The sequence below is a fragment of the Cupressus sempervirens genome, chromosome 7 (assembly GCF_028749045.1).
Source record: "Cupressus sempervirens isolate cs-2001-9-10 chromosome 7, ASM2874904v1, whole genome shotgun sequence".
NCBI lineage: Eukaryota > Viridiplantae > Streptophyta > Pinopsida > Cupressales > Cupressaceae > Cupressus > Cupressus sempervirens.
In genome coordinates this window covers 386,424,381-386,712,738 of record NC_143124.1, presented here as the reverse complement: position 1 = coordinate 386,712,738, position 288,358 = coordinate 386,424,381, and the positions used below count along the sequence as shown (strand labels likewise).

The 288,358-nt window shown below is 35.4% G+C and overlaps 1 protein-coding gene across 1 annotated transcript; it reads left to right on the top strand.

Moving 5' to 3' along the window:
• Positions 1–109,737: 109,737 nt before the first annotated feature.
• LOC149547114 (ribosomal RNA small subunit methyltransferase J) lies at positions 109,738–231,096 on the top strand. Its single transcript, XM_089791521.1, has 6 exons — positions 109,738–111,132; positions 143,690–143,788; positions 158,884–159,061; positions 184,597–184,694; positions 230,441–230,505; positions 230,608–231,096. Exons 1-6 carry the CDS (start codon positions 110,629–110,631, stop codon positions 230,741–230,743), a joined length of 1,080 nt encoding a protein of 359 aa, XP_089647647.1. The 5' UTR covers positions 109,738–110,628; the 3' UTR covers positions 230,744–231,096.
• Positions 231,097–288,358: the final 57,262 nt, after the last annotated feature.

Genomic DNA, 288,358 nt, shown 5'->3' with positions numbered 1-288,358 from the left:
GATTTATTTTAGTGGTAATTGATTCACCCCTCCCCTCTCAGTTACTTCTCTTATATTTCCAACATTTCCTACTTATGAAATTAGAGTTTAAGAAATTCAAGAGATGAGATGCAATCCTAAAAATGATATAACCTTGGATGCACTCGTGGGGAGATTAACTACTTTTGAGTTGGATAACTTTGATAACTTTTCTTGTACTTCTAGAAATATTGAATTTGAATTCAAATCCAAACTAACCCTTGATAGAAAAAAGAGGAATGTCAAAAGTAAAATATTTGATAGTAATGAACAAGATGATTTAGATGAAGACCTTGAAGTCATTGAAACCCTACTCAAGTAAAAAGAATATCAAAAGGGAAAGGAAAATTCAAAGGCAAAATCCCATTGATTTGTTTCTCATAAAGAGGTTGTTCATATTGTTGCAAGATGTCGAGAAAAAAAACTACAAAGATGATAAAAGGTTGAACAAGTTCAAAGGCAAGAAATACTTCAAAAGCTACAAGGGCCACAAAGAAAAAGGTAAGAAATCATGTTACTTTGCAAAAGATTCTGATAGTGATAATAATAAAGATGAAGTAGTTTATATTTCTATTAAGGATGAATTTGATAATGGTGAAAATTAAAAGATGATAGTTATCTCTCATGTTAGAAAAAATGATACATGAATCATAGATTGTGGTTGTTCTCATCACATGATTGGTGACAAAACTAAGTTTGAAAATCTAGAATACTATGATGTTCAAAGTGTTAGGTTTGGAAAAAATGAACCATGTTATGTCAAAGGAAAAGGAATCATAGCTTTTATAGAAGGAATAAAATGTGAAAATTCCTACGAGGTTGAAGGATTAAGACATAATCTACTCAACATAGCTCAGTAGAACAATATAGCATACAAAGTAGAATTAATTAATGGAAAAGAAAAACTATTGGATAGAAATGGAAACCTAGTTGGAACTAGCAATCAGACAAAATGAATTTTTTTTTACTTAGATCTCACTAAAATTACATGTTTGCTAGCTCAGATAGAGAAAAGTTGGTTATGGCATAACACGATGTGTCATGTCAACTTTGATAACCTAGTTACCATAAAAAAGAACAAAAGAATAAGAGGCATACCTTATCTAAAGGAACCTTAGGTGGGCATATGCAAACAATATCCAATTGGAAAAATGAGCCAAAGAAGTTTTAAAAGTAAATCCTACAATTCTGAAGAAGTTTTGGAACTAGTTCAATCAGATTTTGTGGGCCAATAGGAATAAAAAGCTATTGTGGAGATATATGTTTCATTTGATTTATTGATGATTATCTAGGATGATGACTGTAATATTTTTAAAAGATAAATCTGATGGTTTTCAAAAGTTCAAATGTTATTTGGATAGAGTTGAGAAAGAAACAAGGAGAATGTAAAATATCTAAGATCAAATAAAGGGGTAGAATTCATCTCAAATGAATTCAATGAGTTATGCAATGAAAGAGGAATCAAAAGGTAGGTATCAACACTGAGTCAAGTTAGTGGGACTCGAGTTACAACCAAGTCAGTCTAAGGAACCCAAGCAGGAGACAAAAGATCATGGAGAACCAAGTGAACCAAGTTCAAAATCAAGAAAGAAAGATCCAAGACTTGAAAAATATTTCAGAAGGTAGCATGCACCTGAACAAATAATTGGAGGACAGACAAAAGGCATAGTGATAATGAACAAATTAAAAGGTACATGTTTTCTTAGTGAATTTGAGCCTAGATCTATAAAACATGTATTAGTAAATAAAAGTTGGATAGAGTCAATGAATGAAAAATTTGAGATAATAGGAAAGAATACAACCTAGTCTCTTGTACATAGACATAAGGATAAGAATGTGATTGGTACAAAATGCATGTTCAAAAATAAGTTGAATGAGAAAGGAGAAGTAACAAGGAACAAGGAAAGGCTTGTATGTAAAGGTTATTCTCAAGAAGAAGGTATTGATTATGGGGAAACATTTTCCCCTATTGCAAGATTTGAAGGAGTTAGATTACTTTTAGCATATGCAGCAAGAAAGGGATTCAAAGTATATCAGACAGATGTTGAATCAACTTTCTTAAATGGAGTCTTGCAAGAAGAATTTTACATTGAAGAAATTGAAGGTTTCATTGATCCAAGAAAAATTGACATGGTATGTAAACTTCACAAAGCTTTATATGCATTGAATAAAGCTCCTAGAGCATGGTATGAAATAATACATGTATATCTAGTAAAGACTAATTTTGAGAAGACAAATTTGATAATAACAATTTGTATATCAAAGAAGGACCACATGGCAATATTTTACTTGTAGAAATATTTTTAGATGATATAATATTTGGAGGACATGAGATTTTATGAAAATAATTTTATGAAGAAAGAATTTGAAATACCTATTTTTGGAGAGATTAAATTCTCTATGGGTCTACAATTTCATCAGATGAAGAATGGCATATATACATCACTCAATCAAAATACATTAGGGAAACATTGAAAGTATTTGGAATGGAATATTCCAAGCCTATTGGAACACCTATATCTACTAGTCATAAGCTCTCAAAGAACAATGATTCAAAGGAGGTAAATAAGACTACATATAGATCAATGATTGGGAAACTTCTTTTAGAATGGGGTTGTCATTGCACCAAAAGAGTAATTTGTTAATGCCTAATACAACCACTCAATTTATAATACACTAGAGGTGGTTAAGACATTGTCATGAATCCTGAGGGGAGTGCTGAAAAAATTTCCAACAATCTCCCCCTAAGCATTACATGAGGGTCTAAGGATTAAAACCCATGGCCAATCTCTGATCTAAGACCAATCTTTCAATGCCTAATACAACCACTCAACTTGTAGTACATTGTAGGCAGTAAGCCCTTGTCATAAATCCCAAGGCAAGTATTGAAAAAATTTCCAACAACATCAGTATGTGGTACACACTAGACCTACTATTACATTAACAGTTGGCATAAGTTCAAGAGTTTTTGCTAATCCAAAAGAAAATCATATGATGGTGGTAAAAATTATTTTGAGATACCTAAAAGGAACTAAAGAATATGGGTTATGGTATAAGAAATGAGGAAATCTTGAGTGGAGAGCCTTTATTGATGTAATATGAAAACTGCAATAGGTTAAGACTCATTTTTTGAGAGGTTAGTCCTAATTCTAGCTCAGAAGAAAGAATTTCCCAAAGAGACCATCATTTCAATAAGGAAAATGATAAACATGGTCAAAGAATTGAATGTATTCTTTTCTAGTTAAGCTATAATTAATAACTAATAAAATGAAGACCATTGCCAATGGGACACCTGGCTTCATATAGAAAATTGTTGATGATAACTATAAGCTGAGGGAATGAAAAGAGTGGTTAGATTCTTTTGACAACATTTTAAAGCATGAAATATTTATTGCCTACAGTACTGGTGAAACTGATATAGCAACAGTTTTTGACATTGTTGATATTTTGTACAAGCTAGAGGCAAATATGAACAAAATGGTTGCAGAGGCTAGAGCCTTAACTGATGCTAAATGGAATAAGTGTCTGAATGAGTTGAATATAGCTAGAGGATTCACTTGACTAGATAAGGAATTAGACATTACCATCTAGGAGGTTATAACTGACATAAATATAATTCTGTCTGGAGATAGTGATTGAACAAGCTAAGAAAAGTCAAAATAACATCAAGAGGGAGAAAAACTATTTGAAAGATATAATATCTTTACAATTCACCTATTGTGGGTATGCTCTCATTAAAAACTGTGAAGTTGATCCTGAACTTTCAGATTGATGGTTGTTCTAATTTTGGCTATCACCAACATTCTTTTTGTAACTATTTTGTCTTATATGAAAAATTTGTTGTATCTTGTTTTTAACATGTGTCATCCCATGTGAAACTTGTTGCAATCCTTATTCTATAAAAAGATTTCCAAGATGTGGAGTGATGGTCCAAGATTCATTTTGTTTAACTAACTCATGTTCATTCTTGAGTTGGTCCAAATATACTGTATATGCTTTTTCTAAAGATAGAATGAAAAAGAAAGTTAATAGTTGTTGATCTATTTTGAGCTTTCTCTAATTTGATTTGAAATCTAATTGTATATTTTCAAATAAATTAATACAAATATGCAAAATGTTGGTTGTTCATTTTTAGATCATGTCTCTTCCTTTGTTACCATTTAATTCTCTAAGGTTTAATAGAAAAGTTTATCAAATTTTAATTGTAATTAATTTTGAAATATTTTTTAGTTTACATTATGCTTATGATCTAATGGGTTATGTAAATGCTTGATGTAAATTGGAAGAATTCTTTGGTTTTCATTAAAGATTCTGATAAGAATAGGATCTAGAACTGAATATTGATATTCTTACCACAAAGTCTTAGGATAGATCTAATTAATAGATGTCAAATTCATGTGAAGCTAATAACCCAATGGATAAAGCACTGGCCATCCATAAAAGTTGGTCTAGTTTGGAATGTCTCTACAGTATAAATCATTTATAAATCAATCAGTTTACTATTTTATTTTTGAAGAACTAAAGTGTGAGCCTCTACTTGACTGATGGAGTTCTAAGGTTTGCTAAAATAACCATTTATTATCTCTCTTATAGTTCTAGAATTAGAAGAAAATAAGGAAATCATCTCTTATTTTGTAATTCATGTTGAGATTTTGAATTTTAAAGATATAAAAAATGAATTTCTAGGTACACCCACCTAAATTTTACAGAGTTCAAAGTGGAGAAGACATCAAAGTATTGTTAGTTGGTCCTTTTATTTTGCTCCTCAAAATACCCATTATGGTTTCTAGCTAACTCCTAGGTATATTATGATCTTTTAAGGCGTATTTAAAATTTTGTAAAATCAGTAGCAAACAACCACTTCTCATGTACTCTATTTTCACACTATCTTGTATAAATCACAAATAACTTTTTCATGTCTTCAACTTTCTGCACATGCACTTGCCCACATCATCAAGACATTTTTTAGAATATATCCTCAATCAAGATTGACCTCACCATCAATACATAGTTTGTATGACCTCATTCTATGTCTACTACTCTACTTGTCTTTACAGAAACAATTCTATGTTGATATAAATGACTAACATAGTCACAAATGCAATATGTCGGTCACCTCAACTATTCTATCAATGCTTAGGATAGTCTCCCAAAGGAATACCATAAACATTCATGCTAACAAGATCTCCCTTTTTCATTTATGGCAACATAGATGAAAAACATCTAAGTTCTAAGAATATCAAAGCCAACTCTATTGCTAGTGCTACTTCTCTCATCTTTTCAAATCCTCTTCATTAATCAAATTTGAAACTCATAGGAAAAAATATTCATATGTATTTCCTCATTCTTAAATGGATGACATCAATTATTCACAATTCTCCCCCATTGATAGAACTCGATTTGATCATCTACCTTTAGTACATATCTCCCTATTGTACACTCTCTCTATTCATAGGAGATGTTTTTCATGCAATCTACCCCCCATGAACATCAATAAAAAGGCATTACTATGTAAATCAATTTTTCAAATTCTTCAACCAGCTCAAATGTCTAGATACACTATTTCATACTAGCTACCAAGAGTCCTTAGTGACTCTACTCAGTCATAGACACTCCCCCATATAGGAAGCGTCAACATTCAGTCTAGATAAACGATAGTGCTATGTACTACTGAATTGATGCACTCTCTGCATTATCTACTCACAAGTAGGGAGGAGCATAACCCCAAGTATACCTCACAAATATTCAAAAGTATCCTTAGACAAAGGCTTCATAAAAATATTAGAAATCAACTCTTTCATATTAACACACTCTAATCTAATTTCTCTCTTTGTAGCTTTCTCTCTTAGAACATGATATTTAATTGATATATGGTTAGTCTTAGATTGTAACACAAGATTTTAAGACATACTCACTATACTTGTGTTATCAAAATTTATAATAAAAAGTTCAAAAAAATATATCCTAACATACTTCAACATATGTTTCATCCACACAATCTTATTATAATTGTTTGCTACTTCTACATATTATGCTTGTGTTGTGCTCTGTGAAATATAATCTTATTTATTTCTTAGCCAAGAAACCAATCTTCCTCCAAGGAAAAATGCTCCACCACTTGTACTCTTTCTATCATCCATACCTCCTACCCAATCTGCATCAGTATAAGCACATAGAGTAAAATCAGTTGATCCATTATACCAAATAAAAATAATTAGATATACCCTTCAAATATTTGAATATTCTCTTTATTATTTCATAATATGATTCCTTAGGGTCTTCTTAAAATATTTCTACTATACCAACTGGATTCTCTATATCTGATCTTGTGTGTGTCAGATATTGAAAATTTCCAATCATGGATCTATACTTTTTTTTTATTAACTATAGGTGTCTCATATTTTCTAGATAACTTTTGACCAGTTATCATAGGAAGGGCAAACACTTTATGCACTAAAATTGGTTTTTACTCTAGGAAAATCTCCAACCTATTTCAAGCTCATTTCTACTACTTTTAATCTTCTAGTACAAGTCTCTTTAGTGAATTTCTCAGTACAAGGTATCACTTGTTCAAACATCTATTTGTATTCTTGAATGGTGGCATCAAGTTTTTCAATATCTTCCATATAATCCCATCTTCATCTTTAGATCCATTACAAAACTTAATTCCACAAAACTTTATAATATTCTACCAACATAACTTCTTATAGATTCATCTTCCATCATCTTAGCTTCTTGAAAAAAAATATATCCAATTTTGCAATCTGATTCTCTTAGCATGCTTATCAACTTCAAAAGTAGATTCCAAAGATTTCCAAATTTCATGAGATAAATCTAAGGGTTTTGCCTAACTATAGTCATTTTTAGGAAGAGTTAACAATAATGCTTCTCTGGCAAGAATATTACACATAAATAGATTTTTTTTCACTTAACTACATTCTTCAAGTTTTCTTTGTTCTATAGTCATATTTCCATTCTTTGTCATCAACCAATATTGTGGATCCATGCATAGCAAATGTGTCTTCATCTTCTCTATCCAGTTGTCATAGTTAACTCCATCAAACTTGGGACTTTCTTTTCTGAAATAACCCCCCATGGATGTCCTTAAGTTCTTAAGCTTTTCCTTCAAGTACCTAGTGCTCTTAGACTAATTAGTAAAGTTTTCCAAGATAACTAAGAGGGGGGGGGGGGGGCATACACAATAATACTAGATATATTAACTAGGGAAACCCTTGACCAGAGGAAAAACCCTAGTAGGGATGGTACCCACAAAATTATGTGCTAATAGAAAAGTTCCTGGTAAGAGGATGGACTCTGTTAGGAGCTAATGAAATACATTCAATACATATCATTCCTTGTTAGGAGACTTTAAATCCCTGTTAGGAGTTTCCAACCTTGTTAGGAGTTGTGCCAACTTTGTTAGGAGTTATGCCAACCCTGTTAGGATTTTTAGAAAATAGATGGACCCACTATCCAATCAATTGCAAGGAAAACACCACTAAACTCACTATCCAATTGGCCTCTATATTATACCTTTCAAAATAATTCAAATAAAATTGATATGTGCAACTTGAACCATTTCTTTGCCCTCTTACTGTGTCAATACCACACTAAATACCATCTCAAATCTCAATACCACATTTTCAAATTTTCATCACTAATCCCTTTAATCACATACTCACATTAACAAAATTTGTACGTCACTTTCTCAATACTTAGTTTCATATCTCATTACAAGGAAAATAAGATTCCTTTATACCATATCCTCAAAATAATTCTTTGAGTTAGTCTTGAGGCTTTCCCAATTAGTTATATTAGGACGTCATTAAGATATTACAATTCATTACATCTTTTCACAATTAGAAAACACTATCAGCTCAGAATAAATTATAATGTTTCCCACATGTGATGTCAAACCTCATGCTCTCATTGACATGATCATTAGTTTATCTACTATCACTGTGTAACTTTTCTCATCGGGGTTCTATATCTATTAAGAGATACAATCAAAACATGAAAAACTACTTCTCAAGTACTCTATCTACATACTATCCTATGTAAATCACAAATAACTTTCTCATGTCTTTGACTTTCTACACTTGCACTTGTTCATGTCATAGAGACATTCACCTCAACTCTCTTTACCTCATCATCAATACACAATCCATACGACCTCGTTCTTTGTCATCCTACTCTTTTAGTCTTTACAAAACCTAGACTATGTTGACATCAATGAAAAACACAATCATGAATGCAACATGTCAGTCACCTCAACTATTCTATTAATGCTTAGGATACTCCCCCAAAGTAATACCATCAGCATTGATGCTAATAATTACTTCATTATTGTGCTTGATTGTGTAGTAGCCATTGTTAGATGAGGCCCACACAATAGTATCCTATAAACTATTTAGAAATACTAGCCTATCTTAAAGAATTTTTGTTGAGCTAATGTTAGAGACATTTGTCTAAAATATTCACTATTCAACTTAAAATAAGTTAGGAATATATTTTAATTAAAAATAAATGCCATTCAAACCATTCACAAAGCAAAAAATTCAAAACCTAATAAAGAATTTGGGAAGATATCTTAAACATAACTTTATTTCTCATAGGAATAAAAATAAAAGAAAATAAGAATTTTAATATTGTTTAATGTTAAAATTTGAGGAAAGGGAAAGCTCAATGAAAGGAGTCCATTTCAAAAATACCCACAAAATGACTCTCCTTCAAACTAGCCCCATGAGTCAACCATGAGTGTTTCTAAAAATCCATGAAATATTAAGAGGAAACATCATAAAATGATATAAGAAAACATGAACTTTTTGTTTATGTAGAAGTTTTTGTAATAAAATATCAAACACAATAAAAATTAAATTTAAATTTCTAAAATAAAATTTCAAATTAAAATCTTATAATACTCAATAATAGTAAAATATGTGACTCTGCATCCAAAACTCAATACAATTAGAACTCTTATCAGCCTTGGGGCACGTTTACAACATAAAATCCTTCACATAAAACCAAATCATGTGTCTTAGAATACAAAACTAGGTTTTTGGTTGTTAGGGCCTAGTAAATGATTCACCAAAATAAACAAAATGGTAAATTTTCATCCAGTTAAGCATAACAATTGCAGCTAAGTGATAAAATGGCCCTATGATTAACTTTCTATTAACTATGTTGGGGGTATTTTATATGTCTCTCTTGATACAAATACACCAGGACAACTAACAACTAGCACGATAACTATAATACTAATAATCCAACCATCAAAATATTTATAGACAAATAACTATCCTTATATAAACATCATTGCATTCACTAAAACACATAATGCATATATGATCATCACTAGAAAAGAATCTAAGGAATCCTCCTAAAACATTGTTTAATCTATTATATACATTTTGGATAAACTCACATTACATTAACATTTGAATAATTAGCATATCATATTAATAATAATTAACATTTGATAAGAGACTTGAATTATCATTAAAAAAATGTATAAATAATATTAAAATAGTAAAAAAATTTATTTTAATTTTAAATTCTATATCATTAATGTTGATAGGCATTCTACAATGGCAGAACGGGGGAGTGGGATGGTGTGAGCATGTTAATGTTAACTTTTATTCTTCCTCAAAAGTTTAAATCTTATTATAAATAGTATACACTTTTAAAAATAATTTAATAAACACCACATAAAATATCAGTTTAAATTAGTATATTTGGAGATATAAATCATCCATTTTTTAAGAAGTTAAAATAAAATGATCAAGTTAGTAAAGAATTAAATAAATGAAGATAAGGGAAATATAAATAATTTTAGATGTAGTAAATTAAATTATAATTATTTTGTAGTGGATATCTATCCTTCATTTCTTTAGATAGATTTATTTAAGATATCTATACTAGTCTATACATATTTTATGAATTATTATAAAAATGAATAAAAAATCATGAAATTGACAAAAGAATGACTTGGTCTAATGTATAACCATATTTGTTTAAATCTCCTCATCATTAAAAAAAAAAATTAACAACTTCTAAATAGAATGATTAATTAAGAAATAGAATCGTCTGCTTCACCATGTTGAATCGTGTCAATAAGAGAATAATAGGAATTAAGTAGAATAAGTGATATTCCATCCATTTGTTGATCAAGCTGATCTATAAGTGACTTCAGAGAAGCGTAAATCTACAACAAACTGATTTGTAGCATCAAAACATTCCCATTACCGGCAATCAGTTAGACAATTGGAGTACATCCTAGAGCCGTAATGTCTGATACATCAACTTTTTTAGCTTCAACACTATAAAGCCTCTGCATATTTTAAGTTCTCACTAGTATTATAGAGATGACAGTTATTAGATATATATATATATATATTGAATTAAAAAGAATTAAAAATCAAGTGTATGAGAGAACTTACCGTTACGTATGAATAAAATCATCCTACAATGAAGCTACAAATCGATGAGGAGAAGTTGTATTTTGGAATGTAAAATTTGATAGGTAGTTGAAGATGCCATTTCCTCCTATTGAAATAGGATAAAAGGACCTAGCCACGGAGGACTTTCTATTTCATGTCCCAATATACTTGTGAATCTCTTTGCTCACGTAGTGGAATTTTTGAATTGCTGAAGTCGGGAACTTACTGAGATAATATTCTGAAGGGTCAACAAATTTTGTTATATAAATAGGATATTATCATTTTTTCCTAAATATTTTTAGTGAAGAAAATGAGGAAACATAGATACATAGGAATTTGATTGGGTTTCTTCTGTTAAATTATTGACCACTGGAGGTCTACTGAAATAGGGCAAGGGAAGATATACGCTACTGAGAGTGTCATGAGTCCTAAATAAATACATATCAATTTTATTTTCTTTTTATGAGGATGAGAAGAATTGCATAAATGTCATACATGGTTGCACATTTGATTGGATGAACACTATTAGCTGTAGTTTGAAAATCACTGATGTTTCCCCCATTGAGTCAAGAAATCCACTACCTCCCGATCCAAAATTGACTCCAACTGAAAAGTTTTAATTTGGTAGTAGAAATGGAGGCAGTAAGTAAGGGAGCCCCGCGAATGATGTCACTGCAAAGACCCGTTACAATATTTCAACCTTTTAAGAAATATAAAAAGATCACAAATTATACCAACTGCTTCTTTGTAAATAACAATTTTATTATTGTTTTACTTTATTTTGAATGTGATTGTGTGTTAAATTTTTGAATTAATATTTTGAATCACATTCAGTGATTTATCATTTTCTACTTCTTCATTTTTTCATCTTCATGATATATCAATGAGAGCGATCTGGAATGTTACAAAAATTTAACATACATTCAAATGCAAAATAAATTGCATCTCCTTAATATTGTTATCTAATTTAAAACAAATCAAAATATTAATATTGTGATCTAGTATATTAAATCTATAGATTTAATATTATGATACTGTGAACTGTTTAAAATAGACCATACACAAGGGAATATCCATATTAAATTTTTGGGTATTCAAAGAAAAAAACAAAAAAAATGTGTGAGAGAAAAAACTGTATATATTTTGGTTCACCCTAACTACTTGATTTGATGTTAAAAAATACTAAACAATTTTTACATATTTCAATCTTAAACTATCTCGCATCTTTGTAAAATCTGACGTAAAATATATTTCTACCATAATATAAAAGAATATAAGCCACATGTATTTTATAATGGACAAAGACAATTAGAAACTAGTACCTAAGAAATCAAAGGTTGTGCAACCATTGGTGAAGTGACCAGTTGGATAATGGAAATAGGAAGTGCCATAAGGTGTAAAGTTTTCTCTTACGGTACAATTAGGGATGAAATTATTAGTGCCAACGTCTACTAATGAGTCCCAAAACACATACATTGCTAGCACATAAGGAGCACTTCCTCCCACCAATGCAATACTCAAACAACTTAAGCTAATTACTCCAAAAACAAAATTAATGTTACTCTTGAACAATGGATTTATGACATTATAATCAATCTTACAATTTTTTTCTTGATTTGTCCTATCTAGTTAGGCGAAACAACACTGATAACCTTGTCTAAGATGTGGAGAATCATTGGCATGGAGGGCTGTATTCTATTCTCATATGCATGGAAATGAGCACAAATTTTGATTTTTGTGGACTCTTGCACCCTCGTTGGTGAATCCAATGTACAAGAGAGCCAAATAATGATTTAAGTGATTGTGGTGCTTGTGTTGGTATGATCAATATGAAAACAAGGTAATGGTTGAGGTTTTCTATATAATATGTTTTCACTTAAATAAAAAATGTAAAGCTGGCATCCAAGGAAGGATATTTTTCCTAAAGGGGCCTTATATTATTTATAATTTTAAAATATTTATATTTAATAAATATATGTGAATTATATTTTGATATTATTTCTAGGTTTTCATAGAAAAAGATTATATAATCAACATTACATACAATAATAAAATTATGATTCTAACACTATAATAACAAGTGTCACCTAGTGAATTAAGTAGGCCTACACTTTATAACTTTTCACACCCTGCAACTTTTTGAATTACAATGTTGTTTCTATTAAGGAGGAACTCACATGCCTTCATTGGTTATGTTTTGGCCACTAAGGTTCACAACCATACTTAGGTGATGGTGGTAGTTCCTAGTGATAACCTTGTTGTGGTGTTAATCGAGACACCTAAGACAATTTTTTTTAGAATCCTGATAGCTTTACCGCCCAAAAATGACTACAAAGGTGTGCTTGTGGGTGTCTATAATGGTCACTTAGACACTTTCTTGCCGCACATTATGACTCAAAAGGACTACATTGAAATTACCCTCCAAAAAAATATTGTTGATAGAACAATGGAAGATTAAAATAACTTTCGATATCCTTATTAAATCCAAAACTTGTAAATAGTGCATGCAACAACCATAGCAAGATCACCATACACAATAAGACCTAATTTGTTGACTTTGAAAACCCATGATCATAGGGGAAAAGTTATTGGTTATGGTACACACAAAATGATGTACTAGCATATAAGTTTTTTATAAGAGGATGGACCCTATTAGGAGTCATTGAAATATAGTAGGTACATATCAATCCTTGTTAGGAGATTCCAACCATGCTAGGAGTTGTGCCAACCTTATTAAGGGTTGTGGACGATAGAAGGATCCATTTTCCAAATATCTTTAGGGGAAAGACTACCGAAATCATTGTCCAACTAGCCTTAGTATACTATCCTTCTCAGAATAATACCAATAAACAATTGTCCAAAATAACTTCTTAGCCAAATAATGTCTCTCTTCCAACTCACCATAGCTCAACTACACCTAAACCTTCTCTGATTAAAGATATTTAAGATTAGGTTCATTGGATCTCATATACAAGTTGATATACTCACATTACACAACTATCCACACTAGATGATTACAACAAGGAAATCATCCTTCCTTTATATCAAGTCTTAAAAATAATTGCTTAGTTGACCTTGGAGCTTTCTCAATTTATAATTATAATATAGGACCATCTTAAGATATTAGATTTACATGTTGCATTACAATATTTAATTTTTTCACAATTACAACCAAACTGTCAGCTCATTATCTTCATAAATCTTTACACAATGCTCATTGGGATGTGCATGTTTGACCATAATATCTTCATCATGTCTTCTGCCTCTTTTTTAATTTTATTAACTAGATTCTACCTTTTTAGGAGATAAAATCCAAACATTGGTAACTATTGTACATGAACTCTGTCTAAACACTATATCCAATAAATCTCAAATAGTTGACACAATCTAGTATGTGTTAGATATTGCAATCCTCAAATCATAGACCTATACTTATTTGGTTCAATAGTAGGTGTTTCCTCTTTGCTAGATAGCTTGTGACCAATTACCATAGGTTTTCCAATAGGTTTACAACTTTCCAAACCAAATATTTTCAACAAGTCTTTCAAATACTTAGTTTGTGATAATAAAATAGCATCATTGTTTTGCACAATCTACAATCAAAAGAAATATTTTATCTCACCAATCATAATCATCTCAAATTCCTTCTTCATTTCTACTACAAATGCTTCATTTACTTCATCATCAGCTCCAAGTATTTTATCATCCAGAAATACTTCAACAATTAGTAAATTTTTTCCAATTTCTTTCAAATATAAATTACTATATGCAATACCTTTAGTAAATCCCTATTTTTCCAAATACTTGTCCAATCTCACGTACTATACTCTTGGTACTTGTTTCAATCCATAAAATTCTTTCTTTAATATAAATCATTTCCAATTTTATGTTCACAACTCAAATGTTATCCCATGGCCTGATCTCTTTATTGTGCCAAAATCTCTCTATTTATATAGATACATACATACATATACTCATGTGTGTGTGTGTGTGTATATATATATATATATATATACGTGTGTGTGTGTGTATAGACATATGTATGTATATATATACATATATATACATACATACATACATACATATACAATGATCACAAGGGCATGGCAATAAAATCCTAGATCTCCACTAATCTCCACAATCCACAAGATCTCTCTATATATATACATACATACATATACATATATGCATACATACATACATATATATACATAAATATATATACACATGAATACATACATCTACATATGCAATTTTATCACCTTCGAGGGTATTGGAAGGCATTTGATTAGAAATATGGAAAACTTGCAAAAGTTGTGCAACAAATATTGTTGCTGAGCAACTTTTTTTGCAAATTTGAAAGGTCAATAGCAAGAGTTTTGTTTTGATTTAACATGTAGGAATGAATATGTAAGGTCAATAGATATAGCCTATAAATGAATTTTCTTCAACCTAGGAAAGGGTTGGAGTTGATATGTATGGATTTGAATCAATAAGAAAGCAATTTTGGTGGCAAAATATGTGTAGACAACAAGTAAATTTTTAAGATCTCCTTAAAGTTTTATAGTAGGTACATGCTTATATTATGAAAATTTGTGTTTCTTCTTCCTAGAAAAAATTTATTTAGTTTGAGGCATGTAGATTAATCTTGAATTACTTTTGATTTATTTTGTGTCTATTGGTTACCCTAATCTGTGCTTAGGCTTTTGATTTATTTTGTGTCTGATGGTTATTTTGTGTCTATTGGTTACCCTAATTTTTGTTGTATCGAAGGGGTATAGGATTGAGATGAATGTTTTACTTTTTATTTTTAGAACACCCACCTGCTTGGAGTACCTAATTCAAGGGCAAGTAAGTAGAGACAATGCAAGAGATGAAGTCACCTAAGATGTCAAATTCACCCAATAGGATGGCTCTAAAATGACATACCTATTTATTTAGATGAATGATTTGTCTCCAAAGTCATCTTGTAATGACTAGATGCAGTCTTCTTGTTGAAGCAAACATATTCTTCAAATAACACCTTCTTGGTATTGCAATTTAATGTCAAATATCCTAAACTAAAGAAGAGCTCTCTAAGTGATTGAGACTAGAAATTTTTCTTTTTCCTTCTTTCTTAGTGTGACAAACTCTAACCAAACCTTATCCTTCACAAATCCCAACTAGGATCCCTCACTTTCTACGATTCTACCAATGGCATTCTCAATCCATAATTCCTAGTACAACTACCATCTTTGTCACCATATTGTAACTCAATGTGACTATCCCTAAACACTAATACCCCTTGACCATATACTGCCCCCAAACACTAATACCCATACCTTAATTATGTCCAATATTTAGACAACCAATCATATTTGCAACTCCCTTATAGAGATAGCCATCAACCTAAACTTAAATTAAGTGATCCCTTGTTCCTAATCACTTAAGAGTTAAGACACCCAAATTACTCACCCCTATACATTCCTGATCCATTAATTCCCATACAAATGCCTTTTACTGTTAAAACTCCTAGACTAGACTAATCTTTAATAGTGCAACCAGTCTGACACAGAAATTCAAACATTTTTATTATTGGATCCAAGTCTGATTTGATGCATGATTCATTGCATGAACCATATATAATAATAATATGCATGGTTACTGTTGTATTTTAATTTTCTCACCAAAATTCATAATTCATATTGCCCTTCCTTCCTTTGAAATATCCATAGTCAAATACCCGTGAAATATTAAAAATACCAAAGTTTTAAACCTTATGATATATTTTGCAACCTGAAAGTTCTCCGCCGTCAGATCTGAGGAAGATCTACGGAGGGCGTTGTCTCGCTATGAATAAGTTGTGTGAGATTTATGTTAGCGACATCGTGCCCTGTTGATGCGTGTCTGGTGGGTCCAGCTTGCAGGTCGTCCAACACCCTTTGGTAGGACGAAAAAGGTTTCACAGTGGGTCAAAAAGGTTCCACGACACCGTGGGTGCTATGTCGCTATCGTGTGTTGGCCGAAAAATCTTCATAGCGACATAGCACCCGACGGAGAAAGTTCCTCGATGGGCAAGTTGCGTCGACAAAAAATGTTTGCAGCGGTCGGGCGAATATGTGGTTCACGGGCTGAAAAGTTCAAAAGGTGGCAAGGTGCCATGTCGCCATCAAAAAACTCATGAGTTTTATGATAGCAACATAGCGCCCGGTCGGCCGAAAGGTGTTCTACGGTGAGTACTAGTGTCGGCGGCAAGGTTCGTGGTAACGGAAAAGATCAACAGCAAGAGCTTCAGGCAGGTGAGTTTGGGTCCCATTTCGCCTAGTTGGAAGGGTCCTTGATCCACGCTAGCAAATCAAAACATGCCACCTCTGCAAGGAAGGGCTACCGAATCGGTCAAGGCAATACAAGTCGCCAAGATGATGCTACGCAGACTAGTGTGGGGACGCCACATGTATTATGGGGCCAAGGTTTCTAATGTAATCAGTAGGATCAAGACAAGTCTTCGTGGCCATAGGATCAAAGTCAGATCTACAGTTGGCGCTATCTCGCCTTTCGAAGTTTCATAGAGAATATGATGGTGACATAGCGCCCTTCTGCCATATGTGCGGTGAGTCCCAGTTGTCAACAAGGATCTGTCAGATAGTGGTACATGGCCAGTTCCTATTCATCAATGCACTGAGGAGAATGATTTATCTTGCCCGCCATCATATCGATTCAGATCAACGACAGGTGCCATCTTGCTATGGTGAAACTGTGCGGTCTTTACCATGGCGACATAGCGCCTCAGTGACACATGTCAGGTGGGGTCGTGTTATCTTGTAAACCTCAGGGGTGATGCCAGGTGTGCTAACGGCAGAGGAGCAAAATGCAAAGTACGATGAGTCTTCACGATCGTCAGATTAAATCATATCGATGGATGGCGCCATCTTGCTCTGGTGAAGTTGTGCAATCTTTACCATAGCAACATAACTCCCATCCGCCACGTGGATCAGTAGGACCAGGTCTCACCAACGTTGCAAGGTGTCGTTTGGGTGTGATACGGTTGCTGAAGTGGTGCCAGATTTGATGGGCCTGGGGTAAACCAAGCACGGAACATGACGAGTCTTCACGATCGTCAAATCAGGGCAGATCAATGGAAGGCGTTGTCTCGCTATGGTAAAGTTGTGCGATCTTTACCATAGCGACATAGCGTCTTGCTGACGCATGTCTCGCTGGCACACCAGGGTTGACGGTTAGCGACTGGCAGTTAACATCGCGATCAAGTTTGTAATTGCCACAGTTGATGATAACAGTTCAAAGGTGGCATAGTTAGTTCAATAAAGGAAGGACAACCACGAAGAACTTCCTAGGTGGCAGAACGAAAAGAGGCGATTGGCCCACGTGGCCTAGTTGGTGCATAAGGAACTGTTTGACTTGTTTTGACCCCACAGATTCATGAGCCAGAAATAATGAATCAGGTTTTTTCGCGAGATTTTGATCCTATGATCAATGCCACCGAATCAGAAGTGAATGTAAGGTGCAAGGACATTCTACCACCATTACAGATCTATCTACTATGTCAGGGGATGTTTTATGGCGCCGTTCTGTCTTCTCCAGGCTCTTTCTCAAAGGAATATCAAATTTTGGTACTTAAAACCACCAGATCTTTGATTGGATTTTCAGGGTGAGAAGTTAATGGCAGTAGGTGAAAAGTAAATGTAATGCAAAAAATCCTCAGTTATGCCTGAACTATAAAGGCATTTTTGTGATCTTTTCTAGGGGGATTCCTTTTCTGATTTCTCTGCTACTGCTCGCAGATCTGTAGTGTAAAATTCCCTTTGTCTCTGAGTTGTGTAACATTTTGTATCATCTCCTTCAGCCATCAATGTGTATGTGCATCCATCTTGCCTCTCATTGGTGTATTGTTGAGATCTACGACTTGCATATTGTATCTATTTTCGGCCTATTGGATAATATATAAGAAAAATTATTTTCCTTGTGTTATTCAGTTTGGTTTTCCCGATCTGTATGTGGTTGTTGATTGACATAATTCTAGGTGTGTATGTCCTTTGAATGTTATCTTGGTTTGGTAGTGCATACATGGGCAGAAATGAGTCTGAACACTCTATTTTGGTGCATCACCTCCTTAGATTAGACTAGGTAGATTTTCTTTCGTGCTCCCCTTCTCCCTTTTCCTCTCCAAGAGTAGATAGGTGCACCCTGGTAGTAAGAGGAAGCCGGCCTTATCCGGGGACTCAACCTCGCAGTTCAAGTCCCACAGCTTGGAGGTTGTTTCCATGTTTCACTAGGTTGTCCTCGCGCATAGGCCTTGGACAAGGGTGCAAACCTAAGTGACAACAGTTACCCTAGATTACACCCTTTATGGGGCTTTGGTACATGTAAAACATTATAGATTTATATTTCTTTTTCTCACTCGATACTCAAGATGAGGGTTTTGACAATATATAGAAAAATCATTATATCTTTGATAATATTGCATGAAATTGGGTGCCACAAAGTCCAAAATAAAGAATATTCAATAAACTACCATCTAAAACAAGTGGATAATTAAATGGACATCATTCTTGCCATGAAAAACACAAAAATCAAATAGTTAAAATCTAAACAGAACAATGGTATTAGTAGTGTTATCTAGTCAACTTTGTGTGCCTACATATTCTAAATGGTACATTATGATTCTTTTATTGTTTTTCTCATATGAAATTTAACTTCTTACAACTATTTTTCTTGTCTTAAATATATTTCTTATTTTCATATTAATCATTTTCTTTGTCAACTAAAAATTTTGCACTTTAAATTCAATACTTTTGCACAAATGCTCCAACAATCATCCATGATTGGTACTTTAACTTGGTAGATTTGATCTAATTAGTCATTTTTATGCTTTAAAATATAACAACAATCTAATTATGGCTTCTCATGTTACTTTATTGATCTCAAAACCCTAATTAATCACTATAGGGCTTTTAATGTATTTTAATAATATTTACATGATGAAGAGATTTGATCTTGTTCAAGGGTATTAGTCTTCATTAATCAAATTACCACCTTTTAAATCAGCAAAACAATACTTCTTCACTAATTTTCTCACCTAGTTATAGGATTCTACCTCAATTCCTAAGCACAAGCATGCACCTCAACATATATTTGAGATTTTGATTTTTCTTTTGAAATTGAATCCTATCAAGTGCATGCCTAAGTGGGAATCCCCCTTTAATTTTTTTCACTTGCTTCACCTCATTCCTATGAACACATATGTTAATTAGAACTACTTTCAAAATTTTCTTAAATTGGAATTCTTACTGCACACTTTCTCACATGTCAAAATATTAAAATAATCATAAATTTTTTGCTTCAATGTGCACCCCTAGAAGACCAGCCTTTAATTTTACCCCTTAATCTTCATTAGCAAACACACAACTCTCAATGTTTCTCTTGCACCTTCAACATGCATACCTATAAATAAGATTTCACTTTTGAAATTGAGTTTCTCTTTACCAACATACACTTCAACAAGAATTCATTAGAAAACTAAAAGAAAAACTCTTCTTAAAGCATGCCCCTCTATGCATTATCTTAATTCTTCTAAATTTAATCACTTGCAATTGTTAATATATGCATAGCTCTTAATAAGAATTTTATTTTCAGAAGTCAAGATCAATATTTCTCTATTAAGGGTGTAATTCAACAAGAATCTTTTTCATTTTTCCTCACAAGAATCTTGAGATGGTAGACATTTTCTCTACAAGCATTTTTTCTTAGGATGATGGTGGTCCAACATTGAGTTCATTGGTCTGACAAAGTGAGGCAATTAAAGTGGAGGAGGGTTATATCTCTATCAAGGGTAACATATCTAAGAAGTTTTAATCCCTCTTTTGACATGTCTCTTCATTCCCAAAAGGGTAGGGTTTAACATAAATCTTGATGGTTTAAGGTTGATTTTGAGGCATTCTATGGTGATTTTAAAGTGGATGAAGAAGATGGAGATGGTGTGCTCAAATGCCAATGAATTTGGGACCTGTCTTCTATCACACTATAGCATAATAATAATAAAATTAGGACTTAGTATCCCTTTCTCCCAACTCAGCACTAAAAACCTTACCTTGAAAGGCACTAAAAAACTCTTCGTCACACCACTAGACGCCTCCTGCATGCACTTTTCTACATGAATGAATGAAGATTCACTTTTCTTTTTTTGATTTATATCCCTAACAACATCGAACTTTTGACACTAAACTTTCATCAAAATTTTGATGTTATTAGGAGCATTTTTTAAATGAATTTGACAAGCCAATTTGACTTTCCATTGAAAATTTAGGTCGACAATGACCCCCAAATGTACTAGTGCAAGTTCCCAAATCTTTAACTTGCTCTAATACCACTCTAATGTGACAACTAGTCTTGCTCCTGCCCTAGCTTCCTCTAGGGGCACCTTAGGTATTTCCCTTGACCTAATAGGGTTTTCTAGTTACCCTATTCTCCTTGGGATCCTAACAATGAGGACCTAATCCATTCAACTAGTGCACACCAATTAGGAAGAACAACTCTTCATCACCATTCCCTAAGCTTGATTTAGCACTTCCACTTCTTCACACAAAACTATGTAATCAACCCCAACAACTCAAATGACACCCCAAATGGAGAAATGATCATCTAGGAAGGCATTTGGATTCTCCTCAAGGTCCAAAACTATAACCAAACTTGAAACCTAATCGAGTTCCAAAAATCATTCAAGATTACACAAAAATGCTTGTAATAGGGCTATTAGCAATTGGCCCTCCAAATGAAGAAAAACTAAAATAACTTGGAAAAACCCTTAACAAGGGTGGAACCTATCCACTGATCATGAAACCCTTTTCAAAGAACTTAAGGATTCATGGGGTCTCAAACTCTCAAGACATTCATATAGTACAACCTATATTCGTGCCTAAAACTCAAGGTTTCAAAGGTAATTGAACCAGTTTTGCAAGAAAAAGTTTAATATTTCTTAAAAAATTCCACCAATACTCCATCTTGAAGTTGGGGTTTCTACACACCTCCTTTCACAATCCATACTTTGATTGAAGCTTTTCATGCATTCAACCACTCATATCACCTATGTTACATATTGTGATCCCTAGCCATGGCTCACTGGCTTGCCTAGGGCATCACCATAAAAATGATTCCTTACATTTATAGGGCACCTCCTTCACTGTAAAGTATGTACAAGGAGTCACCTCTCCATTCCCAAGAAGTTGTATAGCTCTTACGGTGGGAGAGGGAGTTATTACTCCATTTTGCTCCAACACTAAATTTAGAACAGCAGGCAATCAAGAACCAAAATAATTTATACAAATAGCTAAAACCTCATAAAAGCACAAAATAACACTATATAGAATCACAAATCAAACTCCTCTAATAGTTCCAACAACAAAAGTTCCAAATCTAATCCATTAAAGTGTTGAAATCCTCAAAAGCATAAAACTATAACTATAAATTTACTATTCAGTTTGTACACACAGAATTTGCTCAAACTTCCAACCCTGTCAAAAGGTCAAGTATGGCCTTAAAAAACCATCCCAAATCCTATCCTAAATATTTTAGACAATTATTTACTCCCAGCTACAAAGTTGCTCGAATGCAACAAAAAGTGTTGAACAATTTTTACATCTTTAAGTGTTTGACCCTTAAACTTGTTCCAAAGGTTGACAAACCTTGCCAAATGAATTAAATGGATGAAAAACATATAAGAAGGTCCTAAAAACACTTATTTGGTCATCCTACCCTTTAAAACACAAATATTCTTAATTAGATCTAAATAAGAAACAATGAGCAACTTAAACCTCAAGAGGCTTTCTCAACTTAACCTACCTCACCCTAAGACTAGGTTAGTCCTATTATTCACCTATTGGTGTGGCTAGCACCAATACAAGAAAAAATACCCTAGGAGCCCTAGGTCTTTCATGAACCCACCTAGGTGCCCCTGCAACACATTTTTTCGTTGATGATATGGTGAGTATTGAGATGGCATGCAAAAATATGATGGGTCGTCACTTGGTGGGGAGAGCTTATCTAAGATATCCACTAGATTTTGACACATTGTAGTGAATCAATGGTTGTTTTGATGTTTCCATAAAAAAGATGCTAAAATTTTAACCTAATAAAAATTGGGACCCAATCAGAGTGTTACATGTGTCTGTAGGCCCGATAGTGAGGTGGTGGATCATTTGACAAATCAAAGCACATCATATGGCACTATGTTGGTAGGTCATCCAAGGGATGTTGAATAGATGTTGACAATGACCAAATAGACCAATCAATTTCCACCATGTGGGAATCAAGGGTTGACCAAGGTTTGAGCACATTGAATTTTGGAGGGAAGAATATAAATCTTCAAAATAAATATTCTACAAAGTTGAACGCATGGGATTAAAGAGAAATATTAAATTCAAAAGTGACCTAGAGGATTAAAATGAGTTTAGTTTTTAAAGATGAATTTTTATAGCAAATTGAAATAGTTTAAATGTTGAAAAGCTTTAGAGGTCATTTGATCTACAACTTTAGATCAATGCACAGGGTCTAGTGTTTACTCAAAGATGGCACTATCATTTATCATTGGAAAGCTCTCAAAGCATAGATTTAATTTTTTCCATCAAATCAAGTGTATCTATCAGTGTCTAAGAGTGATTCTTGTATTTTTCAAAAATTCTCCTTTTCCCAACTATATTTCTTGTTTGATGGTTCGGGTTCAGTTTGTGGCAAAAATGGTGAAATGGGTTGTTGCAAAACATGGAGAGGATGTTGTCACTAAGGTTATTTTTACTTCTAACCCATTTGGTGGGAATTTTAGGCGATATTTTGGTAGCATATATGGTTTTCTTTCAAAGTGGTTTCTCATCATTTGGGGGAAAGATATTTGCAAGTTTGTTTGGCCAAATGATGAGGATTTGATTTAGTTTTTAGTTGAGGAGAGATGGAAGAAGATTTGTTTCAATAGATGATTAAGAATTAGGAGGTAAAATGTTAGTTATAGATCAGATATGACCTTTCTTGCTTCTTCTATTTCTTCTCTTTCTCTTTCATTGCATAGTGTTGGTTCTAGTCTATTGAGAAAGTCTCTAGTTGTGATTCCACCTATTCTTCAACATTTTCCCTCTTTATGAACATTAAATTAATGAAAATATAGTGATTTTTTTTATCTTTTTTTTTTATTTCATGGGTTATTTCATGCATCTTTAATGTAGTTTATTTCAAAGAAATGAATACAAAGAATCAAATGGAAATAGTTTTATTCTAATTCTTATCTCCTATCTCTGAGTTTTATAAATCTTATGTGACATGTGAAAAAAGATCATGTGTCTCAATTGCAACTTGTTTAGGGTTGTATTCCATAATATGTTTTGTTGTTGATTCAAAGAATCAAGTAAATTCTTAATGTATTTTGATAGGGCTACAAATTTCATTGAAGGATTCTAATAATTAAAAGGTTTGCTATGAAAGCTAATGTCTCATCTACAAAGTAGAAGGATAGATTGTAGAAATCTTGATGTATATTTTAGTTTGTGAATCGCCTAATGGATAAGGCACTGATCTCAACTAGAAGATTACATACTTTGTTGTTTCATATCTAGGTTCTTGTTGGATTTATAATATCAAAATCATTTTCTCTTTTATTCTAAAGAGCTAAAAGAAAGACCCTCACTTAGCTTGTGAATGCATAGGTTATTTTACTGACTATTTAATACCTTTATTATTACATGATTGAAGAAGAAGTGAGGGTTAATCTACTTTGTCTAGATTCAAATCTGTATTTTTATACTGGTCATATGGATTAATCTAAGGTCCACCCACCTAGGTTTTGCAGAGCCTAAAGTATAGATGGAGTATAGCCTTATAGTTGGTACAGGTTCTATTCAAATTGGATCCATCATAGGAGTTAGTTTCCCTTAGATGAATTTTGTTTTTAGCTTCCTAGTAGTTGAAATCATTGTCAAATCAGAAGCCACTAGAACTATTATCAACTACCACATTTATGGCTTTTATGATTTTTTTTAGTCTTTTATTGTAACATTTGAAAGGTTTTATATGTGTAGGATATCCTAAAAAGATTTCTTCATCAGATCTTGACTGAAACTTTCTAAGAAGTCGTTATCTTTTTTGATATATCAATTACAACCAAAGATTTTAAAGTTCTCAACATTAGCACTTTTACCATTCCATAGTTCATAAGGAGTGTAAGTAGTTCTTACTCTAATTTGATCGCTATTTAAGATATATACATTTTTTTGAGAACCTCTTGCCAAAATTTATGAAGCAATTTGGCTTCATTCAACATTGTTCGAGGCATTGCCTTAACTACTTTAATTTTTCTTTCAACCACCCAATTTTGTTGAGATGTATGAGTACTGGAGTATTGCCTCTTACTGTCATTCTTTTCACAATATTCTATGAACTCTTAATAAGTGAATTCATGACCTCTATCTGATCTAAAACTCTTTAGTTTTAAATTAGTTTCTCTTTCTACCATTTTCTCAAAAATATTAAAGTGTTCAAAATCCTCAAACTTTTGTTTCAAGAAGATTACACAAAACATCCTAGAATAATCATCCACAACTAGCATAAAATATTTTTTACCATTAATATGTGTATGATCATGATGGGCCAAAAAGTAGTGATATGAAAAAAAATCACTTTTCATCTAAATTTGATGAAATAAAAATTATTTTTTCATGACATTATCAATTTCTATCGATATAAATTATGTCAAATTATGATCTTATAAATTAATTATTACTTGTTTTCTAATGGAGTTACCTATAATGTGTTGAGTTACAAAACAATTACAAAAATTATAAGTTTAAAACATTATAAACATTTCAAAATCTAGAAGATGCACCACATTCTATGGTTTTCCTACAATGAGGAACAAAAACAAATTTTAATTTTGTATATTTTTTAATGACTTAAGGTGGTTAGACATGAGAGTTTTTTTAATCCGTAAAATATTGTAGTAGAAAATTCAAAATTAATTATTTACTTGCAATAAATAATTTATAAATATGCATCATATTTGGGTACAATTCTACTTCTTATATCTATAATCTGTAAAAAAAATTATCATTTGAATGTGATGAAGGTGGTCAGACATACACCTACTTCTTATTTTTTCTATTTTTTAAATTTTGTATTGAAATTACAAATTTTGACAAATTAAAAAAAAAAATCAAGAAAGGGCTAGTATTTTAGAAACTAAATTCAATTTACTATATATTATATTGTTAAAAAATTTTGATATAAAGTTCATGTAACTACTTCAAGATTTCAAATCAAGTTGACTAACACTGATGTCATGATTTTTCATTGCCACTCAAAGCTATAATTTGGCCCACCATGATCCTACACATATCTATTTAGATTCAATCTTAGTAGGATTACATAGATTAGTGTGTACTAATTCTAGTGGCATAGTAGAAAGATATTCTTTAGTTTTTAAAGATTACTGAGTTTGTTTTCCTTTTACACATTCCTCACAAATTTTTATTGGTTTGTGGATTTTAGGTAGATCTCTTACCTTTTTTTCCTATTGATCCTTACAAGATTGTCAAAATCTAGACGATGTAGTCTTTTGGGCCATAACCAATTTTCTTCAACTTGACTCATAAGGCAAGTATTAACCATAGATGACTCTTGAGCTATTGAATCAATTAGATTATATATATTTCCACCTATCCTTAATCCATTTGTAATAATTTTTTATTTATGTTGTTAATCGTAAAACATCCCTTAGCATCAAATTAAATAGACTACCAACTATCACAAATCTGACTCACACTTAAAAGATTATGTTTTAAACCTTCTACATAATATACATCATGTATAGGAGTGTCTTTATTAAGAGTGATTAAGCTACGACCTATAATATAGGCACTTGAATCAGCTTTAAATCTAACAAACCCTTTGTTAAAGTCTTCAAGGGTTTTAACTTGTTTTCATTTCTAGTCATATGATGAGAAAAGTTTTGTCCAAAACTCATGTTGTAGGTTTATGAGAAAATAGGGTTGTTTCCACAATTAGAAAATTTACAACATTCATAAGTATAGGTTTCCACACTTGTTTAGGCTTTAAATTTCTAGTTTACACTGATTTTCAAAGTGGCCATAGTGATAACACTTAAAATATTTTATTATTTTCTTAAAGCCATATATTGATTCATTTCTTGTCATCTTGCATTTATATGTCTTATGACTAAATAATTTACAAAATAGATAGTAGGGTAAAAGTACAAACCTGTGTCACCCTTTTGTAAAGGAATTTAGGCTAACAAAAGTATAATTGTTCACCTTCAATGACATAAAATTGGTATTATTATTTTGAATTTGAAAACGAAGTAACCTAATGAAATGTGTAGAAATGGATGTAGTTTAGGAATATAATTTTTAATAATTATTTGGAATAAGAATTGATGTATTTTCCTAATTTTAATAGATAATTTTTTAGCTATTGAAAAACATTAAAAATTAGGATTCTATTTCCCACCACAAAACTAGATGGAAATAAACTTATTTCCATTTGATCTCAGATTATGTTATAGATAACATATATAGCTGGAACAATTTAAAAAAATCAGCTTTAGACCTATATTTTATCTTTTATAATGATTCAAAATTCAATTCACCTTAAATCAATAGTTTTCATCTCCCACCACATTTTTCAAAACAAATCTATTCTAACTAGGAGAAAAATATACATTCTAAAAGAGGACTCTCTCCTCCAAAATATCATATAATTTTTTTTTTTAAATTGATATGATTTAATATTTTTTCTTTCTCAAAATTGACATCTTTTCGAGTGTTAAAATACGTGCTTGTAGAATTTTGTATTTACAATATACTATATCTAATTAAAACACTATAAACTCTATATGAAAATATTCTTGACTCTGAGCTCTATAAAATGATGTTTATATGTAATTAAAAAAACATCATAAAAAATAGTAAGAGTTATTGAAATGCCACTAATTCTAAAATAATTGAATTTCTTTTGTAATTGGATACAAATTAGTATAAAACATGCATTTAATAGACATTTCCAATTGGAAAAGTGTGAGACCATATATCACTTAGCTAGAATGAATTTATCTAGATCATATGTTTGGACAAAATTGTTTTTTAGATAGAAATACTCAAATTCAATCATTCTAAGTCGGCTTGAAAGGTGACACAACTTTATACTTTTACCCAAAAACCTTTGAAGAAATAATTGGAAACCTATTTTGAAGATTCTCCTTTTTCAACTATTTTAGACCTTGAATTATATTAATCAATCTTTTTTTGAAACAAGATTAATTTCTTTTCTTTTTCATCTAATAAATTTTTTTATTCTCAATTAGCTGATTTTCACTATCCAATTCAACTTGAAGAGATTGATTTTCTTTTTCATGACTAGAGATCAACTTCTTAAATCTCTTTATTTATTGTAGGGAGTGAAGTGACTCTTCTTCAAGGTCTATGTCTTCATCTGAATCAAATGAAGTTTATGATTTAATAGATTCTAGGTTTTGAACTATTTCAACCATAAACAAAGTTTCCCCTTCCTCACCTAAATCATTTAATTCTCCATTAGATTCTTCTTTTGTCAAAAAATTCTTCTTTCTAAAGTTTTTAAATCTTTCAAAATGTTTTGAATCCACTTTTTCTTTTTAAGAGAACTTTCATATTTTTCATCATTTTCATCTTGATTAGCATAGGGACACTTTCCAGCAAAGTGTCCTAACTATCCACAATCAAAACATTTTAGTTTTCCTTGATATTCCTTTTTCAATTTTCTAACTAGTAATGCTTCTAGAGTATCTTTTATATCTGAATCACTTTTATCTAATTTTCCAATTTTGAAGGTTGTTTCTTTTATAGTAGAATAATGTTGATTCTAATTTCATAGGCAGTTAGGGTTCCTTGTAACTGATATAAATTCATTTTAGAGAAGTTTATCTTCTCTTCCAAAGTAGAGATTTTTGTTTCAAATTTGGGTAGTATAGTTCTTACTAGCTTTGAGACAATATCATGTTTGTCAATTTTTTTCTTGTAATCCCATTCTAGTATTCACTTCTTCATTGATACTTAAGAAGTGGGATGCTTACTTTCATCCTTATTCATTTTCAAATTATCAAACTATGTTTCCAAATTTATCAACTTTGACTCCTTTACCTTTTCATTACCTTGATAAATGGTTTCTAATTTTATGCAAATATCATTAGCAGATTGACAATACATATCTTTGAGAAATACATCTTTTTTGAGACCACATAAAATGGAAAATGTGGCTCTCTTATGAAGTTCATACTTGGTCTTTTCATTAGGATCAATAGGTGTTCCTTTTGGTACTATATATTTTGTGATTACAACTTCTCACATACGAACATCTAAAGATTTTATAAAGCCTTTCATCATATCCTTCTAGAAGACATAATCAATACCATCAAATAAAGGGGCTCATGTGAGAGAGGCACCTTCAACCTGGTCCATTTATACTTCCAAAAGATCCCTAGATAATCCCTATAAGAAAACCTAGGAAGGGACCCTATGCTCTAATACCACTTGTTGGAAGTAATGGTGATTCTCAGAGTGGGGTGAATTAGAATAGGAAATTTCTAATGACTTTTGAGTTATTTCAAAACATTGCAAATTTCACATTCAAAGTCATTGAATACATAAACTGAACATAAAAGAAAGCACTAGATAATAGAGCATTTAACTCATAAAAGAAGGAGACACAAGATTCTATGTCAAATGGAAAACCCTCAAAACCTTGCGATTTTCTCATAAGAAAAAAAGCACTCCGTGGAACCTAACATCTTCATTGAGCAACAACTCGTCTTTACAATAGCAACTACAACTACTTAGGCTTAAACCCTTTTCTTCCTTTCACAGTGTATTTTTCAAAAATTATTTACATACATAGCTATATGTTTTTAAAAAAACACGTATATATATAAATAATTCTTGTGATTCTGCTTCTTACCTTTTTTGAAAAAATAACAGTTATACAATTGTTAATAGTTTATATAAACAAACCCTTAAAGACAGGTTTATTAGTACTTGTCATAGGCTAAGTAATGTTGTGATACTTTTTGCATTTATGTAATTAATGGGTGATTAAAATTTTTCCTTTCAAGTATTTTAAAATTATCATTTTAAAATTCAATTATAAAACCAATACATTGTACATAGTGAGATGCAAGATTTTTAACTTAATAATTTCTATAAAATAATTTTCTGTGATTTGATTGGATGAATCATTTCAATTCTTATATGGCCCGGATATATGGACTGTAAAACATGATAGTTTGTAAGAGTTATATTTTTAATAATGTGATTTATATCATTTTAACTCAAGTTGTAAAACATGATACTTTGATACTTTTATGATTTTTAATATTGTGTTGAAACATGTAGCTTTAGTTTAGACAATAGCTCTGATCGTATGAGAATAGACTCATGTGTATATACATGTCAATATGATTTGAATATTGATATGTATATACACATGAATATAATATGCATTATTCATGGTGATCATAGCTTTCAAAACTGATTGTGCATATAATTATTGTGTTTATATCTAAGAATGATCTCAGTATTGATTGTATTTATTTTGATCATTATCAATTGCATTGGACTTAGTTAAGTCTTGAAATCATTAGTTGTGTTATGACTAATCGAACGGGTGTGACCATAGGTCACTGATTGGGTGTATCATTGAATGGTCATATCTCCATTTGGAGACATTCCCATTCACCAATACACCCAACCACCCTTGTATAGATATTGTATGTTGCCCAATTTTGCAAGCATCAAAATTGATTAATATGAGCATATCAAAGGTAGTATAGATATCAAATTTGAAGGAACTTGTATCTCATATTTGTATTGAAATTATACATATCGTGGAGCACATAAGATCCTTCATATACAAAGATTGTACCTAAAAAAAAAATTTAAAAACATACATTCTTCAACACTATCAGAGAAATCTATAATAAACTTTGCATGGTATCAGTGCAAGGCTAAGGAAAGATCGCATTAATTTTATAACGATCAGATTTCACTTTAAAATAACAATCTATTCTCTCTACAAAGATGAAAAATGTATTGAGATTCAAACATCACCTTGCAAGTGTTGATAACTTTGAATCTTGGAAACTTTGCATAATGATGTTGGTAAAAGAAAAAAAAATGAAATCTATTCTAACAAAAGACAAAGAACCTAAAGATGATCCTAAGAAATCAAAATGGATTGAGAAAAATGAAAAGGCCATGAAGATAATTATGGATGTTGTTCAAGACCATATAGTACCTATTATGGAAAAACATATCATATATTTAAGGCTCTTGAAAATGCATTCATAATCAATAATACAGGTAGAAAACTTGCTCTTAAAAGGCAAATAAGTAATGTTAGCATGAATAAAGGAGAAACCATAAATGTTTTCTTTATGAGAATAACAAATTTGAGAGATCAATTATCTATAGTTGGTTATGAAATTAATAATCAAGAATTATCCTTAATAGCATTAGGACTTCCAAACTCCTGGGAATCTTTTGTACAAGGTATAAGTGCTAGGTCTAAAATCCCAAAACGAAATTGCTTAAGATCAAATTGTCTTCAAGAAAAATCAAGATTAATGATTAAGGGAAAACACAAAACATTAGATGAAGACATTCAAGTTCTTAATACAAACTCTCATAAGAAGGGAAAGAAGAACAAAAACAGGAAAAGAAAATTTCATGGAAAAGGACAATCTAAACAGAAGAAAGAGTTGTCCAAAATTCAATGTTTTAAATGTGATCTATTTGGACATTATGTAATAAATTATCCTGGTTGATCTAAACCTCATGCGTCTTTTTCAAAATCTGATAAATCAAATGAAGGACATTAATCTAAGAAATATGCCTTCTATTCAGCATTGTCAAGCCAAATCTCAACCAAATCTAATACATGGATAGTTGATAGTGGATATTCAAGACACATCACTAGATATCAGGATAACCTAGATTCTACACATTTTGTAAAAGGAATTGGGACCTGCACCATAAAATTGAAATCTAGAAGTTCTATTCAACTTTTTGGAGTTCTTTATGTACCAGGTATTAAGAGGAATTTAATATCTATATCTACACTTGAAGATGATGGTTATAGAATTGCATTCATGGGAGGTAAAGTACTAGCATGGCCTAAGAATCCAACCATAAAGAAGGTTCTAACAATAGGAGTACAACAAGGACTTTTTTATGAGCTATGCACTGAGACAAACATTGCACTTGTACATGGGACCTTAGATTCAAATGAAAAATGGCATAGCAGATTAGGACATATCAAATTTAATGCCCTAACATCAATGGAGAAGTTAGTAACCAGAATACACAAATTAATCCATATTCACAATGAATCATGTAAAGGTTGTGCCTTAGGGAAAAACATTAAAAAGCCATTTCCTCATAGTTTGAGTAAAACTAAAGGTGTGTTGGAACTAGTACATTCTAATCTATTTGGAACACATGTCTATACCATCTATAGGTGGGTTCTTGTACTATGTGATATTTTTGATAATTTTTCAAGGAAGACATGGAAATACTTCCTTAAGTGCAAAGACTCTAAAGAGATCACTCTAAGTTGAAAGAATTCAAACAATCACTGAGAACTCCTCTGGTAAGAACATTAAAATTTTGAGAACAGATAAAGGGAAAGAGTATACTTCTGAAATATTTAAAGAGTTTTGCAAAATTGTTAGGATTAAGAGGGAGTTCATAGTCCCCTAAAATCCTCAACAAAATAGAGTTTCTAAAAGGAAGAATAGAACTATTGTAGAAGCTGCTAGGGCTATGATTTTTTATCAAAACTAGAGTATTTATTTCTGGGTTGAAGCATCTAACACAGTAATCTATATTCAAAATAGATGTCCTCACTCATATTTGAATAATAAGACCCCTAAAGAAGCATTTTTTGGAAAGAAACCTAACATCGGTCACTTAAGGATATTTGGGTGTCTTGTGTATGTTCATGTACCTAAGGAGAAGAGAAAAAAGTTAGAACCTTCTAGAAAAAAGGGTATCCTAATTGGTTTTAGTGAAATAGTAAAAGGATACAAAGTCTTCATACCTAGACAAAAAAATAGAACTAAGTAGATATATCATTTTTGAGGAAGATGCTACTTTTAGAAGAGTTGGAAAACTTCTAATGAACTAGATACATTTGATGTATCTCAATAAGAGGCTCTTGCTCCTAAGATTCAAAGGGAGTACCTTGAAGAGACTTCAAATGAAACTAAGATCCATCCTGAGACTCAAGAAGAGAGTCTAAATCATTCTAAAAGACCACTTTGGGCAAAAAAATTTATATAGGAAGAAAATGGATTTGTAGCACCTTCAGGGACTTTTCGAAAAAGCAAGAGACCTAGAAAATTGACATACAATGCTTTCATGTGTGAGAGTTCAAACCCTAAACCTTTAAGTACTCCTAAAGCACTTAAACATCAAGCTTGGAAAGATGCCATGGTGGAAGAATATCAGTCTATACTAAAAAATGATGTTTGAGACATAGTTCCTAGACCTAAGGGAAAATTTGTTCTATCTTCAAAAATGGGTCTTCAAAGTTAAGTATGCTATAGATGCAAGCATTGAAAAACATAAAGCTCATTTTGTAACTAGAGGTTTTTCTCAAAAGGAAGGAATCAACTTTGAAGAAACTTTTGCAATAGTTTCTAGGTACACCTCTTTTAGAGTTGTAATAACCATTACAGTAGCCAAAGGTTGGAAAATCCATCAAATGGATGTAAAAACTACTTTTATTAATGGAAAAATCGAGGAAGAAGTATACTTGGAACAACCAAAAGAGTTTGTGACACATGATGTTGCCTCTTATGTATGCAAATTGAAGAAGGCTCTGTATGGACTCAAACAGGCTCCTCGAGCCTGGTATGAAAGGATTGACAAATACCTTTTAAGCCTTGGATTCACCAAGAATGTGGCTAATCCAAATCTTTACTTCAAGGTAACTAAAGTCGATATGCTAATTCTAATTCTTTATGTTGACGACCTTTTGATTATAGGGGAAGAACATCTCATTAATCAGTGCAAGAAAGATTTAGCTTCTGAATTTGAAATGAAGGACTTAGGAATTCTTCATTACTTTCTTGGATTGGAAGTTCATCTAAAGTCTAGGAATATCTTTCTACACCAAAAGAAGTATACTATTGATATTTTAAAAAGATTTGGAATCTAGGAATGTCAACCCATGTCTACACCTATGGAAACCAACTTACACAAGCTAAAAGAAGCAAGTTCTTGATCCTACTTTATATGGATAGATAATTGAATCCCTAATGTATCTTGTAAATAATCACCCTAACATCTGCTATGTTGTGAATGCATTGAGTCAGTTCATGTGTTAAACCTTGTGAGATTCATCTTGTTGCTTTGAATCATATATTAAGATATCTCCAAGGTACCATTGGGTATGAACTTAAGTATGAGAATACCATCTTGGAGTTACATGGATATATTGATTTTGATTGGGTCAAAAGTGTGAAAGATTGAAAAAGCACATCAAGATGTTGTTTCAGCTTAGGATCAGTTGTGATTTCTTGGATCTGCAGAAAGCAACCTTCAATTGCTCAAAATTCTATTGAGGTAGAGTATATTGCAGCAATAATGGGAGCTAGAGAAGTAGTCTGACTTCGAAAGTTGCTTTCTAACTTGTTTGGTGAGCCTATGAAACCTACCACTATTCATTGTGATAACCAAAGTTGTATCAAGTTATCTATGAATCTAGTATTTCATGAAAGATCCAAGCATATAGAAATTCCTTACTACTATGTAAGAGACATGGTGGAAAGAATAGTTATTTAGTTAGAATATATCAATACTAGTGATCAAACAGGTGACATTCTTACCAAGGCACTTCCTAAAGTGAAGGTTGATAATTTCAAAAAGAAACTTGGCTTGGTTGAACTATAAGTTAATGAGATTGAGTCTCAAACCTTGTAAATTTATTTTATTTAATAAATATGTTTTAAGTGTAAACTCTTTTGTCATATGTGTGACTCTATGACTCATGGGCCTACCCTATGTTCAGTATTAAAAGGAGACAATCTTTTATATTGAAATATTGACTCTAATAATATAAGGTGATGACTTTAAATTATTAGGTTACTACTATGATGAATATCATGTGACTTGATATGCTTGAAATCATAATAGTTAAAAGAGCATATTGATGGATATCATATGACTTGATATCTATTAAAGATCAATATGTTTAAACCCATGGTGAATATTATGTGACTTAATATCTATGGATATGCCATGGAAGGTATCATGAGACTTGATATCTAAAAGAATATCATGTGACTTGGTTTTCTTAAAATATTTGGAGGGTATTACTTCTTATAATGAGAAGAATTCACATGCACATTATCTTCCCTAGCTAAGAGAGAGTGTTGAAACATGTAGCTTCAGTTCAGCCAATAGCTCTAATCGTATGAGAATATACTCATGTGTATATACATGTCGATATGATTTGAATATCAATATGTATATACACATGAATATAATCTGCATTATTCATGGTGATTGCAGCTTTTAGAACCAACTATGCATATAATTATTGTGTTTATATCTGAGAATGATCTCAGTATTGATCGTATTTATTTTGATCATTATCGATTGCATTGGACTTAGTTAAGTCTTGAATCATTAGTTGTGTTATGACTAATCAAACAAGTGTCACCATACCACCAATCAAGTGTATTGGTGAATGGTCATGTCTCCATTTGGAGACATGTCATTCACCCATACACCCGACCACCCTTGTATAGATATTGTATGCCACCCGATATTGCAAGCACCAAAAAGATTGGAGGTAGTACAAAAATTAAATTTGAAGGAACTCGTATCTCATCTTTGCATTGAAATTATACATATTGTGGAGCACATCAGATACTTCATTTACAGAGATTGTACCTAAAATAAAAACATACATTCTTTAGCACTGTCAAGAAATCTGTAATAAACTTTACATAATGTATTTTTAAATTATATTCTATATATAAAAAAATTTCATTCAATTATTTATATTATAAATTAAATTTATAGTAAAACTAATTGCAAGGACTAAGCCATTATATGAGATTTGTTAAGATTTGGTTTACCTCTTCAAAAAAGAGGATCTTCATAATTTACAAAAGTATACAAACAAAGCTTTTTTCATTCCTTTTTAACTGAACTAACAACTGAAAATTTGAACCAGTTTGTACTCATAAATATAGTTCCAAGACCCTCTACTAGAGCTAAAAGAAAAACTCTTTAAAAAGTATTAGTTTTATAATCTATCAAATAAATTGTAAAGTTAAAAATCTTGCATTTATGCTATGTAACAACGAATTAATAAGAAAATTTTTAAATGATTAATTCTTATTGATAGAAAGAAAAAAAAATCAATCACCAGTTAAAGCATAAGACAGTAGACTATTCAAACAAATCGATATTGCCACCTTCTTCACTGTTTGCATCAAGCACAACATGCGTCCAACAGTCATTGCATTTTACTCGAACAAGATTTGAAATAATTCCGTGAAGTTCTCCGACCCTAATATACCCGTTTTGACTCACAGCTTTTAGCATCAATTTGGGAAACTTTCTATTTTCCACAAGTCATTTATGCAAGTATGTGCTGGCAGAGGATATGTATGGTGATATTGCCTTAATATGTATGTTGTCTTTTCATCTTTCCTGGCTCGTCTACACGGAGATATGTTCTGATTGCTTCAGATCTTTCCTCCTACTCCATCTCTTTAAATTTGGTTTTGCTCTCTATTTTGATTAGATTAAGTATGAACGACTATGGCCTTGAAGGTGTTTTGTCTGTGTTTCTTGTGTCTGGAATAAATGATAGGGTTTATCTGCCTCCACTTCCAAGTGAACATCCATGGGAGGACCAAATTATCGATATGTAAATTAAATAAGCAGAAACATGAATTAAACTAAAATAGAAAATCAGGAAAAAGAAATATAAAATGAAATGTTTATTTTGGTTTGACAAATTTGTTAATGTCTACATTCCAATAGGAAATTATTTTATTATTTAATATCTCCGATTACAACAGAATATATGACTGCAATGCAGTCATTTATAGAAAGTTTATACAATACAAGAAGACAAAAGAAAATGAACAGTCATATGACTCTTAGACTTCATACCCCAATAAAATAATATAATGTGAAAGAGTTTGTTGGATCCCTGTATTATGGGGTGTGGTGAAGTTCTTCTTTTGGAGGCATGGTGAAGTTCTTACGTTGATGGTGAGGCCTTTTGCCTTGTTCATTGGGTATTATAAATTATGCATTATAATTTTGAAGCGTCGGCTCAAATCGTTGTTAAGAATATCTCTATAAAACTAAAGTTTTCTTTTTCTTTTTATTTCAGATTTGCAAAAGTTCTTCCTTGTTGAGAGACGATGGATGAAGAAGCAATTGTCTGTGGCAATAATAAGTGTGGCATCCAGTTAAAGGAGAGATGGGTTACTGGATGGATTGGAAGCTCTGGAGAGATAGTTAAGCTATGTGAATACTGTGCTTCTTTCTATATGAAAAACAATTTCTGCACTAAATTTCATAACGATGATACAGGCTGGAGGAATTGTAATGCTTGTGAGAAACCCATCCATTGCTCATGTATTGTCTCCAGTAGTTTTTATGTCTTTGCTGACAATGGAGGAGTCGAATGCATCGATTGCTTCAACAAAAACAAGATCAGATCATGCCTTCACAAGGTACCAAATATGAAAAGTCGTTCATCCACTTCAAACCAACTCAGAGTGAACTTGAAAACTTCATTTGCAAACAAAGAGCCTAATTCAGGAGAGACCGCAGTTATTGCAGGATACATTTCTCTAGAACCAAATCACATAGAAAATGTAAACATTGCAGCAGATGAAGAAAATACAAACGAAAATGAGCTTTGTTATGGCACTTCAACTTCCGTGGCAGGGAAACACTGCCCAAACAGTGTTAATTGGGGATCCATGGAACATCGTGCGTTTAAATCACTTTAAACCCAGCAGACAAATACAAGCAAAAAAAGTGATGGTGGCGGTCCAAGAAATCAGAAGAGCTTTGAATGCTCTACATGTGGGAAGATATGCTCTACTAGACAGGGTTTGGGCAGACATAAGAAAGCATGTTCTAGGGCAACCGACTCACACAAATCATTTTATCAATTTTTTAAATCTTAGCCAATGTGATAAGGTGAACATTTACTGTGCTGCTAACTTTCAAGATTTCAAACTTTTGTTGAGGGACATTTCAATTGGAGAGACATTTCGTTCAATTACATATTGTAAGCATTTTCCTAATTTTAAATTTTAAATTTCAGATGATTTTCTTAAATTTTTTATATTAGAACTTTTGTATTCAACTTTTTTCTTGGAAGTTTTTATATATAAATAAACTTATGTTGAAAAGCTCTTATATAAAATATTTTTTCAATATCTAATTTTTTTATTAAAAAAAATTGATACAAATATCTTTTGAACTAATTATATTTATTTATATTTTTTTCTATTTTTTATACCTTATAGACTAAGAAAAAAATCATTATTTATTTATCCAATATCTATTCCTGAAAATTTATAGTATTTCTACATGCAACTACTAAACAAATGCATACTTTTATATGTTTGATTCTCATACTAAAATACTCCATTTTTGTATGAAGCTATTTTTTTATTAGTCTTAGGATTCTCTATAATTGTATAAATTACCTTTTAATATTCAAATTTAATCAACCTTTCTCTAAGCCCTTTCCATTTTGTGTTCATGAAACTCAAATTTGTTTTATGTGTTATTATATTGGTATATTGGTGTGTTTCAATGAATTGATTTTTACATGCATCAAGCAATCATTTGTATTACAAAATAACTAATGGTGCACTAAAATGGATAAAGATCTACATTATCATTCTATGAGTACAAGTATGTATGAATATTAATTGTTATTTTAAATCTTAGATACAATGTGAGTTTAACTATAGAGGAAACTTTGTAGTTAAGTGTGCAGTCGAGTTGGAGTGGTACTTGGATGGGTGACCTCATAGGAATTCTAAATGTTTCACATCTTTGAGCATCACTTGGATGCAAAGTGTGCTTTAAGTGTTCCATTCATTCTCATGAGAGATGGCTTTGTGTGAACTGCTACTCATGAAACATGGGTTGATGAGTTTGACAAAAAAAAATTACAGAGATGAATCCATATAGGAATATCACAATTTGACTTTCTATGGAAAATATCTCTTACTTATCTTCTACACACTCACATAAACTACCATATTCAACCTCAATAAAGTATTTTATAGGGGAAAAGATTTAATATATTATTTGATAAGGATATTGGCATAAATAATATAAATTCTTAATAAAAATGACTACACTATTTGGTTGAGCTAAGTACTACCCTCATTTGTGCTTAGTTTAATTATAGAAATTAGTATATTTATCAATCCTACCCACCATTAACGAATTAAGGCTAATTTATTCCATGGACATTTGCATTTTTATTGAACTACTTGGAATATTAACTTAGGGTTCATGGATTATTTTGGACTTAATACTTTTTGAGAACCCTTCTAATATTACACCACCTAGTCTCCTTTCTAGGGTTTCTTGAATCCATATTAGGGTTACTATGCCACTTTTTTATTGTTGTAGATTACTCAAGAGCTTATCATGGTTTCATAAAGGTTGTGCTCCATGTTAGAGAGATTGGATTATTGGGGAGATTATTGTAATATTGTATTATTGGATAGTGAATTATTGTTGGTTATGTTGGAGACTATAATTATTGTCAATTATGTCTACCAGATAGTATTTCTATTGTTGATCAGTGCAGGAAGAGTTTTGATGAAGACATAGTTTGTTGAATATAAGCTTTCCCAACACATTACATGGGATTTTTTTCGGTGAGTCTACATGTTATGTTTTACATTGCATTTGTGAGTTGATTTGAAAAAGCTATAGATTACTTTCTCAAGACTAGTTACTTATAGTATTTATTGGAAACTATTTAAAACAATGGCTTATAAATTTTGACTTGATGAGTTTTGCTAGTGTAGGATTTTGTTCTATGTTTTAGGATACTTCATGAAGATGTATATTCATGTTTATCTATATATTTTATTGAGAAATGATGATTTAGAAGTGATTTTTCTTGTTGGATAGTGAAAGGTATTTTTTCTCTACAATCGACTCAGTAAGGAAACACCAAGGTTGGATTATTATGATTATCTATTTGATGATAGTGTGGTATTGAAATTTTCAAAAAAAATCAAAGTGTTTTATGTAATTTATTTTGTTATTAGGTCTCATATTGAACCAACCAAACAATCATTTGAGATGTGTATAAGAGAGTGAATTAATTTGTGAAATTAGATGTGTGTATTGGTGAGAAGATCAGTGTTTATTTAGAAGAGATGTGAGTAGAAACTAATGTTCTTCTTTAAGGGAACTATATTGGAAATTTTGATTTTTTTAGCCATTTCTAATCGATTATTGTCTATGGTGAATTATTATGCTCTTTTGGGTTGTTTCCCCTATTGTATTTGGATTGTTTTCCAATTGGGGATGTTTCCCTTTTTATTATGAAAGTGAGCTCTAGGTGAGTTCTTGAATACATGTATATTCATCATTGTACATGTAAAAAAAAAATTTATGTGTTATTACATCATTTAGAGGGTTCGTTTCCATCTCATTTTTTCCCTTAGCTTCTTTTTCCTCAAGAATAAAATCATAGTGTTATGTTTGATGGTGTTATTCACTTTACATTGCATTTAGTTTTTATAACTAATAAGTTGTGAATGGTTTAAGGTTTTGATTTTATCATAATTGATTCACCTCCCCTCCACCTATCACTTGTGTATGGTGCATTTTTATTCTTGAAAATTTTAATAATAGAGATATTTGGTCCTCTTTTAAATTTAACCACTTGAGGAAATCTATAATGGCCTTTAAGAAGGATAGTCCAAAGTTTGATGGAGCTAACTATGCACTATGAAAAGGAAGGATGATTAAAAACTTTATCTTTTATGGTTAGTAGAGAACTAAAACACTAATGAGGACCCTTATTAGATTCCAAATCTTGAAAATAAAGATGAAGCACAGATGAAGAAGTTTTATCGTAATATGATTTATGGGAAATACCTACTTCGTGTCATGTCTGACACCTAATCTAGTGATGTGATGTAACATGAGACTACAAATGAGATTCCAATAAAATTGAAATCACTCTATGAATCTAATAAATTTATGTAATAACATAGGTTACAAAGTCTAAAAAGAAATTAGGAATCTATGAGGATGAGTGCAGATAAGAAAAGATGACATAATTAGGACATATGTGCAAAAGATAATAGAATCTATATGTGGAATTAGAGTTGTTACTGGTACCATTAATGAAGAATAAATTGTGTTAAAGATTCTTAGATGCTTGCCATATTTGTATGGCACCAAGGTTTCTTATATTAAGGAGATCATAAAAATTGGGGCTGTAATAAGAGAAGTATAGGTTGGTAACTTGTTTGATTTTGAAATGAATAAAGTTGGAGATTCTTTACCTAAAGTAGAATCAACATTTTTAAAGATGTTATTTATAAGAGAATGAATAAGATTTGTTATGATAGTTCTAAAAGTTCTACTATCCAACAAATTTTGGTAGACATGCTAAGAAATGGGAAGAAATTAAGGAAGAGGAAAGAAACCATGTAGTCTGACCAAGATACGAACTTCACATGGTGAGAGATATTTTATTCTAATCAGTAATTATTATTCTACAATTTTGTGGGTTTCATTTTTTAAGGAAAATTTAGAAGGTGGTGATAAGTTAAATAAATTCAAGTCCTAAATCAAGATTAAATCAATATTTAAGCTAAAATAGTTGAGATTGAATTATAGGGAAAGTTTACAAATCAAGAATTTAATAGATATTGTGAAGAATATATAATAAGGAGACATATGTCTACCCATAGAACAACTTAGCAAAATGGGATGGCATTTTATATAAATGTGACAATCCTTGACACTGCAAGGATTGTGATGTTGGAAGGAAAATTGCCTCAAATGTACTAGAGGGAACTCATGGCTATTGTAGCTTACACATCTAATCAATTTTAGATAAAGAATGGTACCATTGTAAGATACCTTATGTATTTTAGAATTTTTAGAAGTAAATTATACATTAAGAGAGATGATGACATAGGAAAGTTTTATCCTAGAAGTGATCAAGGATTATTGGTTGGATCTTGTTGATGCTATAATTAGATACCAAAAAAACTTATTGAGAATGCCAAAGTGAAATTTGATGAAAGATTTTTTATTTAGAAAAGGTTATTTTATATTCAATCATATGATTATGAAGTTAATATGTTATAGGTAATAGAAGAGAAACATAAGAATCAAAATAGAAGTCAATCTAAGGTTTTATTAAATATGACATGTATCATAATAATCTGCATTTGATATTTATTTATTTTAGGATTCTAAAATCCTCATTCACTATGAGGCAAAAAAAAGTAGGCAAAGCATCTACCATGTAGAGGCAAGTAGGGAATTTCTTCACAACCAATGCTAGTTATCCCCATGATCTTTTGGCTCCTTAGGACAAACCATCTAATCCATGGGTTTCTAGATCTTCTTATAGCCTGATCAAGGCCTCCATTTCCACCAAAAAATCATTTTTTTCTTTAGATTAGGTTTTCCTTGCTTCAACTAAGGGTCAAAGGGTCACTCTTATGGCCAAGTGCAAAGATAATCCTAATCAGATCTATCATCCTGGCTAGAGGAGAAGAGTAGAGGAAAATGGGTATTATTTGGAAATGGGGGTTTTCTTCCAAGCAATTGGGTAATAATGGACATTATTTGGATATACCTTTATTGTAATTAGGCAATTAAATGGGGTTGTCTTCCTATTTCTTTCCTTATGGAGCCCTTGAACTAGGTTTTTATGTTATATATTTATATATGGTAGCTCCGTCTACATTATTTTTAAAAAAATTATCTTAAGCCAAAAAAATTCTTGGGTTCTTGTGAGGGTCATATATTATGGCTTCCAAATAGACCTAAAGGATTATTTTTTTTGGAAAATATTGGTTAAAAAATAGATGCCTTTCTCCAATGGTGAGCTCTCCATCCATCCCCTCTTTTGGTTGCAAAGAATTTTTTTAGGAAACCCTAAATGTATCTAAACCATATAATTCTCACCTATGCAAAGGTCCTATTTCTAAATTGTATGCCTCTCTAAACCTTTTGGGGGAGGATTCTCTATTATTAGGGGGAAAAGCCCTTCTAATATCAAGGATAGCTCTTTTATACCCATGCTTGAGGATAATAACATGGGTATCCAAAATCAGGATAACACCCCAACTTCTAACCCTATTAGCACTTCAGAACAGTATCCAAAAATGCCTATCAATATGGGAGATCATATTAATAAATCTTTGGTAGATGGAGACCATAGCTCCCATGTCAATTAAGGATCCTTTCACACTAATAGTAGGGGATCTTCTCTTGAAAGAGTAAGCAAAGAAGTAAATGAAAAAGAGGCCCTTTGTGAAAAATTGACAAAGAATCTAATTAATACCTTTACAAAAGATGCTATTAAAGATGGCTTAGATTATCAGAAGTGTTGGAAGTCTTAATTAGGAAACTAAGATAATGGGGGGAGGTGAATCAAGATCTTCTAACACAACTTTAGTGCATTCACCATATCTACCATCTCATATCCAAATGCATGCATAACATAGCTAGTAAAATCAAACTATAATAACATGTAGATCTAATCTATCAATCATATGCATGAAATGTAAACACATGACACAAATATTTGGTTACCCAAAAACCATCCAAGGTGAAGGTAAAAATGGGGTGGGAATGACACCCATAAATCTTCACTATTGTAGTAATAAAGTTAACCTATTAGGGTTACAATGTTGATCACTTTTGATTATCTACCATGTTATGGGTCTACCCTATTAAAGGCTATTAATATTGTTAAGGCTTACCATGTGAGAGGATTTTACACTTACAACAAAGTAAGGACTCGATTAAGATATGTACAAAGATCTGTTAAGAGATTATCCCTTAATCCTTCAAAAGTGATATAATACCTGATCCTTGATCTGCTCTAGAAAAGATGGTTTTGGATCTCCTCTCTTCAATTTGATCTAATATAGCTTTATTGTCCTTCACTGCTTGACAAAGTCACTTCCTTTTATTCTACAATAACAAAACTTAACTCTTCTTCCTTCTTCACAAAGTTCGCACTTTCACACTTGATCTTTGTGATCACATGAATAGCTTGCTTCTACTTTGTATCTTAAATAGGTTTAGATCTACTCTATTTAAAGATTTCATAAAGAGTTTTCTATATGCTTCTTTATTTTTCCTCTTCATTTGATTAGTTGATCACAGTGCATAGAGATTTGTGATCCACTTCATAAAATGTGTAATAACCTCTGTAACAACCTCTATAAGTATTAAATATGTTGTCCATGTCAGCTTGAAATGGTTTACATCACAGTTTGTATCCATCCTGACTTGAATGTCAATTCTACGTTACTTGGCACTAATTGTCTCTAATACTCAGCATTCACTGTACATGTTGTTGATGCTCAGTCTCTACTCTGCTCAACACTTTCTGTTTAACTCAACATCAATGTGTTTGAACTACTTGGCAATCATTAGGCTCAACTTATACTAAAAATACTCAATGACCAAAGACTTTATCAACTCTTATAGAGCTTGACATATACATGTTCACATGTACAAGTCTTTTATATGACTCAGCCTGTATAGAGTAGCTTGGTCATAGTGATGACCTTTTGACTCTGCCTAGTATATGACTAAGTGTTTAACACTAATAGACAACAATAGTTAGAGATACCAATGATCTCCCCCTTTAACATTAGTGGCAAAAATAATTTGTCATGATTACATCATTACAATGATAATATGAGTAATCCCCCTAAGCCTATGACTTAGTTCTTATAGAACTAAAAAACTTTTGACTATTACCAAATGAATAAACAATGGACAATGCAACAATACATATATACACATGACTCTAAGTGGTCTGATTATTTTAGTATCATACCATATTTGTCTTCTCGTGTTCCCCATATTTGTCTTATGAACTCTAATCTCTAAATTCTAATTTGATGTTCCCCTTGTGATCATTATTCCACTCAACATTCAAAATATGTAATCATCATTACAATCCCCCTTGTTTTTGTCACTTATAACTGATGCTACGATTGAATGGGTAGAATCACACCATATTTTTCAATAAATGGTTTGTGAACATGGTTAATCATGGAAAGCACCATAATCCCAAGTGGTTCTTTTCTATTCCAAAATATGATTCTACAACTCACTACCAAATCAATCAAACTATCAGCAACTGAAAGATTGTGATCTTCTTGAATAAGATCTTGTGCTGACTTCAATTGTCATTGCATAACCTCCAAATGAGGTATCAAGATAGATTGGATAGAGATAAATTTTGACCTCATATTGCTATCTATTGTCTGAAGCTTAGCCAATTTTCCTTGAGAAAATAATAACCTATTATAATGACTTGAGTTGGATTCTGCTAACTATGAAATGATGTTGCTTGTCTATTGCGTTTCAGCATGAATCTCTTGGATGTCTACCTAAAGATGACTAATGAATCTTGGCATATAACACAAAATATTGTACCTTTTGTATAAGCTATGTGGTATTTTGTACATGTTCCTACAACTTCTTCAAAAAATATGGGTGGGCTTAAAGCTCAAGAGAAATTTTTGGACACTGACAACTACTATAATGCCACTAGCCTTGAGATTTTTTAAGATGAGTTGAAGACCAATATTTCCTTATTATAAGTAGTGGTTCAAAAATTTAGGGGTACATTCAAAAGTTCTTCACCACAAGATGATATATGACAAGAATTTAACACTAAAGAAGCATTGTTGAAACTAGACACCAAACTTGAGGATTTTGTGGATAACAAGATAGAAGTAACCAACTACTAGTTAGTTAAGAATAAGTATGATTCATTAGATTTAATAGAGGCTAGCAAAGTAGCAAAGATAATAGAGAAGTTCAAAAGAAAACATCAAGACATCACTTTGGTATAAAGGAGAAGAGAACGCAAATGCTGGAAATTCAGTTTTGACAGTTAGAAGATTTTTTTGAATTTTTAGGTCATGTCACCAAGGTGCACAAGTGTGCAAGTGCACTTTTCGTAGAGGTGCACCAATAGTTAACTATTAGTTATTATTTTAGAGCATTCCATACATTAGAAACACATTTTGACAGCGATTCAACTCTCTGAAGAGCCTAGACAAGGTCGAGCTTCCATTTTTAGAGCTCTCAGAGAATCCCAGCTCATCTCATAGCTTCTATCTTCTTATCTTCTCATTCTTTTATTCTTTTATGTCATGTAAAGGCTCATGCACCCATTACTTGATATTTAAGCAAGGGTGGAGACCTACTTAGCACCATTGAGAGAGTCAATTTGTATATAATTAGCTTAATTTTATTAGTTTTTTGCATAAGTTTGCATTGGAAGATCTCTCACTCCTAACACAAAGGGAGGAGATAATTTATTTAAATACATGGATGTAATATATACTCCATATCATTATTTGAATGCAATAATATATGCTATTGGTGCTCCCATTCTGAGTGTAGTTATTTTTATCATGGTGTCTTATTTTTGTGAATGCATGTTCATGAATAATAATGGAGCCAATGGTTTTATTGTGTTGTTATGATTGTGTGGTCTTTTATTTATGGTGTTTTCCTTATATTAATAAAAAAATTTGTTATGATGAATTGGAGAAAGGATAATCTTTGTTATTACATAGTGTTTCATCTCATGTGAGTGCACTTTTTGTGGCCTCATGATTTGATGAAACATGAAATATCTTTCATTTATTATCGAAGTGCCTATCAATGATTGCATCAGTGGAGTTGATGAAGATTGGTCCTAATTTCATTGGTTTCCTACCAAGATCCTTTTAATAATTTAATTCACAGATGTATTGTTACTTTGGCTTATGTTCGTTAGGAATTTCCCTTTCAATTATTTGCTCAAAATCTCTTTTTTCTCTATCTTTGTTATTTTCTTTTCTAACACATCATTAAAATAGGAATTCATATAGTTGCATTAATAAATTTCATTCATCATAAAAATAGAAAATACAAAAATATCTCTTTGTGGTTGAATTTTAGCAATAGGTGTGTAGATTGGTCAGTGCCAGCAAAGGCCTCCTTATGAACATAGACATTTATCTTCAATTAAGTTACCCAAAAGGTTAAAAATAGCCATCTAGAACCTTGGAGTTGGTCATTGATAAACTTTTCAAGAGAGAAATTTGAAAGAATTATGTCATTCAACATTGTTTAAAATGACAACTCAACACATATGTTGTGTTGGTATCTCTAACCATTGTTGTCTATTAATGTCAATCACTTAGTCATTTATAAGGTAGAGTCAAACAATCATTAATACGACCGAGCTACTCTACATAGGTTGAGTTATGTACATAAGCTAGTATGTACCAAGAAGTTCTATAGGAACCAAGTGTATGGCCACAAAGTAATTCTCTATATGTACCAAGCTCGTTGGCGACTAAGAAAATCATCAACAACCAAGTGGATTCCAAGTATACAAGCACCGAGTGATATGTGCTGAGCATAATATATGCCAAGCATCAAAAGGTTAACAAAGGCTGAACAACAACAATGTTGAGTATCAGAAATAGTAAAAATCAAGAAATGTAGAGTTTACATAAAATTCAAGAATGGAAAAGAGCTTTAGGCAAAATGATTATCAGGCTAGCTTGGAAGGTTTATTTAAGTTTTGAAGAGGTTGTTACAGAACATTTAATACCTACAAAGGTTTTTACAAAATATTTACATGACCATGGATCACATATCCCTATGTGTATGTTCAATGATCAAGATGAAGAGGCAAAACATAGATCCATCTAGAAAACTCTTTACGAAAATCTTTAAATAGTGATGATCTTAACTTAGATCATATGGAGAGAGATGATCAAATAAGAGAAGAGTATATGTGTGAATATGATGCATTATATAATAAGGGATTGCAAAGATCATAAGACATTCAAGGATTTTGTTATTATCTAACAAAGAAAGTGACCTATTCATAAGCAATGAAGTGAAAGGGAAAGACAAGGGTTATCAAAACATAGAGGAGATGATCAGTTAGTTAGGAGAAGACTTGAAATTAGCTTGTAGGGCTAACTGAGAGTCTGGTATTGAATTAGTTTTAATAGACTTGAATCGAGATAAATCTCATAACAAAGTGGTCTTAAAAAATCTTTGCAAATCTCCTAATAGAGTCCTTACTTAGTTGTAAGTGTCAAATCCTCTAACAAGGTGAAACCTAATAGTTTCTTAGGTCTTTAACAAGACTGACACCTCAAAGGGTAGATCATATTTTATGGTCAAAAATTGTAACCTTAATTGGTTAACTTTATTACTATAGTAGTGAATATTTGTGGGTGTCATACCCACCCCAATTTTACCTTCACCTTGGAAGGTTTCTAGGTAGCAAATATTGTGTTATGTATTTTTACTTTCATGCATTTGATTAAAATTATTTACATGTTGGAGAAAGTTTACATTAATAGTTTTGCATGCACAAGCTATTGATAGATGTGGATGAATCTATGAAAATTATAAAGTGTTAAAGACTCTAATTCACCCCCCACACACCCCCCCCCCCCCCCCCCAAGTATCTAGTTTACACCTTCATAAATCAACAATTGGTACTAGAGAATTCATTCTTTGAAAGAAGCTTAAAGGCTTGGATATTAGATCTTGAAGATGAAGGCTTTTAAATTGGACAAGATTATTGACAATTAGGTGATTGAAATGCAACTCACAATATAGAAACTTGAGAAGGAGAGACAAGATCTGAAGTATTCCCTAAAAAGGAGAAAGGAAATTGTCATCCAGATAAAGTAATACTCTTATGAAGAAGTTGAGACTGAAGGACTATTTGAACTAATCAATCCAAATGATAAAGCAACTGTTGATCTACTAGATAGGAACAAACTCTTGAATGAAGAAATAAGAGTGCTAAAAAGAGAACATGAAATCCAATCAGTAAGACTATGTGAAGTGACTGAACAAAGAAAGAAGTTTTAAGAAGATAGGACTATTGCTAAAAAAGGAAAAAGGTTAATGACTACCAAACTTGAAGAAAGGATATCAGATGTGTAGAAGCTCACAAATGCCCAAATAGATCTGATGAATCAACTAATGCTTGCAAATGAGAAACTAAATCATAAGGATGTGGAGATTTCCAATCTTAATTCACACAATGGCATACTAAAGAATGAATTGAAGAATGAGAAGGAATCTATGGAGAAACTCAACAAACCAAAGGAAGAAATGAATTTCTTTGAAGAACATATGAAGTTTCCAAGATTTTCTAATGGGTCAGGACATTCTTGCACTGAGAAAGGAGAAATACAAAGTCAAAGAATAGACCAACATGCTATTTTAGTGGAAAACTTGGTCATAGTGCAAATATCTACCAAAGAAAATTTGGTATACAAAATTCTAAACCTAATTTTATTGGTTACTATTTTTATTGCAAGAAACAAGGACATCAAATACATGAGTGTAGGTCAAGACTGAGGAATACATCTAATACACCTAGATTTGAAGGATAATACTAAAATTGTCAAAAATATGGACATATAGCATTTGAATGCAGATCAAAGACAAAGCCCTACTAGCCAAATTAGAGGAAGAAGAATTATGCACCTAATAATACATGTTTCAAGTGTCACAAGATTGGACATCAAAGTAAGAATTGATAGACTCAAGTACATTCAAAAAATCAGATAAAGGATCAAGGCAAAGGCAAAGTGGACATTGAGCAAGTGAGGAATGAGATGAACCAGAAATGGAAAAAGATAATAGAAGATAGAAATAGTGGAGGTAATGGGTCTAAGGTCACCCAATCCAATGGAGAAGGTGATCATGTCATCTCTAACTAAGAAAGAGAGGTATGTATGGAACTAAATACTTAATTGATATATCATACACCAGTTCCTTACATAAAAAGTGCCAAAAGTTATATTTGCATATACAATATGTATAAGAACATATTTGTGAAAGGTTGTCAAGTATCAACAATATTGTCTATGTTGACTAAGTATTACAACATAGATTGAGCACTCCAATAGAGATCAAATTATATGATAGAAACCAAAGTTATGGAAGAGACTGAGTTGTTATGCTAGTATCAACCAAGACAGTTGGCTTCCACTCAACAAAGTGCATAATAGTTATGGAGACCCTAATCAATCAAAAGGGAGGTATATAAAAAAATTTAAAGACATTATTCTTACCTTGCATTCAGATTTTCAAAGAGCTTAGAGAAATTTACCAATTCAAGCAACTAGCAAAGATTTCAGAGTGATTTAATCAAAAAGTTTGAATGAGTAAAGATCATGAACAAGTGTTGAGTATCCAGAGAAGGAAGAACATCAAACCCTAGTTACGATCATGGCAGCTCCATTGAGTGCTAGAATTAGAGAAGAGGTTAGTAAAGTTCAACTAGTGAAGAGTGACGCCTGTCCTCCGTGTAAATTTTGTGCTATTCTAGATATTGTTGTAAAAGGAGACTCAATGGGTGTGTTATCCTTGATACCACCTAAAGTCATTATGATTCATGATGTCAGAAGTTGTTATATGTATAAAATTGGAGAAGTCAAAGATTACAAAATCATGGAAGCTTATGAGAAGTTGTGTAATGAAGGAACTTTGAAGGATGAGTTTTAGATTGATGAGAGGAAAGGGTTAACATATGCCCTAAAATTTTTGAGGAATTTCATAATCAAATGGATTAAAGTTATTCTTAGTAGAGTTCATGATATGAAGTACTGGTTATAGAATGGACTAGTAGAGATCACAAAGAAGATGATACACAAGGTTATAGGTTATCCAACCCTAGATAAGAAGAAAACCTTGTAATGTTTGAGCTCAAAAGAAATTAAGGAAAATATAGGAGCCAAGTGGAGTGGACATGATCTATCCATTATAAACATCTCTAATCCACTCATAGAATTTTCAGGGAGATTTATTGCTCACAAATTCCATCAATCAAGATGATTGAATAGTGTGTCATGTATGGCTATGGACCAAGCATGGAAGATTGTGATGAAAGATCGTGAGTATGATCTTGCCAAGCTACAAAAGTTACAATTAGCAAAAAATCTATCATCAATACGAAAGGCAAAGAATTCAATGTGTAAGTTTGGTTCCCTAATTGTTTTTATATTCTTTTATATCTAGAAGTATTTTTCTAGTATAGGCAATGTTGTATGGAAACAAGAAAAATCAATGATAAGGAAAATAAATGATTTTATTACTCAATTGGGAGATAACTTTGAAAATGCAATGAATGATTATTTTGATGAGTTCAAGCAAAAGATGAAAAGGAGAATGAGAATTCCAAAAGAATTAGTCATAAAATATTACAATGACATATGTTTTCTTGTCGATATAGACAACACATTTGTACAAGAAGTTAAGCTGAGGAAGGCTTGGCTACAAAGCTTTTAATATGAAATAGATGGTGATGTTGTAAGTGCAAACATCGATGCAATATTAAAAGAATAAATAGATGTTGAGGCTGAACCTTTGGGAAGATATGAAGAAGCCAAAGCAAGGATAACTATGAACATCAAGATAGCTTACAAGGAGAAGAAAAGGAAGAAAATGATTGAAGACCTAGAAGCGAAACTGGGCACCCTAGGCAAAGGAAAAGAACCATTACAAATAACACAAGGTCTTAGTGAAGATCTAGAACAAGACAGTGGTGATGAAGATGAATAAGAAGAAGGTAACAAGAGAAAAGACCTAGTTGTTGTCATGCCACCGAGCAAGAAGGCTCAAGGAACAAAGAAGAAGTAGGCAATGACACCTCTACCACCAAATAGGGCAAGAACTAGGGCATCTGCTAGTGTTGAGCAACCTACAAAGCAAAGAGTAATAGAGTCTACTTAGCCCAGTGCCCCTAAAACTAAAAGAAGGATATTGGTCAGAGGACCACCTCAGAGGAAACAAAAGAAAATTGATGAGGTATGCTCAAATCTAAAAAGATTAACAAGATTATCCAGCTTTAGATTTAAAGCATAATACATTAGATGATTATGATAAAGATAAGGTAGAGGAGGCTATGGTTGAAAATATTACAAATAATAAACTAGCTCCTAGTGAAATAGAGGATAGGATACCTCAAGATCTTTTTGAAAGACAAAAGAGAAGATGGTAGCAGGAAGAAGAAGTAGAAAAATAGATAAGAACTGAGACATCAATTGGATTTATGCTTGATCTATCACAAGATCAAATGAATACATTTTTTGGAACAATATAGGAGTAGATTTGTTCCTAAGTACAGAATGTTCTTAATATTGAAAAATAAGGAGGAAGTTGTTCAAAAGCAAAATGAGTTGCTTTGGAAAAGTATTTTTGGACTAACTACAAAGAAAGTAGATATTATAAACATTGATGATGAATATAGTAGTGGAGAAAGCTCTAGTTTGATGAGTCTTCAATTTAGCATGTCTCCTATACGTGATAACACCCCTAACACTCTAGAAGCCAAAAAGTCAAGGCTTGCAAATGAAGAGGAAGATGGAGAAGAAAGAGAAACAAATGAAAATAATAAGATTGTTTCAGCACCTCATATTGAGGAATATAAAGAATCAAATAAAGTTGAACCAAGTGTTATTGTTGTTGTCTTGAATGCAGATGCACTACTAAGACTGAGTGGTGATACCCCCTTCACTAACTCCTAAGGCAGTGTCAAGTAGTAGCACTCCATCACTAAGCAAGAAGAGAAAGGCAATAAAATATGTTTCACCAGATATTGAAGTTAGTCTGGATGAAATCATTGAGATGCTAAAACTTGATTTGGAAAATCTCACCTTGGAGCAAATAATTTTCTATAAGAAATTTTGGTGAAGAAGAAGAGACAAGAAAAGTTGACGAGAGAGAAAAAGCATAAACAGGTATTACATAATGTGAAGCATATTTTTGTTGATGCTTTTGACATTCAAAATTTAGATGAAGGGACACCAATCATTGAACAACTTGTAAATATAATTGATCAAGTAAATGCTTAAAAATTAGAATCTGATGAGAAACTAATGGATTGGTTAGTGAGAAGATTTGAAACCAAGGTTGTGGAAAAAGTTTCCATAACTATTGTTGAGCAGAAAGTGTAATTCTAAGAGAAAGCACAGCTAATGATGGAACTTATACAGAGAGTATTACATGTGTACACAATTTTATCAGATGTACCAAGGTTTATTGACAATATTCAGGCACAAATCAATAAGACTTGGGCTGAGATGAGGGCATCCAGCAATATTATTGTAGAGTTAGCAGGATCTAGTATTGATCACTATAATATTCAATTGAATGCTCAAGGCACATTGGTCAAGCTTCAAGCAGCTAATAGCAACATGAGATCCAAATTGATCACGAGGCAATGGTGATACCTCATTTAGAGGTCATGCAAAGAGAACTTAAAATAGCCTAGGATCTTATCACATAAGACCATAACTTATCAGTGGTTGAGAGCTTGATTGATTTAACTGCAAAACTATAGTTGCAAAATCAAATTTTGCAGGTAGCAAGAACCACATGGAATCATGCACTAGCCATGATTACCAGAGTTGACAAGGAATTTATTGAAACATATGGATTACTTCAACCTTTTCAACCCCAGCAGTAGTGACATGTAGTGTTCAAAAAAAAAGGGGGAAATGTATACAAGGGAGAAATGTATATTGGAAAGGGAATGTATTAAAGGAGGAAAAGAGAATTGTATACAAATAAAGTATAAAGGCCTAAATGGATTTGTTATTCATTATTCATAAGACTTAGGGGGAGAGCTCATTTATTGTATAGATTTCAATATGACAAATTGATGTAAATATGACAAAGTATTTTTTCCACTAATATCAGAGGGGGAGATTGTTGGTATCTCTAACCATTATTATCTATTAGTGTCAATCACTTAGTCATTTACAAGGCAGAGTTAGACAATCATCACTGCAATTGAGCTACTCTGCATAGCTTGAGTTATGTGCATAAGATAGTATGTACTGAGCAATTTTATAGGAACCGAGTTAGTGTATGGTCATAAAGTAATTCTTTATATGTATTGAGATCATCAGTGACCGAGCAAGTCATCAATGATCAAGTGGATTCCAAGTACACAAGTACTGAGTTATATAATATGTGTCAAGCACAATATATGTCAAGCATCAAAATCTTAACAAAGGTTGAGCAATAGCAATGTCGAGCATTAGAAATAGTAAAGACTAAGAAATGCAGAGTTTACATAAAAGTTGGGAATGGAACAAAGTTTTAGGAAAAATGATTATTAGGCCAACTTGGAAGGTTTATTTGAGTTTTGAAGAGGTTGTTATAGAACATTTAATACCTACAAAGGTTGTTATAAAATATTTACATGACATGGATTGCATATCCCTATGTATATGTTCAACAATCAAGATGAAGAGGCAAACCATAAAACCATCTAGAAAATTATTTGCAAAAATATTTAAATAATGATGGTCTTAACCTAGATCATATGGAGAGAGATGATTAGAGAAGATAAGAGTATATGTGCAAACATGATGCATTATACAATAAGGGTTTGAGAAGATTAGAAGACATTCAAGGGTTTTGTTATCATCTAATAGATCAAGTGACTTATTCATTATTAGTGACATGAAAGGGAAAGACAAGTGTTATCATATCACAAAGGAGAGGACTAGTTAGTAAGGAGAAGACTTGAAATCAACTTGCAGAGAAAATTGAGAGTTAGGTACTGAATCAATTTTAACAAACTTGAATCAGGGTAAATCTCTTAATAGGGTGGTCTTAATAGATCTTTTTAAACCTCCTAATAGAGTCCTTACTTATTTGTAAGTGTCAAATATTTTAACAAGGTGAAACCTAATAGTTTCTTAAGTCTTTAAGGGAACAAACTCCTCACATGGTAAATCATATTTCATGATTAACCATTATAACCTTAATTGGTTAACTTTATTACTGCAGTAATGAAGATTTGTGGGTGACATCCCCACCCTAGTTTTACCATCACCTTGGAGTGTTTCTAGATAACAAATATTGTGTTATATGTTTTTACTTTCATGCATGTGATTGAACTAATTTACATGTTGCAACAAGTTTACATTTATAGTTTTACATGCACAAGTTATTGATAGATGTGGATGAATCTATGAAAAGTATAAAGTATTAAAGATTTTGATTCATGCCCCCCACCAACCCCCCCCCCCCCCCCATCCCCTCCCTCTCAGTATCTAGTTTACACCTCCATAAATCATCATGTTGATCAAGTGTTGTGTGATGTTGTGGACATGAGTAGTTGTCACTTATTACTTGGTAGACCTTGGAAGTATGATTGCAGGGCTATGTATGCTTGTGTCAAGAATGTGTTTACAGTTGAGAAAGGTGACAGGAAGTTTTCACTAATTACTTTGCAAAATGAGGAACTCGGCAGAAGGAACTTGAGTTTGGGTAACTAAGTTGGGTTGAAGGATTCTAAGAGGGTTAAAGATCAACATAGAAAATTTCCACAGAAGGATGTGGAGAAGTAGAACAAATAATTGATTGTTGCAAGAAGTGGTTGGCAAAAGTGGAACTGGAGGAAAAGTGTACAAGTCGAAGACTTGGAGGACATGTATGTGAAGAACCAATTTGGGGTTTATGTGTTCAATCTTGGAAGATGTTCTTCCATTTAGTGTTGGTCATTTTTTTCCCCCATTCATCCCATCATCAATAACCAATCAAAGATATTTTCAATGGGTTGTTTTCTTTGTTGTGGGTTAACATGATAAAATTTGATGGCTAACATTTTCTATTATTCAATTCCTTCTTTTATTGAGTTGTCTTGAGTTCATCATTGACCTAGTTAGCTTGGTTAACTCTTCACCCAAGTAGCTTGGTTTTGGCTTAGTTTGTTCTTTAGCCAACTGAGCTCGGTTTCCTTTGTTCTTGAGTTGGTTCATTTCCTTCATTGACTAAGTTGCGAGTTAACACGTGCATCTATATGGGTTAACATTTCATGTTAATTGTTTTTATTGTTTTAGAGAAGCACTTTCATGCTCTTTCCAAAATAGAAAATTTTGGTATTTTGAAAGGCTTATCTTCTTGCCTTTGTTTTCTTGCTTCTACGAAATGATGAAGTTGTTGCTATCTCTTCCACCATGTGTTGGAGAATGTGCCAAGAGTTATCTTCCATGTGGTGGATTCTTCTTGTGCTAGGTTTTTTTTTATTAGACAATTTTCATATTTTCACATTGCTACCCTTTGTTCTTGTGAAGATGCAATGGTTGTCAGATCTAGATGCATATTTGGATATTTTGAGTGCATCTCAGCTATCTGTTTGTTATGTGGGGAATTTTTGATCTACGGTTGGGTTTTAATCACTTGCTAAGGAGATTTCTTGTAATATCAAGTCCATCTATTTCAAGATGAAGATCTACATTAATGGCTCACATTATTTCTAGGCAAATCATATTTATTCCACACGATCAACTCTGTATTTTTGTGGCAGGTTAACCTTGTGTGTTATTCCATCTCGCATTTTTTGGCAACAGTGTGAATTCATTTGTTGTGGCCATGACACATCACAAGGATTTTTTCTTCAATGCAAACCAACATTTTGGGCCTTGTTCCATGGTGTTAATGCATCTCCAAGCCTCTTTATTACATGTAATGATCAAATATTTTGGGTTTGATCTCTTACAGTGGGATGCATTGATTTTGGTTTCTTCCTATCACTTCTACAATAAATTATATTTCATGATCAGATCTCACTCCAACCTCAACTCTAGTCTTACGGGGTTCGAACTTCAAGTTTAGATCTAAGTTATGCCTGATCTATAAAAGCAGTTGTAAATAATTTTTCTGGGTTCTTCTATGTTTTCTCTTATAGTTGCTTATGCTCTACAACTATAAATTTCTTGCATTGCCTTATATTAATAGAAACCCATGTTTCCTCTTCTTACCATTTGACTATCTTATGCATGTTTTTTCTTGTCTTGAGTGTTTCTACTCCATCTTTTAAAATTGTATGTTGTAGTAGTTGCTCATGAGTATTGTAAAGTGAATATATATTTCCTTACAACATTTCATTTGTTTAAACCTGCATATGAGCCTTTAGAAGGTGAATTAGAGTTAAGATCTGTGTAGTTTTGGTGTCTTTTATTAATGTCATATGCATCTATAGGTAGAGTTGTAACCACATTTCAATCTTGATGCATCACCCCTTTCCCTTTCTGTAATTTCTTTCAGTTTCCTTCTCCCTTTTCCCTCAGAGCAATAGTTTAGGTGCATCCATATTGTAAGGAAGTTGGCCTTCTCTGAAGATTCAATCTCAAGTGCAAGTCCCACACTTGGAGGATGTTTCCATGTTACACAAGGTCTTTTGATAGTCATACCTCAAGCAAGGGTGAAAATTTTTATGTCAATAGTTTTTGGCACGCCTAATGAGACAATCATTTTCAACTGCACAAGTTTGTTGGTAGCCATTTCAAAGTCCATTCATTAAGAATTTGGGTGTTATTCTTAGAGCAATCATCCTTTAGAGGCATCCAATCCAACACCATGGTGACTCTATGCATCTACTAATTTCAATACACCAAGTGTTGGTTTGTATAAAGATCTTTTTGTTCTTCAGGATTTTTATGAAGTCTTTTGTTTTGATGCTTCAACATGGAATTACTTCATGAGATGACTTTTTTAATCTATCATATTGTGAGAACGAAAATGATTTTTTGGCCTTCATCTAGTCTCCAAAGTGGGAGGTGCTTAAGCCTCAATTTAAGGAGGACCTTGATAGAAGGTTTGCTATAGACCAGGAGGAGACAAGGCTCAAGCTTACCAAGTTACAAGTTGATGAAGCACAAGAACCCCCAAAGAGGAAATTTTCTCACTTCAGGCAAAGCATTCCTCCCTTTCTACAACAAGTCAAGGCATACACATCGATAGCCATACCATCAGAACCAACACCTGCTAGCCATAAGGATTCAAGTGTTGTAGAGTACAACAACATGGTCAAGGATGATTCCTTAGACCAAGTACCATCAAGAGGATGCCCCATCAAGCATCTAGCTCTACAATAATGCATGTTTCCCCCAATCATGCTCATTCTATCTAGCATGAGGGTGAAGACCAAAAGGAGGAGCGAGTATGTCTTGCTCAGGATGAAGACATCCTAGTGCTGGAGAGAAGCTTCTCTATTTTCAACATTGGGAAGGAACTCTATGTAGTAGTGCACTTGTTGCATTTTTTTCTATTTCTAGCTACCAACATGCATGGAAGAAAAAATTAGCTTGTGAGAAAGGGTGGCTACTTCAACAAGCTAGTTAATGGCTTTGTTTGTTCTTTTTCTTGTAAATACTTGTACGTAGTAGAGTATGACATTTTCTACTTTCCAAGAAGTGCACAAGCACATTTTCTCCATTTTTTGGAGCTTTCTTGAGCTTTCTAGAGCTCCCTAGAGCCCTTTCATTTTTTCTACTTGTATAATTTTGTGAAGTTACAGGTGGGATAATGCGTTAATTCTTGGTAGTAACTCCATGCCCAATGGATTACTTAAGGCCACTAATCTATGCTTAATAGGAAAGCATCTACTTTTCAGTCACAAAGAATGTTGGCCATTTTTCTTCCCCATTTAGGTCATCATCCATAATCGATCAGAGATATTTTCAATGGGCTATTTTCTTTGTTGTGGGTTAACACACTAAAAGTCAACAGCTAGCATTTCGTGTTATCTACTTCCTTCTTTTACTGAGTTGGTTCAGGTTCTTCATTGATCAAGTTAGCTCTGTTCACTCTTTGCTTGAGTAGATTAGTTTGTTCTTCAACCAAGTGAACTCAGTTCCCTTTGTTGTCAAGTTGGTTCATTTCCTTCATTGATCAAGCTGCGAGTTAACACGCACATCTATAGGGGTTAGCATTTCATACTAACCATTTTCTCTATTTCAGAGAAGCACTTTCATGCTCTTTCCAAAATAGTGAATTTCTCTATTTCAGAAGGCTTACCTTCTTGCCTTTCCAAAATAGCAAAATTTGCTATTTCAGAAAGTGAGTTTTCTTGCTTCTACAAAATGATGAAGTTTTTGCTATCTCTTCCACCATGCATTAGAGAATGTGCCAACCAACTATTTTCTTCCATGTGGTAGATTCTTCTTGTGATAGGTTACTTTTGATTAGACAGTTCTTGTATTTTTGCATGTCTACCCTTTGCTCTTGCGAAGATGCGATGGTCATCAAATCTAGATGCATATCTGGATATTTTGAGTGCATCTCAATCATCCATTTGTTATGTGGGAAATTTTTTATCTATGATTGGGTTTTAATCATTTTTTGAGAAGATTTATTATAACATTTGGGTCATCTATATTAGGATGAAGATCTACATCAACGGCTTGCATTATTTCTAGGCAAATCAGATTTATTCCATATGGTCAACTCTATATTTTTGTGGTGAGTTAACATTGCATGTTGTCCATCCCACATTTTTTGACAATGGAGAAAATTCATTTATTATGGCCATGACACATTATAAATACCATTTCTTTAATGAAAACTAACATTTTGGACCTTGTTCCACGGTGTTAACACATCTTCATGCCTCTTTATTACATGTAACGATCAAATCTTTTGGATTTGATCTCTTACAGTTAGATGCATTGATTTTGGTTTCTTCCTGTCACTTCTATAGTAGATTGTATTTCATGATCAAATCTCACTTTGATACTCATTTATTTTTGCTCTCTACAACCTCAACTCCAGTCTTATGGGGTTCAAATTTCAAGTTGAGATCTAAGTTATGCCTGATCTATAAAGACAGTTGTAAATACTTTTTTGGGGGTTTTCTATATTTTCTCTTGGAGTTGTTTATGCTCTACAACTATAAATTTCTTGTTTTGCCTTATATTAATAGAAACCCATGTTCCCTCTTCTTACCATTTGACTATCTTGTGCATGTTTTGTCTTGTGTTGAGTGTTTCTATTCCATCTTTTAAATTTGTATGTTGTATTAGCTACTCATGAATGTTGTAATGTGAATATCTCTTTCCTTGAAGCATTTCATTTGTTTAAACCTACATATAATCCTTTAGAAGGTGAATTAGAGTTAAGATCTACATAGTTTTAGTGTCTTTTATTAATGTCATGTGCATCTACAGGTAGAGTTGTAACCACATTTCAATCTTGGTGCATCACCCTCATTCCCTTTCTAAAATTTCTTTCAATTTCCTTCTCCCTTTTCCTTCAAAGCAATAGTATAGGTGCATCCTAATTGTAAGGAAGTCATCCTTCTCCAGATATTTGACCTCAATGCACAAGTCTCACGCTTGGAGGTTGTTTCCATATTACACAAGGTCACTTGAGGGTCATACCTCAAGCAAGGGTGCAAACTTTTGTGTCAATAATTACGAAGAACATCTTTAAGTACTCAGGGTGTCTAATGCAAGAGAATCCTGGAGTAGTTGGAAATCCTATATGTTGGGAGTACTTTGGACTTTGGAGTTGGAGAACTCAATCGAAGAAGGGTTGATGCTTAGTCATTATTGGGATAGTTCCTAGTTGTAGTGTTCACAAAATTACTCAGTCACTATAGGAGCTTAGTGAAGCTTGTGGCTCTCAGTCATTCTTGGGGTGTAGTGTTGATTGAAGAAATTGGCAATTAAAGGATCTCATTAATTCTTGTGGGAACTCAATCATCATGCTTACTTGACAATGCTTAGCTCACTTGGTGATTTTTTTGATTCTCAGTCATGTGGTTTTCTGAATAGTGTTCTTACAAATTTAATAGGTTGACATGGCACATTCAATGTGTGTAGCATATGATCATGACATGGATTGATCATAGAGATGTGTGTGGACCTATTTGGGTCTTGGTGATTTATCCTAGGTGTATTTAATGATTGTTGTAAGCCAACTTATGGCATATTGGGTTTTATTGGGGTTCTAGATGATTCTATTTGGAATAGGCTGACTTGTGGTCATGCAAATATTTATGGAGGGCTTGGGTAGAGTTTTAGGAGGATTCAATCAAGGGGAGCTAAGGAGTATAGATTCAAGTTTAGAATCTATGGTTGCAAATTTCTGAGCAGATCTACTATTTGTAGATTATTAAACAAGGAGATTATTTGGTGGCTTGCAAGCACAATTTTAGATCTTACTTGGTGTGTCTACTAGATTGTTGTTGTGTTAAAAATATGGACTAGCTAGCATTTAGGTTGGATCTTGAGAAATCTTGCAGAACTATTAGTTTCTTTGTATTTGGTTGTAAATGAGAAGACCTTATAGCCTGACACATTGTATGTAATCAAATATTTTTTGAATAAAGACTTGAGTTTTGTATCAGATCTTGTATCGTGTGTTGTTATTCCACCATGTGGTTATTGCTAAGAACTAGATCACCTCTATTAGGGGTTCATCTGGTTCTACATTATATTAGAGTGATAAGTATGATTATATAAGAATCAAAGAAGTTGAGAATGATACACAATATTTAAAGTAAATAAAGGATTTTGTAAGTGCAATCAGAGTTGCTAGAGGAACTATCATGGATTCTGAAATTGTAAGTAAGGTTCTTAGAACTCTTCTACTTGTTTATGATATTAAGGTTTCTAAAATTCAAGTAGAGCTATCTATGGAAATGATCTGACACTTGACATTCTAGTTGGTCGGTTGAGAAATTATGAAAATAATATGGCTACAATGGGAAATACATTTAAGTCTTCACTAACCATTAACAATTCAAAGAAAGAAAAGAAAACCAAAAAAGAAAATTATTCTAAAACTGAAGATTATCTGAATGAGCTTAAAGCATTACTTGCAAGATGGTTATTAAGAGGTAAAGGCAAACTACCTTTAATCTATTTCAAATGTGATGAGGTTGGTCACTTTACTGCCAAATATCCTAACAGAAGAAAATTTGATAAAACTAGTAGAAATGACAAGAAAGGTTACAAGTACATGAAGAATAGGGATTACAAAGACAAAAGAAAGAAGTTATGCTACATTGTTGAGGAAGAGCATACCAAGTCCAATTTTGATGATGACAATGAAGTAGTCAAAATGGTTTATATTGTAATCAAGGAAGATCCAAATGGTGAAAGCTATGAGAATGAAATTTCCCTAATTTCACATGTTAGTAAGAATGACTCATGGATTATTGATAGTGGTTTCTAACATCACATGACTAGTGATCTATGTAAGTTTGATAAATTTGAAGAAATTGATGATGGTGGAACTATTAAGCTAGGAAATGATGTTCGATACCCAATGAAAGGTAAAGGATCACTAATGTTGAATGACAAGATTATATGTGATGATGTATATTTGGTTCAAGTACTTAAATATAATCTTCTAAGTGTTACACAACTGACTAACTTAGGTTACAAGCTAGAATTTGAGAAAAGGAAGGTCAAGATATTTGATGATGAAGGAAATCTTATTGGAATAGGAATGTAAACAAAAGGCAACTTATTCTATCGTGATACTATTGTTGAGACATGCTTATTTGCTAGAGTTGACGATGCGTGATTATAGCATAAAAAGTTTTTTCATGTAAACTTTGAGAACATGGTGAAAATCGGTTGAAAGAAAAGAGTAAGAGGCTTACTGAATTTGCAAAAACCCAAAAATTCTATGTATAAAGAATGTTAACTCAATAATATGAAAAAGTCTTGTTTTTCTAGCAATGAACACACTTCTAATGATATATTCTAGAATTGGTATATACTGATTTATGTGGTCCAATTAGAGTTGATAGTTCCTATGGTGATACATATTTCATATTATTTATGAATGATTATTCATGGATAATGATTGAAATGTTCATGAAGGTGAAATCACATGCCTTTGATATGTTTAAGAGGTATAAAGCTAGAGTTGAAAAGGAAACTAGTAAATCTTTGAAAATTTTGAGATTTGATAGAGGTGGTGAGTTTATGTCTACTAAATTCACTAACTTTTATATTGAGAATCGTATTAAAAGATAGTTATCTACACTGAGCACACCTCAACTGAAATGGTATTACTAAAAAGAGAAATAGATCCATCATGCATTTTGCAAGGACTTTGATGATTGAGAAAGAGGCTTCTTAGGTATTCTGGAGAGAATCAATCAATACTATTGTTTATACTCTCAATCAAGTTCAATTTTAAAAAGGAAAAAATAAGACACCCTATGAATTGTGGTATGGTCATATAATGAATGTGAGTTATTTCAAAATCTTTGGAAGTAGGTGTTACATTCATAAGGATGTGAGGAATGGTAAACTTAATGTTAAAGGATATGAAAGTATATTTCTTAGGTATTCATCTAAGAGTAAAGATTATAAATATTTGAACAAAGCTACTAACAAGATGATTGAAAGTGCAAATGTAAGATTTGATGAATTTGCAAAGAAGAACAATGTGAAAAGAAAGAAGGAACCTAGAGATTACAACAAGTTTTTTTATGTCTACATAGAGGCACTTGATACTCTACCCAAGTTACAACACAAAGCTACTGAGAACCAAACAATTGCAACCAAGTCACAGAACACTATACCCAAGCACTAGACAGTTCAACTCGAATAGGAAGCTAAACTTCTACCGAGTGAAGGAAATGGTGAGACTCAAAGAGATAAACATGTGTTGACCAAATATGTGAGGAAGAATCATTCACCTAAATATATAATTAGAGATAAAAGTGTTGGAGGACAAACAAGAAGCAGGATAAGAGAAGGTACATGTTTGATAGTTGATTTTGAACCAAGAATAGTAAAACTTACATTGGATGATGAATGTTGGGTTAGTGTTGTGATGAGGAGATTGAGAAGATTGAGAACAATAATACCTAGACACTAGTATTAGGACCTGCTGACAAAAATATGATTGGAATTGAATAGATCTTCATAAACAAGCTGAATAAGAATGGACAAGTGGTGAGGAATAAGAAAATATTAGTTTGCAAAGGATATGCACAAGAAGAAGGAATTGATTATGGTGAAACTTTTTCACCTATGGCAATATTGGAAGGAGTTATAGCACTACTAGCTTATGCTACATACAAGAAGTTCAAAGTATATCAAAAGGATGTAAAATCTTCATTTCTAAATGAAATACTTGAAGAGGATGTCTGTATTGAACAGCCTAAAGGGTTCATTGAACCTAAAAAGAAGAACCTGTTTGCAAGTTGAACATAGCGTTGTATGGTCTAAAACAAGCCCAAGAGCATACTATGAAAGATTACACTCTTATTTGATTAAGATTGGATTTGCTAGAACAAGTGAATAGAATAATCTATATTTGAGAAATGATTTTGAATATATGGTGTTGATTGCTAAAATATTTGTTGATGACATAATATCTAGAGGAAATGTTATGTTGAGTAAGACATTTGCTGAACAAATGATTATTGAATTTGAAATGTCAATGTTTGGTAAGATAAAAAAATTCATTGGATTACAAGTCTACCAAACAAAGAAAGGTATCTATGTCACTCAATCTAAGTATGTGAAAGAAATCTTGAAGACATGTGGGATGGATGAGTCTAAACTAGTCGGTACACTTATGGTAACTAGAGTGAAATTATCAAAAGAAGACACTACTAGTGAGGTAAATGAGACTCAATACAAATCTTTGATTAGAAAATTACAGTTTGTTATATATACTAGAATAGAAATTACACTAGTTATTGAAATTGTTGCAAGGTTTTCATCTAATCCAAGGGAGAAACATATGACTATTGTGAAAAGGATATTTAGATATCTTAAAAGAACTGAAGATTATGGCCTATGTTATAAACCAAAGGATGATTTTAATCTTAAAGCCTACAAATATGTTGATTGGGTTGGAAATCTTGATGATAGAAAAAACACAAGTGGTGGAACTTTTTTTTTTTTAAGAGAAAGGTTAATTGCATAGATAAGAAAGAAGTAGAGTTGTATTTCACAATCTACTACTAAAGTTGAATATGTTGTCTTGTAATCAATTGTTCAAATAATGTATGGATTAAGCAACTCTTGGAAGAAATGCAAGAAGAGGTAACCAAACCTATTACTATTTACTATGATAATACTAGTGCCATAAATATTTCAAAGAAGCCTATGATGCATGGAAAAGAAAAACACATATCGATCAAATATCATTATTTGAGGGAGCAAGTACAAGAGAAACAAGTGAGGCTTGAATATGTGAAGTCTAAAGAACAAATTGTTGATATATTCACCAAGTCATTACATAAGGATGATAAACTATAATATCTTTAAGGAGTTGATGTAAAAGTGTTCACACTTTAGGAGCATTTTTGAACTTGTAAAGTTGATTGTGATAAAACTAATGTAATTTGTACATGTAAAGTACAATGATAACTACAAGATTTTATAAGTCTCATTTTGAAATTTATAATGACCTTTGGCATTGTTGTCAAAGGGGGATAATATACTAGAAAGGAAGAGAAGACTACTAAAATGAGATTACTACAAAAAAAGAGAAGTCGATCAAAAGATCATGAGGAAAAGACAATCAAGAGCGGGTGAAGAAAGAAGACAACATATTAAAGAGAGAAAGCTACTATAGACTTGAAGATGAGAGTGGAACCTGAACTAAGAGATCATATCCTAAGGGGAGAAATTTTGAAAAAATCATTGATTTTGAAGCTACACACTGAGTTGAAAAGTTAATGCAGTTGAAAGAAAAGAGCTGAAAAGTTGTATTGTTCTCAATGCATACATTTGATTATCTTATGTAATGTTTTGTAATGTAAAATTTTATGTTATGCTGCCATTAATGCAAAAGGAAGAGATTTTTAACCTCATATGATAGTGGAAGATTTTTAGGTGATGATGTTATGAATGTATATAAGAGACTCATATTAGTTGTTATATTGTCATTGATGCCATAGTCCTAGCTAGTCAGAAATTATGCTAACTTGGTAGAGTACCATATCATTAGATTTATGAAGAGGATTTGAAGAAAGTATGATGAAGACATAACTATTATGTAAGGTATTCAATTGGTACTTTAATGAGTTGGAAAATGGTAAGGTAATAATGGTTTGATTCTTTAACTTTCAAGTATTGTTGCAAAGTATTTAAGAATACAAGCCTAATCGAGTGGTAAGGTTAATGAAGGGAGAATGTATTCACTGAGTGACTATAGTATTGCCTAAGTGATTAAGAAAGAAAAAAGAGAAACACGGTATTACTAGAGTGAGTCAATAATAACTGAGTTCTATGTTGCTTGGGTAAATGTTAAGTTTACCAAGTAACAACTAGATGAACTGGATTGCAAAATTGGAATCTAAGGCCAACTTTTGATAGAAATTTGGAAAGTTCAAGATGGTTTAAGGTATGAGTCAAAGTTTGTTACAATATTTGTGGATGGGAAAATTCAATAAGGATCTAATGATATGAAATTAAGAAGGATAAGGATGTGCATGAAGTTCTATATGAGTTATATTTTTTGAGTATCTAGATTCATTGTATGAAGTTTTTAAATCTAGAAATTTTGCATGAAACTTTAAGATCAATGACTATGATTAAGTGGAAAAAGATGCAAGAATCTGGAAGCATTGAGAAGACTATTTAAGGAGGAGAACAAGATGGTTTAGGTTGTTGATCAAGAGTTGATGATGCTGGTTAAGATCTGATTGAAGGTTGTTGTGAATGCAAAGTTGTTTTAGAATAAGCAGTAAAGAATTGAATCAGGTGAATCAAGAAAAGTAGAGGAAATATAAGAAACATAATTGGTGAAAGAGTGAATCAGTTGAGTGAGTAAAGAGAAGAAGAAAGAGCAAGAACAAAGATATGAACAAGCAAAGGTAGTTGTTATTCATAACAAATCATTTCTACTATTACTATTTAACCATTATAGTAGAAAATATTGGAAGAACTAAGTGGACCTAACATGTCTATGAAATCCTATATGGTAACATCGATTAGTGGTGTTTATAAATCCTTTAAGTCAAGCCACTCTTTAATTAGGCACAAGGAGTGATAAGGTCTAGATGATCTTTTGGTGAAATCCTCTAACAAGGTCAAATTAGCAATGTGTATGTAACCTTTAACAAGGTTGGCTCCTAGTAGAGCTCTCTTATGAAGAGTGATTCTTTATGGGTTATTGGTCCTAGGTAGTTTTTCCCTTCGTAGGGTTCCCACATTAAAATTTTGGTGTTCATTATACAAATTATATTTTTATTGCAAGTTGTTTTACATTATTTTATAGTTTACTGCAACTCAGTGATAACTTATTTATAGTCAGTAATAACTGGGAAGTTTACTCATACTTGGTAATGCAAGGAACAGTGAGTTAATAGCTTGTAAAGAAGTGAATGAAAGAGCTAAGTGTCAAGTTGCATGACTACAATGAGTGATTGTTGTACATATAAATAATTATGTCATCTTGATGAATTCTTACATGTGTGAATTTACTTGCATCTATTTGACTACATGTATCTTGGTTTTCATTGTTAAGTTGTTAGTTTTCAGCTTGTTTAGAGTAGTTAATGGGATAATTGATTTTGGAGTTGGTATTGATTTACCTCCCCTCTCAATACTGGTTGGGACCAACATGTCAGTCTTTTGGGGACTATACAAAGTCTATTTAACCATGAAAATCCCAAGGAGGAGAAAGTAATTGATGTAAGCAACATTTGAAAGTGAATGATAATCAAATGTTCTGCAATATATATGTTTTGACAAACTTTGCAATGGATTTTCAAATTGTTTTGTATAGTTCAATGTGTTTTATTAAGAACTCATTGGTAAAGAATATTTGTATTATAAATTCTCTAAATATTAGGGTTTGAATCATTTTATTTGACTGAGAAATTAGAAAATAATTGGGTTTTGAAGAGTCAATACTAAATAGAGGGTAGTTAAAATGTGGTATCTTGCCTAAAGCACATTGAATAACCTCTCATTTTGGGGGAAAGATGAGAAGGGAATTATATAGTAACTATCCAAGTTATAAACATGAACCCATGCATCAAAAGGCATTTGAAATGGAGGGAAAGAATTGATTGTGATTAGTCATAGTGAAGGGAGTTTGACAATAGTTTGAATATTTTGGCTTTGCCCACAAAGGTCAAGGAAAAAAATGACTATGGGGATTGAGAGGAGAGATGCAAGGAGTATCTACAACATGTAAGGTGAATGGGAAGGGGTTTTGAAGATAGTAATAGGGTTGAGAACATCAAGGTTGTAGAGATGGCAAGACTATGATTTTAAAATAGTGATATGGTAAGTTTGTAATTTGGTGAAATAGTCTTATGGTTTGTAGAATATAATGAAAGAGTGGAATGTGGACAGAGCCTTAGGATAATATCTATGATGTCTCTTCACCATAGGGGTTCACAAACACTTGGTTTGAGGAGATTTATGATTTTTTTAATAGGGGATTAGTCTTCCGTGAGGAATTAGTGAACGGTGATAAGCTAACTTTATATTTATCTAATTAAACATTGTTTTCATGAATCTAATGGATATATGGAGTGAAAACATGGTCTAGAAGGTGTAGATTTTATGCCTAAAGGTTTTTATTAAAGGGATCAGAGTAGTGGGTTGAGACATGAGTTGAAATCAAGAGTTGTATCCAAGATTGAAGGTGGAATATGAAATCGGAGTTGGGGTTATGTGAATCTTGTGTAGAAAGTTTAAAGGAAATGAAATTATTCAAAAGTGTGTCAATGTTGTCTTAGTTTCCTAAATGTCAAGGTTCTCTGTTGAAGCTTTGAGATGTGCTTAGTTCCTTGAGGGTGTATCAGCCTATTGTGAAGCCCTTGAGTTGAACTAGGATTTTCTTGAAGGTATACCAAAGAGAGACTCATCATCATAATGAGTCAGCCAATTTAGTTGGAAAATTTGCTAGAGAAGCACTAATGACTTTTGCAAATGGTGATATGAGTAATATAAGCATGAAGAATGTAAAACATCCATATGTGATTTGAATGGATTTTGTATAAGTTTATATTATTTTTGTTAAGTTTTGATTATTATATGAAGGTTAGAATTTCCATACATAGAGCTCAAAGAAATTTACACATAGATTCAAACAAGTAAAAAAATTGATACAAATATCTAGAAAATTAAAATATTATATAATTTTTAAATAATATAAATAAATATTTTTAAAATTAAATAATTATGATCAAACAATTTTTCTTTTTTGTTGGTAATAGTCACTTTTGACTAGAGCTATGAACCAGTGAGGCCACAAATTTGGGAAACCTCGTGCCTGTGAAACCAACATCTCAGACCCATGAGCACAAATGCCCAACATGGACATTGAGCCTGAGGGTGCAAGAGATACATGTAGTACCTCTCTCATTTTATTTATGTAAGTCATCCTGGTGGATGCAACCATGATGATCTTTGTTGAGATAATGAGTGTTGCACACATTACATAATTTTGTTATTTGTATTATTTTATTTTATTATGTAATCTTGCACCTTAAAGCACCTAGATGGACATGCAACATGGAAAGATTCCCATGGGATATACTTGATGGTTTGTATTATAACATTATGATAATATTTGATGTAATTATTTAATATTAGAAAAAATAATTAAATGTCCAATATTAAATATGGGGTCAATGGGTTAGGTAGCACATGGTTTATGTAATACCATTTGGTGGTTTTGTGTGACTTGCTACTATATAAATAGTCACATGAGTAGTTGTGGAGACAAGAAAAAAGGGAAAAGGGTGAAAAGGTGAGAGTCGAATAGGACAAGGCTTGATAGGTTAGCCAAGGGACCATTTGTGAAGGTTGGAAGCATGGCATGGGATGTGTGGATTCATGCTTGTTCACATGGATTGCTTGGTTGTGGCTATGGCTTTAAAGGCTTCTATGGTTGTATTTTAATGATGTTTTTTGCTAAATAATACATGGTAATGGATGGTTTTGGAGGATGGTTTTTTCCCTCAATAAGGGTTTCCTAGGGTATATCTTGTGTTATAGTTTTGTGAGAATGTTGTCTATTCTCTTGCATGTCGATTTCAATTGTATATTTGTTTCACATTTATTATGGGTTATGTTGAAAAAAATATATTTTTTCTTTCAAGTTACCTTACAAGTGGTATCAGAGCTATTGTTTTGTTGTTGTAACCATAGATTGAATCCATGGGAATGCACGAGAGGATGAAAGAAAGAGCAAGATATATGGATTTCGTAGGTTGTTTATTGTAGATCTAAGGGTTTTGAATTTGTTGTTATGATGGGATATTAGAAAATTTTGTGCATGTAAAATTGTTGGTCAAAATAGATTTTTTGGATGTTTCATTTAAATGAGGGTTTTAGGGGAAAGCTTGCAAAAATGACCTCCTGGTTAAAAATAGACCTCGTCATTGGATTCAAGTCAATGTTTCCATAAATTTTGATATATAATATACCCTAGTTCGGCCATGTGAAAAAAAATGCAAATGGTTTTTAGTTTCAATTTGTGATGGCTATTAAATTTAATCCCATAGAAATTTTTGTTACAAAAAAAAATTGCAGTGAAAATGGTAAAAAGACTATCTTGGTAAAACGAACATAACTTTCTCTCAAGATGTTAGATTTTAGACTTCTTATAGTCATTGGAAAGCTAATTCAGAGAACTAAAATTTGGCATAGGTTTGATTCTATGATCTTGACATCTTCTTGGGTTTTAAGAGCTCAAAATTTAGATGTTATTTATTTTGAGCATAGATTAGGGCATAACTTGGGCATACAAAGTCAGATTTTGGACTTTGAGTAGTCAATAGAAAGCTCTTAGAGAGATCTATACATTGATTCAAATTTGGTGTAGGTTTGGCATGATTTATTTGGTGATATGTTGATTTGAGGGGTTTATGATGTATATTGACTATGGGAACATTGTGAGTTTATGACATTGTATGTTTTGGAGATTTGATGTCATTGTATACTCAACTTATATTTTTAGATTGGTCTCTATCAGGTACAATTGTGGTGGAGGATTGTGATTGACTATTTTATTCTAACAAGTTGGACATATTGAGAGTTAGTTGCTTAGTTCATGGATGTGATCATGGTGCCATGTATTTTGGAAGGACATGAATGGATATACAGGTACATCCTTAACATTCATTGGTTTGGATTTCTAATTTGGTTATGGTGGTATATCTTCTTGGTTGAGGATCTTGGTTATTTGATTTCTTTTGAGGATTTCATGATGTGCACCTTGAGTTCTTTAATGGTTTGATGCATTGGTTGATTATCATGGTTAGGAAAGTTTTTCATCATGATGTCATGGATAACTTGGATACATGGTTTAGTTGGATCTTGTGGCAGTGATGAGGTGACAGTATGGGGATCAATTCCTAATTTGGTTTATATCTTCTTGGGTTGGAGATCTTAGTTTTCACATGGTATTGACACTTTGGTTATGTGTGTGTAGACTTGGGGGATCTTCATGTAGGATATAGAATGATGTCATGGGTAACTTAGTACCATGGTTAAGTGGGAGTTATTGGCATTGATATGTGTATTGAGTGTTTGTAGATGTTACAAGTTTGTCTTAGAGCCTATTGTTGTAGAAGCATCTTTGACATTTTCATGGTGCACTTGTCATCTTCATGGTGTGTAGAGATGATTTTTTTCATGGTGTGTGGAGATGGTTGCATCTTGAGGACTCATGTGGTTCTTGGTAAAGGTTTGGTTTATGATTACATTTGGCATGTTATCATTGGTATTAGGATGGTTTCATTATTATGTAATGGTACACTCTTGATACACGTTTAAAGTTTTGACATGTTATAATATGTTCATATGGAGCATGTTGACTCATTGGTTGAGATGGTTTAGACAATGTTGTCATGTTTTTTTTGTTTTTGGGGCCATAGTTGGAACTTTGAAATTGATCTTGGTTTAATTTTTCTGTATTGAGTACATTGATCACTTGTTGGATACTTCATGATATTGCTATGTTGTGTTTGGAGTTGGCATGGATTGATTGGTTATAGGTGCTCATGGATACTTAGAGATGATGGTGATGTTGATTTCTCTTGGATTAGAGAGATATTTTAAGGGACAGTTGATGGTTTCAATAGGAAGTCTGAGGGGCATTCACCTGATATGGAGTTGAGAGGAGATTGTTCTTAGATGAGTCTTGGTTGGAGACTTGGATATCTTAATGAATATTCTCATTCCCCACTCTTGGTCTACTCGACGGATTACTACTTGAGAGGTATAGCCCATTGTTTCTCTTGAGTGTATTGTGTCTATGCTTATCTTTCATGGATATGGATCTTGAGCTATGGTACATGAGTTAGTTCTGGAGGATTCATTTGAGAGATGGTTAACATTGGTTATCTCCATGTGCATATGTTGTTACTATATTGGTTGAGTTTGGGAGATGGTTTTATATTGGGTATATTCCTTGGATTAGGAATGGTTATTCCTTGGTTTAGGAATCGTTTATGAGTTTGATCTTCTTATGAGAGGCTTTCATCCATGATTTTTTATATGACATGGTTTGAATGTTGTTGTAGCTTCTTGGTTGGGGTTTTCTGGAGGAGATCATAGTTGCATAGTTTACATCTAGAGGTGTGTGTAGAAAGACATAATATAGGTTATGATTTGCATGGTTTTCTCTTTCGTCTTGGTTATCTTCCTGAATGTTCTATTTCAATTACCTTGGATTTGAGATTGGTTGGAGATTGTGATCACTAGTTTGTGTTCATGTATGTCATGTGAGATATGACATGGTTATTCCTTTATCTCTTTCCTTTGTTGGTTGTGGAGAGCTTGGAGAGAGTTGGAGACTTGTTATGAGAATTTTCCTTGCATATTATTGGTTTATGTATTATGGATGTCCTTGATACTATATGGATTCACTTCTTTGAGATATTGTGAATGGATTGGTTACAAATTTGACATTATCTTTTGCAGTGGAAGCTTCTTGGTATATATGTGGTAGGTATTGCTCTTGAGGCTTGTGAGTGCAAGTTACAGATTGGATATGTTGATGATGTGAGATTCACTTGGTATGTGCCTTAGGAGGTATGGATAGTTGGATGGGTTAGCACTTGTTGTGGATGTTATTTTAGCTATTTATATTTGACAACTATAGATACATGTGATTACCTTTCGGTCAGGTGTTTTTTCTTGTCATTACAATTGGTACATGATTTTACACCTTCTAATGTAACAGGTTGGGTGGCTTTCTCTTTGGATGGCTTCTATGTATGTCTGGTGGTAGTGGCATAATAGGAGGTGGCTTCGTTCATGTTTGAGATACTGGATACTTTGATTTTGTTGTGGGTACTAGGATGGAACACTTGGTGTACTTTGATCCACGATGGTGGATGTGCTAGGAGGGATTATTTCCTTGTTTATTTATGTGGTTATAGATTGACCCTATGTAATGTATACAACAAGTGAGAGTTTTTTGAGATAACAGGTGCACACATTGCACAATTTTTTATTTGTATTATTTTATTTTATTATGTAATTGTGCACCTAGGAGCACCTAGATGGATGTGCACCATGGAAAGATTCCTATGGGATATACTTGATGAATTGTATTGTAACATTGTGATAATATAGGATATAATTATTTAATATTAGGAAAAAGAATTAAATGTCCAATATTAAATGTGGGGTCAGTGGGTTAGGTAGCACATGGTTTATGTAATACCATTTGGTGGTTTTGTGGGACTTGCTACTATATAAGCAGCCACAAGGGTAGTTGTAGAGATAAGAAAAAAGGTAAAAAGGCGAAAAGGGAAGAGTCGAGCCAAGGGAGCTTTTGTGAAGGTTGAAAGCATGTCATGGGAAGTGTGGATTCATGCTTGTTCACATGAATTACTTGGTTGTGGCTATGGCTTTGAAGGCTTCCATGGTTGTATTGCAATGGTATTTTTGTTGAATAATACATGGTGATGGATGCTTTTGGAGGCTGGGCTTTTTCCTCAATGAGGGTTTCCCAAGGTATATCTTGTGTCACAATTTTGTGGGTATGTTTTCTATTCTCTTGCATGTAGAATTCAATTGTATATTTTTTTCAAATATGTTATGAGTAATGTGGAAACAATTATATTTTTCTTGCAAGTTTCCTTACAGATCTTGCTTTGTGAGTGATCATGATCGGGACCCATGAATGGTCTACACCCTTGGGGAGATTTGATTTATATTGCTACATTAGTTGGTTGACTATGCTTATGTCTAATTAATGAGATCATGATGTACTAGATGGTTTCATTGAGTTTTGTACCAGTGGTTACCTAGATTGATATGGTATCATGATGTTGTTTCATAATTACCTTGAGATGTGAACAATGGTTGCACTATGTAATATTTGTCCTGTTGCACTTGACTAAGTACCTAATAGTAGTGTTTACTCATGTGTTTGAGCATGTTAACTTATATGTTTATGATGTTACTGTGAGATGATTATCTGAGATCTTTTGTTTTATTGGACCTTATTTGATGTTCAGTAATTAGTTATTATTTTAATTTTTGAATGCTATAATAAGTGGAAGCGCTATGAATATTCATCTTGTCTCTCTCAGTAATTTATGTAAAATGAGCTATTTTAAATTATTATTTAAATGAAATTAATTGTATGCCTTAGTTACGTGATTTATGTACTTATTTCTTTGGTTATGATATATTGTGCATTTACACTTGATTGTGTTTGTTTATTGTGCGAGACTTATATCCCCGACAACAACACGTTGAGTTAGTGATCAAATCTTTCATGTTGAGCCAATATTGTCCCTGTATGAGAAAAGTATCATTATATTATTTTAACTCTTCAAGAATTAGTGAATCCATATTCATAATGCATTATATGATCAGACCCATGAGTGTGTCTGTGCATTTAGGATTTGACAGTTATCACAAGAAAGATTAAATTAAATGTTATTTTAATGGCTTAGAGGGATTTTATTTATTTGATTTAATATTTATTTTATTGTTGGCTAATTTTTTATATATAAATCCCAAACAATTGGGATTACCTAATTTATTTGAGTTAAGAGAGCTAATTGGATTATTTTCATTTCAATAATCTAATTTATATGTCACCCTGTAAAAGTGCATATATTGGCTTAAAAGTGAGTTTATTCTCACTTCTCAGACCTCTATTTTATGATTATGGAGGAAATTCCTCCAACCCTCTTGTAAGAAAGTGTTTTTCTCATTGTGATAGTTTGGCTTGGTGGATCATTATGAGATCAATCTCGTTGGATTCATATTGGGATTGCTCCACTATATTGATGATTTCTTCTGATTTGGCAACCTTGTTTTTTTATGAGATAAATATTGTTTCACCCTTTTGGCTGTGAGGTAGGGCTTTCTAGTTTATTTACTTTTAGTCCTTTTTAATTTGTTCTTTTAATTTCTAAATGTTAGAGAGTGGAGAACTAGTGTTCCCCTCTGTTTTTATGCATTTCTATCACCTCGTTGGATGGGGGTGATCATTTATATTTTGTAAGAATTTATAAATCTTATGGGCTTTTAAGCTGACAATTTTTACATGGTTACTTGGGCATCAAATTTTATTTTGTTTTCCTTAATTTGGGCATGTTTTCTCTATGGGTTTTTTATTTTGTCAAATTCTAAGGTGTTCTAATTTTGGGTATTTTTGGCATTGTCTCATTTTGTGTGTTATGTGGTTTTCACCAAGGTTTCTATTTGGATTAATTAGGGATTGTATTTTGTAGTCATTGTCTTAACAATTAGGATCATGGAATCATAATGGCTATAGGACATTCTAGGGTATTTTATTTCTCAATCTAAACTCATGTTTCCATATTGATTTTCATGGATTTGTGTCTTTTGCTGGATTTTTTGGATTGTGAATTTGAGCATGTTTAGTGAAATTTATTAGACCCTTGGTCTTGTAACCCTATTCTTGAGTTGGGATTTTAGTTTTGTTGCTATCTGAGAAGTTTAAATTTTGGACTTTTTATTCTTGCCTTATTTTTTGTGCCACCCATATTTGGTTGGGGTTTTGGTGGTGTTTTCTTGGATTATGGAAGTGGATTGTATTCCATGTTTCCTTTCATGTTATGCCTCTACTTCATGTACATTGGGAATTCATGTAAATCTATACTCCTGAATTTCAAATGAGTGATTTCATGATACTTGGTGATTTATTGTATTATTGAGATTCATGTCAAATCTGTACTCCTAGATATAGGTTGGTTGAATGAGCTTATTATACTTTCTCTATTTTTTGCATTTCTCATATCCAACCCTTGCATTGGTATTATGTGATTTTATTTGTAAAGCTGGTTGTGCCCACACATGAGCATGCATGTGTGTGTATGGTGGGATCTTGCAAAAGCAATATTCCTAGATATAGGCTAGTAGAGTGATTGTTCATCGGGGGTTGGGTTGGGAACTTGCATTGCCTATAGATACTCATCATGTGATGAGCATTGATATATAGGGCAGATGTGTTGAGTGGCTTCTCTCATGTACCCTAGTCCAGAAGTGGTTGACCAAGTAACCTAAAGACTTTCTAATAAGTGATAACCAAATTAACTAATGAGATAATAAAAATTAATGATAAGATAAGTAAACACATGTACGTTCTTTGAGTGTACCAAGGGAGTCGATGTGAGGATGTAATGTTAGGCCTCTTGCAGGAGCATGTTACCACACTAGTTGTTGGGCCTCCTGTAGAAGCGTGTCACTACACCAATTATTGGGCCTCCCTAGGGGAGCGTTTAACCATGTCACCTTTAGCTTGGGCTTTCTGATGCCAAGTGACATACACTCTAGTAGAGTCCCTACATAGTTATCCCTAGTGGGTTTTGATATCATTTTGTCGCCTCACCAAGATTCAAATTTCAAACGTCCAGCCCATCCAATGGCTAATTCCCAGAGTTAATATTATTTTAATGCCTGAGAGACATCAAAAAAATTAGGTGATCAAACCTTATAACATGTTTTTGCGGCCCGCAAGTTCTCAATCGTCAGATCTGAGGAGATCGACTATTGGCGCTATTTTGCCATCAGAAGTTGCACAATGGATAGCATAGCGACATAGTGCCCTGTCGACACATGTCTGGTGGATCTAGTATGCAGGTCATCCAAGGTTCTTTGGCACGTCAGAAAAGTTTCACGGCGGGCGGTCAGTTTCACGGGCCGGAGATGAGAAATGCCGGTGGGGCGCCATGTCACCATCGAAAAACTCATGAGTTTTATGATAGCAACATAGCGCCTGACGAAAAGTTGCTGCAGAGAAGAACTTCAGGCAAGTGAGTTGGGTCCTATTTCGTACTTTCTTTGCCTAGTTAGAGGGGTCCTCAATCCACGCTAACAAATCAAAACATGCCACATCTGCGAGGAAGAGATGCTCAATGGGTCAAGGTAGTACATTTCGCTAGGATGATGCTACGCGTACCAGTGTGGGGTCGCCACATGTGTTATGGGGCCAAGGGTTTCTAATGTGATCAGTAGGATTAGGGCAAGTCTTTCGTGGCTATAGGATCAAAGTCAGATCGACGATTGGTGCCATCTCGCTATGATGAAGTTGCGCGATCTTTACCATAGCGACATAGCACCTCAGTGACACGTGTCAAGTGGGGCCGTGTTATCTCGTAAACCTCAGGGGTGATGCCAGGTGTACTGACAACATTTTGCGGGCCCAAAAGTAGAGGAGCAAAGTGCGAAGTACGACGAGTCTTCACGATCGTAAGATTAAGTCAGATCGACGGAAGGCGCCATCTCGCTATGGTGAAGTTGCGCGATCTTTACCATGGCGACATAGCGCCCTCTCGCCACGTGGATCAGCGGGGCCAGGTCTCGCCAAGGTATGTCTGTCAAGTATTGCTAGGTGTCATTTGAGTGTGGTGCAATTGCTGAGGTGGCCCTAGGTATGATGGGCACATGGTAAGAATAGTATAGTGGTACGACGAGTCTTCACAATCGTCAAATTTAAGGCCGATCAACGGTTGGCACTATCTCGCCATCAAAAGCTGCACGGTGGATACCATGGTGACATAGCGCCTTGTTGACATGTGTCTCACTGGCTCGGCCAAGGTTGATGGTTAATGGTTGGTAGTTAGTGTCGCAATCAGGTTTGCGATCGTCACAGTTAATGATAACAGTTCGAGGGTGGCGCAGTTAGTTCAATAAAAGGAGGTCAACCGCAGAGGACTTCCCAAGTGGCAGAACAAAAAGAAGTGATTGGCCCGCGTGGCCCAGTTGGCTTGTGAAACTAGGTACCCTACTGATTCATGAACCAAAAAATGAAGGTGATCTATTTTGTTGTGCAATCTGATCTTCATGATCGATCCTAACCTACCCGGAATGAATGCGATGAAGAGGAACACTCCACTATCTTAGTCGATCCATCAAACTGGTCAGAGCATCGATGGCACCATATTTTGTCCTCTTAGAACACCTTTTTGCAAAGAAGATCAGATTTTCTTCAAATCCCCATGATTGTCCTCCGCAGGACTTAATGGCAGGTAGCTGCGAAGTCATTTCAGCAGGAAAACATCTCAGTTATGCCTGAACTATAAAGGCAGATTTTGTAGTTTTTATGAGGGGACCTTCTCTCTGATTTTCCTCTGCTATTGCTCTGCAATTCTAGCATAAATTCCCCTGTGCCTCTAAACTGTCTGATTCTCCACTTATCTCCTTCAGCCATTGGTATTAAAGTGCAAGAATTCTTTGCTTGTGTCATTATTTTGTGGAAATCTGTAAACTGCATGACTATATCTCTGCTGGCCTGTGAATGATATATAAGTGAAATTCTTCCTTGTGTCATTCATCTTGGTTTTCTGATTTGTATGTGGTTATTTGATTAAAGCAAGTATGGATGTGTATATCCTTAGTTTCATTCTGGTTCAGTAGCACATGTATGGGCAGAGATTGGTCTGAATACTCTATTTTGGTGCATCACCTCTTTAGATTAGAACTAGGTAGATTTTCTTTCGTGCTCTCCTTCTCCCTTTTCCTCTCCAAGAGTAGTTAGGTGCACCCTTATAGTAAGAGGAAGTCGGCCTTTTTCGGAGACTCAACCTCACAGTTCAAGTCCCACAGCTTGGAGGTTGTTTCCATGTTTCACTAGGTTGTCCTTGCACATAGGCCTTGGACAAGGGTGCAAACCTAAGTGACAACAGTTTTTGGCACGCCCGGTGTGACTCACCTATTAAAGATTTAAAGTCTATTGGTGTCAAAGAAGAAAGAGTTTCAAGATTAATACTGAAGAGATAGTACTGGCTTCGGTGTTTAAGTCTTCAAGAGGTTGATTCTTCAAAGTACTTGGCAACTCTGAGCTTCAACAAATCTAGTTCTACGCCAAAGTTGCAGAATTTCATGCCCAAAGCTGAAACAAGGGCGTCTTCTAGAGGTAAATTTCAATATCAAGAGCTTTCTCTTTCAAATCCTAGAAGAAGGAGGACTAGAATTTCATTATCACCAGTTAGGGATGTAATAACAGTTGATATACCTGTAAGATCTGTCTCTACTCCTCCTATTGTTCGAACTCAGCCTAGATTGCCATCAACACTCATCAATAGAACACTTTTTTACATGGCACAACTAAGAGTTCATGCATTTGCCACCTTTAATGGTGGAAGTCCTCTATTGTTAGCCCAAAGACATGATATACCAGTATCTGCACTCAAAAGTATACCTGATTTTACTGGTGAAACTTCCATCTCCCCTTTAGAGCATATCCAAGAAGTAGCAAATGTCTGTAATATTCATGGTATTACAGAGGATGATGTTGCTGTCAGACTTCTAGCCTCATCTTTAAAAGGAAAAGCATTATAGTGGTATAGAGGCTTAGCTCATGGTTCTATAACTGATTGGGATGGACTAGGAGTAGGATTATGCAAACATTTTGAGGATAGAAGTGACTATCTGTCACTTTTAGAGCAATTGACTACTATTAAAAGAGCCCCCCATGAGTGTATGACTGATTTTAACTATAGATTTCAAAAGACATGGGATAGAATACCTACTATAGTGAAACCTACCCTTGGTAATGCCTTCTTGCATTACCTTAGGGCTTTTAACAGTGATATTGCCACTACAATCCAAACTATGGGAGGAGATACCTTACCTAATGCCTATGAGATAGCCATAAAAGCTAAGAACATCCTAATACAAGGAGGAAAGTTGGCTCCAAGGCTCCCTATGCCTTTCTTTCCTGATGTTCCCAACCATCAACCAGCAATGGCCCCTCTTCCTACAACGTCTACATCACAAGCCCTTCCTCCAGTCCCTAAAGCTTCCACATCTTCAAATGGGATAGATGAACTCAAAGAGATGCTCCAAGGTCTAGTGTTGAATACAGATAAGAGAGAGAAGACCCTGGATAAAAAATTGCAAGAGCAGGGGAAGGAGTTGAAAGACCAAGGAAAGAGATCAGAGGATAGTTTTTCTATGATACAAAAAATGAGTAACAAGGTGGTGGCCTAAGAGAGGCACCAAGATCAAGGTGGCAAGCCCCCACAATTGCAATATCAAGCTCCAAATGGTGGTAGGCCTCCTAATCAGTGGAATGGCTCTTTTGATCAAGGTAGGCAAAATAGTCATGCTTCTGCTTCAAGCTCAAATCAGAACAGAGCTATAGCCCCTCAAAATAACTTGGCCCAAGATCAAGATTTTTGTCCTTCCTGCAACTATTCTTATGCCTATTGCATGTGCTAGAAGGCAGAATCTTATTTGACCCTAACTGTCCAAGAACCTGCAGCAAAGCAATCATACAAGGAGGATCATCCCAAGGAGGCCTCATATATTCAAGGGCATGATGATTGCTTTTTCATGAATCATCAGATTGGGGAGCATTGTAATGTAAACCAGGATTCCATCGCTCATAACACTAGAAGCAAAAAAAGAGCTATGGAAGATGTTGTCCCTCCTCCTCCTAATCAGGCCTCAACTTGAAATGCAGCATCTCATGAGCAAGCAGCAAATGAACGAACAAGTACTTCGCAGTAGCAAAGGCAAGATTCTAGAAGGAAAGATGCAAGTGATCCTTATGTTGCCCCATCTCAACCCCTTATAAGTGCGGCTCCCAAAGTTTCTACCAAAGTTCCTAATGCACCATTTAGTGTTGTAGAGCAAATGAAGAAGACAAATGTGAACATTTTTATGTGGGATGCTATTGCTACCATACCAATGCAGAAGAGGATGTTGTAGCAAGAATTAGAGAAGATTGAACCCAAGGATCAGCCATCTACCATGGAGAGTGCCACAAGTCTAGTACAACCAGCAAGGGATGTGGAGACAAATAAAAAGGTTAGACCTCCTCCATTCTATGTTTCTTTGATTATAAGGGGCAAATTAGTCCACAATTGCATGATAGATTCAGGGGCTAGTAGCTCAGTGATGCCTAGGTGTGTTGCTGATGCTTTAGGAATGAAGTATGAGCCCATTGTTAGGGATGTGTTACTGTTGGATGGTAGTACTATCAAAACTGTAGGTATCCTTAGGAATGTGGAGATGGCCCTACATGCATGCCCTGGTTGCACTGTGATTCAAGACATGTCTATTGCTCAAGTTAAGCCCCACTTTGCTATCTATCTTTCAAGAGACTTCACTGCTCAAATTTTTGGATTCATATTCACTGATTGGTCATATATGTCTTTTAAGACCAGATATGGAGCCAATGCTTCAATCAGAGCAGAACCTCAAGCCCTTCATCACATTGAATCCTACACCCCCAACTTCATCAATATGAATTGTTCCTTTTTAGAAATGAATGAAAATGACACAATAAAAGAGCCTGCCACTTCCATAGTGGAGATTCCTGATTTCTTCTTGGATGAGTGGGCAAATGCATATCAGTTTGAGCCTATGTTAGAGACTCTTGAGACAGGCCTTAGTACATATTGCATAATAGAAAAAGATACTCAAGTTCCTGATCTTGTTGGGACTAATGATGATATAAATGGAACATGGAGTATGTACTTTGACGGCTCAAGGAATAGAAATGGATCAGGGGCTGGTATTACATTGATCTCTCCTGCACAAATAAGATACTACTTCTCCTTTAGGCTCCAATTTAGTTGCACCAATAATGTGGCCGAGTATGAAGCCTTGATTCAAGGCCTCCTACTTGTCCAAAAGAGAGGAATTCAAGCCTTGAAAGTATATGGAGTTAGTGAGTTGGTAGTCAATCAGGTGAGAAACTAGAACATCACCAAAAATGGCCTGCTCAAGTCTTACAAACATAGAGTCTGGGATTTTCTTGAGGGCTTCAACGCATTTAATATTCAGAGCATTCCTAGGAAAGAAAATAAACATGCTAATAAACTTGCAGCAATAGGTGCATCTTATGATGTACCAAGGAATTTTGAGGAGAAGAAGAAGCAACAAATAAAGGTGGTAGTGAGGCCTGCCATCCCAGACAACAACACTCATTGGCAGGTGTTTGATTCTGATGAGCAAATTGTGAGTTTCTTGCAGAATGATGCAGAATTCTCAGATAGAAACTAGTCAAGACTACAAGATCAGTATGGTGATCAGATCATTCATCTCAGTTCTAACAAGTTTCCCAAGGGTCTCATTACCTTGGAGAGTGTCTTTAATCCTGATGATCAAACAAGAGGCAAAGGAATGAATCTAGCTGCAGAAAAGGATGATCATAACCCAGTTACAATTGCTGATGGAAAATCTCCGAATATGGGGAAGGTATGTTCTGAAACTAAGCAAGAAAACTTCATTCATCTATGTGAAGAATTTAATGATGTATTTGCTTGGACATATGATGACTTAAAAGGGTTTGACCCTAGTTTGGTTCAGCATACCATAGATTTAATTGATAAGGCCAAACTAGTAAGGCAAAAACAGAGGCCAATGAATCCTAAGATTGAACCTCTAATGAGAAAGGAGCTATCCAAGTTGATTGAAGCTAATATAATTTTTTCCATCAAGCACTCATCATGGGTAGCCAACCTAGTCCTTGTTAGGAAGAAAAATGGAGAAATCAGACTGTGTGTGGACTTTAGGGATCTTAATCAGGCTTCCCTTAAAGATCACCATCCTCTCCCTTCCATGGAGCAGATTCTGTCCAAGGTCAGTGGTTCAAGGAGATTCTCTTTTCTTGATGGATTCTCTGGTTATAATCAAGTGCTGGTTAAATAATCTGAAAGACATAAGACAACATTTACTACTAAATGGGGCACCTATGCTTATTGCAAGATGCCATTTGGGCTAACAAATGCAGGTGCCACATTTCAAAAGGCAATGGAGATGGCCTTTAAAAAATTAATTGACAAGTTTGTCTTAGTATACCTTGATGATATAACTGTATATTCAAAAAATGTAGAAGATCATTTTGATCATCTAAGACAGGTATTTCTAAGATGTAGAGAGTTTGGGGTCTCCCTTAACCCAGCCAAGTGTGTCTTTGCTACAAGCCAAGGAAAATTATTGGGACACATTGTATCTAAGGATGGGTTGACCATTGATCCAGAAAGAACAAAGGCAATACTTGCCCTTCCTATTCCTAAACACAAGAAGGGGTTGCAAAGTTTCCTTGGTAGGATAAATTTTGTAAGAAGGTTTATTCCTAATCTTGCTACCATGGTGAAACCTCTTACAACTATGCTTAAGAAAGGTATGGTCTTCTCATGGACCAAGGAAGGAAAGGAGAGTTTTGAAGAGATGCATTGAAGAGGATCAAGCTGAGAGGATGATTAAGGAACTTCATGATGGCCCTGATGGTGGTCGTTTCTCTACAAGAACAACTGCCATGAAGATCATGAGGGCTGGTTATTACTGGCCATCCTTGTTTCACGATTGCTATAGATATGTGAGAAAGTGTGAGAAGTGTGCTTTCTTCTCAGGCAAACAGAGGCTTGCAGCTCTTCCCCTTCGTCCTATTCAGGTGGATCAGCCCTTTACTCAGTGGGGGTTGGATTTTATAGGCCCCATTAATCCTCCATCTAGTGTAGGTCATAAATGGATTTTGGCTGCTACTAATTATTTCACTAGGTGGACATAGGCAGTTGCCTTGAAGGATTCCATAGAACCATCAATTGTTGAGTTCCTTGATGGGATTGTATCTAGGTTTGGTGCTCCTTCTACTATCATCTCGGATAATGCTAAGTCTTTTGTTGGGACCCAGATTTGTGCATGGGCAATGAACCACAATATCTACTTGAGCACATCATCAAATTACTATCCCCAGGGCAATGGTTTGGCTGAGTCTTCCAACAAGAATCTGATCAGAATCATGAAGAGGACAATAGAGGACAATCAGAGGGCCTGGCATAAGAAATTAAGAACTACTCTGTGGGCTAATAGGATAACACCCAAGAGATCTATTGGGAATTCACCTTTTGTGCTGTTATATGGTAGGGAGGCCAGACTCCCAATTTCATTGGAATTCTCATCCTTGGAGTTGGTCCATCAGCTGGAATTGATTGAAGATAATGCCATGTAAGTAAGAATGGCAGAGCTAATTGAACTAGAAGAGAAGAGAAATAAAGCTATGCAAACCCTAGAGATACATCAACAACAGATGAAGAGGAATTTTGACAAGAAGGCTAGGGTCAGAACCTTCAGAGAAGGAGATTTAGTTCTAAAGTGGGATGCAGATAGAGAAAATCCAGGAAGACATTCCAAATTTGATGCATTATGGAGTGGCCCCTATCTGATTGCCAGTTCCAAACAGGCTAATGCATTCCAGCTGAGCAGGCCCAATGGTGAAGTTTTGCCCATTCCAGTCAATGGGATTTATCTTAAAGCTTGCTTCTGATGAGGGTTGAGTTCCTGTATATAGGTAGTTTAGTTTCCTTTTGTTGTTTCTTGCTTTTCAAGAAGTGCGCGGGCACAGCCGTCTTCCTGTGAGGTAGCAGATTTTGAGGTGTTTCAATTTGTAGAGGAAGTTTTGTTTCGGTTCCAGTTGCAGTTGCAGAGTTTTAGGGTGTTCATGTTTGAATCTCTCATAGGTAGGGTTAGGGTTTCATAGTATGCACAGACCCATTTTTTGACTCCATAGCCCAATGGATACATGAGGCCACTGGTCATACACATAGCAGGCTTGTGTCCCCTGTGAGTCGCTAGAAATGTTATCATTTTGTTGCCCCACCAAGATTCAAATTTCAAACATCTAGCTCGTCCAACGGCTAATTCCCAGAGTTAATATTATTTTAATACCTGAGAGACATCAAAAAAATTTAGGCAATCAAACCTTATAACATGTTTCTACGGCCCGCAAGTTCTCAATCGTCAGATCTGAGGAGATCGACGGTTGGCGCTATCTCGCCATCAGAAGTTGCACCGTGGATAGCATAGCGACATAGCGCCCTATCGACGCGTGTCTGGTAGGTTCAGTTTGCAGGTCATCCAAGGTTCTTTGGCGGGTCAAAAAAATTTCTCAGCGGGTGCTCAGTTTCATGGGCCGGAGATGAGAAATTTTGGTGGGGTGCCATGTCGCCATCGAAAAACTCACGAGTTTTCCAATAGCGACATAGCGCCTGACGAAAAGTTTCTGTAGAGAAGAACTTCAAGCAAGCGAGTTGGGTCCCATTTCATACTTCCTTTGCCTAGTTGGAGGGGTCCTCGATCCAAGCTAACAAATTAGAACATGCCACATCTGCGAGGAAGAGATGCTCAATGGGTCAAGGGAGTACATTTCTCTAGGATGACGCTACGCAAACTCGAGTGGGGTCGCCACATGTGTTATGGGCCAAGGGTTTCTAATGTGATCAGTAGGATCAGGGCAAGTCTTTTGTGGCCGTAGGATCAAAGTCAAATCGACAATTGGTGCCATCTCGCTATGGTGAAGTTACGCAATCTTTACCATAGCGACATAGCGCCTCAGTGACACATGTTAGGTGGGGCCGTGTTATCTCGTAAACCTCAGGGGTGATGCCAGGTGTGCTGATAGCATTTTGTGGGCCCAAAAGTGGAGGAGCAAAGTGCAAAGTATGACAAGTCTTCACGATCGTCAGATTAAGTCAAATCGACAGAAGGCACCATCTCGCTATGGTGAAGTTGCGCGATCTTTACCATGGTGACATAGCGCCCTCTCACCACGTGGATCAGCAGGGCCAGGTCTCACCAAGGTACGTCTGTCAAGTATTGCCAGGTGTCATTCGAGTGTGGTGCGATTACTGAGGTGGCGCCAGGTATGATGGTCCTGGGGTAAGAATAGTATGGTGGTACGACGAGTCTTCACGATCGTCAAATTTAAGGCCGATCAACGGTTGGTGCTATCTCACCATCGGAAGCTGCACGGTGGATACCATGGCGACATTGTGCCTTGTTGACATGTGTCTCGCTGGCTCGGCCAAGGTTGACAGTTAACGACTGGCAGTTAGTGTCGCGATCAAGTTTGTGATCGTCACAATTAATGATAACAGTTCGAGGGTGGCGCGGTTAGTTCAATAAAAGGAGGTCAACCATAGAGGACTTCCCAGGTGGCAGAATGAAAAGAAGCGATTGGCCTACGTGGCCCAATTGGCTTGTGAAACTAGGTTGACTCACTAACCCTGCTGATTCATGAACCAAAAAATAAAGGTGATCTATTTTGTTGTGCGATCTAATCTTCATGATCGATCCTTACCTACCCAGAATGAATACGGAATGAAGAGGAACACTCCATTGTCTCAGTCCATCCATCTACCTGGTCAGAGCATCGATGGCACCATTTTCTATCCTCTCAAAACACCTTTTTGCAAAGAAGATCAAATTTTCTTCAGATCCCCATGATTGTCCTCCGCAAGACTTAATGGCAGGTAGCTGCGATGTCATTTCAGCAGGAAAAGATCTCAGTTATGCCTGAACTATAAAGGCAGATTTTGTAGTTTTTGTGAGGGGACCTTCTCTCTAATTTTCCTCTGCTATTGCTCTGCAATTCTAGTGTAAATTCCCCTGTGCCTTTGAACTGTCTGATTCTCCACTTATCTCCTTCAGCCATTGGTATTAAAGTGCAAGAATTCTTTGCCTGTGCCATTGTTTTGTGGAAATCTGTAATCTACATGAATGTATCTATGTTGGCCTGTGAATGATATATAAGTGAACTTCTTCCTTGTGTTATTCATCTTGGTTTTCTGATCTGTATGTGGTTATTTGATTAAAGCAAGTCTGGATGTGTATATCCTTAGTTTCATTCCGGTTCAGTAGTGCATGTATGGGCAGAGATTGGTCTGAATACTCTATTTTGGTGCATCACCTCTTTAGATTAGAACTAGGTAGATTTTCTTTCGTGCTCTCCTTCTCCCTTTTCCTCTCCAAGAGTAGTTAGGTGCACCCTGATAGTAAGAGGAAGCCGGCATTTTCTGGAGACTCAACCTTGCAGTTCAAGTCCCACAGCTTGGAGGTTGTTTCCATGTTTCACTAGGTTGTCCTCATGCATAGGCCTTGGACAAGGGTGCAAACCTAAGTGACAACAAGTTTTTCTAATGACCTGATGTACTACATTGTCTTCAAGAGCATATAGATGTTGGTATCATACTTGATTGGCATGTTTGTTAACCATGGGTGGTTATCTCATGTAATTGTGGTTAGGTCATTATCTCCATCAATATAGTGGGAGTGGGCATGTGGGTACCACATGGTTGGAAGGCATAGCTACCTATGCCACTGTTGGGGACCGATGTACAAAGTTAATCAACTTCTAGTCATGAGGCATGTGTTGGATGTTCACTTGGTACTTTGGTATATCTAGAGTATATTTCCTTATGATTTATGTTTTACCTTGGATGCTTTGATATCATGTTTTAGATGATGCTTAGTATTTTTACTTGTTGCATTCCCTTATCATGATGTTAGATCTTATTGCTTAGATGATGTTCATATCATTGCTATAGATCAGTGATGTTATTGGTAGACTAGCATGTTAGATGTACTTGTTTAGGTGATGTTTATTGATGGTTATTGGTAAGATAGATCTCTTAAGGTAACATCAAAAATCTTGTTGGTGATTTGAGATTTCATGCTTAGGGGTATGGTTAGGGCCCTTGAGGTCTCATGATACCATTAAGGTTGGGAGGAAATGATCATAGTTATTTTAATAAAGTTACTTCTTTTACTTGTGCATTCCCTTCACTGAAATGTTGCTTATGTTCATGATTATTATTGATGATGTGGATTAGATGGATAGATATTATGGTTATATATATTGTATCTTGTTAGGGTTGTTAGATCTCTCCTTATGCTCTTGAGTCTTTGCTCCTCAATTTTGGTGGTTCTGACACACCCCAATGTGGAGGTTCTAACTCTTTTACCCCTTTTGTTCATCCTTTTAGCTCATATTTCATCTCTTGTTCGACATTGAGACAATATTGGATGATATTGGTTTAGTACTTAGTGCAATGAACACTCATACAATACCATCCATGTATTGTACACAATAGAGATAAATTTTGTACAATATTAATACAGTATAGCACCTCTTCATTGCAAAGTATTATCCGACAATTATATAGAATATTGTCTGGTGGTATCTTGAAGTATCCCTTGGGGTCTTTAAGAAAAGTTTCTCAACCAAACAGTAGGTACTTCCTAACTTATTTGGTGAATGTCGATAGGTGATTTGGGTACCCTTTTGAGATTTCTTGATCCCTAGACTCTCTAAATTCTCTTCTTCCCTGAATTCTTTGGATTATCTTCTTCCTTGTGCACCTCTCCAAGTTCATGCTTTGTGGAGCTCATTTGTAAAAATCTCAACAAGTTAGAAGGCATCACAGTTAGGAAGAAGGCTTTCTAATTTTCACTATTCAGTTTTAACACCACATGAATCTTCAATAAGATCTTATTAATTTTTTCTAGAAACTCTCTCATCAATTCTTTTATCTCCTTTTAAAACTATTTTAATTAAAGTAACAAAGTATGTTTATCACTTGGTGTCTTGAACCTAGCTTCAAATGCTAATACCATTTCATTCCAAAAGGTTATGGATGCTCGAGGGGGGTAATGGAACCACTTGGCTACAACATTAGTAAGAATTTGAATTAAAAATCCAACAAGCATCTTTTGTGGGAACATCCCATATTCCACAAGTTGAATGGAAGGCACTTAAATGGTCTTAAGATGTTATCCTACCATCGATGTTGAACTTTGGCAATACATCTTGAGCTCCTTTTGGTAGAGGCCCAAGATTTTCTCTTAAGTTCAAAGGGCCTCATGTCTGTCCCCAGGGATTATGGGCCATATTTGGTAACACAAAGTTTAAAGGTTGTATGTTTATACAAAGGGGTGTGACAATTCCTAGTGTAGTTAGTACTTGTATTGTTATTGAAGGGTGAGAAGCCAAAGGTAGGAAAGAAGGTATACTAACAAATTTTACCTTCTTCTTTCTCTTCAAGGTGTAATTAGGAGCAAAGTTCAAGCTTCTTATGACTTTATAATATTTATCTATAACCCCTTTGTGCCTCTTCATTCTAGTGTACTTTAGTTCAGCTAGCTTATCACACTATTCTTGGTTTTAGTTTCTTGTGGGGTTCTGAGTAATCCTATTTACAATCTCTCTTTCTTGAACAATGAAAATTTCTCTTAATATTTTAGCTATCTGGTCCTCTCTTGAATTACTCTCAATACTTGTTGGTATTGCCAATTGCTCATTCTCAAATTCCAAGCTAATAAGTTCAAATCTAAAATCAGATCTTCCTATGTATCATGGAATCCTATATTAGGGTACAATACATGAAATACATCATTATGTGGTAGAACCATAATTAATCATCATAAGAAGTCTTCAAATAGACTAGCTCATCAATTGTTCAACTCCCTTGTAAAGTCGCCAAAAAATCTATTGGTGAATAGATTTTTCTTCTTACATATATTCTCTTCAATTGACCCTATTACCCTTTTGAAGATAATATAAGTTCACTATAGTTGGGTAGGTATATGTTTATTGCTTCCCTCTTAATTGCACAAGTTACAACTCCCTTGTTGGATTTACATTGAATCCCTATTTTAAACAAACATGTATACTTTTAACTAGAAAGTATAAAGACAACCTTACTTATTCTTAGATAAGTGATTTCAATAAATGTAATCTTGAACTAATCATGTGAGCACTTGGAAACATAACAAAGCTTTTTAGGCTCTCATGAAAATCATTAAAATACACCACTAAAAGATGATAGTTGAACTTCGACCATAAACATATTTAGAATGATAAGATAGTTCAATATATGAAAGAAAATATTCTCAAAAGAGCTATTCATAAACATGAAAACAAAATATTTAAATTAAAACACTATCTTTTACTATTATCAGAGTTCAAAAGACTAAGATAATCCCATTCATAACATGTAGATTGTATCAAGTTCAACTTGTCAACAAGAATAAAGATCAAAATTTTCTAAATAAAAATTGATGTAGTCTTTTTCCCCAATGTCTATTTGTTAACCTTTAACTACTTTTAATTTCCCATATGTAGAGTTTTAGATTGTCAAAAGGTCTCCCTGAAAACCTGACCTTTGTTGGAAATGATTAAAAAGATCATGAATGAAGAGAAATGGAATTGGTAAAGAATGTTTCAATCATTGTTTTTTCATTGATGTCAAACTTGCTACTTGCAAGAATGACAATTGCTTAAGTGATCCAAATACTATCAATTGGTTGATTAACAAGGAGGTGGCAATCAATAAGATGTAACTAGAGTACCTAGAGAAAGGTTGAAGTTATGATGTTGTAATGAAGTATAAGGATTAGCTAATCCATTGATGAAATAGTGTATTGATGACATACTCTAAGATATAGAGGATGGACACATTGAGATATATCAAAGATGTAAGGATTAATTAAGTTCATTGGAGAGAGTCGAGCAGATTCTCAGTTAAAGTCGAGCAAGTTCAACTTTAGTAGGTGCCAAGCAGCCTTCAGGTGCCGAGTGAAGATCAAGTACCGAGTGACTTCAGGTGTCGAGCAAGATACAGGAGTCGAGTGATATTTAAGTGCCAAGTAATATTCAAGTGCCGAGGAAAGTAGAAATACTATAGGTACCCAACGCTAGTAAAATAACAGTAGAAGCCAAGTAACATAGAAGGAGCCGAACATCAGTAAACCAATGATGTCAAGTTGCTACATTTTTGGTTAAAGTCAAAGATTCTCCAGATCAGCAGTGATAAGTTTGTTACATCGAATTTTGTGAATTAGTTGGATGATAAGAATGATGAGTAGATGTCACAAAATTTTATGTAAACCATGCAAACCAATTCAAGGCGAATGATAATAGATTTATCATGAAGTTTCTAGAAGAAGTGAATTGGAGGGAAAACAATGTTGTTTTCTCAAAAGATTTGAGCGGGAAATCGAGAACAGAACTTCTTTATAAGGAGTTACAGGTTAGAGATCAAATGTGCATGCATGAGAGGGAGTTGGTCATAAGTGTGATCATGTGAAGAAGCCAAGAGGAGTAAGAATAGAGTATCAAGACTCTGAGTTGATCAAGCAACTATAGAGTGCTTTGGCATAATGAGTGGAAGAACTCAAGGAGATAGATCTTGAAGGGTGAACAAGCTGTTAGCACTACAAAGGAGGAAATCCAAGCAAAGAAGAGAACTGAAGAAGTGATCTAAAATCTGCACTGTTAGGGTTGCAATCTGTATCAGGTCAAATCCCTTCTAATACTTTCTTACCATTGTATTAGATATTGAAACCCTACATTGCTAGGTTAGCTTAATAGCTAGGTGGATAAGCCTTAGGAAAAGGATAAAGAGATCCCTAGGAGAAGGACAAAGAGATCCTCAGGAGAAGGAAAAAGAGATCCTTAAGAGAAGGATAAAGAGATCCTTAGGAGGAGGATAGGAGATCCTTAGAGAGGGATGAAAGATTCTTTTGAGAAGGTGACTGTAAATCCCATGGACTTGGGTGAGCCTAACATCTCTATGTAAATCCTTTAACAGGGTGACATTCCAAGTTGAATGTTCTTAAATCCTTTAACAAGGTCACATTTAACAATGTGTTGTAGCCTTTAACAGGGTAGACCATCAGAAGTGGTTGAAATCAATTGCACGGTTATTTTGTGGGTATCATCCCCACCCCAGTTTTACCTTCTTATTCTTGGAGGGTTTCTAGGTCATCAAATCCTTAGTGTTATGGTGTGATGCATGTTTACTTTTCATGGTTGTTTAATGTTCAATTGCATGCATGATAGTTTCAGTTAAGTGCCATCAAGGATTTGTAGAACAAGTTGTATTGGACATTATTGGACCTTGGATAACTGATTCACCCCCCCCCCCCCCCCCCCCTCTCAGTTATTCTAAAGAATTCTAACAACCTTTTGACCATAGTTGAGACAGTTATTAAAACTAATAATGTATGGATGACACCTGTCCTCATAAATATGTCAAAAAATATAAAACAAAGCTAAACTAAATGGGTGAGATTTCCCATAGTTCTTCAGTTTACTTGTCCTCTCCAATGGTCCCACATGTTAGTTTCCAATTGTGGTACGCATTCACCAATTCCTAAATAATGCTTGTGCCTATATTCTTTAGGCTCGATATCCTTATCTCCCACATGTCCTTATCCCATCTCATCTTCATAGTCTGGTCCACATAATTGGGAAGGTGAATTGTACACAAAATCAAAATTGACTCCACCTATACAACCTTAGTAAAATCCATCACTATAATTTTTTCATCTTCCTTGATTGCTTTTATGGTGTCTTCAAAGGCCTTGACAATTGTTTCTTGATCTAGAGTTCCCTTTTCATAATGTGGCAGACTGACGGGGTTGACAATTTTCATATCTTTAATTAGATTATCATATATACCCTTGATTTCACTTTCAATGATTTGAGCTTGATCAATCACATACTTGTATATAGAGCATTTCTATCCCATATTATTCTTTAGGGCATAGAGTATTCTTACATCCACTATATTCAACGGGTTCTTCAATAGAAACTTAGTAGTTTCATATTCTTTTATTTAAAAAAATTGAGTGACTATTACTTTCTACTTAGCCTTATCTACCTCCTAGAGTGATATTTGGGTTTCAATTTATGCAAGCAAAGCCTTTGCATCATTAAAAACCATGCTGGATTCTTGAATAAGCTTTACCCCATCTTCAATTATTTCATCAATCCAATTATCCATCCTATCAGTGATGGTTTTTCCTCTTTGCAATTGGCTCAACAACTTTTTGTTATTAGGATAATTTAAGTCAAAGGTTTTCTTTGCCTACACCAAGGGTAATACTCCAAATACACCAAATGAATCTATGTATTCATCAAGGGCATTGATAATCTATTTAAGTTCTTTTTCTCTCTTTACTATCTCTCTACGATTGATCTAGCACGTGTCTAGGTAGATTGCTCCAACTAGTTCTCTTTGGTCTCTTTGTTGAGTACTCCTAAATCCACTCTAGTTATTTTGAAACCATCAACACTTAAATCAACATAATCTCCTTTTAGATTGTAATGGGAAATTTTAGTAGTGACCTCCCCTATTTTTGAGTTAGTGAACATCTTGGCATCATTCTTAGTTCTCTTAGTTCTAGGAGTTTTGACAACGTACTTATCCACAACATCCTTAATTAGAATAGATACTAGTACCAGACTATGCTTCTTTGTTGTGGAGTTAGATAACTAGTTTGGTACCACTTCTAAGGTCTCTTTCATAGATGTGTCCTTAACTGGGGTAACTAGAGTGTCAATCGCCTAATAAATTATATCCATATTCCCTTGAACCTAGAGATCACTATCCATGGAAGCAACATCATGTTCCTTGTCTTGGTCTAAATCCATTATCATGGAGTCTTGGGTTACCATTCTCGCTTTCTTCCAAACTTTAGTATGGGATTGGGTTCTACGAATGATAAACTAGTTATTGGTTCATTCACAACTTGTCTCACTAAACCTTATTTATTACCCACACAATCAACTGAGAGAATTTTATTAGCTACAGGGAAAGGTTATGAACTTTTATTTAGTTCTTTTGACAGTGTGTTGGGTGCTTTTTCTTTTCTCTTTTATTTCAGCCAAGCACTTGTGTGCTCAACAATGGGCTTAATCATTTGAATGATATCAACCTCTTCATCCTTTGTCTAATCTACACTAGGTAGATTCATTTCTTCCTAGGTCAAATACTTTGGTTCAACAACCTCTAAACATCTTCCTGCAACCCATGTATATTAATCTTCAATTGGAAAAATACAATTTGAGATAGTGATAGCCATGAATGATCACTTTTATTTAGTTCTTTTGATAGTGTGTTGGGCACTTTTTCTTTTCTCTTTTGTTTCAACCAAGCACTTGTGTGCTCAACAATGGGCTTAATCCTTTGAATGATATCAACCTCTTCATCCTTTGTCCAATCTACACTAGGAAGAGTCACTTCTTCCTAAGTCAAATACTCTGGTTTGACAATCTTTGAACCATCTTCCTACAACCCATGTATATTCATCTTCAATTGGAAAAATACAATTTGAGATAGTGATAGCCTTGAATTATCACTTTTATCAACTTCTCTCTCATTGAGGAAATCCTCCCAAAAATATTCAATGTGAGGAGAAGATGACACATGCTCTTTTGGCTCTAATGTTGTCCTTGTAAATCCTTTATTATCAAAGCCTTCTCTTCCCTCATAAAACTTAAAATTAAAATTAAATATATCACAACATATATTGATTTCATCTCTCATTGATTCACATGAGAGTTTGCCTAGTTTGTCAAGAAAAATGGTTTCCTATTTTTCATTAGGAAGGTATTTGTTAACTACAAAATTTAGTTGTCTACATACTTTTGCTAGCACAAAAAAATATAGTACCTAGGTAGTCTTGTGCATTCATCATCAAAACCTCCTACTCTAATATAGGTAAACCTAGGGAACTAAATGTATAAACTACCATAGGTTCGAACCAATTGATGAGTTTCAAAGGAAATCCTTTGTTCTAACTTGTCAACCAACTCAACCATAATTTTCCCACAAACACATCATTTACCATTCTATAATCAACAAGGACACGATCTTTTCATAACAACGGAGGACATCATAGATAACATTGTCACTAGTCTAGGGTTCATGCGAAATTCCTATCAAGTTTTGTGTACAAGCTAAGAAATACATTAGGTAAGACACCATGAAAAAGTACTTAATTGTTTGAGTAAGTTTCAATTGTTCCCTTAGCGAGCTAGCAAGCAACTCTCCCTAGCTCATATATTGTTTTCCATCCAATATATTCTCTACATAGCCATACATTCAATCTTCAAAAAGATAAGCTCCCACTAACCCCTTTACCCTATGCAAAAGCATCACCAAGTCATGTGTATGGAACTTCATGTGATTCTTGTTTAAATTTGCAAGCAGACGTGAACCTCCCTTATAGAACTTCTCTATCCAAGTCATAGCTACGATGCTACATTTTTTTGCAGGGGCTTCATTGAACACAACTAGGGATTGGGTAGGAGTGTAATCTAAGAAGGTTTCATTAGGGATTTTGAAGACTGTTGTCACTTAGGTTTGCACCCTTGTCTAAGGCCTATGTGCGAGGACAACCTAGTGAAACATGGAAACAACCTCCAAGCTGTGGGACTTGAACTGCGAGGTTGAGTCTTCGGAGAAGGCCAGCTTCCTCTTACTATCAGGGCACACCTAACTACTCTCAGAAGGAAAAGGGGAAGAAGGAGATGCAGAAAACAACTCTACCCTACCTAAACTACGGAGGTGATGCACCAAATAGAGTGTTCAAACTCATTTCTGCCCATATATGCACTACAAAACCAACATAACATTCAAGAGACATACACATTCAGACTTATGTCAATCAATAACCACATACAGATCAGGAAACCAAACTGAATAACACAAGGAAATGGAGGATTTCACTTATATATTATCCAATAGGTCAAAAATGGATATAGTATGCAGCCACAGATCTCAACAATACACCAATGAGAGGCAAGATGGATGCACATGCACATTGATGGCTGAAGAAGATGATACAGAATGTTATACAGCTCAGAGACAGAGGGAATTTTACATTGCAGATCTGTGAGCACTAGCAGAGAAATTAGAAAGAGTTGACCCTAGAAAAAGATCACAAAATTGCCTTTATAGTTCAGGCATAACTGAGGATTTTTGCATTACATTTACTTCTCACCTACTGGCATTAACTTCTCACCCTGGGAATCCAATCAAAGATCTGATTTGAAAATGGTTTGCGTACCAAAAAATTTGATATTTCTCTAAGAAAGAGCCTGGAGAAGACAAAAATGGCGCCCTAACATTCCCTGACATAGTAGATAGATCGACTGGATGGATGGAGTGTCTTTCTGCACCTGGTATTCATTCTGAGTTGGTGGCAATTAATCACACGATCAGATTCGTGGCAAAACTTTGATCTCTTATCGTTCCTAGTCTCATGAATCCTTTAAAGTTAAACAGTCAACCAGGCTCTACAACCCAGTTGGGCTATGCGGGCCAATGATACTCTTTATTTTTTGCCACCCTGGAAGTCCTCCCGCAATTGACCACCTTATTGAACTAACGACGCCACCCTTCAAATGTTAATACTAACTGTGATGATTACACTAATTGCCAGTCGCCGACCGTTAATCTCGACCGAGCCAGTGAGACACGTGTCATCAGGGCGCTATGTCACCAAAATATACATCGTGCAGCTTCTTCATAGCGATATAGTGCCATCCGTTGATCTCTGCAGATTTGACAATCGTAAAGACTCGTCATGTGTCGTACTTGCTTCTTACCCTAGGCCCCTCATACCTGGCACCATCTCAGCAACTGCACCACGCTCGAACGACACCTGGCCATCTTTAGCGTACATTCTTTGGTGAGACCTGGTCCCATGAGGACACGTGTCCACCAGGCACTAACTCGCTATTGTAAATCTCGTGCAACTTCTCCATAGCGCGATGGCGCCTGCCCTTGATCTCTGCACATCTGTGTTCTGACTTGGCATATGTGGCGGTTCCTCATTGGTCTAACAAAGCACACCCTAGCAGACTCGAGACTTGACCCCACGGAACGGCCACGTGTCGACTAGGTGCTATGTCGCTATGAGAAAATCGAGGTCAAATTCCCATAGCGCCATAGCGCCCAACTGATGACATGTCCTCTCTCTTGCATGTGGCTCCCTCTGATTTGCCACCATGGCACCAGACTCCGCCAACTGGGCAGATGGGGTATGAAATGGGACCCAACCACTCGCCTGAAGCTCTCGCCGTTGATTTCTTCTATTGCCATGAACCTTGCCGCCGACACTAGGACTCACCATAGAAATAACCTCTGGCGGGCCGGGCGCTATGTCGCTATCGAAAAACTCATGAGTTTTTCAATGGCAACATGGCACCTTGCCGCCTTTTGAACTTTTCGGCCTGTCGTGAAACTAACCGCCTGCCGCTAACTTTCTCGGTGACGCAGCATGCCCACCGTCAGACCTTTCCATCGGGCACTATGTTGCTATGAAGATTTCTCGGCCAACATGTGATAGCGACATAGCGCCTACGGTACTGCAAAACTTTTCTAACCTACCCTTCATTGTAACCTGTTCGTTGAACGTGGACCCACCATGGCAACGTGTCATCAGGGAGCCATCTCACTATCGTAAATATCGTGCATCTTTTCCATAACGCAATGGCACCATCCATTGATCTCCTTTGATCTGATGGCAGAGAGCTTACAGGCTGCAAAAAATATTTTATAAGGTTCGAAACTTGGTATTTTTCAATATTTCCATGGGTATTAAAATATTACTAATTGGGGAGGTGATCGTTGGGCGGGGTAACATTTGAATTTTGAAATTTGGCGGGGCAAACAAAATGTGGTAACATTCTGGCGACTCATAGGGGATGCAAGCCTGCTATGCATCAGACCAGTGCCTACGAAAAAATCCATTGGGCTATGGAGTCAAAAAATGGATCTGGAAGGTACGAAACTAAGAATTGCCAAAAACCCTAACCTTCTACGAGGAAAACAAAACATTGAAAACCCTAGCTCTGCCTCTATAACCTCAAAACTGTCAAAACTTCGGAAGCTAGCAACTCAAAGAGAGAACCATGTGCATGCGCACTTATTGAAAAGCAGGAAACAACAGAAAGAACTAAACTACTTATGTACACGGATCCACAAATTTTCAGAAACAGGGCTTCAGATAGATCCCATTGACTGGAATGGGCAAAATCTCTCCATTTGGCTTGCTCAACTAAAATGCATTAGCCTGTTTGCAACTGGCAATCAGATAGGGGCCACTCCATAGTGCATCAAATTTGGAATGTCTTCCTGGTTTTTCTCTGTCTGAATCCCACTTTAAAACTAAATCTCCTTCTTTGAAGGTCCTAACCCTAGCCTTCTTGTCAAAACTCCTCTTCGTCTTTGTTGATGTATCTCTAGGGTTTGCATAGCCTTATTTCTCTTTTCTTCTAGTTCAATCAGCTCTACCATTCTTACTGACATGGCATTATCTTCAATCAATTCCAGCTGATGAGCCAACTCCAAGGATGGGAATTCCAATGAAATTGGGAGTCTGGCCTCCCTACCATATACCAACACAAAAGGTGAATTCCCAATAGATCTCTTGGGTGTTATCCTATCAGCCCACAGAGTAGTTCTTAATTTCTTATGCCAGACCCTCTGATTGTCTTCTATTGTCCTCTTCATGATTCTGATCAGATTCTTGTTGGAAGACTCAGCCAAACCATTACCCTAGGGATAGTAATTTGATGATGTGCTCAGGTAGATATTGTGATTCATTGCCCATGCACAAATCTGGGTTCCAACAAAAGACTTGGCATTGTCCGAAATGATAGTAGAAGGAGCACCAAATCGAGATACAATTCCATCAAGGAATTCAACAACTGATGGTTCTGTGGCATCCTTCAAGGCAACTACCTCTGTCCATCGAGTGAAATAATTAGTAATAGCCAAAATCCATTTATGACCTGCACTAGATGGAAGATTAATGGGTCCTATAAAATCCAACCCCCACTGGGTAAAGGGCTGATCCACCTGAATAGGATGAAGGGCGAGAGTTGCAAGCCTTTGTTTGCCTAAAAAGAAAGCACATTTCTCACATTTTCTCACATATCTATAACAATCATGGAACAGAGATGGCCAATAATAACCAGCCCTCATGATCTTCATGGAAGTTGTTCTTGCAGAGAAATGGCCACCATCAGGGCCATCATGAGGTTCCTTAATCATCCTCTCAGCCTGATCCTCTTCAATGCATCTCAATAGGATCCCATTAAAATCTCTTCTCAATAGGATACCATCAATTACAACATAGGGAATGGACTGCAGTTTATATTGTCTCCTTTTGGTTCTGTCCAGTATCCATTCCCTGATAAGAAGCTCTTTATATCATTTATCCAACTCCTTGGACCATTAACATTTCCTTCCTCCTGCTGCTTTGTTATTACCATAGCAGCCTCTTCATCAGAATCCTGGCCTGATAACATTTCCTTGCACAATCCTCTCCCTCTTACCAGCTTGGTAATCTGAATATCAACATCATACTCCATTACCTTAGTGATCCATCCAGCTCTCTTTTCACTGATATCCTTGCTTAACAGGAAGTCTTTTACACTGGCATGGGGCACCAACAAATGGATTTTATTGTGGGATAAGAGGTGTTTGAATTTCTTCAAGGCTCTGATGACCACAAGGGCCTGCTTCTCAACAAAGTTGTACTTATCTTCATATTCCTTGAGCCCTTCACTAAAGAAGCCTATAGGCTGCTCCTCATCCTTGTCATTTGTTTGAGTCAAGACAATAGAGATACTTGACTCACCACCTAGAGTGTAGAGGATGAAATCCTTTTCAAAATGTGGGTTTATGAGAGTAGGGGTTGAGGCTATGGCTGTCTTGATCTCTTCAAAACTCTCCTTCCCTTCCTTGGTCCATGAGAAGACCATACCTTTCTTCAGCATAGCTGTAAGAGGTTTCACCATGGTAGCAAGATTAGGAATAAACCTTCTTACAAAATTTATTCTACCAAGGAAACTTTGCAGCCCCTTCTTGTGTTTAGGAAGAGGAAGGGCAAGTATTGCCTTTGTTCTTTCTGGATCAATGGTCAGCCCATCCTTAGATACAATGTGTCCCAATAATTTTCCTTGGCTTGTAGCAACGACACACTTGGATGGGTTAAGGGAAACCCCAAACTCTCTACATCTTAGAAATACCTGTCTTAGATGATCAAAATGATCTTCTACATTTTTTGAATATACAGTTATATCATGAAGGTATACTAAGACAAACTTGTCAATTAATTTTTTTAAAGGTCATCTCCATTGCCTTTTGAAATGTGGCACCTGCATTTGTTAGTCCAAATAGCATCTTGCAATAAGCATAGGTGCCCCATTTAGTAGTAAATGTTGTCTCATATCTGTCAAATTCTTTAACCAACACTTGGTTATATCCAGAAAATCCATCAAGAAAAGAGAATCTCCTTGACCCACTGACCTTGGATAGAATTTGCTCCATGGAAGGGAGAGGATGGTGATCTTTAAGAGAAGCCTAATTGAGGTCTCTAAAGTCCACACATAGTCTGATTTCTCCATTTTTCTTCCTTACAGGGACAAGGTTAGCTACCCATGATGAGTGTTTGATAGGAAATATTATATTAGCCTCTATCAACTTGGATAGTTCTTTTCTCATTAGAGGTTCAATCTTAGGGTTCACTGGTCTCTGTTTTTTCCTTATTGGTTTGGCCTTATCAATTAAATCTATGGTATGCTAAAACAAACTAGGGTCAAACCCTTTTAAATCATCATATGTCCAAGCAAATACATCATTAAATTCTTGACATAGATGGATGAAGTTTTCTTGCTCAGTTTCAGAACATACCTTCCCCATATTCAGAAATTTTCCATCAGCAATTATAATTGGGGCATAATCATCCTTTTCTATAGCTAGATTCATTACTTTTCCTCTTGTTTGATCATTAGGATTAAAGACACTCTCCAAGGTAATGAGACCCTTGGGCAACTTGTTAGAACTGAGATGAATTATCTGATCACCATACTGATCTTGCAATCTTGACTGGTTTTTATCTGAGAATTCTGCATCATTCTGCAAGAAACTCACAATTCGCTCATCAGAATCAAACACCTGCCAATGAGTGTTGTTGTCAGGGATGACAGCCCTCACTACCACCCTTATTTGTTGCTTCTTCTCTTCCTCAAGATTCCCTGGTACATCATAAGTTGCACCCACTGCTGCAAGTCTATCAGCATGTCTATTTTCTTTCCTAGGAATGCTCTGAATATTAAATGCATTGAAGCCCTCAAGCAAATCCCAGACTCTATGTTTGTAAGACTTGAGTAGGCCATTTCTGGTGATATTTTGGTTTCTCACTTGATTGACTACCAACTCACTATCCCCATATACTCTCAAGGCTTGAATTCCTCTCTTTTGGGCAAGTAAGAGACCTTGAATCAAAGATTCATACTCGGCCACATTATTGGTGCAACTGTATTGGAGCCTAAAGGAGAAGTAGTACCTTATTTGTGCAGGAGAGATCAGCATAACACCAGCCCCTGATCCATTTCTATTCCTTGAGCCATCAAAGTACATACTCCATATTTCATTTATATCATCATTAGTCCCAATTAAATCAGGAACTTGAGCATCTTTCTCTATTATGCAATATGTACTAAGGCCTGTCTCAAGAATCTCTAACATAGGCTCAAACTGATATGCATTAGCCCACTCATCCAAGAAGAAATCAGGAATCTCTGCTATGGAAGTGACAAGCTCATTTACTATGTCATTTTCATCCACCTCTAGAATAGGACAATTCATGTTGATGGGATTGGGGTTGTAAGATTCAATGTGATGAAGGGCTTGAGGTTCTGCTCTAATTGAGGCATTAGCTCCATATCTGGTCTTAAATGACATATATGACCAATCAGCAAATATGAATCCACCAATTTGAGTAGTGAAGTCTCTTGAAAGACAGATAGCAAAATAGGGCTTGACTTCAGCAACAGATATGTCTTGAATCACAATGCAACCAGGGCATGCATGTAGGGCCATCTCCACATTCCTAAGGATACCTACAGTTTTGACAGTACTACCATCTAATTGTAACACATCCCTAACAATGGGCTCATATTTCATTCCTAAAGCATCAGCAACACACCTAGGCATTACTGAGCTACTAGCCCCTAAATCTATCATGCAATTGTGGACTAATTTGCCCCCTATAATCAGAGAAACATAGAATGGAGGAGGTCTAACCTTTTTAATTGTCTCCACATCCCCTGCTGGTTGTACTAGACTTGTGGCACTTTCCATGATAGATGGCTGATCCTTGGGTTCAATCTTTTCTAATTCTTGTTGTAGCATCCTCTTCTGCATTGGTATGGTAGCAACAACATCCCACATAGAGATATTCACATTGGTCTTCTTCATTTTCTCTACCACATTAAATGGTGCATTAGGAACTTTGGTAGAAACTTTGGGAGCTGCACTTATAAGAGGTTGAGATGGGGCAACATAAGGATCACTTGCATCTTTCTTTCTAGAATCTTGCTTTTGCTGTTGTGAAGTACTTGTTTGTTCGTTTGCTGCTTGTATATGAGGTGTAGCACTTGAAGTTGACGCTTGCTTAGGAGAAGGAGGGGCAACATGTTCCATAGCTCTCTTCTTACTTCTTGTGTTATGGGCAACGAAATCCTGGTTTACATTACAATGCTCCCCAATCTGATGATTCATGAAAGAGAAATCATCATGTCCTTGAATATACGAGGCCTCCTTGGGATGATCCTCCTTGTATGGTTGCTTTGCTACAGGTTCTTGTTCAGTTAGGGCCAAATAAGATTCTGCCTTCTGGCACATGCAATAGGTATAAGAATAGTTGTAGGAAGGACAAAAATCTTGATCTTGGGCCAAGTTATTTTGAGGGACTATAGCTCTGTTCTGATTTGAGCTTGAAGCAAAAGCATGAATATTTTGCCTACCCTAATCAAAAGAGCTATTCCACTAATTAGGAGGCCTACCACCATTTGGAGCTTGATATTGCAATTGGGGAGGCTTGCCACCTTGAGCTTGCTTCCTTTCTAAGGCCACCATCTTGTTACTCATTTTTTGTATTATAGAAAAACTATCTTCTAATCTCTTCCCTTGGTCCTTCAACTCCCTCCCCTGCTCTTGCAATTTTTTATCCAGGGTCTTCTCTCTTTTATCTATATTCAACACTAGACCTTGGAGCATCTCTTTGAGTTCATCTATCACATTTGAGGATGTGGAAGCTTGAGGAACTGGAGGAAGGGCTTGTGATGGAGAAGTTGTAGGAAGAGGGGCCATTACTGGTTGGTGGTTGGGAACATTAGGAAAGAAAGACATAGGGGGCCTTGGAGCCAATTTTCCTCCTTGTATCAAGATGTTCTCAGCTTTTATGGCTATCTCATAAGCATTAGGCAAGGTATCTCCTCCCATAGTTTGGATTGTTGTGGCAATATCACTGTTAAAAGCTCTAAGGTAATGCAAGAAGGCATTACCAGGGGTAGGTTTCACTGTAGTGGGTATTCTATCCCACGCCTTTTGAAATCTATAATTAAAATCAGTCATACATTCATGGGGGGCTCTTTTTATTGTAGTTAGCTGCTCTAAAAGTGACAAATGGTCGCTCTTATCCTCAAAATGTTTACATAATCCTGCTCCTAGTCCATCCCAATCAGTTATAGAACCATGAGCTAAGCCTCTATACCACTGTAATGCTTTTCCTTTTAAAGATGAGGCTAGAAGTCTGACAGCAACATCATCCTCTGTGATACCATGAATATTACAGGCATTTGCTACCTCTTGGATATGCTCTAAAGGGGAGATGGAAGTTTCACCAATAAAATCAGGTATACTTTTGAGTGCAGATACTAGTATATCATGTCTTTGGGCTAACAATAGAGGACTTCCACCATTAAAGGTGGCAAAAGCATGAACTCTTAGTTGTGCCATGTAAACAAGTGTTCTATTGATGAGTGTTGATGGCAATCTAGGCTGAGTTCAAGCAGTAGGAGGAGTAGAGATAGATCTTACAGGTATATTAACTGTTATTACACCCCTAACTGGTGATAATGAAGTCCTAGTCCTCCTTCTTCTAGGATTTGAAAGAGAAAGCTCTTGATGTTGAAATTTACCTCTAGAAGATGCCCTTGTTTCATCTTTGGGCATGAATTTCTGCAACTTTGGCTTGGAACCAAATTTGTTGATGTTCAGAGTCGCCAAGTACTTTGAAGGATCAGCCTCTTAAAGGCTTGAATACTGAAGCCAACACTACCTCTTTAGCATTAATATCTGAAACTCTTTCTTCTTGACACCAGTAGACTTTAAATTTTGTTTGAAAAAATGTCCCACCGGGCATGCCAAAAACTGTTGTCACTTAGGTTTGCACCCTTGTCTAAGGCCTATGCGCAAGGACAACCTAGTGAAACATGGAAACAACCTCCAAGCTGTGGGACTTGAACTGCGAGGTTGAGTCTCTGGAGAAGGCCGGCTTCCTCTTACTATCAGGGCGCACCTAACTACTCTCAAAAGGAAAAGGGGAAGAAGGAGATGCAGAAAACAACTCTACCCTACCTAAACTACAGAGGTGATGCACCAAATAGAGTGTTCAAACTCATTTCTGCCCATATATGCACTACAAAACCAACATAACATTCAAGAGACATACACATTCAGACTTATGTCAATCAATAACCACATACAGATCAGGAAACCAAACTGAATAACACAAGGAAAGGGAGGATTTCACTTATATATTATCCAATAGGTCAAAAATAGATACAGTATGCAGCCATAGATCTCAACAATACACCAATGAGAGGCAAGATGGATGCACATGCACATTGATGGCTGAAGGAGATGATACAGAATGTTATACAACTCAGAGACAGAGGGAATTTTACACTGCAAATCTGCGAGCACTAGCAGAGAAATCAGAAAGAGTCGACCCTAGAAAAAGATCACAAAATTGCCTTTATAGTTCAAGCATAACTAAGGATTTTTGCATTGCATTTACTTCTCACCTACTGGCATTAACTTCTCACCCTGGGAATCCAATCAAAGATCTGATTTGAAAATGGTTTGCATACCAAAAAATTTGATATTTCTTTGAGAAAGAGCCTGGAGAAGACAAAAACGGCGCCCCAACATTCCCTGACATAGTAGATAGATCGACTGGATGGATGGAGTGTCTTTTTGCACCTGGTATTCATTCTGAGTTAGTGGCAATTAATCACACGATCAGATTCGTGGCAAAACTTTGATCTCTTATCATTCCTGGTCTCATGAATCCGTCAAAGTCAAACAGTCAACCAGGCTCTACAAGTCAGCTGGGCTATGTAGGCCAATGATACTCTTTATTTTTTGCCACCCTGGAAGTCCTCCCGTGGTTGACCACCTTATTGAACTAACGACACCACCCTTCAAATATTAATACTAACTGTGATGGTTACACTAACTGCCAGTCGCCGACCGTTAATCTCGACCGGGCCAGTGAGACACGTGTCATCAGGGCGCTATGTCACCAACATATACATCGTGTAGCTTCTTCATAGCGATACAGCGCCGTCCGTTGATCTCTGCAGATCTGACGATCGTGAAGACTCGTCATGTATCATACTTGCTTCTTACCCTGGGCCCCTCATACCTGGCGCCACCTTAGCAACCGCAACACGCTCGAACGACACCTGGCCATCTTTAGTGTACATTCTTTGGCGAGACCTGGTCCCACAAGGACACGTGTCCACTAGGCGCCAACTTGCTATTGTAAATCTCGTGCAACTTCTCCATAGTGTGATGGTGCCTGCCCTTAATCTCTGCAGATCTGACGGTGGAGGACTTAACCCTTGACTGCATTGGCCGCGTTGAAGATCTGGTCCCATGACACATCTGTGTTCTGACTTGGCATATGTGGTGATTCCTCATTGGTCTAACGAAGCACCACCCTGGCAGACTCGAGACTTGACCCCACGGAGTGGCCACGTGTCGACTAGGCACTATGTCACTATGAGAAAATCGAGGTCAAATTCCCATAGCGCCATAGCGCCCAACTGATGACATGTCCTCTCTCTTGCACGTGGCTCCCTCTGATTCGCCACCATGGCACTGAACTTCGCCAACTGGGGTATGAAATGGGACCCAACCACTCGCCTGAAGCTCTCGTCGTTGATTTCTTCTGTCGTCGCGAACCTTGCCACTGACACTAGGACTCACCGTAGAAATAACTTCCGGTCGGCCGGGCGCTATGTTGCTATTGAAAAACTCATGAGTTTTTCGATGGCGACATGGCGCCTTGCCACCTTTTGAACTTTTTGGCCTGTCGTGAAACTAACCGCCCACCGCTAACTTTCCCGGTGACGTAGCCTGCCTGCTGTCAGACCTTTCCATCGGGCGCTATGTCGCTATGAAGATTTCTCGGCCAACACGTGATAGTGACATAGCACCTACGACACCACAAAACTTTTTCGACCCGCCCTTTAGTGTAACCTATTCATTGAACGTGGACCCACCATGGCAATGTGTCATCAGGGCGCCATCTCGCTATCATAAATATCCTGCATCTTTTCCATAGCGCGATGGCGCCATCCGTTGATCTCCTTTGATCTGATGGAAGAGAGCTTACGGGCTGCAAAAAATATTTTATAAGGTTCAGAACTTGGTATTTTTCAATATTTCCATGGGTATTAAAATATTACTAATTGGGGAGGTGACCGTTGGGCGGGGTAACATTTGAAATTTGAAATTTGGTGTGGCAAAAAAAATGTGGTAACAAAGACCAACATGATAGTTTCTTAGTTCACTCAGAGAAATACTTTTCCATCATTTTCCCTAATATATTTGGACTTTTTTTCATAATCCCTTACACATTCCATAATTAGTTCAGGGTTTACAATGACTAGTGGGAAAGTTGTGATTGATAATAAACCATTGTCAAGAATCTCACTAGAATAGGGTTTATCTTCCTAACTACACAACTTGGATAGGATGGCTTTTACATCTATTCCTTTTAAGTTTGTATCCATAACCAAGGATCCTTTACATTTCATACTATGACCACTACCAAACAAATGTAGAGAAGATCTCATAGCTTTTTAACAAAGAACATACAAACAACACCCAACTCTTATACAAAGAAGACTGCAAGAAAATAACACTAAGCGGAGCTGTACAAAAATTACCTTGAATCAACAAAAAAAGCTAAAAGAAAACTCCCTTGAACCTCTGGATCTGACCTTTTTAGTCCACACCTTCAAAATATAGCAAGTTGTCACCTTGGAAATGCAGCTTTTAAACTTCAAAAGATAATTAATATAAAATCTTACTCGGTAGGATAGGAAAGATTTTCATGTCATGAAGTCTAATGGATTTGACAACTTACAATGGGCAAAATAAATAATTGTATTTTCACTTTATTGCTTCCTTACTTCATTACAATTAACCCACATGTGAGAAGCTCTTTTTATTACTTAAATTGCTTGGCATGCATTACTTATTCATTATATCTCAAATTAATGATTACCCCAAAAAGTTAAATCCATATAAAATGTCTCATTTTTCATGAGGTTCTACCATGTCATGATACTATGTCACACTCTATCCTTAGCCTTCAACCACTTCATCTTATGATGATGTCATACCTAAAAATCTAACTTGGAGAATAGGGTCTACCACCATCGATAATTTGGAACATGTTTGTACCACTTGAACCCGTTTGAACTATTTTGAGCCTAGTTCAAAGTGGTTTGAACAATTCAAAGAGGTTTGAAGGTTCAAGGCCTTCAAAAAGATAACTCAAAATACCAAAGACTTGATATGAAAGGAATCAGTTGACTCAAAGGAAAGGCTTGTTAAAGACCAAAGATGAGGACCAACTAACCTGAAGGGTGTTGTGATATGAGGAATTAGATGAGTGGTTCCTAATCATGAGTATAATCAAATACATGAAGCAAATAAAAAGCAACTACTAATAGTAGGGCTATTAACTACACTAGGTATTGGACCTGCCTAGGGGAGTGCATTACCATGTCACCTTTAGCTTGGGCTTTTTGATGCCAAGTGACCTACACTCCACTAGAGTCCCTACATGTAGTTATCCTTAGTGGGTCTGACCAGTGACCTAATGTATTGCATTATCTTCATGTGCATATAGATGTTGGTATCATACTTGATTGGTGTGTGTGTGTTCGCCATGGATGATTGTCTTATGTGATTTCGCTCAAGTCATTATCTCCATCCACATGATAGGAGTGGGCCTACACATACCGTGTGGTTGGGAGGCATAGCTGCTTATACCACTGCTAAGGATAAATGTACAGCGATAGTCTACTTCTAGTCTTGAGGCTGGTGTTGGATGTTCACTTGGTACTTTAGTATATCTGCAGTGTGTTCCTTTGTGATTTATGTTTTAGCTTGGACACTTTGATATCATGTTTTAGATGATGCTTAGTATGCTTACTTGATGTATTCCCTTATCACGAGGTTAGATCTTATTGCTTAGATGATGTTCTTATCACTGCTATGGATTAGTGATGCTATTGGTATACTAGCATGTTAGATGTACTTGTATGGGTGATGTTTATTAATGGTTATTACTAATAGATCTCTTAAGTTAACACCAATGATCTTGTTGGTGACTTGAGATTTCATGCTTAAGGGTATGCTTAGGGTCATTAAGGTCTCATGATGCCATTAAGGTTGGGAGGAAATGAGCACAACAATTGTTTTAGTTTTTTTTTTTTTTGCTTGTGAATTCCCTTCATTGGGATGTTGTTTACATTCATGATTATTTTTTATGATGTGGATTAGATGGATAGATGTTATGGTTATCTATGTTGAAGCTTGTTAGGGTTGTTAGATCTCTCCTTATGCTCTTAGGTGTTTGCTCCTTGATTTTGGTGAGTTTCAACACTCCCTAGTGTCAAGGTTCTAACTCTTTTACCCCTTTTGTTAGCCCTTTTAGCTCATCTTTCAAATCTTACCTGACATTGAGAAAACATTGGATGATATTGGTTAAGTACTGTACCTAGTGCAGTGAAAGATCGTATGATACTAGTCATGTATTGTATGTAGTAGGGAGAAGTTCGTACGATACTGATAGAGTATCATACTTCTTCATTGTGGAGTATCATCCAACAATTATATGGAATATCACCTGGTGGTATCTTGAAGTATTGTCTGGGGTCTTTAGGAAGACCTGCTCGACCAAACAATGAGTACTTCCTGACTTGTTTGATGAATGCCGATAGGCTATTTGGATACCCTTTGAGAGTGATCCCTGGACCTTGACTATTTGCCTATGGGATGTATAGGATTTAGACGTTAGTTTTGGACATTCTCTTAATGTTGTTATTGGTAAATTGAACTTGTATAGTTTAATTACTTAGGAACTTTGGATTTGTGCTTTAAAATGATTCTCAATTATGATGTTAGATTAGATCTTGATATGCAACTTGTATGATTGATCCATGTAAATGGATACAACTATATTTGAAAGTGATGAATGCTTGGAGATCTTTGGTGGTTTGGTTGTTTATCTTCTGTTGTGATCTCTTTTATGTTGTAGTTGCATGTATGTATGCTTTATCTTCAAAAAAATATGTTAGTCATTGTTTATCCTTGTTTCCAAGGATCTTTGGGCAGAGCATTACAACACACACCCAATGTGGGTCTGGCACAATGTTTGCGAGCACTGCAAGTCCAATGAGGGTTTGATAGTTGGATCAATGTCAACATCATTTTCTTCATCTTCATGAGCAACTATTTGACACAATGCACTTCCTTATCAACGATTCCTTCTAACTCCTATGGCTGTTATGTTGAATGACAACTCCTTCCAACTCCCATCCATAACTTTCAACAATTAACTCCAAGTGCGATTCCTGTGAGATTCAAACCATGTACCTATGTTACATGGCAATTCCTTCCAACTCCCATGCCCAACATACACCATCTAACTTGAGTGCAATTCTTGTGCTCCAAACATTAAAGCTCCCTATTACAAGAGTTCACAGTGTTATGAGTTTGATCATGATCAAACATTTTTTTAAGTTCAAGCTACTTGGCATACACACACACACAAAGTAGCATATTTTAAAATAAACAAGTTTAAAAATAAAGAATTAACTATAATTATAATAAAATATTGCCAATATAAATTTAAAACTTTAAGCAATACAAAGTTAACATGACCATTAAAATAAAAAAATAAAATTAGAATTGTAATAAAATTATTCAACATAAATTTAAAAGGTCAAGCAATCTAAAACAAATTGGACCTAAACATTTAAAACTCACACACATAAAATTTATGAGCCTGCTTAACTTAAAAATTCCTAAGAAATGTCAGCCACCATCCACTATATTTTTAAGGAGGCATCCTAAATAGAACCCAAATCTAAGTATCTTGGAATTAAACAATACTTGATTTAAAAAAAAGAAGAGAAATAGTATTTTTCATTTGCTTCTCCCTTATTCATTTTTTTTCAATAGAGGTCTTCCACAAAATCTTTTTAGCTATTACGGGAGTACTAGTCTTAGGCTGAACTTCTTCAGCTAAAGAGCCAAAGACTAAAGTGTATCCATTATGCCAAATTTTTAGGGGGCACTATCCCAACTTCATCCTCTGTTGATATTAAAACCTTACACTTAATAAAACTTTGATATCAGATAGACTCTTTAAGAACCTCCATAACTCAACTCCTTGATAGACTCTTTAAGAACCTCCATAACTCAACTCCTTGACTCCATAGACCATTAACCCATTGAGACATCAATTTTCCCAAAAAGCTCAACTGTTTCTGCGATCTCATCTTAATGCAGTCATTTGGAACAAAGCCGGCTGTTCGAGTGCATTGGGGTCTATAGACAATAAATATATCGGCCGAATCGCCAACCACAGGTTAGCGGATGTGAAAATATCGTAGCAGGCAACAAAATTACTGCACATTATAGCCTGAAAAAGCAGTGTCATCAAGAAACAACCATTTTCAAGATTTAGCTCAATAACAGAAAGCAGAAAGTAGCTGTTATAGAAACACCCATTTTCAAGATTTAGCTTAATAACAGAAAGCAGAAAGAGCTGTTATATAAACGAGTGTAAATTGAAAAGCTTATTAAAGCATTTTAAAAACGTGATGTAGGCATTTGGTTTAACAATTAGTAAGTGAACCACGCATTGGTAAGGATGTCTTCTCTGAAACTGCATTCAATATCGCTGTTCCAGACCCCTTCACATTGCAGTACTAGCGCGAATCCTAAAAGCCTGATACACAAGACTAGGTTTCTGCATTTGGATCGTCCCCTAGGATTCACTTTTGCGAACCCATTGCTCGGGAATAACGGTGGGAAAACAGTGAACTGCAGGGCATGGAGAACAAAGAAACAATCTGATGTGAGCACAGCGGGGCCTGTTGAACAAGGCAAAACGGCAGGGAAAAAGGTGAATGGTAGAGAGGATGAAGAATATGTAGAAGAAGAGGTGGAGTTGACATGGATACAGGAGAAGGCAGAGGACCTTGTTGAGTACACGGGAACAGTCGTACAGGCTATCCCTGGACCCAGAGTGAGACAAACTTCATTGCCTTGGCTACTAGCGGTGCCATTGGCCTACATGGGTATCACATTTGTCATAGCAGTGGTTAAGACAATTATGAAGCTCAAATCCCCAAGAGAAAAAAAACGCAGACTGGTAAGACTCAATACCTAGAAATTCTGGTTTATAAATTAGGTGTTTCTTTTTACAAGTATATATTAGCGTGGAGCAAAAGACTCAAACAGGGTTATCTGTAAACTTTAGACTGGAATCAATCTCACAAAGGATATACCTGCTTGTTACTTTTGTTTTCTTTCTGCGAGCTTTTTGAACAGTATTCACATTGGAAAGAATCTCACAAGGGATATGTCACCGGGCTTTAAATATTTTATTATCGCTGAACTTTGGAACAACATTCACATTCAAGTAGTCTTACAAGACAGGCTTCGTTATAGGAGAGAAAGCAGATGCTAACACATCAACCGACGGCATGCTAAAAGTGATTTCCATATGGGCAGCAATTTGAATGCCTTGTAACCTCTTTCTTATATCATATTTATTGCAGTTGTGGTAGAAATATACACATCCAACAGGTATTCTCCTTTTGGAGACACTTAGAGAGCACTTATACATACCACTAGACAAGAAGTACATTATCATGGATAGTAGCTATATTATCGTAGCTGAGGCTATCTAACGGAGACCTCCAACTTGGGCCATTGTGGTGCTAAGCTCTCCACTTACCAGATATTCATAAGTGAGTAGACTAACTATTCAAATGCTAGTAGAGTTTCTGCTTTAGTTGTTGGTTCTGGTATGGGGTTGGTATGGGTACATCAGTGCAACAATTTTTTTGGTGGGATACATTATGCCTGTTTTTTATATGCGCGTGCGTGCAAAAATATCTAAAAATTATATATAATTGAAAATACATTTGATGTATTGTGCAATAATAATGACAATTGAACCATTGATAGAATGATATTTTGTCATTAATCAATTGAGGCGATTATGGTATTATTAATAATTAATTGATAGCTCAAAATTCCAATATCATGTCAGTATGTCTAGGGCCTCAGAGTCAGTATTCAAAGGAAAATTGTTACAATTACAGAAGACAAAACTAATAAAATAAACATTCTGTATCTTGATCTTCAATATTCATCAAAAGCATCTAGATCAAAACCATCACTTGGTTCAACATCATCTGAACCACAAACTAATGCTGTGCCACCCCTAGTAGGCACATCATTTGTAGAAGCCTTGTGATCATTTATAATCATTTTAGCAAGCTCTATAAAATATGCATCGAAGTTGGCACAATCATAGGTTGGTTAAATCCCAATTCTTGATTTCCCATTCCTTGTAGACAACTTCCTTATGTGATAGGATATATGAATTAAAATTGCTGTAGACCAAGTTTTTTTTTGTTGTCAACAGCTTATGATTCATTGAATGGATTAAGGAGTATGCACTCCAATTTCATTCAATTGAAGAATTACTTGTAACCTGTTGAAATTAGAGAGAGTTAATGCAATAAAAAATTAAAAAAAGGAAAGAATGGCAAATACTATGAATGCAAAAAATAATCCTTACTTGTTATAGATTTTGATGACAAGAGTTTGGGGGAACAGATAATCTTGCTTGTGGAGTTACTAACATGTATGAGCATCTTCCTTGTATCAATTTCAAAGAACACAAATACTATAGCATTATTCAACTCTTAGTATGTGCATGTTTTAGGGTTTTAAACACTTTTTAAGGTTTTTTGTGTTGTATTTTAATGTTTAAAAACACTTTATATGTAGGTTTTGACATTTTTTTAGAAATTCAGGATTGTTGCCACAAGTTCTCAGGAATTACAATTTTAAAATATGTTGCTTCATATACCTTATTTTGGGAACATATGCTTTCATTAGTCTCATCAGCCATTCTTGATCACTAGTGGATATTTAGCCCAAACTAAGTTAAATGCATTACCCTTGGAGATCTTGTCCTCAAAAAGTACTAGGAGAACTGCTATTTCTAGTTTTGCATCCATTGTTGGAAAATTAACAATATCTTGTATTTATTAAGCCTTAGTTTTTGGCATTATTTAGTGTGCTATTTCTATTGTTGGTGTAATATTTATACTTCACCAATGATAATGTGTACGCTATGCGTAATATTGCACCTATTTAACAAGCTTATTTAGGATATTAAGAATATTTAATTTTTCCCATTTAGTTATGTAATAATGACATATGTACACCTTGACTTGACATAGACTGTTGCTACCATTGCCTCATGAATCTTTCTTTGATGGTAGTTAAGTGTCACCTTTGTTTAGTCAAGGTCATCTCTCTCTTATTCAAATTGAGTTAATTGATCCATTAATTGGTAATTTAATTCATTACCTTTGGACATGTCATATCCTCAAATCATGCATCTAGGATGCTTATTTATATCTACCTTTTCGGTTTTTTTGACTTGGCAGGTTCAAATTAATGGTTTCCTCTACTTTGGAATAGCATGTTAATCTGCAGTGTAATTTTCTTCATTTACCAAAATATAGGCCTCTATTTCTTAGTGATTGTCACCTTCTTCGTTAACCTAAGTATAGGCTTGTGTTATTGGATCTTACATTGTATTAGACTTCTGCTGGTGTATGGAGTTTGGTTCATTGAGGAGGAAGGGTTTCGTTTAGAGCTTCACATCACAGGTTTCTATTGGTGATTCCTGCGTTAGATCAAGTCCTGTCATCACATATAGAGCGATTTAGAAAGTAAGGTTGGTCTTCTATTTCACTCAGTTTGGATAGTTGAAGTCAAGTTTTTAAGTTTTGGATGCAAGTATAGTTTCTGTCTTATGCAAGTAGCTTCATTTTCAAAACACACTTTGACACAAAACAAAGTGAATTGTTGCATCCTAAAGGGCCGAAGGCCTATAAATTAACTATAAGTTTGCCAATTTTGGTGAAGTTGGCAGATTTTCTTTTGGGGGTCTAGACTTGACATGTCACAAGTCTAACAATAATAAATATTCTCTATGCACCCTTTTTGCAAGTATTATTTTCAATATCAAAAGGAAAGAAAAACACCAGATGGCTTTTATTGCATAGTTCTTGGCACTATGTACAAGGGGTATAGATGCCATGAGGGCAACTGATTGGTGGTATAGCCCTCTGCGCCTTTTAATTTGCCATCTGTGCTCACTTTGTTGCCCAGTGGTCTCTTTCTTGCCACCTACTCTTCGCTATTGAATTGCTGCCACCAAGACTCCTCACCTATTTACCACTTGTGCCCACAAGGTCCATGTATTGCCTTTATTTATTCCCTGGGTGGTGCCACTTGTTGAGCATTGCATCTTTGCCACCTCCAGTGGCAGTGCTGCCCATATACCACCCTTTGGCCAATAGAGGTAAGGACTCTTCTCATCATTGGCAGTTTCAAATTTATAGGCATACTTTAGAGGATCTCTTCTTGACCTCACGAGGTACTTTTTAGTGCTTTTTTTAAACCAAATAGGCCATCGATTTAGTAATTTGGCATGTTTCTGCGAATAACTTAAAGGTATTTTGGAACATTAGTTTTTTCATAGACTTTATTATATAGTCCCACTTTTATGAACAACTATACATCACAACTTTTCCAAACATGATTAGATTTAGTTCCTACATTTTTTAAAGCAGAAGACTTTTCATTCAGCACCCATTGGTTGTTTCATTCGAGCATTTAATTGTACTTTCAATGCTTTGGTCCACATTGGACATTGTAGAGTTTTCAAAGATCAACTTTAACTTTGTAATCACACTATTTATTAAGTGTAAAACATTGTAATTTGATAAGGGTGTCTTAACTGAGCTATTTTGGGGGATGTTATTGCAGAATACAATCCTATATTAAGTATTTTCTCATGTACTTGTTTCGGGGGAGCTTACACATGGATTTTTGTAATCACGAATTGATAAAGTTTCTAATCCTAGGAGGGTTCATCATATCTCTTAGTCCCTCTAATTTCCATTTTAGTATTCTATAGTAGACTTTTCTGCCTGTTGTTTTTACAGGGATCATGACATCTTCAATAATTCACTGTATTTAAAATGGACAAATATTGTCATGGAGGGTTGCCTCTCTTTGGTAGGATAATTCTCTACAGCCTTCCAAATCATGTTGGGTTAAATGTGCTTATTGTTAGAAGAAAAAATCATGATGGGTACGATTGATTTCATAGGTATATTTATGAACTAAGTCAACTTCTTCAGCAACATCACACGAGATCAACTATATTTATTATTATTTTGCTATAATAATTTTCTTCATTCACTCAGATCTAGAGTCATATGATTGGATTCCCACCAAATCTGATATACATTCTGATGGAGTCCGCCACTTCTAAAGGAAAAGGAGGGTAGAGAAAAGCGATTGAAATATTTCCCTGATGGTTTCGCTAGAATTTCATGGTGAATTAACTTTTGTTAAGTCACAATACTGTACTTGTCGTAATAATATGCTATGACTCTTAGCAACCATTTTTGAAAATCAGGCAGAAATCCTAAGATCCAATTTGAAGATTCAAGTTCTTTTCAAAAGCTATAGCATCTGTCGCACAAGTTAATGCTGTGATTTAATGCAGCCACTATGGAATTAGGGCTTCAACATTTAGAAAACCTAATTTGAAGGCATTATTGTCCGTCAAAGGACATTACAGTTGGCATACATCGGATTTCCATGTTTTGCACTTTAAGAGGGATTCCCAGTGAAACATTAGCAATAAAAATGTAAGTTGCTGGTCTTAGTTTGGGCTCCGATTCAAGTTTGAGATATAGGTTCAAAATCTGTTCAATTTTGTTTGGGTGGGCTCAAATTCATTTTGTGTTTGTACACAAAAAAACATATTTTTAAAAATATAAATGTATCTATATGCAGCAGCAAATAATTTCATACACCACTATTCTAATAGTAAAGCAACACAGCAATATGCACCACCATATATATTAATGTTTTATTCTAAATATAATAGTAAAATGCCAAAATACACCACCATATCAACACTCTAGCTCAAAAATATTAATGTCAAGACTAAGAATCAGCCATCACTGATCAAATATCATCAAAAATCAAGAAGCACATAATCACCCTTTGGGTGTGGCAAGTTAGAAGCACAAATAGTGCCACTGACATTGGTACTAGCAATGTCGGTCGCATGAGCAGCCTCAGTATTGCTAGGTAGCTTGTGAACATCACCATCAACTGCAAGTGCATCAAGGCGGGCGATCAAGTCATCCAACTCTGCACACTTTGGTTCTTGGTTCAACATCCCAATGCTTTGCCTCCCCTTTTTTGTAGGTATTGTTTTCTGTGTTAGGAGCCTCAAGTTTGAATGCACATAGACAAAGTCTTCCACCTTTTGGAATGTTGCCTTTTGCATTTTATTGAGTGGATGAAGTATGTGCTCTAGTTCCTCTCGAATGATAACCTATCAAGATTTTCAATTTTGAAATTAGAGAGCTAAGAATTTTGAATAAAATTTAAGTATAAATCCAATATTCATTAATGAAGATTTAGAAATTAGAATCTTAAGAGTTAGGAACTTGTAATAAAACTTTGATGACATCGGGTTGTAGGTGCTGGAACATTTCTCCGTAGAAGTACCACCATTTAATGAGCATTGACATTGTTCATCTTCAAGAGCATTGAGATCACAATTTTGTGCTTGCAAAAATCACGAGTTCAACCCTCACCGTAAGCTGTGTGGGATTAGAAAAGAGTTTACAAAGGGCTGTCTTGTACCCAAGACCAACTTAGGATCTCTATATGGGGCAACTCTAGTGCTACCTGTACATGGGGCTCAATGTGAAGACAAGGAGATGCAAAGGGGTAGTCTCTCCACCATGATTTTCTGTAGTTTCTTGAAGAATGTTTCTTTAAGATCTTGCTCTTCTCATTTATGATTTCTTAATATCCTCAATCATGGAGCCTATGCCATCATATACCTCACCCAAGCAAGGCCTATCCCTACCGGTGTATCATTTCTCATTATAGGCTCGGTGAATCTCAGGAGGTACTCAACATAATCCCATCAAGAGTCATCTAGTACCATTGCCTTAATGGCAGCTGCCCTTGTACTGCTAGATTGCTTCTGTACACTCCAATTAGCACCGTTCACCATTCTAGACAATGCCTCTTTAAACTTTACAAGGTGTCTTAAAACAATAGTGTTGGGAGCAAAACAAGTCTCAACAACCTATTTAATATTAAAAAATTTCAAAAACTAAGGTCACATCAAATCTGCTTTAAAAACCAGTACTGTAAACAGGACTATGACTCACTCTAGCTACAAGACTCCAATTATACACATTACATATCCATTTATCAACATATACAACTAGACTATATTCTTAATGAAAGAAGCTAATATAGAACCAAAACTGGAGTACAATATATAACATAGCCAAAAATGGAGGCATCAAAATACTGCATTAATGCATTTTTCAATAACTAGACTGATATTTGCAGCTATTAACAGTGTCAGCACTATGGGGCCCAAGTGCATTGCCCCTGAATCCAACAGTCCTGTCTTCAATCTTAAGATTTTGTATGAACTGGTTCAAGTTATCAAGTTCCCTCTGATTAAGTATGTCCTTGTGCATCAACATTGACCCTCCTTCATCAGCATCATAAACCTGTCTTTGGAGATCTCTAAGGCAGCTGCAACCTGTACCATAATATTAAAATGTGTGATTTTACAACCAAACTTAGTAAGACAGACCAAAAAGTATTAGTCTTTAAGTCAAAAGATTCCACGAATCTAGAAAAGATTTCACTCCATGAGAGACCAGGATCACTATTCCAAGTAATAGGAGAACCAAAGAAAATAGACCAAATACGACGAGCATAACTACAGTCAAAACACAAATGCTCATAGATTTCAGGTGTAAAGTTTAATAGATCTTGTTGGTGGAGACTAAACAATTAATTATATTTGTTGACTTGAGAGGAATTGATCAGAAGATCTTGAAGTATATTATAAGAAGGCTTGATGATTTATGTAAATCCAAGATATCTTCAATTATATATATATATATATATAGTAGTATTCTGATATAAATCTGAGATCAGATATGCCAATGTTATTGATGAATGATCTGCAGATTGAAATAGACCTCTTATATATATATATATATATATATATATATATATTGAAGCATAATCAGGTAGGGTCATGACCCTACGTGATCATGACTTAACATAACCTTAACTGCACCGATTGGTAACAGAGCAAGACAAACCAATACTGAATCGGTGTGAAAGACAAAGCATACTAACTGATATTAATTGGTGTGTTTAGACAGAACAAAGGTTACCAAAGTAATCGGTGTGAATCACACCCAATATCAAATGAAACAACTGCAGTTAAAGACACCCAAACATAATCAGGGTGAACATGAGACAAAACTCTCCATGTTGATTGATGAGTAAGACCTGACGTGAAGAGTATGAACTTTGGTTTTATTAATGACAAACGGGAATAACAGACTCTCATTGAGAATCAGAATTGCAGTATAAGGTCATATATATACTTAAATAGATGTTTACAATCCACTAAACAGCTAACATTCTTAACACTCCCTCTTTAGCAATGAGGGATTTGAAAGATATATATATATATATATAGAGAGAGAGAGAGAGAGAGAGAGAGAGAGAGAGAGAGAGAGCACACCACTTAACTGTGGTTAATCAATTATGGTGTCTGGCAAAATCCGGCCCAAAGAACAATAGTAATCCTTTCATCACTTTTGGTGTCAAAAGGTTGGTCAACTACTAATAAGATTGTCACCTTACAATAGTGAATTGAAACACATATGAAAGATCGTCACCTTTCATTTAATAAGTTTGCAAACAATCTAATTTTCAATATTCATGAATATATATAAATTTACAAATGTAATTACAAATTTGTCATACCAAGTTTAACTTTGAAGTACTCTATTTTCATCCTTGCAAGAGACTTGGTGAAAATATCAGCATTTTGATCATTAGTGCTGATGTAGATCAGTTTGATTACATTCTTGTCAACCATATCTCTGATATAATGGTATGGAGTTTCGATGTGCTTAGATCGATTGTGAAACAACGGATTAGTAGAAAGCTTGATGCGGCCCTGGTTATCACAATGAATCATTGTGGGATCTAATTTCTTTCCAAATAATCCAAATAATAGCTTTCTCAGCCATACTACTTCGCATGCTCCCATAGAGGTAGCCATGTATTCTGCTTCAACGAAACTCAAGGCAACTGTAGGTTGTTTTCTACTGAATTAGGATATCATCGCTGATCCAAGACTGAAGCAAAATCGTGTTGTACTCTTACGGTTTATGGAACAACCAGCCCAATCAGAATTAGTATAACCCTCAAGTTTGATTTCAACATTTCTATACTTTAATCCAAGACCAATTATGCCACGTAGATATCTCAATTTATGTTTTGCAGCTATTAAATGTATCTTCTTTGGCTCACGTAAGTTGACTCAGGACATTTGTGGCATAGCAGATATTGGGCCTAGTATTTACCAAATACATGAGTGATCCAATGATTATCCTGTAGAGAGTAGGGTCAATAGATTCGGAATGTACTGCTTCCCCCTTTAGTTTTTGTAGATTAGTTTCCATTGGAGTAGCAAGTGGTTTGCTGTCCATCATTCCAAATCTAGTTAAGGTGTCCTGAGTGTATTTTGTTTGATTTAGAAAGATATGATCTTTCTTTTGACATACTTCTAGACCCAAAAAATAGTGTAGTAGACCTAAATCCTTCAATTCAAATTCAGCTCCAAGATCTTCTTTGCATCTTTCAATTAGGTGATCATTTTGCATTATTAATAGATCATCAACATATAAAACAAGTATTAACATATCATCATTAGAGATTTTGAAATATATGTTAAGATCAGCTTTGTCCTTCGAGTATCCTAATTTGGAGAGGTAGCTATCTATTCTTAAAAACCAAGCTCGAGGTGCTTGTTTGAGGCCATAAAGAGCTTTCTTCAGTTTACACACATATAGATTTTTATCTTTTATAACAAAACCTTTAGTTTGTTCAATATATACTTCTTCATTAATGACCCCATTTAGGACTGCGGTCTTGACATCCATTTGGTGTATCTTCCATCCTTTGACTGCTGCAATTGTGATAATTGTTCTTATTGAAGTGTATCGAGCAATAGGGGTAAATGTTTCTTCATAATCAATACTTGCCTTCTGAGAGAAACCTCTAGCAAAAAACTTTGCTTTGTGTTTTTCAATACTCTCATATGAAGCATATTTGATTTTGTATAACCACTTTGAAAAAATAATTGATTTGTCTTTTGGTATAGGTACAATGTCCCAAACATCATTTTGTAGTATGGATTGATATTCTTCAATCATAGCATCTTTCCAAGCTTGACAAGATAGGGCTTCCTCAAGAATTGATGGTTCAGATTTAGTAAGCTCAGTTACTAATGTAGTATAACAAGATTTGTTTATGGTTTTCTTACTTTCCTTGGAAATTGCATTTGGCTCAACATTATTTTCTTCAATCATTTTCCTTGCCCATAATGGCCTTTTCTTGATATTGGAGATGTCTCTAACTTCTGTATCTGGTGATAGTTCATTCTTTTTTGATAATATCTCCCTCTGAATTTTAGTTTGTAGATTTTCATCTATCTTTGTAATGGGCTCATCTTCTGTATTTGTTGATAGTTTTAATGAAGTGTTTTCCTCGAATATGACATCTCTACTTACTTCAATTGATCTTTGTCCAGGCACATAAACTCTATACCCTTTAGAGTTTTCATTGTATCCAACAAATACCCCTTTCTTCCTAGATGTTTCCAATTTAGTTCTTCTTTCTTTGGGTATGTGAATATAAACAGGGCAACCAAAGATTCTAAGATGACTTAAGTCAAGTTTAGTTCTTGTAAACACTTCTTCAAGTGTTATGTTTTCTAGCATTGAATGAGGGCATTTGTTTTGAATGTATGCAACAGTATTGGTGGCTTCCACCCAGAATGAGAAGTGTAGGTTTGATCATGAAGCATGGCTTTTGCTGCTTCAACAATGGTTCTATTTTTTCTTTTTGCTACGCCATTCTATTGAGAATTACAAGGTACTGTATACTCCCTCTTAATCCCAACAGAGACACAAAAAACTTTGAAAATTTCAAAAGTATGTTCTCCCCCATTGTCTGATTCTAGGGTTTTGATTCTTTGTCATTTGATTTTCCACCAATTCTTTGAATTCTTTAAATTTTGATAGGAATTCATTTGATTCTTTGACCTTTAGGAAATAAATCCAAGTTTTCCTAGAGTAATCATCAATGAATATTATGTAGTAAGAGTAACCTCCTAGAGAAAGTGTTGGCATGGGCCCACATAAGTTAGAGTGTACTAGTTTGAGAACTGATTTTGACTTGTATTCACTTGGAGGAAAAGGTCTTTTAATGTTCTTTCCTAGAGCACATCTTTTATAGGTGCCTATATGTTTTGAATTTAGGCTAGGTGTTCCAGTGGTGATTTTCTCTACATTGGAAGTGAACTAAATCGAATACGTCCGAGTCTTCTGTGCCATACTTAATTAGAATTTGTCACTTCATGGCTAAGAGCTTGCATTTGAATATTGTATAGTTTATATAGGGTCCCATCCCCCTATGGTGATAGAATTTTTTAGATTTGAGTTTTTAGGCTAGTACAAAACTTTGTCTTCATTGAAAGTGTCTTGAAAGCCTTCATCAGCTAGTCCAGAAATTGATATTAGATTTCTTTTTATGCCTGGTACAAAGAGAACATCTTTTAATTTTAGTGTGATTCAAGCCCTTAGTTGTATAGAATAGGACTCAATTCCTTTAATTGGATAGGTGGAGTTGTCTCCAATGGTGACTCCTTTAGTAAGATAATTTCTAAAAGTTTCAAACTTATCTCTGAATTTTGTTATATGTCAGGAAGCACCGCTATCTATTATCCACACATTTTCATTTGATTTCATCTCATTTGATAAAGTAGAGTAGAATAATAGATTTTCATCTTTCTTTGTTTCGGCTAAAGAAGCTAAGATTTTTTTCCCTTTCTGGACAATTTCTAAAATTATGTAGGAGTTCCTCACACTTATAACATTTAACTTTGGAGAAGTCATTTCTCTTGTAATTATCATTCTCTTTCTTTTTGTCATATTTCTTTCCTTTGAATTTCCTCTTTTTTCTTTTGTTGTTAGGAACTGAGAAAAGAGCTTGATTTTCTCCCTCTTGATTTGAGATGATACCTCTAGAGATTAGTCTAGATTCTTTTGATGTGCAACCATTTTTTAGTCGATCAAATGTTGGTATTGAAGATCTGTTGATGACTTGAATGAATGCTTCCCAAGATAGGGGTAGTCTTCTAAGTGCTATTATTGATAGTTCTTGGTCTTCTACTTTGCTTCCAATAGAAGATAGAGGATTTTTAATTTCAGAAATCTTCCCAAAGTAGGATGAGATTGTTTCTCCTTTATTCATCTTAGTATTCATTAGCTGATTTTTTTTAATGTAATCAACCTACTTGAGTTGTTGATTTCAAATGTATCCTTGATTGTCTTCTTCAAATTCCTTTTTTAAATTTGAGATGGAAAGAAGAATATGATCTTTTACTGAATCCACAATAATTTTCCTTGCGTTATTATTTCGTCTTTTCCAAGTGGCTTTTTCTACCTCATCTTCAGGTATCAAAATGTCTGATTCAATAAAGGATTCTAGTTTTAATTCTTCAAGAATTGTAATGAGCCGAATTTTCCAAGAAAAGAAATTTGCTCCTCCTTGAAGTCTGTCCTCTACTCTAACATTGTTTGACATGTTGTCACCTTTGATTCAAGATTAGATTTGAGAGTCTCTCTACCAACCTAGCTCTAATACCATGTAGAGTTTAATAGATCTTGTTGGTGGAGACTAAACAATTGTATTTGTTGGCCTGAGAGGAATTAATCAGAAGATCTTGAAGTGTATTATAAGAAGGCTTGATGATTTATATAAATCCAAGATATCTTCAATTATATATATAGTAGTATTCTGATATAAATCTAAGACTAGATATGCCAATCTTATTGATGATTGATCTGTAGATTGAAATAGACCTCTTATATATATATTGAAGCATAATCACGTAGGGTCATGACCCTACGTGATCATGACTACACATAACCTTAATTTCACTGATTGGTAACAAAGCAAGACAAACCGATACTGAATCGGTGTGAAAGACAAAGCATAATAACTGATATTAATTGGTGTGTTTAGATAGAACAAAGGTTACCAAAGTAATCAGTGCGAATCACACCCAATATCAAATGAAGCGACTGCAGTTAAAGACACCTGAATGTAATCAGGGTGAACATGAGACAAAACTCTCAATGTTGATCGATCAGTAAGACCTGACATGAAGAGTATGAACTTTGGTTTTATTAATGACAAACGGGAATAACATGTTCTCATCGATAATTGGAATTGCAGTATAAGGTTATATTAAATTATGTTTATATATATATATATATATATATATATATATATATATATATATATATATATATATGTGAATACTTCAATAGATGTTACAATCCACTAAACAACTAACATTCTTAACATCAGGAACAGAACAAATCTCACACATAATGATGGTATTCTTGTCACGGGGGAATAGAAAAGCCAACTACAGGTTTCTTAAGCTAAAGCAGCCATCTAAAATAGATCTTTTTAGGTTCACAAGAAGAATACCAGAAAAAGTCAAAAGATAAAATGCTATTTGGAAACAGACCATCCCAACCCCCAGCCATGGTTCACTCTGTCAAAAGTAGAACAATCAGTTTTCAAGATGCAATATATCTGCTTAGTAGAAATCTTATCCAAATCTGTACCATCTTTCCATTTAGTCCACTGCAAAAACTGATTATTATTCATGATGTGCCCAGGAAAGCAACTACCAACAGCTTTACACATAATAGAATAAGTCTTTTTCTGAGTACTAGGGATATTGAACTTGGCAGAGATTTCCTCCCAAGTCCCTAACTGATTGCCAATCAAGATATCTTGCACAATAGAAATGCCAAGCTTATGCCAATTTTTAGCAGAGCAACTCTGAGTAAGAGCTAAGGGTTTCCCGTTAGCCTCCACTCCGCACCATAAGGATCTGTCAATGACAGAGTATTCAGGAGAGCCTCCAACAACCCTCCTAGACATGATAAACTCCCTAACATTGGACCAGGCCTTCCAAAGAGACTGAAAAACTTTAGAGCCAAAGATAGACAACTGGAAGTTACCAAAAGCCTTATCACAAAGAAAGACACTGTTCGAATTTTCGCTTTTCTTAATAGCAGATTTAGCAATATTGCTCTTAATCAGGACCTTCCATGGTTCCTCCCCTGAAAGAGATTGAATGATCCACTTGGAGGCCAAAGCAATTCCATGAGTCTTCAAGTCTTTAATACCAAGGGCCCCTTGCTCTTTAGGAAGACAACACCATTCCCATTTGACAGTGTCTCCTCTTGATTTTTTTTCTAAACTGTTAGATTGATAATTAGCAAAAAACCAGGCAGAAGAAAAATAAATATGATGAGCTGAAAGAATCTCTTGAACAACTTGGATCCTCCCTACCATAGACAGAAGATTAGTCTGCCACTTCAAATACTTCTCAATTTTGAAGAAGAGCCAAGACCAGATATCCTTAAGAGATAGATCAATAGAGAAAGGGATCCCCAAATGCCTGACAATAGAGTTGGGACCAAGCCATTGCTAACCTTTAGCCACAATCCACTCCGGGGTTCAAGATGCCAACCAATAATAGAAGATTTGTGAGTACCCACTTTAGATCCTTAGACCAAACAAAAGAATTGAAGTCTAATATACATATTGTCAAAGTTCACTTCCTCTAGTTTGAATAAAAAGGGCAGTGTCGTCTGCAAATTGAGCATTAAGTAAAATCTCCCTGTTGGGAAGAGTAATACCTCTGACCCGAGGATCTATTTGAGGAGTCCTGAAAATGTAATAGAGAGCATCTGCTGCAATAACAACCAAGGCAGGAGCAATGGGACATCCTTGTCATATAGATCTTTGGAGTTAAATACACCACTAATGTCAATGAGAGTGGAAGAATCTTTAAGAAGGATATTGATCCATTTACAAAAGTAAGAGGGGAATCCAAAAGCCTGAAGCATACCCAAGACAAAAGGCCATTCAATTCTATTACAAGCCTTCTCAAAATCTAACAACAGCATTATTGCATTTTGGTCCTCACTCTTAGCCAAGTGCATTGCCTCCCAACTAGTGATTACGTCCTCAAGTATGAATCTCCCCTTAATGAAACCAGTTTGGGTAGGAGAAATAAAATCATTAAGAAGATCCCTTATTCTCCTAGCAAGAATCTTAGCAATAATCTTATAAGACAGGTTTAACAGAGTAATAGGCCTCAAATTCCTCACTTGGGTCTTATCACCTCCTTTGGGAAGAAGTTTAATACTACCTTGATTAATATCAGCTCCTGAAGTGCCTTGCTCAAACACTTCCTCATACAACTCCAGCAGTTTAGGGCCAATCCACTCAATATTGTGCTTATAGAATTCAACTGGGACATCATCAGGGCCTGGAGACTTGTCATTGGCTAATGAGGTGATAGCACATTCAATCTCTTCCAAATTGATGGGATTCTCCAACCTCTTGGCTTTCTTTGATATCCAAGGCTAACTTGTTATTCTCATTGTATTATGAAGTAAAGAGATCTATATAGAAATTAGAAAAAGCCTCCTTATTGATGTTAGGATCGTCTAAGATAGCTCCTTCAATTTGGATCCCCTCAATAATCTCCCTTTTTCGCTTGGCTCTAATGATATTTAAAAAGTACTTGGTACCTTTATCCCCTTCCCTCATCCAATTCATCCTGGCCCTAATTTTCTGCCCTTTGATCTTAAACTTCTGTACTCTCCTAAATTCCCCTTAATACAAACTAATTGGTCTTCCGGTTGAGGATCAAATCCTTTAGTTTGTAACTCATTTTCAATGAAATTCAATTTATTTTGCAAATCTTTCTCTTCTTTAACCCTATCAGAAGCTTTTCTCTTACCAATAATCTGATATATTTTCCTCCAGGCAGCAACCATTGATGACCATCTCTCCTTGGGTCTCGTACCTTGATTACAAAATTTGCTTAAGGTGGAAACCGTTTTGATAGCATCATTACTATCATCATCATTCAACAGGGAGACATTAAGTTTAAAGGAACCATTTTTCCTCCCTCTACCACTATTAACATTAGAGTCCTCTAGGCAAACACTTGTCGAGATTGGATAATGATCTGACATAGAAACTGGGGAGACACAAACTGGAGAATGACCATGCTTAGATTGACATGTATCTTGTCCAGTCAGCAATAAACTCTCTGATGCCCTCTTTGATTGTTGCACCAAGTAAACCATATATTATTGAAAGACTTTTTCTTACTAGCTAGAGGATCACTGATTCTAAAGTTAATCTTGAAATTAGACCAGAAAAAAAGTTCATTCCCTTTCCAATTATGCAGAGTACCCCCACTTTTATCCTCCTTGTTTTCCACCATATTAAAGTCTCCCACAACTAGTGAGCCTTAGGGAGCCCAGAGATTAGCTAGTCCCATAGAGTAGCTTTGTCCCTATAATCATTAGGGCATAAATGTTGCAAATTCCAATATTGCTATCATTATGCTTAAAGATAACCCATAGAGCTCTTTGGCATGGAGATACACTATTAGCAGAGATTTTATCTGCCCATTGAGGACTGACAATTATAGCAGTGCCCCCCTTGCCTTGTATGATTGGAGTAAAATCCAATATGATTGATCCCATAGGAATTTTAAAACGGTGTAAGCTTGAAAACCCACAACCTTAATCTCTTGAAGGCAAATGATATCTTTTAATTTAAGATTGTTACACCATTTTCTCACTAGATATTTCCTTTCTGGCATCTCAAGGCCTCTCACTTTCCAGCTATGGATGTGCATCATTTAGATTGCTGAGGTTTGGAGTTAATATAAAACCTGTTAAAACAATCTTGGATATCTTTATCCAATTTCTTACTATCATTAGAGAGAGAATGCCTCTCAACCATCTTCCTCTTTTTTTAGAGGACTTATTAATCACTTTAATGGATGGAGGCTCTTTTAAAGAATCTATATTATCATATTTCTCAATAATAAATTTGAGAGTTCCAGTTAGGGCTTTATCACCGGTAAGAGGACCACTAGAAACTCTCCTAGCTTACTCAACTCTCTCTTTAATAGAATTAAGAGCAAGTTATTGAGCATTAAATTTAGGTGGGAGTGAAGACTTATTGGCTTCATCTAAGTCGCTCTTGTCATTACTAGACTTTAATTGGCAATCAGTTAGAGACTTGGTGATGCCATTAGCTGAGGCTCGAACCACCTCAAAATTAGTCAAACTTAAAATTTTTTGCCTTATCAACTATTTCTTGGGTAAACCCAACTTTGTCAGAATTGTCAATATTAGTGTTAGAACAAATGTCTTTATCTACATTACAAGCATTTTTTGCATTAGGGTTAGAAACATTCTTATAGTTGTCTGCCTTATCAACTTCCTTTGAATGAGCATTAATATCAAATTTAGGGTTTGGAGTATTTTTAAGAGTTGGACAATCGTTTTTAGTATGACCATTCTTTTTACAGTGAAAACATGACCCTAAGTTTTGTAAAAGGGAAATTTAACACAAACTTTTCTTCATCTAATTCCATCGAGATAACCTCGGGAAATTCAATCTCAGGGGCAAGAGCAATCAAAATCCTAACATTAAGATGGGGAAGAATATGTTTAGATTCTTTAATTTGTAAAACTGAATCCAAGGGTTGAACAATCTGTGGAATGAAGGGCCAAAGTTCCGGCTGTAGGTTTTTAATCTCAATCTAGTGGGGTGAGGAACATACAACAACTTGCTCAACATTCCCTTTAGTAGACCATTGAAAAGCCTTAAAAAGAGAATGACCCACATTCCATAACCCTTCTTCAAAACCCTATCTTGCATACCATGATATTTGAAAAAACCCACAAAGAGACCCTTTTGAATCTTTTTGCAAAAGCTAACTTGAATCCCTATTTTCCTTAGTCATCAAAAAAAATTCAAGAAGGGAGAGAATCTTAATCAATAAAAACAAAGAAAATGACAATTTCTCTCAGCCTAGACTGTTCTTTACGAATAGCTTTGATGATATCCTCATTAGGAGAAACAGAGAGAGTTCTAGGTTCATAGGGTTGACTTACCAACTCCAGCATCTTTGGCAGCTCTTCCTTCCTGCATTGTGTCCCCACCAAGTCTATCTCCATCGGCTGTGGGTCCTCCACTGTCTCCATCAAATGCGGCTGAGGGAAGGCACTCTGGCCATGATTGGTCAGCCACCACTGCCTTGTAAGAGGGTTTAACACTAGTAGTCTCCAGCTTTCTGTTTTCCTTAGATCTGATACCTGCATTCTCCTCTGATTTCGAGGCTTTATCAATATCCATTGCCTGACCATTGAAGCCATCATTGTTTTGCAATGCCTCACCCTGCACGAGCAAACCAGGCTAGGAGCCGAGAGAGCCCAAATCTGTTGACATAAAATCCAAGACTAAACCAGCACACACCGTCAAAAAATGATGAACCCAAAATCACAAGAAAGAAAGAAGGAAATGAAATGATTTCACAATAAAGCATAGAGAAAAAAAAGGAGAAGCGAAGGACATGTAGAGTACATAGGGGAATCACATGGAGACTCTGCAAGTACGATGATGTCCAGAGCAACCATGTCACCCTAATTATTCGTACGGTTGCAAACTTCTCCTTCAAGTTGGCCTCCTAAATTCCATATAATTTTCTCAACAGCCTATTTCAAAATCAAAACAATAATAAATTAATAATAACAAAATTAAAATTAAAAATGTAGAAAGTTTACTAAGCTAAAGTATAAAACATATTTAAATTTTAAATAATTTAACTTTCCTTCAAGAGTTCTGATATGAAGAATTGTCTAAATATGGCTTGTGCATATGGTGATTTGTGATGAACATTTGGATCTTATGGGCATCTTCATCCATTTGTTTGATCTGCTCAATTTTCTTGCCAGATTCTTGAAGCATTAGGTTGAGTGAGTGGATAACAAAAGGTGTTAAAAAATGTGTTTGAAGTGCTCCTCAACCAATAACTTCACTACCCTACAATTTTTTGCATCGTCTATTTTTACTTGAACATTGATAGGGCCAACTTGCTCAATGGCTTGGATGAGAATGTTTGTAATGAATGGACCGTTTTCACTTCCTCTTCACACCCTAACGCTTTAAAAAATATTGGATCTTTTGTGGACATTGCAATAACCTTGACCAAAGGGCGATTTCTTGCATCTTTCCATCCATCAGATACAATGGACACCTGTTTTGATCCCCTCTATATGTTTCACCTCTTTGTTCAACAAAGTAGTGTACACCTTTTCATAACTCGAGTCTTTGACCCCCTTGGAGCCTCATTAATTGATCTTACCATTTTTTGCCAATACGATGAGCGAACAACATTGAATGCTAATCCATTTACACAAATGCATCTCACTCTGTCTTACTTGGCAATGTCTCTAGCTTCATTGTGAGATGACATTTCCAAGGGCCCCTTTGCTTTCTTATTTATCATTGCTTCTTGAGGAATAAGCAGGAATGCATGGCCCTTTGCAGGTTGTTCACTTGAAGTGTAAACTGAAGCCATACAACTAGAGGCCTTTGACACTTTTTTACTTTTAGACCTTTGCAAAGGATGAGCAATTCGATTCCCAGCTGCTTCATCTACTTGTTTTTGCTCTTTAAATATTTTAATACAAAATGGTTCGCAAGAATTGTTTTAGGTGGAGGCGTCTCTTCAACCTTTGGCTTGTTTGGACCAAACTTGATGCCTTTTTTGAGGGATAAAGAACAAATATGTTTTCACTCCACCAGAAGAGCTACTATATTCCTCTTTGCAAATGACTGCAAACCCAAATGAAACCTCTTCCACTTGGCATTTGCTGGACCATTTTGACATATTTTCATGGTGGAGAGCTGTTGGAGATCCATACCAAAAAATGAAAAATAAACATAAAACAAAATAGTGGGCAATAAGACACAGAGTTATCCTAGAAAAACCCTCCATTCTTGAAAGGGGAAAACCTATCCACAAAAAAAATGTCTCTTTTTTTCTAAAGAAAACAAAAGTATGAAATAACAATACACTCACAACAGACTACTGATGAAATGCAATAACATCTCAAGTTACCTAGTTCATAGTAGCTCCCTAAGACAATAAAAACATGACACGTATAAAACTTCACCTACAGGAAATGCAAATATGGTGAATAATGCATAACATGTCTATAAACATGAAGCAGTGGACTCTATATAGTCTTTGACAATGGAGAGTCTCTGTGACCATTGAACCGATGGCAATGTGAATGATGCCAACACAAGCAACTCTTCATTGTCTACTGATTTCAAGATGAAGACTTCATGACTCTGTCATTGCCACACTGATAACTCTATAATAGCTTGCCATTAAAAGGATAATGACTCTTTATTATCTTGAAGTGTCTGTCCATACAAAGATACTTGGTGACATTAAAAATTAGGCAACAATATAGGAAATTCTTCTGCTATGATTTTGTTGACACGACTTCAACAACATATGAACAACACATTACAAAGATTGCTACACCAGACATTTATTAATTTGGATTTTGCAAAGCTAGATAGCTCCTGATGCTATATCACCAACACTTCCTCTTAGCTAGGGAGGTATCTTTCTCAACATACCTGTCACAAAATCTCTCAACAAGACACCCACAATGACTACATCTATTTGTGGAAAAGATTTACTATCACAAAATTCTCAATGTGATAACATCATGGAATCACTCAATATAATGTCCACCATGGCTAGTCCCATGGGTGGAAAGAAACATATACCAAAGCCTTCATCACTGAGCCACTCAATGTGATGACATCATGAAAAATCTCTCAACGTGATGTCCACCATGGCTACTCCCATGTGTGGATAGAACAGTCTACACAAGTGCCCATAATAGAATCACTCAATGTGATGCCATCATAGAGTCTCTTAAAGTGACGTCCACCATGGCTACTCCCATGTTCGGAAACAGCAACATGACTTAGGGGCTTTCACCTCATATTTCTCCTTCTTAGAGAAATATGCATTAAAGAGCAATATCTCTCAAGGGATTTCACCTCACATTTCTTTGTCTCAGAGAAGTATGCATTTTAGCACATAGTAAGAGTCATTAATGCTAAGATTCGCTCTTAGCAAGGACAACATTCTCACATTGGAATGACAGACAGCTTCACACAACTTTGATTATCACAATAGATTACAGTTGGTGCCAATGTTTGACCAAACAAGAAGCTTTCGAAGCCACACTGCTTCTCAAGCTTGCTGATCCTCTGCAAAGGACTTGGCACACTCCATCCGTTGCTCAAGCTTCATCAGAATCTTTTTAAGCCTACATAAATCCTCCCGCTGACTCTGTTGTAAAGGAAGAGTCGGCAAGATGAATATAGAGTGTCTGTTGATGAGACCCGGTTTCCATCTCTTTAGCTGATATACTAGTAAACACAATGCAAATGCCCAAAGAAGTGACTTTCTTGATTTTGTCAAGGTTACTTTAGTAAAGCCAGTTCAATAAGTCTTGAATTATACCACTGCAGAGTCTGTGCCGGCATATAGTTTCCAATTACCAACATTAGAAAATCTGGGCTATAAATATTACAAACATTAGACTCAATAATAGAAAGCAAGTTCCATTAGAATAGTTGGGCAAAACATCAAATAATATGAATAATAAAAATTTCAGATAATCCCATTACTTCACAATGATAATTATTGACCTATCATGATCCCATAATACTAAAATAAAATATTCCAATTCAAAAAATAAACACTCAAAGCAGTTACAATATTAGATTTGATAAGAGGACTTGTCTGCAAATTTGTTCAGCAAGAGATGTGATATACTAGAACAAAGGAATTGTATAAACCCCATGTCATTATCGAAGACTATTGTTTTTATCACCACATGTTGTAGATTCATCTTGAAACTTAAATCAAAATATGCAACTGTCCTTGACTCACACACTCAGCAACATTGAAGGATGCATGATTTTTGCCCATACACCAAAAGTGCTTCACCTTTTAAACTATACATTCAACAACGCACCTCAAATGCTCCAACTCACCTTCATGCACAACTTAGTTTTTCAAAGACATCACAACATAGAACCACAATATATGCAACCTCTGCCACATCAGTACCAGTGGTCTCACAGAGAGCTGACATAGCATTAACAGATGAGATTCGTTGAACCAGGAAGACATTAGATGCCAGCCTTGAGAGCTCAACAGACCAAATATCCATGGTAATGATACGATCTTATGGGACTCAATGAGCATAAACTGCAACAGCCAAAATGGCCTTCTATCTCTCAGTACTTTTACAACCCTTAATCGGGACTCTATTTAGCTGCATCTGGTCCTCTATGGCAGTCCCCTCTGCAAGAAACACTGGATTTGATGGGATCTGAAAGTTATTCCCCTTGTTCTTGTACGTCAAAATCTTTTCAATCACCTTAGCTGTCTTAATCAGAACGGAGGATTTCTCAACAACAATTTTGAAAGACTTGGAAACAGCCACAATCATGCATGTGGCCAATTTCTAGTAGGTTAAATTTGTGGCCTTACCAACACCCCAGCTGCGGGTTTTGGTGAGCGTATTGATGGAAACAAAGACGATCTCAGCTTTTGTAACATGCTTCTTGACCTAAGAGTTGAAGAAGAGATCGCGGCCACGCGAGATCACCACCACGTCATTCAACCTGGGTTCAAATATCGATAAGCAATCACTGTTCCATGCCAATTATGTGTGCTACAGATATATCCACCACCACAACTTCAATCTCTGGGCATTTCACTTCTTGCATGGTCGTTGTTGGCCCTAACATAGCCTGCCCCAATGTAGCAAATCTTCACCATTTTATGACTATTTCAAATCCCCCAACTTATCTCTGTCCAAAACATGGGCTACAGGCTCTCCATGGCCAGATCAACATTCTTATGAGTCATACACATTGATCAGCTATTCACCAACATAACTCATGGGCCAAGATTTTTTGCCCTTGCTCTGATACCATGTAGCAAGTCCATACTAGAAATGAAAAGTAAACACAAAACAAGATAGTGCACAATAAGACACAGAGTTCTTGGGAAAATCCTCCAATCTCAAGGGGAAAGAACCCCACCACAAAAAATGTCTCTTTTATTGAAGAAAACAAATGCTTGAAATTACAATACACTCATAGCAGACTCTTAACGATGAAATGCAATAACAATTCAAGTTACCCAGTTCATAATAGCTCCCTATGACAATAACAACATGACATATATAAAACTTGCTCTACAAGAAATGTGGATACTATAAATAATACAGAACATGTCTACAAACATGAAGTGGTGGACTCTTTATTGTCTTTGACAACGAAGAGTCTTTGCGCCCAATGAACCGATGGCAATACAGCGATGCCAATACAATTGACTCTTCACTGTCTGTCGTTACCAAGCTGAAGACCATTACTTTGTTGTTGCCACACTGATAAACTCTTCAATAGTCTACCGTTAGAAGGATAATCACTCTTCATTATTTTGAAGTGTTTGTCCATATAAAGATATATGGTGACATTAAAATTGAGGCAACAACATAGGAAATCCTGTCACTATGAATGTGTTTGTCAACCGGCTTGATTGTCGTCGGTGTTTTTGTACTTTGTAGTCGACGTCGTCGATAACTAGTTTGTAGCGGACAGATTTTGTAGCCGACAAGTTGATTGGTAATGTTTTGTAGCCGACGGACTCCTTCGGGAAGGTTCGGCGGAAAGTATTTATACCCCGTCTGGGATCATTGTAAAGCATCTTATCACCAGTTATGTAATCTGTTGGCATATGCGAATAAAGGAATACTGTTGCTGCTGTTCCTTTTCATTATCTATGTGCATTACTTAATTAACCTATGCGGTAAACATTTGGCGCCGTTGCCCTATAAACCTGGAAGGTGGGAGGAATGAAGATTAATGCCAAATCAGCTTAACAAGGATCGAAATAAGCCCAAGGGAAAAGATGGAATCCGTACTGCACAAGAAAATTTAATTCTAGCACAGCAAACCGAACGCCAAAGGAGATTCCAGAAGATTACCGACGGAAATCAGAGCATAGAAGAATTATTGGAGGAAACTTGGCAGCGGGCGGAATTGGTGGAAGAAGCACGGGAGGAGTTTTTGAATTTGTGTTCGCTGAGGGAAGAGAATCCAGACGGAAGAGCATCGACTCGCACGACTTGGAGTGTCGAGGGAGCACGGGCGTGGAGTGAACTCTTCGTCCGGGATACACTTCCGCCAGGGACAACTTCAGAAGATCCTTCTTCACCAAGGTTCGCAGCTGTTGAGACCGCTGGTGTGGGAGAACAGTCTGCCGGTGTGGGAGTACAGCCCGTCAGTGTGGGATTGCAGACCGTTGGTGTGGGAGAACAGTCCGCCGGTGTGGGAGTGCAGACCGCCGGTGTGGGAGAATAGTCTGTTGTGTGGGAGTGCAAACCGCCGATGTGGGAGTGCAGACCGTCAGTGAGGGAGAACAGTTCGCCAGTGTGGGAGTACAGTCCGCTGGTGTGGGAAAACAGTTCGTCGGTGTGGGATTGCAGATTGCCGGTGTGGGAGTGAACAACGCTAGTGTTGTAGTACCAAACAACACCTATGCACAAAACCCAATCGTGATGGCAGGACCAAAAGAAAAGCTGCTGAAGTTTGATGGCGATGGTACGGCCGACCCCATCTGACACTGTAAAACATGCGAAACGGTTTGGCGGGCAAATGGCATAACAGATACAAATGAATGGGTTCGACAATTTCTGGCAACCCTGCGGGGTGTTGTAATTGATTGGTTCGCCAATGCAGATCCCCAGAACTTAACCACTTGGGATGACCTTAAGAAGGAGTTTACAGCGGAATTTCAGCTACTCCATGACGACAACGAAATTGTTGCAGAGATATACAATATGAAGCAAGGGAAGAATGAAACTGTCCGTGTCTACGCTAGGAAATTAAAAGATTTGATAAGTAAAATGGAAAATAAGCCAGTGGAAAAACTTCAGAAAAGATGGTTCGTGGAAGGTCTACGCTCAAAGTTGCGGAAGAAAATGAAAATTGTGCCGCAGTCATCATACATAGAAGCATACAATAGAGCACTGAACTTGGAGAGCGAGCAAAGGACAAAAAAGAAGAAGAATAGTTCCTCCGACTTAGATGACGACGAGTCCTCGGGCGAGGATAGCAATGATGATGAAAACAATAGCAAGAAGGTCCGTGCCCTACAGAAGGACATGATCCGTATGATGAAGGAATTTAAAAACATGCAGAAGGAGAAAGGGAAGCAAGCTGTGGTGCACAGAATGTAAGACGAACAGTCATACTAAAGGGTCCTGTCCAAAGAACTAGTTATGCGATATTTGTCAGATCATGGGCCATTCCACAAAAGAATGTCCCTTTAACATGAAAACCAGAGGATCTCCGCAAGTGCTTCTTACACAGGAGGCTTTCCCGTCAGGCAATAGCGGAAACACCAATAATGCAGGTGCCACGTTAGGAGGATACAGGAATAATAGCAGAGGGCAAAACAACAATAACAATGAGAACAATAACAATAATAATGGCTGGAGGAGTCGAATTCAGTATGATGCGAATGGACGGCTGATCATTCAATGCCAAAGATGTAATTTGTGGTCATTTTGCGCGGGATTGTACAACGGCAAACACACCGAAATTATTATGCAGATGGTGCGGACCTGGCGATCATGAAGATGCCAAATGTCCAAAATCTGGAGTCAACTTGATCACTGTTGTGACAGCTGAAGAAGAGGTGTTGGCGATTACACGGAGGCAAACAAAAGAGTACCTGAACTCGGCGGAAGAAAAGAGGAAATTTGGGGAAGCACGGGCGGAGATTGGAAAGGCATCGCAGGTGGAAACATCTCAGTTGAGGGACACCACCAGCACTTCGGCATGGAATTTTGTGGAACAAAACATTGTACGACAAATTTTGCAAACGAAGATACGTGTCAAGATAAATGATTTGCTTCTTACAATGCCCTAGCTCAGATCCACCCTCACAAATATTGGGCCAGCTCCGAGGATACCCAAAGAACAAGGTATAGGGAAAGAAATTGCTGCAGGCGAAGAAGACCAAATGTTGCTAGCCCTCACATCTGGACGGCATCTGACAGTCGTCGAGATGGGGATCCTCGGACATGTTTTCATAGACACAATAGTCGACGGAGGGTCTAGCGTAAATGTCTTACTGGAGGAGACCTGGAAAAAGTTGGGACAACTAATGTTGTGGCCCCCTACATTTCAGTTGCTCACAGTGGACCAGCATAGCATCAAACCTCTGGGCGTTCTCATGGCACAGCCGGTGACGATTGGCACACAGTTGTTCTTGTTGGACTTTGTCATGATCCCGTTGAAAAGAAAAGGATACGACGCCATCCTTGACCATGGATGGCTTATTCAAGTTAGAGTCAGACACGATTGGAAGAAGAACACCTTGTCACTCGAAAGTAAAGGCCGATGATTTGTTATTGATCTGGACACCCAAATGGTCGGGGAAGAGGCCCTGTCATCAGATTTTGAGGGAGAGGAGGATGAAGGAAGACAACGTATGGAACCAAATCGGGAGGGAGTCCTGCGATTGGACGGAGGCTCAACAAATGACGATCTAGACTCAGTGAACGACCTTTTCCACTGGCAGATGGAGGATTACGAGCTCTTTCCGAGTTGTAATATGTTAAGGGTCAACAAAGGTGAGAAAGAAGAGGGAAATGAATGCTCGAAGGAATATAGAGAAGTGGAAGAAGGAAAGGAGGTTACGGCTAAAGCTGAAGGGAAGGACATACAATACAAACCCAGAAAAAGGAAAAATTCCACCGTCCGGAACATAGTGAACAGACCGTGTGGAAAGAAAGGGTTACAACACACCACGAATGTAGTAGAAAGGTGCCGGCAGCAAGGAAAACACATCATACGATCTATAGAGGAAACTAAGAGGAAGGGTTTAATAAAAGCTTCAGTGGTACAGAGTGAAGGTTCTCAAATCAAGAATACAACTATTAACGGCAAGGAATGGCACCCGGTGGAATTCATGGTATGCGACATGGAAAGCCTGAGGGAAAGATTGTATAATCTGAACAAACTCTAGGAGAAGCGATCTGTGGTTCAATGCACTTTGAAAAGATAGGCTACGGGGATAACTCAAGCGTATGATTACGTTCTGCTGGCGGATAAGATCATGCAGGTGTCTGGAAAGAAGGTTTTGCCAAGAAGAAGTGGTCCCGCAGACTAGTTATCTTGCGGGCACTGGCCGCGGACACTGAGTGTCCCGCGGATAGGGTGTCTCATGGACACCGCCCGTGGACACCGAGTGTCCCATGGGCAGGGTGTCCCGTGGACATCACTCGCAAACACTAAGTGTCCCGCGGGCAGGGTGTCCCATGGACACTTGAGATAACAAAGTTGAAAGTTACAACTTACAAACAAACGTTCATACAATTTGTAACAAATGATAAATGGTAAATCATTGAATCAACGAATGATAAATTGGTAAAGTAAAACTCTTAAAGTTAAGATTATAAAGGGGTGGAATTACAAACTTGAGAAAGCAGTCAGAAGGCTAGTGAGGTGATCTTTGACTTTTGTGACCCATGACATTTCCACCACAAAACGGGATTCTTTTGTGCCTTAGTTTTGAGATCGACCTTTGCAATATCTGAGTATCCTACAAGTTACAAGTTTACAACATAATATTAAAATAACTTAAAATAAAGTTATAAGTAACAATTAAAAGAACTCATAATTATAAAGAGTTAAGAGCATTGAATCAAGATTTAAGGATTACCTGAAAGACTAGCAAATTTGGGCCACTCGATGTGAATCTCACTAGCAGTCTCAGTATCATACATCCTGACAATGCACCGAAAGAACTCATTCTTCACCTCATCATCTTGAAGTGGTGTGACTCTACCAGGCCTAGGTATGTACCACTTCGGGTTCAATGCATAGGAAGCCATGAGCAAAGGAGTGTTTAGCTTCTCCCACTTGCGGTGAATGATAGGTTCAATATGCTCCGTATAGAATGCTAGAGTGCAGTCTCTCATACGTACAACAACCCTCATCTGCCCAAGCATGGAATCAATGCACTCATAAACCTCTCCAAGGCTAGGTGAATCTGCATCTCCATATCTAATCACCTGAAACATTGGAGTAATGATGGAGATTGTGTATTTTGCGTCACTCCAAAACTGATCACTCTTCATTGTCTCCTTTACCCACTTCCCTTGCTCTGTTCTGGACTCAGGCCATCGATTCCATTCTTGTGTCATAACCATGAGTTGCAATGGCTCTTGGAACTCAATCATTCTTTCTAAGAGAATATGATATGATGCATATTTGGTCTCAACTGGTTTCAGGAATTGCTTCTTTGCGAAGCTCCTGAAAAGTGCATGTGATATATGGTGATTGCAGATAAACATCTACACCTCTCTCCCATCCTTAACCACCTGTCTAATCTAGTCAATTTTCCCCATGTCTTTGAGTGCATTGTTCATAGCATGCACACAGTATGGAGTCCACCAAATATGCCTATAGGCTACCTCAATAAGACTACTTGCAGCTTTGCACACATGTGGTGCATTTGTCACAACTTGGACCACATTTTGTGGCCCAACCTCCTCAATGGCTCCCCTAAGCACATGAAACTGAAAATCAACATCTTTGTGATGCCCTGAACAATCAACTGCCTTCAAAAAGTATGGGCCATCGGTGCATGTGACCATAATGTTGATGAGTGGATGATGACTAATGTCCATCCACCCATCCATGATAATGCTACAGCCTGTATCCATCCAACATGCTTTCATCTGCCCCATCAATATCCCAACCTTGTCACAGGCTCTTCCAACACTATGGTCTTCAACTTGTGGTCACCTGGTGGCACATATGATGGCTCTCCCTCTTTCACTGCCATGGACATCATCCTCACAAAATAGGGAGATCGAGCCACATGCATAGAGATGCCATTGAAAAAGAAGAAATCACCAACAACATCATCTAACCGCTCCCTGGTGTGCATTTTAAATAAATGAGCAATAGGGTTACTACCACTGCGACATGTAGTTGCTTTCCATTTCCCCCTGCTGCTATCTCTTGTTGAATTGTGTGTAGGTGAGGAAAAGGATGGTGTAGGTGACATAGTCCCTGCTCTCTGATGCAAGATATGAGTAGATGTATCTTGCCGCCCCTGTAACTGTTGTATACTCTGTACCTGTTTCCTAACAGACAAATATCTAGGCACTGGGACTTCAATATCATTAGAAATGCCCCCCTAGTTTGTTCACTTCAATTCTGCATTTCACATTTTCAGGATTTGTCAAGAATATGCATGAGTTCACACCATAACCAGTCCAAAAAAGTGTGCATTAACTCTCGTAATGTTGCCAAACCATTTTGCGCCACATATATTACACTTCCATTTACGTGTGCCACCACCTGCAGGTGTAGAGCATGTAATTTTCGTAGCAAATTGTTTAAGAGGGGACTTTGGATCATAAAGACCCCTAGCAAATTGTGCCAAAATCTACGAAGGGCCTTCAATAGAAGGCACTCTTGGTGCAACATAAGGAGGCTCTTCCTCAGATTGGGCATCTATATTAGCCCCATGATCACTTCCCTCAGGCTCAAGCTCATAATCAAGTGCACTTCCCCCATTAATTTCCATGTCTTCTGTACTTTGACTGGATCTAGAGATCTAGATGCCATTTATAAAACTGCATTTCACAAAATAAAAATGATAATGAATCGTGATACATTTCAATTTTCAGTGCAAGTAATTAAGAATTATTTAAAAAACATTACAACAAACTAGTTTCAGCCTACTTAAAACTTTACTAATTAGAAATTTAAAAAAAAATTAAGCTAAAAGCCTAAATAGTAAATACGTTTCAGCCTATTTTAATAACAAAAAATCAATATAAATTATAAAAATGATAAATCATAGAATCCAAGAATTATCAACTCTCTACTACCAACAATATTCAAGAATGAAACATTCGAAAATTCAAAGCTAAAACTAAAAGCAAATTATATAATATAAATTGATTTCTAAAACAAAGAAATGTTTTAAAATAAAAAAAACCTACCTTGAACTTGGTGAGACATTGGCCAAATAAAATCTCCTTGCTCCTCTTGCTCTTGATCTTGCAATCCCTTGCAAAATTACCCACTAAGCTCTCACAAACTCCTCCAACCTCTTTTACTCACTTGGCTCCTTGCTACTCCAAAACAATGAAATGAAAATGAGGTGTATTGGCCTTATTAAGCCTTGAAATAGACCACATGGGACCCACACCCAATTAGGGTTCTCTAGGAAAAGAAAAAAAAACAATATAAAACAAATGGCAAAAAGATGTTTTTTTAAAATTTTGAAGTCAATGGGCCGGCCACACCCCGCGCGCACCTTGGGCGTACCCTGAGCGCACCCAAGTGTGCACCACCGCACTTGAGCACTCATGACGCATCCCCGTCTTCGCGTCCCACTCAGGTACTCGCACAGTGCGGCTGTGATTTTTGCCTGGTGGGGGTACTCAGGTGCGTGCACCCGGGTAACACTGGTTTGTTTTGAACCAGGGTTTCCTAGTGCTAGATGCACTTGCAATTCTATGAATCTATAAACAACATACAAAGCCATAAATCAAAATGAAATAGTAAATTACAGCTAGAGAGTTCATTTCATTTTTCTAAAATAATGAAAAGAAAAAGCAAAAGAAAATCAATGAAAACCTATCTCTTCTCTTGAAAGCTCACAAACCACCTTTCAGCACTCCCTAAGCAATGGCAACCAAACAAGAAAGTTTAGCAGTGGAGGGAAGATGTTTTCTTTTTCTTTTCACAAATGCACAAATGATATATGTTTTCGCATTTTAGTGGTCTATTTTATGGTTGGAGGGTTGAATTGACTGAAGTAGACCAAAAAACAACTTTGAAAAAGTACAAAAAAAAATCCATTTTTGGCCAAATTTGGTCTGAACCTGTTGCAGGTTTACAAACTCGCGGTGATAATGGCAAAATTTGAGCCAGATCCATCTGACAAATTTTGGTAGACTTTGAAGGTCTGTGGTAGACTTCTTCGAGAACCGAATCGAGACCAGACTTTGGCCAGACCAGACCGGACTTTTGGGTTGCCAAGGAAGAATTTGGCAAGATATGTTAAAAAACCATGATCACCATTTAGAACATTATTTTTTATGTTTTTCTTTTCTGTATTATGGTTATCATTATCATTCATTACTTGAATTCTCTTTTTCAAATAATCATCTGTTTTGTAATAATCTTCTTGGAATTTAAACTGAGATCTGATGCGTTCTTGTCTCAGATACTATGGTTGGATACTCTCTGTTATATTGCATAAGCGTATAGGGACATGATAGTGAATTGAAAATCATTTTCGTCCTAGTTCTATTCCTTGATATGCACTCCCATGATATGATCTGAGTCATTGTTTATAAGTTCCATCAGTGTTCCAGGGGACATGTCCCCTCTATAAAACTTCCCATTTCCAAAATGAGGACAATTTTAGGAATAGCTCACAAACCAGCTTAGAGCATGCAACGATCACCTCTGAACACTCCTTGAGCAATGGCAACCAAACAAGAAAGTTTAGCAATGGAGGGAAGAAGTTTTCTTTTTCATTTACAAATGCACAAATGATACATGCTTTACCTTTTTGGCCTTTTAAGTGGTCTATTTTAGGGTTGGAGGGTCAAATTGACTAAAAAAAACAAAAGCAACTTTGAAAAAGTCAAAACAATCCATTTTTTGCCCAAATTCGGTCCGGGTCTGTTGTGGATTTGCAAATTTGCCGTAAAGATGGCAAAATTTGTGCTGGATCCAGCTGACAATTATTTTGTAGACTTTGAAGGTTTGCGATAGACTTTTGCAAGAACTGAATTGAGACCAGACTTTTATGGCTAGACCAGATCGGACTTTTGGGTTGCCAGGGAAGAATTTGGCAGCATAGGTAAAATGGAAAAGCATAATCACCATTCTGAAACATTTCTTTATGTGTCGTTTTTTTTGTATAATGGTTATCATTATCGTTCATTAATTGAATTCTCTTTGACAAATAATCATCTGTTTTGTGGATTTGTTCATTTTTTAATAATCTCCTTGGATTTTAAACTGAAGTCTGATGCATTCTTGTCTCAGATACTATAGTTGGATACTCCATATTAGATAACACACCAATGTAGCTTTATATGTTGTGTTTTCTTCTCTCCGTTATATATCATGTAAGCATATAGGGACATGATAGTGAATTGAAAACCATTTTCCTCTAGTTCTATTTCTTGAGATGAACTCCCATGATATGATCCTAGCAATTATTTATGCTTCCTATCAGTGTGCCATAGGACGTGTCTCCCCCTTGCACCTCCACCATCTCAGAGATGTTAGGGTCCAGGGACACCAGATAATCCCCAAGACATTCAGGGGACTCCTAAGAGTCTCTTGAAAGTTTCAGGGACATCTAGGAGTCGCATGGGGCTGGACGGTCAAAAAGACATTTTTTAGAAAAGAAACTCAAATTGTTTTTAATCCTTGCTTCCAATGCCAGAATCTAATAGCTTATAGGCCCTACTCAAACCCCAGAAGCCCTATAAAACATCACCAAGTCCTATTTTCAACTCACAAAAACAAATCAACATCAAGCTGATAGCAAGAGTGAGGGTTACAAGTGCAAGGTGAAAGAGAGGTTGCAAGAGGGTTGAGGAGGACCAAGAAGATGATCAAAAAGAGGAGGGATCATGTGGAGTCTAACAGTTCTACTGATGACAAGTTCGGGGATGATTAGAGGCCATATTTCACTCTATTATGTTTTTTTGAACATTTGTAATCATCACTATAAAACCTTGAGAACAGTATAAATCTCAAATCTGACATTTTTTCGTTGTGCAATGTTAAATTGTTATTCTTCACTTCAAATTTTAGTAGTTTCTAAGTTTTACTAGCCTGCCAAAGTTCCATTTATCATTCTTAGACATCCTTTTATAAATATAAGTACTATATATATTTCATTGCTTCCTCCCCACCCCCACCCTGCCACTGTTCCCCCACCATACCCCAACTTAGGCTCTTTGTTTCCCCCGTCCCTGAAATACATCCCCAAGTCCTTGCATGCCTCTGTTATGAAACTCCTTGGAACTATGCTTCTCATTGAGTATGCTTATCAGTATTCCTTCAAAGTCATTTAAAAGAAAAACTTTGGCCTGAGCTTCTTTTGGATTATTATATCCACATATTTTAGTACAGTCGGTGTGAGTTCAGTTCATTGTTATCTATTTTTCTTGTATCTTTCTTCTTTGAATTTCTGTCTCTTTGAGAATGTTCTTGTATTCTAGCTATTCGATTAAGTCTGTAAATGGTTCTTGATCTGGACTCTGTTTTTGGTAAACACATTCCTTTCTGACCATTTTATCATTTTTTGCACACGTGTTTTGATATTTTCTTGCTGTATACTACTTACTCTTTATACTGTTGAACTGACTGTCTTGCAGGTGAACAAAAATGCCATGTTGTGCAAGACATTGGATAAATTATTAGAATCTAAGTCAGACGAGCTAAACAATGCAGCATTGCAGCGGCTTATGCGGAAGGTTGTATAATCATTTTAAATGTTTTTTCTGCTTAAGTTTTTGTTATCTTACAAAATTCTTTTTTTTGCAAGGAGAAGATATTTGATATGTTACATAATTGTTACTCCTTTTTGGTGCACTAAAATGGAAACAGACAACAATATGTCAGTGCCAAAACCTAGTTAATTTTAAGAACATAGAAAAATGAAAAAGTGAAATCAAACTATCATTTTTATTATTAGTAGTTGTCCATACATTTTCTTATAGCCAATGTACATCTACTTTTTTTGCTTGTGGTTTTGACACTTGCCAGGGATGTACAACCAGGTGTCAATCGTGTTACAGTTTGTCTGTATGATGTCTCAAGTTTCGTTTGAATATTTAGTTTTTATAAACAGTTTCAGAAGAACTCTATAAGTGTGAGATTCCAAAAGGATGTTTCGCAATGATCTGTGTTTCTTGTCACTCTCAAGTTTGGGACTGTTGACTCTGTGTGGGTTTTAATTGTTTTCTATACTTCTGCCCGTCTCAGATTCCAAACATTGAGCTTCTTATTAGCAGTCATTAGTTATTTCTTTATATTTGGTACCTGTGGATTCATCTTTATTAAACAATTGATTTGATTATTAATGTTTATCTATACATTTTTGCAGAACTGAGATTTTTCTCTTCTTCATTTGTATTTCTGGCACTTTCTAGGGTGTAAAATCAGTTGTCTGAGTACAATGAAGTTTATCAGTACAATCTCTTGAGCCACCTCCTTTAAACAATCTCATGAGTAAGTTCTAAAAGACTTGAAGTTTGTTTCCAAAAGGATGTTTTAAGAATATCTGTGCTTCTTGTTGCCCTAAAGCTTGGATCAGCTATTTTTGTGGGGATTTTCATGGAGTCTCCGTGCTTTTTGGTTTCAGAATCCAAATGGAAAATACTGCAGCTTTTGTCTCTTATTCTTTATATTTGTTACCTGTGAGTTTTTTTTTTAATAATCTTCGTTTACTCTTTTTGGGTATATTTTTCTTCTGAAGTTTCTACAAAGAATAAGATAGATTCATTTATTATGATTGGCACAAGTGTTTGTTGTCGGTTCTGTTAAATTTTCAGAGCATTTATATTTCTATATACCATTTATTGGAGGAAGACTTATTTTTCCTTCATATATGTGGGTGGTGCCCCATCACCAAGCAACACCACCTTTTTATAATCACACACACACACCCACATATATATAGAATATAATTATCATTTATTTTAATGGTTAATAGGCTGAAGCCGAGATTGATTATTATTATTATTTATTGTTGAGATTAATAAATTATTATTGTTTGTTAAGCTTGAGGAGACTTGAACTCAAGACCACCTAGATAAAAGACTCACAATTTACCATTGTGCTATAGGCTATTGCCTATATAATTAAATTATTGTTAATACAATAATTATATTATCACAACCTCTATATCTCCTTGAAGGAATCCAACCATAACTATAATAACATCAACACTCCCTTAGCTAGGGAGGAATCCTTCTTGATAATTTGTAGTTCGTCCTCCTAACGTTATCGTAAACAATTTACTTAAGAGAGTTATATATATAAATCATAATAAAATTAATTAATTATCTCTCAAATAATACTTCGTATTTTATGAGACATCATTGTGAATCAGACATATAAGCCTCCTAAAGCTAACATCAATACTCCCTCTTAGCTAGGTCATATCATAATGAATGTATCATTATGATTCATTATAAACTTCACAATGAATTTTAGATATCTCTATCTTGAATATCTCCTCATGTGGCATGGCATGCCCTTAGATATCATCTTTAAGTGATATTCATCATAGTGAATTTAGAAAATTACGTTCATGGCATGTCTTCAGATACCACCACATGTGTTATCCACCATAAAAGGATTTAATATATCTACTATTCTGTCCTTGGATAGCACCACATGTCCTATCCTTCATAATGGATTTAGGATAACTACCATTCTTGCGTTTCTTCTGGTACCACCGCATGCCCACCATAAAGGATTTAAGATATCTACCATTATGTCCTTGGATACCACCATATGTGCTATCCTTCATAATGTATTTAGGATAACTACATTATGACATTTCTTTAGGTACCACCACATGCACTACCTACCATAATGGATTTGAAAAGTTACCTTTATGGCATGTCCTTAGATATCACCACATGCGCTATCCACCATAAAGGATTTTAAGATATCTACCATTATGTCCTTGGATACCACCACATGCGCTATCCTCCATAATGGATTTATGATATCTACCATTATGGCATGTCCTTGGGTACCACCACATGCACTACCCTCCATAATGGATTTAAGATATCTACATGTGTAATGAATATCCATTACTTTAAGAAATATTAACCATCGTTGTGAGATCGTCACCTCACAATGAAAGTAACAATGCTCAAGTGTTTTATTGTTGTGAGATCGTCGCCTCATTAATATATTCAGTTTCACAAGTACAAGAAAATCACCACAGATTCTCCCATGTGGTGTTATGATGGCATCACACACACAAAATCCACCATGAACCATATCGAAGGGTGGGACAAGGGCTTTCACCTCAAACCTCTTTATCACAAAGAGGAATGCATTACAAGGTATTGCATGTCAAACTTATCTCTCACGAAGAAGAACTCATTAATTAGATAGCAAGCTTTTGACCTACTCGTTCTTCTGATGAGCTGTTAAACTCCCTTTGAATCTGATATCAACCTTTTGACCTCCTTAGATGTCAATTGGAGTGGATCCTCTAGCTGCTCCCTCTGATACATAAGCATACCCTTCTCATATGGGAGACATCTTGCTATAGGTGACTCTCATCATTTGACATGATTCACATATGACTGAAGGTGCTAGATCCAAGACAACTTTTGAGCTATTATCATAAGATTGAGCCCTGCACATAGGCCTCAGCAATATACCTAGTGTACCATTCCTCTTTTCTTGCAAGAACATCTCTAGAAACCAAAGAAAAGACAAGAGCATAACAAAGCAAATGACTCTTAATACAGGGACACAAATAAGAGACTAACTACAAAATAAAAAATGATACTCAAGAAAGAATACTTATCTCACTATTTTGGAGTAATCACTCAACAACATCCTTCATGATGTGAGTTGTTTCTACATGTATGTGAGAGTCCGATTTGTTGTTTTATAAAAGGCACTTTCAATACGATCGCCAACCATTTCATTTCATCAAGTATCCATCTTCAGGCATCATTTAAAACCTTTTGCATGCAAAGTCTTTTCTTGAACAACTGTACATTTTATTAGGGGGTTCATGTGCATTCTACACAATTCCACATTTCGCTAGAGGAGAGAGAGAGAGAGCTCAAGCATATCTTTGTTTCAATACATCTGATTCCTATTGATATTGCAATCATCACATCCTTTTGGTAACATCTCTTCTAGATACTCAAACACATATTTCATGTCCCGTGCATACATTTCTAGTAGTGCTTAATTTTCCAGCAACCCATCTAAAGAAATGTCACTTATTCACTTTTTTCTTGCCACAAGGCCCACCAATATTTTGTTTATAGTATTGTAGTTGATTTGTAATCCTTCAAACTTTAGTACGGCTTTGACCAATTTTGATTTGATGGCGTGGATATTCAACAATAATAATTAAGACTTGGTCATTGGTATTGTTTCAGTGCATTTTACCTTAAAGACTTCAGTGTCACATTTAATTATTGCTTTAAAAGTCTAAGGAAGTCTTCAATCTATGATATTCATGACTCTTGGAAATGATCAATTAATTCAAATATTTAAATTCCCTTACAAACATTATTTCCTCAATAATATTCATGCATAAACCTCATAATTTTGAAACTAATAATTATTTATCTTGCCAAAATAATTTCAGTTTCATCTTCTCTATTTTAGTATACATTTTATATTATGAAATTGACAAGGATGCGACTTTTATAACCAATAGTTGTATTCTGGAGTGTGTCATTTGTACTCAAGTTTCATAGTATAATATAGCCTTGACTAGTGTTACCAAATCAAACTCAGTCTCGGACTCGGTGGCCAAACTCGGCAAATTAAAACACCCATGAAATTCAAATATTTTTAAGGAATTTAAGTTTTTTCCTTGCATCATTTAGCCAATTAACATCAGATCACTTAAGTATATATGAATTTTTTAAAAGAAGTTGCTTAAAGTTAAATTGAATAACATAATAGAATTATAGTGTAACTGTCAAATGTCTACAATATTCATGGAATATGCAATTCATGCAATCAAAAGTTCAAAACACATATCAAAATAAAGACTCACAGTAGCTTATGTCCTCCTATGAGTATGCTTAAGATAGGTCATGGAAGACTCTAGAGCCAACCTCTCTCCTTGCGTATGAGGTTGAACCCTAGTGACATGCTCGTCATGATCCTCCTCCTCATCCTTATAATCCTCATAATCCGAGTTGGATCCATCACTCTCAACCTCAGGGTCTTGCACAAGATCATCAACTTCCAGCTTCAATTTGACCTCAAATGGCCAAGACAGGTTGTGGGAGATGACACTATTGAAGGCATGTTCAATCTTAAAATTTGGGCGAGCTGGAATTTTTTGAAAACCCCCAAAATCTAGAATCTGCATTTTGACTCCTATGAAGCTGAAACCTATCTCAAACATTTTGACAGTATTTACACAAGTCTAACTTAAAATATAAGTCCACTTATACTTTAATGTTATATTTGTATAAATCATCCTACCCCTGAGTTGAAAAACCCCAACACTCTTCTCTCAAGTTTTCTTTCTCTATTCGTTGTGTTTGCAAGTGATAGAACGACCTTTTTAGGTCTTAGTCATGCATTACAAAACAAAAAAAAAAACAAAGAAATAACATTAAAACATTTTTTTTTGCCACTTTATGGGCATTGGCTGCCGCCTGAGGCAGCTTGATGGGACTTGGCGAGTCTAAGTCCAGAGGTAGGCAACCTCGTTTTGGCTACCTTGCCTCGGCTCAGACTCGCTGAGTCCTATAACACTAGTTGTGACATCCATTGTGACTTGATTTTATATTGTTGTTTTTAAAAAAAAATTCTTATGGTACTCACACAGAAAATTTCCTAATGAAAGAAGTATAATATATGGTACATGATCATAGGAAGTTTTAAACAAGTTATTACACCGTTGCTAATTGCCATGTCTGCCTTGAATGCTTATAGCTTTGCAAATTAGCATTATACAAAACAAAGTTTTATTGAATCGTTTTCAATGTTTAAAAAAGGTAATTTGTTCTCGGTTTGTATAGGTATCAAACCAAATCAGAAATTCTGATTATATTAGATGTTGAACTCGACAACCATATACTCAAGGCATACAGAAATATATATATGTTATCATTGATTAAACAAGAGCGAACACTACTATCATCATGCATTTCAGAATACACGTAAGTCATTTTTTTTTCCTTTCCGATCTTGATAGTCATATAGACGCACCACTGCCATGTGTATTTCATCAATTTTGACTGTGAAATGTTTGAAAAACAATTTCTTCCATTAATGCTTTGAAGACGGCTTACACATACAAATTCTTCAAAAATCTCAATCAAATTCAGCCAATCTCTGTTCACATTATCATTATTGTTGAATTTTGGATCGCTGCAAATGTATTTGCACTCCCGGATGGGTATGTGTTTTCCAAAGTCAGTAACCCATTATATCTATATATTGAGAATAATCTAAGAAGAGACATGTCCCATGAAGGGACATGTCTATTCGTTAAATATAATAATAAGTTTTAATTATAGTTTTGCATCTATATATATATATAATCTCCATGAATTATTATTATATTGATTTCTCTCACATTATAATACATAAATTTATATCTCCTATATATATATATAATAGTATTATCTCAGGGTTTATTAGTTTGAAGCTACCAAGCATTAACTCTCCTTCTTAGCCAGGGAGGATAAACACAAGATATAATAGAAGATCCCAAAAGGATTCTTTAACTGAACTTCTGTAAATTTTAATTAAAATAATAGATTTTTCTGTGCTTTCCTTGTGGTCTTAGAGAATTAGATAGAAGTTGTAGAAAGATTATTATTATTATTTTTTGTATTTTTCAAATATAAGTAAAACAATAATTAACAACAACAACAAATAATATAATATTGAGTCAAGCAAAATAGCTACAAATCGTACCAAGCAAGATATGTAATCAGTATGCCAGCAAAGGTGTTTACACCAGCTGCAAGAATGGACCAGCTATGCACCAAAAGGGTAGAAATAGCTGACATAAGCCAACCAACAAATCACATGCTAGGTGAAAGGGAACCATACGACTGCTATAGTCATGCCAAGGTAGCAAGAAGATCCCAATGTGCCAAACAAGACCCTCAACATGCAATGCACAAGCACCCCCAAATGTTGGACTTAACAATCTTTGTCAACTACTGAAGCAATCTATTGGGGTTTGCGTCCCAATAGCTAGGCTCTAGAGTTTGTGTCCCAATCCTCTAGAATCGATCCTCCGAGCAAATTCGCAAATATCAAGAATGAATATGTAAAAGATAATGAAAGAATGAGCCAACATCTCCTTTTATCTCCCTCTCAAAGCCATTCGAACCCTAAAGGGAGAATATGCCTTTCCCTTTATTATAAAATGGCATATTCTTAATTAAAAGGCCTTTATGTATAGGAAAAACACCCCTTTCCTCAAATGACATAACTCTAGGTGCCCGAAGGTCTTCAGATGATGAAAATAAGTTATAATAATTCAAGACCTTTCCAATGAGCTATAACACATAGGCTTGCCTGACTAGATGAAGCCAAAATCCCCTCATTACTCCAATTAGCTATATAAATAGCTTTGTTTTAATTTATTTAAAGGCAAACTTCAATTGGAAAGCCAAACCAACCAAATAATTAGTGAACGGGTCCTGTCACCTACTTGTGGCTGATGTCGGGCAATGTGGGCCAACAGGCAGTCCTGTCCCCGAAAACTAGGGATGCTCTTAGAAACTAGGGAATATACCCTATCACCTTGAAACTAAAACCGTATATTGGTCGCGAGAAGCCTCAAATCTGATCACTACGATAACCTCCTAAATTTTAAGAAAATCCCTAAAATTAAGGAATTGCTCTCACTGGCTCTCAAACTAACTGTAGAACCAACTTTGGTCATTGAGTATCCAGTATGAATCTCTATCTACCATTGTTAGCCTACGAGACTCCAATGATAGGCCAACTCTCATGACTCTGCTAGTTAGACTAGAGAGGGGACATGATATATAATTTTACCTCATTGTAAAATTAGGAATGACAAGTTTTAAGGATATCTTTGATTAGAAGATATCCACCATGTATATATCATCTCATGATATTACGAGTGATGGCCTCCTGAATGTCAAGTCGCATGACATTCACCAAGTACTCTTTGAGTAATGGCCCCCTGAAGGTCAAGTTGCAGGATATTCACCAAGTACAATGAGTGGTGGCCTCCTGAACATCAAGTTGCATGCTATTCACCAAGTACTCTGAGCAATGGCCTCCTGAACATCAATTTGCATAACATTCACCAAGTACTCAAAATGTTCATAAGATATGTGCACACGCATCCTCAATAATGCTTACTATATGAACATCCATGGTCTATTTAAGGAACTTAACCTACCATGGAAGATATAATCTATCATGATGTGCTTTAGCTATCATAAGATGTCTATCACAATAGAAAACCATGGTCTATTTAAGGAACTTAATCCATCGTGCAAGTTATCATCTATCATGATCTGTTTCAGCCATCATAAGATGTCTATCATAATAGATTAAGTTATTGAAAGATCATCACCTTTCAATATCTCCTACAATACAAGTGATAGTCATTTGGAAGTCGCTACTTCCTCATGATGTACATAAGTGGTAGGCCCATTAAAACATACAGTCACACATGAATTTTTGGTCCACCTTTGAAAATTAATCTTCTGAACTCCTCATCCAATGTTGCCTCTAATTAAGTGTCAGAATATCAATCTCCCTTTCCTGCAAGAAGTCATTTGGAAGTCACCACTTCCTCATGATGTACACAAGTGGTAGGCCCATTAAAACATGCAGTCACACATGAATTTTTGGTCCGCCTCTAAAAATTAATCTTTTGAACTCCTCATCCAATGTTGCCTCTAATGAAGTGTCAGAATATCAATCTCCCTTTCCTGCAAGAACATATTTGGAAGAAAAGATCCAGGCAAAGAGCTCTTATAGTACATATAGAAATATAAATAAGATACTCATACTATATTAGGAATGCTTGAAAATTGTACTAAAAAAGGAATACTGATCTCATGTAGTCAAACAATAATGCCCTCTAGATGACTTCTTCTATTAAGCTTAGTTCTTAATTAAGGCGAAACCTCTACTCCAAATTATTGTTATAAATGATGTATTCAATTAATCTCTTAATGACCCATAACTATTCAATATATATATATATATATATATATATATATATATATATATATATATATATATATATATATATATATATGACAGGGAATCTTGTCGGTTGAAGTGGATGATGCCGCTGATAAAGGGAACGTTTGCACCAAGTCAATGCAAATCTTCCAATACGTGATCAGTTTTGGTTCTTATTTGATCCAAGCTTGTGGTGGGTCATTTCCCACATGGTACATGACTGAACCATTGTGAACTTTCTGCTTCGCTAGCGTCAGCTTGTCTTGAACATTCATTTCCTTTGTAAGTTGGTGGTGGGACCCTTTACATTCGTGAGCACGTGAACATGTAAATGAGAGGCCTTAATTGTAATCCTTCCCTCTATTTAATATGTTATTCTGTCTCCTCTTTTAATCTTGTTCTTTAGTCTATTTGACATATGACGTGGTAGAATCCACATCGGATGGATTGGATGTTGTCATTTCAATAACTCCTGCAAGTTCTTAGGTTTCCAGAGATTATGAATTGCCAAATTTTAATCAGTATTCTTAATTTACCTTTTCCAATGACACGTCTTTTTATTCCTATCTGTGATCTGTATATTATTCTCTTTTTATATTTTTGTTTGCAAAGTTATTGCTCATGTCAAGCCAATTGGGACACACCCATCCAACCCATATCGTCGTAGTGTACATATGTAGCACGTGTCGAGTGGGGACTATACACAAAGGCATTTGATATCTTGCCATCATTCATTTTATATGCTTCATTAACAATTACCACTGAATCACGAAAGAGTCAACAACATATACACTTCCTATTATTATACTTTGTCATAAAGGGCTTGCAGTTACCATAATGCCTCGGATTATTAGCAAGATACAATAGCTTTATTTGCAGGGAGACGAGAAATATGTATAGTTATTATATTTTCGTTTGCAAAGTTATTGCTCACGTCAAGCCAGTTGGGACCCACCATCCGAACCCATATCGTCACAATGTACAAAGCAACACATGCCGAGCGGGGACCATGCACAAAGGCATTGGATATCTTGCCATCATTTTATATGCTCCATTAACGATTACCAATTAATCATGAAAGACTCGACAACATATACACTTCCTGTTATTATACTTTGTTGTAAAGGGCCTGCAGTTACCATAATGTCTGGATTATTAGCAAGATACAATAGCTTTATTTGCAGGGAGACGACAAATATGTATAGTTTGATTGCCAAAGTCATACAACAACCAATATGTGATAGTTATGTCTAAGAGATAGAGGTTTTCTCGTGTTTGCATTTGCGATCAATATGGAAGGCCACGATCTTACAAGAAATGGCTTCAAGAATAAAATCTTGTCAACTACAAACCCTCAACAAAATAGTATGCCCGATAGTAAATGAAAGTCTGTCCCGTGTGGGCTATGTAAAGGGCTCTAGTTTGGATAATTTTAATCATGGATCAAGATTATTCATGCAGAAGAAAAAAATATCATCTGGATCTCTCCATCTTGAACAACATGACACTCATTATATTTTTCTTTCCATTTACATTTGTTCCCTGACTTTGATATCATGTTGAATTTTGGATATCATGTTGAATTTTGGATTGTTGCAAATGTATTTGCAATGCCTATTTGGTATTGTGATTTCCAAAGGCAACAATCCCTTATATTTATATATTGAGAATAATTTAAGAAAAGACATGTCTTTTCATGGGGACATGCTATTCGTTAAATATAATAATTAGTTTTAATTATAATTTTGTATATGTATATATAATATTCATGAATTATTACTATATTAATTTCTCACCTAATAGTACACGCGCGCACATACACACATATAAATTATATCTCACATATAATAAATATATATGTATATATGTCTACAATAGTATTGTCTCAAGGTTTATTTGTCTGAAGCTACCAAACATTAACAATTATCTATTTTAAATCATTTCTAAAGTCTCGCAAACTTGGTAGGGAACCTACTTTGATACCATGTTAAATTTGCTGAGTGTTTATGTTTCTATACCATTCATTGGAGGAAGACTTACAATTATTCTCCCTTCATATATGTGGGTGGTGCCTTGTCACCAAGCAACGCCACCTTTTCACAATCATATATATCTATATATCTATATAATTAAACTAAGTTGCTGGTCCTGATGCGGGTTCAACATTTGGGTTTGAAATTCGATCATATTTTTTTTGGGCTCGGTTCAGATTCGTTTTCAGTTCATCCGTACAATATATGTGTGTGTGTGTTGTAGCAAATCCGTTCATACAACACTATGCTAATTTTGAAGTAATTTAGCAAAATACACCACCTATATATTAATGATCTAGTTCGTAACACTCATCTCAAGGCTCAACCTGTGGAAGCTGATAGTACCATGAATAACTTGAGATTGCTTCTTTGTTTGATTTATCAACTAATGATCAATATTATAAACAAAACATATTCAAAACAGCTACTTGCAAAAATCATGAATATATTCAAGAAAACATATAAAAACTCAACCAAGATATTATCCTTTCAAGACAATATAAATGCAAATTGAAAATTTGGAACTCATTGATCCAATGACAACTAATCTCACATGTTGATGCTAAATATGGAATTAAGAATTCAGAAATATTGAGTTGTCCAAAAGATAATAAAATTAATCAATTCCACCCAAATTCTTCTTACAGTCGATCAACCAAAAGTTTCCTGGGGTTCGACTGCATAAAAGCAAAATTGTTTAAAATAGTCCTAAATTCGATCAAGGTCCCTTTTGCTGATTGTGCAGTGACTTTACTAGTTAAACAACGAATTTGACATGACTTTGAATTTACAGTGAATCGACTTCTGAATTTGCCTATAGGTGAGTAAATATGGTAACTTAGTAATTAAATAATATAGTTAATTATATAATTATGTAATATAATAATAATTATATAATATATAATATAATTGTTGTTAGTATTACATTAAAAGTAATATAATATAATATATAATATTATTATTGTTATTACAAAGATTATATTATCAATTGTATTATCACAAGTTCTATGTCATCCCAAAGGAATCCGACCAGAGCTAACATAACATCAACAAGTTCGTGGGGATTAGATGTGTTTGCAATTGCCTTTAGTTGTTGGGAAGCACTATTCAGTTCCTGTTGTTGTAAGGATTCTCAAGTTGGTCAATACATCCCCCCTTTTTGGTTGAATGCTTTGGAATGATCATAAGCCAACTTGGACAATTCTTGCATGCTTGTCTTCATCGATTTCGAACAAAAATATTGTTTTAGGTGACATGGTGTCATGCGAATGCCAAAGTGACTCCCATGTAAAAAGGTGAGCCTCTTTGCTTAGTTGCTATTGGACTAAATTTGTTAGATTGCACAACTGAATTATCAATTGCATGGTAACCTTTCTGCTATGGTCCAATTTCAATACTTTGATAAATTGCAGAAACCTTCGTAGGGGGTCACTATCTTGTGCATTTCATATTTTTTAGATTGAAATATATTTAGAAATAAATTTAAAGGAGGTTACACGAATAGACAACCAAGGAAGATGTCTCAAATGGAGTGAGGAAGGGGTCAAACTTCTGAAGGCTAGGGTTTCACAGTGTTCAACATGAAAGATTGTCCTAGATACAGAGGGTTCAAATGCAGAAAAGATACATCAACTACAAGTGGCATCCACCAAGTAAGGCATGGAAGGATCAACAATTTGGGAGAAGAGATTTTTTCGATCATATTGCGAAAAACCAACATAGTTTAGCTGGAAAGGGTTTTATTAGTTACAAAGAAATGGGGATATGCAAGTATTTCTTTAGGCTGAATGCGAGTTCGAATGGGACGTGTGGAGAGTATGGAAAAAGAAAGGAAACTAGATGGACCATAAAGAGGAAGTATAGACAATCAAGTTGGCCTGTAATCAATCAATTTCGATGAGGGTAGAGGATAAGTGATAGAGGGAAGTGTTCAAAATCTACGAGGACAAAACCTTCTTCATGAAATGAGCAGGTGACTGACCATCAACATTTTTGCATGTTAGTGTATGGTGTGATATTCAATGGGGTAAGAATATTATCCTAAAAACCCTCCCAAATGGTTTCTTTCTTGTGATTTATGAAAACTCTAGGGAGAAACAATGAATTTTGCTAAATGATCCCCTCTTTATTAGAGGTATGGGCTTTTTTAGTAGGACTGGCAACCGAAATTTGATCCTTTAATTCTTCAATAGAAGAGGTTCTTGTTTGGATACATCCTATATAATCTGCCACTGGATACTAGGAGCTGAAAACCTTTGAAAATATTAGAAATAAATTGAGAAAGTTCATAAAAGAAGATATGCGACAATATGCATCCTTTTGAAACTCTATTTTTTCGCTGGCTTATGGGATTGAGTTGTGACCAGATGAGGGAATTTGGTGCCAACAAATTGAAGTTGAAAACATTGTGGAAAACTGCGGCGGGACTTCTGGAAGAAGATTGCATTAAGTATAAGAAAGGAAAAGAGTTGGAGAGGGATATTTCAACAAATAAATTGGATGTCCATTCCAAGGAAAAGGCCAATTCTAATTGAGAGGATTGAAATCCCTGAAAGTTTCTTAGTGGGGATGGAAACTGAAATGTTAAAATGATTTCCTTGAATCCAAGTTAGGTAGGTGGTTTTTCTTTACCCATGGTTCCAATTTTGTTGGGTCAATCCTTGTCCCAGGAGGATTATCTGCAAGTGCAGTTGAAAGAATGGGGTGCCATTGGGGTTCTTGAAAGGGAGAACATGTGGAGGAAGAGAGGTTTTCTCCCTCAGGCGATTTGTCGTTAGATAGGGCAGATGATCTTAGAGCATCTACAGGTGGTTTGAAACAGGACTAATTCTTGTGAGAGAGCCAACCAATTAGTGGTATTGAATGAAGGCTTTAAAGATATTGCTAAACTATTATAAGGTAAAGGAGATCAAATTTAAGAGAAGTTGTGATTATTAAAGAGGTTGGGGTGTAAGAGGATTTGTCTCAGATGTGAATGAAGGATATACATGTGTCTGCAACTTGGGGGATTGTTTTATTGGAGAAATTGTTTAGGAGTCTCCCGTTCGCTCTTATGCTGCTCGATGGCTAGTAGATTCCCAAACTAGAATCCAACCAATTTTCTACAAACTCTTCATAAGCACTTAACATGCTTTTAGGAAGAAGTTTCTGGATTTGACTGTGTAAGTCAGTTTGTGATCTGGTGGAAAGATACTTGGTCAAATCCAGATGGTCCAAGCTAACTTCAGAAAATTATGATTGTAGAATCAAAACATAGCTTAGTAGTAATATGTCTTCTTGTTTCAAAACCTTATATTAAATTCATCAATGAGGTTTATTGTCCCAAACTAGAATCCAATCAATTTTCTGCAAACTCTTCTGAAGCACATAACATACTCCTCATTCCAGTAATCTGTTGCTACTAAATCTCAGAATACAGAGGGACCAAAGTACTACAGTTCTGACCTCAATGAGCAGCCTCAATTGATAGCCTTGGTATTCGTAGAAGCTCCTATTCATGCCACAGATCCAATGGCTCTGGTAATTGGGAGAAGTTCATGATAGTAACCACCACTTTGTTGATGCCGATAATCTTTAGTTGCTTGACATTGGAGAGCACCAAGCAGGTTGACTATCTGAACCTCTGTGGTGTGCTGTGATTCCCAGTAGTCCTGATATCAATGAGAAAAAAAATTTAGATATTTAAACTTGAATTTTTTTTTTGAACTGTAAGTACATACCATTTAGAAAATCCCTGGACAAGCCTTAAAACAAGAACATGAAGTCTATATCGAAGCCATATTCTAAGCTACAATTAAATGCACAATCATGCTAATTTGAAAATGATGGCACAATATCTAAGAGGCCAAAGAAGCAATCTCAGACTGCTAAGTGGTGCAAGACTGTTAAATCAGTTAAAGATAGTTATTCTGATTGTTTAGTCTCTTTTTTCTTGATAGGTGTTGATTGTTTTGTCTCTTACCTTATAAAATAATGCTATTGTTTTTTTTTGTTTTAGACCTTTAATATATCAATTTAGTCTTATTGATTAAACAGGTCTCTTAGTAGTCCCACAAGTTAACTTTATAAGTGGTCATGCATTGCCAAGTTTTCTGTCCTTCAAATTAGAAAATAGATTTTTTCAATAGTTTTGTCTAGTACTCTCCAGTAGATGTATGACCTCTATCTACTAAGACATAATGAGCTACAAAGAAAGTGCATTAAATAGAATGTAAATGAAATAGTAAGTTTAAAAAAATCGATCTTCTGTGTGGAAAACATCTTGCCTGTCTTGGAAATGAGACCTTTCCTTTTTCTTCTTGGGTTTCTTTACAATGTCAATGTTGTGCACTGGAATTGGTAATTTGCTACTGTGGTTCAATCACATTAACGTGTTTCTATTTACTGTTCTTCCCTAATTTAGCTAGAAAAGTGAACTTAGCCGATTTTTTTAGAGTTTAATTTCTTCACAGAGCACAGTGTTTTGTTTAACTTCGTGCTGTTGTAATGTAACTGAGTGCTCTTTTGAGTGCTATTGACCTGCTTTGGCCATATGCAACACACTAATATGATCTCTTTCTTATTTCATGTCAGTAGTTTTTTTAACAATTTATCCCTTTTCTATACAGACTGGTTTTGGCATGGAAGAGATTCTGAGGAAATATATTCGTTATGCTTTGAACGAGAAGCCATTTAATCCTGATTTGGTGGCAGGCCTTATTCATCTGAGAAAATCTTCAACTCTAGAAGATGACAGAGTTTCAGAGGTTTTAAATGAGGTTTCAAGACGCATTGTAAAAGAAAAGGGTAAAAATACAGTTCTTTCATACCTGCTGTTTATTTTGAGGGGTTTGTATGTATTTTTGCATTAAGTGCAGCCAAAACATTTACTAGGGATTTTGTTTTTATGGAAATAATATGGTTGAATATATTAGGTCTCTCGACTGTTTGATGAATGGGTTTTTAAAGAAAAGCTTGGTGTAATGTTTACCGTCTGAAATAAGCTACCCCTGTTGTTTAACTTATATGTTGCTTCAAAGACACATGTTCTTTCCAAAATTTATAGAGGTTAAATACGTTGACAGTTTCTGACTCAATTCTTGAATTCACAAATTGTACAGGAAAGGTACAGAATATTACTCTTCAATCCTCAGTTCACCAGTAAGTGTTTTACTGTGTCCTTATCAATTTTAGGGCGTACATAGAGAAAGAGTTTTGTACATATATGTGTAAATATATGTGGTCCAGAATGCTTGTACGGTATTATACATCCAAGATTAGTTCTCTAGCTCCTAAGAGACGAGTCTGACCTTGAAAGTCTTCTAGCCAATGCCTGGGCAGAAGTAACTTAATCTTCAATGCATGGCCGTCCACACCAGATCCAGCAGTTCCAACCTGATGACTATTCATCTCTGGAGGTAAATGAAAAAACAACACCAAACTTCTTTTTAGACTCCCAACCTGTGTTCCTGTTATTGCTGCAGCCTACTTTAGAATTTGTGATAGTCTGCAGCAACGGTTTAATGTCGGGCTTTTCTTCAGAACTGTTGAAGCATGCCCTAACAATGCCGTTGGTTCTTTCCACAGTCCCTCATGGCTTGCATCACCATACAGATACAACCTGACACGTTAAGCAGTCTCACAACCCTTTGAATCACATACACTGCCAAAATATAAGGTTGAAATGGTCTTGTGTATTCCAGAGCACCATTAATGTGCCCCGTAAGGAAGAACAATACTTTGTTTTTCCAATCCAGCTTAAGATTTCTTTCATCACCATTCCACAGATACTCTTGAAGATGCTTGGTTGTTCTCAATGCAATAAATATTCGATCCTAAGCCTGCAGTTTTGTTCTCGGGACCTAGTGCATGAAGTCTTTAACTTTGCAATAGAAACGACCCCTTTGAGATAATACGGACAACCATTGTTCATCATATTGCATACTACTGTTGCCTGGAGTTGCTTGCATTCAACTATGAACTTCCCATGCTCCAAATATCACCATCTTCAAATAACAGACTGAACTCAGAGTTTAATGGTTGTGATAAAACTATTTGGAGTTCGTCTTCTAGCACTGGAGATAATAATTTGCAGAAATACACTATTTCCTACAGATGTCGATCTAATCTTTGCTCTAAAGGTTCTGTGTCAATTTTGTCAACCTTCCTCTTGTCTGGCTTCCTAGCCGCTACCAATCTCCTGATTTTCTCTGTAATGTCCCCAATTTTGAGCTGCGGTAGAGTTGATAGATTCAGTCTATCATTGGGTCCATGTAGGTTGATATTGGTGTTTAGAGGACCTTGTTGTGGAGTTATTAGGCTCTCTAGCGGCCAATGGTGAGTTTTGGTTCCATGTTGTGGGACTTACTATTTATAGTAAGTCAACAGATGGTTCTGACAAGCTCAGACAAGTTAGAGAAGTTGAGTGATGCTCTCAATTTTTATTGTTGGCTCATGGTTTGGGCTCCAAGAATCTTGAAGGGAGCGTCTATTTTTAGTAAGTCACCTTATCAGGTTCATGCATCATCTTTTTTCCTCAGGATCATTCATGCGCTGTTAGAGTTTGATTGTGATGCTACTGCAGTCATTTTTGCAAGAGTGGTGAATTATGATTATTATTTAGTATTTAATTAAATATGCTAAGGTTGCTATTTTTGCTGGTATTGTATATTGGTCACCTTAGTGACATAGCTCGTTGGAACCGGGTTGAGAAGCTTAAAATATTGGGCATAGGAACCAATGGCCTTGTGTGTCAGAATATCATGATATTGATGGAAAGGTTGTTTTTGGAGCCAAAGAGAGTTAATACATTATATTATTCAAATATGTGCATAAGTATAAAACAGAAGGCATTTAAGTGAAAAGTGTGCTCATGAAGACTCTTGTCGTTGAGTGTGAAGAAGATGTTTTTCAATTGAAATGTTATAAATATTACGCCTTACAAGGATTGAATCATTCTATTGCTTATGTTATGTGATAACTTTGTGTTTAGATAAGAGATTGAAACAAGGGTTTCAACATTGTTGGAGAATTGTGAATTCTTCGCCACTTTCAGCACTTTGAATCTATGAAACACCAGGTGAATTGTGTTTTATTTACTGAATATATGATATACATTCTTTACTGAGGATTGTCTTGGTTGTGATGTATACCAAACGATCAGAACTGCTGCAAACTGAATAGGAGAAAGGACAAGTTTGACATTATGAAATTGATCATAGTATTGATCATAAATTGCTGAAGGGAAGTGCCGTTCAACCTGGGGTTTTATCACTGCCATTGATAATGTCTTTGGTGTGCTGTGGCGACCTGTTTAGAGTAGCGTTTGGGCTTCAAATTCATGTGCGAACTACTGAGATTGGTGTGGAGTCTTCAGTTATTTCTGCATACAAACTTTCCAACACCGAATTGCATATTGATTTTTTTTAATAATTAATTTGCTTATATATCTATGCTTGTAAAAATTGCAAACTTGATAATAGCAATTCAAAACATTGTGCAGGCAATCTATAGTACTTTCAAATTGTGTTATTTTTTATGAGCATTTATATATTCTGGAAATTGCAAAAAAATCATATATCTCAAACACAAGAAAATGTAAAACTTGCAAAGTAAAAGAACAGTTCTTCAACATTGTCTTAGAGTGAGCCAGCAGGGCTCTTTACAGTGGTATCAGAGCTTGCATGGTAAGAGTTTGACAAAATGTCAAACCACTAGAATTGAAGTTAGAACCGGTTGGGAACATTACATTCTCCCTCGTGTGTAGCTGCCAGCTGGTTCTTGGCCTTCCCTTTTGATTATGTTTTCTTTCAATCGTTCTTTTCTGACACATCATGATAACATTTCATTTATTTTGTCTTTAGCCATAGTTCTTTGGAAATGAAATATTATCTTCTACATCCATTTAAATGCTAACAAAAGGGCAAAGTTAGCATTTAATTATTTTTAAGTTTTTTGTCGCTTATGTATAGGAAGGCAATATTACATTGTCTAATTCTGATGTGAGACATAGAAACCCAGACAAGAAAGTAAGTTCCTAATTTTCAGGTGTTTGGATTCATATTTAACTCAGTTGTAGCCAAAACATTTTCTAGGATTTTATTTTTGAAGAAATAGTGTGGTTGAATAGATGAGAGCTGTAGACTATTGTGTTTGTTGAACATAGAAGTGCTTTAATCTTTTTTTTGTCTAATATTTGGGATGTCATTCAAAATGTAATGCATGGAATAAGACTGATATGAGAAATAGAATCCTGGACACAGGTTAGTTTCTGTGACATAAGGTGATGCTAGGCATTCTCTGTATATAGCTAAATTGTATTGTTTACCTATACATGCCTATACTACTATAAATCCAACCGACATAATTTCCTAGACATAATGCTTCATGTAACTTTTTATATATCTACTACTTAAGTGATAATGACATTTGTACTCTACAAAGTTACTTGTTTGTTCTTTCTTTTTAAAATTTGTTACCCTATTTCGATAAAGGGGTTAGTAGGTAAACCTTTCTTCACATCAAGATTCTACATACCTATAAAGAGTATTTAAAGTTGCTTTTTTTTTTCCTGTTTGAGGCTAGTAAGTTTAATAATTTGTGGATGACAAAATTATAACAATGTGATGATCTTATTGGTGATTCTATTTGTAGTTTTCTTTTTCTTATTGTAGAAGTTGAACATCTGTTTATTATATGTATACACACCATATTTATTTAAATTGTTTCATTTTACCAGTTTTCCTAGGGATGAGGCCCTGGGTTTTTTATGGGATTTGGGATGGAAATTGTCTTTGAGATGGGTGATGGGGCGAAATTTCCTCTTTTTATCCCCATTTTTTACCAAAATTAAGGACATCCAGGGACATATTCCTATTATGGGTAATGTCCCTTGGGACATTCCACACAACAGAAACCTAGGGAATGTAAGGATATCCTTGTGATGTCACCCATGTGCCTAAAGTTTTTTGAAAGAAAATAAAATCTAATCATGTTAAAAAAATGCTAAAACACTGTGGCAAGATCCCCAAACATGAGGTTTTGTTATTATACTCTTATTTCATATTTGTGTTGGCCCGCTATTGTGTTGTGTTTTCATTTGCATATTCAGAACTTTTGTTTTTGCAAGAAAGGACATTAAAAAAAACTGCAAACTAAAGAAAGATAAGGGCGAAAGGAGGAGAAAGGTACATAACACGTTCTTAGTTCCTTTTTGTCTTAAATCTGTTTGTTCATTTTTGTTTTGTTTTCAGATGTCAGATGCCTGGCCATAGCTGCTAATGCTATCATTTTGTCATGTCCCTATTTTAAGTTAGAATTTTAATAAAATTAAAATAAAATTATATTCATAATTAAATCATAGATTCTTATATGCTTAATTAAATAATGATAATAAAATCATATATTACAATTTAAAAAATGAGAATGATAATAAAATAAAATATAGATAAAATTAAAGGAAATATAGAAATAAATAACAATGATATGATATTATCTACTATCAATAAAATAAGAAACATAATAAAATTACAATGAATGAATAAATAAATCGAATTAATTACAAGAGACAATGTTGTATAAAGTATGTTACTTTTCTAAATAGGATTTAATAATAAATGATGATAAACATAAAATAAATAAGTAAATCAATAATATAATATAATATAATATATATTAACTAAATCTAATGAAAGGTCAAGAGATACATAATAAAGAGATGTGACTCCTTCAAGATGAGATATAAGGAGGAGATTTCATTTGAAAAAGAAAGAAGAAGAGGAAATGAGAGGAGTTGAAGAAAGATTCAATAGAAGAGGAAAAGAATGTGTAGAAAATAAGGAAGTGAATTTTTCAAAAGACAATAATGACGAAAGGACGTGACATTTTGAAATGGTTGCAATTATGAAGGGTCTTGACTTCTCATATGGATTGTAATTATGAAGGGTTGTGATTTTTTGAATGGATTATGATTATAAAGGAGAAAATAAATACAATGAGGTTTCTTCAAAAGGAGAAGAAACAAAAATCTTGTATGATTCTAAGATATATTCTAGCTATATGATATATATATTTATATATATGAATATTGATCATAGATAACTATAAGTATAACTATTGTAACATTAATATGATTTGCAATAATAAGATTATAATATCAATTATAATAGCAAAATGAGAAATATATATCCACATTTCAATCCTACTACTATTTAGCTAAGAAGGGCAGACAAGTGTATTGTCAAGGAAGTGCTTGTGTAAATTCCAAGCAATGGATCTTTGTCCCAAGATAAGGTAGGGGTCAGCGTTCCATAGACCTTTGTGATACAGACTTGGACCTTTTGACTTTGAGGCATAGTTACACTGACCTGGGGGATGGGGGGACGTTGGAACGGGGGGACAAGTTTTTGGGACGAGGGGACAGAGGGGCCTTAAATTGGGGATAGTAGGGGGATGATGGGGGGACGGTGGCATGAGATAGGGGTGTTCTATATACTATACATATGGTACATAAAATGCTAGTTATGGAAAGATGTATTGCAATATAAGATATAAAGATGTGAAAGAGTAAATACTTGAACATTGGATTGAATTAGAACATTAAACATTGAACATAAATAGTCAAATAAGCAAATAGTTAACACCAAGATGCCCCCCATCCTCGGCGGAGGTGGTGGAATTTGGTGGCACTGCTAGGGATGGGGGAACGAAGTCCCCAACTACCTAGTGCATCTATCTCTAGGACATGGGACAAAAAGGGAGGGGGGCGCATCCCTGTGTTACTATGCTTTGAGGGAATCCATTGATAGTGGTATCTAGGCAACTTGGTTAACACTCATTGCTTCCATCACAAGCCAAAATAGTAAAAAGGTTGGACATAAACTTTAAAGATAACTTTAGGAGTATGATGTACCAAGGAGGGGCTTGTATAAATCCAAGCTAATGGATCATATCCCAATAGAGGGTACTGATCAATGATCTGTAAGCCTTCAGGATGCGGACTCGGAAATGTATACTTTGAGGGACTCCATAGCTAGTGTCTAGGCAATTTGGATAGCATCTATACCATCCTTCCATAAACCAACTCATAATATGATTGGGTAATTGGAATTATTATTATGGACGTATTCGTAAGACATTCATTATGATTGACTAAGTAAATATTAATCATGACTGACCCTAAAAAGGGGACATTACACATGTTTCCTTCAATATAAAGTTAGAAACTAAATGGCTGCTATAAAACCTTCAAATCTTTTGTTACATACCTCATTTTTTAATTGGACAAACCTTCACAAGCTGCAGTTTTTAAATTTTCTTAGTATGCAAGCTGCATTGTTTTCTTTTTAGCTGAGACAAGTACAGAATTTTGATGTTTTATTTGTGTCTCTTTTTAGGATCAGGATCAAATCATTAAGTGAGAATGACAATCTTGATTTGTGTGATTAGGGAACATAAATCAGTTGACCCAACAAAAACTTAACAGAGTACAATTACAACTGCATTGGAAATAAATTGCCCTTCCAAGTTGATAGCAATTGATTTGCATGGGATGCATTGGAAATATAACAATTTCAATGGCAATTGATTTTGGAACATCCCCATACCATCTAGTAAATGGACAAGATCCAGTCTTCCCAGTCCAACTGGAAATCCCAACATTGCAACTCACGCAAGATTGCCTAGACAATGAGGAGCCAAACAAGATGTAAGAACTTCAACAGGTTCTAGTTTTGACAATCATTGAATTGCATTACTTTTTCAAATGGTTGAAATTTTGGCAAACACTTTGCATGCAAGCTCTATTTTCTGTCTTTTATTTTCAGATTGTTTTTCCTTGCTTGGAATGATTTCAGTGAAGTGGTAAATGATTACTAAGATATCTATGCAAAGAACTAAAATGCTAATACAATCCTTTCTATCTTTTTGAATGCATAATTATGATTTTTACATGCAAAATGTGCAGCTACAACCAATGTACATTTTCTTACACACTTAGCACGCATCCTTTCAATTCCCAACTATTTACAAGGAATCCATGTGCAATTTAAGGAGACTTTAAACTTTCAATCAAATAATATAAATCCTGGTAAGCATGGGCTGTGTTATTTCTTCAACATTAATAGAATTGTTTCCATACAGAAAAGAATCCCGTCCAATGCACACAGCTGAAGAAATTTGAGACCCCAAATGCGAAACAAATTCCCTTTATTGCTCACATCACTTTTTGAAAGAAGGCACCAAACAGTAGAAATGTGCCTCATAGATGTCAACCACTGCCCCAAATAGTCAGACAACCTCTAAATCACTGCTGCTTCTCTATGGATGAATGATATATCTGTAAACCCTAACCCTAAACCTCTAAAATGCTGCGATCTGTGCAAAATGTTGTCCTTTGTCCTTGCAAATATGTTTGAGATTAAACTCTTAATCCTCTTTACAAATTGGTTACCAATTTTAGCACAATCTTAACCTCTGGATGAGATTAACGTTGGTACAATTCATTGGCAGAGATCAAACAATTCAAAGTGTAAAATACTTCACAATTTTCCAAATCTTCCACTTCCAATTGCTCAAACCCTAGGCTCAACCCAATCACTAAATTCATCAAAATCCAAAATGCACAATAGAATGAGTTTGATTTCTCCTTGCTTGACATTTATAATTCCTTATTACGATTCGCCCGGGAGCTTCTCCCACACCTCACATAATTTCACATTGTATTTTCTTTTGATGTATTTAAAAATTTAATGTTTAATTATATTTTCTCCATTTGGTGCACAACAAAATATCATAAAGTATATTTTAATAATCACTTATACATCACTTTAAATTGATATTTACATTGCTCCTCATATGCACTTTATAGTTTGACTTTATGATCATTAAATAACTCCTTTTAATAATAAAGTCAAATAACATTTAATGATATGCATTTTTAAATAATTGTTTTGATTGGTCACTTTCAAATAATTATGAATAAAGTATTACTTTATTAATAATTAAAATGTCAACTCTAAAGATACTCATTATTTCTCGATTTTGTTAGAACCAAGAGGCAACCCACTACATTCACTACTAATTAGGGTACTTCACTAAATATAGTGAGGCCATCTCTTTGAATCCTTGATTTAATAGAATTAGTTACGCTTGAATATTTGATCGACAAAGATGCCAAAGACCATCAATGCACTGAGGCTGGTTCATGTGCACTTCCAAATATAGAAATGTTGGACAAATGACTTACTATAATTAGTAATTTTACCAAACTAACCCAAATGAATAGTAATTCTGAACACCCCTAACCTCTAGAAGGGAAAGAGCCTCCTATTCTACCAACTAAGATCTTCTAACTAACTAATTAGCCTAGTTAGGTCATAGATAGGCTAATCCAAGTCACCAACCATGGTAAGCTAAAAAGGGGACATTACACAAGATTGTCCCGACTAATGCAATTAGATGAGTAGAGAATTGAAGCCCCAGACAAATTTGCAAAACATCAAGGGGTACTGAAGAGGTGGTTCGATAGACAAATTTGGATCGAAGCCTTCAGAATTTTGGATCTAGTTCTATACTGGGTTAAGGCACATGAAAAGCGAGATCATGTCAAATTTGGCGAACTTTGGCATGGCCCATATTACATTTCCGAAAGTTTGAATATTCCATTGCTTGTCAATGGGCAATTCCTAAAGCATTACTTCCGAATATAGGACTTTTCTTGAGGTCTTGCTATACATAGGTAGAGTAGGTATGTCTTGGACCATTTGGTTAAAGAAGGTTAGTATAGGTTTCCATTCATTGTCTTAGCTTAGATGTTTTAGGAGTCAGGTTGTTTGTTTTCTCTAAGTCCTTTGACTTAACATTTTGAGAGGCTCCGTCTTAGTGGTTAGTTGTTGGTTTGGTTTTAGTAAATGTTGGAGTTTAGTACTTCTTTCCTTAGGTTTTCCTAGGATCCCTTGGTCCTAGTTGTTTGGCTTGCTTTAGGCTTAGTTGGTTTAGGTTTGGGAGTTTGTACAATAGGTTTCCCTTTCTTTAGTAGGTTAGGTTGGAGAGGTATTCCATTTGTGACAAAGGTGATATATTTCAAACTCGTACCTTTGGTACACTCATGCTAGATATGTTCTGTTCATTTCTTGAATATCTCTTGCAAGGTGCCTTGAACTTGAAATTGTGGCTAATAGCTAGTCCTTCGAGAAGTGTATTTACTAAATTTGGATTGAATTCATTTGTTGTGTTTAGGATATGGAAGCCTTTTAGTTACAACATTTTACTCACACTTAATTGCTCCAAATTCTTTGGGAAATCTCAAAATGAAGTTGGAATTAGTCAAATTATATGCCTACTTCATTGCCATTGTGGTTTGTCTAAACCCACTACAAATGTCACTACATGTAAGCCAAAATCAAAATTGAAAGTAAAGAAAAACAATATATTAAAAAAGAAATTCAAAATAGGGGAAAAGAGTTGGTCTAGGTAGTGGGTATGCTTCCCATTGATCTTGAATTTTGGCTCTCTAACTTGGAACAAAAGGAAAAAATGAGAGAAGGAAATAAATTAAAGCATTTTGGCTTTGGGTGTACGAATACCTCTATTGGTGCCACTCAATAAGAACAACTAAAAGTAGAGAAATGTTCGTGGTGAACCACATTGATAACCTCATCGGGGCTATGGATGCCCAACTAGTTGGGAGGCTCTATCCAAGATGCTTTTGGAGTATGGATATCGAAATGGCTAAGTCTAATGGATCTAAGAAGCTTTCTAGGTTCTTGTCGAGTGGGGATGAATACACTTGCACAAGTGTGAGTAATTGGGGATTAAAGTCCTTAGCATAATTCATGATTTCTCCCATTTTGAGTGCGATTTTTAGTCATTGGTTAGGTGAGAAAGGAACTCAAAAGACTTTCTTTATTCTAAATGAGTTTTATTCTTGAAATGTTCAAGAACATTTCTTTAGTGGAGTCCATAGTAACACGGGGATGTGTCCCCCCTTTTGCCACACGCACTGGGGATTTGGATGCACCGGGGACTTGGGGACTCCGTTCCCCCGTCCCCAGTGGTGCCACCAGATCCCACCACCTCCGCTGAGGATGGGGGGATGTCCTAGTGTTAACTATTTTCTGATTTGACTCTTTATGTTCAATGCTTGATGTTCCATTTCAATGCGATGTTCAAGTATTTACTCTTTTACATCTTTATATCTTTTATTGCAATAAATCTTTTCATAACTAGCATTTTAAGGACCATATGTATAATATATACAACCCCCTGGTTCTCCTGTAGTTGTCCTGCCGCCATCCCCAAATTAAGGCCCCTTTGTTCCCTCGTCCCAGAAACTTGTCCCCCCATCCCCCCGTCCTCCAAGGTGGTGTAACTATGGTGGAGTCGCTAGATATTGTGAGATTTTTACACCAACACCCCATTACAAATGCCTCCCCCCCACCTTTGGTGAACATGCCGAATAACTAGTGGAGGGGGGAGAATTAGTTATAACACAACTCTTTCTAACCTTTTTACTTCACTGGTAAACTCAAAAACAACAATATCAACTTTCTAGTAGTAAACACAGTAAATATTTATTGTAGAAATAAACTTGAAAGCACAGAAATATCAACACAAATAACACCAAAACTTATGTGGAAACCCAATCTGAAAGTAAAACCACAAAGAAGCTAATTCTCATGAAAAGAACACCAGTTAAGGTGACTTTTTACTAGTGGCTCACTATGGTTCGACTTATTGCTGGTTTTGCTCACTGCAGTTTGGCTTAGTGATGGTTGGGGTAACTACCCTGAGATATGAATAAGCTAACTACCAAAATGGTTTTTCTCACAAAAGTTGAACTGATAGAGTTACATCTGTCTATGCATGAGATAGTTCGAATTGATAGCTCTTAGATCACGACAACATAGATCCAATATAGATCCTCTACTTTCTGGAACTCAGTATATAGGGTCTTCTTTCTGCAGCATTTTGCTTCAACCACTCTATTGCTTGATATATGTGCTTGCACTATTTTGAACGTACACACTCGTCGGATACAAAAGGTCTTCTTTATTTATATAGATATTTCATTATTCATATGCCAGCCACGCCAAATGCTTGATTGGCCCTAATATAGAAAATATATTACAATTATTTATAATACCTTAACTGATCCTAAACCTAGGATTACCTTAAGAAATCTTTAAAACATGCTACAACAGGACCTGCAAATAGGTCGCACTTAAGATGAATACAATGCATATTACATTTACCATCAGAAAAGGAAAATCGAGTCCAAAAAATGAACCAGAAAACACCTGAAGCCACCAATAGATGAATCTACATAAATTCTGTTCAGAATATGATGTAGCCGATATACCAATACCATCCGATAAACTGCACCATTGTCTAGATATTAGAAACACTAGGAAGAACAATGTAGCCATAACAATCACTAGGAACCGAGAGGCAACTTTATGCACTACTTGAACATCGAAAGTATACGAGTGTACCAAAGCTATGAGTAGAATGAAGTACATATGCCATAGAGCACCAAAATTGTCCATATTGAACCTGTCCTGTGCATGATTGGAACACTTGTTGCATAACTAACAACCAATAGGTACATAACGAAAGTTGCAAACAACCAACTGATATTGCCAAAGTGTTGGTATGAAGGTTTTGACATCAATGAGAACTAATGCCATAAGTGTAACAATCTCCTCCTTTGGCATTGATGCCAAAACTTTAAAAAGAAAATGGTCGCTGAAAATCTTATTGTCAGATCTAAAAACTCTCCTTGAGTGGATGCTTTTCTTTTTTTGTTTTTCCTTTTCTTTCCCCTTTTTTGACACAATGGCAAAGAGCCAATAACATATCAAAGAAAGTCAAGGAATACAACAAATTTAACTGAAAAGGCTTTCTTATACCTTTGCTTCAGAATTGGAAGCTCTTTCCACTCGGCAATGGTAGCCCCCATTTGGGCACAACAATTGTCACACTCCACTAGTTTGTCAAAAGATTTACTCCAGTTGAAAAATCAAAATTGCTACTTATTGTCTTCTGCATTAGTAAGGATGCCAGTAACAAGTTCTAACAGGACCTCCACCATGTCCTTCACCAGCGAAAAGGTCTTTATCAAATCTTCCCTCTGATTTTGTAGCAGCAACAACTTAGCTTCTAATTCACCGACTCTGATTCTCTTTTTCTCATCTTTGTCCTTGAAGACATCATATGTCTTCCCAAGCTCATTCAATGTTCTTCATTCACTTCACTTTGTCCTGTGAAATTATCCATAGCAGCAGGCCATTGAAGGTAGCATCTATAAAATGCTTGGGATATCCTTCACACGATCCTTTGTTTCAATGATAATAATACAAAGTTTCTGCTTTGCATTTGCACATTTGTTCTCTATAGACTTCTTCACTGCATAGAAATCAGTACCATACTATAGTAGATTATTTTCTACATCCTTGACCAAATCATCTTGTAACATATTAGATATACCAGACACCATTGTCCTGCAATGACCCTTGCTTTCTGCCATTATTTGTTTTTTATTAAAATTTCGTGATGACGTCCCCCTATTGTTCTTCTGCAATATATATCTTATATTTTGAAGGGTTGCAACCTTTTGATTTAAAAGACATCTTATTTATAAATTTAATATTATTCTATCATATAACAATATTTTATTCCATATAAAACTTATATGTTTTAATATTAAAATGTTGATTAATTAATATAATATGATTTATGTTATAGCTTGTTATAATATATGTAACATCCTGATTTTCCGGGTCTAAATTAACATCTAATATACTAAAAGGATTCAGTTATCACTTTGTTCCATAGGGAGATAGTTATATTATTCGGGTTCATGTGAATAAGATTTATCGTTAAAATCAGTTAGACAAAATTTCGTAACTAAAAACTTGAAATATCATCAATTGAAATCACTACAAAAGTTGAAAACCACATACCTTGAAAAATTGAGACCGAAATCAAACTAGTGATGCTTCTGCAACCACTTGAGTTAGTCCACAAATATGCTATAACAAATTTTACATGATAACTAACATCTAAAAACCGCTATCTCAAAATCAAATGATAATTTCAACTAAATACCACTATATTTAAATTAGGGCATCACTTACCACTGTATCAATTAGGGCACCATTTACCATCGGTTTATTTAGGGCGTCTGATACCTCTATATCACTTACGGCTTCCACTACCACAGATTCAATTTAGGGCTTCCACGATGATGGAATTCAATTTAGGGCTTCTGTGACCATGGATTCAATTTAGGGCTTCAGATTCCTTTCCTTCCGATTGCTTAATTGTGACAGTAGCTCAAGGTTGGAAATATACTTATATTTGATATGAAAAACAATCCATGATATTATAATGGTAATAATAAATTGACTCAATTTAATCTTACCTCCACATAACTAAAAATGATAATACCTATTTTCAATAAACAATTGAATGCATAGCTTATATCTGTTTGACACAAATCCAACATCTTGAGAGAGGTGAAACATTGTCAGGGGCTTAACCACCCAACCTCGGACCACAACATATCCCCATACGATCTTTTTGACGAGAAAGGCCCTCCCTACCCGGAATAGGTAGGGGTCATCATGCCATCCTTTGGGCTTCCTGGTAATTAACTCACTATACGACTTGGCAACAGGAGATCACAATAACAAGAATATATATGAGCTATTAATTAATTCATATTAAATGATAAATATTGAAATGTCATATCTAATACTGGTTGACAATATTGAAGATTCCTTTCTCACACCTCATCACCCATCTTCTTGGCTACACAGCCGGGTGAGTCCTTGGTATTCAGAATTCTCAGAACAATCGATTCTATTAATTTTATACAAGAGGATTACATGCATTAACTTAATTTATTATTTATTGGTTCTGATATTATTCTTTCTTTCTACAAATTCATCTACACCTCCTCACCATAATCAGGCCATCAAGCTGGTGATTCCTTGGTGTCTTCAATAAATTTTACTTATATGCTTTACACCTTCTTCACCATATTCTGGCATTTAGCCTGATGAATTTCTTGGTGCTCTGGTTTAATATCTCATCTTCAGTGATCGAACATTAAAACAAAATACACTTAATTCTTTATCAGGGATGTTAGCATTTTTTGAGATGAAATCAGAAGGTTACATTAACAGCCTTGAATAAGAACCATTGTTATGAGATTGCATATAGCAGTCGACTGGATTTAGTAAATTACATTGAACTTGAAAAGGTTTCTAACTGGCTTTTATCATTGTTTTACATTGCTATAAAAAGGAAAACAGATTGTAAAATACGTTTGGCTTCAAACATGAATCGTAGCCTCAAGTATAAAAGAAAAATGATATTCTTGAAACATATGACTGTTCGATTTTATGATAGACTTAGCATTTCGTATCAACAATGGGAATATTATACAATTTTTAAAAGATCTTATGTGACTTTCTGTCACCGTAGTCTAAGAAGCCCCCTTTGCTTGGCTTATCCCGCATTCAAATTTTGAAATCCCATGGTGTATGGTTTTTAGTTTGAATTGGTGCAAAATAAAATAAGAACAATACACGGTACAAACGGCTCAAAAATACTAATCAAGGAATTCAAAAATCCAATCAAGAGTGCTTGAAAGATTATTGAATAGCAAGCAAGGATATCTGATATAAGTTACTGTGGACATAATGCACATAATACAGAGTAGGGACTGGTAGAAGAGTGCCTCATTTTTTTAATACAAAGTTGTGGGTTGAGCGTAAACTCGCTAAACTAGAAGTGTCAATAAATGGATTTACATATAGATTAATTGGCCGCTGACCACTCATGGATGAAAGACTAGGGCAAATATTTGAAGGGACTATTGAAGAAAGAGGAACTCCATCAGAAGGTGTAGGAACTAGGAAAGGAAAAGAGGTAGCTCGAGAAAGCGTCCTAGGAGTGAGGCACATGTCTAATAGCCTTAACAGAAGAAGCAAAAATTTGGAAATGTTCCCTCTTCTTTGAGTCGCACTTCCAGTGTTAAAGAGAAATATTTGAAAGATAGGAATTAGAAACAAGCATAAGGAGATTTGAGCGAAAAGAAAATTTGGCCAAGTCAGTACATGAAAGAATAAGTATAAATGCCTATGAAAAATTTGTACAAGGGAAAGGAAGGGATCAAGATAGAGCTATGGAGGAAAGTCTCGCTATAGTCTTAGAACGTGAAATGATGGAGGGTAAGGCTAGTGCAGAAGAAGAAGAAACTCCTGCAACAACAATACAGATTCCAACTCTAGAGGTTGTAGCTCCTGAAGTGATGATGGATAGTCCTGGAGATGAAAAAGAGATCAACATTTGAGCAGTCTGAAGGAATGAACAATTGGTGATCTCGAGACCAGAGTATATACCCATTCCATAATGGTTGAAGAAACAAATTTAGAGTCAACAAAAGGAGGTTGATTTGATAGTTGAATTGCAAGAAATTTTGGACTGAGCAAACCAATCTGAAGAGCAAGGAAAAGAAAAAAGATTCACTAAGATTGTTAGAGGAGAATCGGGGTCCAGGATTTTGTAGATTGCAACTCCTAGAGTTGACAAGGGTAAGGATCTGATCACTCCAGATAAGTACCATGTCACATAAATCAATCTTGGTCATGCCTCCCGTGAGAAAATCATAGAAGAATTTGATAACTCCACTCAAGCTTTGAAAGATAGTCTGAAGAAGATGGAAGAAGGATACCAAAACAAAAAAGAGAAATCAAAGCCTTGTGTCATTAAATCTATAACTTGCCCTGTCTAGTAAGAGAGGAAGGTCCATCATTTGTCCCTCCGACAGGTGTTTCACCTGAAGCAGTAGATGATATTGACAAGATCAAGAAGATTGCTCAAGGAGCAAAGGTTTGGGTTCAAAGAATTGAGGAGGAAGCATTCAAACATGCAAAAGAATTGGCACCAGTTCATACAAGGGTAGTAGTTGTAGTCTCCGAGATCTGGTGCATGGAGGAATCATGGGAAGATGGCCATATTTACCAAGATGAAATGATTTCCGATATTTAGAATTTGATGGAGATCCCAAAGAAAGAATTGATCGATGGTTGAGTTATCTGCGAAGGGGATATCTATGATTTCCTTCGACGGTACAGTGCAGTGATCACAACTAAGGAAATGTTTGAGAGCTTCACTAAGGAATCTGCTTAATGGAAAAGGGTGGTTGACACCATCAGGTTGGGGGTGTTCATTATAGGTGCATCCTTATTGTCACAGAGATGGTAGAAGATAAAATGACAACATATACTTTTAAAGTCAAGTTGGAGGAGTTCTGTCAATTGAATGTTTTTTTAAAGAGACGATTTTGATAACTCCATCTTCTTGAATACTATGCAAACTACTTAGGACTTGTTACCAGATTTGGAGGAACGTTTAGCAAAAACAGAAAGAGCAGTCATAGTTCTGGAATTCAAGCAAGAATTGGCACCAAGCATCAATAGAAAAGAGTTGGAGACGGTATTGGATTGATTCCATGCCTTAAAGCGGGGTAATCAAGGATAGATGCATTTTTTGCATAGTGGGTGTGTGCTTAGTGGTCATTTATTGCCTTCACTCCCTTCTTGGACAAGCATGCATAGTGAGCATTTATTACCCACTATAATAGTGCATTCCTTATTAGATTAATGTAGATTCATTTTCTTTGCCCTAACCCTAATTAGGGCTGATGTGGCACAATCTAGGCCATCATTTATTGTCTTCATCCGAGCAACCCATTATAATCGAGGATGTATATAAAGGCCTCACTTCTCATCTGTAAAGGGGGAGGATTTCTGTGATTGTTGCTACGCGCTTCTGAGATAATATAGTTTTCATTGAAGCTTGGTGAATACTTGATGTGTTTTGGTGCTTGCTTGTTCTCTTAAATTCTTTCACTTAGATTTAGTTTAGTTAAAGTGTTGCAATTGCAATGGAGAATGTAATGGTGTATTGATGAATTCCTTTGGTTCATACTTTTGACGTTTTAGTGATTCTTAATCGTTGTGCAAAGTTAGCCTAAACCCCTTTCATGCATATGTTTAACTTCTATCATTCATATACATTACTCTTTATGATGGCGTATGCAGTGGTATGAAAATCTTTGGCATAACCCTTGAATATTGCATGACTTCATGTGTAGTTGTATAACTTGGCGAAGCAGAGCTTGGTAAATTAAGAAATATGTCCCCAAGAGTTGTAACATACCATTTTTACTAAGCTGAAAATAGAGAAAATATTCTACAATTATAACCGAATATCATAACTGTATGACATAAAGTAATTGAAAACCCATGACATCATATAGAAATGAAGTTATTAACTAAATATTTTATACAAGATATAATCAGAATTTAAGCAACAACTATATCCATTTCATATGAAAGACAACTAATTTAACTTCCATAACTAACATTTATGATTACATTTTGAAAGAAACAAATCATTTTAACTATACTTGCAATTATACATTTCAAGTAACATAAAGTAAGTACAACTGAAGGATTTAGAACTCATACATGCACTGAAATAATTGTTGATGAGTTGTGCAAGTTTCAGCATCTGGTAAAATGGAGAAGCATTGACATAGGCTTAATCTCCCAACCGCGGACATTATCATATCCCCACATAGTCTCTTATGAGAAAGACCCTCCCTACCCTAGGTTAGGCTTAGGGCACCATAGTCCTCCCATTCGAGTATTTCGACGTTAGCATTGGCTAAGCAGCAAACAAGGTTGAGGAATTCCTCCGTCAACCGTCCCTCTGTCAGTTAGCAATCCTGACTTCTAGTGATCATTCGTGGCAAGCATGCCTCTAATCTACCTTGGCCAAGGATTTAGATGGGCAAATAAACAACCCGATCACCACGCTCGACTTGACAATTGAATATACTTTGGACAATCATGAGCTGACTTGTACTAAATAGTTTTCCCTTTTAGATATTCATGCTCCTTGGTTATTAATTTTCCTCTCCTCTTCACCCATTTATACTTGACCCAACTGGTCTTGGGTGCATCCTGGGAGATATGCCGGTATCTATGTATACTTAATCAGAACTAATGAACACTAATTTGATTCTTATCTCAACTAGTATATGGATAATACCACTGTATAAGTCAGATATATTCTTGTGAAATATTAAAAAATATTCTTATACCATCTTTCAGCATTAAGCATTGTACAAGTAATTGATCAAGAGACAAAAGGAATCTCTTCGGGTCAGACTCTGCAAGTCTCTACTAGTACCCAACATGTAAGAATGATTACATAAAATGGAAGGTGGAGCTGATGTTCTTTTAGAGTTCTTTATACTCTCGAGCCTTGGTATCGGCTACAATACTTATTCAAATCATGGATGCATTAAACATAATGTTTCATTATTCCTTGCGGAATTTATTTCAAAGAATGCAACATAATAGACATACTTATACAATAACAAATAAGACTGCTCGAATGATTTCATGACCTGAGATTGCAACTTTGGATTTGATGTTGTGGTCTAGCAATACGACTCCAACACAAGAATACTATCAAGTGTAGCTGATGCTGCTATTGAGGTATCTAAATGAAAAAATCCTTATTATTTTTTCCTTTATCATAAGATTCAAAACATTGATTTACAAAAAATTACAATAAAGGCTAAAGATAACTGTACTGCAGTCAATATGGACTGTGCTGTCTGCAAGTGCAAATAAGGCAGCTATGTCCAAAGCTCTGTCCACAGTTTCCTCCAGAATATGTAGCGTCTACAATCATTATTGCAAATTGTTGAAGTAAATGATTAAAGCATTTAACTTCATACTTACTTCAAAATCCAAATTAAAATGAACAATTCAGCACCAGCCTCTCGTCCTGCAGGAACGCAAAGAGCTGTCATCCCGAAGCCAAGTCAATGTGGAGCGCTTGAGCTTTAGCAAAATATCGCTGGCACACGAAGCGGCTATGTCCACAATCCAATTCGTACAACACCCATTTCAGAGAAAAAGGTAATGTAAGGCTTTAGTTTGCCACTGTTTTGGATCGCATCCCAATCTCCTCAATCTGTTTGATGGATGAAGTCGCACACTACTGGCAACGCTTCCAACGGAGTCTAGACCCGTGCCCGTCAGCAAATCACTTCTCCAGATCCGCGCGGATGATCCAAATTGACTGTAATTGCCGCCGAAATTAATAGACGAACCCCCTGCTCGAATTCCTTCTCCGACCTTTGGATCTTTGGCGTGTATTTTCCGCAGACGTTTAACTGAGAATCTTCGGGCGCGAGTTTTGTTTGCCGGCTAGGTCTTCTGCAATCCGACCTTGGCCGAAAAGATACTAAATTTCTTCCCAATACTGTCTTGATGTTCCCGTGACTTGGCGGCAGTCTGCTTGGTGAAGGAGTCCTGAATCGTGCTCAATGTTGACTGATCTGGTCCAAGGGAAAGCGCCTCTGCCTAATGCGATCTCGCCCTTTGAATCAAACGACCCAAGTGGGTAATAAATCCGCCCTTGATGCGATTTACTATCTGTGTAGTTCCCTTGATCTATTTCTTGGACAAGGCATTCGGACGGCAATACAAATCACGGCTCATAAAAGCTTAGATTGCTGTTATTGGCTGAATGGGGGTTTCCTGATTCAGACGTCCTCCTTTTAGTTATTTGAAAATGCAAATAATCTCAACATGAAATGGCTGAGAACCACTTCCAATGTGCAACCCTTCGGGGGATATCTCACCACCTCAGTTATGCAGATCTCAGGGAGTTCTCGTTCCCAAAGACCTAATGGAAATTTGCAGGCCGAAGACCACAAATTGCTCCAATATGATAAATAGAGAAATCCACAAATTGCTTGCCTTCAAAAAGAACCCTATGCCCTCTATTTATCTCTTTGCCGGGAAGTTTCTGGAAATTATCCGGAATCATCTTGCACTACAAATATTAACTTTATAAAATTAAATAATAAACTTTATAAAGTTAGATTACAACCTTTATTTAATATTGGAATGAGTAGGCCCCGCTTACTTAATTGGAAGACAAAAATCGACCCTCTTCCCATAATTATTTGCCTACGAGAGTCAATGATAGGCAAATCCCCTGTTATAATTATGTTGCTAAGAGAGGGACATGACACTAAATGTGATCCTCCAATATGCTATTCTTAGGAAAGAAGGTGCAATGGAAAGAGAGGAAGTTCAGTTCAGAACAATCGCTCGAGGAAAGAAATGATTTCGAATGCTTCACTCTTGTCGTGGGGAGAGTAAGTAATGTCTGCTGCGACTTTAGTTACAAGAAGGAAAATTGAACAATGCCACTATTGGTTACAAGAAACTTTCATAACTCTTAATTTAAAAAAAAAATAAAGCCAATATGAAAGGTGGCAATGCTCATCGATATGAAGCCAAAATTAAGACAAAGATTATTCTTTCTCATGGTTTAATATATATATATATATATATGTTATGTCATCATACTATTGAATTCTACCTATAGTTGTACCTACATTTACATATATCTATATGTGTGTAATTTTGAGAGCACATATAATTCCTTTATATATTACCAGAATATCATGGTGATATTATATATATATATATATATATATATATATGTTGACCACTTCTATAGTCTCAAAATAAAAGAGGTAAAAACTCTTCTCATCATATTAATTGTTAATATTTCTCTTGTTATAAAAATTAACCAAGTAGCTCATGATTGTCTATGGTATACTCCGTTGCCTAGCCATTAAATCCTTCACCAAAGTAATTACAACCCATACCTGATGGTGTGATAATGGACTAAATTGGTGCCTCATTCCTTGAATCTTGTGTAGCAATGCTTCCCCTCTTTGTTTGCTCCTGCAACCAAAAATGCATATTCCACAATAATAACACGTTCCTCCATTTAAATTGAAATATCAAGAAAACACAATAACTAATAACTGTCACAATGGCTAATCACCACTAACATTTATCTTAAAATATAAGCATTTGTTTTTAGTCGAAATAACAATAATCAACTAACAAGTCATTTACACATGAATCAATTCGGTTAAACATAACTTCCATTTCACAAGATCATGATATCCGAGAGTTTCTAACTAACCATTACAACAGCTATAAAATAGTTTTTAAATATCAAAAATTTGGGATGTAGCAAGTGTACCATCTATTGTCATCACTTCCCTTAGGAGTAGAATAGAATCTCCAAGCCTTATCACATTTCATTACCTCATTGCAAAACCTCTAAATAGCTCCCACATCTAGTATAGCTTGAAATGAATCTGAGTAAACACACGTAAGGGCCCTTGTGATCGTTAGCAAATCACCAACCACCAAGCTTATCCACAGTCAAGACTTGACGTTGAAGGAAGCTTGAAGTCATCATATGATCTTCTAGCAAACTTAGCATACATGAGAATTTATTCAAGAGAGGATAAGATATTTCAGTATTTTCTTCTACTGTTTGGTGGGTCATCAAACACACATCAAGAAGTACTTCCCTTGAGCCAAAGCATCCAACCTAGTTGTCGGTAGAGCTAGTTTGTCGGTAGAGCTAGTATTAGGACTCGGTGGCATTGAACTCTCCAAATTGTCAAATTTCTTCCTCCATTTTGTATTCTACTTCTACGATTCACTAGATGCTGCAACAAGATTATCATTTCCAGTATTTACCAGAACACTTCCAGATCTACATGATTTAACAAAATGACCAACCAGTTCACATTTGAAACAATTAATATTCCTTTCACTAGATCTCATTGATTGAACCTTAGATATGCATTGATTATCCTTGTGCCCATAGTTGTGACACATAGCGATTAGCATGGAAAAAAGTATTCATTGCATTCTTCCTTTTTGATTTGAGACATTACTTTTGCACTCGCTTTATGATCAAACTCATTACAACTAAAGTATTGAACTTTTTGATCGTTTCTCATCTTACAATCAACTGCCTTATGACCATAATTCTCACAAATGTAACAACCTTCGAAAGATAAACACCTTTGAGCAATTGGCTGTCTTTCTGGAAGCCTTTTTGTAGATCTATTGTGATTACTGACCTTGCTGGCACTTTAACCTTTACATCATCTTTAATTACCTTCTCCTTGCCTTTATCCTTCTGATTTGAGCATTCACCGGTAAACCCAAACTCTTCTTTATTCTTGTGACCTTTTGTCATGGCTAATAAATGATCTGAATAGTATTGGTTTCACATGCTTTTGCTTCTGACCTTAGCTTCTTTATTTCCAATTGTAGCTCCTCATTTTCTTTTTGAATTTTTTTAATAATCTTCTTGCAATTTTCCTTGGATTCTTTCCATTCTTGCATTGCAACTTCTAGTTTTTCTTTGGCCATTTTAGTACTTTTCATTTTATGCTTCAATCCATCTCAAATAAATTCCAAAGTATGCATCTTATCATTCAACTTCTTTTCTAGGCTTGCTACCTATTCCTTTGATTCCTTTAGTTCTTGTTCCAGATCTGCAACTTTTTCTTTTGATTCCTTCAATTCCTGATTGACTTCCTTATGCCTTGCTTTGAACTTTCAGATATGATCTATCAGCTTTGTGATACACGCATTTGCTTCCTTCAGGTTCTGATCTCTCAATAAAGGCAACAAATATTCATAAACAATAACAATATCAGCTTCTGATATCTTGATAAACACAATTAACATTCATAGCAGAAATAAACTTGAAAATACAGAAACACCGACACAGGTAACACCAGAATTTATGTGGTATCCTAAACTAGGAGAAATCACAAAGAAGCTAATTCTCATGAAAATAACACCGATTAAGATGACTTTTACAAGTGGCTCATTGCCGGTTTTGATCACTATGGTTTTGCTTACTTCTGGTTGGGCTAACTACTACCCTGAGATATGAATATGCCTTTAGTAACAAAAGATAAACTGATAGAATTGCATCTAATTATGCATGAGATAGTTCCAATTGATAGCTCTCATTATTACCTATAACACATATCCAATGTAGATCCTCTTCCAGTATGTACCAATTTAACATAACTTGGTATATAAGGCCTTGTTTCTACAACACTATGCCTCAACCACTCTGTTGCCTAATAAACAAGAATAAACTCCCACTATACCACCTTTAGATTTCCGCTACATGTGCTCACACTTCGTTCCACACACACATGTTGGATACAAAAGGTGTTCTTTATTTATATCGATATCTGATCATACATATGTCGGCCTTACCAAACGTGTGATGGCCCCAATACGGAAAAGAATACTACAGTTATATTTAATGCTTTAAATCTGTCCAAAATATGATATAGCTGATATACCAAAACTATCTAAATGAACTGCACCACTATCCAGATATCAGAAACACCTGAAAGATCATAGCCATAGCAATCACTAGGAACTGATAGACAACTTCATGCAATACTAAACATCAAAAGCATACAAGTGTACTGAAACATACGAGCCATGAGTAGAATGAAGTACACCTGCATAAGAGCACCAAAACTATCCATATTAAACCTCCCCTGTGTATGACAGAAACATTTGTTTCATTATTGACAACCAACAGGTACATAACCAAAATTGCCAATAACCAACCGATACAACTAGTGTCAGTATGAATGTTTTAACATCAATGACTACCAATACCAACAACATCATAAGTCACACTTTTGCTGGTATGTTTAGGTGGTATAGCAAGTTGGGTAGTAGTCCGGGATTTTGAAGGCCTTCCCAAAATATCAAGGGTCAAAAATTGAGAAAATTGATCAAATTTGGCAAAGTATGAAAGACTTGAAAAATTGGCAAAATTTGGCTAAGTGTGAAAATTTGATAAAAATGGTCAAGTTTTTCCAAGGGTCAAAAATGGATAAATCTGGTAAAATTTGGCAAATCTGAAAAATGGAAAAAATAAAATAAAATGTTTTGAGCCAAAATTGTAAAAATTTGCCCAAGTAAATTGCCATAAACAGGGGAAATGAAGGAAAAAGTATTGCTAAAACTAAAATAATATATCCTCCTTTTGTGTTGACATAGGAATTTGGATGCCACGTCTTCAAGTGTCATTTGTTGAAAATTGTAGTTGTGATAGAGATCTTTATCATTGATTTTATAAAATAGAAATATGGCCGTTATGGTCATCTTCAGCTGAAGAAGATATTTATGAGAATATTTGAGATAATATTATATATAGAGACACGTGTCATGTGAAGAGCCATGTATTTGGAAATATGAAGAGGCTTGTTTTTAGAAATCAAAGAGGCCTTCAGCTGTGATATGAAGTGTCTCTGAATTCTATATATACATAAGATTGGTTTGTATATACACGATATCAAGTGGAAAGAATTGTACGTGAACATTTATTATCAATGAAAGAGATATTTTTCTGGTGTTGTTGATGCGTGTTTTATGACCCACCAAACAATAGAACAAAATTCCAAAATATCATTTCCTCTCTTGAACAAAGTATTGTGTATGCTAAGATTGCAAGAAGATTATACGATGACTCCAAGGCTCCTTCAATGTTAGGTCGTGACTGTCAATGTCAGGTCTTGACTATGGATAAGCTTGGTGGTTGATGTGATTTGCTGATGATCACAAGGGGCCTTATGAATGTTTACTCAGATTCGTTTCAAGCTATATTGGATGTGGGAGCTATCTAAAGTTTTTGCAATGAAGTACTTTTTGAATTTTCATCAGTGTAACATGGGGACTTGCACCCCCCTCCCAAACCTTGAAGTACTTGTCCCTAAGACATCCCTGCATAGGGTACTTGAGTACTTGAGTACCCCCACCTGTGCCATTCTGCAGCCGTGTCACCGTTGGGGTGGGTACTTGAGTTTGTTAATATTTGATTCACTCCCACACTTAGTACATTCATATGCTCTTCATGATAAATTATTGATACAAATAATTAATGCTCCAAATGATTAATAATCTAATTTAATTTTGTGTCTGCAATGATCATTGATAAACTTCAGGGTTTGTAATCATTGAGATCGAGATTTAGGTAGGTGATAGGTAACTTGTACTACAGTTACAAGTTTGTATTTACACCTAATGTCAAAATGTAGGATAAAAAATATTTGACATTAGTGAAGATATGCATTTTATTAATTATTCACGCAAAGCAATTCATAGGCAAACTTGTATGTGGGTAGAAATTGAATGCCTTCGTTACTTGTTCTTTTGTCTAGACTAAAGATTAGTGTCACATTATGTGTAAAAGGATAAGGGAATTATTAATAAATTCAAGTACATTGGGATATCTGTGTTGGTATAATAATTTCTTGATACTTGTAATGTCCTTCCCAATTATGTGTTATGACTGAACTATTTTTTATTTTGCAGGTCCAGTTGTGATGGATACAGAAGGTTTTACTGAGAAGGGGATACAGCGAAAAGTTGCTGTACAGGCCCTCTTTGCTAAAATCCTTTATCTAGCAGAGGTATCAGTGTGCCTGGTTGATATTTAATTTCCTGCATTAACTCAAGTGCAATCTGCATTTATAATCAGCCAAAATTACTTGCAATTTAGGTGTTAGAATTACTTGCTATATTGACAAATAAATGTTTTTAAAGTCCACACATAATAGCTTCGCTCTTCAACAACCTAATTTTCATGTTTCATCACAGCAGTCAACAAATCCCCTAACACTGCTATAGTTTTGTTGTTGGATGTGGAAGGCCCACTATTCATGAGATAGTCTTGTTATACATGCTTTCTTTACTAAACCTTTATTTTAAGCTAAAGCATAACGTTTATTTACTTCCTGCATCTTTTAGTAACATGCCACTGTAGTACTATTTGGTTTTGATAAATAGCCAAATTCACTTGGGATATAGATTTTAGAGTTGATATTAAGACGGAATAAATTACGAAGTATTCTATCCTCTCTTGAACAGGGAAACTTCAAATGGTAACCAATATGACAATGTGCGGTCAAATAAGGCAACCCCAAGGTTTACATTGTGAACTAGTGAATTTGTGTTGGATATAACTTGGTAAATTTGATATGATATTTCTAGTAACACACAGAAGACTTATGCTATTCTTCCTGGATTTAATCAAGTCTCTTCCTTCAAAGCATGAATGACCTTTACATGGCAGCTGGAAATTAAACTGATTCTCCAATTTTAAATAAAAGAGAAAAAGGATTAAGGTTTAGGGAATTTAAGCTAACAAAATCTAATATTCTAAGGACAATGATAACAATGGATAAAGCTTGGATATTGAAATACCTTAAACCTGCTTCACCATGAGGAAACAACTATGCAAAACTTGTTGCAATCTCCAAAGGTAACAAATGATTTTCGTATTACAACATTCATCGAAATGCCAATTGACCGAAGGTACATCACAATTGAACTAGTGCTTAAGTGGGTTCAGGCCAACCATACACTACAATTTATTGAAGTTAGTTTCAGGGGGCTTACATATCTGATTCACAATGATGTCTCAAGTAATTCGCAGTATTATTTGAGACATTATATTATATTATATTAAATTGAAAATATAATTATATTAGATTGAAACTATAATTATATTAGATTGAAAATATAAATATCGTATTAATAATTATATCATATATATATTGGCAAAAGTGGACATAGCCATCATTACATATTATATTCATGTTTATTAACTGGTTCAAGGGCTCACGGAGGAAAGAATCAGAAAGAAGACTTCCAATCGTTGCATGTATACATAAAAATATTACAAAATGCCAAAATGCTTTGAAGATGAAGGATAGACATCCCTTTGCCAAATACAAAAGACCCATCCTAATCAACACCAACATGCCTAATCTCAATGGACTCAAAATTCGGCAAAACAAGTTTTATGCCAATTACATGTTTTGACTCTTGAGTGTTAAAAGCATAAACTAATACCCCAAAATTTACATGAAAATTTGGAATTTATTATTTTGCCAAATTACAAAGTAACTCATATACATATGAAAGCCTAAACTAGAGACCCTTTTACATACTACAAAAATTTGGCACAAGAAGTTCTGCTAATTACAAAACCAGGAGCATTAAGGTTACCCCGAACAAAATACATCACAATATACATTAATACTGGCAGATCCAAGAAGCCGCTGTCGCTGTAAAAAAGAATGTACGTTAATACTGGCAGGTTCAAAAAACCAGAGAAGTGGAAGCAAGCTGCTGCCGCTGTCAAAAAACCCAAGGTATATGAAGTGCAAAAGATCTTCAGATCAATATCCAATATCCCAACAAACCATGTCAAGTGATTTAAAAAAACCAAACAGTGGTACCACATAATTAGTCAACTTCCATATCCACCAGCCCATGAAGAACGCGCTGAGCCTCCCCTGGATAAGTATTGAAATTATGAGATGTATGAGGAAAATTAACCATGAAAGGATCCCAATCATTGAAGGATATATCTGCAAATTGGTTATTTCCAAATGTGGGCTCTCTGTTTACAGAGGAGGCCTGAGATGTTCCCATGGGCGAATGGAAATGTTTCATGACCCAGTATAGCCAACAAAGCATGAACCTTTGGGTATACTCTACTTCGCGTATTAGCATAAAAAATGAAAGCCCTTGTAACCTGCTGCAATGGCCCAACGTGCTGTGCATCCAGTGATTGTTTAATAGCATTGCATAGAGCCACAGTTTCCTCTTTATGAAGAGAAAATGGCAGGAAATATTCCCCCCACATGTGCTTCTCTAGCCCAAAAATAATACCTACGCACAGCCCTTGGTGATGGGGCACCACCCACATATATGAAGGAAGAACGAGTCTTCCTCTAAGGATTGAATAAAACAATAAATTATACAAATAATCTGAAACTTAACATGGTATCAGAGCGGGTTGTGATTAGTATATCTCCTAAAAATAAAAAGATCATTTTGTTGACTTAACATCAAATTAGAAATAAAGATTCTGAATAATTCCTCAATGGCAGGGCTTCATTACCTACAGTTGGTGACTAAGATAAAATGAACAAATGCAGCAGTGATTATACAGATTATGATTGACAATATAAGATTTATGAGCTCTATACATGCAATGACAAGTATAAATAGCCATGGAACAAATCTATAAAACGACATTGTCCAATGGCAAGGATAGCTCCATCCATTCACAACGATAATAAAACATCTCAACATCACTGCAACACATCACAACTGAGGACATAGAAGTAGCAGATAAAATTCATAGTGATAGCTTCTGCGAGAGAAGAAAATTTAATAGTGATATGTGATGTTGAGACAAATATTTGAATATTGTTACTCGTGAGGGATGACTGCTGTTGAGTGACTGGGTGCAAGGAATTCGTAGGAGTTTAATATTATTATTGGCATCTAATATTATCAAATTGAATTTTAGCTGGATTCCAGTGTTTGATGTGTGAGACACTGTTATGGTTTAAGCCGTGGATATTATTCTGAATGATAATTATTTACTATTTAGCCGTTGAGTTTAGCATATTGCTGCTATTATCTCAGTGTTTGTCACCAGTGATCATAGAAGACTCATGGTGGATTGTGCACCCATAATGTGCAAGTCCTTGTGCACAGTAGTTTCAAACCACATCAATATCCTATTGGACTCATAGCAGATGTTATTTATGAGGGAGCAGATACCTGCAATCATCTAATAAAAAGTGATTAGAGGCCCTATGTTTATTCAGGACAATTGTTGACGACATCCATAACTGCTAACAGGAGTGTGTGTAAAATTAGAAAGGCTCATAAATTGATTTGAGAAGTCTCTTTCAATTTATCTGCATTCAGCATTTACCTTTAGCAGTAGTGGCTATCTCACGGATTGAGTCTGAAGTCACAGGATATATACTTAACCATGAGCACAATAGGAAGTTATTCATTGCGCAAAACAACTGTAGGGGAATCCATGACTCGAGAGATACATAGCACCCAAATTCGAGTCGCTTGGAGCTGTGTTGGAAATAATATGACTCAACAACGACAAATGACAGTAGATTGGAAGGAACAAAATCACCATTGACTGGAAATTACAGAGAGCCACTGGAGAGCAAAGGCTCTCCCAAAGCATCCCCTACAATCAAATGAGCATTCAAGGAACATAATACCCAGTATCCTTCATACCTGTCCTAGGAAAAGGAATGAACACAGTGATTTATCATCGAAAAAGGGTTGCCGAAAGAGATCAATCTTCCCTTATTAGTGATTACCTCGGAGGTGTCACCATGGATGGTTATGGTCAAGACGAAATACTGTGGTTACAACACAAGGAAAGTCCTTACGAGAGCATGATTGGAGTACATACATAAGTGGAGAGCTCCATTTGCTGTCAACTCAGTGTATCAACATCACTGCCAAAAATATTAGAAATCCAATATCATTGCACAGGAAGTTGGTGGATGGTTGTATGCAGAATAAATTGCTAGAGTCTTGTTGATGGTATTTCTATATGAGATTAAATAATAAGAATACTTGCTTGGAAGCAGTGTATAATAAGGTGGAGCACTTGGAACCATGATCGTTCACACTTGGAGTGTGAGCAATAGCTTGGCATGAGAGTTCAACGTCTAAGCCGTATACGTCTTTTTACAAAGATATTGGATGATATTCAGAAAATCAAGCCTGCACTAATCCTGATTGAACATCTGATCCTTTCCCTATCTAGATATCGAAGGCATGGCAATTTCAATGCTTTATTGGGTTTAGAACCACTAACCAGTGCTTTAGAAACTATGAGTCCGAGGGAATATCAACCGAAAAGGGCTATCTTGGATATTGGACATTACAAATCCCTGTCTAAGATGTAAATAAAGTCATTGATCTACAAATCAAGAACAGACAAAAAGATGGATTGAGAAGCATAAGAATGATTGCATTCACAGGGAGTTAAATTCCAAAAAATCATGGCATGAGTGAAGAGCTCTAGATATTATTTAGGGCCCATGCTCTTAATGCCTCAATACTTCTGAGATTATTGATTGGGTCAAAAGAATCAATGTTTGACCATGGTCCGCTTTGAAATTCTGCTGATTGCAGAATGAACTCAAGTAATCATTGCCATATTCATTTTTGACGTTGTCAAGAAAACTCTATTATTTGGTAGGGATAATAGCTTTATGTGTTCCCATAGCTGGATCCCATTCCTTGATAGGTTGAGGTCTTTCATTTTGAGGCATTAATCTAGCAGGAAATTGTGAATGTTTGTCAATTTCCATACTAATTGTGCCCAAATGAAATGGCATTGGTGGTCGTGTGGCAATGTTATGTTGCTGTTGCAGATTAGAGGTTTGTGAGACTTCCCTAGAAATAGTCAAGGCAGTTAAGATGTCTGAGTTGGCCTTCTTTTGGGAGCCCCACCAGGCTTCTGCTACCATTTCAAATGTGAGATAATCTGCATGCACAGCAGCCAATTCAGATTGAAGGTATTGAAAATTGGAGTCTTTCAAGCTAGGTTAAGCGAGTGGTAATATCGTTGTTATGTTAATTTTACCAAGCACAAAACTTTTGCTGCGAGAGTTCAGCAAGTTGCTGTGAAATGCAAGCATCATGCGAGATAAGAATTTGTTTGCACAAGCAAAGGTTTGTCCACTTAAGTAGTTTGGACCCAGAAGGAATATCACGGCCAATGGGAGCAACATGTTGCAGCCAATATGGAATACGTGTCTTTTGGGGCTCATCTATATGCATAAAATCATAGTATTTAGGAATCAATCCAGGAGTATATAACATACCATGTAATGCGTCATTCTGGGCTTCTGTAAGTTTAAGAGCAGATACAGGGTTTGATATAGGTTTAGCAAAAAGTATGTGAATGTGGCCAAGACAAAACCTATATGAGCAATCTTCACATTTTAGCCATCTAGAGTCATCAACCTCAGAATAAGAGGTGTGTGGACAAGCTTGCTTGAGGGAGTGTTGTTCGTCGAGCTTCGAAAGCTGTGGAGGGCATGTACATTAAGCTAAATAACTTTGTCTAGGTAATTGAGGTGGGTGTAAGCTTATTGGATCATCTGATTCAACAAAATTAATGATGATAGAGTGTGGGGTTTCCCTTGTAGAAATTCCCCTTAATAACATAGGCCTAGATTCTTGTTGACAACCGTTAAACAATTCAACAGACCAGGCTTTGGTTAGCTGGATATATCTCTCCATTTAAAATTTGTAGGGGCTTGCAATAGAGGTGTAGTACTAGAAGAGGTCTTAATTGTAGAGAATTGTTCATGGACCAGAAGAAGTCACCCTGTTGAAAAGTGATTTAGAGAAAACCACTATCAATATTGTCATTGGTGACCAAGGATTTCCAGAGCATGAATGAAACTACAAGCATCATCAATGTCAAAAGGTCTGAAAGAAGTATGGATATAAGGTAGATAAAAAGAAGATGAGTAAAACTTGGCTTGGCACTTGGAAAAAACATCATTATGCAATCTATGTCGGAAGATACATGATAAAGCCTTCAAAACAAAATAAAAAATATAATGGTCATCACGTGTACCTACAGGTTTGATATAAAGAACTGACTTAAGATGTTAAAACAGCACCCTGTATTTGAAGACTTTATTGAATACACAAGTAAACTGTCACAAAAGAAAGTTAATTTCAACATGGTCGTTGACTTCATAGGCACAAAACAGAATCAACAATGGAGAATGAACGTAGTAGGTATGCATTATAGAACAAGTGAGTGCAGACATTGGTGGGAAGGCTGCCTTGAGTACACATTTCTACGATGTTCTCAAAATAGATTAAGAGATCATACAACATTCACAAGAGGGCAATAAGCACTGGACGGTATCGGAATTAATAATATTGTTCCAGAGTAGCAGATAATAGCCTACGAGATTTACCTTGAGATGAGTCAGAAATGGCTATCATATTCAGTGATTAAAAGAAGCCAATCATATTTTCAGAAGACTAACGAATGATGCCAGGGTCAATCAAAACACGGGCTAATGATTCATAATTTTGGTGCTATCGGGTTTAGGTGATTATTACAAAGAACAAAGCTTGTATCCAAGTCTATCTGAGTTTTGAGGAGATGATACCAAAGATGCCATTGGGACAGTTGAATAACAATATATTCAGCAACTAACGGTTTTATAAGAAGCTATTGATATATACAGCATTGATTCTCATCTATGAAGAAATTAGAAATCGGTACTTTATTAACATCGACAAGTCAGGGAATTAACACAATGTTTCACAAAGTTATTCATGCCAATGACTGTGAACAAGGATGGAACAAGACCATGGAGCAATGATGGTGAGTAGACGAGTTCCTCCATTGATTTACATGACGGTTCGTAAAATGGTATCAAGACAAATGAAGAGCCAGCATCAATGTTGTGTTGACGCTGTCAAGAGTCTCCATAAGCTATTGACAAAGCAAGCATTCAAATGAAACAACAGATAGCATTTAGAATCAGACTCACTGAAAAGATGTTGTTAAACAACAATGGCTTTAATATTAGAAGAGGAGTATGGTCTTGAATGAAAGGAGGGGAATCATACAACTTGACCAAATTCTCGATGAGAATAGATTATAAAACATCACAGAAGCAGCGTATAATGCTATGCATCACATCGGTGACAATACAGGAACAGCGATAGTGTCGTGGGTTTAAAATGAATATAATAAACCATTTACTCACAACAATGAAGGAAAGGCAACAAGGAAATGGTATTAATGAAGTTAGAATCTCTCAGGTTGAAGAACTGAAAGAACTTAATACACATAATCAGAATAACTACTACAGGGATCTAAAGCATACAATTGCGATAGTGAGGTGATACTGAACACGTTGTCATAAAGGAAATGAATACAAAGATATAAAGTGCACTTAGTGTTGTCTCCGTAACTTGCTCAAATTGAGTTTCTTGTATATTCCAGCAGTGCTATCTACTCTTCAGAGACGACAAGTCTTCAGCCAGTATATATATTCCTAGTCAGCTAATGAGAAGCAATTTGTTTATAATATGATGACTAAGCAATGGAGTTTAAATGGTGGCATCGACAAATAGTAGTTGATGCATGGCATACGATAAACACATTATGAACAAGACAAATAAAATCAGTGAATAAAAATAGCCATGGTTGTGATATGCTAAGATTGCTATTAATGTTATAAACAAGGCGAAATAAGTATAAACTATGAAAGGATTCATTCATTTAGAATTCAGAAGTCGTGTCTTTTACACATAGTTGGAAAACTTGCCGAATACTCGGGCGAGTTTCAAACACTTGCCAAGTTTTTCCCAGAAAAACTTGCGGATTTCAAATGCTCAGCTGGGGCAAAAAAATTGCTGATTAATCGGCTAGTTTTAATTAAAAACTTGTGGTGACAATAACTCACACGATATGGGGCAAAAAGTTAGTTTTTTTGCAACGCCAGTTGCATTTGTGCATTCTAGAGGCTTGAGGCATGGAGAGAAGAAGGCTTGGAGGCATTCTTAGGTGATTGCAAGTGATTCAAAGTGGATTTGAGTGGATTTGTAGAGGACTCTAACTGGTTTTAGAAGACAAATCTCTTTCCAGGTATGTTCTTTTTATCATAGTTGGAAAACTTTTTATAGTTTTAAAAAATGTTCCATTGTTTTTGTTGTTGCTTGTAAATGAATTCAAATCATTTAAAAGCATTTTAACTCTATGTCTAAATCATTTGAAAGCCATTCAGCTCTATGTTTGAAATTTGTTTTGAAGAATATGTAAGATTTTCTAAAAACAAACCCTAGTTGTTTGTTTACTTTGTTTAGTAACTAGTTCATACTCATAGATTTAAGTTTCTAAGTTCTAAGTTCTAAATTCTAACTTTGTTTATTCATTTTTCTATAAGTTTATGTGTAGGGCAGCAGTTAAGCATTAAAAAAGCATGATAAATCCACAGGAAGAGTGGCCACAAACACCATATCCATCTTGATATATAGGCACTCCGCTTAGAAATGCAAGAGATAAGGCATGGCGGTATGCCTATGAAGCTCCAAATGATGTTGGGAAGGTTATATGCATTCCATGTGAAAAACTTATTCCTAGAGGCATAAACCGCTTCAAATACCACTTTGCAGGCATAAAGAAACATGATTCAAATCCTTGTCTCAAGGTAATTGAAGAAGAAAAAAGATTCATCAATGTCCTGCTTGCAGTTGCTGAAGAGAAAAAATTGAATAGGGAGAGGGCAAAATTAGCTATGAGGGCAGCCATAGCTGAATCTCAAGGAGCTCCTTTTGATACGCAAGAAAAATAAGAAGCACTTGAGAACATAGCAGGATCTCTTCGTGGCCCATAGATTCACAAACAAAATGCCTCTTTTGCCGGTTCCATTTCTTCTACATTTCTTAGTTCTTCATCGCCATTCGCTTTAGGGATAGGGAGTTATTTTGTGTCGAGGAACACAGCTAGATTACAAGCATCATTCGAGGGCACTGGATGGTACAAGGAGGTGCATGAGCAAACTGATATTGTACTAGCTGATTTTTGGTGTTTCAACAATATCTCAATGTATGTGGCCGATAGTCCCTATTGGTTGAATTTGGGGAATGCAATTTCAATATCGGGTAAAGGGTACAAGTCGCCTTCTTACAAGGATTTGAGTGGAAGGTTAGTATTTTATTATTTAGTAATTGTAAATAATTGTGATTCGCTTCAGTTCATTGTTATATTTTAAATCTTAATTGTTATTTTCTAATTTTTACTAACACTTTCATATTTATTACACCTAAATTTTGTAGGTTGCTTGACCATGCAGTTGATAGGGCAAGAGTATTGATAGAAGACAAAAAAAAGAGTGGAAGAAATATGGCTACACCATTTTATCTGATGGGTAGACAGATGGAAGAAGTAGAACCATTATTAATTTCTTGGTTGCTTGCAAAGATGATGTGGTGTTTTGGAAATCTATTGACGCCTCCAACAAAGTGAAAAATGCACACACATTGGCTTTAATGTTGGAGAATGTTGTCATGGAGGTGGGTGTAGAGAATGTGGTGCAAATCATCACAGATAATGCAATAACATATGTAGCAGAAGGTAAATTTAATTTTTATGTTCAATATGAATCATGAATGTAATGCCATGGTATTATTAATCTAGATTTGATGTAAATATGGAAAGTTTGTATCTAATTATTGATTTTTTACTAATCTTTTAGGTAGAATCCTCCAATAGAGCATCCCACACTTTTTTGGTCACCTTGTGCAACACATGTCCTTAACCTTCTTTTGGAGGACATAGGAACACTTTATTGGGTGAGTCCAGTTGTGGAAGATGCTAGGCGAGTCACCAAATATATCTATAATCACCCATGGGTTCTTAGTTTGATGAGAAAGACCACTAAAGGCAAAGATTTGGTGAGACCCGCAATGACAAGGTTTGCAACGGTGTTCTTGATGTTGCAAAGTGTTCTCAACCACATATTGGCTTTGAAACAAATGTTTCTGTGTGCTGATTGGGTTGCTTCACCTTACTCAAAGAAGCCTGAAGGAGAGGCTGTGGCTTAGATAGTCTTTAATGAAAGGTTTTTTGCAAAGGCTACGGAGATTGTGGAGGTAACTTCAAGAATCAAAACATTATATTTTTAGTCTTTAATGAAAGGTTTTTTGCAAAGGCTACGGAGATTGTGGAGGTAACTTCAAGAATCAAAACATTATATTTTTAGTTGATTCATAAGTTTCATTATTAAGAATCTTTTAGGTAGAATCCTCCAATAGAGCATCCCACACTTTTTTGGTCACCTTGTGCAACACATGTCCTTAACCTTCTTTTGGAGGACATAGGAACACTTTATTGGGTGAGTCCAGTTGTGGAAGATGCTAGGCGAGTCACCAAATATATCTATAATCACCCATGGGTTCTTAGTTTGATGAGAAAGACCACTAAAGGCAAAGATTTGGTGAGACCCGCAATGACAAGGTTTGCAACGGTGTTCTTGATGTTGCAAAGTGTTCTCAACCACATATTGGCTTTGAAACAAATGTTTCTGTGTGCTGATTGGGTTGCTTCACCTTACTCAAAGAAGCCTGAAGGAGAGGCTGTGGCTTAGATAGTCTTTAATGAAAGGTTTTTTGCAAAGGCTACGGAGATTGTGGAGGTAACTTCAAGAATCAAAACATTATATTTTTAGTTGATTCAAGTTTCATTATTAATTCATAACTTACTATGTTACTAACTAATTTGTATTTTTCAAATTTCAAATGTAGATGTCTATGCCCCTGGTTAGAGTCTTGCACATATGTGATGGGCAACAATCCCCAATGGGAGGTCTTTATGAGGCCATGGATAAGGCCAAAGAAGCTGTTAGAAACTACCATCATGCAGACAAACTCATATTTGACCCCATTTGGGAAATAATTGATAGGAGGTGGAACAATATGCTCCACCAACCCATTCATGAAGCAGGTTCCTTCGTCAGCCCCAAATTTAGATACTATGATTGTCCTTGTGATTTTACTAAGACTTCATTTTGCTTTACTTTTTAAGGTTCTGTAGTAAGACTTGATATCATTTTCTATTTGTTTTAGGGCTGATGATTCCTACTCAGATCCTAACAGAGAGGTCATGGAAGGTCTCTCTAAATGCATTGAGAGAACGATATCCAATGAAGTGGAGAGAGACCTTGTTGTGACTGAACAACTTATCTATGTGGAATCGAGGGTTGATTTGTTCTTTTCTATGTTAGCAAAGAGAGCAAGAGCTACTCAAGCACTAGGTAAAGCGTCAAACTTTAAGACTTTTGCAAATTGATAAGTTGTGTTTTTTGATTATCTTTTTTCATTGCTTTATAATTTATTATAGTTTGTTTTGTAGATGGTTGGTGGGCAAGTTGGGGTGGCAATACCTCCAATTTAAAGAATTTTGCTCTCAGAATCCTATGCCAACCTTGTAGCACATCCCATTGTGAGTGCAATTGGAGCTTATTTGAGTCCATCCACACAAAGAAAAGAAACAAAATAACTCAAAGACGGCTTAATGACCTTGTTTATGTGCACTATAATCTTAAGTCGTGCATAAAAAGGGCACAGAGTTCAGTACTACTTGGTCTACTTGATCTGGAAGAGATAGATCCTTATTTTGATTGGACGACATAAGAGCCAGATGTTATGAGGTTTTCACACCATTGCTCCAAATTTTTGGGGAACCCCTTTTTCGGGCAAGCCTTGGCAATTTTTGCAGATTTCTGGAATTTTTCGATTGCCTTGTCAAAATTTGGAGTTGTCCAGAGGTTTTTGAATTGACAATTTTACACCTTGGACGCCTTCGGGCTAGGATTTTATTTGGTTTATTTTTCACTCGGTGCGAAACTAGATTTTCCGGAACATGTAATTTTGTCCTTATACAAACAGAATTCAACAACATTTTTCGATGGTTAAAATAATATCTGGTAGGATAAAATTGCAAATTTTGGACTTCGATGGATTTTGAAAATTTGATTTAATTGAACAAGCTTGAGCATTTTCAAAATAAAATTTAGATTTAGTCGTTTTGGAAAATCTTGAATTTTTTCGGTGAAAAGAAATTTTGATAGTGAAATTGCATTTAGAGTTCCAGGAAAATGATTTATTTTGATTGAAAGTGTATCGCAAAATTGAAATTGGATTAAATTGCCAAATCTCATTAAGTTGGTTGAAATTTTGTCTAGAAGATTTTAGAAATGTTAAAGGAAATTGGTAATTTGGAATTGAAAATTGATTTTGGCTTGCTAGATTCAATTTAAATAATATTTTAATTGCCAAAATGTTGTTAAATGAAAATTTTGACATCTCCTAAGCTTACCTTATTTCTATTTTGCAATTTTGGATCAATCTAGCAATTAAAGAGTCAATTTCACAATGGGGCTTGGTTATTTTCACTTTTTATTTAAAATTGGGCCGTCACTGGAGGTCTAACTTAATTTTTGTTTCCCTCCAGGCAGGTCGGCCCACTCTGGAGATCAACCGGAGAATATAAGAAGGGGCTTCCCCTTCTTATTTCCTCATTCATTTCATCTCCTCTTGCTTGGTTGTGCGATTTTTTCCTCCAGCTGGTCGAATTCCTCCTTGGCAGCGATTTTTTGAGGATCTGATTTTGCATTTTGGCAGCGATTTTCTTCCTTGGATGGGTGATTTCTGCCCTAAGGCGATTTGGAGGAGCAGATCCGATTTTTGCAAGATTGGGAAATTTTTTGAGGATCTGATTTCTTCCTCCTTGGCTGCGATTTTCTTCTTCCAGCTATGGCGATTTTATTTGGAGGTAAAGCGGTTTAAGGTCTCATTTTTTTTGCATTTGTAGGTGAATTTGGAAGGTCGAAATTGTGATTTAGGGTAGATTTTGCAAGCAATTCATTTGCTAGGGCATCATGTTTTGGAGGAGGATTGAAATTTCTGAGATCTGATTTGAATTTGAAGAGGCTCAATTATTGGTAGAAGGCAAATTTAAGGTAAGATTTTTGTTTATTTTTAGAGGTGAAGATTGGTTTTAAAGGTGGGTTTTATTCCTTGTTCTTGCTTGGTTCGTTTCCCTTATCTTCTTTTTGCACTTTTCGTCCACCACTTCATCATTTCCATTGATAGGTTAAAGTTGGGAGATATAAGTGTAGATTTCATGATAGGACACTTGGAGAGGCATAAATAAGCTAGACCACCCTGGGATTGAAGTTCGGAGATATAAGTATAGTCCATCCTAAGATAACGAAGAGGTAGAAATAAGTGGTAGTCCCACCCCTAGGATTGAAGTTTGGAGATTGATAAGTGTAGAGATAGGATTTGGCGAGACAAAAATAAGGTAGATTCCATCGATAGAAAGAAGGTTGGAGATTGATAAGTGTAGTGCATATCATTTAAAACGAAGGAGCAAAAATAAGTATTTAGGATGGTAGATGTTAGTGCAAGCAAGAACCCAAAGGAAACAAATACCAAAAAAGTTAAGGAAGACACGATGCCTAAGACCACCTTCTTCTTGAAAGTGAGGCAAATAAGTGATACCAATATCGTCACGGTGAACATGGTATAATTGAAGGATAGATTGATGGAAGGACAATCCCCCATGACGAAGAAGATCTACAAGAGCGGAATTGTACACGCGGCGGCTTTCCCTCCTACCTTACCTTGTCCGGAATTGGTAATGGAGTGTGCATCCTGGTTTGATATTGTGACCGAGTCCATCATTTTTTGATGACGGGAAGAGAGTGTTGGCTAACATTAGCAGACAAGTGGTCAAAGAAGTATTCAATATTTCCAAGCATAAAGGCATGACTGTGGTAATGATGAATCAGGCGACCAAATTCTTTCAAGATAATTAGGAGGCTTACTTCATTTATCTAAAGCAGAATTGGTTACACAAAGCCAAGATTGGAGTTATCAGGTCATCAAAGCTCACCCGGTCAGATTTCAAATCAGAGTATGGTGACCTTATTGTGCTTCTCAGTCGGATCATAGGCATGGTGCAATTCGAGAACTGGATGTGCTATTTTATTGTTGAAATTGAAAATGGAAAGAGAAAATTTGATTGGGCTAGAATGATAAGTGAAAATTTAGAGTTGCAACTAAAGACAATACAAATTCAAAAGCAATTCTACATGGGGTCCTATCTTTTCTATCTGATTGCGAGACTATATGAAAATCTTGGACTTAAGGCCTTAGGAGTGATTGCCAATGGGCCAGGGCAATGTTTGGTGCATGAGTGCCATCCACAACTTCATTTGGACAATGCCAAAGATTATAAGATGTTTTATGACGCCTCTGCTATGAAGACAACAAGAATACTGCAAGGGACACCTGCTAGGAGGCTCTCATCGGAAGCGGAAGCAAAGGTTAAGAAGTACGGGAGTTGGTTCATCCAATTTTCACAATTCACATATATTAGAGTAGCAAGAAGTACAACTTGTCCCAAGAGAGTTCTAAGGTATCCACTCGACAAGATAGTTTTGATGGAGTTGGCTAGGCAACTTGAGCATTATGACAAAATGATGAAACTTAAAGGTGAGATAGGGATTACCTTCTCTTTTTGCAATAGGCAATGATACTTGCCCTAATCCTGTCGCCTTTGCAGTTGCGGAGGAGTTAGAACGGAATCATCTAGGATGGTATAGAGCAAGACAAGGATTCAATCCTAATGGTCTTATCAAGGCATCTCATGAAAACACATTCAATTATATTTGTACTATAGAAGATTTTTGGACCAATGCACAAGACGACTTTCATGTGAGGAAGCCAACTTTCTCAAGATTGTCAGTGAGTATGATGCGGGAAATCAGATGGAGAGGCCTTGATATTCTCGATCAATTGGAAGATGATGAAAATGTACTAAGAGAAGATTATGATACAGTGGATGGAATAGAGTTGGGTCCAGTGGATTGGGATGATCCTTAGGATCCTTCCTTAGAGGCAGTTACAAGGACAGGTGATCTACACACTGAGTCATAGTACAATTAGAAGTTAAGGCAATTACAAAGTTGGAAGGTACGCGTTATGAGAAGATGAAACTGGAGGAAGAAGGTCTAGCGGAGTCAGTCGCGTAGAAAGGTGGGGGCAGTAGCCAGCAACAAAGAGTAGTTAAGAGCAAGAAGAGAAATTTGGAGGTTGAAAAAAAAAGTAAAGAACATCAGGAGCCTCCAACAAAGAGATAGAATGCAACATTGTCAAGGAAGACCATAATTAAGGCTAGGAGCCTAAAGGTTAATATAAATGGACAAATTGTCTCGGTAGAGGTGAGCTCTGATTTGGAATCAAGTGGTTACAGTGGCAATACTGAGTAGTCTCCTCTCTCGGAGAACCAACATGGAGATGATATGATAGTCACTAGTGAAGAAGAGGATAGGCCAATTGATATTGAGGAAGTAAGCTAGGTGTTCGAGGTCGTTGGTGATGCTTTGCTAGTCGAACTGAATCCGGATTTGGGGAGATGCACTGCACCGCTATGGCTAAGGCAAATGCTTATGCCAAGAGGCGATGTGGTGACTGTCCGAATAGTTGAAGATATTCAAGGGTTAGTGGAAAAGGAAGACAGTGAGAAATAGAAACAAATTGCAAAAAGGTGGCAAAGGTAATCAGGAGTGATGATGAGGGTCACCGAAAGGTTTAGATTGCTATACCAAAAGTTAGCAAGGCAGTGAATGAGATTGTAGCCCAGGAGTATGAGATAGTAGAGCATAACTTGGGAAGAATCACGAATGACATGGAATGTGAGGAGATCTAGGAAGGCATGGTTTCAATTAGAGAAAGGTTGAGGAAGGAAAACGAGAGGATTGTAAAGTTGGAGGTCGAAAACAAGTATTGGAGAGATTGCCAACTTATCCAACAGTTGTATCAGACAGCCCTTCCGCAAGACAGTGGGAGCAACATAGAAGAGATATCAACTCAGCTGCATGAAATCAAATATTGGATCAATAATATAATTCAAGATGGGCGAAATTTCTTGCCTTCATCTCGACATTCAAGTCATTGGTGGCTACTAGGGACAAATTCAAAACAAGAAGGATTTCCTTCCAGTCAAGGACTTGGCCGTTCCCAGGCTATAGGCATTCATTGGGCTACCAGAGAGATATTTGGAATGAACCAAGTTGGTGGATGGAGGAATGAGTATGGTGGAGTTTTGGTATGTTGCCTTGACCATCAAATTGAGGATACTTGAAGAGACAAAATGAGATTGCATAGCATAGCCCAAATGTTGAAACTTCCATTTCAACCACGATGAGCGATGTTGGGGTTGCACTTGATTTTGAAGATATCAAAAAGGAGAATGCCAATGAGACAAGTCGAGATTGGATGAGTAGGGAAAGGTTGCCATCAAGAAGAAGCATTTGAGGACCCTTGCCTCCCTCAATGCCTTTATCAGATATGTGAAAGAATATTAGAAGGATCATCAAAGACACTCCAAGTAGCGAGCAACATGATGAATTCAGCTGAGATCAAGATGAAACACACACCTTGCCCTCCCATGAAGGAAGTCAATGACAAGCTAGCCAAGTTCATTGCTTTGGCTAAGAAGATGAAAGAAAAGGGTAGAATTATGTTAGAGGATCATTTGATGTAAGCCCAAGTGGCAAATTATCCTTTCTTCTTGAGTAGGATAGGTATCTGATTTTGATTGGCCTACCATTTTGGTGCCTTCTCATTAGTTACCACTTTTCATTTTTTTCATTAGTCCATTGACGGGGTGGCATCTTCTCATTGGCCGATGGGGTGGCAACCCTAACTAGGGTTTTTGGGATTCGATCTGGATCATTGATTTTGCCTCATAATCTTTACGGTTGGTTGTAATTTTGGCCCCTATATAAGGCCATTTGCTCTCATTTGTAAAGGGTTGAAGAAAATTGTTCCTTAAGATAATACCAAAATTGCTTCTCTTATTATTGTTGTGACTTGCATGGTGATAAGAACACTTGGTGTTATTGCATGGTTTCTACTTCCAATAGCTAGAGTTAAATTCCATTAAAGTTGTTAAAGTAGATTTCATTTCAAGAAAGTTGTTAAGCAAGAGTAAGAATAGATGGATAGTTGTATGGTGATATTAGTGGATGCTTGATAGGGATCTATAAACTAGGCCACTAGAATCCTTGCGGCTTGTTAGGAAGCCTTGTGTGATAATCTAACCTTTTTCCTTTGAATCATTGCATCTATGGAGGTAGAGCCGCTGGTAAGCTTTCATCACATTTGATCCCCGTCCATTTGCTAATCTTTCCATTCATAGGAGTAGAGGTAAAACAACAAATAGCTTAATAGTTGGAGTTCATTCAAGAAGAAAGTTAGAGAGGTATAAGTCATTGGTGGACATTCCCTCCATCATCACCATCAACATCATTTGGCGCTAGTATGCATTGCAAAGCTAGATTTCATCATCATCAATGTGAAAGTTTGACACCCTTGAAAGAACAATGTGAGCCCGCCTAAGTGATTAACCAACAAATCACATTAATATAATTGAGTTAATATCCACAAGTGTGAGGAACCTTGGAGTTTTCTCATGTTCTTCATGAGTATTTACTTTTCAAGAGAGGGTTGAGTGTTTGATATTCCATATCAAGTATTCAATTGCTTTATGTTATGTAGTGGTACAAAACTGACATCAACACTAGGTCGATTGTTTTCAGCAGATGAGATTGCTGATTTGAAGAAGCAGGCCATGAAAGGGGGTGCTGGAACATATTTTCATTTCACAATGGATGACATTGTGGATGAGGACGATGATGATTCAAGCTTAGAGGAGGGATCACCAGTGCCAGATATAGGAGGAGATGCATCCTCTTCTAGGACACCAAGCCAGTCAGTAGGGATGTCGAGCGAAGAGGCAAAATCACAGACTTCATAGTCAAGCAGCTCACACCAAATCCTAGTGCAGGGCACTTTTTTGAGGACTAGACCCCCTCGCTTTCTTGCTGGTGTAGCTGGAAAGAGGAAGGTGTGATTGTATTGATGCATTTAGTATTTACTTCTAGTTTGATATTGAAACTATTTACTATTTTCTTCCTGCCATAAACATTCTGTATGAGAATGCAATTTTGTACCCACTATGCATTTATATATATATCTAAACTTTGCTTGTTTCTTTTGTGTTCTCTTTAATTAACTTATTAGATGCATCTTCTGATTAAATTTTGCAAAAAAAAGTATTTTTAATTAAATTTCAGCGGTTTTTTTAAGGTTCCCGAATTTTGCCGAGTTTTTATTTTATTTTTAAAATTGCCGAGTTTCTCCCGATTAAACCTTTGGGGTGCTTGGCGAGTTGTTGCCAAGTTTGAGTTTTCCAACTATGCTTTTACACATGCAAGATAAAAGAAGAAGAAAAACGTATCATTTGGTGTAAGCACGGAGACATAAGAAAGTTAAGATGTGAGTAGAAGTATGAAAACAAAAGGATGGTGTGAAGGTTTAGAAGAAAAGAAAAAGCAAAAGGCAAAGTATATGAAATAAAACAGAAATGTAGGAGGTGAATAGTAAAGAGGTGTGAAGTAAAGAAACAGTTATATCAGAATAATAAAAATAAGAGAAAAAAGAATACAGATATTCAGATTTGTAACTCAGACATATATGTAGACATATACATACATACATACATATATATATATATAATAAGTGTGAGGCAAAATTTAATGGAAGATATTTGTGGGATATCAGTGTAGATTCAAAGTAGATATTAGTATCAGATTTAAGGAAAAAGAATATAGTTCATTAAAAGAAGTGTGCAGAAGTAGAGTTATGGAAGAATTGTTTGAAGAGGTTAAGGAAGTGTCCATCATTAGTGAAGGAGTCAACATTGACAAGGTGGAAAAGCAACTTTGTGTGCAGTGGGTCAGTGCTCAAGAAGATAGTAGGGGAATTGGTGCTTCCAGTGGGTCGGAGCCTATTAAGTGTGAGAGTTGGAGCTTCTAGAGAGTTGGTGCTCATAAACATAGGTGTTGGAGCCTCTAGTAGATTGTAGTCTACAAATCTTTGTAAAAGGACAAGTTTATATAAAAGCAATTATTTTTGTATGGTTTTCTCCCGCATTGGGTTTCCACATAAATCATTGTGTATTTGTGTTCACGTGCATAATTGTCTATTTTAGCATTTAAGGTTGTTAAAGTGATTGTTTGGATAAAAAGTTTTAAATTGACATAGTTGTTATTATACTGATTCACTCCCTCCCCCCTCTTAGTATAATAGTGTGCTCTTCAACTCTTACCTTTGTCATTGAGTGACTCATTTCTTGGGGGAGTGCTTAAATGCTTTATCTTTCATCCCAATGTTCCCGTTTCTTAACAATTTGTTTGATGGTCATTGATGTCAAAGGGGGAATAATACCATTTAGGGGGAGCTATATGTTTGCAAAGCATTTTTCTTGCACATGGTTTCAAAATGTGGTTGCCATCATTGAAAATTAGGGGGAGATTGTTAGTATTTTTCCTTGATGATTTTCTTTTTGTCATTGATGTCTCCGAGAGTTACAGATTTCCATCAGATTATATTTCATTTGTAGTAAGAGTTGTATTCTATGTGTTTGCTTTGCTAACAAACTTATGTCAGCATCATTAGAGGTTGAATGGGCAGATGTTTTCTTTTAGATTTGTTTTGCACCAATGACATGTGTATGTGCAACAAATCTCTCATGTTGTGCTTGTATAGAGGCATCCTACAAAATGTACTCACAACAGTAAAATCATTTCTTCTTGAGCACATGATGGTGTAAAGCGACATGTGATTGTGTTTATTGTTGCTTTTGGTTGACCGTTCTTGTAGAACTTATTCCTCTAAAGTGGAATGTTTTGTTAGAGCCTGGAAAGTAGACATGCAACATTTTGGTTGTATTTTGTAACGTTTTGTTGAAGGATTCGATGGTTGGTAAAATGTTGCTTTTTCTTCTGTTTATTATCCATAACGATATGTGTCTTCAACAATATGTATTTGGTTTGCTATTTCAGAATTAAGTGTGTAGTTACAAAAAACTGCATGGTGTGAGAATGCAAACAACTGTGTATTGTGTCAAACATCTAGAACTTCTTGAGAAGATCTTTTAAAAAGACCAGGGGCCCAAGCCCAAATTCGAGTAGCACGGGGAGTAGATTGTTGCTACCTGATGAGTCCGTGATGTGGTCTAAGAGATGTGGTGTGTCTCGAGGTGGGTGTGCTCGGTGGCTGCTTCATGCCCCTGGAGAGTGACAAGGGCAGGAAGAAGGTGGTGATGAGCTGATCCGAGGCCTGACTCTGAGGAAAAATGAGTTGCAAAGTATGGTCACAGAGCTGCGAAGTCTCTTGGAGGTAAAGAGCAAAATACTGCTGGTCGGGTAGCTGAAGAAAGCCGACAGAGATCTGCAATCTCTAAATAGTGTTTACTGTACACGGTAAATGGTTTATTAATGCATTTAGACAATAGACAAGAACATGTAACATAGAAGTATTCCTGTTATTATTCGCATGTATACATAAGATACTACAATATTCGATATGATTCCTCCAAATGTTTGCTTTTTGTTCAAGTACATATATTTGTTTGAAGGGGTGACTGAACTGTCATGCAACCTTTCGATTCTAATCTACCCGTCAGTTATACAATATAGATTTTATTGACAACATCATACCCCCCAAAAGAAAAGTCTCCGAACGACAATTACAAAATATCCGAGACAGATTAACAAAATAGAATACACTAACTATAACTAACTATAACGGGATAGATCTTTTTTTGTCACACCACTTTCACACTCGTCCCATGCCTGTACCAAATTGGTCTTCACAACACATTGCATCTGTAACCTCCGCTAACACAATACTGTCAACTTAGCCAATCTAACCTTGATAGTGACCCATGTCGTATTCTCTGCTTCCAACTCCGAGGTACACTGAGCCAAGTGTCGCTCTACTGCCCCCAACTAGATGATCAACTTCTCTTGAGCTCTCTATGCATCCACCAAGACGGCCTCATGTCAAACACCTACTCCGAGTGCCTCAAAGCGTAACATCCCTCTAGAAAGGCTTCTCCAGTGCCTTTTCCACCCTTGGCATACAAACACTCCACGCTTGTAGCAACTCTAGGTTTCATCAATTGGTCATACTTCCCACGACTGATAATTGAACTGACTAGGGGTTTAGGGGGCATCGTCCCTAGTGGGGTCGAGGGGCAACATTCTCAAACCCACACAAGTCCATGGAACGCACCATTTTTGTGATTTTCTTCCAATCCACACTCTGTTTTCTTCATTTTCTGTTTATGCCTGTCCCTCCAGTACCATACATTTTCCATTCTCAATTGTTTTGATCTATCGTCGTTTTTTTTTTCTTAACCTCCTCTTGCCACCCTTCTTCTGTATCATATGGTGGTCATGTTTCAAGTGTTCCCTTTTCTCTACGAGTCGTATGGTCATTTCTTTTGTTCTCCTTAAACACGTACGTCTATACGACACCTTTGCATGTGTTCTCCTTTGTTCGTATGGTTGTACGACCTAATCTACTTCCCACTTCCTACTTGAAAATTGTTGTACAGTGAATACTGACTTGTAATGCTTGGCAAAATGCCTTTTATACTAGCTTTTCGTATGGTTGGTCTTTCCCTGCTGCCATAGGATCCTCCAAAATGTCATACGGTCCTTTACCAACAGTCGTACGACCCTTTAAAATGTCTCTCTGTGTTTTTGTATGGGCCGTATGTCAGTGCTCCCCCTTGACATTTAAGTGCCTTCTTCCTTCTCTTCCATATGGGTCGTACATCGTACGGTGCTTCGTTTTCTTCTTCCATATGACCATACGACTATTGCTTTGCATGTATGATTCTTCTTCCCTCGAGCCATATAGTCAAGCTTGAACAAAACTTCTCTCCGCTAGCCGTACAGTGAATTGTTCCTTCCCTACTGACCGCACGGTTCCAATTTTTTGGCTTCTTCTCTGCCTTCTTGCTCGCTGTACAGGATGGATTTTCCTTCAGCTACTATTCATATCCTCTTTTATTCTCCACCACATGCAGCCGTATGGTATTTGCTTTCCCTGTTTATGTCCTCCATACAACTGTATGACAGTCGTTTTCTTTCATTTGACGTTCCTATGGTTCCCTTTGCTATGTGGCCGTATGATGCTTTCCACTATTTCTTGTTGCGGTATGGTTTTTCAACTGAACATAATCAAAGCTCCCTCCTAGCACTCCTGTACGGGCCGTACAACGTCTCTCTCACTTTCTATTTTGTAGTTTTTCATAGATCGTACGGTATTACCATTTGCTATAGGTCTCTTCTTCTATCCATACAGCCGTACAGTATGATCTTTAGTCTTCATGGTTTGTATAATGGTTTCTCTTTTAAAATTTTATTCCCCGAAAGGCTGTATACTTCTAAGATGAATCTTTTGACTACTGTGCTCCTGTTTATATCTTATTACGCCTATTGACTTAAAAATAAACAAATTTATTTTACACTTAATTTACATATATACATTAATATTTCTTATTTACTCTTAGTTGTTCGTCCACGGAGGTGTGTTATTTCTTTTATGGTAAACTTTCAGCTCCGACCCATTCACTGCATCGGCTACTTCCTTTTTGTTGAGCGTCCATAATTTTATTGCTCTGTTATCGCCCACTTCGCAGATTTTATATGGCCTAACCCACCTTATTTTAAATCTACTTGGTCTGATCTCATTGTGCCTCTTATACTTCAAAACTAATTGTCTCGATTGGAATCTATTCAACTTCAAGTGCTTGTCGTGCCATGCCTTATGCCTATTCTGTGTAATCTTCGTGGCTCGTTGTGCTTGCAATCATCGCTCATCAGGTTTATTTAAATTATACAATCTCTCCCCCAGACTATCCATATCGCTCAGTTTGTTCTCAAAACTTGGTACCATGAATTTCGTCCATTGCCACTCCTTGCCGCCAATAACTGTATTCTTGATTCTTGATTCTTTTTGTTTCCTATGTAGACTGTACGATGTGTTTTCCTTACTGTTGATACCTTTCTACCATATCCATGGTGTGGTGTAACCTTTCCTTTCCGTGTGGTCCAATCACCGTGTATCGTATGGTGGAATCTTTCCTTTTTCTAGGTTCCTATGGTATGTTCTTCCCTTTAACTTCCATCCTAATTGCCTTTCCTTCTTCTACGCCTCTATATTCCTTCAGACATTCATTTTCTCTTCTTTCTCACATTCGTCGACCCTTAACATATTACAGCTCGGAAAGAGCTTGTAATCCTCCATCTGCTAGTGAAATAGACCTTTTATTGAATCCAAATCATTGTCCTTTGATCCACCTTCTAACCATAGGACTCCTTCCTCATCCGCTTCCATTTGCTTCTTAACTTTGTCCTTTCCTTCTGAATCGGACGATCCGGCTTCTTCTCCCACTATTTGTGCATGTAAATCAATAATAAATCTCCATCATCTGCTCTCCATTGATAGTGTATTCTTCTTCCAGTCATGTTTAACCTTTGCTTGTATGAGCCACCCTCATCCAAGAATGGCATCATATCCCCTTCTTTTTAGCGGGATGACTACAAAGTCGAGCAAGAATGACTGTGTTCCAATCATTACTGGTTGTGCCATTAGGATCACTAGAGGCTTAATGCCATGTTGGTCTGCAGTTAGCAATTGGAACGTCAGTGGCCACAACGTCGGTTGTTCCAACTTCTTCCAGGTATCTTCTGGTAGGACATTTAGCCCTGAACCTCGTGTCTAAGAGGATCGTTCCCAATATACCCATTTCTACGACCGCCAGATGCTTTCTTGATGTGAGGTCTAGCAGCATTGGGTCTATTGCGCTTGTTTCACTTCCTTTCTCCTTCATAGGTTCTTTTGGTAGCTTACCAGCCGGGGCCATGTTTGTGAGTGTCGTTTGTAGTTGGGGCAGTGTGAGGATCAGATCATTTAATTTTACCGGCACTTCAGTTTGTAATAGTTGCCTTATGATATTTTGTTCTGTGTATTCCTTATTGAGGTATCTGCAGTGTCCCCCTTCTCTGTTTGTGATTCTTTGTCTCCATCCCCTTCTTAATTTTTGCCCGTGCTTCTTCTAGTCACTTCTTTTCTTCCGTCAGGTTTTGGTACAACTTTGCTTGTTTACATGTTATTGCCAACACTTCCTCTTCGTCCGTTCCTAATTTGATGCTGATCAAATTCACTCGTGATTTCGATTTCGGGCACTTGGCATCTTCATGGTCTCCAGGACCACACCATCTGCATAACAATTGCGGTGTGTTCATTGTTGTACAGTTTTGTGTAAAGTGGCCCCACAAGTTGCATGCCCAACATTGAACCATCGGTTGGCTGTTTGCATCATACTGAATCTGACTGCGGCCTCCATTATTATTGTTATTATTGTTGTTGGTGTTGTTGTTTTGTCCCCTTCTGTTGTTTCTGTACCCACTCGAGGTGGCACTGTCACTGTTTGTGTTTGTGTTCCCTCCTGACGTGGATGCTTCCTATGTCAGGAGCACTTGTTGATGCCCTCTTGTTTTCATATTGAACGGGCATTCCTTTGTGGAATGTCTCGCGATTTGGCAGATATCACATAACTGGTTCTTCAGATAGGATCCCTTAGTGTGACCTTCTGTCTTGCATTTTGTGCATCGTAATTCATTTTCTTTGGTCTGGCTATTTCCTCTCTGCATATTCTTAAACTCTTTTATCATCCTGATCATATCCTTCTGGAGGGCTCCGACCTTCTTATTACTCTTTTCATCACTATTGCTATCCTCATAAAAAGATTCATTCGAGTTGGATGATCTGTTTTTCTTCTTTTTTGTTTTCTGTTTACTCTCTAAGTCCATCGCTCGATTGTACGCTTCAGTGTATGATGATGGCAGTACAATTTTCATTTTTCTTTTAACTTCGGTCATAGTCCTTCTATGAAACATCTCTTTTTTAGCCCGTCTGTTGGCTTACTTTCCATTTTATTTACTAATTCTTTTAGTTTTCTAGCATATACATGGACTGTTTCATTTCTTCCTTATTTTGTGGTGTAGATTTCTACTACTATCTTGTTGTCGTCTTGTAGCAGTTGAAACTCTATGATAAATTCTTTTTTTATGTTTTCCCATGTGGTTAGCTTTGCCGATCGATGTCCGAAAACCAATCGATTGCTATACCTTGTAAGGTGGTTGTAAATCACCTTGCCCATTCATCACGGTTGTTTTCTCCATTCGTTGTCCAAATCAGTTCGCAAGTTTTGCAGTTTCAGATTGGGTCAGCTGTGCCATCCCCGTCGAACTTTGGTAACTTTTCCTTTGGACTGGCCATCAATACCCTTTCTTTTGTTGTGTGCTGCTGCTAGTACTCGCGTTGTTTTGTAGTCCTGTATTGCTCTGGACACCCACATTACGGACACCTATGTTCTCGAGTGGCGTGAAGGATTCCTAAGGACTTGGTTGTTTCAACCAAATTGTATTTGCTCGTTAGGTGCATCAAGGACGAAGAGCGTGTTCCTTCGACACTCCGAGCCCTATTGGTCCTTGTCTTTCCGTTCGGATTCCCCCTTGGTGTACACCAGTTTGCCAATTCTTCCTTTGTTCCTTCGATCACCAATTCTTCCTTTGTTCCTTCGATCACCCTTCGCCTTTCTTAGGCTTCTTCTATCAACCTCTCCCTTGATCGACTTGGTGATTGTACTCCATTCATCAGTGCTCCTGTGGTACCATGGTCACCTCTTGTGACACCATTGTCATACCCTTCGGCTTGTTGTTGGAGTCCGTGCCTCCAGTCGCTTTGCTGTGTGCAGTTTAACATTTCCCATGCCACACGTATGCTGTCATCTTCTAGATTCTTATTTCTATCTTTATTCGATGTGTTCGACATTCATAGCACCCGGTCCTTATAAGCAACAGCACCAAATGTTTATTGTATAGGGTAAACGGTTTATTAATGCATTCAGACAATAGACAATACATGTAACACATAAGTATTCCTTTTATTATTTGCATGTATATAGAAGATGCTACAATATTCAATATGATTCCTCCAAATGTTTTCTTTTTGTTCAAGTACATATATCTGTCCGAAGGGGTGACTCAACCATCATGCAACGTTTCGGTTCTAATCTACTCGTTGGCTATGCAATATAGATTTTACCAACAACAAATAGGTAGTGAAATCTGCATCTGATCTCATAGTAGATGAGACATCTAAAGATGCAATGGATGTTGGTCCCCGTCTCAGATAAAGTGGAAAGGCGACAGATCAAATCGTCTCTGACCAAGTGGTGATCTGTTTGACAACACAGCCCGTGTGAACCAACTTTGAAGGACCCCAAGGAGATACAGAGGGTGTGGCTTCAACACCGACTCAAGTAGAAAGGGCGCACAATAGTCCCCTCATGGATCTCAAGAAAATGCTCCAAGTAAAAGGCCATCTACAGGCGAAGGCCTCCGCATGGGTTAACCCAGGTCATGGTGGCGTATTGTCTATATATGTCGAGTCTGACATGCCAATTCAACTCACCCTGTGATGGGAGCAAATGAGCAGGAGCATCCAATGAGCAATGGTAGGGAGGCAAACGATCAATATCGATCCCAATCGAGCTAGGTAAGGTAGTGGCCTGAGCACACCAACCACGAGCACTGGGTCTTAAATCATAGTTGGAGATATCGACGGAGTTGTAGGTTAGGTAGGAGTATTTGTGGTGATTCAACAAATTTGGCATTTGAGGAGCTGGTTACAAAGTTGCAGTTGTAGAGGTTGTGAGTCGAGACACCCTAAACCCTATCATTTTCATGGATCAAAGATGAGCATAAGTTGTTGGTAAGTGAACAATGTGTTGTAAAATTCAATAATGGAAATTACTTTGATAAAGTTTTGTGTGATATTATGCCTATGTATTGTTGTCATATTCTGTTGGGAAGACCTTGGCAATATGATAGACATGTTGTACATGATGGTAGATTGAATCAATATACTCTTTGGGTGAATGGAAGAAAGAAAACATTGTTGCCTTTGATTGAAGTTCCATATGAGGTAAATTGTACTACTGTTAGAGTTTGTATGGTTAATGGGAAACAATTTGAAAAAGACATGAAGAGGGACAAAGTTTGCTTTGTTGTGATTTCTAGAGGACCGAGTTGTGATAGTAACGGCTGAGTGATAGAAGATAGTAATGGTTGAGTGACAAATGATAGTATTGACCAAATGACAACAAATGTTGACAGTGTAAGCCGAGTACCAATAGAAATTGAAAAATTGCTTAATGAATACAAGGATATTGTTGCAAAAGATATACTTGATGGTTTACCACCAGTGAGAAGTATAAGTCATTGTATGGATCTGATTTTTGGAGCTAGTTTGCTGAATAAAGCACCATATAGATTGACACTTGCCAAGAATGAAGAACTTAACAGGCAAGTGTAGGAGTTGTTGCAGAAAGGTTTGATCAAAGAAAGCTTGAGTCCATGTGTTACACCTGCTGTATTGACACTTATGAAGAATGAAGAATGGAGAATGTGTATTGATTTCAGAGCTATTAACAAGATAACAGTAAATATAGGTTTCCTATGTCGAGAATGGATAACATAATGGATTGTTTGAGTGGAGCAAAATACTTTAGGAAGTTTGATTTGAAGATTGGTCATCATCAGATCTGAATCATAGAAGGTGATGAGTGGAAGACTGCTTTCAAAACAAAAGATGGTATGTATGAATGGTTGGTTATGCCTTTTGGTTTGATTAATGGACCAAGTACTTTAATGAGGTTCTAAATAGATTCTTGGGCACATTTGTGATTGTTTATTTGGATGACACTTTGATATTCAGTAATTCTAAGGAAGAACATCTTGAGTATATTAGACAAGTGTTACTGAGATTGAAGGAGGAGAAATTATTGATCAATTTGAAAAAGTGTTCATTAATGCAAGAGGAGATTGTGTATTTGGGATTTGTGATTTTAGCTTATGGTTTGAAGATGGATCCTTAGAAGGTTAAGCTAATTTTTGAATGGCCTCCACCCAATAATGTGAGTAAGGTAAGATCATGTCATGGTTTGGCTAGTTTCTATAGAAAGTTCATAAATAATTTCAATTTTGTTTGTAACGCTATGACTAAGACAATGGGAGGAGATAAAAGGATTTTAAGCGGACACATGGAGCTGATAAAAGTTATGAGACTTTGAAACACAAGGTTTTTGAGTGACATGTATTGGCTTTGCTTGATTTCAATAAGGTATTTAAAGTTGAGTGTGATGCAAGTGGTAGTGCAATAGGAGCTGTGTTGAGTCAAGATGGTAAATGTGTTGCTTTCGTTAGTGAGAATTTGAATGATGCTAAGAGGAAATATTCTGTTTATGATCAAGAGTTCTATGCTATTGTTCAAGCCTTGAAGAAGTGGAGACATTATTTGCTTCTTAATGAATTTGTGTTGTATATTGATCATAAGGCTTTATAGTACTTGGGAAGTCAATATAAGTTGAATCAGAGACATGGAGTGGGTTGAGTACTTGTAGAGTTTCACATTTGTGATAAAGCATAAAAGTGGAGTCATTAACCGAGTTGCAGATGCATTGAGTAGAAGACATTCTCTGTTGACCAAGATGAATGTTGAAGTTCTTGGCTTTGATGAGATGGAGTTGTATGATACTCACCCTGATTTCTCTGAGGTGTAGAGAGTGCAGAGCATCGAATCTATCAAATCAACTGAGAAAGTATGATGAGTATTTTATTCAAGAAGGTATGTTGTTCAAAGGGATTCATTAGTGTATTCCAAGAAGTTCTATGAGAGTTAATTTGATTAACGAATATCATTGTGGTGGATTGACTGGACACTTTAGTATTGATAAGACAACGAGTTTGCTTAAAGACAAGTATTTTTGGCCACAAATGTATAAGGATGTTCAAAAGTTTGCAAGGTGTTGTAGAATTTGTCAAGTTGCAAAAGGAGTAAGTCAAAATACTGGATTCTATACACCAATATTGTTCATGAGAAACCTTGGCGTGGCATTAGTATAAATTTTGTTCTTGGCTTACCTAAGACAGCAAGAGGGTATGATTACATATTTGTTGTTGTGGATAAAATTTCTAAGATGACACATTTCATATTGTGTAAGAAGACATTTGATGCAGTGCATACTACAAAGATTTTCTTCAAAGAGATTATTAGATTGCATGGGTTGTGGAGGAGTGTTCTCTTTGACCGAGGCAACAAGTTAGTTATTTTTGGAAGACTTCGTGAAAGAAAATGGATACTAAGTTAAAGTTTAGTTCTACATTCCATCCACAGATAGATGGACAAACAAAGGTTGTGAATAGAAGCTTGGGTAATTTACTGAGATGCTTAGTTGGGGATAAACTGAGTGTTGTGAGGTTTTCACATTATCGCCCCAAAATTTTGGGAACCCCCATTTTCAACCTTTGCCTTGATAATTTTTCGTGTGATGTTGATTTTTTTTGGTCACCTTGGCAATTTTAGCCTTGTCCGGATTCGGTAGAATGGCAATTTGCCTTTAGGTCCCTTAGGCATTTTCGTTTTGTTTTCACCCAGTGTCAACTTAATTTCGATTTTCATGGATTGGCAGTTTCTTCCATAGGCCAAACGAATTCCAAACAGCAATTTTTTTTTTTTTTTGATATTTTGATAGGATGAAATTGTGAATTTTGGAACTTAACGGATTTTGGAAATTTGGTAAAATTGAAAAACTTAAAACGTTTTCAAAATGAAATTTGGATATCACTGTTTTGAAAATCTTGAAAATTTTGGTGAAAACAATTTTTTTTGGATGAAATGGATTTCGATTTTAATTTTTAAATTGCCTAGATGAATTTATTTTTGTGAAATTTGGATTGAAATTGCAAGTAAAAAATTGGATTTGATGGAAAAAATTTGTTTGGAATGATTTAAAATTTTCTAACATGACTAGTGAAATTTTTAGAGGGCAATTGAGTTGAAATTGAAATGTGGTTTTAGGCTTCTAAATTTCGTTTCAAAGGGATTTTGATTCTTAATGGCTAATTATTTCAATTCCCTTTTGCAATTTACAATTTTAGGCAATTTAATTTCCATTTCTTTCAGTAAGTTAATCCGCTAATGGAACAATTAATTACAATTTAGGCTTAAATGGTCCATTTAATGAGTGTTTAACCCGCATTTAATGTCATGTAGGAGGTCAGCTCTTTGGTGAGAGGCAAAAAGTTCCTATAAAGGAGGTCCCCCCTCCCCCTCTCTCTCCTCTCATAATTGCACTCCGAAGTTGGCGAATTTCTCCAAGGCAGCACTTGCGATTTTTGGCAGCACTTCTACATTGGCAATTTTGCATGCAAACTAGGGTTTCAAGGCAACTTTCTTGGCATCCATACTTGCAATTTTTTTATCAGCCTTCCATGGTGGTGATTTTTCATGCAAATTAGGGTTTGTGGGGGCATTTAAAAGGACATATGAGATCAGTTCATGGGCAAGCATCTAGGGTTTTGGCACCTCCATTGTGGACTGTTTTGGGTAGCATTTGATTCATTTTCAGATCTGATCCTTTGGCATCAATTCCAGTCTTCACAAGGCCAAAAAATCCATCACATTTGAGCACCTTCATTTTGGGCAATTTGCATGTGCATGTTAGGGTTTTATTGGTGGCAACTTCTAGGGCACTTTGGATAGTGTTTTGGAGGTCTGATTTATATCATTTATGACAAATTTGAGGGCCTGATTTGACAAGTTTTATTTCAGCACTTCATGCTCTATCTGGTCATAACCAAACTCTAGCAATTTTCATTGACATCTACTATTGGCAACTTTTTTGAAGGATATTGAAGGCAGATTTGAGGACATTGTTTTGTGTGCTAGATCAAGTATTTCAATGACAATTTCTAGAATTTGATCAAGTCTGATTTGGACAACATAAGGGCAGATTTTCACACATTTTGGTGCCCTAGACAAGGAGTTTTAATAAGCATTTTCAGTATTTGCATAAGGTGGACAGAATTCCAAGGTCTTATTTCACTTGCCATGACTTCACGTTCTTGCTTGGAGGACTAAATTTTCACGTGCTGGACAAATTTCCAAAGGTGTTCTTTGTTGATAGAAGGACGAACTTCATTCCGTGTTTGGAGGCCGCTCGAAGGGCAAGGTTATCTCTGTCTTGTTCTTGCTTGGTTTCGTTCCTCTTCTCTTGCTTGTGCTTTTCATCCACCACTTCATCATCCCATTAATAGGTTGGAGTTGGGAGATATAAGTGTAGTTTTAATGATAGGTCACTTGGAGAGGCAGAAATAAGCTAGACCACCCTAGGTATTGGAGAGGGAGTCATAAGTGTAGTCCATCCTAAGGCACGAAGAGGTAGAAATAAGTGGTAGTCCCATCCCTAAGTTGAAGATTGGAGATTGATAAGTGTAGTGATAGGAATTGGTGAGGCAGAAATAAGTTAAAATCCATTAATAGAAAGAAGGTTGGAGATCGATAAGGGTAGTCCATATCACTTAGAACAAAGGGGTAGAAATAAGTTAGAATCAAGTTTTCTTCTTGAAATTGAAGCAAGTCTATGACACCAACAGTGGCACTATAAACATGATACAGTTGAGAGACAAATGATGGATCAGGCTACCAAGTTCCACTAGGATAATCAAGATGCCTACTTTACTCTCCTAAAACAAAATTGGGTAGATGAAGGCAAGAAGGGAGTCACCAAGGCGTCAAGGTTCACCCGATCATACTTCAAATCGGAGTATGGCGACCTTATTGTGCTGCTCAACTAAGTCATGGGCATCTCACAAGGTATGCAATTCAAGAATTGGATATATTACTTTATTGATGAAATTGTAAATGGAAAGAGCAAATTTGATTGGGCTAGAATTGTAAGTGAAAATCTAGAATTACAACTTAGGGCAGTGCAAAACTAGAAGCAATTCCACATGGGGTCCTAGCCCTTCTATTGATTGCAAGCCGACAAAAGTTGAAGTGCGAGCTTTGGTGAAGAATGAAATTGGGTGAAGGGTGAATTTGATTGAAGATTGAGATTCAAGAAGCCTAGCAATTTCCAGAAATAGCGGATTAGTAGATGAGATTTGAAAATATTTGAGGCCAGGCAAGGCTTGGCTATTCATGCAAGCTAGCTTGGTTGGATTCGAATGGGAAGGTTGGAAGACTAGGAAGGTTAAGGAAGGCAAGGATAATGGGGGAGGTTAAGTTTGATTTCAAGGTAGTGGTCAAGAGCAAGGCTCTCAAGTTGAAAAGAAGTTCATATCCAGGGAAGCTATCGAGGCCAAGGCAAGACTACCCCAAGTGCATGAAGACCTCATCCTTTTAGGGTCAAGACATCAAGTACAAGCAAGTTCAAGTGGTGATGAGAAAGTTTCTAAGGACAAGCTCAAGCATCCAAGGCTTCACCTTATCTCAAGGATTGAATAAATTTATAAGATAAGGTTGATGAGGTGGCACTTTCATGTGCATGCAATCAAATCATGCCAAGTGTCCTATATTCTCATTGGTTGACAAATTATTGTAATTTTCTCATTGGTCCACAAAGTTGGTGCTCTCTTGTAATTGGTTGAATAATGGTAACCCTAATTAGGGTTTGTAAGATATAATCTTGGCCCTTGATTTTGCCTCTTAATTTCAGCCATTCATTGTAATTTGGAGCCTCTATATAAGGCCATTTTTCTCTCATTTGTAAGGGAGTTATGTTGGAGAATTGTTGCAAAAATACTATCAAAATTGTTCTCTATTCATTCTTGTGGTTTGCATGGTGGATATACATGATCATTTTGGTGTATTGCATGGTTCTTCTCATCTCTTAAATTAAAGTAGGATTTCATTTCATGTTGTCAGAGTAGAAGTAGATGGCTAATTGTATGGTGATGTTAGTAAATGTTTGATAGGGACCTATATACTAGGCCACTAGCATCCTGGCGGCTTCTTAAGAAGCCTTGTGTGGTAATCTAGTCCAATCACTCCTAAGTTCTACTTGCATATCATCTTTCCACTTGTACTTCAAGTTGGGTTGGAAGATAGGTGTCACTGTGAAAATCCTAAGAGTATCCCTTAGAATCGTCGCACCAATGGAGGTAGTGCTGCTGGCAAGCTTTCATTTGGTTAGATCCCTGTCCATTTCCTAATTTCTCCATCCATAGGAGTAGTAGTAGAGCAATGAGCATTTAGTGGTAGGGGTAGTTGAAAGTGAAAGTGATCAAGGAGAAAAGAACAAGTCAAGCAAGCGAAGTACCACCAAGTTATCTTCGAATGAATAACGTAAGCCCGCCTACGTGATTATCAACAAATTACATTGATAACTGAGTTAGTATCTATAGGTGTAAGGAACATTGGAGTTTTTCTCATGTCTTCATGAGTATTAACTTTTCAAAAGAGGAATTGAGTGTTTGATATCCCATATCAAGTGTTCAATTGCTATATGTTATGTAGTGGTACAAAACTTGACATCAACACCGAGTAATTGGGATATGATATTGGCACAAGCTGAGTTTGCACATAATAATTCTGTGAATAGGAGTATTGGGAAAACACCGTTTCAGATTGTTACTCGAATGTAGCCTAGAGGTATATCATATTTGAGGGATATTGCTGGTGAAGAGGAGTGCTGAAGGAGAAGTGTTTGCTGATCTTATGAAGTCTTTGCGTGAGGAAATTAAATCGAGGTTGGAACAAAGTAATCAAAAGTAGAAGGAGAAGGTAGACAAGTCTAGAAGATACCATGTTTTTTAAGTTGGTGATGAGGTGATGGTTCATTTGCAAAGAGGAAGATTTCTTTTTGGTACATATAGTAAGTTGAAGACGAAGAAGTTTTGTCCTTGCAGAATCTTGAGGAAGTTTGATAGTGGTAATGCATATGAAGTTGAGTTACCTAATGATATGGATATATCTCCTATATTCAATGTTGCTGATTTATATGAGTATCATGAGGCAAATGATGAAGCTGTTATACTTAGTGATTATCCTAAGAAGCAGATTGAAGAGATATAATAGATATTGGACGAGAGAGTTAGCAAGAGTACAAGAGGCAAAGATTACTATGAGTATTTGGTAAAATGGAAGAACAAACCAGTTGAAGATGCTACATGAATTTTTGAATCTGAGTTGGATTCAGTTCGAGTTGTGATACCTTTATGATTCAGAAGAATCATTTTCTTCTCAACCTTGGTTGTTTGATGTAGGAGCATCTTCGGTTGCTTTGCTATCCTGCTTCTCTTTGTTGTTTTGCTGAGTTCCACTGTTGGCCAAGCTGTAGCTTTGACCGAGTTCGAGTTTAGTGTTGGCCGAGTTTTTCGGTGTTGGCCAAGTTTCAGTGTGTGCCAAGCACTAGTATTTGCCGAGTGCTTTATTGGTGGAGTTTGTTCGATGGTCATTTTGCCTGATGCTCGGTTGTGTCTAAGTCCTTTGGCCAAGTTTCTTTGTGTGTTGGTTCTTTTGTGAAAAGACTTGTTCATTTATTTCAAGTTGTGTATTTAATGTAAGGATCATGCATTGGGATGTGTGTAGACCATTATGTGGTCGACCTTCTCTAATGTGAAGATCTAAAATCTTTTGTAAGCCGTTTGGCAAGTAGAAATAAAGGTGTCTAGGCTAAGGTTAGGTAGAAGTTTTTGGGAGTATGAGTGGAGGGCAGTAGTGTATAGAGCCAGATCGACAGTGAGATCATCGATCTCAATTTGTAACATGTAATCATTTTGTTGGCTGCAACCTAGAAGGCCTCATAGATGGGCATGTTTGCGGATCATTTGATGAATCAATAAGATAGTGTTGTTTCTCTCTCTCCTTTGTGTTGTTCTCTGTGTTTTTGCTTATGTTGTGTGTACTCAACAAGGTGGTTTGATAGTTAGGTGTGCCTCAGAGCCTAATTACCTGACCTACCCTTGCGTCAATTTTTTTTGAAGACAAAATTTGTTTTTATTATCAATGATGCTATAGGTTCAGTGCCATTTTTTTGTCGGGCTTGAATACAATTAATGGTCGAAGGATGTGTGAAAAATGACACGTCTTTCTAAATGACAAAGTCTAGATTTATGACGAAACAAATAACATTGTTTGATTTCCTTATATTCAATTTGGCCTGCAACGTTAGTATCTTTTTGGTTGCATTCATAGTTAGTTTTTCGTTTCAATGATATGTGTCTCCAACAATGTGTAGCTAGTTTGCCATTTCCGAATTGAGTGTGTAGTTAACAAACTGCATGGTGTGAGAATTCGAACAACTATGTGTCATGTCGGATGCGAAGATCTTGATTAAATTCTATTAAAGAAACTCGCTTTAAGGGAAAGACAGCATTTATAATGTGCTTTTAGATGAATACTGTTTGTAATGTGCCTTTGGTCAAGATGTGTGGGTTGACGGTGAATAATTAACAACGATGCTATAGGTTCCCTACCATTTTTTTAATCAGACTTGAATACAATTAACAGTCGAAAGTTGTGTGTGAAAAATGATGTCTTGCTAAATGAAAAGTCCAGAGTCACGTGAAAAAATAATGTTGTTTGATTCTGTTATATTTGAATTAGCCTGCAACGTCAGTTTCTTTTTGTGAAATCATCTGTTATGTTGGTTGCATTCATAGTTGATGTGAATCTCAGAGAGTTAGTTTTTATGTGATAGAAAGTAAGGAACTTTGTAATTTTGTGTGTTGACGTATGAAAGAAGTATCTAGATGAAAATAGTATTTTTAATGAAATCCTGGTCCAGAGGTTATACTGAATGCAGATCATGCATATGAGATCATTGTTTATTTGCGGTTGCGAGAGTGAACTGCAGAGTTAGAAGAAGTTGAAGACTTCACTCACACAAACAAGGTATATGTGAAAGAGGTGCACAATTAGATACCGAGTGAAGAGAAACATGCCTTATAGTTAGGTGTTGATAGAAGAGGTAATGTCTTGAAGCAGTATTCAGAACTCACTTTGAGGAGAGTACTATTTGTAACTGGTTTTGTAGCCTTCGAAATCTCCTTTGAATTTCATTCTTGTGTAGGAGAGATGAGCAGATTGATTCTGCACTAAAGAGTTATTGTTTTTAATGGTTGTAGCCATTTGAGTGTTTGAATTGAAGCTAAGCATTAGGTTGAAGCCTAAGTCTGGTTGTTGATGTAATGAGAGTTGAAGCTCTTTCTTGTACTGGGTTGGAGCCCATTTCTGATTATCAATGGACCGTGGTTTTTACTGTAAAGGGTTTTCTATGTGATAAAATTTCTTGTGTCACTGTCTTCATTTTGTTTGGGCTTTATTATTGGTCTCGACTTGTGATAAATTTAAAATACTGATTCACCCCCTCCCACTCTCAGTATTTTCTTTTTCTTTTCATCCTGTTCATATTCCTGTTCACTCTTATTTATTAAAACATATACCCTGTAGCGAGCAATCACTGCCCAAGTAAGATTGCAGAGTTAAAACCAAAATGTTCTTCTGCAATAAATATTAATGAAATATTTCCATCACATTGCATGAGGTTACGTTGGCAGTGTTATTATTCATGCTCCCCTGCAATTAATAACATTGAAATGTTCTTTTTAATATTCACATCAAAGGCTTACCTTTTTAAGTGCAAGGAAAGACTAATATTTCTTATCAAGGAATTTGAGCTTTAATGAGCTCTCTAACATTATCTTCCTGTTGAAAATATTTTTTAAACGATATCCATATCCACAGCTGATTTAACTCAGTTTTATGTTTTTATATAAGCCACAATGACTCAGATGTTATGGAACCAATGTTGAGTGGGTTGATACTTCTAAAAACATCGAGCATTAATATTTGAGGATTGAGGTCTTAATAATTGTTAATAAATCAAGATCGTTCTGATAGGAAACTTAATTCACAGATTTGGTTTATGCTTTTAGAGATCTCTTAGTATTTGACTGGTCACACAATATTCTGAAGGCTGTGATATCATTTTAGCAATTATTAACATTGATAAGTAGGAGATAATTTTCACAGCAAGTCAAATTGTGATGTGAATATCAGGATTTAACTGTGTGATTTTGAGTCAAACTCATTGACCCATGTTTCATGAGTAGTGATTCAACATGAATTTATCTCTCATGAGAATAAATGGAACACTTAGCACTCATTGGATCTAGGTGATGCTCACAAGGGTGAAGCACCGAGACTTCCCGGGAGGTCACCCATCCCAGTACTACTCCAGCCTGAGCGCGCTTAACTACAGAGTTTCTTCCATAGTTAAACCCAAAGCTTGCAACCCCATTTGCAAAACCTTCACCAAGTGTTGTGCCTTATGAACCATTCATTAGAAAGCCCCTTAAGCTCATCAATTGATAAGTAGGAGATAATTTCCACAGCAAGTCAAATTGTGATGTGAATATCAGGATTTAATTGTGTGATTTTGAGTCAAACTCATTGACCCATGTTTCATGAGTAGTGATTCAACATGAATCCATCTCTCATGAGAATAAATGGAACACTTAGCACTCATTGGATCTAGGTGATGCTCACAGGGGTGAAGCACCGAGACTTCCCAGGAGGTCACCCATCCCAGTACTACTGCAGCCTGAGCACGCTTAACTACAAAGTTTCCTCCATAGTTAAACTCAAAGCTTGCAACCCCATTTGCAAAACCTTCACCAAGTGTTGTGCCTTATGAACCATTCATTAGAAAGCCCCTTAAGCTCATCAATTGATAAGTAGGAGATAATTTCCACAGCAAGTCAAATTGTGATGTGAATATCAGGATTTAACTGTGTGATTTTGAGTCAAACTCATTGACCCATGTTTCATGAGTAGTGATTCAACATGAATCCATCTCTCATGAGAATAAATGGAACACTTAGCACTCATTGGATCTCTCATGTGAATCCTGATATTCACATCACAATTATTAACATGCCAAGGAGAGTTTGGAGATTTTTTGATAATGAAAGTGATTGAGGTTTGCAGATGTGAGATACTACCGCTGTGATTGGTATTTCACATTTGTCGTCAACTGACTATATTTATATGATAGGCAGACTTTGTTTAAAGGACAAGACTCCCTTGTGAGGAGTCACGGGCTGTGGTGTCGACCATTGGAGATATACACCCGTTGAGTGCCGACTATTGTCATATGGGTGTCGGTAGGTATAAGGTCCATGCATTATATTGAATCATTCTTTTATATATATATATAAAAATTGACTTTCAACTAACCATATGAATTAGCAATGTATTTCAATCAGATTTAATGCTATATTTGTCAACACTCCCTCTTAGCAAAAAGAGGATTGAAATAATCATTCATAATCACAAATCTCAGGGATGCATTGAAGCTATCCTATAAGAGGATAGATTAAAACACAATCCTTGAGGGCCAGTTTGGCTGCAAGAATAGGAATAGGGGAATAGGAATAGCTTTTCTGGAATACTTATTCTAGAATAGAAAATGGGGGTATGTATTCCTATTCTTTGTTAGGTTCAGCCAGAATTTGATGGAGAATTCGCGGACCCAAAAATTTATGTTTTCTAAAATAAATAAAACTGGAATAGGGACATGTATTCCAATTCCACCTATTTGAGTGGAATTGCAAAACCTCATTTTTGGGCCAAAATTGGAATACGTATTCCAATTTTATTTCGTATTCCAATTTCGATTCGGTCCATCCAAACGGAGAATTTAAAATTTTAAGAATTTACGTATGCCTATTCTGCTTGTATTCCCATTGCCAAACAGGCCCTGAGTGACAATGAGATTATCATATAATAAGATCATCACTTGTCAGCTATGACAGTGCCCAACCAATTCGGAACTAAGCATAATGATAAAAATTAATGCTAACTGATTAGTATCAAGTTATCTGGCGCAATCTAGATCAAATTTTGATACTTGCCATCATGAAATCTGACACATTCCAGGACAACAATTTAATGTGGTCTATCATGATGATAGATCAAGAGTATTGTTAAGGTCATCACCTTACAATAGTGATCTTACACACATTGTATGAAACATCGTCACCTTTCATAACACACAAAGCAATATGCAACCAATTTTGAGTATTCATGAATATATCAAATTACATTAATAGAACTTTACTCTCATAATTACATTTATAATTTCGTCATACCAAGCTTACCTCTGAAGTTCTCTATCTTCAACCTTGAGAGAGGTTTGGTGAATATATTAGCATTTCGTTCTTCAGTGCTAATATAAGTCAATTTGATAACATCTTTGTTGACCACGTCTCTTATGTAATGGTATGGAATCTCTATGTGCTTGGATCGATTGTGAAAAACTGGATTTGCTGAAAGTTTGATGCAACTTTGATTATCACAATGAATCAAAGTAGGATTCAAGGGTTCCCCAAATAGATTGAATAGAAGTTTTTTCAGCTACACAACTTCACGAGCTCCCATGGTAGTAGCCATGTATTCAGCGTCAGTAGAACTTAAAGCAACAATTGCTTGTTTTCTGCTAAACTAGGATATCATTGCTGATCCAATACTAAAACAACATCCTGCAGTACTTTTATGGTCAATGGAGTCTACTGCCCAATCAAAATCAGTGTAGCCTTGGAATTGTATCTCAACATTCTCTTATTTTAATCCAAATTCGATAGTACCATGCAAGTATCTCAGAATATGCTTAGCAGCCATTAGGTGAATCTTCTTTGGTTCACACATAAAGCGACTCAAAACATTAGTAGCATAGAAAATATTAGGCCGATTGTTTACTAGATACATAAGTGATCCAATAATCTGTCTATAGTGAGTGGGATTAGTAGGTTTTGAACTTGTTGCCTCACTTTATAGTTTCTGAAGACTTGTTTCCATTGGAGTGGCTAGAGGTTTACAGTCCATCATACCAAACCTGTTCAAGATATCAATGGTATATTTTCCTTGATTTAGAAAGATGTAATTTTCCCTTTGCCATACTTCTAGACCTAAGAAATAGTGTAGTAGTCATCCTTCATTTCAAATTCAGACACAAGATCTAGTTTGCATTTGTCACTTAGATGCTCTTTACTTTTTATCAGTAAGTCATCAACATAGAGAACAAGTATTATCATATCACCATTTATAATTTTGAAATATATGTTAAGATCAGCTTAATTTTTTGAATATCCTAACTTGGAGAGATAACTGTCTATTCTTTCATACCAAGCTCTGGGAGCTTGCTTAAGGTTGTAGTGTTTCTTTAGTTTACATACATAGAGATTTATGTCATGTGCAGTGAAACCTTCAGGTTGTTCTATATATACTTCTTCCTCAATAATGACATTTAAGAATGCAGTCTTTACATTCATTTGGTGTATCTTCCATCCTTTAGATGATGCTATGGCAATAATGGTTCTTACAGAAGTGTATCGGGCAACTAGAGCAAAAGTCTTTTCATAATAAATACCAGCCTTTTGGGAGAAAGCTTGAGCAACAAATCTAGCCTTGTGTTTTTCAATACTACAATTTGGTGTGTACTTAATTTTGAATAGCCACTTTGATGAGACAACCGATTTGTCTTTAGGTCTAGGTACCATATCCCAAAACATCATTTTTTAGGATAGATTGATATTCTTCAATCATGGCATCTTCTAGGCTTGACATGATAGGTTCAGTTTTTGTAAACTCAGTTATTAGTGCAATGTAGTATGAATCACTTCTGGTTTTCTTATTTTGTCTGAAGATTTCATCAGGTTCAACATTGTTCTCTTCGATCAATTTTCTTGCCCATAGTGGTCTTTTTTATGTTGTTGGGAATGTCAACATTTTCTAAGATTGATGGGGGTTCAATACCTTTTATAATGTTCTCCCATTGATTTTCAGTTTGTTGGTTTTCCTCTAATTCTATGGTGGGCTCTTCTTCAGTACTTATAAATAGTTTGAAAGCAGCATCTTCTTCTAATTTAACATCTCTGCTAACTTAAATTGATCTTTGTCCTAGTATATAGATTTTGTATCCTTTAGTGTTTTCACTATATCCGACAAATATACCTTTCTTCCCAGATGGTTCTAATTTGGTTATTTTTTCTTTAGGGACATGAATATATATAGGACAACCAAAGATGCTAAGATGACTTAGGTCTGGTTTGATTCTTGAGAAAGCTTTTTCTGGAGTTATATTTTCTAGGATTGAGTGAGGACATCTATTTTGAATATTCACCGCTGTATTTGTCACTTCAACCCAGAATGAGAAGTGTAAATTTTGATCATACATCATAGCTTTTGTGTCTTCCACAATAGTTCTATTTTTTTCTTTGTGCTACTCCATTCCGTTGAGGATTATAATACTCCCTCTTAATCCCAACAGAGATGCAGAATTCTTTAAAGTTTTTTGAAGCATATTCACCCCCATTGTTTGATCTTAGTGTTTTTATGTTCTTCCCAGATTGATTTTCTACAAGGGCCTTAAATTCTTTGAATTTCTGTAATACTTCATTTGATTCTTTAAGTTTAAGGAAGTGAGTCCATGTTTTCCTAGAGTAGCCATTAATGAAATTACATAATGTGAGAATCCTCCTAATGAGAATGTTGGCATTGGTCCACATAAATTAGTGTGAACTAGTTCTAGAATTTTTGACTTATGTTCACTTGGAGAGAAAGATCGTTCTGTATTTTTTCCTAGTGTACATCCTTTACAAATAACCACATGATTTGAATTAAGTGAGGTGTTCCAATGGCAATTTTTTCTATATTTGGAAGAGCATTCAAACCAAGGTGTCCTAGTCTTCTATGCCATATTTCATTGGAGTTTGATACTTAATGACTTAGAGCATATTTTTTAGTATTACATAGTTTATACAAGCTACCATCTCTAGATCCTCTAGGAATAACATTCTTTAAATTAGAATTTTTATGCCAATATAGTACTTTATCTTCATTGAAGGTGACATGATATCCTTGATCAGCTAGGCTTGAGATAGTCACCAAGTTTCTTTTTATTCCGGGTACAAAGAGAACATCATTTAATTACAACGTGACTCCATTTTTTAGTTGAATAGAACAGGTCTCGATTCCTTTTACTCGGTAAGTGGAGTTGTCTCTAATTGTGACTCCTTTAGTGTCAGGCTTTTCAAAAGATTCAAACATGTCTTTGAATCCTATTATGTGCCGTGATGCACCACTGTCGATTATTCAAACATTTTCGTTAGAATTTATTTCACTTGATAGGACTAAATAAAATAGTAGATTTTTATCTTTTTTTACTTCAGCTAATGTGGCTCGAATTTTCTCTCTCTGGGCAGAGCCTATGCGTGTGACCAAATTTTTAATATTTATAACATTGGACTTTGGAGAAGTCTATTTTCTTGTGATGAGAGTTATTTTTTCCTTTCGCTCGATCATTGTCTCCCTTTTTCTCTTTAAACTTTCTATTCTTTTTATTGTTGCTTGTGTTTGTGTTAAGTGCCTGAATTTCTTCCTCTGTATTTGAACTGATCCCTCTTGAGATTAGTGTAGATTCTTCAGATGTACAATCATTCTTGAGTTCATCGAATTTGGGTATTGAAGGTCGACTAATGACCTGAATAAAGGATTCCCAAGATGTTGATAGTTCTCTAAGAGCTATTATGGATAATTCCTGATTGTTTTAATGTAAGTAATATGCTCAAATTGTTGATCTCATATGTGTTCTGGATTGCTTTGAATACTATCATAGGCTTTCTTTAAGTTCGAAATGAAAGGAATGATGTGATCTTTGACTAAATCAACAATGCTCTTTCTAGCCCTATTGTTACATCTTTTCCATGTGGATTTCTCTGGATGTAAAGACTCAAAGTAGGCTCCAACAGAATTACCAGTGACAAGGAACAAAGTTCTTGATTTTATTTGAATTTCAGAAGATATGGTGAGTACAAACCATATTCCAACTCTAACAATTACCTTCCAACGTCACTTGTAATTTTATTAAAGGAAAAGATATAATCTCATAAATTATTAATAACTGAAGTTCCAACTTAAAACAACAGTGGAACCCGATTAATTCCGTAGTCCATAGCCTTGCTTCTGCCGGTTGAAAGGGGAGGCCATGCTATATGACAGAGATGATTCCTCAATGCAGCACCACCATGAAGAATTACTAACGCTAGACAAATATATTAACAAGTCTGTCTGATATCAATTCGTGTCACCCCAATGCAAGTTGCGGCCAAGAAATGATGTCCAACAAATGACATTTACAGATTTCACAGTCTGGGCGTTGGACTATTTAAATACCAGTCTTTGCGTTTGGTTCTGCCGGCCGAAATGCCAGTCAATCAGTCTATCACCTTGGATGTCTAGCTAGTAATAACCCCAGACGTAACCCTCAGCAATGAAATGTAGTCACCAAAAACTTCCAATCAATTCGCAAATCGATTACCAGCTTGCAACACAATACAGATGATTTCCTTCAAAGTATCAATCTCCAGAGCCATAGTGGATACAATTGGAGAATTCAATGATTGTTTGCCTCAGCACAATTATCAATGGAAAACTCAGAAATTCTAAAAAACCCTCAGGCAATGTAATGAACAAGAAAAATATATAATATTCAAGATGATCTCTCCTCCAAAAAGCCATATTTATAATACCAAGTTGAGCCACTTAGCTTCACGCTCACACTTTTAACTTAAAAGCAACTTTTATAATATAAAGTCATAACACTTTATATTATAAAACACAATGATAATAAAGTGTATTATAAATAATCATCAAACCACAATCCTCCAAATAAATATGACTTTCTATAATAATTCATCGAGAGATCAAATATCAAACCAGATAATCTTCCTGCTTGAACTGCACACCCAAAATAGTAACTATCTGAGAGTGACTTACTAAAAATAGTAAGTCCAAAAATAGAAATATCTCGACAAAGACCCGCGAATCCAAATGTCAGCTCATGAGGGTCGCGATGATGAGCTAACAAAACCACACTCCAAAAACCTGCTAAATCGGGGACATTACACTGGATCATCTTCCAACATCTTCGTGTCTTCTTCAATGAATGATTCTAATTCAAGTTCTTCAAGGATTGTTATAATTTGAGTTTTCCATGAAAAGAAGTTAGCTGCACCTTTGAGTCTGTCCTCGACCTTAACACTATTCACCATGATTGCTCTTATTATTTTTCTTGATTGTAAGTTTGAGATCTTGTGTTAAGCAGTTTGAATAATTTCTCTACCACGTAGGCTCTGATACCATGTTAATAAACTAAGATCGTTCTGATAGGAAACTTATTCCACAGATCTGGTATATGCTTTTAGAGATCTCTTAGTATTTGACTGGTCACATGATATTCTTAAGGCTGTGATATCGTTTTAGCAATTATTAACATGCAAAGGAGAGTTTGGAGATTTGCTGATAATGGAAGTGATTGATGGTTTGCAGATGTGAGATACTGCCACTGTGATTGGTATTTCAAATCTGCCGTCAACTGACTATATTTATATGGCAGGCAGACTTTGTTTAAGGGACGTGACTCCCTTGTGAGGAGTCACGGGGTGTGGTGCCGACCATTGGAGATACACCTGTTGAGTGCCAACTATTGTCATTTGGGTGTAGGCAGGTATAAGGCCTATGCATTATATTAAATCATTCTTTGATATATATATATATATAACGACTTTCAACTAACCATATGAATTAGCAATGTATTTCAATCAGATTTAATGCTATATTTCTCAACAATAATAAACTAACAAAGAATAAATTCTCAATAATTTAATTTAAATTATTTCTTTTCTTATCACACCCATGTATATATCATATATGTTAGTCATTGAAATATGCATATACTAGTATACATATGATTGCATCTATATACTACATATATGTGGAAGCGCGCACACACGCACGCACACACACATATGTAACTATTCTGTCCACATATGTATTGATCATATAAGGAATGATAACATGGCAATTAACATCAAATATCCAAAAAGATGTTGGTATAAGGTGGTGATGATCTGAACCAGACAATACAGTCAACTTAAGGTCTAGGCAAGGGATACACTATGACACTGTCACTACCCACAGGGCACTAGATCAACAACAAAAAACCATATCTAGGTGAACTTATCTGAAAAGACATGAATTCGGTGTTGACGGCAGTTTTGACCTCTTCTTATGCACGCATCCCTCTCTCCGATTATACTCTCCCTCTCCTCTTGGAAGGTGGTGAAGTCTGCTGCATCCACTTGTAAGTCAGTCAGACTAATTTGTAATCATCTGAGTCATTTATATATATCAAAATATCAGTTGCACTTTCAACCTTTGCGTCGTACATGTGTTCATTGCATTGTAACTCAATAAACCATTGTCTATTCTGCCCGCACAACCATGTATTCGTTCATAACAACATTTTTGTGCAAGATAAATGCAAGAAAAAGTGCAGGAAAGAAAGACAGCAATTGTCTCACAAGAGAGGGCTGTAACACAGAAGATAAGTGTTCCCAAGAAAGGTCTATGTCTCTAACTCTGTTGCTGTCTGCTTAAGACTGTAGAAGTTTGCCTGCGGACTTAACCTTTGTGCAGAAATTTGCCTGCGGAGACTGAAATGTCAATCTTTGACACCTAGTTTTTTATTAATAAGACTCCCTGAGAAGGCATTTGATGTAATGTGTGGCTTTTGAGTCTGAATTTGCTGAGGTTGCCAGTAGTAGTTTTTTGAGACTGGTTGAGCCTATTCATCTTCTGCAATTGCTTTCTTCCTAGCTCTTGAATTTGATGCCATTGGAGACTGCCACACAAAGAAGGGAGCAGCTAAGCAAACGACAAAGACAAATGAAATGCCAATATTATTTTGTGCTATATCAGTATAATAGTAGAGACTTGTCAGCCATAAAATTCCAGCCATAGAAGATTAGGATTTAGAACATTTCCATGTTTCATGTTTAATTTCTCTAGTCTATATATACTGTAATTCTCTTTTGACTTGATGGCACACTTACTAACCTTGAGGCTTTTTTGGATGGAACAGCTTGATGAATTTTGTTCAACAGCTCGTAGCTCACTTTTTATCAAGGAAATCTTTGGAGTAACCGAGTAAGTGCTCGTCTCCTTTATTTTGAGAACTCAATTATTTGTTCTCTAATTACCTTGTTCAATCTGTCATATTTCAATCATCAATCTGTATTGTTTTTTCAGTGAAGATGCAGATTCTCTTAGGATTGACACACTGTCTGAGGCATCTGACATGGATTCCCTTGAGAAGATGGTTGAATTATCGTCTGATTCTGATTCTGATTCAGAATCAGAGGAGACTAATAAAGAAAATATATAGTAATCAGTTCTCACTTCAGAAATATAAGAAAGGCCTTCTAGGTCATTCTCTTAACAAGAATTTGATTGGAATAAAATCAGAGGATGGTGTGAGAGACGTTATCCAGGAAATGATTTGACATTAAGCCAGGTTCCTTTCCAGTATGAAAACATCCAATACAGGATAAAGAAAGCTATGTATGAACTGAAGTATATCCCGAGTTCCCACATTGTGGTTATTTATTTCAGTTGCTTTAGTACAAAAGAGAAGCAAGTGTACTATTAATTCTATGCTTTTGCATATATTCTGAATTCATCATTATTGAGTTGAAATAAAAACTATATGCGGAGTGTCGTCACCCAGTTTATTTTTTATTTTTAGGAGTGCTCACAATTATCATTGATGTATACCAGAGCAAAATGGAAATTGTAATAAAAAAAAAGTTTAATATCTTTAACCATTGCTAGAATTTTCTTGTGCAATTCATGTATAATGTTTTTCATGCTCATGCTCATCAGATAACTGGACGACCATTGCAGTTGTAGTTCAGAGTTAAAGAGCAGGCTCAAATTAAAAGAACTTGAGCATTTGGAACAATGAAATACCAAGGAAATGGAAAAAATGAAGTGTCTTGGGTCTTATGGTCAATAGGAATAAATCAGTTTGCCTGCATCAAACAGAACAGCCCCTCCAAATCTGATGCTCAAAATGTATTTTAATGATGTAACACATTACAGCTTGGGAGAGTTAAGTGCTGGCTGTTATATATGAGAATGGAATGGAAAACGAGCACGGGTAGCTTCCATACAATTTGCAAATCGAAATAACAATGAGGCAGAAGCTCAAACATTACTGTAAGAACTTCCAGGATGCATAACATCTGAAATCTCCAATATATTAATAGGAGATTCCGTTTGGGAAGTCAAGAGCATGATCGAGTAAGTTTAATAGAAACTAAAATTGGTAGACACATACACTATACAACAATTTAGTGTTACTAAAATAAAATACCATAAATTGTATTATTTACAATATATATTTATAATTTCCTACTCTATCACAATGTAAATTTCAAATTTCTCTGGCGGCCTAGATTTTTGGATTCCGAATTTGTAGCTTAAAGTTTTCATTTCTTGTACCTGGTTGATATTCATGGAATTGATGACATAATCGCAATATGTCATGCGTGCAACACAAATACAAATCACAAATACTAGTGTATCATTTATGTGTAGATATTGGGATATTTGAGATAACTGAAGTGAATATATGATGTATATAATCAGTGGAGTACTTGCAAAATATATAGTTTTACACTAATATATGAAGATCTAGGTGCAAAAGTAAATTTGATTATGTCATGCCCAAACTACGAGGGCAAAAACACAAATTTTTTTATTTTATTTTATTTTAAAATTATAATTATTAAATAAAGTGCTTTAAGATGAAATAATTGAGATAACATTTTACGTACAGGTTCTCTACAATCTGTCTTAAGATTATAACATGAGGACGATTACATCGTTAAGATATTAAAACTTTTGTTATAAGATTGATATCGATCATTAATTAAACAAATTATTAATTAGTCTACTAAAATATGATACATGGGACTAACCATCTTTAATTAAACCCATTAATATTTACATCTAATACTAACTATCTTTAACAAAGTTAATTTAATAAATCAATTTATTAAAACCAAATTAACAAGATTCTATTTAATACTAACATCTCTAAAATCTAAACAATTTTAACTTAAATAAAATACTACAATCAATTTTACATATATCTAAATTGAAGCTAATAATATTCCAAGGCTAATTAACATTAACATTAAAACAACTAAATAAATCTAAGAACTAACTAACTAAATTTAATATAAACAACTAATCATAAATCTAAATTTAATTACATTTAACTAACTTTAATGACTTCTTCTAAAACATGCTAATAAATTACTACTACAATATATATATATATATATATTAGAATTTTAACAAACGTAATTAACCAACTAAATAATTAAATCCTACTCCCACTAGCCCTTGGGCAAGCGCTAAGGACAGCGCTCTACCCGAGGGTACAACTGCAGAGCAGCCCCCCCCCCCCCCCCCCCAAAACCTGCGGCCCAAAACATATAAAGGGGGAACCAAAAGTTGCAAGTAGCAACTTAATAAAATTGAGCGCCATTTTTCATATGGAGGAGGGGGATGGGACATGGGGTGACGTCATCTCATGTGATGACTTGCCCCAAACTTTAAACATTAATATTTCTCCCTCCAAAACTGACGTCTACCAAACACTGATTACATAAAGTTTTATAGATAGCAAGGATGGATAATTATAAAAGTTATTGCATAAAGTTTAGTTGATAGGAATAGGATATATATATATTTTTAATTACTTTTAATATTTTGAACATTATTATCTATATTTCCTTTTTATTTTTCTTTATTTCGAAATTAAAAAAATAAGAATATTTTGAGGAATATTCTTTGTTGCAAAGAGGCATTTAAATTTTCTCTCATACAAAAGGCAGAGAGTTTTACTCTCTTGCAACACATTTTTTTTTGATGAAATTTTCTAAGTATAGATTTCAAGCTATGTATATTTTTTAATTTAAGGTGTATATATTTTTTTTAAAGCTTTAAACATTGATACAATAGTTTAAAGTATATTGACACCATATTTAATATGAACTCCTATGTAACTTGCATTGCAATAAAACAACCATAGACGTTAATTCCTTTCCTAAACATAGTTATCACTTGAACATATAAAGAACTTGAAAATTTGCTCAATCCAACTAAATCTACATCCATGATATAATTTTCGTTTCCAACATAGAAGTAAACTTGAAATTTGCCTAATTAAATCAACACCATTTCCATCTTATTTTGATGTGCATCCATCCAAAATAAAGTTTACAAAATTAAATCACATGACAAGCAATTATACTCAACACCAATTTTTATTGGTAAACCTGATTCAAAGGCTCAGCCGGGAAAGAACCAGGAAGAAAACCCGGCTTCGTTGCCATTTACATCAAGTTTAAAATACAATTTACAATAGGATCTCAATCCCAAATTTCAACAATTTAATCAAATTTTCTTCATGACCCTAATCAAGGGATTTATAATGTTTTTCTCAACTCACTTCTAGAACCATGGAGGAAACAGAATCTGATCAGGTGACCCAAAAGCATGACCAATAATAATTCAAAACATGCATATTCATACAAGGTTTTCACAATAAGATCCACAATGAATCAACACTAGGGAAAGGTGGATTCTTCCAACTAGGAGAAGTCGAGCACAACACCAAATCAGATGCCCAATCGGGGCTATTAACCAAGAACTTCCGTTCTTCCATTTAAAAATGCCATACTCATAGGAGGTTTGTGCTGACGGGTAGGGGCCCATAACACCCTACACTTTCTCCCTCTTCTCATCCTGAGAAGAGACTCTACACTGGTTGGAGTCCAACTAAATAGACCTTTCACAAAATTGGTCACTTCTGCCCTCTCCAAAGGTGAGTAATACCAAAACACCCATGCAAGAAAAATCTCAAAATTGCAAACATAAACATGAAAGGAAAACAACCAAAATAACATGGTTTTCAAATCTTCCCAACATACCCACAACCATACAAACATTGAAACAACAACAAGGTAGCATGAGCATGAAACAAAACATGAAAACTGAATAAGGGAGATGAAAATTTCCTACCTTCACAAAGAGGTAATGGCAAGTTTGAGTATAGTTTCCACTTCCTTCCTTCAATCTTCAAAACTTTTCTCTAAATGTAGAGATTGGGTAACAACCTCCACAAGTCCAAGAAGGGCCTCTAAATAGGCTTCCAACTCAACCACCCAAGGCTCAATAACTACCCCCACCCACTTGCAATTCTAGAAACTCCTAACTCAACCTACACTATGGTTAAACCCTAAGTGGAGATGAGGTGAAGGAACTCAAGATAACCATGGTCAATTTTCGCACAAAGGCAAAAAGAGACTTTTTGAGTGACCTCAAAAGTCAATAAAAGGGGCTTAGGGGTTGGAAAAGACCCCTAACCCATACCCATACCCTTTGGGTATAATTATATCGAGTTTTAAGCCTTAGGAAAAAGTTTAGAGCCAAACAAAATCTAGGAATAAAATAGGACCTCCTAACTACTCTATCATTGCAGATTAAACACTAATTCAGATTAAGGGAAGACTAACTTCGATTAAGAACCCAATTAGCAAACTGACACTAACTTATACCAACTTGGGTCCAAAGGTTAAACAACTAACCCTAAACAGCACACCGAAGCACACAAACAATTTACGAGTGTCAAGCGACACTAAAAGAACATAATTACGAATATTAACATTCACTGAACAAAGAAGATACATACATATATCTCACAATACAATACAAGAATTACGAACAACAAGGTCTCCAAAATTAGCACAAGGAGATAAGTTCTGTTCCTCCGTAGAGTTTCTCGGCTAAATATCTGCACACTCATTGCACACATCAGTAGTCCCGTAAAATCACATGTACATAAATGTATACGTATCAGAAATTCACATAAATTAAAACATACATCAATAAGGGTTTCTTCATCCTGCTTAAATCTTAATCATTTAAAATCTCTTAAATCATAATCTCAATCCTACATTTACTGATTTCATCAACATACATATACATGAAACATTAAATGACAATCATCAAATATATCTGAAAGTAACATCACACAACATGAAATGAATAAAGTATGTTCTAAGCATCAAATAATGTCTCGACATCTCGAGTTGTGAATATCAAAATAATAATAATGTATCACTATGCTACGATGGGTCGGGGCGATGCCTCACAAACTACAAAGTAGAAAACAAGAGCTCCGTAGAGCTAAAGCCTTGCCTTAAGAAGCTTTTGAAATGGAATAAAAGACAACCAAACACTAACTGGTATAAAGGTTCATGAAAAAAGAGAACAACTTAACATGGTCTAGTGTAAATGCTCATGAAGCTTTAATTAATTTTAAGATAAGATGCATTTTTCCTATTCTATGCAAATTAGTTTTCAATGTGGAGATACAAGTTGTAGGATCAAAGAAATTAGATAGGGTATTAATATCTGCAAGAGACTATACTACAGTTTGATCAAATTTTGACAAGGAGAAAAATGACCACAATAAACTGATTAAATAAGTATAGGTGATTGGGGAAAAATTCTGAGTCCTAGATAGAAGCCAATTTAAACATTTGGAAATTTGCAAAGTGCATGTCATCTTACTCAATTCAAAATATATCAACTACACACTTAGTAGTAGAAAAGTATAATGAGATTAACGTATTGATTTCCCAAATTTAATTTTTGTACATACCCAATAGCTATATTCCATCAAACATTAACCTTAGATTGCAGATACAAAAATGCAGTATGGATATTTTGGTGAATGACCACGAAGTATGAATTTGATCCACACAATACTAGAGTCACCTATAAATGATGAAAAATAATACTGCAAAAGAAAAAGCCTAAAATAAAGAGTGAACAACAGAAAATACACTTAGTCACAACTGCTAGTTATAGATTTGAATTTTAAACTAATGAAAATCTAGAGCTTACTAATAATGTAAAAGGTGCTATTTTTAAAAACTTGGACAAGATCTTGGTAGCAGAGCTGATGTGTCTGATGTATTAAAAACTATTATAGAGAAGAGGGTTGGCTAAAGGACAATCTACAATCTATTATTCAGTACCATTGCCCAAAATAATCAATTAAAGAAACCTAATGTTCAACAAACCTCTAGTTAGAATTGAGTGACAACATTAAAGATGAAATATTGAACTATTTTCTAGGGATTATCATGTTGATTATGAACCCTTCAAAATATTTTTTTGCAACAATCCAAAATAGTTGACATTATACAATATTCTTGTAAGCAAAAAAAAAGAGCTTAAAAAGAATGTATGGTGAACTAAAAATTAAAATCATTTTGCCCCTAGTACAGTTTAGGACACAAGCATAAAATACAATATAAAACATAAGATTAAAACTTTTATGCAACATCAATTAGAAAGCACTAATTGATTGAAGTATTAGGGTTGTGCTTCTTTCAAGCACGTAAACTTAGTTTTTTTCCCTCTTGTTGGGCATGCTCTAATGTTATAGTTTTAAACAGGCACGCTTGCATATATTTGAGTAGTAAAAATTTATTCCAAACCATTTTTATTTCATAAAGAATCAAAACAAGAAATATTGAAAGTCAAACCCTAAACTTAAAATGAAAAAGACAGATACTTATCTCCTGAAGTTTCTTTATGGGGCTATGTTGATGCTTCTACTTCAATTTCCACAAAACTATGTTGGACATTCTAAGTTATAGAGAAGGATTGAAAATTTTCTAGAAGGAAATAAAAGAATCCTTGTTAATTTAAATTTACATGGAAACTTTTAGATTGAAATCCGAAGAAAACCACACCATAATATTTTTAAAAAGTATACATTCATATAGCCAGGGTTAACCAACACACTCGAACCATTGTCTAATAGTGGTTAGGAGTGGACCCAACCACTCTTAGCCAATAGCTTGGGGCCATTGTTACACATTGGTCTCATGTTATTGGTTAAGAGTGGCTGGGCCCACTCCTAACCACTATTAATCAATAGTTCAAGTGTGCCGGTTAACCCACTCGCATACATACATACATATATTTGGTCCTTCTCAAATATCTATAAAAAGAAATATAGAATCAAATAACATTTGCAAATGAATTGAATTTTTTTGATAAATGTTGTCACTTAGGTTTGCACCCTTGTCCAAGGCCTATGCGCGAGGACAACCTAGTGAAACATGGAAACAACCTCCAAGCTGTGGGACTTGAACTGCGAGGTTGAGTCTCCGGAGAAGGCCGACTTTCTCTTACTATCAGAGCGCACCTATCTACTCTTGGAGAGGAAAAGGGAGAAGAAGAGCACGAAAGCAAATCTACCTAGTCTAATCTAAGGAGGTGATGCACCAAAATAGACTGTTCAGACTTATTTCTACCCATCTATGCACTACAAAACCAAGATAACATTCAAAAGACATACACATCCAAACTTATGTCAATCAACAACCACATACAGATCAGGAAACCAAACTGAATAACACAAGGAAAAGGATTTCAGTTATATATTATCCAATAGGCCAAAAATAGATACAGTATGCCAGTCACAGATCTCAACAATACACCAATGAGAAGCAAGATGGGTGCACATACACATTGATGGCTAAAGGAGATGATACAGAATGTTATACAGCTCAGAGACAAAAGGAATTTTACACTGCAGACCTACGAGCAGTAGCAGAGAAATCAGAAAAGGAGTCCCCCTTACAAAAACTACAAAATCTGCCTTTACAGTTCAGGCATAACTGAGATCTTTTCCTGCTGAAATGACCCTGCAGCTACCTGCCATTAAGTCCTGCGGAGGACAATCATGGAAATCTGAGGAAAATTTGATTTTTGTTGCAACAGGTGTCCTGAGAGGACTGAAAACGGTGCCATCTATGTTTTGACTGGGTAGATGGATCGACTGAGATGGTGGAGTGTTCTCCCTATATTTCGCATTCATTTCTCGTAGGTCGGGTTGATCATGAAGATTAGATCGCACAACAAAATTGATCACCTTCGCTTTTTAGGTTCATGAATCAGCAAGGTTAGCGAGGTCAAATAGTTCCACATGCTGACTGGGCCACATGAGCCAATCACATTCCTTCCTTTTACCGTTCTGGACACCCTTTCGATGCTTGACCACCCTTAATATTGACTGGGCGCCATGTCGCTATTGAAAAAGTCTTCGAAAATCCTTATAGTGCCATAGCGCCTAGTGGTCTTAACTTAACTGCGCCACCTTTCCACCATCTAGCTGTAACATCAAAACTAACTGTCACGTTGACTGCGACGATTGCACTGACTGCCAGCCATTAACCAACCTTGGCCGAGCCAAGGAGACACGTGTCAACAAGACGCTATGTCGCTATGGTAAAGATCACACAACTTCATCATAGCAAGACAACGTCTTTCGTTGATCTGCCTTGATCTAATGATCGTGAAGACTCGTCATGTTTCGTGCTTTCTTACCCCGAGCCCATCATATCTGGTGCCACCTTAGCAACCGCACCACACCCAAATGACACCTGGCAATCTCTGACTGATGTACCTTGGTGCAATTTGGCCCCGCTGATCCACGTGGTGAAAGGGTGTTATGTCGCTATGGTAAAGATCGCACAACTTCACCATAGCGAGATGGCGCCATCCGTTGATACGACTTAATCTAATGATCGTGAAGACTCCTCATACTTTGCACTTTGCTCCTCCGCTATCAGCACACCTGGCATCACCCTTGAGGTTTAAGAGATAACATGGCCCCACCAGACACGTGTCACTGAGGCGCTATGTCGCCATGGTAAAGACCGCGCAGCTTTGCCATAGCGAGATGGTGCCTGTCGTTGATCTGAATCGATCTGACGGCGAGCAAGGTAGATCATTCCCCTCAGTGCATCAATGAATAGGAATTGGCCACGTACTAACTGTCTGACGGATCCTTGCTGACATCTGATGGAGCATATCTGAGGCTCACTGGACACGTGGCAGGAGGGTGTTATGTCGCCATCATATTCGTCGTGCAACTTCTGAAAAGCGACATAGCGCTGACTGTCAATTCGACTGATCCTACGGCCACGACAGACTTGCCTTGAAGCTCTCGCCGTGGTGACTTTTTCGTTGCTGCGAACCTTGCCTGCCGAACACTGGGACTCACCGTAGAACACCCTCCGGTCGGCCGGGCGCTATGTCGCTATCAAAAAACTTGTGAGTTTTTCGATGGCGACATGGTGCCTTGCCGCCTTTTGAACTTTCTGGCCTGTCATATCTGACCGTTTTCCATGAACATTTCCCGGTGACACAACCTGCCCGCTGCAAGAAATTCCTGTCGGGCGCTATGTCGCTATGAAGATTTTTCGGCCAACACACGATAGTGACATAGCGCCCACGGTGCCGTGGAACCTTTTTGTCCTGCCGAAACATGTTTGCCCGACAAGCTGGACCCACCGGACATGTGTCATCAGGGCGCCATGTCGCAAACATAAATCTCGTGCAACTTTTAATGACGAGATAGTGCCAACCGTCGATCTCTGCAGATCTGACGATGGAGAACCTATGGGCCGTAGAAACCATGTTACAAGGCTTAGGCATTAAAATAATATTAACTTTGGGAAATAGCCGTTGGACGAGCCGAACGTTTGAAATTTGAATCTTTGGTAGGTGAACAAATGATAACATTTCTGGTGACTCACAGGGGACACAAGCCTGCTATGTGTATGACCAGTGGCCTGTGAACAATCCATTGGGCCATAGAGTCAAAAAATGGGTCTGTGCATACTGCAAAACCCTAACCCTTCTCGTGAGAGATTAAAACATTGAAAAACCCTAGCTCTACAACTGCAACTAGAACCGAGACAAAACTACCTCTGCAACCTGAGACACCTCAAAATCCGCTACCTCACAAGGAGATGGCTGTGCCCGCGCACTTCTTGAAAAGCAGGAAACAACATAAAAGAAACTAAACTACCTATATACAGGAACTCGACCCTCATTAGAAACAAGCTTTAAGATAAATCCCATTAACTGGAATGGGAAAAACTTCACCATTGGGTCTGCTCAGCTGGAATGCATTAGCCTATTTACAACTGGCAATCAGATAGGGGCCACTCCATAGTGTGTCAAATTTGGAATGTCTTCCTGGTTTTACCCTATCTGCATCCCACTTTAGAACTAAATCTCCTTCTTTGAAGGTTCTGACCCTAGCCTTCTTATCAAAACTCCTCTTCATCTGCTGCTGATGTATCTCTAGGGTTTGCATAGCCTTATTTCTCTTTTCTTCTAATTCAATCAGCTCTGCCATTCTTACTGACATGACATTATCTTCAATCAATTCCAGTTGATGAGCCAATTCCAAGGATGGGAATTCCAATGAAATTGGGAGTCTAGCCTCCCTACCATATACCAGCACAAAAGGTGAATTCCCAATAGATCTCTTGGGTGTTATCCTATCAGCCCACAGAGCAGTCCTTAATTTCTTACGCCAGACCCTCTGATTGTCTTCTATTGTCCTCTTCATGATTCTGATCAGATTCTTGTTGGAAGACTCAGCCAAACCATTACCCTGGGGATAGTAATTTGATGATGTGCTTAGGTAGATATTGTGATTCATTGCCCATGCACAAATCTGGGTTCCAACAAAAGACTTAGCATTTTCCAAGATGATAGTAGAAGGAGCACCAAACTTAGATACAATTCCATCAAGGAATTCAACAACTGATGGTTCTGTGGCATCCTTCAAGGCAACTGCCTTTGTCCACCTAGTGAAATAATCAGTAGTAGCCAAAATCCATTTATGACCTGCACTAGACGGAGGATTAATGGGGCCTATCAAATCCAACCCCCATTGGCTAAAAGGCTGATCCGCCTGAATAGGACGAAGGGGGAGAGCTGCAAGCCTCTGTTTTCCTGAAAAGAAAGCACACTTCTCACATTTTCTCACATATCCATAACAATCATGGAACAGAGATGGCCAATAATAACCAGCCCTCATGATCTTCATGGTAGTTGTCCTTGCAGAGAAATGACCACCATCAGGGCCATCATGAAGTTCCTTAATCATTCTCTCAGCCTGATCCTCTTCAACGCATCTCAACAAGGTCCCATTAAAATCCCTCCTAAATAGGATACCATCAATTACAACATAGGGAATGGACTGCAGTCTATATTGTCTTCTTTTAGCTTTGTCCAATCCCTGAGGGTATCCATCCCCTGATAAGAAGTTCTTCATGTCATTTATCCAGCTCCTCGGGCCATTAACGTTTCCTTCCTCCTGCTGCTCTGTTGTTACCATAGCAGTCTCTTCATCATAATCCTGGCCTAATAACATTTCTTTGCACAACCCTTTCGCTCTTACCAACTTGGTAATCTGAATATCAACATCATACTCCATTACCTTAGTGATCCATCCAGCTCTCTTTTCACTGATATACTTTCTTAACAGGAAATCCTTTACACTGGCATGGGGCACCAACAAATGGATCCTATTGTGGGATAAGAGGTGCTTGAATTTCTTCAAGGCTCTGATGACCGCAAGGGCCTGCTTCTCAACAAAGCTGTACTTATCTTCATATTCCTTGAGCCCTTCACTAAAGAAGGCTATGGGCTGCTCCTCATCCTTGCCATTTGTTTGAGTCAAGACAACAGAGATACTTGACTCACCACCTAGAGTGTAGAGGATGAGATCTTTCTCAAAATTTGGGTTCATGAGAGTAGAGGCTGAGGCTATGGCTGTCTTGATCTCTTCAAAACTCTCCTTCCCTTCCTTGGTCCATGAGAAGACCATACCTTTCTTAAGCATAGCTGTAAGAGGTTTCACCATGGTAGCAAGATTAGGAATAAACCTTCTTACAAAATTTATTCTACCAAGGAAACTTTGCAGCCCCTTCTTGTGTTTAGGAAGAGGAAGGGCAAGTATTGCCTTTGTTCTTTCTGGATCAATGGTCAATCCATCCTTGGATACAATGTGTCCCAATAATTTTCCTTGGCTTGTAGAAAAGACACACTTGGCTAGGTTAAGGGAGACCCCAAACTCTCTACATCTTAGAAATACCTATCTTAGATGATCAAAATGATCTTCTACATTTTTTGAATATACAGTTATATCATCAAGGTATATTAAGACAAACTTGTCAATTAATTTCTTAAAGGCCATCTCCATTGCCTTCTGAAATGTGGCACCTGCATTGGTTAGTCCAAATGGCATCTTGCAATAAGCATAAGTGCCCCATTTAGTAGTGAATGCTGTTTTATGTTTGTCAGATTCTTTAACCAACACTTGGTTATAACCAGAAAACCCATCAAGAAAAGAGAATCTCCTTGACCCACTGACTCTGGACAGAATTTGCTCCATGGAAGGGAGAGGATGGTGATCTTTAAGAGAAGCCTGATTAAGATCCCTAAAGTCCACACACAATCTGATTTCTCCATTTTTCTTCCTTACAGCGACAAGGTTAGCTACCCATGATGAGTGTTTGATAGAAAATATTATATTAGCCTCGATCAACTTGGATAGTTCTTTTCTCATTAGAGGCTCAATCTTAGGATTCACTGGCCTCTGTTTTTGCCTTACTGGTTTGGCCTTATCAATTAAATCTATGGTATGCTGAAACAAACTAGGGTCAAACCCTTTTAAATTATCATATGTCTAAGAAAATACATCATTAAATTCTTGACATAGATGACTGAAGTTTTCTTGCTCAGTTTCAGAAAATACCTTCCCCATATTCAAAAATTTTCCATCAACAATTGTAACTAGGGCATGATCATCTTTTTCTGCAGCTAGATTCATTGCTTTTCGTCTTGTTTGATCATCAGGATTAAAGACACTCTCCAAGGTAATGAGACCCTTGGGCAACTTGTTAGAATTGAGATGAATGATCTAATCACCATACTGATCTTGCAGTCTTGACTGGTTTCTATTTGATAATTCTGCCTCATTATGCAAGAAACTCACAATTTGCTCATCAGAATCAAACACTTGCCAATGAGTGTTGTTGTCAGGGATGGCAGGCCTCACTACCACCCTTATTTGTTGCTTCTTCTTCTCCTCAAGATTCCCTGGTACATCATAAGATGCACCCACTGCTGCAAGTCTATCAGCATGTCTATTTTCTTTCCTAGGAATGCTCTGAATATTAAATGCATTGAAACCCTCAAGCAAATCCCAGACTCTGTGTTTGTAAGACTTGAGTAGGCCATTTTTGGTGACATTCTGGTTTCTCACTTGGTTAACTACCAACTCACTATCCCCATATACTCTCAAGGCTTGAATTCCTCTCTTTTGGGCAAGTAAGAGACCTTGAATCAAAGATTCATACTCGGCCACATTATTGGTGCAACTGAATTGGAGCCTAAAGGAGAAGTAGTATCTTATTTGTGCAGGAGAGATCAACATAACACCAGCCCCTGATCCATTTCTATTCTTTGAGCCATCAAAGTACATACTCCATGTTCCACTTATATCATCATTAGTCTCGATTAGATCAGGAACTTGAGCATCTTTCTCTATTATGCAATATGTACTAAGGCCTGTCTCAAGAGTTTTTGACATAGGTTCAAAATGATATGTACTAGCCCATTCATCCAAGAAGAAATCAGGAATCTCTGCTATGGAAGTGGTAGGCTCATTTACTATGTCATTTTCATCCATCTCTAGAATAGGGCAATTCATGTTGATGGGATTGGGGGTGTAAGATTTAGTGTGATGAAGGGCTTGAGGCTCTGCTTTAATTGAGGCATTGGCTCCATATCTGGTCTTAAATGACATATATGACCAATCAGAAGATATGAATCCACCTATTTGGGCAGTTAAGTCTCTTGAAAGATAGATGGAAAAATAGGGCTTGACTTCAACAACAGATATGTCTTGAATCACAGTGCAACCAGGACATGCATGTAGGGCCATCTCCACATTCCTAAGGATACCTACAGTTTTGACAGTACGACCATCTAATTGTAACACATCCCTAACAATGGGCTCATATTTCATTCCTAAAGCATCAACAACACACCTAGGCATTACTGAGCTACTAGCCCCTGAATCTATCATGCAATTGTGGACTAATTTGCCCCCTATAATTAGAGAAACATAGAATGGAAGAGGTCTAACCTTTTTATTTGTCTCCACATCCCCTTCTGGTTGTACTAGACTTGTGGCACTCTCCATGATAGATGGCTAATCCTTGGGTTTAATCTTCTCTAACTCTTGCTGTAGCATCCTCTTCTGCATTGGTATGGTAGTAATAGCATCCCACATAGAAATATTCACATTTGTCTTCTTCATTTGCTCTACCATACTAAAAGATGTATTAGGAACTTTGGTAGAAACTTTGGGAGTTGCACTTATAAGGGGTTGAAATGGGGCAACATAAGGATCACCTGCATGTTTCTTTCTAGAATCTTGCTTTTGCTGCTGTGAAGTACATGTTTGTTCATTTGCTGCTTGTATATGAGGTGTAGCACTTGAAGTTGAGGCCTGCTTAGGAGAAGGAGGGGTAGCATGTTCCATAGATCTCTTCTTACTTGTATTATGAGCAATGGAATCCTAGTTTACATTACAATGCTCCCCAATCTGATGATTCATAAAAGAGCAATCATCATGTCCTTGAGTATATGAGGCCTCCTTGGGATGATCCTCCTTGTATGATTACTTTGCTGCAGGTTCTTGGTCAGTTAGGGCCAAAAAAGATTCCGCCTTCTGGCACATGCAATAGGCATAAGAATAGTTGCAGGAAGGACATAAATCTTGATCTTGGGCCAAGTTATTTTGAGGGACTATAGCTCTGTTCTGATTTGAGCTTGAAGCAGAAGCATGACTATTTTGCCTACCCTGATCAAAAGAGCTATTCCACTGGTTAGGAGGCCTACCACCATTTGGAGCTTGATATTGCAATTGGGGAGGCTTGCCACCTTGAGCTTGCTGCCTTTCTAAGGCCACCACCTTGTTACTCATTTTTTGTATCATGGAGAAACTATCCTCTAATCTCTTCCCTTGGTCCTTCAACTCCCTCCCCTGCTCTTGAATTTTTTTATCTAGGGTCTTCTCTCTCTTATCTGTATTCAGCACTAGACCTTGGAGCATTTCTTTGATTTCATCTATCCCATTTGAGGATGTGGAAACTTGGAGAACTGGAATAAGGGCTTGTGATGTAGAAGTTGTAGGAAGAGGGGCTATTGTTGGTTGATGGTTAGGAACATCAGGAAGGAAAGGCATAGGGGGCCTTGGAGCTAACTTTCCTCCTTGTATTAGGATGTTCTCAGCTTTTATGGCTATCTCATAGGCATTAGGCAAGGTATCTCCTCCCATAGTTTGGGTTGTAGTGGCAATATCACTATTAAAAGCTCTAAGGTAATGCAAGAAGGCATTACCGGGGGTAGGTTTTACTGTAGTAGGTATTCTATCCCATGTCTTTTGAAATCTATAGTTAAAATCAGTCATACACTCATGGGGGGCTCTTTTAATAGTAGTCAACTGCTCTAAAAGTGATAGATAGTCACTTTTATCCTCAAAATGTTTGCATAACCTTGCTCCTAGTCCATCCCAATCAGTTATAGAACCATGAGCTAAGCCTCTATACCACTGTAATGCTTTTCCTTTTAAAGATGAGGCCAGAAGTCTGACATCAACATCATCCTCTGTAATACCATGAATATTACAGACATTTTCTATTTCTTGGATATGCTCTAAAGGGGAGATGGAAGTTTCACCAGTAAAACCAGGTATACTTTTTAGTGCAGATACTAGTATATCATGTCTTTGGGCTAACAATAGAGGACTTCCACCATTAAAGGTGGCAAAAGCATGGACTCTTGGCTGTGCCATGTAAACAAGTGTTCTATTGATGAGTGTTGATGGTAATCTAGGCTGAGTTCGAATAGTAGGAGGAGTAGAGACAGATCTTACAGGTATATTAACTGTTATTATACCCCTAACTGGTGATAATGAAGTTCTAGTCCTCCTTCTTCTAGGATTTGAAAGAGAAAGCTCTTGATATTGAAATTTACCTCTAGAAGATGCCCTTGTTTCAGCTCTAGGCATGAATCACCACAACTTTGGCTTGGAACCAGATTTGTTGATGTTTAGAGTCACCAAGTACTTTGAAGGACCAACCTCTTAAAGTCTTGAATATTGAAGCCAGCACTACCTCTTCAGCATAATCTCTGAAACTCTTTCTTCTTGACACCGGTAGACTTTAAATTTTGTTTGAAAAAGTGTCCCACCGGGCGTGCCAAAAACTGTTGTCACTTAGGTTTGCACCCTTGTCCAAGGCCTATGCACGAGGACAACCTAGTGAAACATGGAAACAACCTCCAAGCTGTGGGACTTGAACTGTGAGGTTGAGTCTCCGGAAAAGGCCAACTTCCTCTTACTATCAGGGCCCACCTATCTACTCTTGGAGAGGAAAAGGGAGAAGAAGAGCACGAAAGCAAATCTACCTAGTCTAATCTAAAGAGGTGATGCACCAAAATAGAGTGTTCGGACTCATTTCTGCCCATCTATGCACTACAAAACTAAAATAACATTCAAAAGACATACACACCCAAACTTATGTCAATCAACAACCACATACAGATCAGGAAACCAAACTAAATAACACAAGGAAAAGTATTTCAGTTATATATTATCCAATAGGCCAAAAATAGATACAGTATGCTAGTCACAGATCTCAACAATACACCAATGAGAAGCAGGATGGGTGCACATACACATTGATGGCTGAAGGAGATGATACATAATGTTATACAACTCAGAGACAAAGGGAATTTTACACTGTAGACCTGCGAGCAGTAGCAGAGAAATCAGAAAAGGAGTCCCCCTTAAAAAAACTACAAAATTTTCCTTTATAGTTCAGGCATAATTGAGATCTTTTCCTGCTGAAATGACCCTGCAGCTACCTACCATTAAGTCCTACGAAGGACAATCATGGAAATCTGATTTTTGTTGCAACAGGTGTCTTGAGAGGACTGAAAACGACGCCATCTATGTTCTGACTAGGTAGATGGATTGACTGAGACGATGGAGTGTTCTCCCTATATTTTGCATTCATTTTTGGTAGGTTGAGTTGATCATGAAGATCAGATCGCACAAAAAAATCGATCACCTTCGCTTTTTAGGTTCATGAATCAGCAGGGTCAGCGAGGTCAAATGGTTCCACATGTTGACTAGGTGACGCGGGCCAATCACATTCCTTCCTTTGCCGTTCTGGACACCCTTTCCACACTTGACCACCCTTAATATTGACTGGGCGCCATGTCGCTATTGAAAAGGTCTTCGAAAATCCTGATAGCACCATAGCGCCTAGTGGTCTTAACTTAACTGCACCACCTTTCCACCATCTAGCCGTAACATCAAAACTAACTGTCACGTTGACTGCGACAATTGCACTGACTGCCAGCTGTTAACCAACCTTGGCCGAGCCAGTGAGACATGTGTCAACAAGATGCTATGTCACTATAGTAAAGATCGCACAACTTCATCATAGCGAGACAACGCCTTCCATTGATCTACCCTGATCTGACGATTGTGAAGACTCGTTGTGTTCCGTGCTTGCTTACCCCGGGCCCATCATATCTGGCACCACCTCAGCAACTGTACCACACCCAAATGACACCTGGAAATATTTGACTAATGTACCTTGGTGCAACTTGGCCTCGCTGATCCACGTGGCAAAAGGGCATTATGTCGCTATGGTAAAGATTGCACAACTTCACCATAGCGAGATGGTGCCATCCATTGATACGACTTAATCTGACGATCGTGAAGACTCGTCACACTTTGCACTTTGCTCCTTCGTTGTCAGCACACCTGGCATCACCCCTGAGGTTTAAGAGATAACACGGCCCCACCTGACATGTGTCACTGAGGCACTATGTCACCATGGTAAAGATCACGCAGCTTCGCCATAGTGAGATGGCGCCTGTCGTTGATCTGAATTGATTTGACGGCAAGAAAGGTAGATCATTCCCCTCAGTGCATCAATGAATAGGAACTGGCCACATACCAACTGTTTGACGGATCCTAGCTGACATCTGATGGAGCATATCTGAGGCTCAACGGATACGTGGTAGGAGGGCGTTATGTCGCCATCATATTCGTCTTGCAACTTTTGAAAAGCGACATAACACTAACCATTGATCTGACTGATCCTACGGCCATGACAGACTTGCCCTGAAGCTCTTGTCGTGGTGACTTTTTCGTTGTCGCGAACCTTGCCCGCCTAACACTAGGACTCATCGTAGAACACCCTCTGGCTGGCTGGGCGCTATGTCACTATCGAAAAACTCATGAGTTTTTCGATGATGATATGGCTCCTTGCCGCCTTTTGAACTTTTCGGCTCGTCATATTTGACTGTTCGCCGTGAACATTTCTCGGTGATGCAACCTACCCGTCGTGAGACATTTCTGTCGGGCGCTATGTCGCTATGAAGATTTTTCGGCCAACACACGATAGTGACATAGCACCCACGGTGCCATGGAAATATTCCGTCCTGCTGAAACATGTTTTCCCGGCAAGCTGGACCCACCAGACACATGTCATCAGGGCGCCATGTCGCAAACATAAATCTCGTGCAGCTTTCGATGACGAGATAGCGCCAACTGTCGATCTCTGCAGATCTGACGATGGAGAACCTGAGGGCCGTAGAAACCATGTTACAAGGCTTAGGCATTAAAATAATATTAACTTTGGAAAATAGCTGTTGGATGAGCCGAACGTTTGAAATTTGAATCTTTGGTGGGTGATCAAATGATAACAATAAATTAAAAGAATTTAAATTTTAAAAAAATTATGATATATGTATAAGATTTTACAAAATTTACCACATGACTATCTAAGAGAACTAATTATTAAACTTAATAATATCAAAATTTTATAATGTATTACAAATAAATTTATAAGATGTCAAAAACAAGTTTTGAACACAACTTATTCATAAAATTTTAATTACTCTTACAAACTTTTACATTAATTTACATGGACAACTATTTAATTGTCACTGTTTGAAACCCTAATTCTAACATGACGTTGATTAATGGACAAAAATGTCAAAAATAACTACTCAACAATCTGAAACACGAAATCTTCAAAAAAAGGGAAAAAAAGAGGTATTTTTCAAATCTAACAAATTTCGTGGAACCACAACCACCCGTCTAAAAGAAAAAGTAAAAATTTATGTTATGCATCATTGATCTCTTCTAATATACTTCATCTCTATTAGAACAATAAAAGGAAATCAAAGAATGATCTATGGTTGATTTACGTTAGTTGCCTTGCACATTGAAGGAAAGTGACGAACTGGTTTTCATGAATGCTTGAAACACTGATTTTCATCTCTAAATCCACCATTTTTAGAAATTATTATTATCTAAATCTTATTTATTCATAATTTTTCTATAACATTCACTATAAAACTGATTGAATTCTTATGAAGCAAGCTTAAAAACATACAAAATTTGGGAATTTCATTATATTTTGAATTATCACATACACTTAGCAGATCGACTAAGTGACAATTTTTTATGAAGCTATTGAAATAGCTCAAATTTATATATGGGACTCATATTTTCCTACAATTTAATCCACTACTATTACAGGTCTGAGGTCATTGTTGATTCTTATATATCAACGTTATAGGTGCTTTTTTATTTAAAATATTTTAAGCTATTAGAAATGACCTTGTTTACATAAGCCCACTTTTTTCCTTCACTTGTCATCAAGCCAAGAAAATTAATTTTAATAGTTATTCAGTTATGCAATTTATACTCATTGCCTTGTGAAGGAAAATAAGCCATAAAATAATAGACATGAAGCCTGCAAAAAAAAAATGAACTTGCACTGTAGAAGACCAAACTAAGGCAAACTAAATTGAAATTGAAATCAAGCTATATGTAAAATCATCACTTAATAAATTTTAAAAAATTGTTGGAAAAAAAAAAATTAACAAATTCACACCTAAACAGTACAAGTGATGTAAGTGATGGAGTAGGCCAAAGCTAACATATTGACTGGTTAAATCATAATTGTTGGGGGTGCTATTGAAACAAAGGACTTTGATCACCATTAACACATAGACAATCATACAATTCCATAATCTGCATTCTAAAATGGAACACAACTCACAAAATGTAGTGTGCCACGTTATTAGAGTCTTTTTTTATTAGGGAACATTCATGCAACCACTCTACATGCATGCACACAACCACTTGATTTATTGTAATGTTATCAAAAGCAACTCTTCAATTATTTTGACTTTTTTAAAAGGAAAAAAAAAAGACTACTACTAAAATTAACTGTGACCAATCATAAAATAGAAATAAAAGCATAAAAAATGAGTTTTAATAGAACCATTTCACAAAACCATAGCTTAAAATTATGTGCACTATTTTCAAAGCATAAATCAATTGAAAATGAAAGAAGTGAAAACTATAGTTTTCGCCTATAGATAGGCAGGACTAATAATCATATCATATATAATGTCCTCCACAGAGTAGTTGAAGTGCTCCTTTTATTCTATTTTAAAATCCTACAGGTTTATTTTAGGCATGTTAGTGAGCAAAAACTTAAGTTGTGTGATAAAACAAAAGTCCCATGTCTTTATTTTTATTATTAATTTTATAAGAAATTAAGTGATTTAATAAACAAATATTGTAAGTATTAGAAATTCAAAACATCATAAACAAAAAAGATAGAACAAAGAAATAATATGCTATATTATATCAATCAAATGATCTCTATTTATACAATCACAGTGACAAATAACTTTCCTATAAGTCAACTAAACTTACTAACAACAAATTGTAGAGTAATGACAACTAGCTATGAGAAGGATAACACATCTACAACTAGTTATTATTTCAAACTAAAACTCTATGACTCATACACCTACTGAACATATGTTATGAGCAACTCAAACAAAGTTTGCCACGTGCAACAATCAATTATGTTTTATTTACTATTGTTGGAACATTAACTCCAACAATAAGCCCACCTCATAAAGGTGCTTTGACAATATGCTATGAGCATAAAATAAATAGAACATTTGAGAAAGTTCTTTGGGCAATTATAAAAGGTCAGTTTTAGAGTTTAATTGTTCCATTTGGATTTTATTCTCTTTTGTTAGCTATGGATTCTGTGAGAGCAATTTTAGGATGAAAACTTGGTTGTTCTTTCTTGGTCGATTGGATGGAAACTTAGTTTAGCCAACCTTGATGAATTCACATTGGATTGGTAAGTGCTTTGAAGTAAATTGGTTTGGGGTGAAATATTTACTATAATTGATTACAAGTGAAATCAAATAGATTGAAAGATGGAAGTTGGATAGATTTTTAGAGGCTTGTAAGAAAATGAAAAATGTTGTATTCTTTGAATAATAGGTGAATGGTTATTTAATTGTTCTTTTTCTTTTTTTTTGTTGACATCATTCAATTAGGAAGCCAAAACATGCAGTTGATGCCCTTGAACAAGAACAATTTAGTGGTTGGGTTGGAGAGTTTTTGGTTCATAAGGACTATGGTACTTATTGGAGGGCCTTGTCATCTATTAGCTTGACATTGCAATTCTATGTTGATTGGTGTCAATTTTGGGTGTTTGTGTAGACACTATTATTTATGGTGTGGTACAAGGTCAACAAAGATTATAACAGTTGGCTTACACTGAGGTCCTATGGAAGAGGACATCCTAAAGAATAGAGTTGTAGTTGCTTGCCACTTTCAAGAAATATTTTAAGATGACAGTCTGTAAGGCCCCCTCCCTAGTACCATATTACAAACCCTAAATGTTATGGGTATGATTAAGATTCAAAAAGAGAAAGGACATTAGATGATATGTTTTAGCTTCTTGTGAAGAGGACATGAATTTTATATATAGTTATCCTTACATCTTATGATAAAATGAGGGTAAGGAGGTTTTAGAATTTATGTATGTCATGAGTGATAATCTACCTATCAATAATGAACTACAAGATGTTGCTTGAGTGGATCTAGATTTTAGTTATTGTTAGGTTAAATAACCCATTTAGTTGCACTAGGTTGATGAGTTAAGATCATATGGAATTAAGGTTCGAAATATCATAACCAAGAAAATAAGTCAATAGATTCATGGTATTTTATGATCTATTAGGGTAATGAATTATTTAAAGGAGATGAATCAACACCACCCTTGTAAGAATTGCCAATAGTGTGGGTGGAAATTGTATCAAAATTAGATAAGGGTCTACAAAGTAGTATTAGGTGGATATGTTGATTTTCACGATGGTAGATTTTATGGCCCACACTCGTACCCTATTATAAACTATAAGGAATGCATGTGCTAAGGAGTTAAATTAGGTCATGATTGACATTTTCATTACTTAGAATGAGTTATGATATTTTGTTAGGGATGAATATAGATTGTGAATAATATAAGTTTAATACCCTATTGAATAATATGACATTGATGAGATAAGATCACATGAAACAAGGCTCAATATGTTCAAGCTAAGAACTTGGTCAAGGAATTTAAGGTACTAGACAATTAGGAAAGAGGAATTAACTATTACTCTAGTGAGAAACAACCAAGAATGTAGATTATAATGACAACAAACCATAAAGGTTGTATTCAAAGATTGGTTCTAAACCATGATCACATAATTATGCCCTAGGGACGCACACCTCATAATGTGATAAAGGATACTAGTTAACATGTTCTTATATTAGTGATTTTCACTTATGGAATATTCTAGGATCCATTTAATTGTTTTAATGATTCAATAAATAAGACTTTAGTGTTTCATTGTTATGATAGAAATGATTGTGATGATATTTAGAATGCTAATTTGGTTACATTAAATTAAGATAAATGCTGATACACATATTTTGATATTTCAATGTTTGAATATTTTATGGAAATTATTAGAAAGGGGAAACAATTGTGTGTGTTAATGTGATAATGGATTATTCTACACCTATATACATTTACTTCTATACTATTTTCATTGGACTACTGACGTTTAAGTTGAGTGTGCAGGAAAAGTTGAACCATGAAAATTATTTGGGGAAACAAGGTTCAAACCTATGTGAACATAGTAAAGCCAAGGTGAATCTTTGGAAGATTCAAAACCTTGTCGTATGGTGTTTATTTCATAATGTGTTTGTGCATGGGTGTAATAAATTTAAAGATCATGATTAATTAGAGACATGTCATCATGATGTGTAAAGTATTTTAATGTGTGTGTCATTTGATACTTATGTTGTCAATGTGTAAATGACATGTCATATAGGGTTTTTGGGCATGAAGTCACTTAACCTAAACTTAATCCCATCATGAAATTAAGTGAACCCACCTTGGAGAGTGTTAGGAGGAGTCACCATCTTGTTGGAATTTGAATTCAACTTGGTAGGAACTTTAGAGAGCCTAAAAGTGATTCCTAAGTGTTATTTTTGTGAAAATAAGTCACCCACATGGTAATAGTATAGGTTGGGGGTCTAAAAATAACCATAAGTTGGTCTATGGGACTTAAGTGACCCTCTAAACTAGTCATTTTCAAGCCAATTCGAAAATTAGAGTGTCACATGACTTCTTTCCTCATCCCTCCACTTGGTTAAGTTCTTATTGGTAGAAAGGTACAAGAATATAAGAAGGGTAGGTGGGGATGGAAGTTGAGGTCTTTTTAGGGAGCTTGTACCAAACTTAGTGGTTGTTCCTCCACTCTCTAAGTTTAGAGATAGTTAGGTTTTGGAGGGAGATGGGAGGGAGCTCTACTACAACCATCATTGCCTTAGCTTGGACCAAGGTTGGTGTCTCAAAACATGCTTCTTTTCTTCTTTCTTTTAGCATGGCAAAGTAAATATGCAAGTATGGAGGATTTGTCAATGGAGTATGCATTGTATTGTGAATCTTGCATTGTGGACTTTGGCATTATGTTGTGGAAATGTGAATGTACTATGTGTTCTTGAAGATTTTCTTTGGGTTTTCTTTTCTTCTTGATTTTATTGTTTGAATGTGAGTGTTGAATGTGTTCATGGGTGTGAAGGCTTCACTCACCCTTGGGAGGGAAGAGAAGCCTTGGGTGAAGGGCTTAGTTGGGCTCAACATTGAAGTTGAGAGAGTTACCTCATGATGAGGGATTTGTTTTAGTTCATGGAGTATGGGCTCCATCAAAGCCATATACCTTAGTTGCTTTGGGAGGTATTAGGGGTTTTGTGCAAATAAGGAGGAGATGTTTATGATGGCCTTGAGAGGCAAAATGCAATGGCAATATTCTGTTTATGTTTGGTTATGGCATCTCCTCTTTGAAGAGTCCACCTTTACCCAATGTGAGATGATTCCAATAATGAATCATTGTGCAAGCCATGGGAGGGAGTTGTTTTGTGTTCATGCAATGGCAAGTGATGTATGTGTGTAACTCGTTTGGGTCTTGTTTCCCCTACTCGGTGGGTGGCTTCTTAGAAGCCTAGGATGGGAGGTGAGCCTCCATGGTTCTTGTATAATGTTTGCAGGTTCTTGTATAATGTTTACAGGTTTTGTGCTTTTGGATTCATGGAAGAATGAGAAGTCTTTCCTTCAATTGATGAAGCAAAATATGTGACATTGTGTAAAGTATTTGGAAGGAGCAATTTTTTCTTCAAGTCATTTTGTATTGAACTGTGATAACAATACCTCCATTGTTATATTGTGTAATGTGTTGTAAATAAGGTATTTATTTGAATGAATACTATTGTGAATATAGGCTTGTGGACAGGGCAAATGAATTTGAGATATGATCATAAGTGTTTGGTTGTATGGTTTAAAGTTATGAATAAAAATGGAAGGATTGACTTACCATAGAAGATTTAATACTATTAAAATGCAAGGGTTGACTTATCATAGTGGACATAAATGAAATGTAAATGAGATTCATTGCAACAAACATTATTGGATACTTAGAGAATGATCTAGTTAAGTTCATGGTTGATTTGGTTCAAAAGTATAAGAAGGGTTGAACCCATGGTTGCAAATGATTAAAATGTGCAATTTATTAAGTCTCAAATGTTAATTTTAAATTACTCCAATAGACTCCAAAAGAGTTTCATTTGATGCATTCACTAGAATGTTAATATTAGTATTGGATTCTATAACATAACTAAATTCTATGACACCACACTTTAAGTAAGGAAAAATAAACTAAGTTGAAGTGATTACAAAAGCATACATGAGCAAACAAAACAAATTTTGGAAGTCAACATTTGTATGGGGATGAGAAAATACCCTAGCAATACAATCCACTAAGATATTCCAAGGAATATCCCTCATAATCTTCAAAATAAGAAACCAATAAGATAATAGAAAAACAACTCTTGAGAATAAAATCTAATAATCACCTTAAAATATTTGATATGATATGTTATGCATGTGAAGGCTCATGTTAGTCACGTACCTAATAAAGTGACCTAATATTCATGTTTAAATAGAAATAGATAAGTAAATAAGAATAAATAATTAAATAAGTAAAAAGTTTATATAATATCTATGCCTAAGCGACATCACAATCAAAAGGGGTTACGTACCCTTTTTACCAAAACCACATACACAATAAAATAAAATAACCCAGTTTGACCTTGGGAGAGTGGTCCCTTTTGGATCCACACGTTAATGACTTCCTTGGGCTATGTAAGATGGCACGTAGGGAGAGTATAGGGGACAAACTTTGGCACACACCACTTCACCTTGGTTTGTGCAGAATGGGGACCTCAAACCTAGCAAATTTGTCTTGCAATCATTCCCCAACAACACCGACTATGGTGCAACTTATTTGCACGGTGCTGTTAACAATTTCCATCAGTTTCCATCTATGTTGTACTGTCAGTCTACTGTCGTACCTCAGTGATTTGACAATGTTATGGGTAAAGCAAATGTCTTTCACTTTCTTTGTTTGTTTTAATAAATTTTTATGTGTGAAGTATGTAATTTGAAGAATTTTTTTTATATAATATTTTTATAATATAATTGTAATATAATTTAATAATATATTAAATATCTCAAATAAACTAATTTAAATAATATTTTTATATATAATTGTTTACAATATAATTTAATAATATATTAAATATCTCAAATTTATATAAATAAGTTTATATTATTAAAATTTCTAATATTATTATTAAACTTTAAATAAGAATATTATTATTATTAAAATTTATAATATTATTAATATTTAAACATAATAAATTATAAATTATTTTTAAAAATTTTAGAATCTTTAGTTTAATAAAGAAAGATGATATATTAATCTTATCTTATTTTATATTAAAAAATTCTAATTTAAATATATTAGGTTAATAAAAGATAAGGTTTTTAAATATTACAAATAAGATTTAAGGTTTAGTAATATTAATATTAGAAAATTAAATAATATAAACTTATTTATATGAATTTGAGATATTTAATATATTATTAAATTATACATAATGTTTTATATATAATGTTTTTATAATAGAATTTAAATAATGTTTTTATAATATAATTTAAATCTTATTTATAATATTTAAACATAAAAAATTATAAATTATTAAAAAAAAAGAATTCATAGTTTAATAAAGAAAGATAATATATTAATCTAATCTTATTTCATATTAAAGAATTCTAATTTAAATATATTAGGTTAATAAAAGATAAAGATTTTTAGTTTTATAATTTTACATCAAATTCATTTAATATATTTCATTTTATTATCTTTAATCAGTTCGAAGTTATGATATTTGTAAGTGTAATGAGTTGTAACATTTTACCAACATATTCAATCGGTAGTGTATATCAGTGACATGGATGGGATAGGGTAGTGTATATCAATTGAAGAGTGATATTTTCAAAACATGGAAAGAAAACTATGGTTTGATTTCTAGTTTAAAATGTATTAAATATTTAAAGTTGATCTATTTTTCTAACCTAAATTTCTTCCTTTTTGTGTGATATTTAAGGGTTATCATTTATTCTCATGATAGATTCCTATGTGAATCACTATTCATGATACATGGGTTAATGAGTTTGACTCAAAAAATATGGAGTATAGCACTATCACAACTATAACACCAACAAACAACTTAAGTATAATATTCACTTCATCAAAATTATAGATTTTCTTTATTTAGTTTTGGTTGTTTATTTATTATATACAAATTATTTTAAAAAATCTGTTAATTGTGAAAGTTTAGACTCGTCGAGTGGTAAGTGCATGCAAATTTCAAGGTTTAAAAAGGTTGAAATATTTTCTTTCCATATCAAAACCACTCCATCATCTATCTCAATAGTTGAGTTTCAAAGTGACGCTTTGAGATGTTTTTAGAATACTTCTATAGATATTACTATTAAATGTTAAATTATTATGGTTGTTTTGGTTTCTTCTTGAAAAATTGAAACTAAAAATGAAATATTTATTATTGATTAGAAATTATAGATTTTATTTTGTTAGGATATTTTTTGTTTAAGTTATCATTTGTAAATTTTGAAATTAATTCTCTTTAATTTTAAAATTTAAAAACTTTATCTTTTATTAACCTAATATATTTAAATTAGAACTTTAATATAAAATAAGATAAAATTAATATATTATCTTTCTTTATTAAACTAAGAATTTTTAATTTTTAAAAAATAATTTATATATTTTTTATGTTTAAATATTAATAATATTACAAATTTTAATAATAATAATATTCTTATTTAAAGTTTAATAATAATAATATTAGAAATTTTAATAATATAGACTTATTTATATGAATTTGAGATATTTAATATATTATTAAATTATATTATAAAAACATTATATATAAAAATATTCTTTAAATTAGTTTATTTGAGATATTTAATATATTATTAAATTATATTACAATTATATTATAAAAACATTATATAAAAAAATATTATTCACATTACATACTTCACACATAAAAGAATATAAAAACAAACAAACAAGGTAAATGACATTTGCTTTACCCATAACATTGTCAAATCACTGAGGTACGACAGGAGACTGCGAACACCCCCCAACTTTATGAGCTCTTAGCCCCATGTTGGTTGCCACTGTGATGTCATGGTGTTGTGTAGATAAGCGTGAGGGGTTAGCATGTGAGTGGGAAGCACTTGGAGAAAGCGCCAGGAAGTACAAAAGTGGAGTGGAAAAGTGAGAGTGAATTCTTGGAGAGTTAGTGGTTAGGATAGTTAGTAGTCGAGTAGAGTGTGAGGTAGTTAGGAATTGTAGAGTTAGGATAGTCTTAGGATATTAAATTGAAAATCGTATTACAGTTGTTAGTAGCATTAGTAATAAAATGATTTTTTGGATTGAAGTAGTAGATGATATATTATATAATGTATTTCTTTTTATAAGTGCAATAGCTTCATATAATTATTTCATACTTTAATTTGTGAGTAAGCGCTTTTAAGGTATATGCATTTGTCAAAATTTATTATAGGTGTTAAATGATGAATTAACTATCTAAGGTTATTTTATATATATATCTATATATATATATATATATATATATATATATATATATATATATATATATATATATATATATATATATATATATATATATATATATATAATTGATCCTCAATAGTTAATTTTAATTTGGGGTATATTAAAATTTAGTAGGTTATTAGTGTGATTAGAGGTTATTAAACGATAAATTGCAAGTGTATCAATACCAGTGGACAATACTAGTACTAAGGGTCAATAGTTCCATAGTAGCATAAGAGTTTACATATTATTATCATATGGTAATAATCAATCTTTACACTAGGGGCATAATACTATAATTGCATACAAATACTTTACAAATCAATAATTTATGATATGCATACCTTGAAAATGTAAGAGTCAATTAAACATCCTTTTGAAATATGGAATCCATATAGGGATATTAAAGTATCCAATGAGAAAATCATCTGACAATGCCACCAAGCTATTCGATAATCTTGGTTGCAACATGTACATGTCAACACTTGATAACTTAAGTTTAAACCTTTATTAAAAAAAATTAGTGGTGTTTTTTTTTGCTCAATTATTTTGGGCATGATACAGTCCCATAAATTTTGTAGTGTAGTACAATTTAAAACTTTAAAGGCCAACAGTTAGGGAAGTAACAATCTCATGAATATAATACCTTTATCTTTTAGGAAACGTCTAAATTCTAAACTAAAATGAAAATCTTAGGAAGGGAAACACTTTTTTTTCTTCTTTTCGGTAACATGTCTCCCTTTCTCTTGGTAAGATATACGTTTTAGTTTAGAATTTAGCTAATTCCACTGTCCCTTGTGACATGGAGTAGAAGGGAAATGTCTAAATCATAAGCTAAAATGTAAATCTTACCTAGGGTAACACTTTTTTATTTTATTTCAAAGCTTCATTTCTGCCATGGTAAGATTTACATTTTAATTTACATTTTAGCCAATTCCTTGATGCAGGAGCATCCTGGGCATAAGAGAAATCTTGCACCACTCAAAAATATTTTCTTTTCATTCTTTTCTATTTTAATGAGGAATAGTAGACAAGTGGCTACTATTTATGAGAACTTTCTATTTTTAGTAAGTTTGTCATACGAGCTAGGAATGTTCTCATTTTCTATATGAAGGTTCATTTTAGAGTTATAACCCTACCATAGAAATCTCATTCCTCCAGCTTAAGTATTAGAGAAGTTATTGCAAATTTTTACACCAAAAATTTGAAATAACTTCTTTGATACTTAAGCTGGAGCAATAAATTTTTTATGGTAGGCTTATAACTCTAAAATGAACCTTCATATAGAAAATGGGAACATTCCGAGCTTGTATGACAAACTTACTAAAAATAGCAAGTTCCCATAACTAGTAACCACCCTATCTACTAGTCCTTATTAAAATAGAAAAGACTAAAAAGAAAATATTTTTGGGTGATGCAAGATTGCTCTTACACCCAGGATGCTCTTGCATCAAACACCTAGGGTAAACCAAGATGGTGAATCTCCTCATTGCTAGCCATGATGAATCCTCTATTGGTCTCCCTTTTTATTTGACCACATATTCCTCATAAGTTTTGTTCCATGTACTTTTGCTGACACAGATGTCCAGTATCTCCTCAATCTCCTTTGTAGCTAAACTAGCTACTAGAATACTCCACTACAATTCTCCAACTTCATCTCCATCATTTCCTTCATAATACTTTGTCAAATCTAAAATGTTAATTATTGGTGAAATATTCAATTTAGTAGACAACTCCACTGCATAAGCATTTCTAGAATCATGCCTTTTCACTATCTTGCATGGTACAAACTTCTTTATCTTTAGCTTATTATATGTACCCGCTAAAAAATGCTCCTTTTTCAAATGAACCATGACTTCATCTCGAATCTAAAATTCCTTATGCTGCATTTTCACATTTTCTTTAGCTTTATATTGTGTATTCATCTTCATGATGTGCTTCCCCATCTCCTCATGGACATTCTTCAAATGTTTAGCAAAATCTTCTGCTTCAATATTACTTATCTCTCCTTTATCCAACTGCCTCAATTTAGAAGCATTTCTGGGACTACTCCCATATACAATCTAGAATGGTGATTTACCAGGACTCCTATTGAAAAAATTATTATATGCAAATTCTACCTATGGTAAAATCAGATCCCATCAATTTTGCTTTTCTCCAAACATCACAATAAATTTCCCAAACTCCTATTCACAACTTCTATCTATCCATCAGTCTAGGGATGATGTGCTGAACTGAACTTCAACTTGATCTTCAATTTCTTCCATAATGTACATCAGAAATACCAAAAAAAATTGGCATCTTGATCTAAAACTATACTCTTTGGTAGACCATGTAGTCTCACCACTTCTTTGAAAAACAACTCTGCTACATGAACAACATCACTAGTCTTGCATGGAATAAAATGTGTCATCTTTGAAAACCTGTCAACCACCACAAAAATAGAATCATGCCCTCGCTGTGTCCTCAGTAATCCAAGAATAAAATCCATGCTAACATCTTCCCATGACTTGTCTAGTATAGGCAATGGCTGATACAACCTTGTACTCTGCTTCACTCCTTTCTCCATCTGACATACTTTGCAACTCTGTACAAAATTCTTCACATCTTTCTGCAACTATGGCTAGTAATAATTCTTAAAAACCAAAGAAATGGTCTTATCTCTACCAAATGTCTAGCCAATCCTCCACTATGCTTCTCCTTGAGATTCTCTCTCATTGAACTTTTTGGAATGCACAAATGGCTTCCTTTGAACACCATACTATCTTGGATCATGAAAGCCAACCACTATTTCCTATCAAGTGTAATAGGTTCTATACAAGCCTCCATGCTTCACCAAAATAAGGATCATCTGGATACAAAGTATTGAGTTTCTTGAACCCAACCACCTCTATCTGCATTTATGTTAGCAAAAGTTGTCTTCTACTAAGAGTATCTGCAACTCTATTAGACTTCCCACTCCTGTGTTTCAAACAAATGTATAACTCCGCAAAAACTCAACCCACTTCAAATGCCTTTGGTTTAATTTTCTTTTACTATTCAAATACTGCAAATTTTGATGATCAATATACAAAACAAAATCCTTAGGAAGAAGATAGTGTCTCCACTTCTTCAATGCTTGAACTATAGCATAAAATACTTGATCATAAACATAATTGTTTTTTTTGCATCATTCAACTTTTTACTAAAATAAGCAACAGGTCTACCTTCTTGGCTCAAAAAAACTCCTATTGCAATACCACTAGCATCATAGTCTACTTGAAACACCTTGTTAAAATATGGAAGTTCTAAAATAGGTTGCTTAGTAACCAATTGTTTCAACAAATTAAAACTCTTATTTTCTCCTACAATCCACTTAAATTCTTTCCTATCTCCTTATTGTTTCAGTCAAGCTTTCACAAATACTATTAAAACCTCTTACGAACTTTCTGTAAAAACTAGCCAGTCCATGAAAATATCTTACCCTTATCGCACTTCTTGGAGTAGATCATTCAAGGATAGGCTTCACTTTCTGTGAATCTATTTTCAAACCGTTTATTTAGACTGCAAATCCTAGCTACGCCAACTCCTTTACAAAATTGTACTTCTTCAGGTTTATCAATAACTTTTCTTCCCTAAACTTATCAAACACCTTGTGAATATGAATCAAATGCTCCTCCAATGTCTTAGTAAAGATCAATTTATTATCTAGGTAAACAATGAAAAACTTACCTAGAAACTCCTTCAATACCTCATTCATGAGCCTCATGAAAGTGCTTGGTGCATTTGTTAGCCCAAAAGGTATGACTAACCACTCATATAGTCCTTCTTCGGTCTTGAAAGTAGTCTTCCACTCATCACCTTCTCTAATACAAATCTGATGGCACCCACTCTTCAGATTTATCTTTGTGAAATACTCAACCCCACTCAAATAGTTCATAATATCATCCATCCTCAGCAATTCAAATCTATACTTGATTGTGATCTTGTTGATTGTGTGAGAATCTATGCACATCCTCCATTCTCCATTCTTCTTTGGTGCTAATATGACTGGTACAACACATGGACTCAAACTCTCTTGAATCAACCCCTTCTAAAACAACTCATGAACTTGCTTGTTCAACTCTTCACTTTCAGCTGGTGTCATTTTGTGTGCTACCTTGTTTGACAAACTGGCTCATGGAACCAAATCCATCTAGTGACTAATCTTCTTCATTGGGGGCAATCCAAGAGATACATTATCTGATACAATATCAAAAAAATATCCCAACATATCTGTAACTTTCACAAGTACCTCCTCTACTTCTTCTTCACTATCTCTTGGAATTATAGTAAAAAACATATGCTCACACTTCATACCTTTGAGAAACTCTTTTCCATCAACAAAACATATTCTAACAACACTACATACCTTTTCTTCTTTCTCCTTCAACAGCTTCAACTTATGTTTCACTCCATCCTTGGTCAGAGTGTAGGTATTGTCAAACTTCCATGGCCCACCTGACAACATATGGCATATGTCCATAGGTATGATATTACAAAGTACCTCATCCAGGTAGCTTTTAGTCTTGAACTTCACTGAGTACTGCTCATTGACCATGACCTTGTGGTCATCTTGCACCCAAGCAATACAGTATGGACACGGGTGTTTCTATCTCTTCAGATTCAACTTGGTGACCATCATTTCTAATACTAGATTGTCAGTACTTCCACTATTAACGATCACATCACAACACTTATCTTCACATCTACACCTTGTGTGAAACACGCTCTTTCTTTGATCAGGTTCATTCTCACCACTTAGTAGGAATCTTCTATTAACTAGAACTTGTCCTCTTTAACATCTTTAGAATGTGATGATTTGACATCTTCATCAAGATATGCAACTCTAGCCTAGCCTTCTATTCTTTGATCTATCCTTCCTTAGCACTGGGAACACTCAAATGCTCTATGCCCTTCTCCACAGTGAAAAAATTTCCCACGGAAGCCTCCTCTTCTAGATCCTTGTCCTCTGCCTCTTCTTCTCTAATCTTTATTGTTCTAATCATGGAAATGATTGGAATTATTTCTTGTCTAATCCTAATTGCTACTCCTAGCCGTATTCTTGTTCTTCTAATCATCATTGCAACCACCATAAGATCATGTACAAGATCTTCCACCATGACCTTTTCCTCTACTCTTATTGTCAAACTTCTTGTTCAGTTCTTCTTGAACTCTTAGGAAAAATTGGTATGTCTCCTCAATACTATTCATTTGAACCAGACTCAACTCATCCGAATACTTTGCCTTAACCCTTTAAGATAACTAACCACTTTCTCCTTATTAGCTTCTGCATGGCCGGTTCTAATGAGAACTTAGTAGAACTCTTCGGTATACTCTTGAATAGATTTTACCACTTACTTCAACCCTTGCATCTTCCTCAACATATCAAGCTCATATTCCATAGGAATGAATTGTCACTTCATTTTAGCTATCATCCAATCCCATCTGGTGAATTTTTCATTTCCCTTTCTATTTCTCTCCAACTGCACCTCTTGCCACCATATCTTTGCATGCCCCTTTAGTTTTGCTTTCACAAACTTGACCTTATCAGGATCCTTAATATCTTCATATTCAAAGTACTCCTCTAGTTCATTGATCTAATCAATCAGCTCCTTTGGGTTAAGATTTCTAAAAAATGTGGGAACCTCAAACTTAGGTCTTTTTCCAATCTTGGAGATGACCCTAAAAAGGCTCACTTCCTCTAGGTTTAGAACTGCTTCTACTTTGACATTTTCTTCTACTTTATCCTCATCCTCACTTTCATCTCTTATAAGAAGATTTATTCCTCTATAGATTTGTTCTTTCAATGCTTGCATTTGTCTTTGAAGGGCTCTAAAACCCTTAGGTGTAACACCTACAACTCTTCTGTCACACTCTCTTCATGGAGGCATTTTCACACTTTCATTGAAACCTTAATGCAAACTGCCTCACAATCGATGACCTATTGACACACTTAGCCTAAACCATAGACTTGGTGCAAACAGCCTCATAGTTGGTGATCTATAATCTAAATCTCATGTGCAACACACTTAACCTGAGTACCATCATAGGAAGACTCAACAACCTCATTACCTTAATGTGAAATGCATGATACCACATGACTAGAGCTACTGTTGCAAAAATTATAATAGGTATCAGAATTTGGAGACATGCTTTCAGCATCCCTAATGGATTGATCCATGATTTTAATATCTTCCATTTTGTGATCAACTTGATGAATCAATGGTGTGCTATGTGTCTCCTCCTGATCTAGAGTTATTTCTTCTTTAGGAGTCCCACATGATGACTGATTTTTGTTTTTCATAGGCTGCAACTCAAATGATAACACATCTTCATGCCTTTCTTCTGCACACCCTGCAAGTGACTGATCCATTATGGTGTTTTTATCATGAACATGGATAGGTTGACACAAATCTTCTTTCTCACATGAAAACATATCATCAACTATGGCATGGTATTCCTTTCTTGCAAGCTTAACCTTATGAATTTTTTTTGGATGCATGTCAATGTAATCTTTGAAATGAAAGTTCTCCCTAACATATTGAGGAAGAGTATTATACTCCTCAAGTATGCTAATTACTTCCGTTTTCCTATCTAGTGAAAATGGATCCTTTCTAGAAGAAGATGATGATCCACTAGCATGTCCAAATTTCCTTGACATAGAATCATTGAATTGCTGCAATTGAAGCTTGAATTTTTGTTGTGACAGTTGACATTCTTTCCATAGGGTTATATCTCTTAACAATTTTTCCATAATGAACTACCACGTTGACCAACTGAAACTAACATGCCAGAGCAAAAATTGACCCTGTACTGCTAAAAACTAACATGCAAAGCAAAATCCCAACAGGCTGGTAGAATCAAGGCTCTGATACCACTGAAAGATCCCTGATAGATGCCCTTGCTAATCTACTATAGTTTTTAAATTAATAAACTAAATTTTCCTGTGATTTCTTTGATGGTCTTTGAGAATAGACAAAAGTTGTAGAAGGTTTTGTTTTTGTTTTGTGTTTTTTGATAGTTTTCACAATAGTAATGAATAATGAACAATAAACATTAAAGGAGACTGAAAATAAATAAGAGCATAGAGCCAAATCAGAATTGCTATAAATCGTACCAGGCAAATTTCTGATTTATAAAGCCAAATAATAAATCCAATGCAGTTCCAAAGAGCTTACATCCAACAATGATGTCAAACTGGATGGTGAATAATGAACATGAATCAAGGATACATCTGAGGCTGAATACAAGCATTCTCTATATTCCACGTGGGGTGTACCTACTAAAAATGGCAGCCCTAAGATTGCAAGGATCACGTCCTAGCTGAAAGAATCAATCTGCAATGCTAAAACCATAAATCTACAACTTGAATCCACAATAAAGAATGGCGTACTCTATCCCTGATAGCAACGCACACTGTCTAAAGAATCCAATGCCAATAACTGCTAAGGGCTACGTCCCAGCCAATCCAGAACCTGGGGTTTGCATCCCAGATGAAGAATTTCTCTCTCAAAGCCAATTCACAAAAACAAGTTTTTCAATATGCAAAAGATAATAAGAAATTAGGTCTCCATCTCCTTATATCCCCTTCCAATTATAAATCAAACCCTAAAGGGAAATTACACTTTGCCCTTTAAATAAAATATAATAAAATAACATTTTCCCAATTAAAGTTGTCCATGCTATAGGAAAAACATTACTTTATTAAAATTCCATTGGTAAAGGCACCAAAAAGTCTACAGATAGTAAAAATCATGTATAATAATTTGAGACCTTTCCAATGAGCTATAACACATAGGTGTACCTGATCAACTAAAGAAAGAATCCCCTTATTACTCCAAAATGGTTATATTATTAACCTTATTTTAATTTATTTAATCACCAACTTAGAAAATATTTAAATATATTTAAATATTTCCCAAATGGTCCCAAAAGGCCCAAAATGACCAATCAAACATGAATCTGACCTTGTCACTTGTCTGTGACTAATGCTGGACAAGATGGGTCAATTGGCAGTCCATCCCTAAAATCTAGGGATGCTCCTAAAAAGTAGGAGACGGTCCCAATCAACCAAAATTGAGTCCCAATGACTCTCCCCTACTGTATGCACCTCTGAGAAAATTTTCACTAAACTGGGAGTTCCTCCTAAAAAATAGGAATGCCTCCTAAAAAATAGGATATGCACTCTAAGTCTCCAAAATGTTCACTGAGGTCTCCAAATGCCTCCTAGACCACTCCTAGTCAATCCCTACAAATTAGGAATCCCTCCTAAATTGTAGGAAACTATTGTCTACTGCTCCAAACTACTTGGGAAGCTCATGCACGACTCTCAAAGCCCTTGGGTCGGTTCCCTCTACGCTCTGCTGGTCTATGGAAACTAGATAATAGACCAACCCTACTAGAAATGTTGTCACTAAGGAAGGGAAAAAATTGGAGACATGACAATCCTCGCATCAATCACCAATAGCATGACCTCTTGTTAGCTTTGGTAGCATTTTTTTTCTAATATACAACATGATATGATTCATTTTTTAGTGTTCCTAGTTGTGTCAATATGTAGAATTTTCACAAATTGGGTGGAATAATATACATTGTTCCATTTGAAATTTGTGATATATATGTTGATTATAACATCCCTTATGTACAAGAATAGTGATGAGAAAACGCACCAAAGTAGGTCAACTCATGGATCTTGTTCACTTCAAAGCTTGTGGTAAGCCTATTTAAACCCATATAAGGAGAGAGACTTTCATTTGAATCATGATCATGAACCACTTGCTGACTGCAAATGGAAGTGCTAAGGTGGAGAATGTGGCCATCACCAATATTGTAAATAGTTCTCTAGCAAAGCAACTGACTGTAAAGATCCTATGACTTTTGGACTTCTTGGAAGTATGGTATATAAAAAATTCTATATTCTATATTAATAATTTAATAAATAATAATTAATTACTAATAGATTATATCTATGAAACCGATTCTCTCTAGAAATGGCTAGATGTTAATGTCGAGCCTCCAGAAGTGTTGATGTGTTTGGGTTTTCCCAAGATGCTCATAAGAAGTGCAACCTAGGCCTCTGGATGCTTGGTGGATGGGTTGCAATGCATCAACCAAGCATCCACTAGCCCAAGATGTGCTTCATACAAGCATCCAAGAAGCATTTGGACACATCCAATGAGAACCCCCGGCCAAAAAGCAAATATCATGCCAAAAAATCACTTAAATACCTATTTCAACATCTGCTATATTTTTCCTTAATTCCTTTTCTTCTTCTTTTTACTCTGAAACCTTCAAACGACCCTTAAAGAGGCCATTCACTATTCATTCTTCTCATTTTGTTTGCAACTGAGCTCTTTTCTCATTTGGTCTCCATTTTAGCATTTTGAAAGCAAGGTCATTATTTTTGAAGAGGATCATTTGTAGGGTGTTAGATCACTTCTATAAAGAACTTTTAAGCATCTAAGTTAAGCATCCATTCGCATTCTTGAGTTATTTTTCAAATTTTATTTGAGATGATGAATTTTTCAAGTTCTAGAAGAACTTTTACAAAAAAAATCATTTTAAAAAAAAATGAAGAAAACACGTTTAGCTATCTTGTTAAATATTTTTTGTATCATATTTTTGCACCTGTATGCTTGATATTTATAGTTTATTTCTAATTTCATTTTCTTAATTTTCTTATTAGATTCATAGATTGTATTGTGTAAGAAAGGCCACTATTAGTAGTCAGACTTTAGCGACAAGGCAAGGTGATTGAAGTGATAACTTCAAAATTGATGTGGCATCTCCATTATGGAGATATACCACAAGATTATCATAGGTTTTGAGAGGTGGTTCATACATTTAGAAATGTAATGTATGTCCTTGTAAACCAATCAATAGCTCAAATTCTGGAGCGAAAGCTCATTTTATGGGACCTACTGGAAAAAGTATAGGATTGTGCAAAGGAAGCAAAGATGGAAAAAGGATGACCAATGCACAATTAGCAGGATTTATAAAAGAACATTTAGAAATCAAAAACAAGTTTTTATCAACCTCCATCTGGAAAGAGAAAAATAAAATTGCCCACTAATCATGTTGTATCCTCCAAATACCATTCTTGCAAGTACCTATACCAGGAGAGGAAGAGGTAAAAGTAGAATTTATTTTGCACAAAAGAGATCCATTGGATTCTGCATTTAAAATGGATGCAAGGGATCATGTTGATCAAGTAGTTGCTTGTTGCCTTTATGCCAATGGTCTTCTTTTCAACTTGGTAAGATCATCATATTGGAAGCAAATGATTGCAACAATCACTAAAGCACCGACTGATTACACTAGTCCTAGTATGAAAAGGTGCCTACTAATACTTTGTAAAAAAGGAAGACTTATATAGAGAAAGATCTTCAACCAATTAAAAGTTCTCGAAAAACTTCTCGTATAACTATTGTGGCTGATGGATGGAAAGTTACAAGAAATCGGCCATTGGAATGTGATTGTGATGTTCTCCAAAAGGATTATGTTTTTTAGGGTGGTTGATTGTGAAGGAGAAGTTAAGGATTCACAATTCATTTCTAGAATTCTTATTGAGCCAATAGAGATGATGGGTAGTGAGAATGTGGTCTAGGTGGCCATAAATAATGCCAAAAATTGTAGGGGTGCAGGTGCTTTGGTTGAGAGTCAGTATGACCATATTTTTTGGACACCATGCACTGTAACCTCTCAAGTTTTTCATGCAACAAATTGGAACCCAAATAGATTAGGTGAAGTAGATATACCAAGAGGGAGAGGAGATACAAATGTTTGTGACAAACCACCACATGTTAGAATCCATATTCAAGTCATTCTCAAAATTGGAGTTGTTGAAGGTAAATTGTAATTAATTAGTTTCATTTATTTATTTAATCTCAATTTGAATAACTTTGCTTAATATTTATTGAAAATTGACATATTGTTAACTTGCTTAAGTTGTTGAGACTTGATCTGCATCTTGTACTATTTTTATGAGATGACTCCTCAAGCTGCAAGAACCATTGAGCCAAATGGTTATTTCTAGCCAATGGGGTATATGAAAGGCTTCAAATTTAGAGAGAGCCCAAAAGGTCAAAAATTTTGGTCTTGAATGATAGTTTTTTGGCTCGTGTGCAACTTGTATTGGATTTTATGGAGCCTATCATGACTATGCTTTGCTTTGTTGATATAGTTTCATCTTGCTTGAGGGATGTGTATGGTGGAATGGAAACCATGGTAGAAAAGGTAAAGCTTTCCATAAAAACACATGAGAATGACCCCACGAAATGTGAAGCCTTATGCAGTAAGGTGAAAGCAATTATTCATCATTGTTGGGAGAAGATGACTCTGCATTGCACCTCCTTGGTACTATAGCCAGGAAATACTTGCTATGCCAGATAGAGTTGTACCATATGCGAATGAAGAAGTTGCTAATGGTTTCTATAATGTATTTGCAAGACTCTTCCTAGATGATGAAATACACAAAAAGGTGAGGCTAAAATTTGGCTTATTTTCTTTGGGATCAAAATGTACTCCATAGGCAATAAAGGACCAAAATGACATGGGAGCTATCACATGGTGGTACATGTATGGTCAATCATTCAAGCATCTACAACCTCTTGCAATCAAGATCCTCTCACAAGTTTTTTTTGCTTTCTTTTTACCAATTATATTCTAGAATTTAGTGTTTAAAATTATTTAATTTTCCTTTGATTTATATTTTTAATTTTATAAAGACTATCCAAATGGAAATACATACTCCTATATCCATTCAATGAAGTGCAAATAGTTGGGCTCAGAGAAAGTTGAGGACTTGGTTTATAAACATACCAACTTGCATCTGCTATCACATAAGGTGGATTGATACAAGGAAGGGTCAACCAAGCTTTGGGATGTAGCCCCTTAGTGTGCAAACTTGGATGCAATGCTACATGATCTTACTAAAATTGAAAATGATGATGTTGATAGCATCATGGCACATGCATCTAGCACAAGTGGAACCATGTTTGGTTCAAATGAACTTGAATTTGCAAGTCTTGCAGCAAGAGATGATGAGAATGTGGATATTTTTTAGAATCCTTATGATTTAGAATGATTGAATTTGATTAGTGAATCTTGACTCTTGACTCTTGATTGATAAAAATTGAATCATGAACTAAGTTTTAATTTTGTAACTCAAATTGCACTGGAATCTTGAACTTGAGTATTTCACTAATTAGTTTGAAGTTGAACTATCAATGGTGAAGAATCATGATATGGAATGGTTTGTTTTTGTATATTTCTTCCATTTCTTTGCATATATAAATTATAGTGTATATGTGTGTGTATATTATTATATATATAATAATAATAAAAATAATAAAATAAAATAAATATATATAGGCCTGCGCGTGCACAGACACAGACACAGACAAAGACACAGACACACAGACACACACAGACACACACAGACACACACACACACACACACACACACACACACACACACACACACACACACACACACACACACACACACACACACACACACACAGAGATGCAATCAAAAAATAAAATAAAATAAAAATCTTGCATGTACTTCAACATCGACAACTTAGGATTATATTAAAAAAAATCCAATGAGCTATAACACATAGGTGTACCTGATCAACTGAAGCCAGCATCCCCTTATTACTCCAAAATGGTTATATTATTAACCTTATTTTAATTTATTTAATCACCAACTTAGGAAATATTTAAATATATTAAAATATTTCCAAAATGGTCCCGAAAGGCCCAAAATGACCAATCAAACATGAATTTGACCTTGTCACCTGTCTGTGACTGATGCCGAACAAGATGGGTCAACTGGCAGTCCATCCCTAAAATCTAGGGATGCTCCTAAAAAGTAGGAGACAACCCCAATCAACCAAAATTGAGTCCCAATGACTCTCCCCTACTGTGTGCACCTCTGAGAGAACTGTCACTGAATTGGGAGTTCCTCCTATAAAATATGAATGCCTCCTAAAAAATAGGAGATGCACTCTAAGTCTCCAAAACGTTTTCCAAGGTCTCCAAATGCCTCCTAGACCACTCCTAGTCAATCCCTACAAATTAGGAATCCCTCCTAAATTGTAGGAAATTGTTGTCTACTGCTCCAAACTACTTGGGAAGCTCATGCATGACTCTCAAAGCCCTTGGGTTGGTTCCCTCTATGCTCTGCTGGCCTATGTGAACCAGATAATAGACCAACCCTACTAGAAATGTTGTCACTAAGGAAGGGCAAAAATTGGGGACATGACAGGGTACTCCCCTTAATGCCATAAACACATAACAGAAACAACAACAAATGCAAGAAAAAAATATGGACTTCTCATTTGTAGTGCAAATGTGGAATTATAGAATTCACAAGTACAATATGCTAACCCACATGGGTGCTTTCATTACAGTAATCTACAAGACTAAGTTGTGAACTACCACCCAACATTGTCTTAGACAATGTTTGGGCCTTTCTTAAATAGACAATTTTATGGCACCTGGCAAGGTTCTAGACTTTGAAATTTAATATCCAGGGTTGACAGACCCTAACAATATATATAGAGTCTGTCAAATAAATCTTTGACAATTATTTTAGATATTTTGAGTAGCCCAACTTTGGAAGACCATAACTCTCAAACCGTTGCTTCGATTGGTTGTTATAACCACTTTTCAGAAATGCCAGCTTGTGATGTATAGGTTTGGAACTATGGAAGAGCTCTTCCATTGAGTTTTCAAACCTCATTTGGGCACTCTGAGGCCTCCAATGGTGAGGTTGAAGATTTTTCTCCAAATTTTTCCACCAAAAATCCTCAATAACTTCTACAATACTTAAGCTGGAGCAATGATATTTTTTTGGTAGGCTTATAACTCTAAAATGAACCTTCATATAGAAAATGAGAACATTCTGAGCTTGTATGACAAACTTATTAAAAATAGTTAGTTCCCATAAATAGTAACCACCTTGTCTACTAGCCCTTATTAAAATAGAAAAGAATGAAAATAAAATATTTTTGGGTGATGCAATATTGCTCTTACACGCAGGATGCTCTTGCATCATTCCTTGTCTTCCATACTTTGTGCAGAGATTTTCCCTTCAATTTTTTTAGAGAAAAAAAAATATTAAATATTCCATAAGTGGTAAAATATATTTTAATAAAGAAGATTCCAAATAGTCTAGTAATCAAATAAAAGTTGGTTAACAAGACCACCTCTTCCTCATAAAACCCCTCCCTTAGAATAATTGATTCATATCCACCAAAATAAAAATCCTGTTTACTAGTGTGAGGCTCTTTGATCATTCAACTTTCCATCCATAATTCATGGTTTCAAAGCTATGGATGGCAGTCAAGTTACATCTCTAAGATTGGAGTATTTTCTCACTTATCTTGATAGGGAATGTGTGGTTTTTATTAGTTGTCTTGATGCTCCAAGTTGTCAGAGAAAAGATACATCCAACTTGGTTATATGTTAGTTTTGGAACATTCATGCATGATGTTTCAATCATTTAATTTCTCATAACCCATCTATAGATTAAATGCATAGTAAATTCATAGATTTTTTAAATTTTATTTATAACAATAAATACTTAGGGTTAGTTAACAAAAACTAATAGTAGGAGTAAAAATAACATAAGCCAATCACATAGACAATAACTTAAATATACCCAGAAAACCCTAGTTTGGAGAAAACCTGCAAATGTTTAATAATCAATACTCTAGGTTAGTTAATTGAAGCTAATAGTGGAAGAAAAATAACATCAAAATCTAATCCTAGATGGACAATAACACATATATAACTAGAAGATCCTAATTTGGGGAAAACCAACACGTGTTGAATCTTTTGTCCAACTCAACAACAAACTTTCTCTCAAATTCCAATAGAATCTAATACAAGTTTGCTACATAAATCCCAACTACATTACTTAGCTTGCAAGAAAACAAAATTTTCTTATTTTCATTGGCTTTAACTCATATATAAAATAACTTCTTGTTTTTCTCAAACTCACAAAATTAGAAATATTCTTGTAAAGAATAAAAATCAAAGTTTTTGCTAAATATCCAACCCAAGTTTCTTTAAAGCAATGTCACTCCACCTTGCGTGCTAAGGTCAAGATGTCACCTTTTTCTATGTTTTTCATTGTCAAAAACAAATTATTAAGTTATTTTTCTATTTTGGTTATACACTTAAAGATGGATGGAATGTCTATCACTTGATGTATGGTATTAAAGACAGTATGAATGATTTAGTATTACATAAACTTTCAGTACCATTGAAAACTAGAAAACTTTACTATAAGGAAATTCTCATAAGACATTGCATTTTTATTTTTGTACAAAAAATTCTATCTACTAAGCATTACAAATGATGCAAGCATTTGGCATAGAAAAGAGTAGGAGTCATTACGATGGTATCAAAGCTATACATCCTATCAAAGTACAAAACTAGTAATGAGACTATCATTGTAAATAGCTTTGTTAAATAAGTAACACTTATAATTTTTAGTAGTAGATCTAAGATAAATTTTGACAAAATATCTATCCTCTAACATTGGAAATAGTGTGAGCATTTGGCAAGTCATTACAATGGTATTGAAGCTATACATCTTGACAATCTAAGAAATTAATAGAGAAAAGATCAATTCAGATTGTTTCACTAAATAATGAAGAAAAATCAAGGACTCATGTTTAAAATTTTGAAAGCATTTTAAAAATATTAGGATGATATTTAGAAACATTTCAAATCTTCACTATGAATGGAACATAATGTTGAAGAGTGGGTTAAGGAAAATAAGTTAGAACTAATCATTTAGGATAAACAATATTAATTGACACTTATGTTGCATCTATGCTAGCTAATGAATCATTTTCACATACGAAAGAAATGAATACTAACTCTAAGGGAGGAATGTGTTGATGTTTTCTAGTTGTAGGAGTGATTTCATCAATGTTATGTTTGAGATATTTGCTATGTAAAGATACTTTTTATTTTCTACTTCTGTGAACACTAATCCTTTCTAATGAGTGAGTATATTGAGATGCAAAAGAGTTCAATTTTGAATGGTCATCTGTATGATGAATCACACCATTTGAAGACTATGAAGAGTCTTCAATATCAGTAGGTGAAATGCCACATTATTGGAAAACATCACTTACCATGGAGCCATGTGCATGCATGGTAGTTGGGAATTGAAGAAACTTTCTTATGTGGATTTTGGTGAGCCATCTTATGCTTGTACTATAGTTGGTCATCAAAGAGCTGCCAATATTGTAAGTGTTGTGTTTGAGTCTATTGAGTATTACTTTACTATGCAATTCCATTATTTTTATGTTGAATATTTTTTCCTATAGCATCAAGTCCTTAGTTGTATGTATTCCTTGGCACTCAATGATTTTGGATAGTTTGTTGAGGTGTCGTATATGGTGTTCTTAATATTTTGTGTCTACAATAGATGATACTTGGTCTATTATGCATGATTATCAGTGCATATATAGCTATCATGCATAGTGTTTAGTCTAGCATGATTGTTTTGTAGGTGATTATTGTGTGATTAGTTTGTGTGACAACATTCATTCTCTTATGTGCTAAAGATAACATAATTTTACTTGAGTCAATAAAATTGTAAAGAGAGATAGTATAACATTCATAAAGAGGTTTGTTAGTCCACACAATACTAGTTATACTAAGAGGAGGTGAATTAGTATATCATTGATCAATTCAAACTAGTACCTTTTACTAGTCTTTAATATTCCTACCTATGGTCTATTATTTCATTAGATAAATAATATGACATGCAAGCCAAAGGAATTTTTACGTAACATTGATTTATCTCATGGAAACTTGATTAGGGTGAAAACCATTGTGTGAGATGATGTGCACAAAGCTTGCACCCTTCTGGAGTGCACTTAATCAAAATCTTATCCTTTTAATTAGATTACAAAGAAACTATCAAGTGTCACCTAATTAAGGGATTTGAGTCTTTTCCTAGTTGGAAGTAGTATGATTAGAGGACTTGGGACACAAGTGAATATGTTACCTGATTAAAGGATTTAATACAAAATACTTGTTAAAGTCCACACTCAATTAACTTGTTTTTGTAATTGAAATAGAAAAATAGGAAGTTTAACCTCCAGAAGATAATTATTTATCTTAGCTTGACTCAGATCACTTTGATGCTCATGTACTTGTCTACAACTTGTTTAGGTCTCCTTGTCTTTGCAACTCAAAATTCATTTGTTATGTGCTCAACTCTTCTTTTCTTTGACTCTTCTACTCATTGTGTTTTCATCTCGCCTAGCTTTATTCAACACACCTCATCTGAACTCTTGAGCCCTTATCCTTTCTCTTCTTTTCTCATGTGATTGCATTAGCCTTACACTTTATCTTGTCAGCTTCTCAATGTGCAATAGACTCGATTATTCAAAAGTGAATGACTATATACATCTTATGCAATCACCTTTGAACCCTAATGTGAGAATTTAGATGTTGAGTTTTCCCACCTCTTTCATGCACCATTTTATAGGCTACATGTATCAGGCACACTACCCCAAATTATAAAGTCAATTCTCTTGTGTGACTCCTCCAGTCTTCTAGTTGACAAGAATTAAAATTTGAAATCTCTCACCTTTCACCCCATTGGAGCTTGATGTGACACAACGTGGCTAGAAGTTACAAAAAAAAAGTAGGTGCATAAAACTATAGTGCACGACCTACATGGTCCACTACAACTTCTTCACAAATATAGTCCACTAGGGAGTCTTGTACTAGATCTACACCTTCTAGAAGAGGTCACCCTTATTTTAGGTCATTCTATACTCTGAGTTAGAAAAGTGGCTATGGTTTAGATGCCTTAGGAGGGAAGAGGTAAGGCAGTTAGCACAATAGACATACACAACCTAGTTAGCTAGTGCAGAGTGTGTAGTCAAGTTCTAGCAAGGGGAGCTATCAATAGTCTAGTGATCCTCATGGATGACATATATACGGATATGGTGTTGGGGCAAGCTTCTTTTGTGGGTATCATGGTCATAAGTTATTATGATGTCCTCAAAAGATGTTAGTAGGGCCAAGAAGAGTTATGACTATGTTGGATCCTACTGTTGGTGATGCAAGAAGATCCCATCATGTATTTGTAGAAATTAATAACCATCAAGATGAACATTAGATTGCTATAGTCAAGACTACATATTTGTTACATGGTATTTGTACAACTATTTTATTTTATTTTGGTGCTTCATATTTTTTTATTTCACCATCCCTTATTCAACATTGTGGGCTAGTGGCAACAAAATAAGTCGAGATGTGACAAGCTGAGTTGGCTATGGGATCCAACGTGACTATGGATTCCCTAGTTGATGGTTTTTTGTTGAACTTGGGTGCCTTCAAAACTATGTTTAATCTTGGTATGCTACCCTTAGGATCTTATGGTATTGTGTTGGGTATGGATTGGTTAGCTTCTCAATAGGAAAGTATTGATTGTTGACAACACAGTTGGGAAAGTTGAGCTTGTAGGGGTCTAAATACTAGTCTCACTTTAGATGATCTCATCTAAGCATCTGAAAGAAAGTGTGAGGCATGTATGTTAGATGTTTTTAGTCTCTGTTAGTGACCTTAATTTCATGTGATAGTTTCCTTCTCCTTCATGAGTATGTTGATGTGTTACCAAATGAGATACCTAGTATGCCACCACAATGTGACATTAATATATTGTATTGATCTCATCTTGGGAGTAGATCCTATTTCTCAGGAACCTTATCACATGCCTACTCAAGAGTTGAGTGAGCTTTGGTTACAATATGAGTAATTGTTGGCCATCCACCAGTCATCTTTGTTAAGAAGGACAAATCATTACACATACTTATATATTTTCTACTAACAATTAAATAAGGAAACCATTAATATATTGTATTTTTTATCACAAATAGATGACTTGTTTGATTAGATGAAGAGAACATGAGAATTCTTGAAGATTGATCTAAAGTTGGGATAACATCATCTTCAAATCCAAGAGGCTAATATTCATCAAATAGGGTTTAGTACACACTATGGACATCATGTGTTCATGGTTGTACCTTTTGGGTTGAATAATGCCCCATCAATGTTCATGAGTTTGATGGATGGGGTGTTCCACACATACCTTGATTGGTTTGTCCATTTTTTCCTCAATGAAATACTAATGTATTTCAAGACTATGGAGGAGTGCACCACCCACTTGTACTTGGTATTATAATGCTTACATAACCATCAATTAAATAAAAACTAGGGAAAACATAAGTTCTTATAGAATTAGATGAAGTATTTGGGTCACATCATTATGGGTGATGATATTCCACTAGATCTTACTAAGATCTAGGCTGTCATGGATTCACTAGCACCCACTAGTGTTCCTAAGGTGTGTAGCTTCATGGGATTAGAGGGTTGCTACCATTTATTCATGAAGTATTTCTCTCGGCTGGCTCACCCTATCACATTATCCAAAGAAAAGGGAAGAAGTATCTCTAGGAGAAGTGTGAGGGAACTTTTGAGACTCTTAAGGAAAGATTGACTACTGCACTTATCCTTGCAGTGCCTAATCATGTAGGTGAGTTCATGGTGTGCATAAATGTATCATTAGAGGGTTTTTGGAAAGTTTGATGTAGGAGGGATGTATGATTACATATGAGTCCTAGAAGTGTAAGGGCCATCTACTAAATTTCCCCACTCATGAATTAAAGTTAAAGTTAGCATTGGTTGTGTATGTGCTTGTGTGTTGGAGACATTTCCTTTTGGGTCACATGTTTGAGCTACATATTGATCAATGATGCTTCTAGTTAATCTTTACTCAACCAAAACTGAATGCATGACAACATCATTGGATGGAGTTCTCTTTTGAGTACAATTTGGATGTCTATTACATCAAGGGGAAGAAGAATGTTATCATAGATGTCTTGAGAAAGAGAAGATATGTGTTACTAGTTTTGTTATTGGGAGTGGATTTTCATAGTTATATCTTAGAGGATTTTCCTAGTAACACTTGGTGTTAGGATGTAAGAGTGGAGATTGAGTTTGGATGTACCTTTGGGTATTCTTTGGAGTCTGATGGACTATTGTGGCACTTGGACTGAATTTATGTGCCTGTATCAGGGGATTTTTTGTTCTTTGTTTTTTTTCTGGAGGTACATTGTACACCACTTTGTACACATCCTGGCACTAGGAAGATGTATACTGATCTTAGGGTGTAGTACTTTTAGGAAAGGATGAGGTGTGATGATGCTGATTTCATATCTCAATGCCTTAAGTGACTGAGAGCAAAGGAAAAATATCAACATCCTCTGGGTATTTTTCACCCCCATTCTGTTCCAAAGTGGAAGTGGGATACTATATCTATTAAATTTATCATAGGGTTTCCTATGCCATCACTTCGTTATGATTCTATTTTCACCTTTGAGAGCATCATATACAACTACTTTAGTAGTTCATGTGGTCTTGGAGGATATTGACTTGTTGCATGGGATTCCTCAAAGAATAATTTGGGATAGAGATCTAGTGTTTACTTTAGCACTATGGACATCTCTTCAACATGCTTTAGGCATGCAACTCAAGTTTAGTTCTTCTTATCACATAGAGATATATGGATAGACTAAGAAGATGAATCATGTTTTGGAGGATACACTCCACATGTACAAGATGGATTGGAAAGAAAACTGAGAGGGTTATTTGTACTTGGTTGAGTGAGTGTGTGCACCAAGATCATGTACACAAAAGTGGACACCACCCAAAAAAAATTCAATAATTCAATCAGGTTCCAAGGGCGATAATTTCTTCAAAACCCAATTGGGTTCTAAGGATGAAAATTTCTTCAAAACCTGATTAGGTTTAGGAGAAGAGAAATCATATTATTACTTCTTCATAACCCAATCATGTTTTGAATAAATAAAAATAGGCTCTACTCTATAAGCCATAACTTTCACATTTGGATTCTAATTGACTACATTCAAAATGTGTTGGGAAGCTATTGACAAGATGTACAATATAATCCAACTAAAAAACTCCTATCACACACACACACACACACACACACACACACACACACACACACACACACACACACACACACACACACACACACACACACACACATTTGAATCAAGCATACTTTAAAATAGATAATTGTTGTTTCCCAAACATGTAATAGATGGGTAGATAAGAGTGATATCATATTTTTTCCTCTTTCTTTGATCCATATCAAGGTTATTTGTATTTTACACATTGCTTAATACTATTTTATATTATATTATTCTATTTTATTATATAATGTTGCACTAGGAGCACCTAGATGGACATGTAACATGTACAAATTTCCACAGAATATCCTTGATGAGTTGTATTAATACATTGTGATAATATTTGATGTAATTATTTCATATTAGGAAAAATAATTAAATGTTCAATATTAATTTTGGGTCAATAGGTGGTTTGGTAGCAAATGGGTTTAGCACATGATTTATGTAATAGTACTTGGTGGTTTTGTGGGAGCTTTCCACTATTAAAGAAACCACAAGGGTAGTTGTTGAGGTAAAAGACAAGGCGAGATAGGTTAGCCAAGGGAGCATTTGTGGAGGTTGGAAGCACGACATGAGATGTGTGGATTCATTCTTATTCACATAGATTACTTGGTGTGGCTATGGCTTTTAAGGTTTCTAGGGTTGTATTGCAATGGTGTTTTATTGAATAATCCATGATGATGTATTCTTTTAGAGGTTGAGTTTCTCCCTTAGTGAGGGTCTCCCAGGGTATACATTGTGTGACATTTTTATGCCAAAAAAATACACAACTTCTAGATCTCACTTTTACATATCATACTACTAAAGGAATTTTCAAAATGTTAAATATAATTATGTCTTTTTTGTAGTACACAAAAACATCTATGTTCTATTTTTCTAAAAAAACCACAAATTATTTTTCATGTGCACTAGGTTTGACCCACATAATCTTATCCCTTTTTTTGTTTAGTATTTTAGAAAATAGATTAAGAGTACTACAATTTTTATTTTTTACATATCTTATTGTGAGATGATTACTCTCAAACATCTTATTCAAGTTCATGTTAGGTTTACCTAATTTATATAAAAAGGTTTCCACTTATACCCTCACTTTTTTACACCGTCTTGGTGCACTTACCTGAGTATTCATATAATAATGGATACCATAGTTATCTTGGCATATCAATTTTTTAGGTCTTGTATGATAACCCTTCTCACACCCCTTTGGGTTTTGATCAATTTGAGGAATGAGTATGTTTGGGTCCTAAAATGCTTTGGGATATGGAGTAGAAGGTTGTTCATATTAGAGAGCATTTGGTTATTACATTGGATAGGAATAAGAAGTATGTAGATGACCATAGGCTGGATTGTCACTTTTTTGTTGGTGACCAAGTCCTTTGAATGTTCATCCACAAAAGATCCCCATCTATTATGGGAAAGATTGTAAGGTAGTATTGTGTTTTTTTAGAACTTTTGAGATCTTAGAGAGGTTTTGTCTTGTTTCTTATTGCTTCACATTTCCACCTTGTTACAAGTTACATTTTTGTTGCACCAAAAGATCAACCTATTAATGCCCAATACAACCACTAGACTTATAGAACATAGGAGGCGGTTAAGCCATGTCATGAATCTTGAAGGGGAAGGCTGGTGACTAGTCCAACAATTACCCCCTTAGTGTTACCCGAGGAGATTCAAACCTATGACCAAGCTCTAATACCACTTGTTACAAGTTAGAGTTTCCATTGCACCAAAAGATTGACCTGATAATGCTCAATACAACCACTAGACTTATAAAAAATAGGAGGTGGTTAAGCCATGTCACAAATCCTAAAGGGGAAGGCTGACGTTTAGTTCAACACACCTAGCATATCATACATCCATGATTTTTTCCAAATGTCTATCTAGTAATAATATATTCCTAATGTTACCAATGTACTTGATTGGGATGTCATACAAGTAGAGGAAAAGTAGATTTCTTTGGAACCCATATGCATTAATCATCATCAAAGGCTAACCCTCAACATTCATGAGATAGAATAGGTAAGGACCTAATGGGACCCAAATGACAAGGTTTTAGATACATGGGAAGATGCCACATGGTTGAGAGATTCGTATCCTTATTGTTAGAAAGTAAATTTAAACCAACTCTCAATATCTTTATAAATTCCAAAACATATAAATAGTAGATGCAATAACCATAGAAAGATAATAATACACAATAAAACTAGATATAATAACTAGGGAAACCCTTGATCAGATGGAAAACCCCAATGGGAATGATTCCCACAAGGTAATGTACTAATATAAAAGTTCCTTATGAAAGGATGGAATATGTTAGGAGCCAATGAAATACATTCAGTACATATGAGTCCTTGTTAGCAGACTTTGAATCTTTATTAGAAAATTCCAACCATGTTAGGATATGTGCTAACCATGTTAGGATTTTAAAGGAGGAAAATTGAACCCACTACTCAAATAGCCTCAAACGGTCTTCATGAAACAATCTTTAGAATAATCTATCCAAGTTCTCAACTGACTAAATAAAAACTTCTTTAATTTCCAATACAATTCCTTTGAAGCTCATAGTACATCCTCTACATTATTCTCTATTATGATCAAATAAAAATTGTATCCAAGTTCACATAACCAACACAAAATGATCTCACTGATTAATGCCACGCTTTATGTCATGGAAATGACCTTTCCTTTATACCAAGTCCTAAAAAAGTATTGAGTTGGCCTTGAGGCTTTCTCAATTTACAATGAATAATAGAAGACATTATTTTAAGATATCACAATACATGTTTGCATTACAATTTGCCTTTCTCATAATGATTTTAATGATAGTAGGCTCACAGGAAACAACACCCTGAATAGACTTTATAAGTCAATTCAAACTATAGATCTATTTTTCTATCTAGAACATAGCACCCTGAATATGTCTTTGAGATTCCTCTAAGCTTGATTAACCAAATTCCATCTGAGCTAAAAGATACTAGTGATTTACCAGCAGCCTCTTTCCAAAAACCTCTCTGAAATCTACCAACAGAAAACCTCGCATGGTTCTATCATATCTTCATATTTCCTTCCATGTAATTAACTACAACATCTACATACATATTTGAATATATGTTCATGAGTGCAAAACTAATTTCTTTTATCATTGACTGCACCAAACAATTTTTCCTTTGTAACTCTAGTAACCTTCATAGAACAATGTATATGTTGACATCAATGCCAAAGTCTCATGAATGTAACACATAATCACTCAACCATATGCCCAACAATGCTAATAAAATACCCCATATAAATACCATCAACATTAATGCTAAAAAACTCCCCCTTTGGAATTCATGGAAATATAGATGAAAAACATCTAAGTACCATGAACACCAAATATATTTCTTCTTCACATTCCTTTACTCCCCCATTCATGCTATGCATGAATGTAAACATATATCTCAGTCTCAAACAATACATCCTTTTCAACCCATCTTTCTCACATCGAATAATCTATATGCATGAAAAAAGTGTTAATCTCCCCCATACATAAACATCAATACTTTCTCCCCCATTGATAATATCATTGTATCTCTCCTTCATAAATAATGTTTTCATGTATAATTCTCTCCCCGACTGACACCAATGTCAAGGGTATCATTATGTCAATATTCTAAGTTAAATCTATTCCAAAATAATATGTAACATCAAAGTGTCCAAAAATAGTGTTAAATACTAGTACCATGAGCCCTTAATGACTCAACTCAAACAAAGATACTCCCCCATAGGAGAAGCATCAAATATCTAGTCCAAACAAAGAAAATAGTGTTCTACAACATTCTAGACTAATGAAATCTCCACATCAACTACTTAGAAGAAGGTTAAGGCATGAACCCAAACATACCTCTCAAATACTCAAATGCTTCCTTAGCCAAAGGTTTTGTAAATATGTCTACTATTTTCTCCTTTGTGCTAACATATTCCAATATGATCTCTTTCTCTGCTACCTTCTCTCTCCAAATGTGATACTTAATTGATATGTGCTTTATCTTTGAATATAAACCTGGATTCTTTGGCATACTCACTATACTTATGTTATCATAATGTATGATAGTAGGCTTAGTAAACTCAATTCCAATATCCCTCAACAAATAGTTTGTCCAAATAATCTGATCACAATTATTTGCCATTGCTACATATTCTACTTCTATTTTACTTTGTGAAATACAAGCTTTTGTATTGCTCAACCAATAAACTAGTCTTTCTTCTAAGAACAATGCTCCACCACTAGTGCTCTTTCTCTCATCTACATTTCCTACCCAATCAACATTAGTGTACACACATAATGTAAAATTAGGTGATTTGTCATAACATAAACCATAATCGAAAGTTCCTTTCAAGTATCTAAAACTTCTCTTTACTGTTATAAAGTGTGTTTCTTTAGGGTCTTCTAGAAATATTTCCACAATTCCAACTACATTAGCTATATCAAGTCTAGTGTGTGTCAAATATTGAAATCCACAAATCATAGATAAGTACTTTGTTTGTTCTCCACTAGGGGATTCATATTTTCTATATAACTCACATCTAGTTTCTATAGGTGTTCCAACATATTTACATTTCTCCAAACTAAATCATTTCAAAAAATCTTTAAGATACTTAGCTTGTGATATGAAAATGCCATCTTTATTTTGAACAATTTTCAATCCCAAGACATAGTTTATCTCTCCAATCATACTCATCTCAAATTATTTCTTCATATCATCTAAAAATGTCTTGGAACTTCATTATTGTCTTCAAAAATAGTGTCATCTACAAATACTAAAAAAATTAATAAATCATCATTATTATTTCTTAGGTACAAACTATTATCAACATTACCTTTCACAAATCCCAATTTTGTCAAGTGTTTGTCCAATCTTGCATACCAGGCTTTAGATGCTTGCTTCAGTCTATATAATTCCTTCTTCAATCTACAAACTATGTCTATTTCATCTGTCAAGGAAAATCCATCAAGTTGTTCAATGCATACCTCTTTTAGAAGTTCTTCATTCAGAAAGGTTGACTTAACATATATTTGATGAACATTAGAGTTCTTATTGGATACACATGCCAAATACATTCTCACTACCTCTAATCTAGCAATAGGGGAAAATGTTTCTTCAAAGTCAATTCCTTCTTCCTGTTAATATCCTTTACAAACCCTTCTGATTTGTTTCTTACAATTTCACCTTGTTCATTCATCTTATTTCTAAATAACCACTTTGTTCCAATAACATTCTTATCTTTAGATCTAGGAACCAATTCCCAAGTTTTGTTCTTTTCAATCTGCTCTAATTCCCCTTTCATAACTTTTATCCAAAAGTCATCTTTACAAGCTTCATCAACATTCTTTGGTTAAACTTGAGATATTAAACATAGTTCTTCACTAACCTTGGTTCTTTTCATAACTACTTTGTTCATACCTCCAATAATTTGTTCAATAGGGTGATTTTTTTCTACATTTCCATTATGTGTCACTTCCTCAATTCTGATTTCTAATCTAGGTTCAAATATTTATTCTTCTCTCTATTCCTCACTTTGTAATTCAATCTGAAAACATGTATCAATTTCATAAATTAATTCTTGTTCAACATTTTGATTGTTAAATCTTTGATTAGTCTCTCCATCATAATCATAACCAAGTATTCTTTCTTGAATTCTAAACATATCATCAACTCTCAAATTATCACTTTTAGTAATAGTCTTCAATCTCTGATTAAAAATATATATGTTTTTCTTTTCATTAAATATCTAGGTAACATTCCTTCATCACTTCTAGAATAAAAATTTCCAACATCATCATCTCCCTTAATATAGCATTTACTTCCAAATATTCTAAAGTATTTCATAGTAGGTGTATGTCCAATCCAAAGTTCATAAGTGACTTACTAGTATCTTATCTAATTTGCACTCTGTTCATAGTGTATATTATGGTGTTCACTTCTCTCCAAAATATGTGGTATGCTTTTCTCAAACATCATTTCTCTAGTTTCCTCAATTACTGATATGTTCCTTATTTTTGCCATCTTGTTCCGTTCTGGAGTCTTAGAAGATGAAATTTGTCTCTTTATACCATTATCCTCACAAAAGTTATTAAACTCATTTGAAATAAACTCTCCACCTCTATATGATCTCAAACATTTAATCTTTAAACTGGATTATTTGTTAATTACTCTATTGTTAAATACTTTGAATTTCTCAAAAGATTCATATTTCTCTTTAAGAAATGTAGTCCACTCCATTCTAGTGAAATCCTAAATAAGAAGCATAAATTACCTTTCTTGATAGAAATCTCTTGTTCTTGTAGGGCTACTTAGATATGTGTGTACAATCTCCAACATTGCTATAGTAGTAAACATCTTGATCGAAAATGAATTCTTCTTATGCTTTGCCAACACACATTCTTTGCAAATCATGTTAGTAGGTTTCACAATCTTAGGCAAGTTTCTAACTATAAATGTAGTACTAACTTTCAAAATGTTATCAAAGTTGATATGACGAAATCTCTTATGCCATAGCCAACTGTTATCTACTTTTACAATCAAACATTTCATTTTAGTAGGGTTCAACTGAAATACATTACCTCTTGTTCTTGTAGTAGTACCGATCAAAGTACCATTCTTATCCTTGATAATGTAAGTCTTCTCTATAAAATGCAACTGTTATCACTTATTAACAAGTTATCCAATGCTCAAAGGATTATGTTTCAATCTATCCACAAAGTAAACATCCTCAATGTTAGTCTCTCCATCAAGAGTAATAGATTCTTTTCCTTTAATGTGACAAGCTACATTGTTTCCAACACTAACTACACTGCCATCATGACTATTAAATTCATTTTTTTTCCATATCCCCAATCTTATTACGAGAGCAATCACTATCTATAATCCAATCCAACTTTTTCTTCTCAATTTGTTATAATAATACATTCTTCTTTTATTTCTTTTTGAGGGCTTTCTTATTTAATAGAAAAAAACCATATCTCATCATCCTCATCATCACTACCATCTTCCAAATTTACCATCTTAAAATCAATCTCATCATCCTCATTAACAAAGAAGCAATCTTTAGGTATTCTTGACTTGTAGGGATTTCTAGGCATAAACTTCTTTTCTCTCTTAGGACATTTAGATGAATAATGACCAGGTTCATTACATGACCAACTAAAAGGAATTTTGTTACCTTTAATTTCTCTCTTCATAAGTAGGGAAATTCCTTCTTTACTCTTCTTATATTCTTCTTGTTTTGCTGCTTAGATACTACTAGCATAATCTCCACTTGTACTTGCAAATGCAGGTGTATACTTTTGTAAACTGAAAGTAGTTTCTACTCTAGAAAATCCATCATTATGTTTCATCCATAATTTATTTGTTTGCAAAATGGTAAGAAGAGTCTCTTTTGTAAAGTCAAGTGTACAAGGAATAACTTCTTTAATCATCTATGCCTTTTGGCTTTAAGAAAGTGTCAATGTCTTCAAAAATTTCTATATAATCTCATCTTTTGTCTTAGATAAACCAGAACTCTTAATTCTTGCAACAATCTTATATATTCTACTAAAGTAATCTCTTATAATTTTATCTTCTTGCATTTTAGCATCTTAAAACATACATATCCAACTCTGTAATCTAACCTTCTTAACTTGTGCATCGCCTTCAAATATCTTATGTTATGTGCAAGGCTTGAAGATTTTACGGCTACAAATTATGATTAAGGAAGAGATGATATCAATGTTTCCTTAACAAGTGTATTCTGCATGAATAGATATTTTTCACTTTTTTCATAGGAGTCTAAAAGCTTATCTTCTTTTGTCACAATCTTCTAATTTAATGTAACTAACCAAAATTCTAAACTCATACATAGCATGCGAGTTTTCATCTTCTCCTTGCAACTACGATAATTAATTCCATCAAACTTTGGACTTTCTTTTGATAAATACATCTACATAGATCTCCTCAAGCTAGTAAAGGGGGGGGGGGGGTTGGGAATCATTTATGCATTTCAAACAACTCTCAATATCTTCATCAATTCAAAAACATGTAAACAATAAATGCAATAATTGTAGAAAGATAACTATGCATAATAACACTAGATATGTTAACTAGAGAAACATTTGATTAGAGGGAAAACCCTAGTGGGAATGATGCCCACAAGGTGATGTACTAATATAAAATTTCATTGTGAAAGGATGTTAGGAGCCAATGAAATACATTTAGTATATATGAGTCTTAGTTAGGAAACTTTATTAGAAGATTCCAATCCTACTAGGAGTTGTGCCAACCTTGTTAGGAGTTGAAAGAATGAAAGCTAAACCAATTATTCAAATAGCCTCAAATTGTCTTCACAAAACAATTTTCAAGATAATTTATCCAAGTTTTGAACTAAAATAAACAACCTCTTTGCCAATACAGTTCCTTTGAAGCTCACAATACATCTTGGACATC

What these genes read in the sequence shown, in the direction of transcription:
- LOC149547114 (XM_089791521.1), top strand. Translation starts at nt 110,629, where the DNA reads ATGTCTTCTCTGAAACTGCATTCAATATCGCTGTTCCAGACCCCTTCA. An exon ending in GAGAAAAAAAACGCAGACTG is followed by an intron (nt 111,133 to 143,689) that starts GTAAGACTCAAT and finishes ACTGTCTTGCAG; the next exon opens with GTGAACAAAAATGCCATGTT. An exon ending in AAATCCTTTATCTAGCAGAG is followed by an intron (nt 184,695 to 230,440) that starts GTATCAGTGTGC and finishes TGGATGGAACAG; the next exon opens with CTTGATGAATTTTGTTCAAC.